Source organism: Cetorhinus maximus, chromosome 17 (assembly GCF_964194155.1).
Source record: "Cetorhinus maximus chromosome 17, sCetMax3.hap1.1, whole genome shotgun sequence".
Lineage (NCBI taxonomy): Eukaryota > Metazoa > Chordata > Chondrichthyes > Lamniformes > Cetorhinidae > Cetorhinus > Cetorhinus maximus.
Window position 1 is genome coordinate 31956485 of NC_135895.1, and position 288358 is coordinate 32244842.

Consider the following 288358-nt stretch of genomic DNA (forward strand, 5'->3'; position numbering starts at 1 on the left):
ACAAAGGCACATCCTGCCTAGTCAACCCTGAAAAGTCCTCCTCACTAACATCAGGGGGCTTGTGCCAAAATTGGGAGAGCTGTCTCACAGACTAGTCAGGCAAGAGCCTGACATAGTCATACTCACTGAATCGTACCTTACAGCCATTGTCTCAGACTCCTCCATCACATGCCAAGACTTGTCCTGGCCCACCAGCGATAGAGGCACAGTGGTATACAGTTAGTTGCAAGGGTCAGTCAACGTTACCTCTGGACCCCAGGATGTCTTGTGATCTCTGGTCAAACCTGGGCAAGAAAACCTCCTGTTGGCTACTGCCAACTGCCCTCCCTCAGCACCCAGTACTCCTCCATGCTGAATACCACTTTAAAGAAGCACTGAGTGTAACAAGAGCACAGAATGTACTCTGGGTGGGAAACTTTAATGTCCAGCACTAAAAGTGGCTCAGTAACACCACTACTGATCGAGCTGACTGGCTCCTGAAGGATATCTGCTAGACTGGGCCTGCAGCAGATGATGAGGGAAACAACATGAAGGAAAAGCCTACTTGATCTCACCCTGACCAATCGACCTGCTGCAGACGCATTTGTCCATGACAATACTGGTAGGAATTTTAATACATCTGCATATCATTATAAGCCTTGCTCGCCGGAATCATCTCCCACACCAAATTTACCGCCCATGCTGGTGGGAAAACACGTTGGTGCAGAACACATCATGACAAGTGTGACTCGAGACCTACTGTCAGGGCCTTTCTCACATCGTGGACGTCTGAGGAGCAGAAGATGCTGGAACCCTATAGCAACTGGATCCTGGAGGAACGAGCATCGTATGCTGGATGGATTCTGATGGACATGGCTCTGCCACGAAGCAGCTTACCGTAGATGGAAGGTCACCTTTGAGGGTCTGCTTCGGAACATCACAGTCTTGGCCATGGGCAGCAATGGGCGATTGTCGAGGGGGTGGAAAGGAAGGTCCAGTTGTGAGTGGTAGAGGAAGATGTACCGGGGTGGTGGGAGAGGAAGGTTTAGGTTTGACTGTGAGAGGAAGGTGTACCACGGTGGGGGTGAGTGAGGTTGGGAGCGGGGAACGGAATTCGAGAGATGGAGGGTGTAATGGGGAGAAGGCAGCAACGGTCGGTGGGGTGGGGTGGGGGGGGGTAGATGTAAGGGTGGGAGAGAGGTGTAAGGGAAGGGGTTTGGAGGAGTAAAGGAGTTCGGAGGAAGGAAAGAGTTCGGAAGAAGTTCAGATGGGGTTGGGATGGGTGAAGGCATTCTGAGGGGGGCAGGAGCTCAGGGGGAGGAAGGAGTCCAGGGAGAGGAAGGGGTTCGCAGTGGGGGAAAGGAGTCCAGGGGGAGGAAGGAGTCTGGGGGGGAGGAAGGAGTTTGCAGCGGGAAAGAAGTCCAGGGGGAGGTAGGGGTAAAGAGGGGGAGGGGGTGCTGTCCAGGTGAATGTGCAAGGGAGGGGTTTGTGGAGTCGATGACTGCCTCCTGGGAGCGAAATGAGGGTGGGCGTGGTAGGAGGAAATGGTGAATATGAAGGCAGCAGAGTAAGCCGGAAGGGTGGGAGGGTGTGGGTGCAACGGTAGCGATAGAAGGGACAGTGAGGGTGGTTGGTGGGGACTTGGAGGCAGACACAGACCCTGGGGGTAGGAAGAAGGAGGTCAGGGTGGTCAACATGGATGGGGGTGGGGTTCTTGGGAGGGTAGGGAATGTGCACGTTCACCTGCACATCCTGGAAAGAAAAGGGTTCTGGCTGGTAGGCGATGGTGGGGGGAAGGTGGGGGTGAGGTGATGCCAAGGGGGGTCAGCTGTGATGGTGAAATGGACGTGGGTGACTGGGGGAGGGGAAAGGACAGTGGAGCAAAAGACATACTTCACCAGTACCATCTTGCAAAATCAAAGGTGAAAGAAGCCTCTCGTTCGGTGGGAACAGGTGCTGCATGGGAGTGTGATCAGTGGGTGGGTGGAGATGCAGGTCAGCTCAGATGGACAATTGAAAGATAACCCCAGCAGGCAGCATTGGAAACGCTCGGGACAGTAAGATGAGTGTGATGGAGGAAGGATCTGCGTCCGTGTGAGAGAGCTTGCACGAGGCTCCGAAAGGCCCTGTCACACACACACACTTCTTCCTCCCACGAGAATCACTCGTGGGCCGGCTGCATGCAGCTGAACTGCTAGTGGGGGGTGGGGCGATGCAGGAGGTGGACTCACGAAGCCTGTAAGTGCAGCTGAAAAACACCATCGTACAGTATTCAGTGAAAGTGAATATATTTTCAGATTATAAAGTGACAAAGTATGTTCACCTGCGCAACCGGCTGTGATCAGAAATTCTTAACTTTGTATTGCTGAGAAAAGAGACATGTCTAAGCTTTACGTTTTGCCTCAATAGGACACTTCACAAGAATACTAATAGAAGGGGAAAACAACAATTTTTACTGTATGTGAAGAGAGTGCTGATTGGTTGACAAGTGGCATTGCCATGGAGAATGTACCAGCGATGGTGCCAAGCATTGGTGCATTCTCCATGGTAACACTACTTTCCTACCAATCAGCACTCTCTTCACATACAGTATAAACTGTTGTTTTGCCCTTATATTGGTATTCTTGCAAAGTGTTAATGAGTGCAGGATGAAATGCTTAGACATGTCTCTCGTTTCAGCAAAACTCAAGTTCTGTACTACCAAATGACTATTCGTAACTTTTCTAGGCCTACCATTTCTTCTAGGTGCTGCCCTGACATCCACAGCAGGGGTGGAGACAGCCTGTTGCCTCTGATGACTGCAGCATGGGTCCTCTGGAGATCCGAGGCCTTGGGAGCCCTGGCTTGCTTTGGCTGTCCTCCTGTGGCCCAGCTGCTCCCTCTGTGGTGACAGAGGACGAGGTTGAGGGAGTCACAGGCAAAGGGACTCGAAGGGAGAGAACAGCCTCTGAGATTCCTGAGCGGATGACCCCGGGGTATCCAGCTGCTGCTCCTCCTCCCTTCGGGTGCCCAAGGCCCCTAGCCTGACTCCTTGAGGGGAAGGAGCACCTGGAGGAACGTCAAGGTGCCCCATTTCCCTCTCACGTTGCTACTGCAGGAACTCACGCATGGCTACCGCGATGGAGTGCAGTTCTGCGTGTACCTCCACATTCTACTGAACCAGGGTCTCCATGGCATCTGCCATCCTTCCCTTGGAGACTGCCACGTGGGCACCACTTCATCAGAGAGCCAGCGGATGCACTCTTCCAACGTGCGTACCATTCTGTTGAGGACTTCCAACAACGCTGTGTGATTTTTCGCGGCCTTCTGCTGACTCTCCACGATGAATTGGAAGGCTGAATCCAGAGGCTCATCATCTGACTCAGACCTCACAGATGCCTCTTCTCTAGCAGTCCTCTGAGTTCTGGGGAGCTCGACTGAACCTGCCTCCTTCTGCTGTGGACAAGTGTCCGTGCAGTGACCAACAGATTATGAATCTGAGCCTGCGCTAGATCTAGATCCCACCAAGGTGTGTGTCTCTGCACTGGTGGAGTGTGTGTAAGCACTGTGATCGGTCTTCCAGGCTGCTTATTTCCAACTCTTGGCTGGAGATGAGGACCTGGGTGGAGCTGAGGGACTTGCTGGCTGAGGGTGTGGTTCGCCTAGCAAACCTCCCTGTGAACCAAAGTAGAGATGACTATTGCATGGCAGCAGAGTCAAAAGCAGGAGAGAGTTGTGTCGTGTTGAGAGAGGGATGATGTAGTTTAGGATCCTCACATGGGTATTCACCGTCGATCTCACCATCGTCACAGGCATGGTTCATGACCTCACCAGTCAGCATGATGGCACGCTCCTCAAAGTGAGTGAGGGACCTAATGTGGGCCACTCCACTCCAGGTCTGGGACTCTCCTGCTGTTTTTTTTGATTCGTTCATGGGATGTGGACGTCGGCCAGCAGTTATTGCCATTCCCTAATTGCCCTTATTCAGAAGGCATTTAAGAAGGCATTGCTGTAGGTCTGGAGTCAAGTGTAGACCAGACCAGGTGAGGACAGCAAATTTCCTTCCCTAAAGGATATTAGCGAACCAGATGGGTTTTTATAACAATTGATAATGATCTCATCATTGGACTTTTTAATTCCAGATTTTTATTGAATTCAAATTCCACCATCTGCCGTGGCAGGATTTGAACCCAGGTCCCCAGAGAATTATCCGGGGTCTCTAGGTCACTAGTCCATCGACAATACCATGACACCATCGCCTCCCGTTTTTGTGAGCCAGCTTCACCTGCATGAAAACAGATGTAGAGAGTGTAAGCAGGACATATGGCACATGTGGAATGTTTAGTGTGGTGAGCGGAGCCATGGACGGGATGAGGATGCGACCTCAAGAGGATATGAGCCTGATTGAGATGTGAGGGGATATGTGAGAGAATGAGTGGTGATGTCCTTTGAGTTGGCAATGAGTCAGATGCCAGTGAATGCGTGATGGCGTCATGAGTGTGTGAGTTTAGAGGGATGAGATGGTTGCCTTACCCTGGCGGCACGGATGAGATCATTCATCCTCTTTCTGCACTGGATGGTCAACTTCTTGTGGACAGTGTTGGCACTGGCCACCGTTGCCACTGCCTCCCAAGCCAGTTTGGTGATGTTGCTGCCCTTCCTGCGGCCCAAGTAAGACGTAGGACATCACACCGGGCCTCCACGGCATCCAAAAGGCATTCCAGGGGCACATCAATGAATTAGGGGGCTGCAGCCATCTTGCTTTTTGAGGCCATGGCTTCTGTACAGCATTGGAGGTGGTTCAGAGCAAGTTTACTAGATTGATGCCTGGAATGGGCAGGTTGTCTTATGAGGAAAGATTAGACAAACTGGGCTTATTTCCACTGGAGTTTAGAAGAGTGAGGGGTGATTTGGCTGAAATATATAAGATCCTGAATGTTCTTGACAAGGTGGATGTGGAAAGGATGTTTCCTCTTGTGGGTGAGTCCAGAACTAGGGGGCACTGTTTTAAAATTAGGGTTTGCCCTTTTAGGACAGAGAGGAGGAGAATTTTTTTTCTCTCACAGGGTTGTGTGACTTTGGACCTCTCTGCCTCAGAGGCGGGGTCACTGAACATCTTTAAGGCGGAGGTAGATAGATTCTCGTTAGGCAAGGGAATCAAAAGTTATCGGGGTTAGATGGGAATGTGGAATTCAAAACACAAACAGATCAGCCATGATCTTATTGAATGGCAGAGCAGGCTCAAGGGGCCAAATGGCCTACTTCTGCTCCTATTTCGTATGGTCATATGTTCGTATCTATGTTCGTATATTTGCATAATATTTCCTTCCTTTTTTACAAGTGATACTCCATATTCACAAAGTATTAGCCTCAGTTGGAAACCTGGGTTATCTGAAATATGGAGTTAAGCCAACAGTTGTGCAAGTTAAAACTAGTAACTGAGTCACATTTCAATTTGCCATTGAGTTGAAGGAGGAACTCTATTTTCTGTCATTTGGATTTGGCCGGGATGTTCACTGTTCTAATCTGGCTCACATTTGATCTTGAACTGGTCCTGATATTTTTCTGGTATTTTCCTCCAGTCCAAATTGAATTTGAGTAATATTGACCTTGCACTTCGAATTGAATTTGGTTATGTCTCCAATAATGCTTATTAATTTAGAAATTCACCAGGTGCTGACGCCAGTGTTTATGCTAGGATTGTCCTCATTAGCAACCTCCAACATTGACCTACACCAAAGTTATGAAGTTAGTGGCAGGGAACCTCATTTGCACGGGGCTGGTGGTAAGAGTGCTTATATCAGCCAGGCACCAGGAAAATAGGGTGACTGCCCACCTGTGGGAGGGTTATCCAGGTTCCCATCTAACCTCAGCCACCTCTCCTTTTGGCCACCAGTTGATGAAATAATCCAGGAAGCAATTGTCCTCTCCAAGGATCCAGGCGCCTTGCCCAGGCCTGGATTCAGCCAATGGGACACACACTGCAATTGTGAAAGTCATTACATATCATCTCTTTCAGTGTATCAGCTGTCAGTGAAACACTGGTTCCTAACTAAGGCTCAGTAGTGGGAATTCCTGGCTTAGGAGATCCTGTCCCCATTAGTTTTGTAAGGAATGAACAGAAGTTCAACAGTGGAAACTGACAGAAACAGTGGAGACCTGACATAACCAGGTCTCCCATGGGAACTCCACAAGTCTCCAATTTGATGTTATGTTGGAAGACCAGTAGAATCCCTTCAGTGTAACTTCACAACCTAACAGTGCTGGGGCAGGAGTGTCTGTAAAACTCTTGAAAGTGAATAATGGACTATAAGGAGTGTCAGCAAGTTCCTACCCTGGCTTTTGTTATCAATTTCATTATTCACTGAATTTATTTTATCAGTTGTCACTTTGATACGGCACACTATGATAATTAAGGACTTTCTTTTAAGTACAAAACTGATAACAACATTTGGGTATGTATCTGACATTGAATAAATAAAGAATAGAATGAACACAGTATTCATTCAGCACTCAGTAGGAGATTAATGCAAATATGAAGCTTTAAGTGAGTAACTTTCATAGTTTGTTTATTCAACATAGCAAGGGTTAAAGTCCTCATTGCAGCATTTGTGTAATCACATGGGACTTCTTGTTTACTTAGCAGGGCAAGGGTTAAAACACTAATCCCAGCATGTTACAGACTGGAGAGAGATAGACTGAAACCCCCAATTTCCTCTCCCTCCTGTTGGTAATCAGTGTAGTTTAATTTTGATAAGGCTGATGTGCATTCCTAAACCCCTGTTTAAAAGTCACCAGCAACAGACTTTCATAGATTTAAACAAGGAGTATTATTTATTCATACACGCATCCTGGAAAGTCTATGCCACGTCAATCGCACAACACACCCCCAAGAAAGATACAATTAAAGACAGTAGTGCACTTCTACAAGTATTAAAACCAAGCAAAATGTAGCATAATGGATTAATAGTTATGGTAATGAGATAGTGATGTGTATCACGATGTAACAGTAACATCAGCAGTCATGTGCTAGAGACTCTGTTAGAAAGATGGAATAGTCTGCACACAAGACTTACTGTCATGACTACGGATCCTATCCCGGAATTACTTATGGACATGTTGAACTTTTAAGCAAGCAAAAAGCTGGCTGAGACTGTAAGGTAACCACTTGCTGGAAAATTCCTATATGGATTACTCGACCAACTCATTCAGAGAGAATGGAATGTTGCACCTAAAAGGTGTGACATGGCCTACTTCAGACAGAGGCACTTCAAAGGAAAAGATACAATGCAAACTGAAATGTAATCTCCTGTGGTCGCGAAGATAAGGGAAAATTATCAGCCAAAACCACCTTCCTGTTGAGGTTTATCCCAGGCTGTGAACATGAACTGAAAACAGGCCTGCGCGAATGGCATATTTGTTTCTTCCCTTCCAGGAATACACAAGGAAAGGGGTTTTAAAAAAGCCAACTGCAACCCTAGTTCTGTGTGCTAGTCTGGTGTTCCATTCTGGTGTGTGTGCTGTGAAGGTCACAGCTGAAGAACACCAACTGGGCATCCCTGTGCTTCAAGGTAAAAAGGACTCTCTCTCTCTGATTGCTGGAAGCAAGTCACATGTCAGCAAAGCCACAATCAAAAAGGAAACAGGACAACTCCTTTCAGCTAAACTGCAGAACCAAGAATCTCCAAAACCAACCACTCAACTGCCTAAGTCAGCGCTACCGGAATCACCCCCAACTTAACGGCCACAACGTTTCACCATCCACTCTTCACGGACAAGCCAAAGGATTAATTTGTATATCTTTTTTACTTTTATTTTTGGACTCAATTTTCTCATTTCTAATCTGTGCGTATGCGTGTTGCATTTTTATTACTTTTTCTCGCATTTAGTAACTAATAAAGTCACTCTTTCTTTGACTCCAGACAGTCTGGTTAAATTTTATAATATAAATACATTTGGACTGGGAAAACGTATCCATGAAGGAAGGGATTCTTTTTAAATTAACCTTCTTGCAACCAACTGAGGGGGTTGAATAAAGAAAGGGAGCCAGTTCATCCCTCCCCACCCGGGAGCATAACAATTTGGGGTACAGTTTGAAGGGGAGGTGATGGTGTAGTGGTTTTGTCACTGGACTGGTAATCCAGAGATCCAGGGTAATGCTCTGGGGACTGGGGTTCGAATCCTGCTATGACAGATGGTAGAATTTGAATTCAATAAAAACCTGGAATTAGAAGTCCAATGATGACCATGAAACCATTGTCAATTGTTGTAAAAACCCATCTGGTTCATGAATACCCCTTAGGGAAGGAAATTGGCCATCCTTACCTGGTCTGGCCTACATGTAATTCCAGAGCCACAGCAATGTGATTGACTCTTAAATGCCTTCTGAAATGCCTAGCAAGCCACTCAGTTGTATCAAACCACTACAAAGTGTCAAAAAAGGAATGAAACCAGACGGGCCACCCGGCATCGATCTAGGCACTGGAAACGCCAACGGCAAACTCAGCCCTGTCGACCCTGCAAAGTCCTCCTTACTAACATCAGGGGGCTAGTGTCAAAATTGGGAGAGCTGTCTCACAGTCTAGTCGCGCAACAGTCTGACATTGTCATCCTCATGGAATCATATCTTACAGATAATGTCCCAGACACCACCATCACCATCCCCGGACAGACAGATCCAGCAGAGGTGGCCTCACAGTCAGGAGGGAGTTGCCCTGGGAGCCCTGAACATCAACTCTGGACCTCATGAAGTCTCATGGCATCAGGTCAAACATGGGCAAGGAAACCTCCTGCTGATTACCATGTACCGCCCTCCCTCAGCTGATAAATCAATGCTCCTCCATGTTGAACACCACTTGGAGGAAGCACTGAGGGTGGGAAGAGCACAAAATGTACTCTGGGTGGGGGACTTCAATGTCCATCACCAAGAGTGGTTCCGTAACACCACTGCTGACCGAGCTGGCTGAGCCCTAAAAGGACATAGCTGATAGGCTGGGTCTATGGCAGGTGGCGAGGGAACCAACAAGATGGAAAAACATAACTTGACCTCATCCTCACCAACCTGCCTGCTGCAGATTCATCTGTTCATGACAGTATCAGTAGGAGTGACCACCGCACAGTCGCTGTGGAGATGAAGTGCCATCTTCACATTGAGGATACTCTCTATCGTGTTGTGTGGCACTACTACCATGTGCTGGGCTCCCCCATTACTGAGGATGGGGATATTTGTGACCTGATGCCATGGGGCTTCATGGGGTCTGGATTTGATGTTCAGTACTCCCAGGGCAACTCCCTCCCAACTGTGACACCACCTCTGCTGGGTTTGTCTGGGGTAGATTTTGAACAGATATAGCAACTCAAGGCTGGGCATCCATGAGGCGCTGTGGACCATCAGCAGCAACAGAATTGTACTCGAACACAATCTGTAAATTCATGGCCTGGCATATCTACCATTACCATCAAGCCAGGGGGTCAAACCTGGTTCAATGAAGAGTGCAGGAAGGCATGCCAGGAGCAGCACCAGGCATACCTAAAAATTAGGTGTCAATCTGGTGAAGCTATAACACAGGACTACTTGAGTGCCAAACAGCATAAGCAGTAAGTGATAGACAGAGTTAAATGATACCACAACCAAAGGATCAGATCTAAGCTCTGCAGTCCTGCCACATCCAGTCGTGAATGGTGGTGGACAATTAACCAACTCACTGGAGGAGGAGGCTCCACAAATATCCCCATCCTCAATGGTGGGGGAGCCCAGCACATCAGTGCAAAAGAGAAGGCTGAAATATTTGCAACAATCTTCAGCCAGAAGCGCTGAGTGGATGATCTATCTCAGCCTCCTCCGGAGGTCCCCAGCATCACAGATGCCAGTCTTCAGCCAATTCAATTCACTCCATGTGATATTAAGAAATGGCTGAAGGCACTGGATACTGCAAAGGCTATGGGTCTTGACAATATTCCAGCAATAGTATTGAAGACTTGTGCTCCAGAACATGCCGCGACCCTAGCCAAGTTGTTCCAGTACAGCTACAACACTGGCATCTACCCAGCTTTGTGGAAAATTGCCTAGGTATGTCCTGTACTCAAAAAGAAGGACAAATCCAACCCGGCCAATTACCACCCCATCAATCTACTCTCAATCATCAGTAAAGTAACGGAAGGAGTCATCAACAGTGCTATCAAGCGGCACTTGCTTAGCAATAGCCTACTCACTGACACCCAGTTTGGGTTCTGCCAGGGCCACTCAGCTCCTGACCTCATTACAGCCTTGGCTCAAACATGGACAAAAGAGCTGAACTCCTGAGGTGAGGTGAGAGTGACTGCCCTTGACATTGAGGCTGCATTTGACCGAGTGTGGCATCAAGGAGCCCTAGCAAAACTGGACTCAATGGGAATCAGGAGGAAAACTCGCCGCTGGTTGGAGTCACACCTAGCACAAAGGAAGATGATTGTGGTTGTTGGAGGTCAGTCATCTCAGGCATCACTGCAGGAGTTCCTCAGGGTAGTGTCCTCAGCGCAACCATCTTCAGCTACTTCATCAATGACCTTCCTTCCATCGTAGTGTCAGAAGTGGGGATGTTCGCTGATGATTACACTATGTTCAGCACCATGCATCACGACTCAGATATTGAAGCAGTCCATGTCCAAATGCAGCAAGACCTGGACAATATCCAGGCTTGGGCTGACAAGTGGCAAGTAACATTCGCGCCACACAAATGCCAGGCAATGGCCATCTCCAACAAGAGAGAATCTAACCATCACCTCTTGGCATTCAATGGCATTACCACCACTGAATCCCCGACTATTAACATCCTGGGAGTTACCATTGACCAGAAACTGAACTGGACTAGCCATATAAATACTGTGGCTACAAGAGCAGGTCAGAGGGTAGGAATCCTGTGGTGAGTAATTCAGCTCCTGACTCCCCAAAGCCTGTCCACCATCTACAAGGCACAAGTCAGGAGTGTGATGGAATAGTCCCCACTTGCCTGGATGAATGCAGCTCCCACAACACTGAAGAAGCTGGACACCATCCAGGACAAAGCAGCACGCTTCATTGGAACCACGTCCACAAACATTCACTCCCTCCACCACCAACACACAGTAGCAGCTGTGTGTACCATCTACAAGATGCACTGCAGGATTTCACCAAAGCTCCTTAGGCAGCACCTTCCAAACCCACGACCGCTACCATCTAGAAGGAGAAAGGCAGCAGAGAGATGGGAATACCACCACCTGGAAGTTCCCATCCAAGTCACTCACCATCCTGACTTGGAAATATATCACCGTTCCTTCACTGTCACTGGATCAAAATCCTGGAACTCCCTTCCTAGCAACACTGGGTGTACCTACACTACACGGACTGCAGCGGTCCCAGGAAGCAGCTCACCACTGCCTTCTTAAGGGCAACTAGGGATGGGTTCTGAATGCTGGCCCAGCCAGCAAATCCCAAATTCCTTGAATGAATAAAAATAAACTTCGTCAGGGATCATAACAAATTGGGGAAACCTCACCTGGGGACCGGTCATAACATTACCTCAAAGCTTATCATGTATACAGTGTACATAAAGTGGTTTTGAAGAAGCCTACCTGAGTCAGACCTAAGTCACTCAGGAGTAGAGAGAAGCCTTCCCAGTATAAATTAGGCCACAAAACACAATAGTTTTCAGTTCACATGCCTTGGAGAGCCCAGTGAAGGAGGGAACTTTTCCTACTCTGGAATTGAAGTTCTGGTAATTTCAGATGGCTGGGGTCAAACCCAGGTTAACTGCAGTGTTCCTTTTGAGTAAAGACTGTTCAGCAGGTCGTGTAGACAGGTCCTGATGGCTGTTGTAACCATAGGTCCAATTTCTTACAGGCAAGCCCGGAGCTGTTTGAAACAGGCTGGAGGAGGCTTTTAAAAGACTTTAAGCCTCACAGGTCTTTATAAGGCAGAATGCCACAGCCTGTCCTTGCAGCTGAGATATTGTTGCTGGCATTCTGCAGACTACCTGGTCTCTCAGTTTTTGGCTAAAAGGATTTCAAAATCAGAGGGCAGTTTCGATCACGAGACGAATGGCCATTGATTCACGATGGAGGGCACAAATGAAAGTCTTTCATAGTGAAGGAGTTTCAGTCACATGGCCAAAAGCCATAGATAAACAATAAAAGTTGTCTTTAGCATTTCATTGTGGATATTGTACTCAGCCCTCTTTTATTACATGGCAGACTGGAGTCAGAGAGTCTGCAAGTTTATTGTCCCTGTGTTTTGGAGTCAGCCTTGACAACAGGTGTGAAACCCCACTGAGGAGTGTTGGTTAGGCACGTCCATTCAAGGGAGACCCCTGCCCATTCTAATCCAATTTGGAACTTTCCAGAAAGCTTGCTAGGCTATCAAAATTGCAAAAGTCAAGTGACCCCTCAGCAGCCATCTTATGGTTCATCAAGGTACATTTAAAAAGACAGTTTTTTTAAAAATTGTAATAACTTCATGCATGTACTGGAATGACACAGCACATCATGCTCACTGTATGCAGTTGATGCTAATTCAGCAGGGGAGGGGTATCCTGTTGCAGCACTGGGAGTGTTAACTCTGTGACATTCCTCATGTATGAATTAAATCAGCAGTATGACAAACAACGGGAAGAAGAGGTAGGACCTGGGTTTGAATTTGCAATTTTAAAATAATTCTTCTTGAGGAGGTACACTCAAAGATACATGTCACTTTTACTTGAGTCCAGAAACAAGTTGGATTGATTAAATTTAGAATTGCTGACTTTAAAGTTTTCAAGAGGTAGCTCTTCTCTCTTTTTAATTGTAACCTCTCTTAGCATAAAATGTTTTCCAACAACATCTGTTCTGAGGTTATTCAAGTTTTCACCTTAGAGGTCAATTTAGTGTGTGGTCAGTAAACTTGGCATGTCTCCCTGTATTCCTGTCAGTCACAGAGTCATTGCTGAAGAGAAAATCTCAATATCAGAAACAAACTGCATCCCGACTGAAAAGGGCAGAAATTTGCTTGAATGCATTTTTGAGGAAAAGCCCGGCCACATGGAAGAAGTCGCAAAGTCATGCTGCCAACAACATTCGAGAAGCTCGACACCATCCAGGACAAAGCAGCCCACTTGCTTGGCACCCTATCCACCACCTTCAACACTCACTCCCTCCACCATCGATGCACAGTGGCAGCAGTGTGTTCATCTACAAGATACACTGCAGAAACTCACCAAGGCTCCTTCAACAGTGCCTTCCAAACCCGTGACCTCTACCACCTAGAAGGGCAAAGGCAGCAGATGCATGGGAACTGCACCACCTGCAAGTTCCTCACCAAGTCACACACCACCCTGACTTGGGATCATATTGTTGTTCCTTCACTGTCGCCGAGTTAAAATCCTGGAATCCCTTCCTAACAGCACTGTGGTGCTCCTACAACACATGGACTGCAGCAGTTCAGGGCAGCAGCTCACCACCACCTTCTCAAGGGAAATTAGGGATGGACAATAAATGCTGGTGCCTGCCAGTGCTACTCGTGCTGTTGATTGGCAGTTCACCTGATTGGGAGGGGCTTCAATCTTGCCTGCTCTTAACATGATTTGAAAGCAGCTTACACCTTTTAAAGGGGAGGTGCACTTTGGCTGCAGACACTTATTACTGAGAATTGTGGAATATGGCAGGCACAGGAGAAGCTTCAAGAACAGCCCCATTATCGGCCACTGCTTCACAGATTTTGGTGGGAGAGGTTGATAAGACAAGACATATTTTGTCCACCCTGCAACGGGAAGATTTCCAAGCAGAATGGGCAGAGGTGGCAAAGTGTGCCAGTTCAAGGAATATCTCCCACAGAACAGTGTAGGACGATGTTCAATGGCTTCACCATCTTCCTCTTGGCGTTCACCCTACATTATGATGCATGATAGGCTGCAACTACTTTCAGATGCCATCCTCCATCTCTGCTTACCTCTGCAACTCAATACTAACTCTTGTCCTGTTCTCACATTTCAGGCTAGCAGATTCACACAATCCTCAGAAGTATGGGGAGAAGAGGAAGAAGAAGAAGATGACAACACTGCAAAAAGTGAAGCATTGTTCGACCCTGTATCTTACAAAAACCTAGAAGGCTATGCACATGTAGCTTCACCCAGCACGAGCACAATTGGCACCCCATCCACCATCTTAATCATTCACTCCCTCCACCACCACATGTGGCAACATGGCGTACCATCTTCAAGATGCAGTGCAGTAATTCACCAAGGCTTCTTTGACAGAAACTTCCAAACCCATGACCTCTACCACCTAGAAGGGCAAAGGCAGCAGACACATGGGAACAACACCACCTGCAAGTTCCCCTCCAAGCCATACATCATCCTGATTTGGAAATACATCACCTTTCCTTCATTATCGCTGGGTCACAATCCTGGAACTCCCTTCCTAACAGCATTGTAGATGTACGTACACAACATGGACTGCAGCAGCTCAAGAAGGCAGCTCACCACAATGTCCACAAGGGCAATTAGGATAGGCAATAAATGCTGGCCTAGCCAGCAACACTCACATGCTATGAATGAATAAAAGATTAGTGGGATAGGATGGGTGCAGGAAGGAACTTTCTGGAGGGAGAGCTCACCTTGTACTTCTAATGGAGACATCGAGGGCCCACCGTACATAATAAAATTGACTATGGTGACGAGGTGTCCCGGTTCTGCCGGGACAGTCCCAGCTTTTCATGAAATGTCCGTGGGTCCCAACGGTTTTCTCCAAATTGCTCAAACGTCCAGGTTTTCACCTTTCCTGGTTTTACACAGCATAAGCCATCAGCATCTCTCTACACTTGCTCTCCCAAGTCCCCTCTCCTTTACCCTGCCCCTCACAACCACGTTCCATTTGCTGTTGCCAAAAAAACCCTCTTGCACTGCACCTTGCCAATTGAATGGCACACACTCGCCAACCGTTAAGTGGCTGCACCGAGACGTTCCACATGTGCGGAAATCCCAGCAGCCGGAGCTGTGAGGGAATCAGCTGGATGATGATAGTGTATTTTGTAACTGGGAGATACAGCGTTGATTTATCCTTTCATTGAAGAAGCTCTGACCCAACAACAAAGCCAGTTTGGAGCAACAAGATTCACAGGAGTCAGGCACAGAGAATTACAATCACGGGTCAGGAGACAAAGTCAATCCAGTGGGACTTTCTAAGTGCACTGGGCTGTCAGCCAACAAGCTTGTGCACAATATCAGAAAGATCCAGTTTCAAATTGTGTGCTGTCTTTATGCATGGCATTGAGACGATGCAGCCAAACATGGAGTGCTTGGTCAGCAGAGGGACCCAGAGCAATGGAGCCTCCGGTCACAGGTCTGACAGCTCTGACTGAAGCTGCCATTTTGGTTCTGTAGCCTGGCTTACAAAGCCTGAGCAAAAGTGTGAATAGAGGTTTAGAGAGCCTCCCAGCAGATCTGGGCTCTTTCTCGTGCAGAGCAGTGGGAGTGTTGAGGCTCAGCCCACTGAAAGTGACAGTGATGTCCCCTCTCAAGATGACAGCATGCCTGCCTTTCACCCAGTGCCCAACAGCCCACTGGTCAGTCTGTCCCAGCCAAAGATGAGCTCAAGGACTATGTAGATGGGTCATCAATGGCCAGAGTCCCTTCTTGTCATCCACCAGGGCCATCATAAGTGTCCCCCATGGAAGTTCAGCAGCTATCCACCTCCCTAGAATCCCTGAAGAATCATCTCGTTGGACCACTAGAATAGATAAACAAGGCACCATGGGTCTACACAAAGACAGCTTGTAAATGGGCATCAGTCATGTGAGATTTCAATGGAGCCAGTAGGAGCAGTGAAGTAAAAGGTATGGTTTTGGAATACCCATTGGTCTTCATAATCCTATTGATCTAAGAGGAACCACAAAGGTTGTACAGTTTGGGGACATCAAAATGGTGGAGGTGTGAGAACAGGGTCAAATGGAGGAAGGGGGGGTGGTGCGGGGGGTAGGGTTTGGTGTGTATATCGATGGATTTAAGGGGAAACTAGAAAAGCATATGAGAGAGGACGGAATAGATGGTTACAACGACAGATTTAGATGAGAAAAGTTGGTAGTTGTTGCGAGCGGAGCACAAACACCAGCATGGATTGGTTGGGCTGAATGGCCTGATTCTGTGCTGTGTATCATATGTAATCCTATATATAATAGGCAACAGATCCGATGAGGCCCATTTTACAGCATTGCCAAAAATTAGAATAACGTCCAGTATTCTTTAGGTACAGCATCACACAGAAGAAAACTTCAATGGTCTGAAATTTTCTCAAGAGTTGCTCTCACTCCGCCATCATATCTTCACAGCAAATGCAGCAGAGACATCAGACGTTGACTCCAATTATGGATTCTCTGCTCACATTGAATTATGTATTCAAGATTTATGTTAGTACATGTAATCTTCTGTTTTAAAGCCTATGTTTACAGAGAAAGCAAATTGCATCTTTATCATTTTTAAACCAAGGGTGCAGGGAAATATCTTTTCTCATTGTGTTAAACTGTACATTGTTCATTCATATTTCCCAAGTAAACAAACGACTTACTGGAAATTCAAGGCCTGCATCAAACCTGGGCCAGGATTTTCTCAGAAGGGGTCAAGTCCTGACATCGGGATCATATGTGGGTTCTGAGTTCGCACGAGTGGGCAGTAGGACTGCAGCGGCAACCATCCAGGAGGTCTGGCCCACCGCCAGACCTACCATCTAATTAAGGATAGCGGGTTGGCTCTCTCCACTGCCGGTCCAATCAGGGCCAGCTGCTCTGTAGTCTTGGCAATACCACCAAGAGAGATGTCAACTGCTGAGGCTGCAAGGAGAATGAGGGGGCGTCTCCATTTCAAGGTGCCCTTGCAAGGGAGTCACAAATATTCTTTTTTCTGCCAGGGCCAGGCAGGCAGGTCCCAGCGATCAGAGGGTCACCCCTCCAGTGGCAGCACTGAGGCCACACAGTGCCCTTTGCTGTTGGGGACCCCTCCTTGGGCCTTGGAGCCGCACACAGTGGGGAAGGGAGTGCGCCACCACCAACAAAATGGTGGGAAACTTCCTGGCAGCAGGACTGCTCCGGGGACCTGTCCCAACCCACCTGCCCGGCATTTTGCCGGGCCCAAACCGCCTCCCCTCCGCCCCCCACCCCCCCACCCCCGTCCCCCAACCCACCTTCTAGTCTGTCACCTGGGGGCTGGTAAAATCTCACTGCTGGTGTCAATAATGAGGGGAGAGTTCATGACGTATCACGTGATGCATCCCAGTTGCCAGTATACGGGGTAAGAATTCCGTTATTACCCAGGGAGTGTGATGTCATTATAAACAATGCAAAACTTGTCTAAAGGAGTAACAGGTGATACTGAAATTGCTTAGAAACAGTGAAGGTATAAAAAAAATACAACCTAACTGCTGGCCATCCCTCCACCATCGGGGCACATTGGCAGCAGTCTGTTCATCCACATTTGAAGCTAGAACTGACACCCGAAGCTAGTTGATAGCAGATGGCAATTTTATGTGGACATGGTCAGTAAAACATACTAGACTGTGTGGAATTATAGGCCAGTGTAACAATTTAACTCTGAATGCTCACAGAACCTTTTCAGCATCAGAATTCCCACTGCCTCTCCTGCATAGGACACACACACAAGGATGATTTCCCTTAGGTTCTTAAAGATTAGTATAACAGTGTAGAAAAATAGTGGGTGGAGTTTTCCCAGATTTGCACTAAGTGCGGTAGTGGGTGGGTAAAACGACGTTTAGCTCGCTGGCCGCGATGGTGGGTTTTCTCGCCGGCCGCGATGGTGGGTTGTCTCGCCGTATCATCCAAAACCCGCCTCATTTTTTATGCACTCGTGGGAAACACGCCGTTTCCATGGTGGGTGGGCTCTCATTCGCCTGCCGGCCATCACCCCGCCATCGCATCACGCCGGGCGCCATGTTTAAAGTCCAACCGCAAGATCAGCGCTCATTGCTTCCAGCTCACCACTGTTGCATGGAAGACATGGCCAGCAAAGGAAAAACACTGCAGCACCCCCCCCGACCCGCTTCAACGACAGGTCTGTCGACCGACTGCTGGATGCCATGGAGGCCTCCCCAGGATGTCCTGTATGCCCACTCTGGCCATAGTGTGGGCAGCAATGTGACCAATCCAGCTTGGGAGGCAGTGGAAGCAGTCAGTGCCAACGCCCTTCAGAAGAGGAAAGGCACGCAGTGCCACAACAGGATGAATGATCTCCACCGTTCTGCCAGGGTAAGTCACTCGTCTCATCACTCTCAACTCACACACTCACAAACCCATCACGCATCCACAGGCCCCTCACTCACTGCCGGTTCAAGGGACATCACCATTCACTCTTTCGCACACATCTTCATTGTCCTCATCCCATCCATGGGACCACTCACCACTCATACAGGCCAGGCATTCTTATCATCTGGCCCAGCAGGCGTCTTGCTTATTCTTTCTCCATCTCTATCCATGCAGGACAAGCTGGCACACAAGAGGGAGAGGTCACAGACCGGTAGCAGAATGCCTGAAATCAAGGTCCTCACGGACTTTGAAAACAGAGCCATCCAGCTGCCCGGCCACAATCTGGACCGGTCCTGTGCTGATGGTGAGCTCGGCACTGCAGTACCAAGTGAGGATCCAGCAGTGCGACATCCATCAGACAGCCATGCTGTGAGTGATATGCCCTCTTTCACAGGCCACTGCCATGCACTAATTATCTCTCCTTGCTTTCACAGGCACATCTGCCAAACAGCTGACAGAGTCCACGACCCAGGGCCTCCAATCAAGCCCTGAAGAAACCTCTGGAGAGGAATCTGGAGCTACCCTCTCTGAAGTCCCATCACAGCGCTCGCCCACACCCTCCACCAGTGCAGAGACACACATCTCGGTGGGACCTAGCTTTAGAGTAGCCCTGAGATCACAATCTGGTGAGCACATCGTACTGTCTGATCCATAGCAGACATCGGCTGGGGCTTCCCAGGTGTCCCGGTGGACTGCTGGGGGCCAGAACGTTGCTGAGTCCGAGTCAGATGAGGAGCCCCTGGACTCGGTCATGTCACAGTTGCTGGAGCTACAAAGGCAAGCTCGGGAGCATCAGGAAGGGATGTCTGCTGCACTCCTCAGATTACAAGGCACGATGGAGGAATCCATCTACCTTCAGGCTGAGGTGATAGCGTTGGCATGCCAACACACTGAGGTCAACACTGGTAGGATGGCAGCTGCCATGGAGACCTTGGTCCAGGACTTTGCTCCTGCGCTGCTGCACGGGCTCAACTCCATCGCTGATGCCATATTTGGCCTCCAACAGTGTGTATGTGAGAGGGGTGCCGGGCAGCTCAATCTCACTCCAGCTACCACTGCTCCTCAGGGGGTCAGCCTGGGGCCCTCGGGCACCCATAGGGAGGATCATCAGCGGTGCACACTCTGGGCCCATCCATCCAGGCGACCCCGAGTGTGTCCAATTAATCCAACTCCCCTTTTCCTGTGACCTCAGCAGCTCGAGCTCCTCAGGCCGAGGAGGGTGCCACTGCCACACAGCACGACCCCAAAAGCAGGCCAGGGCCCTCCCAAGTCTCAGCCCTCCAGATGGCACCCGCCAAAGTCATTACAGACAGGATATTACAGTCAGCAGGCTGTCTCCACGTCCACTGTGGATGTCCGGGGGGCACCAAGAAGTAGGGGCAGGGTTAAGACAGTTAAGGAGAATTAGTTGCACAGCCTGGGCATGGGTGTTAATCACTTATACATACTGTTCATTATTGTCAATAAATTCTCAAGCATGTCTCCCTGCCTATGGCTCCTTGTTCTGGTGAATAGTGTTCTTGTCACTCAGATGTGAAACCTTTCTGTACAAGATAAAGGCAGGTGTCTCTGTCCAGGGCCTCTTCCCTGTGCTCTGTGCAGCCTTCAGATCAAAGTGATGGTCCAGCCTCACACTCCCTGGAAACATTACTGATGCCTGCACCTCAGCAGTGCTTATCATTACTGCCAGAATGTAGTGGGCAGGCGCCACAGAGTTCTCTCATTCTCTCTGTGCTTTCAGCACCTTTAAGGTGGGACTGGCCCCCATCTCGTCAGCACCTGTGACCAGTGATACTGTGCTCCTGAAGGGGTCAGTTGCTGAAGGTGGGCAAAGCATCAGAACTTCTAAAGTTTCATGGCTGCGTCTCTTTGATATGACCCTGATCACAGAGCGCAAGCGAGCTACCCTTGGCCAGACAGGAGTTAGACATTCTCAGAGGCTATGTGAAAACTCACTGCATATTGTCATCATCCTTCTGTGATCGAGCGGCTATTAGGACCTCCACTGCATCTCCACGACAGGATCATTCTCACAGAGGGTATTTGCACTGCCATAAGCCAGACTGGAGTCAAACGTTCACGAATGTGATGTGAGGATCTATGGTGTCACCTGACTGCATGTCATCATCATCCTCCACAAATCTAGCAGCTATGAGGGTCTCCCAAGTGTGCCTGCCTCGTCTAGCCAGTGCGAGGGCCTCATCCCCGTAATCATTACCTCCGAGGACCTCCTCAGCCTCATCCCTGTCACGTCCTCCTCATTGGAAGGGACGTGTAGCTCCTCCATCTCCTCCTCAGCCAGCTCGTCTCCCTGTTGCAGCACCAGGTTGTAAAGGGCACAGCAGACGATGACTACATGACACCCTCTGCGGACTGTATTGCAAGGCTCCACCAGACCAGTCCAGGCACCGGAACCGCATCTTCAGCATCCTGATGGTCTGCTCCACCAAGTTGTGAGCTGCTGCATGAGCTTCATTATAGCGCTACTGTGCTGCAGTCTGAGGCCGCTGCACGGGTGTCATCAGCCACGGCCTCTGTCCCTGAGGAGCCACCCCTGCAGCTTCCGTGGACCCTGGAAGATTCCAGGGATCTGTGACCGACTAAGGATGTAGGTGTCGTGCACGCTCCCTGGAAACTGCGCACACCTGCAGGATACGTTCCTGGTGGTCACACACCAGCTGCACATTAAGTGAGTGGAAGCCCTTGGGGTTGATGTAGTCCATCATGTGTAGCGATGGAGATTTGAGCGCCACATGGCTGCAATTACACCCTGCACGTATGGGAATCCCGAGATCTGGGAGAATCCAATGGCCCTTGCATCCTGGATGTCCCGGTCCCGGGCGAAATGCTCAAAGTTATGTGCCCTCGAGAAGATGGCATCCGTGACCTTAAGGATGTATTTGTGGGTGGCGGCTTGTGGTATCCCACAGAGGTCACCTGTGGAGCCATGAAAAGAGTCACTGGTATAGAAATTGAGAGTGCAGTCACTCTCACAGCCATTGGCAGTGGATGCCCTCCATGTCCCCTTGGCGCCAAGTCCTGCAGTAAGTGGCAGGTGTGAGCGACCAGGTCCCTAGACATGCGCGGTCATCGGCGACACTGGTTCTTGGTCATCTGCAGGAATGGCAGGCGGCGTCTATAGACCCTGGGTGTTGCTAGGTGCCGACCAGCCACAGCTCGCTGTCGCTCCTGGGCAGCAAGTGTGGGAGCCCCAGCAGCCCCTTCTTCCTGAGGTTGCTGCTCCTGCCTTTGTGTGGCCTGGAGCCTCAGTCTTCTCCGCTGTCTGTAGGCCATCAGGCATACAGCTAAGTCACCAGGATCCATGCTCCTGGTGTTGTCCTCCTGTGGCATGAAAGAGAGAGACATGGTTAGTAGGGTGTGCTCAGCACCTCTCCTGGCCTTGTGTGACTGCCCCTTAACATTTCCCAGAGAGTGGTCACCCCTCAGATGGCCAGAGATGAGTGTGCTGCATGGCTGCCCTGTCAGCCTGCGATGTGGGGAAGACTGCTCCTAACCGGGATGCTGAGATTGCAAGGGGCTGTGAGCACCTCCAGCAGTGACTGCTACATGGCCAGTGTTGGCGAGGAGATTGTACAACGTGTGCAGCCCAACTGCCCCACAGTCCAGTGAAGTGGTCGCAGACACTCAGTCTGTGCCGGGGGAGAGGGAGGGAGACCCCAATCATATCACTGTGGCTGCGCCTGATCTGCCTCAGTTGCAGAGGCATGGTCAGTTTATATAGGCGTCACTACTGTGTGGCCACTCCCCTCGCTTACCCTCCCTCCAGCCTCGATTTCTTATGCGCGGGATCCAACGCCAGGACAGCAGTTGCCCACCCACCCCCCCGCCACCACCACCGAGGCTGGACAGCAGTTGTGCCTGGACACCCCCCACCCAACAACATTCGCCTCCGTAGCTGGGCAGCACCCAACCGCGACTCCCCTGAAGCCTGCAAAGCAACAGGCGACCCTGGTGAGCTCTGCAGAACAATACAGTTCACCCACCTCCTGTTCACCCAGAGTGAAGGCTGCCAAGTGCACGTCGCCTGGGTGCTGCTGTGAAACACGTCAGCGTGGTTTCCCACTGACGCGGACGGACGATCCAGCGGGGATCCAAGAGCCTGGCAGGATGGCCTTTCAACGATGTGATGTTTTACATTCAGCTCCCCAACGACCGTTGGTGGGAAACGCGGCCCGCCATCAACGGGCTGAGCGATCGATCGCGACCTGCCTTCCCGCCATCGTGACACCGATTGTGCCATATTATCCGCGCACACCACCTATCACGCCCACTGCCAGCGGGCACGGAAAATTCCGCCCAGTCTGTACGAAATGGCAGAATTTGTCTTCATGTTCACAAATTTGGAAACAAACTTGCCAGAGCGATCGCATTAGTTGTGATTTTCATTCTGATCAGAAGCCCTGCAGGAGCCCTTGAAAAAATGAGTCTGCTGTGTTGAAACCTCCTTCCATTATCATAGAATCAAAAGAAGCATAGAAGTGATACAGAACAGAAGAAGGCCATTCAGCCTGCCACCTCTGTGCTGTCTCTTTGGGACAGCTGTCCAATTAATTGGTCAAAAATTTGGCAGATGGAGTATAGTGCGGGAAAATGTGAGGTTGTCCACTTTGGGAGGAAGAATAGGAAAGCACAATATTAATTACAGCATTTTGCAGTACACAGCAGTTCGGGTGTCCTTGTACATGAATCACAAAATGTCAGCATGCAAGTACAGCAAGTAATTAGGAAGGCAAACATGATATTGGCCTTTATTGCAATGGGTTGGAATATAAAAGTAGGGAATTCTTGCTACCACTGTACAAGGCGTTGGTGAGACCACACCTGGAGCACTATGTACAGTTTTAAGGAGGGACATACTTGCACAGGAAGCAGCTCAGAGAAGGTTCATTAGGCTGATTCCTGTGATGAGGGGCTTGTCTTCTGAGGATAGGTTGAGAAGGCTGGGTCTATATTCATTGGAGTTTAGAAGAATGAGAGGTGTTCATATTGAAACATATAAGATTGTGAGGGAGCTTAATTGATAGGGTAGAGGCTGAGATTATGTTTCCCCTAGTGAGGGGGTCTAGAACTAGGGGGCAGAGTTTCAAAATAAGGTGTCTCCCATTTAAAATGGAGATGAGGGGGAATTTTTTGTTTCAGTCGTTAGTCTTTGAAATAGTCTTCCCAGCAAGCAAGCCGAGACATTGGATATATTCAGACTGAGTTAAACAGATTTTTGATTAACAAGGGAGTCGAGGGTTATGCGAACAGACAGAAAAGTGGAGTTAAGGCCACAATCAGATCAGCCATGGTTTTTTTGAATGTTGGACCAGGCTCGAGGGGCTGAATGGCCTACTCCTGCTTCTATTTCTTACATTCTAATTCTACTGCGCTGCTGTCCCCACAGTCCTGTAACTTTTTCCCTTGAAGAATTTATCTAATTTCCTTATGAAAGTCACTACTGAATCTGCTTCCACCACCCTTTCAGTTAGTGTCTTATGTTAGTGTTAGATCACAACAACTTGCAGCATAAAAAATAATTTCCTCATGTTGCATCCAGCTCTTTTGTCTGTCATCTTAAATCCATGCTCCCCTCTGCAACTGGAAACAGATTCTACTTATTTACTCAAATCGTGCATAATTTTGAGCACCACTTTCACTGCTCTACTTAACTCTACTGTAAGGAGTCTCTCCAGATAACTGAAGTTCCTCATTCTAGTAAATCTATTTTGAAATCTTTGTAAGGCCTTGATATTCTTCCTAAAGCATGGTGACGAGAATTGAATTGGGTGTAACCAGTGGTTTACAGCAATTACACACAACTTCCTAGCTCTTGTATTCTCATGATCATCATCATCATGTGTGCTCTGCCCAGGCAGGTCCTTGACTCACAGTAGTCTTCCATAGTACTCTCTTTAGCCTGTGCTACCTTTTCATTTGCCAATAACAGCTTTCAATTTTCACACCATCCAGCATTGATATTCTCTTCCTTCCTCTTTTCCTTGAAATCTTCCCTCCATAACATCTCTTCCAAATCCATTTCCTCTTAAGATGTGCCCTGTCCAGTCTCCCTGTCTGTTTCTAGTTATGTTTAGCAAATTTCTTTGTTTGTTACTCCACGACGCTTCATCATTTGTTACTTTATCTGTCCAACTGATCCTTTCCATTCTCCATTTAGCAATTTGGTCTCGTCTGAGGTCCAACTCTCACATCCATACAAAACAATACTCCAAATCAAGTTCTTTACTAGGTCGCTTCTTGAGTTGTCTATTCAGCTTTCCAGTTAGCAGCTCTCTCTTCTTATCAAATACAGCCTTGTATTCTATGCATCTATTAATAAAGCCAAGGGTCCCATATACCTTTTTAATGGCCTTCTGAATTTGCTCGGCCACCTTTAAAGGTTTGTGTACTTAAACCCATATACATCTTTGAGTTTTGTGCCACCTGCAACTTTGAAATTATGCCCTGTATACCCAAGATCAGATCATTAATATATATCAAAAAGAGCAGTGGTTCTAATATCAACTCCCAGCGAACACCAGTATTTCCCTCCAGTCTGTAAAACAACCATTCACCTCTACTCTCTGCTTTCTGTTCCTTAGACAATTTTGGATCCATGCTGCCACCGATCCTTTAATCCCACAGGCTCTAATTTCATTTTGTGTGGTACTTTGTCAAGTGCCTTTTGAAAGTCCATATACACATCTACCACACTATCCTCATCAGCCCTCTCCATTACTCCATCAAAGAATTCAATCAAGTTAGTCAAACATAATTTGCCTTTAAGAAATTTGTGCTGATTTTATTTGTCCATTTGCAAATGCATATTAATTTTGTCCCAGATTATTGTCTCTAAAAGTTATCTCCCTCCCACCGTCAATAGGCTGACTGTGCCATGAAAAAACTTAAAAGAAAGAAAGCAAGATTGCATTCTTAAAATGGGAGATCAATATTGTGTAAATAGACTCACAGAGGGGTAAGAAAAATCATGAAATCAGGGAAGAAAAGTTAGTTGAACAGAAGAAAGACAATATGCAGAGAAGTTTTCTTCTTGAGGAGGGCAGATCAAGACAAGGGAGAGGGGAGCAGCATAGTCTGAAATATGTCGTGCAAGACTAAAGGCAGGCATAAATCAATGAAAAGATTGTGCTGCTCTGTATCTATTTACAGACATGTTAGCCATTAGGTTTGCTGAGCCACTTTAAGTGAAATGGTTGAGGAATTGAGCTTTACAGCACACTGAACTATTAGAAGTAAAATGTTTTGAAAGCTCAGTTTAAAGAAAAAATCTGAAGAAAAGGAAAATCCTTGTCTTTATAGGCCATCAAAAGATAGACATTGTCTGTATAGTGCTGGCAATCTAGAGTTTAAATGACAGTTCTAGCCGCCCACATTGGGTGGAGTCCCTCTTGCTGACTCATGAGCATTATCATCGATAAGAATTCCCCACACAGCAGGTGAAAGTTGCATAGCCTGCTGTACTTCACAGATCAGTAAGCCAGTTCAAGAGCAAGGTGGGAGTTTGCAGACTCTGTTGTGATTCTGTCTCAGGGAAACTATTTATTGACAGCAATTAATTCTCCACTTCCACTATCCCACCCCCTTCCCTTCTCGTTCCTTATGCCCTGGCTAAGCCGCACCGGGGTGGAGTTCTGATTTTTTTTTTAAGAAGCCATGAATGATCTGAGAAGGCTTATTATTTCTAGCCACTAACCATGTCCCTGCCCTAAAAGGGAGGAGGGAGGAGTTTCAGGGGCTGTCCTTTTTAAAACAAAGTCATTTTTTTTCTTCAGAAGAAAGTTGAATGCAGTTGACCACCAGATGGGATGTTGTAGCTATGAAGTAATGATGTCGAAATATGTTCCTGTTGAGCACGAGTCGTCTGGAGGGGAAGACAGGCTTGATTGTGAGTAACAATTCAAAACTCTTTTAAAGCCTTCCTGAATGTAAGTCCTTTATTTACTTTAACCTATCTCATTTTGAGACACGTATGCATAGTGCAGGATTACTGTGTCTATGAACAAATTAGCTCTGAGCAATGTTCATTTAAAAGCAGTCAGCTGCTGGTTATAATTTCTGCCTTGGACTCGGTTTAAAGGGGTGCGGGTTTCTGCACAAATAAAATTGCACTTGTTGCTAAATTTAGTTCGCAATAAGTTCTTTATCCTGGCAAATCTTTTCATCAAAAGTTCTTTATCAGGCGTATTTGTTATAATAAATAAGATTGAATGGTCCATTTTGGCATGTCAGTGAGAGGAATTCTGAAGGCAGCAGTTCACTTGAGCCAAAGGAGACGTGTACGTGGCCGATGGGATGGCATTCATATATGTGAAGAAACTACCTTTGTCTTTTCAAACATGGCTGGAACGAGCAGCAGAGTTTATAGAAGGGAATTCTGTCTGAAAATATATCAGTCCACAACCAAGTTTTGCATTTTTATTATCTCTTTTTTTTTAACTCTTTCTACGGCTAGTCCTGGTTGCACAGATACTTATAGTGTTAGTCCTCATGTTATCAATCAGTACTCCGTGGTAGTTATCGCTAACTGCTGCTTTTGTCTATTGAAAAAAAAATCGGTGTTTTGTTGAAAATTGTTATTCTTGTTCACTTAATTCACCGATTGAATGATTATATTTAAATTTTTTTTAAAGTTAAGAAATCAGACAGAAAGCAGAAATCCGTGACCTGTAGAATATAATCCATTTAAACCAAAAATTTGCCAAGACTGGTTGGAATTGGACCGAATTCCTGTTAGAAGTCATTGCATAAACCAGACACTGGTCATCGCTGTTACGCCTGTTAAATGGAATAAAATTCATCCGTTGAGTTTAAATGCTCACAAATCATTTTTTTCCCAAGTTTATTGACTCTGCTCAAATAAGATCTTCTGACTGCTCTGAAATTCTTTGAGATTTTGCCTAAGCATTTAAGGTGTAGAAGGAACATCAATCTTATTGTGCAACAATGATAAACGGATGGCCTCCTTGCTCCCGCCAATTTGGTTTTCCTGAAGAAAATTATCAATGTCTGACCTCTGCGTGCAATGAAACCAATTCTGCACATACGCTTTTATCAGCTTTCTGATTGATTTCGGCAAATTTTGCTCTGCATTGGGTGATGATTTTTTTCCTGCCTTTGTTGCAATTTATATCTTAATCCAATTATTATAAATTTACAATCTTTATGAAGGACAGTTAGTTCTGGAAGAAGGAATTGGACTGAGATTCCTCCCCTCTAAGTTATATTGGAGTTTCAGCAAGGACCTTAGAAACGGGATGTTATAATGAGAGGTTTGTTGTAACCAGGTTCTCACTGTAATTTGATTACTTCTATTTTATTTGCACTTAACCTATGAAGAAAAAGAGAGGGAGCGAGAGAGACAGGAAGACAGATAGAATGAGAGAAGAAGTCAGTGCATTATAAAGCACGAGAGAAAGAAAGGCAGGAATTCTGTCATTAAAAGCTGTGAAGAAAAATTTGAGAAAAATAAGAAAAATTCTCCTTATTTACATATACTCAGAGCCAAATGTATTTTTTCCTTCAAAAAGCTTCCTGTTTACCAAATCCTACAGCCCACTTTCCAAAAATAGAACATTCTTAAGTTCAGTTGCATTATTGCATGGTCATTTTCCCGTGATTCATGCTCAGGATAGTAAAAGATTATGGATATAAAACCCATAGTTAACTATTACAAAATCTTCAGGTTTAACTTCAATATTTGTTGCTCCATAACACCCTGTAATTATTGATCCTCACTTCCAACCCTCTCCTCTCAACACCACTGTTAAATACTAATAGAAGATTACTTATATTAAAGCAGCCTTTTGGCCCTAAAATATGAGCTACTTTAAAATGAAAACTCAAAAAATAAGGATAATAGTTGATTCGTTTTGAAGGTAGGTGCAAGTTTGAGACCTTCCCTTCAAGTATATTCAGTAAACTCAGATGGGCTTGGAGGGGAGGTACTCCACCCTAGGAAGAAATTGGTATTTGATTTTTTTTTTTAAAAACGTGCTTGTCATGAGTCTTCGCTTATTGCAGACTTGTGTATGTGTGGACCGACAGGTTTATTTGAGAGAAGAGCTATACTCAATCAACTGACCCCCTGAAAAGTGCAGACCCAGATGTTAATTAAGCCATCTGCTCGTTCTGCCATTGTATCAGTGAATTGGCACTTGTGCAGCATTCCACGTGTACAGAGTTAGCCATGAGCAAAGCTTACTGGCATCATTGGAGCGGAAGGAGCTAAGAGAGGGTCTATCTGAGTAGAAGCGTATTTTGAAAGTGCGATGCCTGTTTGGAGTGGTTACATTCACTTATGAGTTTTATACGTTTAAGAGATAAAGGGAGACACAGAGCAGAGTTTCTGAGGCTTTTCCTGTCCTGAAAAAATGCACATAGGATTGTTCATTGTGACCACTACCAAATAAAAAAAAGGGTAGCTATTAAATGGTGCATTTAGATTGTTGCCATTATGTCGACTTCATTGGGACCAGTGACCAACTTATGGGCTGCAATTTTTATTTTTTCTTCAGGACCTCATTATTAATGCAGATCACCGATTTGTCCAATCCCTTCCTGGTGCATATATATTTACTCTGTTTTGGTGTAACATTTTAATATCAGGGGTTTACTGGAGACCCATTGTGCCTTTTTTTTTTAAAATAGGTGATGTAGTTTTGTTTGTACACTCTGAAAATTCCAGTCTAATCTTTTTTTTGGAGGAAACCGAATTCGCCGCTTCCAATTTTTGCTTAAAAAAATTCAAAAGGGTCACTAATATATGGGATTCTGAATCTGCTGACTCATCAAAAGAATTTCTCTTTTAAAAATGTCACGTTCATCCCAATAAATTCATTGCCCTTCCTAAATAAGCAAATTCAAATTAAGGCCCCAAGGAACCTGAGGGAGCAGCTCAATCTTTTAAAAATACATATAGAAGTCCAAAAACTATCTTAGTTTGCAGGTCTCTAAGATAGAATGTCCTAAAGTAGATTAGGGAAATGTCTAGAGCACTTCTTAGCTCATAATTTTCTGTATTACTGAATACCTTTCGGGTTTTCTTTACCTTTGGTGAGGAAATGCTACTGCAGCACGTGGCAATGTTAATCCCAAGAAAGGCCTTCATTTGTTGATTTGAAAATATTTTTCCGTTTCCTTCCTACGCCTGATCAGTACAAACGCTGTGAGCTAGTGCTCCATCTTGTTTTAGTTATTTTTAACTGGATCCTTGCTGAGCCTTTGTTGAACTGTGTTGAAAATTAACCAGCGGTCTGGTGAAATGTGGCACTTGTATGCTAGCTCACTGTGCCACGGAGTGGTAGAATCCTCTCCATAATCTCTGTATAGTAAGTTTCAAATTCAGCACAGTCTGCCTGAATTTAACAACTTCAAGTACCTCCTGAAAGCTGTCCAACAGCACCATTTGCATCTCTGGAATGGGCTCGCCACCCCCTCAAACAGCAAAGGGAGTGTGGCACGAATGGAAGGGTTGGTAGGTTGAGGAATTCCTTTGAAAGATTAAACCTGCTGTGTATATGATGTGAATTTTCAACACTGTTAGTGTATCAGTACTTATTAACTAATCGTTAGGACCTTGTGTTAACCAAGTAACTGAAGGTATAGTTTGAATGAGCCTGTAGGGATCACTGGTTGGTGAATTCTGAATGTGTGTAATTAGCCTGAACTCAGTAAATAGATTATAACAAAAGGGAAACACAGCTGTAATCGTTCTAGTAAAGGAAGCAGACACCCATACCCCACGGGGCTGTAAAATGGCTCCTGCGGAGGAGGAATGGAGGAAGGCGGAATTTAGATAAACCGCTGTAGGACTATGACATTTTCAGTGACCAGCCTCCATCTGCAACAAGTTTATGCCATTTAAATTCCATTAAGTCAAAGCTTCTAAAGGCCATGCAATTATTAGGGAGATTGTAGCCACAATGATAACGATCCCTGGAACCATACATTTCATATGTTCAACTTTCAGTTTGTTGCAGAAACAAGATTGTTCCCAGAATGGTGATGGTGAAATTTTACTCTACATCCATGCTGCCATGGCTTATTAACATTGAGCGCTTGCAAATCTGGGCTGAGAAATGCTTATCAAGTGCTTACTTGCTCCTAACTTGGTAGTGGTCTAGCCCTCCAGTTATACGTGCTTTTTTTGCATTGCCTTACGTGTTGCTTATATAGTTCAAATCTAGCATTGGTTAAAATGTCAAGGTTAATGTAATGTCCTCTGGAAGTTGCATACTCTGGAATAATTCGTGCTCACTTTTCTTCACACCTGATCTCTACTCACTATTCAATACACATGATCTGTACTCAGCATTTTCTAAACGTGGTCTCTGCTCCCAGTTCTGCACACATGGGGATAGATTTTTACTTTGTTGGATAGTGTAAGACAGATGATAACCAATTGGTAGCCCATTATACATCCCTCAATCTTTTTTCTATTCGAAACATTAAAAAATACTTGAGATCCGATCTATGTTAAGAATAAGAAATACAGGTTACAAAAATGCTAACAGCATATTGTTAAGTGGATGAAAGGTTGGGGTACCTCCATGGATTTATTAAGGGAACGGTAAGAGTAACTCCCTGGTTTCAAAATTGGAGCCATGCAACAACTGACGTTAGTGTCACATTAACTGTAAAGGCCAGAGGGTGATTTAGACCAAGACTGTTCCTTATAGATCGGACATCAAAAAGAGAATACATTTCAACATTCCTTCCTACATCATCAATAAATATTTACACCATTACTGAAAAAGGATCAATGATCTCAAATTATCTGCACAATGAGGATATGCCTCCCAGTTTGTATTTGCTGTACGGTTATGTGCTGAAGAAAGATTTCTTTCATTTATGGTTCTATTCAGGATATATCTTTTGCTTATGTCATGATAAATCTGCAAATAAGTAAAATTTTATGACCTGCAACTTAAACTTTCCAATTTGGGAAGCTGATGGGCCAATTAAGTCACTGGGAATGAGCAGCAATCCTGTGGAGTTTGACCCAACGGATTTTTACTGCTGGACCGCATGTCAATAATGTTGGAATCATAGAATTTTTACAGCACAGAAGGAGACCATTCAGCCCATTGTGGCTGAGCCAGCTCTCTGCAAGAGCAACTCAGCTAGTCCCTGTAGTCCTGCAAATTTTTTCTTATCTCTTCAGATAATCATTCAATTGCCTTTGAAAACCATGACTTAATCTTCCTCCACCACACGCTCAGGCAGTGCATTCCAGTTCCTAACCACCTGCTGTGTAAAAAAAGTTTTTCCTCATGTCGTTTTTGGTTCTTTTGCCATTCACCTTAAATCAATGTCCACTGATTCTCAACCCTTATGCAAACGGGAACAGTTTCTCCACGTCTACTATGTCCAGAGCCCTCATAACTTTGAATGAGATGCACTGCTTTCACCAGTTCAGTTGTTTGGCTGTTCCCTAACCAGAAACCCCACACAGCAATGCTCTGGGTCCTGACTCTCTAAATTAAACCTGTAACACATACAAGTTATTACAATCTTTGATATTTAGGTGAGATTCAATTTCATCAGTGTTTGCATAGTCAAGAAGAACAGCTATATTTAGAAAATACAACTATTCTGATTCCTGAAACACTTGTGAAAAGTTCACAAGTTATATCAGTTAAAGAAGATCATTTCAGAAGATGATTATGGTTGACAGATCAAACATATAAAGTAATATATGGAAACTGTAAGCACAATGAAAATATTACCACTTCTTTGAATGAGCAGCATGTGATTTAAGCCAAACTGCACAGAATCCTCTATAAAAATGTCAAATAATATTAATAACAAGCTTTGAAATTAAAATTGCAGAAATGTATCTTGTTTATGAGTTTCAGTTGTCAGTACTTGGTGTCTCTGGCAGTTGTAAAACTTATTTTTGCACTTGAATTATAGCTTATAGTATTATGTTAACAAATGCCATGTTTTAACTTTGTGTGTTAATTTTGTCATAATGGACACAGGACTGAATTTGGTGCAATTTGCTAGAAATGGATCCTGCCCTCAAGCTTGTCATACAGTCTCCTTGATCTGGATGTCACCATCCTTCAAAAAGCAATACTAACTCTTATTACAGAGGCTACATTTTCTTCAATGTACTATTTTGAATTAGAGATTTTGAAGTAACCAGTTGTGTCTTTGTGACTCTTTAAGATTGCAATTCTAGCAATTATCATTTTTGCAAGTTGTTTTCCTATTTTCCCAATCTTGTTACCAGAGTTACCAACTGAAAAAAAAGTTCCTAACCTGCCCCAGTAGCCCTTTCTATCAATCCTGCCATTTTCTCTTCCTTTCCTATTAATATTCGGCGGGCCAGCCTGAAGTCCATTGACTTTTGGTGGGACCGGGCGATCCCAGTGCCGGGCAGGGCCAGAAAATCCCGCCCTTAGTGTCGGCTCTTGTCAATGTACGAAAGGGAGAAGTTAATTTCCAGATACTATACGGTTCCTTTATGTTTTGGTACCAGCTCCTGTATTATGCAAATAGTATATGAACGTTAAATGTGTGCAATATTAACTGCTATTCGAACAACGATTAGGAAATACTGCTGTTTAAAATACTTCACAGATATGGAGATGCTGTGGGTGTGTAGCGCGGGAGCTTTCCCTGGCTTTAGATCAAAGCAGCTGTTCACAAGTAAATTGCTAAAATAATTGTTTTCTCGTTATTTTTTTGTGATTGAAAAGCTTTCAAACTCGCTAAATTCGTAAAGTGCTAACTTGTCTGGCATGAACACAGGGAACATGTACATTTAAAAAATGATACAGTGAAACCAGGTGTTCCTTTTACAAGGTAAGGCGAAAGGACGTTTTTTTAATGTATTAACCACTCCAAGGTGCTATGTGACAAATGCTGTGTGCTTGTTTATATGAACATAGAAATTAAGAGCAGGAGTAGGCCATTCAGCCCCTCGAGCCTGTTCCGTCATTCAATAGGATAATAAGATCATGGCTGATCTGATTGTGGCCACTATCCTACCTGGTTAAAAAGAAACCACCTTGAAATTTAAAAATAAGTCAAAAAACGTATTCATGATAACCACATTTACAGAATATAGGAAAAACTGAAAACTCACTCCTGCCTGGAATGTCTTAGCATTCTCTCCTAGATATATACTACATATATGGTATGAGGGAATCATTCACTCTTGATGCACTGCAGGAACTTACCAAGCCTCCTTAGACAGCACCTTCCAAACCCACGATCGCTACCATCTAGAAGGACAAGGGCAGCAGATGCACGGGAACACTTGCCACCTGGAAATTCCCCTCCAAGCCACCAAATGGGAATATACCGCTGTTCCTTCACTGTCAAAATTCTGGAACTCCCTCCCTAACAGCACTGTGAGAGTACCAATTCCACATGGACTCCAGCGGTTCAAGAAGGTGGCTCACCACCATCTTCTCAAGGGCAATTAGGGATGGGCAATAAATGCCGACCTAGTCAGCGACGCCCACATCCGATGAATGATTTTTTATTTTATCTTTTTGTATGGTAGCAGTTGTGCAGGTTGTGAAGGAACTGGCATTCTATTGCACATAGGTGGGCTATCTGAGAGTGCTATTTCAGCCGGGAACACTGGATTGTACAATCACCCCTATTTGTTATCCATAAGAGGCACTGATTACATAAACATCAGACATAAGGTATGAACGAAAGGACAAAAATGAATATCTGAGTAGACAATTCAGCAAAATGATGCTCAGGCATAAACTGGGCTAACTGCTGAGCGATGGCAAGAATGGGGCAAGTAAGAATTGGGTAGTGGCATGCAGAATTAGGTGGGTTTCTGATTCTTCATTTTCATTTTTATGCCTGAATTCGGGTCACAAAATGTGGCAAAATCAACTGCAAACGAATATTATTTGGGGCAGAAATAAAACAAAATGTTCGTCATCAAAAAATATGTTTTAATCAGTAAAATAACAACAGCAAAACGTGTTTTGGTAGAAACAAAAATCAAATGTCTAGAAGAAAGAGTACAGACTATTTCTCCTGAATACCCTCATGGTGGTTTTCTTATATTTATGGCCCCTAGTTTTGGTCTCTCCACAAGTGGAAGCATCTGCTTTACATTGACTCTATCAAACCCCTTATCAGGTTTAACTCTAAAATCATAATTCTTAAGAAAGAACAAGTCGAAGATCACCAGGAACATGTTTTTTGAGAGATGGCTGTAGTGGTTTATTTAAGGACACTGGTTAGGCCACTTTACACCTCTGCCAATGGGCAGAGAATGCACGACACATTGGTGATTGGAAATTATATAGAGAATATTGAAAAATTCTTATTGTACGGCATAGGACCTTGATTTGCTACATTAATAAGGGAGCTGCCTGAAACAGGCTGGTTCTCTGCCTGCTCATTTCCAGTCTGGTTTGAAATGGAGCTGGGTTGACTGAGAGTGTGAATGGGGTAGTAGATTAAATGTTGTGATTTTTGCAGTTCGACAGCTGCATTGCTCCCCGCGGAGGCAATAAAAATTAGCTCCCAGATTTCACCATTCTTTCATCATCTTCAAACCACAGACTCTATTCTCAGCAAAGTTACAGTCTGTAATCTAATGGTTTAAATATACAACAGAGGAAGAGCATTAGGAGCAATTGCAAGGCAATTATTTCATCAGTGGGCTTTGATGGTAGCTATCATGATTCGTAGCTTTCATCTGAACTCAGATAATGTTATTACCTTTGAAAATACATCCTGGTAATTGATATTATTTATCATATTTACTATTTGTACTTTTACATCTATTTTTGAACTGGGGAATTTTCTGCTTTTGTACTGGCAGTGACGCATCTATGTGGGCACCTATGCACTCTCCCATGTTCTAGATGCATGACTGTGTTTAAATAAGGGGATTAATTATCATTTTGGATTTCCAGCATCCGCAGTAGCTTTTAGCTTTTTGTTTTTATTAATTATCATTATATGCTTTCTTTAAATTTAATGACAACCATTAATTGCTGATATAGTCAGTCAATAAATATTGTGTATTTACTTATTAGCAGTTGTGTCCACAGATTAGCTACCTGTTTACATTCCTTCCCCTCTACTCCATTGCCCTTGGATTACCACGCACTTTGGGAATTAAAACTCTGGCTGGGGTATAAATCATGCAGAAGTGGATCAGCTGCCTGTTATGCACCCCACTTGACTTTCCTTGCATTGACTTCAACCAGGCAAGCATGTGCGACTGGCTCCTGACCCACCATCTGCCTGTTTTATGTCCCCACTGACAATGAATTTTGTCCCTAAAGTAGGCAGAGAAAAATGTTAATTTATTAGGTAAAAAGAGGAAGAAGCCAAGTTTCAAGAATTACTTTATGATGATGCACGTTAATAAATAACTTTGAATTAATGGAAAAGTATGTGCAAAATCTGTAGGATGACTAAAAGATAATTTTTTTTAAATTTCAAAAGAAATTTACTTTTTAAAAAACTTCATTTTAATTTAAGTTATCAGATCTCAGGGTCAAAAATATGAGGAAGTTTAATATAAAATAATTCCATACGACAGCAGTTTATTGTCCAAACTTAGGTATTTATGAATATTATATCAGCAGATACACTAACCAGAATTAATTTGTTTTCAGATAGGTGAAGCCTCAGATTGGTTGTAAATTTAATTGACCCTATATCATGGTACCCAATTTAAGGTATGAAATTCTAACACACTTGTCAGAAATTCCTTTTATCACTATTTTAGTGGATAAGTTAATTCAAGTAAAATAAATGAGTTTTTGGGCTGGAATTTCACCCTGCGAGGCCGGTGGGTACAGACGTGGGTGTGGCAGCAATGTTACACTACCAGCTGGCATGGCATTAAACAGCCATTAAGGACTATTACATGCCATTTCAAATTTTACGGAAACAGGCAGGTCCCCCACTACGGCTGAAGCCTGGTAGATGGAAGGAGAAAGCCAGAGACAAGTCAGGGGGAAGGCTCTGATGCCTCCATTAATACCCCCATCCCAATTCTGCAGGTGCCAGAGGGCCATAGTGGTGATCCTGTGCCATCCTGTGGAGGGAATTATGGCTTGCAGGCAGCTATGGTCACATTTTATTTTTAAACTTTTTAAATTCTTCAGAGGGTGCCCCCATTTTGAGGCACCCTTGTGATCTCCCACTTACAGCGACAACACCCACCTGTCCCGGTGGGGCTGCCAACTGACCAGAGCCTCAGGCACTTCCACTGGTTCTCCCTGCCGCCCAGCCCACCCGCCCGCCATCCTTAATTGTATAGGGCTCCCAAAGGCGGCCTTTTAATTGACTGCCACCATGAAAATTTCCTCTAGGGTCCCACCGCAGGTTCCTGATCCAAAATTCGGTATGGTGTCGGGATTGGGACCCTGGAACTAAAATCCAGGCCAGAGTCTCTGCTAATATAATGGAAAGAGGAATTTCAGCCAAACACATTAAATATTCATTTGTTATGTACCCCACTGAGTACTTTCAGGATTCTTGGAGAGAGTTCAGTTGATATTTGATGAGCCTCACTTTCTTTCCACCATTCTTGCTGTTTTTTTACTGCTACTGATGATTTATGTCATATCTTGCTCTTTGTTTCAATGTTTTTGATGGCAATTGTTATTTTTTTTCTTGAGTTTCATTGACTGCTGACGAGTTGCTGCTTCACATTTGAGTCTTACTTTTAGTGAGTCAAAAGGCCCTGTACAAAGAAGTTTTGCATTAAATCTCCTTTAAGGAGGTAGCCGTGTGATTAGGACTGCAGATAAAAATGTATGTCACCAGCAAGGTACCTTTGAAAGAAGATTCCTGATCATGGGACTCCTTCTTGTAAAAGAATTCCATTTTTTCCTAATTCTCTCTTTAAAAGGCTCCTTGATGCCAGAACTCTGTATTTAATATGCCCACTGAGAGATTTATAGACATTTGGCCAGAAACAACCCCCTATAAATACAGCTTCACAGCACATTAGTGATTGCACTTCCATAATAACAGCTCAAATGAAGAGGGCCCAAAAAGGGGCAAAATAGATTTAAAAAGAGCAGGATCTTTGTGGGAAAGCTGGGTTGTGTTAATGTGGAAACTGTTTGATCGGAGTGTGCGATAGTTCTGAACACAACCTCTGCGTCTGCCCTATTGCTTTCAAACAGTGTGTTACTCTTACTCTTAGACTTTTGATGAGGAAAATTCAATTCTCTTGACTCATTCAGGCATATCACCCGCCTCTCAATATACAGGAAAATCTAAGATTGCGGAAAACATTCAGAACAATACATTTAAAACATGTACATTTGTCTTTTCTGGTGCTGGACCCCTTCAATAATATATTATTTACTTTTGAAAGCATGCTTAAAGTTCTATTTACTTTTTGAGACCCTGATTGTCTTGATTCCCTCATTTATTACACATAGTAACACTGAGAACCTTTAGCACAGAAGAAAGCTCCAATCAGTCATTATTTGGAAGGCAGGGGTTAGACGGGTATATTCTCTCTCCTGTCCACAGTTTTGGACCCCTTGGACTCAGTCACAAGCCATCTTATTTTCAGACTCCTGTCAATGGTGCTCTTGCTCCATCTGTCCAGAGATGCCTGATGCTCTACACTTGATTTTGTTCTCAGTCTCAGTCTGTGCCTTGTGCTGGCAAAGCTGGCATTTATTGCCCACCCCGAGTTGCCTCTGTTTGAAACAACTGAACTGGGTCGGCCAATTCGGAGTCCACCATGTTAGTATGGGACTGGAGTTATAAGTAGTCCAGGCTGAGTAAAGATAGCAGAACTATTCCCCATAAAGATTTGGGGTTTTACAACAATCCTGAATTTTACCTTACTCTTTATTCTCAGATTTTTGAAACCTGAATTCAATTTCTCAAAGTGCCATGCCAGGATTAAAATTCAGGGCCCAGATTTTCACCGTGACATACAGGCTCTCCATCATGGCGAAAATCCTGGGAAAAGGGATGAAATTTCGAAGCCCTGCCCCAAACGTGGCTTTTCCCATCTTGGTGGGGGTGGGACTGGGGTCAGGCCGGGGTTTGTGATTTGCGGGAGCAGCTGGCCATTTAATCACCAGCTGCCTCCACTGAAGCAGCATTTTTGAACCCTAGCTATGAGAAACCTGGAGTGCGCAGAGCAGCCCAGATAAGAGGAGGTCTGAACTTGGTGGATTCTTTGGATAGCTAGGGTACCCCCTTTGGAGAGGTAAGGTACCCCTTTGGATAGGATCCTGGGACACCTTTGGGAGAGGTAATGCACCCTTTGGGATTGTTAGAATTAAACATGATTGTGCACTTTTTATGCACAAACTCACTGGAACTGGAAAACTGTCCAGGAAGCATCGAACAGTCCAGAGGCTGTCAAGCTATTCAGGAAGTGTCAAGCTGTCCAGGAGGTATCAAGCTATCCAGAAAGTATCAAAACTGCCAAGGAAGTGTCAAAGGATACTCGGTGAGTTGACATGGAGGGAGTAAGGGCAAAGGGTGATGGGTAGGAGGTATGGGTGGCATGACTTTACACTTGCTTGGCACAAGGGGTGTGAAGGGCCATGGGAGGTCAGCGGAGAGGCATGGGTTGGCATAGGGGGTATGAGGGGCCATGAGGGGTAGGTGGGGTTATAGGTTGTCAAAGGTTGGCATGGATGGGGCATAGAGAGTGTGTGTGGGGTGGGGTGGTGTGGGGTGAGAGCTGGGGGGATAATTTTTATTTTATTACTTTTTTAAAAATGTGAACAATGGTGCCGGAGCACAGAAGCAGGCCTTGCGCCCAGCCCACCTTTGCACCTGGCAGCCTCTGCATTCATTCTGGGGTCAGCTGCTGCACCCCCAGCCCCGACCACAATATTTCAGCCTGCCCCCACCCCCCCAACCGAAAATCTGACTGGTGGGCAGACGTTTTAAAAGGTCGGGTTCACCCCACTCTGCACACCCCACCCGGCGGAAGAAAATTTGGGCCCAGGTTCTACCGCAGTGCCTTCCAAACTTTTTCTGGGTGTGACCCCGTTTTAATGCCTCAGACTTGGTGTCACCCTGGGGTGAAAATGTGGAATGCGAGTTGTCGAGTGGGAGAGGTGGGGGGGTTGAATGTTGGGGGAGGGGGGAGTTGAGTGTACCTCATCTCCTGCTCCTTCAGCCCCATCTCCCCCTCCTTCACTCCCATCTCCCCCTCCTTCACCTCCTCCAGTAGAATCTCCTGGGTCATTAATCCATGCTTCTGGATTACTATTCCAGAAACATTAATACTACATTGGTGTACCACAGTTATTTCCAGAGTGGGTAGCGTGTTTTACTGACAGGAAACACATTGGTCCCTATTTATACAAAGTCAGTAACATCATTTTATTTTGACTCTGGTGGCAAAAACTGAACACACTGCTATTCAGCCTATTTACTCATAGCCGACATTTTGAGTTATTAGGGTCTTTGGAAACTAGACTGGCTTTGGAATTTCCAAGAAATCCAGTGTATTCACCAAGGCAATAATAAATTACTGTCTCGACAAAGAATCTGACAGTTGGTACACAACAAGTTTCTGTGATTTGTCAACACTGTGCGAAAGCAAAAAATATTTTCCCTCAACAAAGCTTAACAATTAACTTATAAGGTAGTTATTCGAAGTTAAAAAAAAGTCAACAATTTCCCAAAACTTGTTGATTAACTGAAAAATACTGGACACCAGAGCATTAAAAAGCAATATTCTCCTTAGGAATCCAGATAGAATAGTTTATAGGAAGTACCTGAATCCTGAGATAAAAACAAAAAACTGCGGATGCTGGAAATCCAAAACAAAAACAGAAATACCTGGAAAAACTCAGCAGGTCTGCTGCCAGACCTGCTGAGTTTTTCCAGGTATTTCTGTTTTTGACCTGAATCCTGAGATTGTTTTGTCATTTTATGATTGTTGAGTTTGGCCGACTGGTTTAGTTTCATTTTGGTTTGTCATTGATGGTTGCCATGGTTGATACGCCAGTGGCCAAATTTCCTTGTTGTGGTGGCATCCACACTGAAGGAGTGATGATTGGGACACAGTAGCTACAAGTTCATCAAGTAGGATCTAATTGATTCCTGTAAATAACACAGTCAGCATATTGTAAAAGGAAAATACTGCAGATGTTGGAAAACTGAAGTAAAAACAGGAAATGCTGGAAATACTCAGAAGGTCGAGCAGCAACTGTGAAGACAGAAACCGAGTTAACTTTTCAGGTTGATGACTTTTTAATCAGCACTGAAAGGTCGTCAACCTGAATTGTTAACTCTGTTTCACTCTCCATAGATACTGCCTGACCTGATGAGTATTTCCAGCACTTTTTGTTTTCAGTCAGCACATTATATGGCTTATAAATAAGATCGTTCAAAAGTCCAAAATTAGTCAACATCAAATTTGTGTACACGGGGCCGAATCTTCCTCTGACCTTGGGAAAACCTGACCTATGCACTTGTGCAGCTGGTAAACTGCACACCTGACCCACGTGCGACTTCACACACCATTTTCTGTAATTTCACACTGGAGTCAGATTCGCAGTGCGGTTTGCAAGCCACATGGAGTGTATCAGGAGTGGCTAGTTAGAAGGTCCACCTCGGTTCTCCAATACAGTATCCCAGCTCCCAACAGGTCCCCTAAACCTCACCCCTCATCCCCACCCACCACATGCCAGCCCATCCACTCAGGTTTCCCCTGCCACCATGCCCCCATGTATTCTCCATGCCCCCTCAGATTACCCATGCCACCTCTACATGCCATCAAATCACCCAAACTACCTCTATGACCCTCATGTATCCTCCATAGCTATTCACCCATTATGCCCTACGTACAGTCCTCAGATTCCATGTAATATCAATTTAAAATATTACATTCCTTGGGGAAAAAATATACCATTACCACCTAATAAAAGCCTCCATATCACTAATATTGCAAGAAAGGAAATGCATCCTGTGATGTGAAAAAACTGTGCAATACTTGTAATCCTATTAGCTTGTGTCAACAAACTTGAAACCACATCAAAGGCACAATCTGTTATTACAACTTCTTGAAACTGTCATTCATTCGCAGATGAATGGAGCACCTACTGTGCCAAAACCCATTAGCACCTGAAACTCAATGAAGCATTGATAATGGACACAGCTGTCCTAACAATAGACTACTCTCTATAGAGGAAAGAGCAGGTGGTCATTTCAATTTCAAAGCAAAGTACCTGTCAATCAATGTAGGGAATCAGATGGTTAGTTTTTTTTTTAAGTGTACATTTTTTTCAAGTGTCAAAACCAGGTTTTCTTTAAATCAATCAGAATCATTTAAATCACAGTAGAAAAGATGACAGCACAGGCTGTCGGGACATTTTGATACATTTTTCACTGCATTATTGTGCTTTTTCCATTGGAAAAGCTCTGTAGCGTATGTGAACACATAAACAAGGTTGGTCAATGTAAGGACCAATGTACCTTTAAAGGACATATTCCTATGATGAACCGTTTCATTTAAATATATCTACATTACAATACAGCACCATTGACATTTGAAGGACAATTTACACTTACCTGTCAGAATGTTCCAGACTCACCAGCAGGCTTTCCATTTTCTTTGAGAACTCTCAATCGTGGCATGGTTTTAATGGGCTTCCAAACTCCATATCACCAGGCGAAAATGGTGTGTGGGAGAAAATCTGACTTTTTGTCTTTTGAAATGGGGAACACAACCTCAGCGTGGGCGGGTGTGCATTTTGCATTTGAGTCATTCTTGACCTGAAAAAAGGCCAGAGGAAAATGGCACGGCGTCAGGAATGCGGAGGAAAATCGGATTTCCTCCAAAATAAACTGACTGTGGTCATTCACGCACTGAAACGCTCCTCTTAATCCTGACTAAAAACGCGGCCCACAATCTCAGGTAAGGCACTAACAAGTGGAAAAGGCTCCCTTGCACTTGAGGGATAAAGCAGCCCTTTACACACTAGTAACGTTCCTGACGTAATCTCTAGCTATTCATTCCTGCTTCAAAAATCACATGTACCTGATTGACAGCACCAGTGCCCACTTGGATGCTGAAAGTGAGCTGACAGCTTAGCACCATATGGTTTTGCTTGGATTGGTAAAAAGGCTTTTAATTCATGATTCTGAAGGGGCTTGACAGGGTAGATGTTGAGAGGATGTTTCCCCTTGTGTGGGAATATGAAACTCAGGGTGCAGAGTTTCAGGATAAGGGGCCTCCCATTTAAGATGGAGATGAGGAGGAATTTCTTCTCTCAGAAGGTCATGAATCTTCAGAATTCTTTATCCCAGAGAGTGATGGAGGCTGAGTGATTGAACATATTCAAGGCTGAGATAGATAGAATCTTGAAATATAGGGGAATCATGTGTTATGAAGGAAAGTGGAGTTGAGACCAAGATCAGATCAGCCATGATCTTATTGAATGATGAAGTTGGCTTGAGGGGCTGAATGGCCTACTCCTGCTCCTATTTCTTATGTTCTTATAGACAGCTAAAGGAGTGCAAAGTTTTGTTTAAATAAACAGAATCTGAAAAAAGTGTTCAGTGCACTTGAGTTTCAATATAATTTTTAAATAAAATTCTTAAATATACCACAATTAGAAATAAATATTTTAAGGTTATATAAGGCTTAATGTATCCTATCCACCACCAAATTGCCTATTTCTACCACTGCTAAGTTGGTCCCTCTTCACAACTTCATCCCCATTGCTGCTAAAACTGTCTTTCACACTTTTGTCATCTGCAGATTGAACTTTCAACACTTTCCTCACCAGTTTTCCAAGCCACACCCAACACAAATTTCAATTCATCCAATGCTTCATTGCCGCACTTTATCCAACACTAAAGCCTCCTATTACTCTTGATGCTATTGATCACAACACTAACAACACATCTCTTCAAATTCTTTAATATAATTTACAAATTCCACTGTGTGCCCCAGCCAACTTCTACAACTTCCACTACACCATCAATCTAATTCATATTCTTCAATCTTCAACTGTGGACTACTATGACCCTCTCTCCCTCCACCTGATCCATCATTACTGGTAGAGCATTCAGCTATCATAAACCCATTCCGTAGAATTCTCCTCTGAAACTCCTTCATCTTGCTACACCTGTCCCCACCTTTAAAAGGCTCCTAAATATCCACTTCTTTCACCAAATCTTGAATCACTTCACCTAGCCTTTTTCCTAACTTCTTGAGTCCATTTCTCTCTGCTCTCGTTCAATGTTGTGGAAATTTTGTCACATTAAAGGCAGCAGAAAAGTGAAAATTGTTGTTGTAAGTGGGCACCAATAAAGGAATATACTGAGTTGGCTCTGATCATAGTTCATACACTGAAGTTACTTGTATCAGAATGAGAATTATATTACCTTGTCAGTGAGTAATCTGAATCTTCTGTACATGGGTTCTACATTTTATCTCACATGCAGTAACCCTTATCCTGCTGAATAAATAAAACGGCAATGGCTCTAGCACACGGCATGCTGACTGATGCTTTAATCCTGTCCCTGGTGAATAAACAGGGAGTCCAGTCAGTTATACAACAAACACTGCGAATATTGTATAAATCCTGACCTTACTGAATGAATAAAACCTGGAGTTAGTTAAGCCATAGATATCGTGGCTGGCCGTTTAATCCTTTTCTTGCTTAATAAGGAGGAACATAGTTAGCAGAATAAATACAGTGACTCATGTTTTGACTTTTACCTTTCAAGATAAATGGGAACTTTATACAGTTAGTATAACTAATGCTGTAAATTGTGCTTTCATCCGTACGTAGCTGAGCAGGAAGTTCATATAATTTCACAATAAATTAAGTAAGACACGAATTGTCTTGAATCAAATTAAATCCTAAAACATCATAAATATATTTGTTAATTTAGCAGGAAACAGTTAAAAAGAGACAAAAATGCCATGAATGATAAATTGATCTTACTGTCAACTGGATCAGAAATAAGAGACGCACGCACTTTGTGCTTGGAGGAAGAAAGATAAAATTGGTTTTCAGTCGACACGTATTTCCATTTGGAATTTGTTCCAGGGAAAATCTAAACTTGAAAGGATGAGGTGTAAATGTTTCTATTTCATTCCTCTGGCTATTAATCAAAACAGAAAAGATTACGGCTGGAAAACGCAGTATGACATGAAGAGTATATGTGAGGACTGCCAATTATCGAGCCCAAATATTCATCTATCTACTGCCCCATTTTTCAGTATGAATTGGGCAACAGTAGATCAGAATTTTAGAAAGAAACTTTGTAAAATCCTCACCTAAGGCCTGCCTGAAGTGACTTTTGAGCAGGCCTCAATTTCAATGGCTCTTCCTGAAACTGGTTGAAGCCTCATTAAAATATTTCCAAAATAGGGAAATAACAGTTAAATGCTATTTTTTCACTAAAAATTAGCAAACTGTAGGTAGGAATTACACCCAAGGAGGTCTTATGTAATGCTTTGATTTAAACAGTGGGTTCAGCTCCTATCTTAGAAATAAAGTCTAGAGTCAACTACAATCATTTATTACTACCTTGTGCTTCATGTATTTACTTTCTTCTGTGGAATCATTAGAAATATGGGCCTGGCATAGATACCTTCCCAGGTTCACTGGCTTCAGTCTATCCCTATGAAGCAGCCTATATTTTTATAGAGCTGAATCACACCGCCCTATATCTACTTGTAAAATATCTTAATGCAAGGATGCATCCCTTTGCAATCTGGACCAGGGGCTCATGTATTTTGAAGATGCCTTTCTTCAATTTCACAGAAGGTGGGCTGTGTTTATTGAAGTGTTTTTGTTCATGAGATGTGGCCATTGCTGGAAAGATCAACAATTATTGTTCATCCCTAATTGTCCTCAAGAAAGTGTTAGTGAGCCACCTTTATGAACCGCTGTACTCCATGTGGGGTAAGTACATGCCACAGTACAGTTAGGTTGGGAATTCCAGGATTTTGACCCAGCAACAATGAAGGAACAGCAATATATTTCCAAGTCAGGGTGGTATGTGACTTGGAGGGGAACTTGGCAGGTGGTGGTGTTCCCATGCACCTGCTGCTCTTTTCCCTCTCGCTGGTAGAGGTCACAGGTTTGGAAGGCACTGTTGAAGAACAAAATAAAAACAGAATTACCTGGAAAAACTCAGCAAGTCTGGCAGCATCGGCGGAGAAGAAATCAGTCAACGTTTCGAGCCCTCATGGCTCTTCGGCAGAACTGAAGCATAGTTTCAACAAGGGAGAAATATAAATTGGTTTAAGGTGGGTGGGGGGGAAGAGACACATTGAGGGTGTGGTGTGAGCAGATAATCAAAAGATGTCAGAGACAAAAGGGTCAAAGAGGTGTTGAAGGTGGTGGTCTTTGTCTGAGAAAAGTGCTAATTAAGAATGGAAAACAGGATATTCAAAGTACAGCTCTAGTGGGGGTGGGGTGGAAAGACTAAAGGTTTTAGTTTTAGATTTGAAAATAATGGAAATAGGTGGGGAAAGAAGAATCTATATAAATTATTTAAAAAAAAGGCAGATGGGGGGGGAAAAGAAACGGGGTGAGGATGGGGGGAGGGGGAGTTTAAGATCTAAAGTTGTTGAATTCAATATTCAGCCCAGAAGGCTGTAAAGTGCCTAGTCGGAAGATGAGGTGCTGTTCCTCCAGTTTGCGTTGGGCTTCACTGGAACAATGCAGCAAGCCAAGGACAGACATGTGGGCAAGAGAACAGGGTGGAGTGTTAAAATGGCAAGCGACAGGGAGGTTTGGGTCTTTCTTGCGGACAGACCGCAGGTGTTCCGCAAAACGGTCGCCCAGTTTGCGTTTGGTCTCTCCAATGTAGAGGAGACCGCATTGGGAGCAACGAATGCAGTAGACTAAGTTAGGGGAAATGCAAGTGAAATGCTGCTTCACTTGAAAGGAGTGTTTGGGCCCTTGGACGGTGAGGAGAGAGGAAGTGAAGGGGCAGGTGTTGCATCTTCTGCGTGGGCATGGAGAGGTGCCATAAGTGGGGGTTGAGGAGTAGGGGGTGATGGAGGAGTGGACCAGGGTGTCCCGGAGGGAACGATCCCTACGGAATGCCGTCAAGGGGGGTGAAGGGAAGATGTGTTTGGTGGTGGCATCATGCTGGAGTTGGCGGAAATGGCGGAGGATGATCCTTTGAATGCGGAGGCTGGTGGGGTGATAAGTGAGGACAAGGGGGACCCTATCATGTTTCTGGGAAGGAGGAGAAGGCGTGAGGGAGGATGCGCGGGATATGGGCCGGACACGGTTGAGGGCCCTGTCAACGACCGTGGATGGAAAACCTCGGTTAAGGAAGAAGGAGGACATGTCAGAGGAGCTGTTTTTGAAGGTAGCGTCATCAGAACAGATGCGACGGAGGTGAAGGAACTGAGAGAATGGGATGGAGTCTTTACAGGAAGCGGGGTGTGAGGAGCTGTAGTCGAGGTAGCTGTGGGAGTCAGTAGGCTTGTAATGGATATTGGTGGACAGTCTATCATCAGAAATTGAGACAGAGAGGTCAAGGAAGGGAAGAGAAGTGTCAGAGATGGACCATGTGAAGATGATGGAGGGGTGGAGATTGGAAGCAAAATTAATAAATTTTTCCAGGTCCCGACGAGAGCATGAAGCAGCACCGAAGTAATCATCGATGTACCGGAGAAAGAGTTGTGGGAGGGGGCCGGAGTAGGACTGGAATAAGGAATGTTCCACATACCCCATAAAGAGACAGGCATAGCTGAAACCTTGGAGAGATAAAACTAGAAGTAGTAATGTTTGGTTTGAATCATTAAGCTGTTTGCTTCCTCAGTAGGTGAGATGAATAGAGCAACAGGAATGAATAGGGTTGCTTAGCTCGACCTTATTGATACAAAATAGAAAATATTTCCCACATCCGTGGGTCTTGACTTAAACAGGATAATTCCTCCATGTTTTGTCCCACAGCCCAGGACTCTCCCTTGTTTTGTTTATCCTCTAGCAGTACTTTGCTGTCTGATTGTTTGTTAAGTGCCCTTTTTTTCGGAAACCCAACTTCCTTGCATGCTACCCATGTTCTGTTCTAAAAGGTTTCTCACTCTGTGTTAGAAAATCTGTCCTTTCCACAGACCAACATGGTTAGGAATGTTTTCCAGCACTGTGATAAGAGATGCCTTCCTGAAAACCCAGGCAATTTCAAGGGCTAATTTTAAAAACCACCCCTTTCATAAATAGTACAGTCAGGTGATGTAAGATGGCAGGTTCTTACCACTAAAAAAAGATGGTAAATATGTGAACCTGAAGTTGCTTCTCCCAGGCATTAAACAACAAACAATTTGTTAAGTGCCGATTTCAATTTGGGGCACGAATAGGTCTTGCAGGGTGAGAGCATGAAGCTTGGAAGATTTTGACTTCTGGGTCTCATGGCTTGACTGCAGGAGGAGGGTATAAAGCTGCTGCCTGGGGCCTACAAAATCAGCCTCTGGCAAAGTAAGTATGGATTGGGGGCCGTGGGAAGGGGTACGTGTACATGCTACCATATTCAGCTGCCAGAGTACAGGCACAAGAAGGCTGCCCCAAGGGATGCAGATCTAATTTAACTGACTGTATCGAACATCAGATTGTGCGTGGCACTTTATCTACAGATCTGACTACAGTGAAAACCAGCTGGTAAAGATCGCGGCCCAGGTAAGTGTTTTTTTTTTACATTTTAAACTTGTTATGGGGATTTGGAAGTTCTCTGTCCAGAACATTCCCCCTCTGCCAAACATCACAGACTTGTCATACAAAACAACCCCCTTCCCGTGGCCCCCCAATCCTTCTTTACTTTTCCAGGGACTGGTTTTGTGGGCCCCAGGCAGCAGCTTTATACCCTCCGCCTTTAATCAAGCCATGAGGCCCAGAAGTTAAAATCTTCCAAGCTTCATGCTTTCACCCTGCAAGAACTATTCCCGCCCTAAATTGAAATCGGCAATTAGCAAATGTTTAATGTCCGGGAGAAGCAACTTCAGATTCACATATTTATCAGCTTTAGTGTTGATTTTTGAAACTAATGAGAGTTGCCTTTAAAAAGCTCAACATTAATAGTCACTTTTTTTCCCCAGCTTCTTTCTGTGGAAAAATAGTCACAAAAATCCAGAAATGTGATGGTCACATATATAGGGATTGCTATTCCTCTGTGACATGTAGTAAGATAAAACCTAGTATCACTATGATTAGAGTTGCATGGTGCAGAAGTACTTCCATTGGTTTATAGAACCTGCAATTCGTCATCTAATCATTATGATTTATAATGCAGCCCTAAAACTTAACATGCTTCTGCCTTGTAGGGTTAGTTATCTGAACACAACAACAACTTGCTTTTATATAGTGCCTTTAACATAGTAAAATGGGACGTGGTGCTTCGTAGGAGTGTAGTTAGACAACATTTCACACCAAACTGCATGAAGGAAATGTTAGGTGAGGATAATGTGAGAAGCATCTTAAAGAAGAGAGAGGTAGAGAGACGGAGAGGCATGGAGAGGGAATTCCAGAGTTTAGGGCCTAAACAGCTGATGGCCTGGCCATCAATGAAGGTGCTGGGCAAGAAAATGCAGAGCACACACCACCCAACCGCCAGAAGAACAAAGTCCTAAGTCTGCCATATCTCACATAACTGTAACAGTTAATGCCCAACCCTTATATGTGGTGGGCTAGTCAGATAAAATATCATTCTACAAGTAAACCAATATGTTCAGTTTTCTATAGCAATAATTAACAGGGGAAACTTTTGAACTGATGCAGACAGGCTGCATTTGTAGCAGCTTTGTTTTATTGCATTCCTTAACTTGCATCAAATCTCTTTGACTTCTACCTCTCCTTGTGTGGGTGAGGGGACATGATGACGCCAAAGTCTTTAGATTGCAATTTTAATTAAATTCTCCTGACGTGGGATGCTGAAGAGACAATAATTAGAGGAGTGCAGATATCTCATAGCGCTGTGTGGCTGGAGAAGATTATAGAGATAGGGAGGGGTGAGGCCATGAAGGGATTTGAAAATGAGGATGAGAATTTTAAAATTGAGGTGTTGCTTAACTTGGAGCCAGTGTGGGTCAGCGAGCACAGGAGTGATGTGGGAACAGGATTTGGTGCAAGTTAGGACACAGACTGCTGAGCTTTGGATAATCTCAAGCCAGGCGTGCATTAGAATAGTCAATTCTAGAGATAATAAAAGCATGGGTGAGTGCTTCAGCGGCAGAAGAGCTGAGATCGGGGCAGAGATGGACGATGTTATGGCGGTGAAAATAGGCAGCCTTAGTAATGGTATAGATATGTGGCTGAAAACTTACCTCAGGATCAAAAATGACATGGAGGTTAGATCCTTGTGGACAGCAGATGTAACTGTACAGGAAAGGGAAGAGAAGCCACATATAGCAGTACTAGCAGTAAAACTGGCGATAGCTCTCAACTTTATTACCATTTGCTTTTGAAAGGCAATGATATTTTTGTCACAAATCATTTTCAGTCCATTACCCTCAACCCTGTTTCAACATGCTGGTATTAAAGTTGGTCCTTGTAGACAATGTCAGAAGGAGAGGCTGATCCTCCCTGGGATATAGGTGTCATTGACTGCACCCTGTACTGATGTTCATTCTCAGTTGTTGAAAATCCAAATTGTCTACAGCCACTACTTAATAATTATTCATGTGAATAATTAATGAGTTTCTGGAGAGTGCCTTTCATGCCTACAGGAATCACCAATTACCTATGTTTCCTAGAAAAAAAAGACAAATTGAATGGTTGGGTTACCCTTGTGTTGTTCTCTCAAAGCATAACCCATGGCATTACTTTAAAAACCTCCATGTTGCCCAATGAAAAACATACAATAGAAAGCATAAGAGAAACAAGAACATCATTGAGCAAACATCTGATACTCAAACAATGCTCGAGCTGTTTAGATCACTGTGGGAGTGTTCTACAATAGGCCCCTGAAAGAGTTGGCAGAATGCTGGTGGTATGCTACACACTGCACAATATAGCCATTAAAAAAGGCATATGAGTGTTTATTTCCTATGCCCAACGTCTTGCAATTCTGGCAAATGGTTACCAAAAGTGCAAACACATTCTTAACAGATTCTGTTTGATTTGCTGTTATTTCCAATATTTGCTGGTTATTTTATGTTCATTCCTCAGTAGCACTGTTTATGTGGAAACCATTCATTTCAAAGCTAAACATTGACAGCGATGTGTTGTGAATTTATTGAAAGTAATAGTGTGTTAATGTGATGTGTCTCTGGGCCCGCCCCTTGTGGAATGTGTGCGTATTGGTGCCTGTATATTCCAGCTCTAGTCCTACTTCATGATGCCCTAGCTACTGGGACATATAAAGGCTTCCTATGAATTATGCTGCAAGTGGGCATATAAATCAGCTCGTCATTTAGTTCAGTGTGCAGCATACTGCGATGGTCCTGTTTGTGTGTCAGAGGCAATCTGTCCTATTCTACCAATGGGAGCCTGTGCTCATTCAGTGTTTTTTCCTGTTAGCTGTCTAGCACTGCAGGAAAGTAAACAACAGTGATCTGAGAGGCATCAGCCTGGTTCAGTATTTCTGGACATCAATTCTAAGGACAGGAATGATTCTGTAGAGCCATTCCTCCAGTTCCTCACCACAGGGATTTTGCACCAGAAGTGACAGCATCCAAATTTAATGTTTTCAAAAGTGGGCAGTGTATCACATCACTACTGCCAAAGAAATCCCAGTTGTAAGAATGGCAGCATGTTACTTGGGTCCAGTTGGGGCAGGGGGCGGGCGGAGGGGGTGGTGTATGGTGGGAGCTACAATTTAAAATTGAAAAGGCCCCCAACTAGAGCACAATTGACTATTCAATAATCAATTGCACTCCCACACACAATGAATTGTATAAAGGGTAGACAATGTATGACAGACTTGTTTCATGGAGGGAGACCACTTGTAATATGCAAATTCAGACCCACTGACATACATAGGACCCTAATTGCAAGTTTGAGGTGCATGTGGGTGGAAGCCCAAAAACAACCAAGGGAACATTTTTTTAAATTGTAATTTTGTGGAGTAGGAGAGGCAGCAACGTTTCTTCAGGCCTCACAAAGTACTTTGACCCACTGACTCATGCAAGACCCAATCAATTTCAATCTCTCTTGGATTGTCAGTGGCTCCATATAGATGCTGGACACTTTCACCACCCTGTCCACATGCACCCCACCCCCCCTCTCCCAAACAATAGGTGAGCTGCCTCAGGGCAATGGTTTATTTGCTTGCCAGCTGCATGCAAATGAGGCCTGGGCCTCAAAATGGCTTTAAATTGACTGAGTGAATTGTAATTCCCAGCTACACATGTGAATCATTATAATCAGTCTTCAATCATTCTCAACTGCAGCAGTCTAGGTTTTCCTTTTTTGATTCTGCTATCCTGGTTCTCAAGCATATTCATTACTTGTGTGCATTTGCAGTGATGCACTGGATTGGAAAAATCTGTGTTAAGTAAACTAAGGTACTTATAAATTCACCTGACTTCTGTAACGTGGCATTAGTGGCCAACTATGTTTATGGCAATGCCCATATAGAACAGGCTACAGATTGCTAATTCTCAATATGAAGTATGAGTAAATTGTAAACAGTCGGTGTGCACTTTGTGCTGCACCTAAGTGCAGACTCTGAGATGACGCTCTGCTTGTGTGTAAAATCGAGTAGACAGCAGGAGGTCTCGGCTCTCCGCCTTTTGTCAGGTTCGATTTTACTGGAGATGGTGCCTCCGGCTCAAGCTGACGTCAGTTAAGTAACCTACTTATTAAAATTAGGTCCAAACTGAATTTCACCACCTTGCATTCAGCTCAGCACACAACACACACCCTGTCCAGATAAAATGGGCACCTTGCATAAATGGGTTTCTTGTTTGAGTCAAAAGTAGTATCTGTTGTATTGGTTGTGCTTTACTCCATGAATCAGTAGATTTTGCTGGTTGGATTTGTCACGACGAAAGGAAATTAAGACTCAGTGAAATCTACCTATAACTTCACCAGCTAACCAAAAACATACTGCACTGCTTAAGGGGGCCCTGTTCTTTAAAAAAAAACAAGAAAAGACACTGACCAAAGATGGCTACCACCAGTCACCTGATGCCTGGTAATGTAAATTGACCACTTTTCTGGGTAGTTCCTATATGGATTGCACTGCAGACCTGCCCTGACATGTCGTATGGAATTTCACACTTGGCTCCTTGACTGCCATCCCCCTTGCAAGATAAAATGTATTCTCTCTCACACATTTGTTCATTGTGCCAATAAAAAATTGTGTGTTCAGATCCAGATGGATCAGGCATTCCCAATTTAGAAATGTTCTTGCTGGAGCCAAAAGAAATGTAAGGTGCTCACTTATCATCTATCTCTGATACCACAAACTTCTTCCTCATTTACTCTCCAGCACAAAGACTGCCTTTGTCCAACTCTGTACCATCATCCACTTCCACTGCTAGTTTAGCTCATCTTCTGCTGAAGCCCTCACCCATGTCTCTGTCACATCCAGACTTGATTACGCCAATGCTCTCCTGGCCAGCCTTCTAACTCCCACAGCTCATCTAAAACTTTGCTACAAGTCTTATGTTCCAAACCAAGTTCCACTCACTCATCAAACATATTCTTATTGACTTACATTGATGTATTGTAGAAATGCATCCAATGTTGAAATTCTTATCCCTGTGTTTAAATCCTACCATAGCCTTGCTCCTCCCTATCTCTGATGCCTCCTCCAGTACTACAGCCCCTTCCACCACTGAGCTCTCCATTCATCTGTATTTTTTCCCCCGTTTTACTGGTAACCAGGCCATCATCCCTCGAGGTCCCAGACTCTGGAAGTCTTTCTCTACAACTCTCCATTACCCTCTTTAAAATCCTCCTTAAAATCTATGGCCAGAATTTTACATTCATTGGGCGGGCTCGGTGGGAGCGGTCAGAGAGCTGACTGCTGCCCGTGCTCGGCTCCGCACCGCAATTTCACGCGGGTGGGCCGATTAAGGCCCACCCTGCGTGGATTGTGAGCAGTTGCACTGAGCACTATCTGTGCGGGCAGGGGGAAGGAGGGAGAGTCAGGTCCAGCGCGCGGAAGGGTGCTTCAATCTCCCTGAGGCACGGAGCTGCCTCAGGAAGATTGAAGCGCTTTTTAAAAATCAATAAATAAAGACATTAAAAATTTAATGAAACATGTCCCCTCATATGACTGTGTCACATGAGATGGGCCATGTTTTTATTTTCAAAATAAAGGTTTTATTTCATTGGTATTAGCTTTAGGAAACCTCATCCTGCTCGTGGATGAGGTTTCCTAAAAAAAAGGTAAAGGCCGCTTGGCCTTTTCGCCTGCCCGCCAACCGTAAGGTTGGATGAGCAGCGTAAAATTCAACTTAAATTACCTTATTAATGGCCTTAACAGGCCTTTCAATTATCGGCATGCGCCCGCCAAACAAAATATCGCGCGAGTTCGCCCAACGTCATCGTGCACCATTTTACATTCCAGCACGCCCGCATGCCGAATGTAAAATTCTGGCCTATCTTTTTGATCAGAGTTTTGGTTGCCCATCCTAATATCTCGTTTGCCTTGGCACCCATTTTTATTTTCTGTGGATCACCTTGTGACATTTTTCTATGCGAAAGGTGGTATAAAAATGTAAGTTGATGTTACAAACTCTTGGCCTAGGACCCTGTGCTGGAATATGTTGAAAGGCCCATGCAACATTGTTTTGCCCTTTTAATTACTGTCACTGCATCCCGAAGCAGAGACAAAAATACTCGATCCAGGTCACAAAGTCTTGCATAGCTGCACACAGGGAAACTGGGCACAAGCAATAACGATTTGCATTTTTATGGCACTCCTCACATAAAGAAATGTCGCAGAACACTTTACAAGGGACATCAAGCTAGAAAGGAGGAAGTTAAGCAGAGGCAACTCCACATAGAGCATTTATTGTATTTCCTAAATCATCAGAGGGAAGGGAACTTTAAAAGATGCTATGTTTTGGTCTTAGTAAAGGAGAGATCCAAAAGGCAGAAAAACAAGCTGCATGTTTTATTTTTTTCAGTATTACTCATTGATAATTGATATATGGGGTAGTGTCTTTAGATAAAAATAGTGATTTTATGGGACTGAAGCTTCAACATTTCTTAGGCTACATTGAGTTTCAAAAGCTGGTGATGGTATGAAGTGTCAACATCCTACCTAGAAGCTTTTAAATAGCATTGATTCCTACATGTCTTGTAAAAGTATGCATACGTAATGTATTTAATTTGAAAACATACCTTGGGGTAATTTATTTAATGTGAAAGATCTATAAAGTGTGCTAGCTAGTGATTGTTAAGAGGCAAAAAAGATGTGCATTGTCTGCATCAGGAGCTTTGTTAAAGTCAGTGCACTCGTAAATTATCAAGCAGCAGGAAATGCCTCCCTTTTTTTCTCAAGAACTTGAAACTTTTTCTCCCTTCCTGCACTTGCTTGCTAATGGCATGAATAAAACTTTTAATTAGTGAGGATCTATGAAAGGCTCAGCCTCAATGACAAATGATTTAAAGGATCCCTTTATTCAACAGCTGACAGGGACTGGATTTAAAGGCAGCTTTATTATCAAAAAAGCTTGGGGCAACTTGAAGGTGAGAAAGCTAACCCTCCCTTGGGCAGAACAGCTACTCTCATTTAAAGAGGAGGGGAATGCAATTATCATTTGGCACTTGATGATAAAGTGGAAGAATGAACATATCGCTTACCATCAACAGAAGAGCTACCTTCTTTGAGACCAATAGTCACTGAAGCCCTATTGCTTCAGGCAAGCAATGAAGGATTAATACATATATGATTATACCACTAGAGAGCAAAGGAGGGGGTGGGCATCTCTCTGGAAGGACATAACTCCGAGGGAATGAACTTTAAGTTGAGAAATGATTTAACCTACTCTTTGGCCTTAGTGAACTCCTACAATGGAAGCAGAAAGATCCTGCATAGAGGAGGACAGTATTCACTAAATGGCAAAATTAGTTAAGAACCTAAACAAAGAACCTGAAATAACACCTTGGCATATCCAACTATTTATTTTGAATGATTTATCACTGTCACTAAAATATTGCAGAGAGTTATTTAAGACAATTTGTTTAAGCATTCTTACATAAGTTCCCACAGTGTAATTTCAGAACCTAAATTAGTAGAGATAAGCAATATCTGTCCAAATACAATTTTCCAGTATCGCAGCTAGTGCTTTCATTCCTCCTACAGGTCCTGTGTAGGATGCAACAGGTACAAAGTATAAGTGTTGTGTTGAATCATTCAACAGGCTTGACCCAAAGTAAGGACACAACACTTGTTTTCTTTGGGTATTAGTTTGCTTTGTAGCTTTGATTGTGAATAGAACGCACTTGACAAGAATGTGGAACAATCCTTGTTCTTTATTTATTCATGGGCTGACAAGGCCAGCATTTAACTGCCCATCCCAGATTACCCTGAGAAAATGGTGGTGAGATACCTTCTTGAGTTGCTACATTCCACATGGTGTAGGTACACTCACATTGCTGTTAGGGAGGGAGTTCCAGGATTTTGACCCAGTGACAATGAAGGAACGACAATATATTTCAAATCGAGTGCGGCTTGGAGAGGAAGTTGCAGGCGTTAGTATGGCCATGCCTTCTGTCCTTCTAGGTTGTAGAGGTTGTAGATTTGGGAGTTGTCATTGTAGAAGCCGTGGCGAGTTGATGCATTGCATGCAGGTTGTTGACACAGTGCGCCAAAGGTCAGGGGACTGAATGTTTAAAATGAGACTGATAATCATTTCAAGAATCCGCTGGTGGAGAGAAGCAGATGAAGAAGGGTGAAGTGGGCCTAATCACCAATGAAAATTTTATTAGATGATTTGATCCAATAATTTAAAATGATAACATATTTACTTCTTTCAGTCTTTTAGGAACATAGGAACAGGAAAAGGCCATTCAGCCCATCGAGCCTCCTCGTCCATTCAATATGATCATGGAACACTTCAATGCCTTTTACCCACACTATCCCCATAACCCTTTTACATTATTGTTAATCAGAAATCTGTCAATCTCTACCTTAAATATACTCAATAACTGAGCTTCTACGGCCCTCTGGGGTAGAAAATTCCAAAGATTCACAACCCTCTAAGAAATCTCTCCTTGTCTCGGTCCTAAGTGGCTTCCCCCTTATTTTGAAATTGTGTCCCATGGTTCTAGACTCCCCAACCAGGGGAAACATCTTACCTGCATCTACCCTGTCTATTCCTTTAAGTATTTTGTAGGTTTCAATGAGATCACCTCTCATTCTTCAAAACAGGCCCAGTTTCCCCAATCTATCTTCACAAGACAGTCCTGCCATCCCCGGAACAAGTCTGGTGAACCTTCGTTGCACTCCCTCTATGGCAATAATATCCTTTCTGAGGGGACCAAGGGGACCAAAACTGTACACAGTACTTCAGGTGTGGCCTAACAAGCTTCTATACAACTGAAGCAAGACTTCACTACTCCTGTTCTCAAATCCTGTTGCGATAAAGGCTAACATTCCATTAGCCTTCCTAATTGCCTGCTGCACCTGCATGTTAGCTTTCAGTGACTTATGGACAAGGACACCCAGGTCCCTTTGTACATCTACACTTTCTAATCTCTTACCATTTAGGAAATACTCTGCACATCTGTTCCTTCCACCAAAGTGGATAACCTCATATTTTTCCACATTATATTCCATCTGCCATGTTCTTGCCCACTCACTAAGTCTGTCCAAATCCTCCTGTAGCCGCTTTACAGCTTCCTCACAACACACATTCCTGCCTAGCTTTATATCATCCATGAACTTGGAAATATTACATTTGGTCCCCACATCCAAATCATTGATATATATTGTGAACAGCTGGGGCCCATGTCCTGATCCTTGAGGTACCCCATTAGTCACAGCCTGTCAGTGTGAGAATGACCCGTTTATTCCTACTCTGTTTTATGCCTGTTAACCAATACTTAATCCATGCTAGTACATTGCCTTCTATCCCATATGCTTTTATTTTGCTAATCAACCTCCTGTGGGGGCTTTATCAAAAGCCTTCTGAAAATCCAAGAATATTATGTCCATCAATTTTGTTAGTAACATCCTCAAAAAACTCCAACAAGTTCGTCAAACCTGATTTCCCATTCACGAATCCATGCTGACTTTGCCCAATCAGATCATGATTATCCAAGTATCCATTTATCACATCCTTTATAATAGATTCTAGCATTTTCTCTACTACTGATGTAAGGCTAACATAGTTCCCTGTTTTCTCTCTCTCTCCCTTCTTAAATAGTGGGGTGACATTTACCACCTTCCAATCTTCAGGAACCATTCCAGAATCTATAGAATTTTGGAAAATGATCACCAATGCATCCGTTATCTCATTCACAACCTCTTTCAACGCTCTGGGATGCAGAATATCAGGTCCCGGGGACTTAGCAACTGTCAGTGCCGTTAATTTCTCCAATACAACCTTCTTACTTACACTAATTTCCTTCAACTCCTCATTCTCCCTCATCCCTTGGATCTCTAAATCTGGGAGATTTCCTGCATCTTCCTCAGTGAAAACAGACACAAGCAATCATTTAGCTTCTCTGCCATTTCTCTATTCCCCATTATGAATTCTGCTGGCTCTGCCTGTAATGGACCCATATTTGTCTTAGTCAAACGTTTCCTTTTTCCATACCTGTGGAAGCTTTTACACTTGTTTTTATGTTTTTTGCTAGATTGCATTCAATTCTATTCTCCCTTTCTTTACCAGTTACTTGGCTTTCCTTTGCAGTATTCTAAAAACCTCCCAATCCTCAGGTTTGCTACTACTTCTGACAGCTCTATTAGCTTTTTCTTTTAATCTTATACAGTCCTCAACTCCTTTTGTCAGCCACAGTTGATTGACTTTTCTTGGGTTTTTGCACCTTGAAGGAATGTATAGGTGCTGTAAACTATGTAATAGTTCTCGTAAGACTATCCATTGCCTATGTACAGTCATACCTTTTAAGGTATTTTCCCAATCCACCTCAGGCAATTTGTCTCTCATGCCCTCATAATTTTCTTTATTCAACTTTAACACCCTTGCTTCAGAGTGAACTACCTCACTTTCAAACATAAAGTAAAATTCTGTCATATTGTGGTAACTTTTCAATGAATCATATGCAATTCTGGGTTAGATTGCAGAATTAGTGTTAATAATATTGTGTGTAACAGCAGTTTTATGTGTCCAGTGGGAACTGAGCTGAAACATTTCAAATTCACTGGATGTCGGATTCTAAAAGAGAACTCACTTTCCGCAGTTTCAATTGAACTCTGGTTCTCAGGGTGAAAGAACAATGGTTCAATCCACTACCCAGCCCTATGAATATTTCAGAGTAATGGGCAGCGATATTCTTCAGTGATTACGTCATGACTGGGTGTAATAATTTGTGTCAGTTTGGAATAATTACAATAAATCTGCTTTTGGTTGGTAGGCCAGAAATAGCTCAGACTGTACCTCAGTCACTGTGCCTCGGTCAGAGCTTTTGTTAACGTCCATTGGCCACCACACAGCTAGGTCAAAATTTAGATTTTGAACCCTACACTCACCTCCTACCGATCACCTCTCATACACAAGGAACACAAGCTTGCGGTTCAGTATCATTGTTCTTCCCTGCAGTCTGCGTACAGTTAAACATAATTTACAATCTGTGATGACAGGTGTTTTCTTCAAATGGTCTTTCTATCCACGCCCACAGATCTTCAATCATCTATGGTGCAAATTGTAAATCCCTGGTACAATGGGTGAAAAAAGATGTCCTGACTATAGTGCTGAGATCCAGCATTGAAGCATCACAGCAACACTCTAACTGACCTTTAATGTTGATAACATCTACATGGAATGTACCTTTAAGATGCTTTAGAAGTTGACAAATACACATTAGACTACACAAACAAAAATCTGTACAACTGCCTTTCTAAATACAGAATCTAGAGAGTTCTCTAGTTCTTGCAAAGATCTTGTATCAAAGCAGCACCTTGAATCTGAAATAAGTCCGACTGTCTTAGCGACTGGCTGACTGAGTGAATTAAAGCAAGCAGTATTTAATTATTACATAATACAGACCAACAAATCTTCTCCTAATCTGTAAAAAGGAAATGAAAAAGAATGATAATTTGGCCAGTCCTACATAATCAGGTTCTACATCCTAAATTAGTATTACATCCCTTCCAACTCTATAATACAGCACAACTTGAAAATTCAAGCTGTATCTTAAACCACCAGGGAACACATCAGTAAGAATACTTTAAAACAAAGATTTACTATCTAAGCATATGTTGCAATTAATACCTAGTACCCCATTGGCAGAACAGTTTATTGGTAGGATCAGATGGCCAGTATAAATCATCAAGCTTTCCTGGCTGGGTTTGATGACACTTAAATGCTTCAACAGGATCAATATTTTATAAATTATTTATGTGCCCATTTTCCTCAGTTTAATACTTTGAATCAAGTAAGGGCATTGCTGTTAATTTTGCAGCAAGCATTGTTTTTGTTGCACTTTATGTTATGTCATGGATCTAAGATGAGAAATGGCCATCAGGTCCATATAGGCACTGACCACATATCTATCTGACACTTAATTCACACATTGAAAATGTTTGGTGAAGCTGTCAGAAAAATGTCGATTGAGCTCATTGGTTGGAAGGGGTGATCCAATTAAAGAACATGTTACTTACAAGTCTTGCTCAGGGCTAGCATTAACAAAATGAATTAGAAAGTGAGCAGCAGCTTAGAAATTTGTCCTAACATGATTGCCCTTCACCTTCCAGTTGACCATTGGGATGAACAGAAGAGCTGTCAAAATCTGATTGCCACCTGCTTAAATTAGAAGAATTGTCCATGTTAAGACTGAAATAAACCATACACCAGTCTGGTTGATTATTTTGCATTACTGGTAAGTGCCTCCTCTATGATCAAATTGAATTCAGTTTTATTAAAGCCGGGTGTTGGAAAATATTTTGAGTGTTCGAGTATGACTCTAATATTGGTGAATAGCTCATCTCTGATTTGGATTTGAGGGCTCATTTCCTGTCGATTAACAGAGAACGCCCAGATGGTGAACTTCTTTGAGGATGTTATAAGTAACATATTTGTTGAAATTACCTATGACATTGTTAATAGATGTGGGTTCAAACCCACTCTCAGTCATCCATAGGTAATTTAGGCTGACCCTTCAGCACAGCATGCAGGGGGCACCAGATTGTTTGAAGATGTCTTTTTTTCAGAGGAGTTGCTCCAACTGTCTATGCATGTAGATGTGGAAGATTCCATACTATTCAGAGCAGGAAGTTCCTGAGAGTATCTGGCCAATATTTTTCACTCAAGCAACTGGTCGTTCATCTAAGTTACTGTTAGTAGGACTTTGATGTGTGAACATTAGTTACTTTACTAGTCTGCAAAACACTTTTAAAGAAATTAGTTGAGAGTAAAGCATTTTCATTGGCATGTCCTGAGGATGTGATGAGGCTGTATATGAATGCAAGTTCCTTTTTTTCCAGTTAGATTTTGATTACTTTGCAAATTAAAGACTTTGAATAAAATTAAAACCATGGGAATCCAAGCTAGGATAAAAATAGGGAACAGAAGCTGCTTTTATATTGCTGGCTGGATCTCAGAGGGACGACCTAAGTGCACTGCTCTCTCTCATTTGGATTTGAATAGTGCTGACAGTGTCCATATAAGTCATGGTGGAGAGCTGGATTCCAGCATGTAGTACATAGATACACAGTTTGACTGTGACTACTTGGCCAGTGCACATGCACAAAATACTTACATTATGGCTCCGGCATTTACAGGGAGGCAGGGAGGATGTGTGTGATCAAGCCAAATACAGATGAAGGGCCCAGCAAGACCCTGATTTTAAAGGCAGGAACACATTAACACATGGCTTCATCTCCTCCCAGCAGCTGGCCTAATTGACAGCCTGACATGGACGAGAAGGAATATCAGCTGCAGCCAGGGATTCCTGGGGTCTGTCTCTGGCAAGTAGGAGGTGGGGGGCAGCTGAAGGGAAATTGGGGCTGCAGAGAATGAGGTCATCAGTTGGAGCTGAGAGTCTTCAAGCGGGGTTGGAGTCAGAGATTGGCAATCGAGGCCTTGGGGGAATGGAGAGGCCTGCAATTGGTTTGGGGGGGGGTGGGGGGCGGGGGAGCATGTGATGTCAGCAATTGGAGCTGGGGGGAGTCTCAAGAGGCCTGCATTCAGGAGTGGCGGAGGCCAGTAATCGGGTTAGTAGGGGAAAAGGCCTGTGATCAAGAGGACTGGAGGCATCTGGAGTTCGGCCTGGGGTGGGAGTGGGGAGAAGCTGCTCATTGGGATTCCTGCGGAGAGGTTGGTGACTGGGGCTGGAGGCAGGGAAGGCTGGAACTCAGGGTTGGGGGAGGCTGAATTCTTCCATAAGGGGCCTGGAAAGAGTGCTTCTACTCCTCCTCGCACACATGGAGTGTGCCGAGTTTACCTGTCCCCTGAGACACCCACTCAGCAGAATTTGCATTGTGGGAGCCCAGTTGTAACATGTTAATTAAGAGCCACAAGAGAGCAATCAAACACCCTGATATCCACCACTATAAAAATGTGACAGGCACTTGTGCAGCAGTTGAGCTTATGACCTGCATGTTTCACTTTTTAAACCTTCCACCCACCAGTCTTCCCCGCAACCTTGACCCCCTCCTTCCCATCATGGAGGAGTTAGTAGTGACAGCTATAATACCAAATGGCTGTAATGTGTTGACATCATTGTTTCCTCAAGGGAATTGCACTGCACTTCCTTGGGAGTTGCTCCCATTCCTCCATGTTAACTTTTCCAGAGGTGCAGTGGATATCTGGTTTATGTGATGGGGTTTTCCACTATACTCCTGGCAAAGTTTTAGCAACTCCAAGCAAATCCCAGGCTTGTGTTTAAAACAGAACAGGACTGCCAGGTTGCAAGTTTTAAGAAATGAAATAATTGGGATTGCCACCAGCTGGATGAGAGCTGCATATCAGGAGCTGTTGGCAAGAAGGCTCCATCAAATCAATTAGAGAGTACTGCGACAACAATAATAAAGGCTTATATTTATATAGCACCTTTAATATAAAATATAAGGAGGTGCTTCAGAGGAGTATTATCAAACAAAATTTGACAGTGAACCAACATATGGAGTGATGAGGACAGGCAACCAAAAACTTTGAATAAGGGGAGAGAGGCAAAGAGGTGGAGAGATTCAGAGAGGGAGAGATTCAGAGAGGGAGAGATTCAGAGAGGGAGAGATTCAGAGAGGGAATTCCAAAGCTTGCCAATAAGACAGTAATGCAAGACTGAAAGAGTTAGAGTCCAGTCCCTCAAAGGTCATTAGCTTTGACCACCAATGTTTCTTACATACATAAATGACGTGAACAAAGAAACAAATTGTAAGCTTACAAAATTTGCAAATGATATGAAAACTGGAAGGATTAAGAATGCAGTTAATAATTTGCAAAATTGTTCAGAATAGTTATGTAATTGGACAGACCAATGGCAAATGAAATTCAGTACTTCGAAATAAACATCTTTTTTCAATCAAGATGTAATGAGTGACATGGATATATAATGGAAAAGAAAGAATTAGCATAGGAATGTTTAAGAAACCTATTTGAACACGTTTTGTTTAATTGGCTATCAGGTCCTGGGGCAGAATTTCTCTCTTGTTGGGCAGGCGCATGCCCGACCTGAAAGAGTGTAAAATGACGCGCGATGATGTCAGGCGAGTGTCCCAACGTCATCGCGCACTCGCGTGATATTTTGGTCGGCGGGTGGGCGTGGGAGTTGGCAGTGTGTCCACTTACATTTAAGTGGCCTATTGAGGCCTTTAATCAATTAATTGACTCGGGTTTTTCGCTGCCCGTCCAACCATTTGGTTGGTGGACAGGCAAAAAGGCCATGCGGCCTTTGCATTTTTGGCAAAACCTCATCCACGGGCAGGATGAGGTTTCGACCAGTGATTTAAAAAAAACCTTTTTAACACTCATATTTAACATGTCCCTGCCATTGTGACAGAATCACAGGAGGGGACATGTTTTCATTATTTTTAAAATCTTCAACTCCCTGAGGCAGCTCTGTGTCTCAGGGAGTTTTAATTGTGCGCCTGCACGCATGCACAAGCTTCAACGCTCGCGCTCCTCCAGCCCCCCCACCTGGCAGCGCTGAGCACTGCAGTGCGCGATTCACACTGGCTGGCCGTCAATTGGCCAGCCAGCATGAAATCGCGGTCGGCTTCCCAACCGCTCCCAGGCCCAACCGCCAACTGGAAAATCCTGGCCCTGGAGTGGGACTCAAACTCGGAGCTTCAGAGGCAGGGATACTCCCCATTGCATCGTAAGACATCCCTGTGTAATGTTGATAGTCAATTACAAAAAAAAATGGAATTCATAGCCAGGATGAATAGAATATATGTCTACGGGAAGAATACTGAGGCTTTATAATGCGTGAGATTACACTTGGAGTACTGCGCACAGTTTAAGTCACTCTGCTGGAATTTATGGAAAGGAGGCAATGAACACCAAGAATGATATGAACTGTAAAGGGAGTAAGAAGTGGTAAAGATTATAGAAACTCAAACTCTGGAGGCTAGAGAGAAGATTAATGAAGAATCCAAATAAGGCATATAAAGAATTAATGGGATGGATAATCTAAATCCAGATATTACTTCAAAGTAAGTCATAAATTTAAATGAATGAAAATGAAATGTAAGCCATATATTAGAAAAAAATGTTTACTCAAAATGTGGATAAATGTTTGGAATGATCGGCCAGGCAAAGTATTCGAGTCAAAGGTGTTCAGGGTGTACAAATGCAGCTGGCTTGTGGGTTGGCTGAGTTGAAATGCTAGAGGGATGAACTTCAGTGGACCTTGACTTTTTTGTGATCCAAAGTTGATAACTTAAATGTTAGTCTGCTGTATGTCTATATCTTAAAACCATAGAACGATATAGCACAGAAGGAGGCCATTGTGCCTGTGCTGGCTCTTTGATAAAGCTAATTAACTAGATCCACTTCCTCTTTTGCCATAGCCCTGCATTTTTTTTTTCCTTCATATATTTATCCAATTCCCTTTTGAAAGTTACTACTGAGTCTGTTTCCATCACCCTTTCTGGTAGTGTATTCCAGATCAAACAACTCACTGCATTTAAAAAAATGTTTTCTCGTGTCATCTCTGCTTTTGTCAATCACCTTAATCCTACATCCTACAGTAACCAACTGTTCTGCCACTGGAAACAGTTTCTTCTTAGTTACTCTTTCAAAACTGCTCATGATTTTGAACACCTGTAAAAAAATATCTCCTCTTAACCTTCTGAACCCTCTCTAAGGCCTTGACATCCTACCTGAAATGTAATGCCTAGAGTTGAACACAATACTCCAGATGAGGGCCTAACCAGTGTAGTATAAAAGTTTAGTATAAATTCCTTGTTTTTGTACATCATGCAAGAATTTTTACAGACCTGACCCACAGGTCAGTCAGAAAGTTGGTGGGGGGGTACCTACCATTTGGGATTCCCCCTCATGCTGTGAAGCTTCAACTCCACAGCATGTTTGTGATGTCAGTGATCAGTTCCTTGCCTGCAGGCTCAACCTAATTGGCAATGGTGGGGTGGTGACCAGGGGGAATCGGGGCCTGGTTGTGAGGAGGGGGAAGTTGTGTTGGGGTCAGAGGTCTTGAAGAGAAAGTCATGGGATGGGGTGCAAAATCCAGAAGGCCTCACAGGCAGGCAGCTGGATCCAGGAGCTAGGTTTGATTCCACATACCTCTTGGATCCACCAAGTCCTCATCTTGAGGGAGCTGCGAGGTTTTTTGTCACTCAGAAAACCTGACCAATGGGAGTTAAAGTTGAAAAATAAAATGGCAATGCAGTTCACGGCCTCATTCTCTATTTAAAGTTGTAACCCTAACAGCACTGTGGGTGTACCTACATCGCATGGACTGCAGCAGCTCAAGAAGGCTGCTCACCAGCACCTTCTCAAAGGCAATTAGGGATGGACAATAAATGCTGGCCCAGCCAGTGATGCCCACATCCCATGAACGATTTTTTAAAAACCCCGCCTACTTGGATCGGGTTGGTCACCTGCTCATCTTCTGGCCTTAGTTACAGTTGGAAATAGATGCATTAGAGTTGGGTCGGGAAGAAGATGCCTTATAATTTACCATCCGTCTACCCCCACCCAACCAACTCCGACCCTACCCAAATCTGCTAATGTTTTAATGTTAAAATTCAGTCAATGTTCAATGTTAAAATAAAGCCAAGAATCCCACATGCTTTTTTAATGGCTGATTCACATTGTCCTACCACCTTCAAAGATTTGTGTACATACTCCACCAGGTCTCTCTATACCTGCACTGCTTTAAAATTGTTTCATTTAACTTATTGCTCTCCTGAGCGAAACGGATCATTTCAAATTTCCTTGTGTTAAATTTCAACTGACCATTTGACTGCCCATCTTACCAATCTGTCTATGTCCTTCCAACACTGTTCCCATCTTCTTCATTGTTGCTTGAGTTTCATGTCATCTGCAAACTTTGAAACAATGGCCTGTCCATCCAATTCTGGGTCATTAATATAAATCAGAAAGAATAGTGGTCCCAATTCTGACCGCTGGTAACACCATTGTTGTACGTCCATTCAGTTTGAAAAATCAGTCTTTGTTTTCTGTCCTCTAAATTTTGTACCCAGGCAGCCATGATCCCTTTAATAACACAGGCTTCCATTTTGCTAATAAGTCATCCACTAAACATTGGAAACAATGGACAGCATGAAAATGCGGAAATGAAACATCAATATTCCCTTATGCTTGCATATTCTTATTTGCTCATGGCAAATAGAACCATTATAGACACAAAATAGTATCACCCAGTTAATCACTTCCAATGTGTCTTAACTCTAACCTCAAAGGTGCATTCCTTGAGGTGTTACATTTCCATTTCCCCATCACCCTTTTTAGTTACTCTCTGAGAAAGATTACCAGTTTTGTACTGGTTTGTACTAAATTCAGATCACTTTTGCTGTCTCAGGCCCAATAGAAACTGCGTCAAGTTTGACTAAATTCATTTCAATCTGTAAGGACTCCACATCAAAAGAAGGGAGACTGTCACTTAGTAGTACAGATTTTGAATATTGCTGAAAAGAGAGATGTGTTGAAGCTTCTCATTTTGTACTCATCTGGACAAATGCAAGAATGCCAAATTTCAAATGATCACAATTTCTACAACAGGAGAAAAGAATGCTGATTGGTTGGCAAGTCAACGTTGATTGGTCGAAGCATTGCCATGGAAAAAGAACAAAGAACTTTAGGCTCCCCAAGCTCCTGGGTAATTCAAAAAAGGTGCAAGGCTTGAACATATTCCTTTTATTTTTTAGAGAACACGTCCCTGCATATGAATGTATGTCACTTCTAGCGAGTGTAAATAAACCACATTACCAGCTCTACTGATTACCTTAAATTGGTTATTAGTATAGCTATTGGTGCACTCAGGATTGCTAAGCAAGTGCTGCCCAATCATGGAATCACATCTAACAATGGACATTTAGTTTCAGGTTTTGCAAGCGCAGACTGGTTAAGTACAGTCTGTACTCTGCCTTTTATGAACAACCTAAGGAACATGCTGTTTAATTCGATCAGCCACAATCACTGGGACATAAAGCCTAGGTACATGACATCACACTGACGCTGAAGTTTATACATGACTTTGCTCAATTGCAAGGTAGGCAGAACATCTTTTTGGACTGATGGCAGCATCCTGTTAGTGGAAAATGCCACTTGCATAGTCACTGCCTAGTAGCAGCATGAAACGCCTACCTTATCCTGTTGTTCAAGTTTTTGAGACATTTTGCATTTCCAGGGTAGACTGAGCACTTTTCAGGTCCAATCGTGGCGGCCTTTGGCCCATTTGGAAGTTTGCGTGAAACACAGCAAACAATGATCTGATCAGGATATGCTGTAGGCAGTGGCTGTAATGTAAACCGTAGAATAAATTGTTGTGATTGTTTAAAATTTCACATTCTTGCATTTGTCCTGATGAGTGCAAAAGGAAAAGCTTCAGTAACATGTTCCTCTTTTCAGCAATAGAAAGGAGACTCTTCCCTTCATTGTGCACCGGATTCAAACCCAGAAATGAACGTACAATGATTGTACATTGACTCATTGCACGACCAGTTTGCCATGTCAATCAATTTTCAAAATACCATTTAGATTTAAGCACAATTGCTCCTTGACTTTCACCACTTAAGCCAATTCACCTGGCTGTACTATAGTAGGTAATACAGTACTATATAAACAAATGTGTATCATGTGATTTTCTCTTTCACAGATGCTTTACTCTTCAAGGAAGGATTCAATCACAATGTGTCCTTACCATCTGAAAGCTCGACCTTCATTTTGATGTAACACAATTGGAACTCCTTTTGCAAAATGACAGACCCAGTAACACAGTGGTAAGTTTGTGTGTTATTTGACGTTTCAGGGCAGATTTTCCTGACCATTCCTTGGACAGTTGCCTGGCTGCACAAGTCATCAAAAAGAAAGAGTGACACTGTTGGACAAGTCGCTACTTTCGCCCTCGTATTTCTGGAGGGGCAGAGTTCAGTCTGCAGCTGCAGTAGGTGCTGGCCCATCAGTGACAGTTACATGAAGCAGGAGGTGGAGTCGTTGCCATCACCCTGTCTCAATACTCTGGCCTTCAGCTCACCAAATGCCCCAGCATTGGGGTCCCCTACACGCCTGGCATTGTGACCCACCCCTGAAATCCCACTGACTGGGTGGCTCTGAGCAGGCTGAAAAATAAAAGGAGGTTTTTTTAAAAAAAACAATTGCTATAAACTTCCCTATTAAGCAACAAAAGGTGTTGTGAACAACTTTTCAGAGTAGCCCTTCTTCTTAAATCCGTGTACCCACACCATTTTGTTGCAGTTGTGTTCTATTATCTGATTTAAACTTGCAGTGTTTCTGAACTGTGCAAAGACAAAGGTGGGAGGACATCCTCTTCTACTTTCACATCTCAGCTTAATTTCACTCAGACACGGAAATTAGACAAAGGCCAGGATTTTCCGGTCATCAGGCGGGCTCGGCAGGGGTGAGCGGGAGCGGCCACAAAACGGACCGCCGCGATTGCGATTTCATGCTGGCTGGCCAATTAACGGCCAGCCAGCGTGAAATGCGCACCGGGTGGAGGTGGGAGGAGCGTGAGCGCGGAAGTTTGCGCAAGCGCACGGGTGCGCACAGTAAAAGCTCCGAGGCACAGAGCTGCCTCGGGGAGCTGAAGATTTTTAAAAATAAAAGATAACGAAATTAGGAATGTTGAAAACATGTCCCCTCATGAAGCAGGGACATGTTAGAGAGGAGTTTGGAAAGTTTGTAATTTTTTTTAAAAAAAACACTGGTCGAAGCCTCATCCCACTCGTGAATGAGGTATCGCCAAAAATGCAAAGTCTTGGCCTTTTCGCCCGCCCGCCCGCCAGCTGCTAGCTGGACGATTGGACGGGCAGTGAAAAATTTCAATCAGTTAGTTCATCAAGGGCCTTAATAGGCTGCTTAGTTGTTGGCGGGCCCGCTTCTGACTCCCATACGAAACATCGCCTGAGTGCGTAATGACGTCGGGATGCTCACCTGACATCATCGCGTGGCCTTTTACGCTCACTCGGGTCGGGTGTACGCCCGCCCAGCGAGCGCAATATTCTGCCCAAAATATGGGGGTGGGGTGACGAGGCGGGGAACTGCTTGATTGACCATCCTGTTCCCCTTCTCTTTTTTGCCTTCATCTCATCCTCTGCATCAGACAATAGTATGGAAGAAGGTGGAGAGCTCTCCATGTGTGCCATTAATCTGTTTCAGATCCACTTAGCTTTATAAATAGAATTTATAGCAAAAGTAGGGCCATCTTGGAAATACCTCATATTATCTTTGGATTCTCTTTAATGTTAAACAAAAAGTCATCCAGGAAAACTACCTTCCAGGCTAAACACACACGGACAGAAGTCAAGCAGCCAGTAATGCTGACTTCATTGCTGCTTCCAATTTCCTCTGGAAAATATTTGCATTGCTGCAGTGAGGTTTCGTTTTCTTTTTTTTAAAAAAAAAGAATCTTTACTGTTTCCAATTCTCCTTGGGAAGTACCTCTGGGAAGAAGCTCAGGTTTGGTGACACCTTGATCATCCCAAAAAATAAATGATTATGACTTGTTTAACTTTCAGTGAAAAATTGTGGTCTTTGCCAGGCATGGAATCTGGAACACTGGAGGCTCTATATTACCAGGGAGTTGGGGAAAAACAAATTCCAAGGCTGGTACTTCTTTCAAGAGCTGATGAATTTACCTGATGCCACTTAACCCTTTCAACAGCCAAAACCTGACCCTATCTTTCCATAATACAGGAAATTGGTCATTTCAAATTTTGTGCTGTACTTGTCCAAGCAAACTTGTCCCCTAGCTACCTTCATGTGGATCATCAACAAGAGCTTCTTTAATAGCCCTTCCACTGATGATTTTAAACATAGGAATTGTCAAATAAAAAAAAGACCAAGGCCCTCCTAGGTCACCTTTTATCACCCTTGCAGTCAAGTGGTACATTGACAATGGAGTTGTTGACTAATTATAGCAATCAGTCTTACAAAGCTTGCATTGTAGCTTAAATTTCCCAAATCTGTATTGGCTAAAATTATCCTCACTCACTGTCGATGTCCATCAAAAAAACACATTTGTCCAGGAATTTTCAATTGATATTCTGGATGTGAGTAAGGTATCTCACAGCTAGCAACTACCAAGAATGTTTGCTCCATAAATCAAGTTCACCATCTTTATTTTTCAGTAAAAACATACTGACTAGAATGTTCTGTTCGGCGTGCAGGGGCCGGCCCTGCTCGCTGATACGTAAAATGACGAGCAGTGATGTCGGGCGTGCATCCCGACGTCACCATGCGTCATTCAGATCTTGAGTTCAGCGGCCGTGCACTGGAGTTGGCTGTGCGCCCGCCGAACTGTCAAAGGCCTATTAGGCCATTTAAACAGCAATTAAAATAATTAACCGAGCTGCCCATCCAACCTGAAAGTTGGAGAGCAGGCGAAGAGCCCAGGCGGCCTTCGTATTTACCAAGAAAGCTCGTCCACAGGCAGGATGTGGTTTCATGAAGGTTTATAAACTTTGATAAAAAATTTCAATAAAATTCATAGACCTGTCCCAGCTCATGTGACATTGTCACATGAGGGGACAGCTTAAAATTTATTTTTCCATTATTAAAATTTTTCAGAATCAAAAGAGCGAAAGAGTGCAGGCCCCTACTCAGCCTACACCTCCCGCCCGCTCAAGCAGCGCTCAATGCTTCTGGGCGCGCGTCACACAGGGCAGGCCTTAATTGGATGAAAAAGGTAGGCACCTGCCCTCAGGTCTTTGTTGCTGGGAATATAATTCTCCACGTGGAATTTTGTTGATTACTCATTGATTTAAAGGTCAGCACTACAGGTGAAAGTACTTCCCCTTTCTATTTGCTGAATGGCAGTCCTTTTGGAGAAATAGAAATCACTTCCTTTCACAATGGAGAAGTACAAGATTCCAACCTGCACACGCACCTCCACCACAAGTGAAGAGCTAATGGGTGGAATTTAATGCCCTACCCAAGCCTTGTGGTGGAGGGGCATTTAATCATGTGGGAGGGTGTTGGGTGGGAACCCCACTGCCTTCCCTCCCCCCCCTCCCCCATGAATTTTATTGGGACGGAGAAGGCCCATGGATGGCTATCCCGCCCCGCCACCAACTGAGGCCTTTAAGTGGGGTCTTACAGGAGCCCCATGTTGCTTCTTTTAGGGAAGTCCCACCAAGTGAAGTGCTCCTCAAACACTTGACAGGCCAGCGTCGGGCCTTCTTGGGATGAAGGACCCCAGATGGGAAATTAATGCCCACTAAAGGGCTCCTTCCCACCACCACAACTGGTATTAACCCATGTGGGAAGCACAGCAAGCAAACCCATGTAGGGTTGTTTGCGTGATCCTGAGAAAAGGAGGGCATGGGTCCCACATTCAAAGTCACTCAATGCCTGATCAAGTGACGCGGCATCAGGAAGGGTGGGGCACTGAGAGCCACCTCCCTGCACTTGCTGCTGAACCCCCTCACCACCCTCCCCCACCCCAACCAATCCGCGATACCCCTCCCACCATTACTCACTTGTGGCCTGGGATTCCGCAACGACTCCAGGCCTCGGATGATGTCATACTGGCAGCAGCCACTGCCTGCTCAGTAACACTGCCGCCTCTGATTGGCCAGCAGCTTTCGGCAGGTGGCACTTGTGCCCCTGGGGTCCTTGATCCTGAGAAGGCCTGATGCTGGCCTATCAAGTGTTTGAGAAGCACTTAATTCAGTGGGCCCACCCTAAAAGAGGCAACATGGGGCTCCTGCGAGACCCCAACACCGTTAAATCCAGCCTAATATATCAGATCAGATGGGCATTTTGGCTAATACTCTGCCAATGTTAATGATGCTCATTTTAATAATTACATCTATTAAAATGCAAAGAGTTGCCTCCTTTTTTCATCCTGAATGTTGTTGTCTAGCTTATTTTAATTCCATAATTAAGTATACAGAATTATCATTAATGTTTACCACGCTGGCATGGATCACAGAATTGTTACAGCACAAAAAGAGGCCTTTCGGCCTGTTATGGCAGTGCTGGCTTTCGGAATGAGCAATGCTCCTAAGAATCTGTGTTATGCTAATAGTGAAGGCAGGAGTTTCAATTCTGAGGTATCTGGAGCATTCATCATCCAGGAAAATTTAGAAAGTTAGATGTTAAATTGGCAATCTGGTAAATTTTTCCATGCCATATGTTGATTGATTTTTTTGCTCTGTTGCACAATATTACACACAAGGCAGAGGTTTTCCACTACATTTACATCTAATTATCCCATTCATAAATCTTACCAAGATCCAGTTGAGATTTTGACCCAGATTTTAAAGTCAGTGGCAAAGGTGTGGTGCTCGCTGCTGACCTTGAGAAAAGTTGTTCACAAATACTTAGTCAAAGCCAATGCGATTTTGAATTTGGCACCATCTGTGGAAAGTAGCAACAGTGCAAGCAGCTGATCAGCCAGAGTGGATAATTCTCACAGACAGCAAAACAAAAAGTTAACAGCATGGATTTTAATTTGCACTTTAACCATGTAACAGAAAGCAAAAAATATTGGGACATACAAATGAGATTAAGGAATTAAGGTGGAAGATGAAATACATTTCTTTAAAAAATTTTAAAAATGTTATTTACCAAAAAAATGGAATTGTTTTACATTATTCCAAGGGAATGGGACTCCACACTTGTAAAATTAGTTTTCAGGGCTATAGAGGTTAGTCGGCAGTAATAATGACTTAACATGTTGTTAAAACTCACTCATTCCCCATTCAGCAAGGCTTCAATGGATTTTACAATGTAAATAATACGCAAAAGGTTGAAGTTCATGTCAGTTCACTGACTCTGTATTGATTGCGGCTACAACAGCCCACCATGTGGAGGAGCAGTCAGTTTTACTCAGTAATGATGGTGATACTGACAGTTTTGCCATCATCACAACTGCAAATTCTGGGCCATGATCTCAAACTTGATTTTTAGGAGGTGAACTGAATGACCTCTCTCTCTTTCCCTCGCTCCCTGCTGTGTCTCTGTTACTCTTAGTCTTTGTTTCTGTTACTTTCTCTCCTGTCCCTCTAGGTTTCTGACTTTTCCTGGTGTTTTCTCTGCTACCTCAAGTGATCTCCCACCCGGATGCATTTCCTCCAGTAATCTTCAAATGCTTCCCTTTCCCAACTCTAAACTTCCATCCCTTACAAGATGCTTCTTTCCCTCCACACCTCCGAACTCTGAACACACTCTACATTGTGTAAGTTGTCCTCCGGAAGCTCCTGATCGGTGTGGCATATAAGAAAGTCTTCCATTGCAGGAGCCCTGAACAGATGATCTGTATACTGTGCAAGTTGCTCTGTTCTTGCAAGACCCTTGAATTTTGTTTTGTGCAGTTAGTAACTTAGTAAGATGGAAATGGCAAAATCAAATTAGGAAAGGTTTGAATTGTTTGTTGTTGGATTCTTCCTTGTACTGGGGGCCTTTGTGACAGCAGGACTCCCTGGTGTCAGGAGCCCATTTTGCCACTGATATACTTTTGTTCGTATCAATTTTTTCTGGATATCTCCAGTAAATGGGTGAACATGGATGACACAATCAGGAGACCTTCCATGAATCATTAATAAACCCTAATGTCATGATGGTGCTGAGCTAACATTGAAAGGCAGATCATTAGGAGAAGCTGCTGTGGCTTTCATTGTGGGTTAAGTCTATCTTTTTTTTTTACTGTGTTTAACCTTGACTATACACCGACTGTGGATGAAAGAGGCAGGCACCTGCCCTCAGGCCTTCGTTACACTTTGGGAATGGAGTGGGTGGAATGTGTCTTCCTAATTTCATAGCCTTGCCACTGGGTTCTCTCGGTTCCCAGGGGAGCATTCTATCATCGGAGTTGGACAAAATGGGGTGCTGGGGGGACAGACAGGATATTTAGTGCCATGCACTCAGCATCAGGACTGGCAAATCAACTCTTAAAGAGCACTAGAGCAGCTGCACTTTCAAAATCTGATATCAGAGAAGCAGAAGGAGCAGCAGTGCTCGGGAAATGAGCTGACCCTTGGTTACTTGGATTTAAATGTTGGGCCTACCAGGGAGTAAGTGGTAGTAACCCAGCAATGACTCTCACTCACTTCAATCCTCCTCATTCTTTGTAAGGCATTGCCTTCTTCCGACCTGCTGCCTTCCAGCAGCAATACAATTGAGACATATGAGAAACTGAGTTGAATGGGGGCTTTGCATTGGTGCTGTCTTACAGCTGTGTTCCTGGGACTTTAGTTTCCACAATCAAGAAACCTGTACTTACTGGCGCTAACAGCTTTAAAAGCTAAAAATAAACATTATTTAAAAATATATTTTTTGAAAATTTTTGCAGGGGCTGAAATGCACTCACAACTGTTGTGCATATTGAGTAATGACCATTTTTGGCTGTGTTGACCGAGACAGAGATTTTACATGCCAATTTTTCCTCAAAAGGATCGTTTCAAATCTATTCACTGCACGTCTGATAATATCGTGATACTTTATTTTTAACTGATGACATTACTGCTTCAGGAAACTCTCCCCTCATCACCCACCCATTACTAAAAAGTTCTGATTCTGTAGCCATTGAATCATGTTTCCTCTCTGATACAAATAGACGATAATGTCTGTCAAGCTCTTCCTGTCTGGCTTAAACAGTAACGTAATTGCTTTTTCTCTTCAGCTTATTACATCAGTCAGGGGCAATGTTCATAAAAGGCTGCATCCTGCTGAAATGACAGTTCTGTGACTTAATTCATCATTTTACTGCTTTTAGCCTTAGTCTAAACTTACTCTGTAAATCATAGCTCACAGCTGACAGCATTGGTAAAGATTGCAGTTGCAGGATTTTATATTATATAGAAATGGGGTAGGAGGTTTACAGCCTTCATGTATTTATATCATTATACAGCTTCCAGACAACAACAACCTGTATTTATAGCAGTGCCCTTAATTGTCCCCACGGCCTTCACAGAAGCATTAGCCAACAAAATTTGGCACACGGTCACATAAGGAGATATTGGGGCAGATGACCAAAAGCTTGGTCAAGGAGCTAGATGTTAAGAAGCATCCTAAAAGGAGGAAAGAGAGGTAGAGAGTCTTGAGGAAAGAATTCCAGTGCTTAGGACCTTGGCAACTGAAGGTACGACTGCCAAAGGCACAGTGATTAAAATCAGGGATGTGCAAGAGGACAGAATTGAGGACTGTAGATATCTTGAAGGTTTGTGGGATTGGGGGAGATTACAGAGATAAGGAGGGGCAAGGCCATAAAGGTATTTGAAATTGTTAAATCAAGGCGTTGCTTAACCGGAAGCCAGTTTAGGTCAATGAGCACAGGGGGTGATGCTTTGTCTGTCATCCATCAGCCATTTAACTTATTTGTTTTCTTCTCAAATACTGGCATATTTTTGTTTTTCTTCTCTGGCTGTGTTTCTGACTAACTTTCATTCTTTTCTTCTTTCCCAAACTTGCTCCTTTGTTTGTCTTTCTTGCTTCCTCTTTGTTCCCGCTGTTCTCCATTTTGTGCTTTTTCAGACTCACTGACTTGCAAAGCATTATCTATAATCTTGGACCATTTGCCTTATGACTATTGATAATCAAGCTGAAAATCATACAGGCACTGATTATTTCAGATGAAAGATTAAACTGAATCCCCATCTGCCTTCTCAGAAGGCACAAAAATCCCAAAACACTATTTCAAAGAAAAGCAGGAGAATTCTCCTGGCCAATATTTATCTCTCAACCAAAACCACTTAAAAAAAAAAGACAATCATTCAGTCATTATCTCAGTTTGTGACCTTGCTGTGCACAAATTGGCTGCCGCGTTTTCTCTATTTCAACAGTGACTGCACTTCAAAGGTACATCATTGGCTGTAAAGATTTACACTTATGGCACTGAATTTTATTATGATTCAAGCTGAGGTTACCCCTGGACAAGCCTGATCCCAGGCTGGAACCCAACTTGATACATCCTAACTTTTGCTTTTTGTTTAGTCATGAGAGTGGCTACTGAACAGAGTCACCAGAGTCAGCTGATGAACTTTTAACAAAAGCATAAAACATTTATTAAACAAGGAAAGATTAACTATATTACAATACTCCTTCACCCACAACTGTACCTTCACAGATATATACAGATTTGTAAGGATAACATAAGTTACAAAAGCTATCTTATACTCTAATGTCCACAGTAAGTACACAGTCCATGTACCAATAGACGATCTGTGGTAAGACACACCGCAGTCTGAAACCAAGTGTCAGATGCTACCTCAGGCAGATGCTATGGATCTCTCCTCAACTCCCCCAGAAGCTTGTCACACCGGGAGCCAACTAGTCTGATTGAGCTCCGCCTTTCACATGAGGGTTTCCAAGCTCCACTTTCCAAGAACTCGCCTTGAATCTTCTCCCAAACCAACGCTTTCTCTCAAACGCCTTCCACAAGGGGTTCACTTCCAGAGTTTCGAACTTCTTCCAATGTTTCTCTCCCTTGGGTCACACATGCATTCAAGCTCTCTTCCATGCACTCTTTCTCTCACCAACTCAGCCTTCAACAGTACACCACTGCTTCACATGCCCATAGCAAAGAGTTACAGACCTTCAGCCATCTCTTTGGACCTTCTGACTTCTCGCTTTAAATCTGCTTCCTTTAAGGTGGAAGCCTTTCTTTCTGTTCCTCACTTTCGCTTCCCTTGCCCGGTTCCTGTCCTTCCTTTGACTAGAAGGTCTGCTTGGGACTTTATCCTGTTCCATTCCCCTGGATTTTGGGATCTTTTCTTTTGCTTGGGACAGGCTATCTGTTCCCTTTTCTCCAGTCTCTCCTGGTAGCTACTTTCAAAACCAACTGAACTCAAACAGCTTCCATATCAAACTGCTGTTTCTAGTTTCTTGTGTGTGTGTCTGTGGGAGGGACCTACCTCTCTTGACCCCTGTTGCTCGGCAACAGCTCAGTTTCTCTACTCATTTGTTTAACTTAGCTGCAACAGTCATAAAACTCTCATTAGAAATGCAGGCAGCTTTTAAAATGAAATTAAAACTCAACTTTATCTCTTAATACAGGTACAGAAATACAAATAAAACTTAAATATTAAAGCTAAAACTCATTCCTAACACCCACAAATACAAATATAACTTAAACTATCTCTATTTCCTAACAATTTAGTCAGGGTGGTTGGAGATCCTGACCACAGTTTCTGCCCAGCCAGCAATTGATTAGTTGTCGTCGGGGCTCCGATTTCTTTAAGAGCTACCAGCCAATCGGAGAGCTGGCAGCTCTTCAGTCCGAACACCACCAGAGGTAGCAGTGGCCACTGCTCAGACAATACAACTATGTACATAACCCTCGCAACTAAGTGGGTCTGGGGTCGGCAGGGCCACTTAGGCCCCAGTTAGGCAGGGGTGTGGTTGTTGAGGTTAGTTGCCACAGGGGTGGCCAGTGCCACCAATGCAGAGTGCCCAATTTTAAAAGCACATGGTCCACCCACCTTGAGCCCCCGCTTTCAGGCTCAATAATAATAAACTTTGCTTCTATCTCCACTCTGTCAGCTCTGATATTCAACTCAACGTGTAAGAATGATGCAGGAAAAATTACCCTTAGATTTTGCTTGGCGACTAAGGTTTAGGTGGGTTTGTTAGTGAATCAACATGCTGTATCATGTGCAGATAGCACTCTTGGTACACAATTATCCCCAGATAATTTACCCTCTCTGTAAACTTCAAGGTGTCAATAATTGTTGAAGAATAATAGAATGATGAGCATTAATATCTGCTAAGCACTGAAAACAGACTGACCAATATTGCACCCCCAGAGTTTGCAGACAGAGTCAATTTTCACATCCTAAATCTAGATTAGATTCCAACCCAAATCCCAATGATGAAAAGACAACAGGGTTTTTTGAATGAGCTGTGCTCCCGGTGCTGAACCATGTTAGCCAGGAGTGTAGCTTAGAAAATAGAGCCTCTCTCCACTGAAAGTGCCAGAATTCAGAATAAACACTGAGTGAAAACCTACTCAGGCTGATTGTCCATATTTATCCTATCAATTCCTTATAATATTTTGAACATCGCAATCAGATCACACCTTAAATCCCTGTACTCAAAGGAATACAAACCTAGTTTAGCCCTGTTTGCCTCTGAATCATTGGTGAATCTGCACTGCGTCTGCTCCAAGGACTGAATTTTCAGCTCGGGGGGTGGGCGCAATCGGCGGGCTGAGGAGCGGTTGGGAAACGGACCGCCAACGCTATCGGCCCCCGACCACGATCTCACACTGGCTGGCCAATTAGCGGCCGGCCAGTGTGAAACACGCGCTGAGAAGCTCAGCACTGCTGGGGTGGGGACGAGCACTGAGAGAAAGCTCCCTGAAGGCAGAGAGCTGCCTCGGGAAGATACAGACCCGAAAACCACAAAATAAAGTTTTGAAAATCAGGGAAAAAAATGTCAGAGCATCACAATCAGGCACCTGAACTTACAGATGAAAAAAAATGCTATTCACAGATTTTTATTTTTATTTTATTTAATAACGGAAACCTCATCCCGCCCTTGGATGAGGTTTGATGAAAAGTGCAAAGTCTGCCTGGCCAATTTGCCCACCCACCAACCGCAGGCCACGAAAAATCGGAGACAATTGCGCCGTTAATGGACTTCATTGCCCTCTTAATTGTCGGCGGGCACGCTTCCGACTGTTGTGCGCACCTGCCAAGCGAAATATCGCGCGAGTGTGGGATGATGCCAGGACGCTTGCCCGATGTCTTCTCGCGCAATTTTATGCCCAATCGGGTCAGGCACGCGTAGGCCACGGGACGTAAAATTCTGCCCCAAAGCTTATGGCCATGAAACTGGGCTCCATGGCATCACTGGTGCCAAAGCCACAGAAATCTTGAAGTGAAATAATGGCAGTCAGAATGCTTCTAGACACCTCTGCACAGCCCTGACTGGCTGGACATCAGCGGGGGTGGGGTTGTAGGGTTAGGGTTAGGGGCATTAGCATTATATAAAGGGCCATCCATCCAACTTCCAGTTGAGGTGTTTTTGACACATTTTGCTGGTGCAGTTAGTGGAAGTAATGGCCCAGATTTTCACTCTCGGGTCGGATGCGCAGGGATGGGAGCATTCCTGGCTCTGGGAACCCAAACTTTAAAAATTGCCACCTGCAGGACAGCTTTTCTTTTTTTGGGGGGTGGCAGGCGGCCTAGATTGGAAGTCAGATCCATGGCCCCTCAGGCCTTCCATGCCTCCCATTTCCCTATAGCCCTTTATAGCCCCTGTGCGAACTAGTGCCAAACTCTGCATCCCCCACCCCTTTCCCTTACCATCTCCATGCCAACTGATCCAGTACCCTTTGACAGTTTCGTCACAGCTTTGACAATTCCTTGACAGCTGGACAGTTCCAATGAGTTTATACACTTTTTTAACGCACAATCGTGTTTACTTTTAAGAATTGCAAGCGCTGCCTGACCTCTCCCAAAGGTGACCTGAGACCAGATCTAAAGCAGTACCTTAGCTCTCCAAAGGGGTGCTTTGGCTATCCAAACGAATCCACCAAGTTCAGACCTGCTCTCACCAAGACTAATCTGCACCCTCCGGGTTTCACACTTCTGGGGCTGAATTTTGTATGACCGGGTGGGGGTGTTTCCCGCAAGTTGCAGTGGGTGGAGGGGGGGGGAGTTGGAATGTAAAATAGGGTGGGTGACCAGTGGACCAGTGCACCGCCTTTGCGCACTCATGAACTCATTCTCATAGTACGCAGACGGGCACTGAAATCAGTGGCCCATCCGCCATATTTAAATAAATAATCAAGGGTCCATTAGGCTTGTTATCAATAGGCTTGATAATATGCTGGTCACATCATAAAACGTTTTGCGTGGGCAGCTGGGTTGGAGCGGGAAGTCTGAGTTTTTTTCACTTACGTGCTAAAAGGGCAGGAAGGAAGTGATGGGGGAGAGTCGCTCTTCAGGGGATGCCCTTTGACAGTCAAGGATGGCCCCACCCCCTCCCCTTAGGTTGAACCCTCCTCCCTTCCTTAGTGCCTGCTCCCTCTCTTAAACCCGCTCCCTCATATCTCCCACCTTACTCCCTAACCTACCCAAACCGAGAAGCCGGACTTACCTACTCCAGGGATCCATGGGCCTTGGTCGTTGTCTTCTCCTGTAGTCCCAAGCAGTGGCCACTGATACCTTCTTGGCATTGCTGGGACTGATGGAACTGCTGCCCAATCAGATTGGCCAACAACTTCAGAGGGCAGGATTTCCTCCAAAATGAGGGGTGCAAGTCCCACTCGGCCCTCGTTAGCATGCCCCGCCATGCTACATGGCTGCGGGGCAAATCAGCATGGAGCATGTTGGCTCCATACCACATTGTTTCTGTTGGGGGTGGGGAAGGGAGGGGGTGTGTGCCATTCTCCACCCACCCACTCCCCCCCGACCCCACGCGCCCCCCATATTAATCAGCCCTTGGTCTACCAATTTCCCATTTCAGTGGAGGCAGCTGGTGTTTACAGCTGCCTCTGTAAACCGTGCGTGCGTGAATCCCAGCCCAACTCCACACCTGCCCTGGTTAAAATAGGAAGTGTCATGTTCAGGGGCGGGACTTAGAATTTCCGGCCATTTCCGGGATTTTCGCCACAACGAGAGTTTCTCTGACATGGTGAAAATCTGGGCTACTGTGTTGATTGTTATTGAAGGAGTTTTGCAAGCTTTTTGGATTTTTAAGGGAGCGGTGCTGGGTCTTGACACAAGAGGTCAGAGGAGTTTGTTGGCCTGTCAGGAGAAAGTCTGCTTCAGTAACAGGGACTATGGTTGCAGGTTCTCTGAGCTGAAGCATGATTTTGAAATGGAGTGCTGGCAGCAGGGAGGGGAAGTGATGCTCAAATGGTGGAGGAGGAAGAGAAGGAGACACCTTCTATCCTTATGCTCTAGATAAGTTGTCTGTGAGTAGATACTTGGATTCCAGCTCTCCAAAGAATTCATCCCAACATCATAGCTACCCCAAAATTCACCACCTTTCAATCTATCTGCTATGTAACATCACAACGTCCTCTTGGCCAAAGCCCTAAAATAAAATCTACCAACAAATAACCATTCCATAATTACTCTGTCAAAAAAAAAACTTCTAGTAAGGCAGACAAAACAGTCCAAGTGCTCCTTGCTATGGTAACCCAATTGTTGCAGTATGGCTGGTGGAAGGCTCTTGACTTTCACTGGAGGAGACTGCAGATGGCCTTGCAGGATGACTTTGAATAGCTGTGGGCCTTAAGGGTCTGGCTTTGCACTGCACCAGGTGCAGCAATAGTCTGGCTGAGGGGCAACAGCACAAGCATGGGTGTGGAGTGCCAGTGGTGGAAGCAATGAGTCATCACAATAATGGCATCCTGAGTGAGGACAGCAGGTTCGTGCACCGTGGAGCCACTACCGCTTCCCCAGGGCGGCTCCTCAGCAATCCCAGTAATCTGCTAGAGCACATATTGCTGGGCTGCAGTGAGAGCCTGCAAGCCCCTTTGAACAGTGATGCCTGAAGGCAGCAGTTTTGAGCCCTCATAATAAGCATGGAACTCATGACTTCAGCCTGAGCTCCCAGTGCAACACTGAGACACTGGGTGGCCTCTCCCTGTGGTGCAGTGAAAGCTGAGACACCAGCCACCAAATGCTACATCATGGCTGGTTCTGCAAATGCTGTCTTGGAGTTGGCCACCACTTCCATGCTGGAAAGGATGAGCTCTAAGCAGGTTTCAAAGCTCCACTCCAAGTTTGAGCCTTCAATGCTCATTCCATTGACAGTGATGGCTGGGTGTCTGGTGGGCCTGTTAATGCACCAAACAACTCAATGTGCATGACCATTAGCATCCTCCAGTGTGCTGTTCCAGCAAAGTCTTTATCGGAGTTCCCTGGAGAGGAATCCATCTGTGACCTTGCTCTCCAGCGACCTGGCGCATGAACTATCCTTTCCCCCAGTTTGGCTGCATCTCGCTTGTACTCAGTACCCAGTGACCCACCATGAGTAGGTCCCATCTCTATACTATCCTCAAAGTTCCAGTATCTGAGCTGAGGGCCGTGAATGTCAGATCAAGTGACAGTGCTCCTCCATTACACGTCTGCTGTTGCTTATGTCCTTCTTCAGGAGGCTACACTGGCTGGCCAGTTAGCAATCTTTAGGTTTCTGAAAGCAGAATTGCATGAGGGGGGGTTGGGGTGAGGGTTGGGGGTGGTGGGTACAGCCAGAGCTCCATGGTCATCGGATCTGCAGATGACACTTCACACCAGTTAGCAGGATGAGGGTGAGGTGAGAGTAGAGAAGACGTAAATTAGAAACAGGCCGGGCCAAATCTTCCGGTCTCTGTATTGCCGGAGACTGGACATACAACTAAAGATGCATGTGGAAAACTGGACATGCGAACTTATGTGGGAATTACCCAGGAAATTTAAACTTCTGATGGACAATTCCCCTGCTCCACAGGACGCTCCGCGAACGTCTCTGATTCTGAGTTTGAGTCGAAGGCTTGGACAGTTCAGCGATACTTGCCTGGATAGTTACCCAAGAAAGCTTAGACAGATTAAAACCTAGTCTACCGCCTGGGTAATTAAACAACCGACCAACCCCCGCCGACTACCACCCTGATCACCCGACTATCCCTGACCCAAACAAATAATCCCACAACCTGACTATTGCCTCCAACATGAATCAATAGCTGTCTGACCACACCATGCCGCCGCACCCACCCCCAGCTCCGCCTGACCATGCTTACTCAACCCCCGCCCCTGCCTGACCGGGCTTAAACCCCACCCCATTGGACCTTGCCTCACCACGCTCACTCAACCCCACCCCTCACCTCCTGACTGTGCTTAACTACACAGCCCCCACCACCCCCCACCCCACCCCCCGCCAAACAGGACCCACCTGACTATGCATGTACCCCTTGACTGATTACCCATATGCCCCACATGGTCCCCGCCTGACTACATGCCCTCCCACCCCCCCCCCACCCTCCCACCCCCAGCCCAGTCACAGCTGGCCCATGATGCACAGCACAATCTCCTTAAGGCTCAAATGATGAAATCACGCCTGTTCCCCTTTGGTTCTGCTCTGCCCCCTCATGTTATAAGCCACTTTGTCCCACAAGAGAAAGAGAACCATGTCAGTGCAATTTGTCTCTTTTATGTGCCTGCCATGGCTGAATGGCTGGAGATAGGTGGAAGCAGCAAGAGGCGGATATTGAGGCTGACAGCCTTGGGTAATGTGCAGAAGTGTGGATAGCTAAACCGTATGCCAGCCATGGACATTGTTGGGCCCCTTTATCCAGCATGCAGCCAGTTGGAAGTCCGGGCCATGCTGGGCTTCATGCTGAAGTCATATAGATGGGAAGGCAGCATAAAGTTTATGTGCTGCTTGCCTCAACTGAATCGAGTGCAGGGTGATCGCGCATCCATTTCTCTGCACCCGGGAATGGAACTGGATGAATTGTTCCCCCATATGTCTTACCTGTGGCGTGGGGTAACTCGCAAAACTGGGTGCAGCTCTCCAAACGGAGGTCTGACCAAAGCAATGGACGGTTTGGCCCAATAAGTCCAATCTTAAGTGTTCTTTTCATCTTTGGAGTGAAGAAAATGAGTTAAAGTTCCTTTGTGATGTCACTTTATTCAGATTTTTGACCAGTAAATTGTCATGTCAACTGTGGAATATTTTACACAACTCCACTGGCAAATTATCTGTCAAAGTCTCTGCCTGCCACACAGCCAGCCATTGACAGGGCCTCAATTTTTTTGGCATGTGCCAATCTTCACCTTTACAAGCTCAAGGGCAGAAAAGAAAATCTGGAGCGAGAGAGCGGAACATGGATGCCTGTCAAACTTGGGCAGGCATCAAGAAGGATCCATTAATTAAGGTTCTCACAAATGTGCCAGGTGGTTTCCATGTTACCTGATCTATCTACATTATTCATTCTTAAGCTATTTACTTTGAATACCACAAAATCATTGGCGCTGAGCTACAAAAGGGGAAAGAAAGGAAGATGTATGACTCTTTTAATGTTTTCTACAAAACCTCAAAACACGGTCTGAGAAAAATCAAAAGTCAAATTGATTCTATTTAAATAAGTTCAATACAAATGTACTTTTTTACTTAAGTTGTTACATCCTATTCCTCACCTGTCTCATGCAACTGAAGGTAAACTGCTCTGTTTTCTTTCATATTGTTGTTGATTCTGTTAAGATTTTGAAAGGGATGATGACAGTGGTGGTGGGAGGACTTCCAGGGGCAGCCAAGAGTAGCTCTGCTCTCAAATCACTGCCAGGTTGACTCCATCCCAGTCTCTTTCGTAGACCTTAAATAAAGTTTAGTGAAAGCCCTTCCGTAGAGACTCAAGTCCGAACAGAAGAAAAGCAGACAGACTCCACCTATTTCAAGTGTCAGTAGAGTTCTCACGCAGTACGTCCACTAGATGCCACTGCCCTGAGAAATAAAGAATGAACAGAAGCCGCCATTGTCTACTTTGACCGAGTTCTCCCCTTTCCTTCCTATGCCCCTGTGGCTGTTATTTTTGTTTGAAGTATATAGTTATTGCTGCGATTTGCTCAGCTGTGCACACACTGCAAATGGCAGCCTTTGCAATGGCAGCTGGGACCCTTTCTCTGTACTGAATCAATAGTTTAACAAAAGTATATTTGGCAGATTAAGTGATAGAATTTCAACATTAATGACTCTACTGTCAACAATACTGATTTAAAACAAACCCCATCCCTCCTCTGTGTACTTCAGAAGAAATTTACTGTGAGGCAGACCAGCAGAATGACAGGGGAACAAACCCATATGCTACCAGAAGTGCACTGCAACAAACCCCTCTTAATCCCCACATCCTTTACCCAAAAGCAATTGCAAGTACAGTACTGAAGGTTCCAGCTGCTGTGAAATAAATGAACATGAGAACAGGCTACTGACTCATCATTAAACATGGAAACAACTCATAACCAAGGTGTTGCCCATTTTAAGAAAAGGGAGTGTCCACCAAACAGGTGTGCTCTAATGAAGCTATAAATTAAATAGTGACAGCAACAATAATGGAATGAGGTGAGAGGGGTGGAGACAGAGACAGGAAAGCGGAAAGTATTGAGTTTACCACAGATGAGCTGATTCCTGCTGGTGAAAGCAGGCCAGTTCTGTGGTTATAGTGAAGCAGAAACTAGCTCCTTTATCTTATTACATTCACAAAGCCTTCCTTACCTGTTATGGTTGGCAGAAAGAACTGCAGTTATTATTTACAAAATGCATGTTATTTTCAGATCCTACATGATAAAAGGGAAAATGTAAATTAGAAGAGAGGCATGGAGACTGAATTTCAACCCAGCCAGCATCAGCAGCATCCCCAGATCAATAAAGTGAGTATTCCAGGTCTTTTACTATAAATTTTTCATTGACAACTCAGCAGAAGCAATATCTATATGAAACACGATTTTGGTGAGAAATAACATAATCTTAACATTTAAAGAGAGTCTGTAGGTGTTATGTTGTTTTTGTCTAACAGATGAAGCTTCCACAGAATGTTATGGTAAACTTCTTTATCTTTTTTTCCCTCATAATAGTTGTAAGTGATTGAATGTTTCACACAAACCCTTCCCTAAGTGATTGTTTCTTGATTGTAGTGTTTACCTATTGGCAAAACTGTAAGTGCAAATTGCTCCAAATATTTGATCAGATGAGAGCTGGAAGGTAAATAAAGATAAGCATTTTACTTTCAAATTTCTGAAGTGGCTTGAAGTTGTTCCACCTTTCCTTTCTGAGGTCAGCAATCCCTCTTGGATACTATATTAACCCAGGGCCCAGTATCTTTCCTCTAACTGTCAGATAGGGTCCAGAGTATGGGAGAGGGAGCAACTCACAAAAAACTTGAGAGAAAAATGAGAAATAGGAAAAGAAAACAATATAATCAAATTTTCAAGTCCTGCTTATATACATTTTTTTTGTTAATTCTGGTTGGTTTAACCTAAAGAAAATATATTTTACTGAATTGTCCTAGATGACCTAAAAACTGATTCCTGTACATTTACCCATATCAATCACTCTTTGTTGCCCTCTTTTAGAACCTGGAGCAGTCACTTTGGGGACAATTTTAGCCTAATTTGCCAGGCAGGTTACAGGCATGATTGGAATAGCTCCCTGTTTCAATCTCTCCATTTCACAACCTCCCTGTTTCACAACCCCACTCCCCCTGCCCTCACAGCCGTTCCACACCTTCAAGTTCCAAACCTGCGATCTCTACCACCTAGAAGTATATGGGCAGCAGATGCATGGGAACAGCAGAACCTGCACGTGCCCCTCCAAGTCACATAACACCCTGACTTGGAAATATAGTGCTGCTCCTTCACTGTCGCTGGGCCAAAAACCTGGAACTCCCTCTCTAACAGCACTATACATGTACCTACACTATATGGACTGCAGCGGTTCAAGAAAACAGCTCACCACTTTTGGTTACATCTCAGTAGGTTTGATGAAGTCTTTAGCAGGTTAACTGTAAGTGCTAGTTAACTACTAGAACTATTTACAAATATGCAGTAAAGAATACAACCCAGCTCTCTGCATGCAGCTGTATCCAACACCACACTGATTCTGGGTGCAGGTCATGTGCTGTCTTATATCACTGTGTGGGTGGTACTGTACTCAGTCCCACATTAACTCTATATGTGCCAGACCTTATACTACAACTTCCACCTTCCCTATAAGGAAGAAATGCTGTCCTTGCCAGCAATGCTCACATCCCATGAAAAAAATATGAAAAAAAACCTTGTACTACTGTGCTAATTAGTATGCACTTGATGAACTTAAATTGATTACATTTATCTGTAGATGGAGGCTCTGCCTTGATTGATGGAATGAAAATCTCTTCTGTGTCTTCAAGCCCCAACCTTGTTTTAGTTAATACAAAGTTTCCAAATGACAGTTTCACCAAAGGAAAGCCCAAGTATTGTCGGTTTAGGAGACAGAACAGTAAGAAGTGCTTTTCTGATTAGAAATTCTGACCATTTTGGAGGGATGGGTCCTTAACAACTTACCTTGTTAAGTCTTGGGCTAGTCTAAAGCTAGCAAAAATTCTGTTTGGTCTTTAAGTCTCCTGCTCTCTTAAGTGCTCCATCATCCCCTGCGCTCACCCAACTTGCAGCAACAGTGCTGCAGTAGCACCAGCTGAATTTTCCAGCCTTGCAGCAACAGGCTCTCTCTTTCTCTGTAGCAGAGATCACGCTGAGGTAGCGCACAGTGAACTTTGTCACGCTGTTAAATTTTGCTATACCTAACTTTGAGGTGTTTGACTTTGACTGCAACCAGTGGATTCCACTCTTCTGCAATGTCATTTTGAGTACAAAACACAATAGCACTCCAACAAATAAGAAAATGTGTAATGCTGGCATAAAGGGACAAAGACAGCTAAAGGGGAAACCATCAAGGAAGACAAGCAGTGACGACAATCTGATAAGGACCAAAATGCATTGCCCCTGAAATAATACAACAGGTTAATAGTTTGTTTGGCTGAAACACTTCTCTCTGCTGTTTTAGTGGTAAATGGCAATCTATTTCAGGTAACAGAGAAAAGAACTTCAAGTGAATGTGGCCTAGGCATCCATGTGCTGCTACCTCATGGAGTATTAAGAAATGTAGGCAACACAGTGAAGATCACTGGTTGTGATGAATACTTTGCCAATGCTGTGTTAGCCATGGCAAAAATTGCGGTTTCACGTTTTTGTTTTGTTTTACCCTTTCTCTGCTGAGTTACCATCAGGTTTGTTTCACTGCCTCGTGTGCTAATACATTCTGCTACAGAAAATAGTAGAGATTATTTGAGCATAAGGAGAGTGGATCTGACAGCTATGTTACTAACAGTTTTGCCAAGAATAATCATGAGCCATTGGTGAAGTAGGAAGATGCCACTTTGTTGGATGACGGTCACATTACCTATTACAGTATTACCTTACAGTATCACAGTCTGTGGATGTTACTACCCTACAGCTCGAATGTAAAATATGAAGGGGCATTATGCCTCTGTGACAAAGAATGAAATAAATTCCCCTTTCATTGGCTGTGCTGCATCAGGTCAGAACTTTTTCCCACCATCCCAACCCTGCCATGACCCTGATCCATTTTTCTGGGCTGAGGGGTCATTAGGTATGCAGGGCTGGCTGCCAGCTTGATCTCTGCTTGAGAGAGAGAGCCTGGAAGACGGGAAAATTCAGGTGGTGCTGCTGAAGCCCTGTTGGTACAAGTGTCGGGGAAGTGGAAGGAGGGCGGGGGTGTCTTAGAAGGGCAGGAGACCCAAAGATCAAACAGAATTTTTGAGAGCTTTAGACTAGCCCAAGACTTAATAAGGTAAGTTGTTAAGCCTGCTCCAAAATGCTCAAACGTTGGCCTTCTGCTGCTTCCCCTGAGGCTGCCACCAATCCTTTCCTTGATAGACCCAGGGACTATCAGAGCAGCAATAAAAGATGGGGATGAATGGCAACACGCCAGGCCACACCATCCACTCACCAGCATTGATAAGCAGCATGCAAGAAAGAAGCAGCTACTGATGTTCCTACTGGGAGAGGGAAAGTGTATTGAGGTTGTGGTAGTAATGGAAGAGTAGGTGTAATTTTCTCGCATTGTCTGCCACAGTAAGCACCTGATTTTGGTTAGAATAGCAGACAAAAATTCAGGACAATCTGTCTGATTGTTACACACTCTGAAACATGTACATTGGGTGCTAATCAGTGATTGACAAGCTTGAGGATACTATCATGATAGTAATTGCAGAGAAAGATTTGCTCATTTTTCATATTTACCGTGATATCTCTGACAGTTCATAGTTCAATACAATGTTGCTCCATGCCAGCCACATGTTAGTGTTATTGGTCCACCTTTTAGAGATGGTGAATTTCAGATAGGGTTTTCCCGATTATCCATTATAATATTGGTAGAAGAGCTGTGGAAACCCCAAAGAAAGGTATAAACTATGTTTATTCCATTTCTTTGGTCTTTCACTGAAGCCACAATAGACAGTTGGGAGAACCTTTGTGGATGTTAATTGTGAATGCATCATAAGTGTGTATAATGTGTACTGTAAAATTTATGTCTTTGGTTTTACAATCTGATTAGTCACTGCAAGACCAGAATTCAAAAGAAACCCTACACCCATGTAGATCTAAAACATGTTATTAGGTAGATACATATCTCAGCATTAGGGTGTGATATTATATAAAGTACCCAGAAGGGTTATACCTCATTAACTGAAAGTGTGTTGTTGCAAGGCATACAGCAGCATGTACATCTCTTCCTAATAGCCACCCATTTTATAAATTGTGATAATCTTGTCTGGTGGTTCAGAAATTTTCAGTGGATAATTGCACCATTAATAGAAATCTGAAGCATAAAACCTAATTGCTGAAGCTCAAGGAAGAAAAACAATCATATCAACCTATGCATATTACACTAGAAGCCTGTTGAGCCTACAACAAAGTTTAGATGACTGTGCAAACCATGTTATTTTTCTGTTACACTGAACACTACAATCTGGTAAGTGACCCTGAAGCCATTGAATTGTCACCAAAATTTAGCTAGCTCATTAATCTCCTTCAGAGAAGGAAACCTGCCAACATTACTTGGTCTGGCCTATATTTGACTCCAGTCCCACACAAACATGGTTGACTCTGAACTGTCCTCTGAATTGGTGAGTAAGATATTAAAAAAATGGCCCAATACTACTGTCTCAAGGGAGCTAAGGATGGGCACTAAATGCTGGGGTGCAGCAACATAATCATCCGCAGAATGATTAATAAAAATCGAAGAAACACCAAGGGGCAGAATTTTGCCCTCATTGGGCAGGTGCAGCGAGTGGGCCCGGGAGTGGCCGTGAATCCGACCACCGCCAGTGATTGGGCCTCGACCGCAATTTCACACAATTAACGGCCAGCCAACATGAAAGACATGCTGCAGTGCTCAGTGCTGCTAGGGTAGGGGGGCTGGAGGAGTGCGAACACTGAAGTTTGCGCATGCATGTGGGTGCATGCAGTAGAAGCTCCTTGGGGCACAGAGCTGCCTCAGGAGCTGAAGATTTTTAACAATAAAAATTAAGATATACAAAATAATGAAAACATGTGACTTTGTCACATGAGCTGGGACATGTTAAATAGGAGTGTAAACAGTTTTTTTTAAATCACTGGTTGAAACCTCATCCCACTCGTGGATGAGGTTTTGGCAAAAATCCAAAGGCCGCCTGCCAACCGAACGGTTGGACTGGCAGCGAAAAATTCTTAATCAATTAATTGATTAAGGGCCTTAATAGGCCGCTTAATTTTCAGCAGGTACGCTGACCGACTCCCACGTGCGCACGCTGACCGAAATATCGCGGGGCGTCATTTTACGTTTGTTTGGGTCGGGCGCGTGCCTGCCCGACGAGAGAATTTCTGGCCCTAGTGGGATCCAAGTGATTTTTTATTTAATGCCTGGGGCTGTCAATGTTGTTCTTGCTTATATATATACATATATATAATTACGGCCTTGCTGTGGTCAGTGGTGTTACATTTATGTCACTTAATATGTCTTGTGCTACATTTCAATCTTTTGCCATCCTTTAGGAAAAGTTAAGACTTTGAGAATGCAAAATCTCAGCGCAGCAGATAACAGTATGTGTGGAGGACAGAGCTTTTCCAGCTGGCAAACTGACATATCAGTATAATAACAGAGGTTTAACAGCTGCCTCTTCTGGGAAGTGACCAGCCCTGAAAACTCCTCTGCACAAGTGTCTTATCAAAGAGTGATTCCGTTTCTTGAAAGGATATTTTTTAGTTACAAGAGAAAAGGTCTTTAAACTTCAATTCTCATGCACTCGCATACATACACTCACTTCACTCATTAGTCAGCCTGTGACCTTGTGAGATGATAATATTTCAGGAAAGACATGTCAGCAATTTGTGGCCGAGAGAGAGGAGTATAGGATAAACATGTAAGTCCAATGGCTCAGAGTAACACTGTGGAAATTGATAAACCCCATCGTAGCCATGGTACAGGCTTCTCCCTGACAGAGAATGTGTTACCCCTGAAGCCCTAAGGCTCTGTGAGGAGTGTATGATTGAAAAGCTCATGTGCCTCTTTATGTAAAACTGCCTGAAGACCAACATGATTAAATTTGTCAAAATCCAAACTAATATGTTCCACTTTAACAACCTCAAAGGTTGAATGTGAGGAAGTATGAGGAGAAATGTCTAACAGTTTAGAATTATGCGCCCATACCAAGAGTGACAGTGGTGGACCCTTTTGACATTTTCACTTATACCTTTGAGGAATACTAGTCTATTTAAAATGTCTTTTACCTAGAAATAAAAAAAACTGCCTTTGGTCTATTCCATCTTCCATATATTCTCTATATAATGATGTAATGATTGTTATTTTAAGTGACATATAATGACTTCTCCAGAAGGGCAGATTCAGCAGTCTCACACTTACAACAGGGAGTGAAACAGGAAAGAAGTGCAGGTCAGAGATAGGACTACAACAATGTAGCGCCAGTTCTCCAACTCATTCTCCCTTTCAATTGCAGCTCCCCTCTGGGAGGCTGGAAATCACAGGATTGGCCTTACAGATTGTGTTAGTATCTGTGGCAATGCTCACTCTTTTACTTCTCAGTAAACAAATATAGCTCTTAAGAAGGTCCTTTGATGTGGACATTTCTTTCATAGAGCATTGCTAGTTTATGACATCCATCTTGACAGCTATCACAAGGGGACAAAAAGAATGAAATTGTTCACATAATATTAAATGAATAACAGAGTTGTTGGGCCAGTTTCAAAGTTGTAATTTCATCTCAAAGTACAGACAATAAACCACCTTTGCTTTGATAAAATGGATTATGGTATCATCTAAAGCTGCCAATTAGGTTGACACTTGCAATCATTCCCAGCTATCCCTTATACTTAATATAATAAAGCGTGGACAAATATTCCTTACTTAACTGACATGAGACAATACGTTAATTCGGTTGTAACCATTCTTCCAGCCTCTGCATCTCGGAGCAAGCTAATCTTCTGCCCAAATGAATAATAACAATTGTAAGTATCAATAATAGCAGCATAATTCAGGCAGAGAGCTTGTACAGGTTTGTTCTTTTTGCTATGAAATGCTGCATGTGTAATATCTTTTGGACTCCCAGGTTAAGCACAGCACAGGTTAAACATAGAATAAAGCTCCCTCCTCACTGTCCAAACCTCAATCTCTGTAGAGTACCTCCTACTCAAAAGAGTAGAAGAGTCACCTGCTTGGATGGGCTGCATCCTAGGTTACTGAGGAAAGTAAAAAGAAAGATTTGCATTTCTGTTGCGTCTTTCACAACCATTGGACATCTCAAAGCATTTTCAAACCAATAACGTACTTTTGAATTGTAGTCACCGTTGTAATGTAGGAAACATCAGGGTGGAAATTGCAAAGGTTCTGACCACTGTCTTCCGCTTCCAATCCTCCTTGGATATGGGAGTAGTAATGGATGGCTGGAGTATTGCAAATGTCACACAATATTTTAAAAAGAAGTGAGAAATAACTCTGGCAACTCAGTCATCGTAATGCAGGTGTTGGGAATCTTGGTGGGGTCAGGATCGTGGAGGTGGGATCCATATCATGGAGAGCCTGATCACAGACAGAGAGGATCACAGTTTTGGGGGAGGGGCTGACGGTGGTGAGGGGCTGACGGTGGTAGGGGGCTAGCAGACAGATCACAGGGGAATGTTAAAATGGAGTCATGCAACCTCATTATAATAAGTGGTCAGTGGGTTGGTCACTGACCCCTCATCCTCACTCCGTTAAAACTGGGTGGGCGGGTTTGAGGCGGATTGAGTTCCCATTCCAGATTTTTTACATTATAACCTTTGATGCGGACCCCAACCTATGCATTTTTGGGAGTTAAGATTCAGCTCAATAAACTATGGGACAAAATGAATTAGCATTTGGAAACGTATGGGCTAATAAATGAAAGTCACACATGATTTGCATTCAAATTTGTGTTGACCAACTTATTGAATTCTGAAATGAAGTAATGGGGAGGATTAATGGGGGTAATGCAGCTGATGTTGTGTATATGGACTTTCAAAAGGTTTTTGACAACCTACCACAAGATAGATTTGTTAGCAAAATTAAAGCCCATGGGATTAAAGAAGGGACAGTGACAGTGTGATTACAAATTGGCTAAGGGATAGAAAGCAGAGAATAGTGGTGGATAGTTGTTTTTCAGAGGGAAGTGAGTAGTGGTGTCCTTTAAAGGTGGGACTGGGGCCAGTGTTTTCTTTGATGCATATATTAACGTTCTGGACTTGGTACACAGAGGATAATTTCAAAGCTTGCAGATGACATGAAACTCAGAAATATAGCAACAGAGAGTTTAAGAGGTCACAGACAGACTGATAAAATGGGCACACACATGGTGGATGAAGTTTAATGCTGAGAAGTATGAAGTGATAGAAAGAATGAACGCTTTAGAAGGGGGTGCAGGAATGGAGAGATCTGGGGGTGTATGTACCCAAACCTTTGAATGCGGCAAGACAATTTGAAGAGGCTGTTCACATCAACATATGGGATCCTTTGCTTTACTAATAGAATTGTGTACAAAAGTAAGGAAGCTATGCTAAACTATTTTTTTTTAAAAAATAGTTGGAGTATTGCTTTCAATTCTAGGTGCCACGCTTTAGGAACGATACCAATGTCTTAGAGAGGGTGCAGAAGAGATTTATTTGACTGGGGCTGAGGGATTTCAGTAATATGGAAAGACTGGAGAAGCTGTGGTTGCTTTCCTTGATGCAGGGAAGGTTAAGTGGAGATTTAATAGAAGTGTTGAAAATTATGAACAGCTTTGATGAAATAAATATGGATAAATTATTTCCAGTGGCAGAAAGATCAATAACCCAGGAGGAGACAGATTTAAGGTGGTTGGCAAAAGAAGAAAGTTGTTATAACCTGGAATGCACTGCCTGAAAGGGGAAGCAGATTCAATAGTGACTTTCAAAAGAGATTTGCATAAGCACTTGAAGAGAAAAAATTTATAGGACTTGTTGGAAAGAACAGGAGAGTGGGACAACCAAAGAACCAACACGACACGATGAGCCAAATGGCCTACTTCTGTGCTGTATCAGTCTTTGATTCTACTGCATCAGTGCGGCATTCCATCTTCCCATACTATCTTTGTGGTCTCTCTGAGTGAGATTGCCAATTTATTGCCTGATGATATTGAATTGCACAGTTCTTTGTTCTGGATTAATGCCCATTCAATTGAATTTGCCAAAATTCATTTCTCTAGTTAACTGAGAGAGAAATCTTTCACAGCATAACCGTGCTGGATTCACCAAATCACAGATGTTGAACACAAGTTTTCTTTAAAAAAAAAAAGACGTTATTTATATTGGGCTTTTCAGGACCCTAGGATGTCTCAAAACGCTTTACAGCCAGTGAAGTACTTTTTTTCAAAAAAAAAAAATGTGATCACTGTTATATTGTCGGGAATGTGACAACCAATTTGCACACAACAAACTCCCACAAACAGCAATGTGATAATGACCAGATAATCTGTTTCTGTGTTGTTGATTGAGAGATAAATATTGACCAGGGTACCAGGAATACTCCCCGGCTCTTCTTCAAAATCGTGCCATGGGATCTTTTACATCCACCCAAGAAGGTGGATGGGGCCTTGGTTCAAATTGAAAGAAAAAACACACAATGTAGCGGTAAACCAGAGGATTGAGAAAGTTTTAAAAACCAACAAAAGATGACCAAAAAAAAAGGGAGAAAATAAACTTTGAGGGTAAACTAGCAAGTAATATAAAAACGGACAGTAAGAGCTTCTTTAAATATATAAAAAGGAAGAGAAAGGCCAAAGTGAACATAGGCCCCTTAGAGATTGAGGCTGGGGAAATAATAATGGGGAACCAGGAAATGGCAAAGAAGTTGAATAAAACCTTTGCTTCAGTCTTCACAGTAGAAGATACAAATAGCGTACCAAAAATATTAAATAATCAAGGGGGAGGAAATAAATACAATAACTATCACTAGAGAAAAAGTACTAGGGAAATTGATGGGGCTAAAGGCTGATAAGTCCATTGGACCTGATGGGTTGCATCCTAGGGTATTGAAGGCAGTAGCTACAGAGATAGTGGAGGCACTGGTAGTAACCTTTCAAGATTCCTTAGATTCTGGAAAAGTCCCAGAGGATTGGAGAAGGACCAATGTAACATCCATATTCAAAAAGGGCGGGAGACAAAAACCAGCTAACTACAGGCCAGTTCGCCTAACATCTGTCATTGGGAAAATGTTGGAGCCTATGATAAAGGATGTAATAGCAGAGCATCTAGAAATACGTAATCTAATCAAGCAGAGTCAGCATGGCTTCATGAAGTGAAATCATACCGCACAAATTTATTAGAATTCTTTGAGGAGGTAACAAGCAGGATTGATAAAGGGGAACCAGTAGATGTAATTTGGGATTTCCAAAAGACATTCGATAAGGTACTGCACATAAGGCTACTTAATAAGATAAGAGCCCATGGTGTTGGGGGTAGTATATTAGCATGGATAGAGGATTTGCTAACTAATAGAAAACAGAGAGTTGAGATAAGGGGGGCATTTTCAGGATGGCAACCTGTAACTAATAGAGTGCCACAGGGATCAGTGCTGGTGCCTCAATTATTTACAATATATATTAATGACTTAGATGAGGGAAATGAATGTACTATCGCCAAGTTTGCAGATGACACAAAAATAGGTGGGAAGGCAAGTGGCGAGGATGACACAAGGAGTTTACAGAGGGATATAGGCAGGTTAAGTGGGTGAGCAAAAACTTGGCAGATGAAATATAGGGCAGAATCTTCTGTTTGGCGTGCGGGGGTGGGCCCCACACGCCGACGCGTAAAATGACGCATGGTGACATCGGACGTGCATCCCGACATCACCGCGCATCATTCCGATCTTTAGTTCAGCAGGCGCGCACCAGAGTCAGCTGTGCGCCCACCGAACTGTCAAAGGCCTGTTAAGGCCATTAATAAACTAATTAAAGTGATTGTCAAGCGGCCTTCGCATTTTTCATGAAATCTCATCCACGGGCGGGATAAGGTTTCATGAAGGATTTATTAACGAAATAAAATTTTTTATTAAAATTCATAAACATGTCCCAGCTCATGTGACAGTGTCACATGAGGGGACATGTCTGAATAATTTTCTTTTTTCTTTTTTCCATTGTTTCGTTATGAAATTAATCTCCCTGAGGCAGCTCCGTGCCTCAGGGAGATTTCTGCGCTCTTTCGCACGCGTGCGCGAAGGAGCGTAGGCCCTGATTTTCCCTCCTCCCCCCGCCTGCACAGGGGGCGACGATCGGCTCCATGCCCGCTCCCGACCCGCCCGCCCGATGGGGAGAAAATTATCCCCATAATGTGGGAAAATGTGAGGTTATGCACTTTGGCAGGAAGAATAGAGGAACTGAATATTATTTAAATGGAGAAAGACTGCAGGAAGCTACAGCACAGGGATTTGGGAGTCCTTGTACATAAATCCCAAAAAGCTTGCATACAAGTTCAATAGGTAATAGGGAGGGCAAATGGAAAGTTGGTCTTTATTTCAAAGGGAATAGAATATAAAAATCTGGGAGTCTTGCTAAAAGTATACAAGGCATTAGTTAAACCACACCTAGAATACTGTGAACAGTTTTGGTTCCCTTAAGGAAAGATATACTGGCATTGGAGGCAGTCCAGAGAAGGGTCACTAGGTTGATCCCACTTTGGAGAGATTTTCTTATGAGGAGTGGTTGAATAGGTTGGACCTGTACTCATTGGAGTTTAGAAGAATGAGAGGCAACCTTATTGAAACATATAAGATTCTTAGGGAGCTTGACAGGGTAGGTGCTGAGAGATTGTTTCCCCTTGTGGGAGAGTCAAGAACCAGAGGACATAATCTCTGAGTAAGGGGGCTCCCATTTAAAACAGAGATGAGGAAGAATTTCTTCACTCAGATGGTAGCCAATCTGTGAAATTCTTTACCGCAGAGGGCTGTAGAGGTTGGGTTGCTAAGTATATTCAAGGTTGGGATAGACAGATTTTGAATCAGTAAGGGAATCAAGGGTTATGGGGGAAAGGCAGGAAAGTGGAGTTGAGGATTATCAGGTCAGCCATGATCTCATTGAATGGCAGAGCAGACTCGATGGGCCGAATGGCCTACCTCTGCTCCTACGTCTTATGGCCTTATGGCTTAACATCTTATCAAAAAGATAACACCTCTTCCAGTGCCATATTACCTCAGGACCGAACTGGAGTGTCAGCCTTGATTTTTGTGCTCATGCCCTGGGGACTTCAACCTAAAACCTTGTGACTCAGGGGCAAGAGCACAACCAACTGAGCCACAGCTGACACAATGACATAAATTCTACTCATACTCCGTTATGAATTAAAACAATATTCTTTTATTCATTATGTTTTACAGATAGATTTCCACTCCATGAGAGGACTGGGATTTGGAGATCAACCTTATCCATTTCACTGCTATGGTAACTGAAGTTATGACCTGTAGTGAGACAGTCACAGTTTGAAGAGTTGTTGTGCATTAACCTCTTTGTGCCCTGAAATGCAAATGTTTCTTTTATCACTCCGAAAGCTCCATCTTTTACTTCGATAACCAATAGATTTATTCCTTCATTATTTCGCTGAGAAGACTGGTATTATTACTATTGAAGCTTTCAACCATGTTCAGTTTCTAGGGCCACAACAGGTTTGTAGTGGAGTGGCAGATGACTTAGTCAACAGCAGCCCAATTACTTTCAATATTTTTGCCTTACTTTGGATTGGAAAATGTTGATTGTTTTGCAAGGGGTTGAGCCTCGCAATATCACCATGAATGACTATTAGTAGCTTACCTGAATCAGCAGCTTTTTCCAAAGGAAAATTATTGCTGGGCCTCAGCTCAGCTGTAAGTGCAAACTCGGCGATTCCCGAGGACTGCAAGATATTGCCTGCTGTGGCTGGCTGGGTTCCTGGCAGAGTGATTTGATTTAATAATGTAAAATCACATTGCCAGGGATTACCAACCTGTCACCAGCTATTACCGACCATTCCTAGAAGAAAATTTGCCATTGGGAACAAGTGAGAATGATGAACCCCATCCAGGTAGAGGAGAAAAGATCAGGATCCGTCTAGTTTATCATCTTCCACTCTGATGGTAGCGTGATATAACATAGCAGCTCCTGTTTGTCACACATTAAGAGTTTCTTTGACCTGTATGACATCTTTCGGAAGGCTGGGAGCAGGCAAGGGGAATCATTTTGACTTTAGATATTAGTGTAAAGCATATGATATCAACTTGACCACTCAGTAAACATCTATTGGAGTCAATGGAACTGAAAATCAGGAGAGGTGTTTTAACAGGTGGCTAATATTGCACATTTTACATTATCGCTACGCTAGTGTCACAAAGAGTTTTGTTGAGAAAGCTTTTATTCTTAAGTTCATCTTTTAACAAAATTAATTTTTTAGGGAGAATAATATGTTGATGTTAAAGGGCTATTTGCAGAGCCAATTGTTCCTCAGTTGTCCTAGGGTCTGATGTTGTCTGAAAACTAGTCAGCACAATAATATCACTCAACTTGAAGAAACTGTTAACACACTGGGAGAACATTATGAGGGTAATTCTACCAATCCATTTTGAGGGTCAGGAGTCTCACCCACTGCCAATACAACTTGGATGTGCATTGCTCATAATTTTCCAATCAGTAAAATTACCCCCTCCAAATCATTGCAAAATAAAATGCTCAAAAATGTTCAGTTGCTCTTCCTTCCTCGTTAAGAAAATTTACAGAGAATGTGTTTGGTCCCATTATTAGGTGTTAGATTTCATTGAAAACAATGAAAGTTCTGACTCGTGTATTGATATGAGGAGTTAATTCATGCCTGCGTCCTTAGCGTGCAAGGGCTTCTTGCTGCTCAGCATCAGCTGTTTCAGATTATGAAGTGCATGGCTACATGGAGACACTAAGGGAGCCTGGAGGAGGGATTTTGTCTCTGAGCCCTGTGCGGTGAAGGACTTAGCTAACTCTGTGAACAGATCTTTGAATGCCTTCATGTTCACAGTGGCTAAGTTCCGCACCTCAGGGGGTCAAACTCAAGAGATTTCCAGACGACGATTTGCGGTTCAGATGTCAGTGCAGGTTTATGTCAGTCGGTTCACAGGTCTTGCTAGTGCTAATTATCTTTCTTGTGTTGTGTGATCCAGTGCAATGTTTCCAGAAGACTTGAGTTCCGTAAGATGATTAAAACCGCATGCTAGATCAAGGGAGACATAAGTGAGGATCTTGGGTCAATATCCAAACATCCAATACTTTTTATTTTCTCAGATACCACCTCTCCAAAGATTTCAACAGCGTTTGATCAGATTAAGGTCACCCATTTACTCATGTGTTTTCTTGATATCATACTGCCCTGCTGTGAATTGTTCCTCAACATTTATTTCCCATGTTGTGGAGTGGTGCAAGTTGTGACTATTCCAAATTTTGGAACTCTTATGAACGACAGCAGGAGAAGAATCAGTTTGCCTGGATTCAAACTCATGTCATGGAGACAGTCCTATGTTCCTGTGCAAGGGAAATATAGAAACATCAATGCCACACCTCCCTCCGCTCCCATCACTGCATTCATTTCCTTCCTATCGATTATGTGTGGTAAGTCAATAAGTAGAATCATTTAATTGTCAATCTTTTATTTGTATCAGCAGTCAATAACTGAAATAATTTATCAACAGAGTAAAAACATAATGCCACTTGAAAATTCAGTTATGTGGCTGGGATGTGAATTAAATTGTATGTGGAGGCGAAGAGGTGACAGATTACTGAGGTAATTCTTATAATATTTTGTATAAGACTGAGAAATAAATGCATGTCATTATTTAACCGAGAATCCTAAGTGAAGGGCCAAGACTCAGGGGGTCGGATTTTCTTAGTTGGATGGTAGGGGGCTTGGAGGTGGGGGTGCAGGCCAGGAAAATGGGGGGAACTGCTTTGGGACAGCTCCCTGATCTATTTGCGCCGCTGGGATCTTTCTTGGAGCAGACTGGTATTAGGTTCAGTGACAGCTAATTAACATCATTAAAGCCCCAATTAGGAGCGATTATGTGGCCAAGCCGGCCTTTTGCCAGCAGTGGAGTGGCACCCCTACCATGTGCGGAAGCCACAATGAAGCCGGTATTCTTGCAGCAGGCTGGGGGGTCATCGGAGCTGAAGGCTCCATAACCCAGCGATGAGGCTGCGGGAAGGAAAGGCCCAAGCAATTCATCATGAGTGGGGTTTCCCTCCGCTCTGAAGGGCCTAACAGCTTCAGCCCTCATATTTTATATGCATACAGGCCTCCTGCAATCCCTGATCTACCTCGCCTGGTAGAACTGCCAGCCCTCTGATTGGGCCTGCAGCATCAAGGGCCTGAATAGGACAGTGAACACAGAGGCGGCCAATTAGATGTCCTCCTCTGGGAAGATTGCTCCATTGAGGGAGATGCCAGCAAGTGCGGGCTTAGGACACCCTTCCAACTTCAGGATCCCAAAGCCCACAGAAAAATCTGGCCCATTGTGTAGAATATCACCAAATAAAAGAACATAAATCAGCAAGTGACGATCGAGAGGAGCCAAACTTGTATCTTGAATGCTCAGTTTTACAGAAGGAAGGGGAGTCTGCGTGAGGTGAAGAATTCCACAGTGTTGAAGTCCTGTAAAAGAACTAATTGAAGTAAGATTCAATGAATTTCAACATAGTTAGCGTACTAAATGTTGGGAGGACATGCTAAATTTGGAGCTAATCAGTAACGAGGGAAGAAAGTTTGGAGCATCACTGACAAAGAAGTAGCAATGAGGTGGAGGGGATTTGTAATGAGGAGTGAGTTTGCAGGATAGAGGTGAATGAGGGATCAGTTGTCAGATCATCAACTTTTTTTGTATCTGACCCAGGACTGTACAAGAGGTGTTAGAAGAACCTCCCAGCATATGGGAACAGTGTTGAGTGGATGTGGGTTTTATAAAGCATTAAGAAGCATGGTGGGGAAAATAAGTATTTGGGTTGAAAGGAGGAACCAAGTACCTGGAAGGCAGCTTTAGCAACAGAGAAGTGTAGAAGTTCCACTTGACATCAAAAGAGAATAACAAAAGACCAAAAAAAAATAGTGGAATCATCAAATTTAAGAGAAGATAACTGTTTCTTATGATTACTGAAGTAATGCGATCAGAAGAATGTTTCAGGGGGTGAATCATCAGCAAATGAGTGGTCGAGGTTTTAGAATCAGCAGAAATAGTCATTGATATGAAATTGGAGTACAACTGATGGGAGAACAATTAACTACAGCACAGGTGGAATGACAAGGCAAAATGAGAGCAGGACTTAGTCTTATAAAGTCCAGACACCTTTAAATTGTGTTTCATTTTTATTCCTGGGAAACATTGTAAAATATCTCTTAAAAAACATTCACATTCCATTGGATCTGGCTCCAAAGAGTCTGGAAAATTTCTCCTTAACTATTTACACAGGTACCAAGTAGAGCAGGGATGGGCTAAATGTATGGAAAAAAATGAGTGAAGAGAGAATGAACCATGCTCACACACCATTTGGTGCCATAAAACATTTTAAAAGCTTGTACTGTTCTGAAAATAGGACTTACCTGAAACAGCTTTTCACTCACAGAGAACTGTTACCTGAATGTGCATCACCATGTAAACAGTAGATTGCATTATATTGTATTATAAATATACTTTACAACTCTTTCAGTACTGAGATCCCTCAGGATAACAATGTTTGGTATTATAGGAATGTTCCATTTCTGGCTCTGCTAAGAATAAACCTTCAATCGGTGAATCCAGGCAAAGGAGAGAGCTGGGTTTCAACTCACAACTGTATTTTTTTTATTTGAAAAGTTTAATTATCCTCATATTTAATTTTTACAATTACTAGGTATTTACAGCACAAACAGGGCACTCCACCCAACAGACCCCCACTGGTGTTCTTGCTCCATGCAAGCCTGTCAGTACACTACTCTTTCATATCTGGGACCAAGTTTGAACTGAGTCCTAACCAACACAAGCTCCTCTCTTTGACAGCTGTATGGAACCTAATTGAAACATGTTTGAGCTGATCAAACTAACTTCCAAGTAATCTTGTATCCATAGCTCATAACTATCCATACTTTGGGAAGCCTTAATTGCTCAGAAATATCATCCCCTACTGATCTTTTTTAAAGCTTGAATTCTTCCTCGTAAGGACAATGTTTTCTTGGAGCTATTTGCTTATGTTTGAAAAAGTGAAGGAGGCAAACAAAATGTCATGTTCATGGCTAATAGTTCTGAGCTTCCTAGTAAATGGAGTTCACTTGAATCGCACTTGGGTATGGCTTGTTTTCTTTGGGTACAACAGCCTTTTGTCACCAGTAGACTTGTTGCGCTGCTTGCTTCTGCTGTTTCAGAAAAGATTGGAGTTTCTTTTTAGACCTTTTTTTTGCCAGTAATTTAAATGCAAAACAAATTAAATTCTCTGGGATCCCAACTGAAAGTGGGAAAGGGGCCCTTTTCTCAGAGTTCACATCCCAACTTTGATGAACACAAAAATGTCCCCACATGATCTGAATTATTTATGAAGGTGAAGTAATACCTTCCTTTGTTCTTTCTAGGTTTATGTTTTCAAAATGTTGTTTAGAGGCAAGGTGTGGCCATTTTATGTTCATGGATAGCTTTCAATCATGGTAGCAGTGGAATGGAACTTGTTAATGTAATTGGAGACAGGTTGTATCTGCCCACGTCCTGCTGACCACTCCAACTAAAGAGTATAGAGCATATTTCACCTGAGTTTCACCCAAAGGAAGAATCATTCAGAAGCACTGGAGCCTCCTTTGACTTGCATTTAGCACAGCACATTATCCCTGGGGTCCTATAAGTGTCCTTTGATTGATAGGATGGCAGGCATTGTGTAGACTCACACTGGGCCCTTAGAGGTTGCACGAGCTGTAATTTATTTATAACTGTAATAAGAGATTTTTTGATTTCATAATGGACAGCATACCTCTGAAAAATACTTTAAGACAGCTTCTGTAATTTGTTTTTATCTCTGTGTGTGCTGTGTTGTGTTTGAATTGTATGAATATTAAATATAATAAATTTCTAACTACTGAAAACACAGGAACAAAAGATGATTGACAGACCCCAGCAAATGTGCAGATTTAATAGTTATAGCACTTAATAACATTTAGTGCTACCTGGCAATTCAACTGAATATTGTCCCTCCGTAAACTGTAAGCTACAAACCTCTTATATCTAGTTCCCTACACGAATCCATTTTTCTCAATTCATAGTCAGAGGAATCAGACTTTTCAAGAGGGAATTGTAGCCACTGAGAACAGTTATTAATGTGAACTGTCTCTCATCACAGGGAGATTATGTCACACTTCTTGTTAACATAGGAGATTTGTTCTTAAACTAAAATAATTTTTGTCAGTAAATGAAAAACATCTTCATCCCTAACAAAAGCAAGAAAGAGTCCATTCCTCACAGTTCATGTTGTGTTGATAAACACAAGAATTTTCCTAAGAAATAAATAAGCAAATGGGACTTTGCCAAATGAAATCTAGTACACCCCTGTTGGTAAGATTGCTGATAGGTGCATTATGCTCAATTGTACTACAAAAAATCTGTCAGTTAAATTCTAGTATATCTGAAACTTAATCCATTTCACTGTCACCGGGTCAAAATCCTGAAGCTCCCTCCCATGGGGCATTGTGGGTGCACTTACACCACATGGACTGCAACGGTTCAAGAAGGCAGCTCAGCACCATTTTCTCAAGGGCAATTAAGGATGGGCAATAAATGCTGGCATTTTGTCCCATGAACAAATAATAAAAAAGGCAGCCACTGTGAGATAAATAGCCCAAAAATTAGCTTGCAAAATGATTATGTTACGGGTTAACTTCTCTGTTTAAATAGCAGACATAGAAATTAGATATAAATGTAAAATATTATAGCATTGTGTCAATTTTAGGCTGGTGTGTTATTTAGGTTGGCGTAGAGGTGGACAGAATTAGCTAGATAACAGAAACTGTTTAAGGTTTTAAAAAAAAACATAATTATTTTTAAAATGGTCCTCTCAGTAGCAACATACAGTGTATTCTATCTTTTATTAAAATGCTATATATTGGATTGTATAAAAATTACGAATATTACAACTCAGCATCACTATATTTATATATTAATCCAATGTGTGAAATAGCATTAAATATTACAAAGGAACGTATACATTTATTGTTTATTCATTGGTTTTTATTAGTCTTTCATACAATTGTCCACCACAGCAAAAATACTTCCAACTGTAACTTCTCCACTTTCTTCATTTTGAAATAAACTATTCCTTAACCTTGCGCTTTTTTCAAAACACTTCTGGGTTAGAAATAAGGACTAGCTATTCTTTAATGATAGTGAAGGGAACATGGACAAGTAATGACTTAGTACTGAATGTGAACGGCATTAGACCGTTCTTAAATATGGTTGCCAAACCTATTGCATGACGGATTGAAGTAATAAGCTTAAGTATATTTAATGTTGATTTCCATTAAGGAGAACTTGTTAAACTGGCTTTACACTGGTATTCTTTCTTGGATGTGTCCCCAGTGCCTCCTGATATGACCCACCCCAAAACCAATATCACAGGAAATGTTTTCTCCACACATTGGGTGCTCCGCTGTATACAGCTAACAGTAAATTGCTTATGCTCTGCGTTCCAGTTAGCAAAATTAGATAATTACCCTCCAAGTTAATTTCTTATTAGTGCACACACAGGCACAGAAACAGCATAAGTGGTAGATGAAGAGAAGAACCATGCGGATGTTGCATGATGCACTCCAGAAACTGCACCACAATTTAGTCCTGAACAGCCAACACAGAATAATGCAGCACTATTATAACACATGCAATAAATGTAAAGCACCTAATGATCTGAACAATGTTACTGTAGAGCCCTGGCCCACCCCTGTATCCACAAAATATATTTTTCTAATCCAAGTTATTCCACCCCACTAAGCCCACCAGCTGTCAACAGCGATGTTGTTTTGGTGTTGGCCATAAAAAAGGACCTAGCAACTCTGGTTGCAGTGCTACAGAGAACTTTGTTTTATTTGTTCATTGGATGTGTGCATTCCTGGCAAGGCCAGCATTTATTGCCCATTCCTAATTGCCCGTCAGAAAGTAGTAGTGAGCCACCTTTTTGAACCATTGCAGTACATGTGGTGTAGGTTCACCCACGGTGCTGGTATTGAGGGAGTTCCATGATTTTCACCCAGTGACGAAGAAGGAAGAGTGATATATTTCCAAATCAGGGTAGTGTATGACTCGATGGAGAACTTGGAGGTGGTGGTGTTCCCTTGCGCCTGCTGCCCTTGTGCTTCTAGGCAGTAGAGGTAGTGGGTTAGGAAAACGCTGTCGAACTTTCTTTGTAAGTGTTGCTTGAATTATCCAGGTTACTGACTGAAACACTATCAACAACTGGAAGAATCGGGCTCAACCTTCTGTGCCTACTGAGCTGATAACAGTTGATATAGACTGCACTGGCTCAGTTCAGCAGGAACAGGAGTTGTTCCTCTTTGTCTACCTGAAATTCAAGCACGGCTCGATCTCCCTTCTTGGAAAATAACCGAAGGAAGAATAACACAGACTCAAATTAATGGAGGAAGCATTTGGTCTTTGATCTTTTAGTAAACCATTCTTTGTGATTTGTAAGTATGGAAATACTTCTACCGACTACAACAATATCCCAAAATACTCGTTGAATCCTGTAACTGAATTACTCTCCAAAAAGACTCAGTAGATATTGCATGCAATTTACATTTAAAATCCTTGATTTATATTTTTATTCATTCATTGGATGTGGGCATTGCTGGCTAGGCCAGCATTTATTGCCCATCCCTAAATTGCCCTTTTTTCAGAGGCTCACTGTGAGTGTGGAGTCACATGTAGGCCACACCAGGTAAGGACAGCAGTGAACCAGATGGGTTTCTTCAACAATAGTTTCATGGTCATCATGAGACTTTTAATTCCATATTTTTATTGGATTCAAATTTTGCTATCTGCTATGGTAGGATTTGAACCCAGGTCCTCAGAGTGTTACCCTAGGTCTCTAGAATATCAGTCCAGTGAAAATACCACTATGCCACAGTTTCCTCCCCAAATCAAGCCTGTAGTTTTCCCATATAGAATTACATCTTAATTGTACTTTCTTTCAAAGATACCCAGGATAATAACATGAGGCGTGGTTCTAAAATGTACCTAGTACAGGAACAACAGTGTACACTAGGGATCTGAATTTGTACACAGTAAAGCAGAGAGATATAGATTAGCACATGTAATTCCTCACATGGTAAGGAAAGTATTGGAAGATAAACATTCCCCACACAGGGAGGGAGAGTTACCCACATAGCAGCCCTTGCATAGTGAGCACCTGCCCACCATCTCATTTGAATGTGATGAGAAAACCATGATAAAAAGACTTCCATTTATACATAGCACCTTATCATATCCTCAGGAGGTTCCAAAGTGTCAATGAATTACATTGAAAGATTAATTAGTGTTCTTTTAAATAGGCAAACATTGATGAGGAGAAAGGGATATCATTTAAAAAGAATCTCGTTCTTTAATTAACAGTTTGCTCATTTAGGATCTGGCATGTTCATTAAATGTGATATTGGCATAATTGTAAGGTCAATTTCAAATCTAAGGTAGTAACGACAAAAGTCAGATTTTTGAAACTTCTAAGAGCCAATGAGTTACCTAATGAGCCAGTGTTCAAATGGACAAAATTCTACATCTTCATCTTATATTTCATTGGTAAAAATGATTTTGCTGTCCTATTTTACTCATATTAATGGTTCTTCTGAGGATATCATTGGATAATGTGAGGAGCTTGGCTATAGAATTATAGAAAATCACAGCAGGGAAGGAGGCCAATCAGCCCATCATTTCTCTGCTGGTTGAAAAAAGTCCTATTAAGCCTCGTAGGTTATGGTACTTCTAATGCATATCCATGCATAACACATTTTATAATGAGATAAGGCTTTCTGCCTCTACCACCCTTTCAGGCAGTCAGTTCCAGAGCCCCTCTACTCTCTGGTTAAAACCATTTCTCCTCAACTCCCCTTTAATCCTTCTGCCAATTACTTTAAATCTATGCCCCCTGGTGACCTCTCTGCTAATGGAAATAGGTCCTTCCATATCCACTCTGTCAAGGTCCCTCATTTTGCATACTTCTGTTCAATCTCCCCTTAGCCTCCTCTATTTCAAAGAAAACAACCCCAGCCTATCCAATTTTTCCTCATAGCTAATTTTTTTGAGCCCTGGCAACATCCTCCTAAATCTTCTCTGTACCCTCTCTAGTGCAATCACACCCTGTAATGTGACCACAATTGTACACAGTACCCTTGCTGTGAAGGGTCTTACTAGGGTTTTATAAAGTTCTAGCATTACCTCGGTGCACTCATGTTCTATGCCTCGGTCAATAAAGCAAAGTAACTTTCTTAACCACCATACCTACTTGTCATGCTATATGGATTAGTGAGCACCCATTCCAAGATTCTTCTGCTCCTCTACCCTTCTCAATGTCCTACCATTTATTGTGTATTCAATTGCCTTGTTTGCTCTCCCCAAGTGCATTACTTTATACCTCTCTGGATTGAATTCCATTGCTACCTTTTTTTTTTTGCCTACCTGGTTAATCCATTGATATCTTCCTTAATTCTACAGCTTTCTTCCTCACCATCAACCACACAGCCAATTTTTGTATCATCTGCCAACTTTTTAATCCTGTCCCTTATACTTAAGGCTAAATCATTTCTGTATACCACAAAAGACAAGGGATTCAGCACTGAGCCCTTTGGAACCCGACTGCAAACAACCTTTCAGTCACAAAACACCCGTCGACCTGAAGCTTAGCTCATGATATCATTAGTGAAACAATCACTAAGAGGAGGAAGCATATATATAAATAAGATTGAAGATATATATTGAGGATTTTAAACATTATAAAATGAATGCAAGGCAGATCATTTTCCAAAATCAGACTGCTTGTGAGGAACTCTGCTTATCAGCAGCACATGCTGGAGATAGGTTCATACTTCAGAGGATTTTCATACAACTGAAAATTAAGGTCAACAGTCAAGGCTTCCACCAAGAGTGTCATGAAATTATACCTCAGATTGATTTAACATTTAATGTACTCCGAAGTGCTGAAGGTTTAAAGTTGGCAATATAGTTCAAGGATTAGCTTTAAGTGTTCTCAAGTCAACAGAATCCAGGAGTTGCCTGTCACTGGCTTCATTAAGAACCCATTTTTCTGGATATTTGGAGGAGCACTGTCTCTGTCCCTTGTGATATATGACAATTTACTACACAATGGCAGCAGTGTTTTTCCAATATGTTTTCTACAAGGAGAATAATTATGTTAATGGTGACTCTTGAATAAGTGCTTTCTGAAGAAGAGATACTGCTGGATAATTTTCTGACTTCGTTATTCCCTGTTATATAACTGGTGATTTGATCTGGGAGTTGCTGAGTGTGCAGAAAGACCAGGCAAATCTATGCTGATGTAATCAGGGGTCAAGGCCAGAGCTGTCCCATGACCTTCTGCATGCACCAATAAATTTGGTTCATTTAAGCGATTGTTAACTTGTGTCTGAGACAAATGAGAGCACGTGATGGCACGCTCCTCAAAGTGAGTCAGGGGCCTAATGTGGGCCACTTCACCCCTGGTCAGGGACCTCTCCCTGCTGATGTGAGCCAGTTTCTCCTGCATGAAAACAGATGGTGAGAGTTTGAGCAGGATGTATGGCACTGCGTGGAATGTTTGTGTGGTGAGCGGAACCATGGACAGGAGGAGGGCACGAGCACTAGAGCATATGAGCCAGCTAGAGATGTGAGGGTGCGTGTGAGAGTTAGTGGTGTTGCCCCTTGAGGTGTGAGATCCCTGTGGATGTGTGATGGGCTTGTGAGTGTGTGAGTTGAGAGTGGTGAGAAGAGTGATTTACCCTGGAGGAATGGATGAGACCATTCATCCTCTCCCTGCACTGGATAGCTGTTCTCTTTTGCAGGGCATTGGTGCTGATCACCGCTGTCACCGCCTCCCATGCTGGATTGGTGACCTTGCTTGTTGGCCTTCTCCCAGAGCGGGGATAGAGGATATCATCGCAGGTTTCCATTGCATCCAGCTGGCACTCGAGGGAGGTGTCGCTAAATCTAGGGAAAGCATTTTTTCTCCCTTTAGCAGCCATCAGTTCCTGGCAACTTCCTATCCTTTGAAGAGTGCTAGCTCTGTGCAGGGGTGGCCTTTAAATATGGCGCCCAGTTTACTGAAGGCCTGAGGTGACAGCGGGGTGGGTGAATCAGAGGCTGCCCCACCAGCAACCCAGTGTGTTTTCTGGGAACATAACTATTGAGGTGGGAATGGGATGATAATAGTGTGAAAAGCCGCCATTGCGGCCGGCAGGTAAAACATCCTTTTTCCTGCCTGCTACTGCACTTAATGCAAATCTGGGATGATTCCACCCAAAGCAACCCACTTGACTGACACTTCATCCATCACCTTAAACAGTCACTCCCTCCACCACCAGCACACCATGGCAGCTTTGTATCTACAAGATACCAAGCAACTCACCAGGGCTCATTCGACAGCACCTTCTAAACCCACAGCCTCTACCACCTAGAAGGACAAGGGCAGCAGATGCTTGAGAACATCACCACCTGCAAGTTCCCCTTCAAGCCACGCACCATTGTGACTTGGAAACATTTCGCCATTCCTTCCCTGTCGCTGGGTCAAAATCATGGAGCTCCATCCCTAAGAGCACTGTGGGTGTACCTACACCAGATGGACTGCAGCGGTCCAAAAAGGCTCTGTACCACCTTTTGAATGAACAATCAGGAATGGCCAGTGACACTCACATTCCTAGAATGTGGGTATCATCTGCTCCACAGCAGAAAGGCTTTCCATTTGGGGATTATTCATTATTATTTCACATAGATATTCCAGCACTTTTCCCAAATCATTTGGTACCTGTTCCATCAGTGACAAAAACATTTCATTTAAAACAAATCTGAACAATGGTCGTACTGTTTAAGTCCGCCATACATTCCTTGCAGCCCAGCTTCAGATGCCCTTGAATCTTAGCTTCCACTTCTCTTAAAATGGTAGGATGTTCTAAAGTGGCCAGTTGATGATTTGCAGCAGAAATCAGGAGGATTGATTTGTTTGGATGTAGGCCATTTCCCCTTTAAAAAAATGTAGGAAAAAATTAAGGCTCACTGCATAGATTCACATGGAATGCATCTCATTTCCTGGGTGTGATGATACTAAAATACTGTTACGACCACATGAGGGAGGGGTAAAAATTGACTTCCCTAATTTACCACTCCAGGTCTGGCTGTAATAGGGTTTAGTTGTGAATTTAGGGAGGATGTGCTTTGCCAATACTGCAGGAGTTCCACTATATACGCTTTCAGATTATAAAGAATTAGTCAGGCAGGTTTCCTGAGTTTAAATCAAAGAACAAGGTAAGTTTATTGAGCCTACTCCCTAAATAAATAAAAACTAAGTAAATCGTAACCCTCATTCATGCGTCACACCCATTCCTTGGGCCCCACCTATACACCAGTACAGGTGGTAGAATACCTGAATAGACTGAAAGATTTTTTTTCAGTTTATGAAGAAGACAAACAATCAAAGAAATATACAGTTAACTTCCCTTTGGCTGCCCTTGATGCAGTGATTCCACATTGTGGCCATTTTGTACATTTGTCTTCCTAGGTGTAGCTGTACAGAACAGATTTCCATGATTTATCCTCAAAAGATCTTCATTTGCAGCGGATTTTCTCTTCTCTGGATGGTTACTCTGCAATCTGTGCACAATATTTATGAGAGAAAGACATGGCTGCATTTCAGTATACTCTTCCAATCTCAGCTCTCTGCCTCGGTAAACAGTTCTTAAAAAACCTTGCTGGCTGTATATTCCAGAGGAATTTGATTATCATGTCTGCTGTAGTCATTGTGTTATAGAATAGGTAATTGTTGATGTCTCATCTTAGAAACTTTTGAGGAGTTTCAAGGTAGTGTGAAAGCCGACGGGACGTGGGGTCTTTCACACTCCTATGGTGGGGGGTGCAGATGGGAGTTGAGTGCCTGTTCCCTTTACATCCCATTTGGTGAAATGCAAGTTGTGTATTATGGATAGCTAGTAGTCCCCTGTTGTCTTATTAAAATTACAGTTTATTGGGGTTTTTTAAAAAAATCCTGCCAGAAAAGGAAAATTAAAAATGGTTACCTTTTTGTTTCTGTTTTTTGTTTAAAATAAACACATCCTTTTAACAATACTGACTGGCCAGAATTTAATGTGGGCGAAGCCCCTAGTCGCTTTTCTTCAGGAGACTCAATGCTATTTCATTCCAATCAGGCACTTACCTAGGCAATGTCAGGCTTCCAGTTCAATTAAACACCCAATAGGGCAGAAGTCCCACCCCCAGGAGCTACCAGCCAATCAAAGGCTGGCAAATCTTCAATACCTCTGGTGCCACAGCCACTGCCAGTACTACAGTGGGGTCTACCGTGATCGAGATGAGTGTTGTAAGGATGGAGGTCTCTGGGTGGGGGACACTGGTGAGGCAGGGGCAAGGGAAGCAGTGTTGGCTTTCTGGGGTGGCGGGGGGCATGCTCCCCTTCCCGCTGCCAAGTCCCCCAATTGGGTACAGTGTGCCCATGAGTGAGGGAACCCTAGTAATCCATTGAAAAATCCAACAGGCAGCCTCCCGGGATAATAAGTTCCTCACCCACCAAGGCCCTAAGTTGCCACTTAAAGGCCTCAATTGGCCTTCGGGCGACAAGGCTGCCCCCAAGCCATCTTGCCCTGGACTTGATCAGAGAGAGGTGGGAGGGTGCCAGGACCTCCATCTTGCATTGCCCTGCTTGGTCACATAGCCCTTCCCACCTCTGAGCTCGCCCGTGGGGGCATTAAATTTTGCCCACTGTGTGAGTTAAACTGCTTCCTTCCACATTCGCTTGTGAGTAAAGGGGCACTTCCAGGTGAAGGAAGAAGATGTGGGGCCATTATTGCACCTCCTGCATGTAGGTGATGAGTTCCTGCATTTTATGCAACAAGGGCTAGAAGTGGAGTGGTAATAAACTTCTTCCAACGCGGAGTGGCTGTGCAAGAATTACTCGCTGCCACAGCCACCAATTTTATGGTATTGAATCGTGCTGTACCCTTTGCTTTCATTTCTCCCCACTGTGCCAAAAAAGCTGACTCCTCCTTTACCAATTTGCAGGCAGTTACTATCAAGAAGAGTTGTTAAATGCTTGGGCTTGCTGCCCTGAAGAAACATCAGTCTTAGAGATTATGTAACATTCCAGCATAACATGGTTACAGACACAGAACTACAGCAGTGCAGAGCCTTCCTCCCTTCTCGAGGCAGACTGCCTTTAGAGGGTGCTGATAGCACTAGCAATCTTCCATGAAAGCAAGAGGGGTCAATGATGAAAATTCGGCTGGCTCGCAGCAGAGTTGAGCTGATTGGCTGAAGTGCAATTTTAAGTACTATTTGGGTAAATCCATTACTAAGGAATAATATAACCTTTGGTCTTTACATTCACTTCAAATCTGATAATAGATTTGCCTGAGGGCCACACAAATGTTTTCACCAGGGAGCCTGGTTGTATAATGTTAAATAATTCCTTGACAAGTTGAAATGAATGTCAAATTATAGATTCAATAAAGTTTTTCTTTACATAGAATCCAAATTGTTGCTTCTTTTAAATTTTAATAAATGCTATATCCCTTTCTTTCTGTGTGCTTTGTAGTGATAGCTTATTTTAATTTTATTTGAGGCGAAGGGACCTCAGTTGGAGAAAGGAATATTTTACTACAATTTATTCCTAGTATCACCATCAAGCATACCTAGTGTGGGTTCGGCACAGAGTAAAGATCCCGTACAGAAGTTAGATGCAGAGTATGCTCAATCCATTTTCTTAATCCTAATCTCAGAGAAGATTTTATTCCACTTCCCAGTGGCCACCCTTGTTGTCACTCTTGAGTTGAATCTGTTTGTTGACAACCATTAAATCTGCCCTCCAACTGATCTGGTTGGCTACCACAACGTCAACCCTCAGACCAATCTAATTGGTTGACAATCACTAATCCTGCCCTACAACTGGTTTGATTGATTGACTACTTCCAATTCCAGTGAAAAGAGCAGATTTTTCTTGTGAAACACTGCTATCTAAAAAAAGCCTAGATTTAGCATTATTCAGACAAATTAGCATGTCATTCTACCAGTTCCATTTTCTCAAAGCAGCAATGTAAGGCTTGCACTATTTTGCAGAAAGTCAAATTAGTTTGAGAACTACAGCAGGATTAAATACCCTCCCCCGAAATGTGTTTGGGGGCGGGGAATCATTTAGTGGGCAAGAGGGTGCCACATGGACAGTCTTCATGCCCTGAGGCCAACTGGGGCCCTTAAGTGGGCAATTGATGCCAACTTGAGGGTCTCATGCCACCTCCACTGGCATTCAACTAGCTGCAGGCAGAACAGTCACCACACAGAAAGCCTGAAGAGTAAACCCTGTTGAGGTTACTTGCGGGCTCTGGGTGGGGGGGGGGGGGGGGGGGGGGTGGAGGTGGGGTGGGGTGGGGGAGGAGATGGGTGGCGGTGGTGGTTCAAGGCACTCAGTACCTGATCGAGGGATCCAGCATCAGGACAGGGTGGGGAGGGGGTGGGTGAAGCTCGCTGAGAGCCACGCCCCCATAACCCCCGCCAGTGACCTCATCCCCATGACCCCCATCCTGCCCTCATTCACCCATAGCCTGGATCCCTCACTGATCCTAGACCTGTGTTGGGTGCAGATGGCATGAGCAGCTGCCAGTCTCTGACTGGCTGGCAGCTCTGGAAGGCCTGCCACTGGCCACTTCAATCCCTAACTGGCACTTAATATGGCCCGCCTTCCCCAGAGGAAGCAATGCGGGGCTCTTGCCAGCTCTCCAGCCAGTGGGTGAGACCCCTGTTGGCTGGATTAAATTCTGCCCTTCAGCATTGGATTACGATTCTGCGATATTGCATTTCTAACACCAATAGCCTGGGAATTAAGTATGTTCTCATGCTTACACAAGTAAGGATTACCTTTATATCAGTGAGTTTTGATGGAATATAAGATAGTGACAGTAGAAGCTAGGAAAGATATCTACAAATATAGGAATTAGGAATTTTCACCAAAACCACACGGTGGCACCAATGGTAGAAATCTGTTCCCCAACAGGGAATCCACACCCTGGCACCCACTGAAGAAGCGCCATAATCAACTCAAACATTAACTCTGTTTCTCCCTCCACAGATGTTACCAGATCTGCTGAGTATTTCCAGCATTTTCTGTTTTTATTTCAGATTCCCAGCAGCCGCTGTATTTTGCTTTTATTATATTCAATGTACTCTGGTATCTGGCTTCTCCTTTTGGAGACTGTCATAACAACTCTCACATGGCTTAAAAACAAGGCTTAATGGAAAAGTCAGTACTTACATCTCATTTTACTTTAATTGTTAAAATAATAATGCAGCACTAGATGACACACTCAATGCTCACTTGTAGCTTTGCTGTAAATAACAATTGCGTGAAAATAAAACAGCTTTTTTTGACTTTTTTCCAAGCAGTGGGGAATTTTGTGTAATAAAATCATTACGCTGTTCTTCATAAGCAGTTGATAATTTAGTTACATGCTGTACCTAATGGAGGTTCAATCCCCCTCTTGTTCACTCGAACCGCACCACTATCCCTCTCTCTCACTCCCACATATGTAATGGTTTCGGTTATGAATAGAGCCCCTAGCTCTTCATCGTGTTCTATCTTTGAAAATTATTTTCACTCTTTAATAATCAGCTTAGTGCAACAGCTGACCTCACCACCCTTCAACTCAGCTGGAGTGGCAGCAGCAACAGTGGGTGCTGCTGAGGAAATTAAATCAAGCTGGAAGTGGTTAGGAACATGCAGCTGCAGTCTGCTTAATACAGCCAACACTGAAACTACTGGCCCTGATAAAACAGGAGCTTGAAATTATTATCTTCTTGTTATGTATTGGCAGGTTGCTGATGGGAGAAGCTGTTCCATACATATGCTCCACACTTCCTTCCAAAGATTTTTTGGTATTTTTACAGATATTATATAAGCCCTGTTTACCACTTAGCAATTGGAGACACATCTTTCCTTATAAACATGAGGATGGGGGCGGGGTGGGGGTGGCGGAGAAAACATCTGAGTTCCTTTATCTTTCAGGTTAATCGTGAATCTGCTGCTATCACAAGTTAACTGTGGATTTATCTAAATTGCCTGTATATAAAGGAAACCTATTTTTATCATACCCCTCAGTTTCACCATAGTGAATTGTGTTTGTTTTGTGAGCTGCAACTTGTACTATTGCCTCACACCCTAGTAAACCCCTAAAGTCAATGCAAGTGTTCTTGTAATTTACAGCCTGTTTCTTGGCATGACAATATTCACTGTTTGATGCCTAAAGCTTCTGTTCTACTCACCAGGCCATTGTGGTTGAAGCACGTAGAGTAACTGCCTCACTCTAACCAGTCACTTCACCCCCCCTGCTTGGTTAGTCACATGCAGATACATATCTATATATATGTGTTGATATATAATATATATATTTCTATACATACACAGAAACATACACATAGATATGAAGGAACTTGTATTGTCCAAATGCCTTGCTTGTGTGAAAGAACTCCAAGTATTTGGAGTGTGTTAGATGTAAGATATGATAATATTATTTGAACCAAAACTTGGGCTTGAGACTTGCTATGCTTTCCAACCCCGGAACATTGATAATTTAAATCAAATACAGAATGCTGTTTGTTATATGCCTTTATACAGAAATTGACCAAATCCACTAGCATGCATCGCAAAGGCCAAAAGGCTTTTCGAACTAAAGTGGCCTACTAAAAGCTGCAGGATGTTTTTTTTTTACAGATAAACAAAGTCACTGGACTGTGATGAAGAATAACAATTTCAGGCTGTGGTGTATCTGACCGGTAGGCCCAAGGATCATAAAATCAGCCTGAAACCAACAGTCATGCTTAAAAGCTATGGCCTGAATTTTACACCTTACGGGCGTAAAATAGCATGAAAAGACGTTGAGCGAGTGTCCCACCTTCATCCCGCGCACACACAATCTTCAGGTTGACGGGCGTGCACGTGAATCGGAGCCGCACCCGTCATTAATTAAGAGGCCACTTAAGCCCATTGAAAACCCAACTGAAGCCAATTTTACGTTGCCCATGCCATTTTGCGCTCATCGCACAGGCAAAACAGGCAGGCGGACAGCCCACATTTTGCAAAATCTCATCCAAAGGCGGGATAAAAAGGTTCAGCAGCATTGTGAGTAGTGAAGAGTTTAGGAGATAGTTTGCTGCTGGTTGCTTATTTGAACTTGACGGCTTCATCTCAGTTCTGAGCTTCATTCTTAGCATTTCTAGGCTTCATTTCAGGAATCATTGGCGTCTTCAAGGCCCCTGGAGGATTTTGACCATGTGGACCCATCCAGGTATCAGACAGCCTTCTGTGACTGTGGTAATGGGGATTGTGCTCTCCGCTGGAGACATCTCCTCTGAGGAGGAAGAGAGGGGCAGAAGGGAGAGGAGGCCAGGTGTCCCAATGCAGCTTTCAGGGTAGCGACCTGTGGGAGGAGAGGCGCAGGCACAAGGGGTGCAGGGCCAGCAGGTAGTCCAAGGCAGAAGGGGTCGCAGAAGAGCCACTGTCCTGCTGCCAGGGTTTACAGGCAGCGATGCAGCTACCTCAATATGTCTGAGGTGCAATACCGATGGAGGCTTCGCTTCTCCAGGGATACCATGACCTCCATTTGTCACATGATTGGACCTGAGATCACCTCCAACTGTGTGGGTGGAAACCCCATGCCAGTGGCTCTGAAGTTCACAGTGGCCCTCAATACTTGATCCTTTTCTACCTCTCCTTGCTGTTGTACTTTTCTTTATCAATAGTTTCCCTTCCATGGTTGGATACCATGGATTTATCCCTTTCTTCACATTGACTATGTCCCCTATCCTTCATCGCTGAATTGACGCTAGTTCTTTTTAATGATTTCATCCACCATGCTCTGCCTTTACAGCGATGACTCTGTGTAGCCCCTGGTTCCTGAAGCATTGGGGAATCCTGGATTGTGGCCTTCTGAGGTGTGGAAGGTATTTGATTAACATCTTGCTGTCTCTCCAATTCCAGTAACCTTGATGTGGTAGAAAGGTCAGTATCCCCTAATGTAGATCTGATTCGGTTTTGTTTCTAGTTCTGAAAACATTTGATTATTTGCACCATGGGCCACCAGTTCTGGTGGATGGATTGGTGTGGATACACTTGCTAAGGGATCAATATTAACAGATGAATGCAGGATTATACCAGCATCTCCTGTCATCTGGATTTCAACTTCGATCCTCCCTGAAGATTCGCCAAGTGATGAAGAGTAATGGTCGCACTCCAGCTGGCCCATTTCCTCTTCAGGCTGAAGAATCTTATCTTCATCTCTTTGGAAAAAATCTGGATTATTTGCCTCAGCAAAGAGTGTCGAAAATTTTGGATTGAAGTCCCAGTCGAGGTCATCAATGCTGTTGGATGGTTTGAGGGTCTCCAACTTGGTATATTCAATGACTGTCTGTTCCTTGATGTCTTCCGCTATTTTGATGAGATTGAGAGCAACACAGGCATCTTAGCTCAGGAGATAAAATTCCTGATTGCGAATCACATATAGTGTCTCCAGTATCTGCTTGTTCCCATATTGGAACAGTTCTAGAAGCATACCTATAACTGGTAGTCTGATCCCTCCTGGGCAATATAGTGGTGTGTCTGTTTTCTGCTGCCAGAGGCTGGTCAGGCATGGTTCTCTACTTAAGGACTGTCACACTTGCTTCTGTGTCTAATTTAAAATTGGGAACTTCTTCAGGGTCATACAGACTCAAAATGTTAACTCTGTTTCTCTCGCCACAGATGCTGTCAGGCCTGCTGAGTTTTTCAAGCATTTTATGATTTTATTTCAGATTTCCAGCATCCGCAGTATTTTGCGAGTAACTTAGATGAGTTGCTCTAAAGTTAAAGTAACAATGAATGTCAAGTGAGTTCTGGATCTCAAGGGAGGCACCAAGTTGTCAGTGGTCTACTGAGAGAGGGAACTGCAGGGAGCAGGTCCTAAAGGAAAAAGAGAAAGGCCCAAGAAGTCCTTTATGTTAAGCCAAAGGACAAGGAATCTGGAAAAGGTCCTGTTAACTGAAGTTAAGAGTGAGAAGCAGAGAAAGGCTCCAAGCTTAAAGTGAGAAAGCTGCAGGTTACAGACTTGAAGCAAAATAGGCTTGCGAGAAGCCAGAAAATCCAAGGAGGCAGCCGAATGTCTATAACTCTTTACTATGGGCATGTGAAGCAGTGATATTCTGTTGGCATGGCTGAGTATTTAAGAGAGAGTGCATGGAAGGCAAAGCTTAAATGCACATGGCAATCCAGGGAGAGGAACATCAGAAAGAGAATTCGAAACCCGTGAGGTGAAGCCTTGTGGAAGGCATCTGAAAGAAAGCATCGCCTGGGAGAATATTCCAAAGCAAGTTCTTTGAAAGTGGAGATTGGAAACCCTCGTGTGAAAGACGGAGTTCAGTGAGACTGGTTGGCTCACAGCGTGACAAGCGTCTGGTGGGAGTTGTTGAGAGGTCCATAGCATCTGTTTGGGGTGGCATCTGTCACTTGGTTTCAGAGTGTGGTGTTCCTGACCACAGGTCACCTATTGGTTTACATGGACTGTCTGCTTACTGTGAACATTAGAGTATAAAATAGCTTTTTTAATCCTTACGAATCTGAATATGTCTGTAAAGGTATAGGTTAAAAGTTCATCAGCTGACTCCTGTGACTCTGTTCAATAGCTGCCCTCCACGTTCCTAAACAAAAAATAAAAGTTAGGATCTATCAGGCCAAATTCCACCCTGGGACCTGGCTTGTCCAGTCGTAACATCAGCTGGAGTCATAACACCATCTACTATGTAATCTTGTACCAGCTCAGACTTAAGATCACCATATTCACAGCCTTCAGCCAACCGATACAAGTCATTGATGAAGGTGTCCACAGGTTCTCCAGGCTTTTCAACTCTTCTTTTAAACCTTGCTCTTTCCAAAATATTGTTACTCTGCAGGTTAAAGTAACTGCCAAAGGATTGTATGACCTCATCATATTTGTCAGATGATTCACTAATGCCTTGTCTGGCTGTCACATTGCTGGCAATTACAACAATTGAATACAATAATTTATTAACTTGCTCAGCCTCTAATTTATTATTTAATCCTGATGCAGTTCTCTATCTTAAAAATCTCCTCCTCCACAATGCCTAATTCTATGTCTGGTCTGGCCCTTCCATCTGTCCAAATCGGTCTGGCAAAATAAATCTTGAATCCTTCGCTGTTTTCAGCTCAGGTGAGGCTGAGCTTTAAATGTTTTTTGGTGCTGCAGTAATCATGTTTTCCCGCACTGATCGTGGTTTTGTGGATATCCGCCGGGGTTATTGAACTCTCCGGAAAAATCATTGGCCAGAATTTTCGGCGTAAAGTGACGTGGGGTGACGTCGGGCAGGCGTCCCAACGTCACCGCGCGTCATTTAGATTTTCAGTTCAGCGGGTGCGCAGCCGAGTTAGCTGCGTGCCGAGCTGTCAAAGGCCTGTTAAGGACATTTAAATATCAATTAAAGTAATAAACTGAGCTGCCCGTCCAATCTTAAGGTTAGCGGGCAGGCAAAGAGCCCAGGCAGCCTTTGCATTTTTCATGGAACCTCATCCACGGGCGGGATGAGGTTTCGTGAAGGGTTTATTAAATTAAATAAATTTTTTCATCAATGTTCCTTGACACGTCCCAGTTCATGTGACACTGTCACATGAGAGGACATGTCTTAAAATACTTTCTTTTCTTTATTTAAATTTTTAAACCTTAAACTAATCTCCCTGAGGCACCTCTGTGACTCAGGGAGATTTCTGCGCTCTTTCGCGCCCTTTAATTGGCCCGCCCACAGAAAATGGCGGTGCAGACCCGATCGGGTTCACGCCCGCTCCCGCCCGCCCCTGCCCGCCCCTGCACAACCCCCCAGACAGGGGGAAAATTCTCCCCATTAAAATGATTATTAAGGTCAGTTAGTTACTTTGCTGTCACTGGAGGATCAAATCTAGTAGCCAATTTTTTTTTTCATCATGCGATCACCTTGTGTTATAGCGCCGACTCTGCACCCTGGCTATGGTGTGTTTCAAGCTGTGCACTTACAAATAAACTGTATCTCAGTGATTCCTGGTAACTGCGCCTTGTTTAGAAGCTTTTTGAAGCCTTTTAAAAAGTTTTATCACCCTTCCTTGATCATTGCTAGGTTCTTTGACTCTGCTTTTTGATCAGGATTTTCAACAGACCTCCATGTGCTATGGTGGAGTACTCCTTGAGCTGCACAGTTGATTTCTTCTCTGCCTCTCAGCCTCTATATCTGTTATGGAGCTTTTCTGGCAATTTCCAACTATTTCTTCAAAGTCTTCTGTTTTGACCCATTTGTTTCATGTCAGAATGCAGATTTTTCAGTTTTTTATTTTTGGAGAGTTCTGGCTCCTTCACCTGCTGCCACCATGTTGTATGTTGCTGTGGTTGTCTAAGGAAGATGTTCAGAGGCATAGAGTCTGAACAGTAACTATTTATTGTAGGCCATAACCATGTACAGATATACAAGACAGTACGCTTCTTCAGTTCAAGCCATGAGCTTTCTCCATTCAAACTACTCCCAGATTACTACTAGTAATGTGACTCCCTTTACATCACTATGTGGGCGTTACTGTTTCCCCAGTCCCACATTAACTTTTTCAGTCCTGAACACACTAATACTACAGATACAAAGAACATGGATCACAATGTCTGTTCCAGCAGGGTTATAAAACCCAACCACAGAAATTTAGCTCATTTAACTTTATTTGGAATCTGCATGAAACTGATACAAGCTGAACTTAATGGATGCTGTTGGAGTTTGTCTTCCTTTGAAATGCAGAGAAATTGACTCCGCACAAAGCTTTTATTTTAATGTTTAATCAGAAATATCCTGTTTTTAATTTGCTGAGCAATAACTTGGAATTAGTCAGTAATTTGAGGGGCTCCAATCTTGGTGGCCCAGGAAAATGTGACCAGGTAAAGAAGTTTAAGAAAGGCGCACAAATAACGTAGAGATGGGCTCTAACATTGTGGTTTGAACAAAGAATTAGACACTCCATTGGACAACTGTCAAGCTTAAGGTGGATTTTGATAGCATATTACAGCCCTGTTAATGAAACATCCATGCCCACCTTCAAAAAAAAAGGTATAAAGATCATTGTAACGAGTGGTTTGGTGCTGCAGCAGAGCAACTTGATCAGTTGTTGAAGAATACGATCAACAAGAGGTGACCACTCACTGGGATGATTGCATGTATCACTTCATATAATGTATTTGTTATTAACTGGTGTAATATATTGCCAACTGGTATTCATACAAAACCTTGTGAAGACCTTGGTGTTTAATTTGAGCTCTGAGTGTTGTCTCCTTATTTCTCTCAATTTTCATGTTTGAACTGTCATGGGTGGAAGGTTACAACTTACACCAGAGCACCAAGTGTGTGTATGTCAGTGATGACTCGACTCCATGTAAGTTAGATTTATCTATCAGACAGAAACGTGTCAGTCCAAATAGCAGAGTTCACTGGGGCAGTTTCGACTTTGAAATCATAACATGTATTGGATTCGCATGATCAGATCTGCTGTAACTATTATAAGGGTGCTAACTCTTCACTACTTTCCATCAAGCCATCTGCCGCGGGGTTGGGGGGGTGGTGGTTGCTGTGGAATTACGTGAGCGAAACCCAGAAGTCCACTGACTAACCTAGACTCTGGGATCTCAACTCGCTTGAATCAATTCATTTTGACTTCTGGGTTTTGTGTTTCTAAGCCTCACAGCAGGTGTGATGCGCATCTACATGACATGAATGTGACACTGCTACCACAGGGAGTAGTTAAAGTAAATCGTATAGATGCATTTAATAGGAAGCTAGACAAGCTTTTTGGGAGTCTGAAATAAATGGTTACAATAAATGAGAAAAGATGGGAGGAGCCTCGAGTGGAGCATAAACACCAGCGTAGACTGGTTGGGCTGAATGGCCTGTTTCTGTGCTGTATATCCAATGTAATACTATGTAATTCTATGTGACCTGAGTTGTTTTTAAAGGAGGAGCCCACAAGTGTATACTGAGATGTTCGGTATGAATGGTGGGCTTGGAACAAGGGCAGCATCCAGATTTAATCTTGCCTCACTGGAATTACTGCGGGGCGCAGTCAGGAGGAGGAGAGCCATAATTTCCCAGTAATAGGAGGAATAAACCTACGGCCCTTACCAAAAAGGTGTGGTTGGAGGTAGCAGAGGCAGGAGAGTTATTCCCAGGCCATGGATACAATGTTGAGAGCAGATTAATGATCTAACAATGTCGGGAAAAGTGATTACATTTGCTGAATCAACAATATCCAGTGCTTTAAGCCTCACACCCCACCCTCCTTCTGTCTTGCTAACTGCTCTGAATCACAGCATTCCTCACACCCACTCAATTTCCAGCACTATTTAGCCTTCATTCCGCACGCACTTCAGGTCTCCCTGTTTATCTATTTTGTTGCCATTCCGCATGCCATGTGATGCATATGCCTCATAGCCACCTTCATCAAATGCACCACATTCATCAGGTAAGACCTCACCTTCACTAACAGATTCACTCTCACAGACCTCACCTTCTCTCACAGCCCTGATTTGCCACTCCTTGTGAGAGAGTGTAAATGTAAGGGAGAGGAACAGGACTGGAGGTGGCCACCACAATAGTACAGTTCACAGAAGAGGAGATTAGTGGCCCTGTGACCCTTTCAGTCAGAAATGGGGAAATGGAAAGGCAGGAAGCTCGCAGATAGCTGGTGACAGAATTACAAATATTCTTGACGCAAGTGTGCTGACTTTATTTCATCAATTACTGAACAATGAGAAGACAAAATATGGTGATTGCCTAGATTGTGACTTTGTCACAACTAAAACATATTCCTTTGTTTAGTCTTCCAGGACCTTCACAAATTCAGCAAGTGTCGCAGGACGTCCCAAAGGAAGATTCCTCAGTGGGCCTCATTTCTTCTGTGGATGCAGCATCACAAGTCATACAGCCACCAGCCCTGATGCTCGCACGTTAGAAAGTTAGTTGGATTTTCGTGCAGTGATTTACAATTCACAACCAAGCCGGATGCTGATGGCTGGGACAGCTGTGGAATGTCCACATCAGGGGAGCCTCTGCAAGCTCTGCTCAGCTGAACATAAATGCTGAACCCAAGAGGATATCATCGAGAAGGGGGAACGTTAAAGGTGCATCAGCAACTTAGCTAGGTACTGTTAACATGGCACACACATTCTCCACAATAGCAGAGAGACTGGAGGAGTCCAAGTCGATCACAAGTGGATTGATAGTTCAGGAAATTGCAAGAATGCCTGCCATGGAGAGAGTGGCTGCCTTCACGGAACTTCAAGCAAGGTTTTCCAATGAGTGCATGCAGATTATGGCTGTGCCGATTTTGGATGCCAACTTGTTTGCTGCCTCAAACAGGATGAGAGATATCTTATCCTCGGCCTTTGAACTCACTTGTCTTCACCAAGCTGGCCTGTGGCAGGGTGGCCAGGAGTGATGTGGCAGAGGCCCAGGGTAGAAATGATGGTGGAAAGGGACATGAAAGGAGGAACTTGACTCAAAGCACCCCCACTTCTTACCTGTTGTCTCCCTCTTAGTCAGCACGTGACATGCTGTCTCATCTCCTGATGGCCGAGTCTGCTCCTTCAATCTTTGGCGGGACCATCAGGGGCTCCAAAACCCAGAGGGTGTAGGCCAAAAGTATCTCAGCAGTCAGGGCAGGCATCTAAGCAACCTGTCTTCTACTTCTGCTGAGGCCACACAAGATTCAGTATATAGAAGCAGTAAGAAGTGTAGGTAGGTTGAAGAAAATCTAATTCACCAAAATATTGGGCAGAATATTGAGCTTGGCGAGCAGGGCATGCCCGACTCGGCCAAGCGTAAAAAAATGCGCGATGACGTCGGGAGAGCGCCTCGACGTCATTGCATAGTTCCACGATATTTCGTTCGGTGGGCACACACTGGAGTTGGCAGCGCGCCTGCCGACAATTAAAAGGCCTATTAAGGCCATTAAAAAGGTAATTAATTTCAAACCTACACTGCCCGTCAACCTAACAGTTGGTGGGCAGGCAAAAATGCCAAGCGGCCTTTGCACTTTTTAGGAAATCTCATCCATGGGTGGTATGAGGTTTCCAAAAGCAAATAAAAACAAAATAAGAATTTCACACTTGAATTAAAAAAAATGTCACATGAGGGGACATGTTTTATGGCATTTTTATTCTCTTCATTTTTTTTTAAAACAGCGCTTCATCTCCCTGAGGCAGCTCTGTGCCTCAAGGAGATTGAAGCGCTCTTTCGTGCGCATGCGCTAAGCTTGCGCTAGACCTGCTCTCTCTCCTCCCACCGCCCACACAGACAGCGCTCAGCACTGCTACTTGCATTCCACGCTGGGCGGGACTTAATTGGCCCGCCCGCATAAAATCATGGCGCGGTGCGGGCGGCAGTTGGCTTCCCGACTGCCCCAGTCCGCCCCCGCCGAGCGCCCTCGCCAAGGGCAAAACTCTGCCCATGATTTTTTTTCTATGGTGCCACTTATAATTTACTCATTAGCACCACTGGCACAATTTGCTCAATATTGTCCTGAGGGGCAACTCATCCTTTCACTTATTTAGTGATGAATATCGACACATGCTCGAACTCATTGGGTGGATGTGTGTATGTGGATGAGTGGTTGAAGAACTGTTTAGTGCCAAAGTAATATTGGTGCTAGTGGTGGAAGTGGACACAGCATTTCATCTGTTATGTTTCACCTAGGTGAACGTTCGTGATGTTATGTCACCCTGGCCAACAATGCTAAAGACTGATTTGGGAATGGGACCCCCTTCATCCTTGATCTTCAATGTTCTTCTCATCTGAAGCTGAATGATGAGCCCTTTTGTCCTTCTCCATCTGCAAACCTCCCTCCTGTATACATGCTGATCCCACCTCATCCCGTCATCGTGGCCATAGAGGATGATGCTCTTCCTTTACAGATGTATTGTCAAACTCATCCAAGGTGATTCCCATTCTGATCTTGTCAACGTGAAATCCTCCAAGGTTGAAAAATATTGTATCCGCACAAGGACTCTTCCAAGATATTTGCCAGAGGGAACTGAAACAGCACAGAAATAAGTGAGGTTTTATTCAGATGGGACCATGACATATTTAAATAACAACCCAAAGCGCTGCTCAAGCTCACTTTGTTTTCCTTTTTCAGTGGCCTCATGAGCCCCAGTAAACCCATCCTGCTGGAGCAAAGTTAAAAATAATTGAAAAATGCCTCATGAACATTGTCTAAGGATGTTAATTGCATCAATATGTATTTGATTACATCCAATTAAGAAATCCTGACTTCAGCAAACAGGTTTCTCACTGGCACCTAAATGAATCTCCAGAAGCGGGCATGTCGGAGCCAAGTTACACTCCCACTCTCAAAAGATCAATAAATTTTACCCGCACCAACCCACCCATTTTGTGGGGGTTAAAATTCCCCCCATTGGTTCTGCTTGAGATTCTCCACACTCATAATACCCATTCTTAGCAGAACTTTAGAAAGGATCTTAAACAGAGCTTAGGGAATTCCTTAGTGGGAGAGAGAGGGAAGGCGATAAACAGACCAATAAGCAAAGATCCACTAACTTCTCTGTAGCCTTGTCATACATTCTATATGCAAGGATCACAGGTCATCTTATTAATATGAAATGCTGTGTAATACAGGGAACCAAATAAGAGTGGGGGAGGGGGAAACAGAATGAGATTTTTATTTCCTGAGCCTTATCTTTGCAGGACAATATTAAATTACTCGCTAAAATTTCAACGCAGGACTCTATTCCTGAAGTTTTATCGGAAAATACCTAACTGCTTCATCCTTATACTAAGGTCCTAACTAGAACACCAAAAAACAAACCTTGAGACCAGATACACTGACATCAGACTGAATCACCATTTTTGAAAGCTATTATTCAACCTTCCTAATCTGTTCAATACATGCAATACATAATTCTGATGAAAACTCATTGACCTGAAATGTTAACACTTTTTCCATAGATGCTGACAGACCTCCTGGGTATTACCAATGTTATCCATTTTTATTTTGAATTTCCAGCATCTGCAGTATTTTGCTTTTATAACACATTTCCTTGATATTTTTGTGTCCACTAAACACTCATAACAGAGTGGGAATTCAACAAATAAAAACACAAATAACACATGCAGCAGAAAACACCTGATAGACTTACTACTAAGACTAAATATTATTAATTAATTATTGATTATTGACTAATTATTGATTGGAATAACTGTATTGTTGCTCCATTTTCCATGACAAGTGCTGCTCAGGGCCCCTCTGATGATGTGAATGAATTCAGGTAGCTGCACCTTGTTGTAGGTATGGCTTGCCTTACATCTCAGATACAGTGTTTAGACAATAACCATCCAGTTGTGGCTGAACTGGAGACACTAAATGCTTCAAATCATCCAGATGCTCTGCATTGTAGTTACCATACATACACATTTATAAAAGATCATAGGATCATTTTTCTTCCTTTGTTTGAAGTTAGAGAATAACATGCAGGCCTGTGTACCACATTGGGCAACTGAGACGTGGCCTGTCAATATTGTCAGACTATTCTCCGTTTGCAATACAATCTACATGAATTTACGTATGGGTCATTATTGATAGATGTCTTACGAGGGACATGGTGTGTCAGTACAGTTAGGGTTTTCCCCCTGTTCCAAACAGCAAATTATTGATATCAGTCAGACTCTTAATAGAACTAAAGCCTTAGAGCTTTATATATGGACAGAGGGGAACTGAAGGAAGAATCACCTCCGGCTACTCTTATATGCTGTCTATCAGTCACTCACCTGGATTCATATTGATTTCAGGCTCCCCCACCACCCCAGGTGCAGCGCATATTTGACTGCATGGCATTAGCTGCAGGCTCCTTTGCAAAACTCACTGCATTCGGAAGGGCTTCCATTTTAGTTGTGTGTGACTGGTGTGTGATCAACAGCAGCACATCATGCAGGTACTATCATGCTTTTATGTTGTGGCAATCCTTTGTTTGTTTTATTTAATCATTCCAGGATGTGCCAATGGCAGTCAATGCTGGCATTTATTGTCAATCACTAACTATCATAAGAACGCCTTTCTTGAAGTGCTAGTAACAGTTTTGATACAATCGAGTAGTTTGTTAGACCACATCAAATGCCAATTAAAAAGTAAGTTACATATTGGTGTGGGACTGAAATTATATAAACCATATTGGGTAAGGATTGCACATTTCCTTTCTTAAAAGACAGCAGTAAACCATTTTGATTTTTACTGAGTGACTCTTGATGGTTCCAGTTTATTCAAAACTCTATTTAAATCCTCAAACTGCCATGGTTGGATTTGAACTAGTCCGCTGATTATTAGTTCAAGCCTCTGAAGTACCAGTCAAGTGTCACAATGACTACATTACCATATCCATATCTGACTGCTGTAAGGTCTTGGTTCCTGCCTTAGATACACTTATATCTACTCTAGTGCTTGTACAAAGTGCACCCATTCTCTGTGCCATGTTGAAAGTTTTGAAAAGGTCTGAGGTAACTTCGCAAGATATATGTGCGAAGAGGAAGGAACAGTAAGAAGGGGGAATAGTTGTGAGGGTAACGCAGATGTTGTGTGCGAGAATGCAGGCCGAAGGAGGGACAGTGAAGCATCCATTTACATTTGGAGAAGAGGCATGGGAAGTGGAAGATGGAAGGATTGTCAATGCTGAGGCTAAAACATGGTGGTACAGGAAAATACAGAGAATAGGAGACTTCTGGGGCTGAATTCTCCCTCTGTAAGCAGGAAACAGGAGGGCTTTTTCTGGGTCCTGAACATGTCCCTGTTGGCAAGCAATCACTCTTTCACATTTTCAGAGAGGCGCCCCCTTAATTAGCATCAAGAAAGTTTTGCTGTTCTGTTAAGAGCAGCAGGTTCCCGAAACCGGAGGGCCAATCAGAGACGTTCCAGATTGAGAGGAGCAGCTGGTTGAAGTTGAGGGTAAGTAACTGAGTGGGCACTTCAACATAGTCGTACCCTCTCGCCAACCTTTTTTAAAACTTTAAACAAAATACAGATTCAGCAGCCATGCCCACTGTGTGTGTGTGCATGCATGCGTGTGTGTGTGCGTTTGTGCGTGCATGTGTGCGTTTGTGTGTGTGTGTGTGTGTGTGTGTGCGTTTGTGCATGTGCATGTGTGCGTTTGTGCGTGTGCGTGTGTGTGCGTTTGTGCGTGTGTGTGCGTTTGTGCGTGTGTGTGCGTTTGTGCATGTGTGTGTGTGCGTTTGTGCGTGTGTGCGCGCATTTGTGCGTGTGCATGTGTGTGTGCGTTTGTGCGTGTGTGTGTGCGTTTGTGCGTTTGTGCGTGTGTGTGTGCGTTTGTGCATTTGTGCGTGTGTGTGTGCGTTTGTGCATTTGTGCGTTTTTGTGTGTGTGTGTGGGGTGGTGGAGGGAATCCCCACACCACAATAATCACAGAGTGGCTTTTTGTTGCACCCACATGCAGGTAGGCAGTGAAAGCCTCTAGACGTGCCAGGAGCACTGGCAAACCAGGCCTACCACTGTGCCTGTCTCCAGGCAGCTAGACTGCCCCCTCTCCCCACCCTCATCTCCATTCTTGACACATTGGTAAACTGTAGGCTGACTGGTAAATCCCAGTTGGATTCCTTTCATTATGGTTAATATGAGTCTTAATATGTCTAATTGGCTGCCTGCCTCACGGGGACGGGTATTCCTACCAGCCCTGAACCTGCCTTGGTCAAATGGCCAGTGCTGAAATAGGGTCAGGAAACAGGCAGGTGGCTTGCTGCTTGGCACTGATATTTGCAGGTCCTGTCTGTCTCCGTTCCCGATTTCTGTGGAACCCAAAAATTCAGCCCATGAAGGGCAATCTTACTTTAGCAGTCCTGTTGCAATCATTAAATCACTGCCTGCAATCCAGACAGGTCCTTGGAACAATATTATTGCCACTGACCTGCTGAGCCATCTCTCCCCATTGCTGCAGCATCTATCCCGTATCAAAGGGAAAAAGGACCTCCTTCCTGTTTCTCACTCACGCCACAGACAAGCCATGTTTATATCTGAGAACTGGGGAGCGATGAATGATTTCATGCCATCTGCTGCTTCACTAAATTAGATCATTGCATTACATAGGATTCCATTTGATATACGTCACTAAAACAGGCCATTTGGCTCAACCAGTCCAAGCTGATGTTTATGCTCCCTCGAGCCTCCCCCCAGCTTTTCTCATCTAAATCTACCATCATAATTATCTATTCCCTTCTCCCCCATAAGTTTGTCTAGTTTCCCCTTAGATATATCTATACTATTCACTTCAACCACTCCCTGTGATAGTGAGTTCCACATTCTTATTGCTCTTTAGATGACGAAGTTCCTTCTGAATTCCCTATTGGATTCCTTGGTGACGCTCTTATATTGATCACCTCTAGTTATGCTCTTCCCCAGAAAACGAACTACTCCCTCCGAATCCATTGACCACATTAAAGAAGTGCAGCCCATATTTAAGGGCTATGGTCTTTTAAGTAGCAGCAGCCCTGGAGGATTTCCTGCCCTCTAAATCAGTGAGCTGCCTGTTGTTACGACCCACCCCCAGGGTGAGGATCCCCAACGTTGTTGATCCAGGCAACACCCCTCAATTTGTCACCGTCTGGCTGGGACACCCCCAAATTGTTATGCCCCCAGTGAGGAGGGATGAACTGGCTCCCTGTCTTTATTCAGCTCCCATCCCGCCCCGGCAGCTCTGATGGTCACAACAAGGTTTAATCTAAAAAGGATCCCTTTCATGGATACCTTTTTCTCAGACCCAATCATCCTGGTTTTGAAGGAGCCAATTTGATCAGACTTTCTTGAGTTAAAGGTAAGAGTAAGTTTATTAACTACTAAAGGCAAGAAAGGATAAAACGCATGCATATACAGTCATACAGGTTAACAGTAAGAATTTAGCTTGAGGTAAGTGAATATATATATATGTATTAAAAAAAAGATATGCAGAACAATCCTTGACTCATGGGGAGTAGGTGATTGAGCATTGCGGGCGTTGCAATTTGAGATTCCAGTAGAACTGACTCCGGTAGATGAATAGTCGGATTCGAGGTTCCAGTAGTGTTGAATTTGGTAGAGAGGGAAGGAGATCGGGATACCTACAAAATGGCGATTTGCAGGGGTACTGTGTGTGGCTGTTACCTCTGAGTCAAACATCCAGCACTTGTTCTCTCTCACCGGATTTCTTGACGAGATAATACTCATCTACCTTTATGCCCCATTGTCTCTACCAGAGGGAGCAATCAGTTTCTGGATATCTTTAGAAGTACCTTGTCTGGCAACAGGGTGGGGTTCCACTACCTCTTAGGGAGTCACCCTGCAGCATTTTAGTCAGTGGCCTGTGTGCATTTTTTAAAAACTCAGGTCATATTTTAAAAGCCCAATATTTCCAGACACAATTCAATATTTTTCCGTTATTATCATGACACTGTAAGGAGTGCAATTAGCACTGGCTTGATCTTGTATTCAAATGAAGCCCAACCCAGAACAATTGATCAGATATCTCACTTGTGTCATCAGGTGAACAGGTGGCTAGAAACTCCAAATGAAAATAAATTCCATATTGTTTATTCATTACGTCTGATTGGCTGATCAAATGCTCCCAGCCAGGAGCAGTACTGTGTGTTCGGGCTCCACCAGAAAACAAAAGAACATAAGAAGATGACAGGTAGGAAAAGATCAGTTGGTGCATCGAACCTGCCCCACACTCATGATGGCAGACGTTCTTCAGGGTTGAGTCCTAGGCCACCATCGTCAGCTGCTTCATCATAAGGTCAGCAGTGGTGATATCCACTGATAATTGCACAGTATTATTCAAGACTCATCAGATACTGAAGCAGTCCATGCCTTAATGCAGAAAGGCCTGGACAACATTCAGGGTTGGGCTAATAGGTGGCAAATGGCATTCATGTCACACAAGTTCCAGGCATTGACCACCTCCAACCCCTAACCTTCAACATTCTTGGAGTTACCATTGGTCAAAAATTGAAGAACCTTTTTCACACAGCGAGTGGTTCAGGTCTGGAATGCATTGTCTGGAAGTGTGGAGGAGGCAGGTTCAACTGAGGCATTCAAGAGGGAATTAGATGATTATTTAAATAGAAAAAATGTGCAGGGCTACGGGGAAAAGGCAGGAGAATGGCACTGAGTCAAAATGCTCATTCAGAGAGCTGGTACAGATACGATGGGCCAAATGGCCTCCTACACCGTAACAATTCTGTGATTGAACAGAACCAGCCACATATATACTGTGGCTACTAGAGCAGGTCAGAGGCTGGGAATTCTGCAGACAGTAATTCATCTCCTGACTCCCCAAAGCCTGTCTACCATCTACAAGGCACAAATCAGGAGCATGATGGAATACTCCCCACTTGCCTGGAGGAGCGGAGCTCCAACAACACTCAAGAAGCTCGACACCATCCAGAACAAAACAGCCTACTTGATTGGCACGCCATCTACCACCTTAAACATTCACTCCCTCCACCAAGCGGCACACAGTGTGTACTGACAAATCCATAATCATATCTCACATGAAATGATCTTATGTTCAAAACGTCCCAATAGAATCACAGAATCACAGAATTGTTACGGTGCAGCAGGAAGCCTTTCGGCCCATCGTGTCTGCACTGGCTCTCTGAGCATTTTAACTTGGTACCAATCTCCTGCCCTTTCCCCATAACCCTGTACATTGTTTCTATTTAGAGAATCATTTAATGCCCTCTTGAATGCTTCAATTGAACCTACCTCCACCACACTTTCAGGCAATTCATTCCAAACCCTAACTACTCGCTGTGTTAAAAAGTTTTTTCTCACCTCGCATCTGCCTCTTTTGCAAAACACTTTAAAACTGTGCCCTCTGGTTCTTGATCCGTTCACGAGCGGGAATAGTTTCTCCCTATCTACTCTGTCCAGACCCCTCATTATTTTGAAAACTTCTATCAAGTCTCTTCTCAGCCTTCTCCTCTCCAAGGAAAACAGTCCCAACTTCTCCAATCTTTCCTCATAACTGAGGTGTCTCATCCCTGGAACCGTTCTTGTAAACCTCTTCACTCTCCCCAATACATTCACATCTTTCCTATGCTGTGGCACCCAGAACTGTACACTGTATGCAATACTCCAGCTGAGGTCTAACCAGTGTCTTATATAAGTTCATCATAACCTCCCTGCTCTTACACTCTATGCCCTATTAATGAAGCCTAGAACTGTATGCTTTAGAAACAGTTCTCTTTATCTGTCCTGTCACCTTTAATGACTTATGTACATATATACCCAGGTCTCTCTGCTCCTGCACACCCTTTAAAATAGTATCCTTTATATTATACTGTCTCTCCATGTTCTTTGTACCAAAATGCATCACCTCACACTTCTCCGCATTGAACTTCATCTGCCACCTATCTGCCCACTCCACCAATGTGCCAATGTCCTTTTGAAGTTTTACATTGTCCTCCTCACAGTTTACAATTCTCCCAAGATTTGTGTCATCCGCAAACTTTGAAATTGTCCCCTGCACACCAAGATCTATATATTTCAAGAAGAGCAAGGGTTCCAATGCCAACATCTGGGAACTCCACTACAAACCTTCTTCCAGCCTGAAAAACACCCATTAACCATTACTCTCTGTTTCTTATCCTTCAGCCAATTTTGTATCCACATTGCTACTGTCCCTTTTATTCCATGACCTATAACTTTCCTCACAAGTCTGTTGTGTGGCACTGTATCAAACGCCTTTTGGAAGTCTATATACACCACATCAATGGCCTTGCCTTCATAAACCATCTTTGTTGCCTCTTCAAAAAACTCCAGCAAATTAGACATAATTTTCCTTTAACAAATCCATGCTGACTCTTCCGAATCAATCCAAATTTTTCCATGTGACTATTAATTCTATCCCGAATAATTGTTCTTAGAAGTTTCCCCACCACTGAAGTTAAACTGACTGGTCTGTAATTGAAGGGCAGATCTTGCACCTTTCTTGAACAAGGGCATAATGTTTGCAATTCTCCAGTCCTTCGGCACCTCCCCCAAATCCAGGGAACATTGAAAGATATTGCCAGTGCCTCTGCAATTTCCACTCTCATTTCCTTCAATATTCTTGGATGCATCTCATCCGGTCCCAGTCCCTTACCAACTTTAAGTATGAACAGTTTATCCAATATCCTCTCCTTATCAATTTTAAACCCTCCAAGCGACTGAGTTTCCTCCTCTGTCATCAGGGCCTGGGTAGTATCTACCTCGTAGATAAAGACAGATAAATACTGGATTAAACAAAATTCATATTAAAGTGCCAACTTTCTGAAGGTGCAGGATCGGCAAGGTGTATCACCCACCATCCAATCGTAGCAGGGATAACAGACGGTGGCCATGATTTTCTGCCATTTAAATGCCCATGAAATAATGGGCAGCATGCCCACAATCTCTCAGCCGGCACCCGAATCTCCCCAAGTAGTAGCGCTCATTTGGATAATTGGTCTGTAAGCTTTTGTTACAGTGTTTTCTGTCAACAAAAGGGATTTTAGACCTTTCTGAAATGTGGAGAGAAACACTGTCATCAAGTTCATGGATTTACTTGTGACACTGTGAATAAAGCACCCTTTTTATTTCTAGTTTCCTATTAAATTATGGAATGACTCACAGGACTGGCAGAACACTTGAATATCTTAGAAGCAACACAGATGATCATTCTAAGCAGCTGCATTACTTTTAAAATGTATTGGGTTCTCCTAAAATTATCCTTCCAAATTCATTCCCTCTCCCCCTGCTCGTTAAGTCAATGGGGTTTACTTGGGCTAAATGTAATAGTTTAAAGCGGGTGACAGTGAATTGGCAGGTTGCTTTCCCATCTCTCCCAACTCTTAATTCCAAATCAAGGGAAAAGCAGGAGCAATGTAGAACAGGCAATAAATTTTATCCCTGCTGCAGCATAGTTCTACAGGTGCCAATAACCATCCTGTACTCTGCTCAAGTGGCCATTTGTGAAATGTCAGTATGAATTTCAGCTGTGGAAGACCATTATAGCTGAGCAAACTCAACAACCTCTAATGATAGGAATCAGAAGCAGGAATCCCGGCTGGATTTTCTGTATTGTAGCTTGTGGGCTCAGCTCAACTCTAGTTTCCCTTATTTTTCCAGCTGAAGTCAATTAATTTAACAGCGATGAAGGCAGGACATCTATCTACTGGGCCATCAAAGGAGCCACTTTGCGTATTTTTAAAAAAATGTTCATCCCTTGTCTTTAGTGTAACCTAGTGCAGCCTTCTCCAACTGAGAGGGTGGACAGGTAACCATTTGTCAAAGATTGACCTGGACCTTCAAGGAAGTGCAGAAAGGCAGCTATGGAGCAGAGAACAATTTTTGGTCCTAGACGCAATGCTACAATACAGTGCACACCCAAACCAAAGAGCCACAGGATTAATGGAAATCTGGCCTCAAGCCTCATTAGCATTTTTAGTCTGTCAGTGCAGTGGAGAGACCAATATTGGGCACAAGTGCCTCAGTGATCTGCTTTCCTCCTGGCTTCGAAGAAAAATCTTTAAAAAAAAATTATACTTCCACTGAAGGATTGTGAATGGATCTGCCCCCATGTTGTTAATTCCAACAAGGGGCCTTTCAACATATTTACACTTTTAAGGATCCAATGCCTGTTTTAGGTGTCTGCCAGCGATGGCTAAAAAAAGGACCCCACAAGTTGAGAAATGTGACGATGCCTCTGCAGATTGGGTACTAGCAATCCCACTGTCATGTTCTTATGCCTTATGTCAGTTTTATAAAACAGGCCCAACATGCACGTACCAATGGGTATCTCAAAGACTGCCACATAGGTTTTCCCATGTCTTTGTAGAGAAGCATATATCTGCAATTAATAATTCAACAGCCACAAACAGGACACTCAGCATTAATAACTATTAATGCTATTAGTAAGAATATTGTTCAGTTCCGTGGCACATCATGTTGGGATGCTGCTGCAGTTCAAACTCTATGCTTTTACATTCATTACAGAATGGGAGAGATGATTTTATTCCATTATGATGTAAATTAAAAACATCTCCTAGAATGTTCAGCTGATGTACCAAAATAATAAAATGCTGTGGGAAGAAGATTAAAAATGAAAAATGCAAAACTAATACAACATGTCGACAGCTATGCCAAAGAGTAAGCTGTACAGATGGCTTCAAATATGTTTATATGCCAGCAGTAACATTCCTTGGCTCAAACACTGCATGAAAACAAATGCTTCTCATTTCACCTCACCATCCCTTGTTCACGACACTGTTGTGCTAGACTTTCCACCCATTGACTATAAATGGCTGAAAATTTGGTTTGTCATGCCAAGAAAAGGTCCAAAATTTTTATTCGTTTGACTGTTAAGGATGAATTTTGTGTAAGGAATGTCAATGTGAGGAAATGAAATGTTCTCCAACTGAACACTCCCAGATACAGAATATGTTAGATGCACAATATTATGTCTGAAGTTTCAAAGGGTATTTTCCTTCCCCAGTGCATATTTGTGATGTCAATCAGTCACGATCTCATTGAATGGTGGAACAGGCTCGAGAATGGCCTATTCCTGTTCCAATCTTCTTTTCCTCACAGCTTCTCTGAATTTGGGCAGTCTTATGTTTTTGATAATAGTTCAATACTGCTTTAACCTTATTTAATTTCAGGCTTATTTCAGATCTACAGGTGAAAAGACACTAGCACATACTGACGATGATCAATATGTGGTGAGAAACAGGTAGTGTGAGTGATTGAAGACTATAAATTGAATGTAAATCCATATCTACACGCTGCATCTTCCAGCCAACTTTTTAGGATGGCCTAAATTACCCTCAACCAAAACTGGTGGGAGATCGATTTAAATGTTAGAAGAGATTAAATATAGCATGGTTTTCATTCTGCCTCAGACAGGATTGTACTCCATGTGTTCATCTGGACTAGGCTTACAATGACAGAAAAGGCATCAAAATCCTGGGGTTACCATTGGCCAGAAACTGAACTGGACGAGCAATATAAATACTGTGGCTCCAAGTCAGAATCTGGGAATTCTCCAGTGAGTAACTCACCCTCTCACTCCCTAATTCCTGTCCACCATCTACAAGGCACAAGTCAGGAGTGTGATGGAATACTCCCCACTTGCATGGATGAGTGCAGCTCCAACAACACTCAAGAAGCTTGACAACATCCAGATCAAGTGGCCCGCTTAATTCACAACCGATCCACCAATTCCAACATTCACTCCCTTCACCTCCAGTGCACTGTGGCAACAGTGTGTACCATCTACAAGATGCACTGTGGCAACTCACCAAGGGTCCTCCAACAGCAGCTCCCAAACCCATAACCTAGAAGGACAAGGTAGCTGACGCATAGGAACATCATCACCTAGAAACTCCTACTCCAAGACACACACCATCCTGACTTGGATATCTATCGCCGTTCCTGCACTGTTGCTGGGTCAAAATGCTGGAACTCCCTCTCTAATATCACTGTGGGAGGACATACACCACATGGACTACAGTAGTTCAAGAAAGCAGCTCACCATCAACTTCTCATGTGTAATTACGAATGAACATTAAATGCTGGCTTGACCAGTGACGTTCACATTCCAAGAACGAGTCTTTTTGAAAAGGTATAAATTTTAGAATGATGGCTAGGTGACTAGGTAATAAATAGACAAGTGTAGATTTCAGAGCAGACTGCACATACATGAAACTAGCTGATGGAGCAACAATGGTTATTTAAACAGGGAAGTAAATGTCCCGTGCACGATTGCCAATACTTTACTCATCTGAAAAACACACACCCTAAATTAACAAGCACATAAGGCAGAATTTCTGCACGCCCCCGTCGGCGGGATCAATGGTGGGCGGGAGGGAAGAATTCGGCAGCAGGTCCAAAAATCGGTTTCAGGCCGGCGTGGAATTATGGCAGGATCTTCAGTTACTGCCCGCCATGGCAGATCGCAATTCCCACCAGAGGCTGGCGTGAAACCGATTTGCATCCCTCTAATGGGATGCAAATGAAAGCCCAACCAGAATCATCGCCCCCACGTCTGATATGTTTGATGCCAGCAGGAAAACATACTGGTCTGGGCCAACATGCCGTGCAAAAGTCGGGAATTACCTTAAGGGCCTTGGTCAGCTTGCAGACATCCAACAAGAAGGTGGAGGCTTCCAGCTTCCAGACCCTGGAGCACCACGTGCAGCACAGAGTGCATGGAGTTTCATCCACAAGGGTTCTCCACGAACCAGCTTCCAGAAGGTGGGAATTCTCCACGCAGCAACATTGAACCTTCAGACCTCCTTCCAGGGACTTTGCCATAGAATCGGACCTTCTTCCAGGGGCATCAACATGGGATTGGACCTTCTTCCAGGGACATCCCGAAGTGCAGGTGGAAGGCAGCAGGATGTACTGTCAGGTGACGAGGGTCTGTTTTGGGGGAGTTAAAGAAGATTAGGAGAGGCTTAGAGGGGGGCATTGGCAGTTGGGGAGGCAGGAAAGGGTTTTACAGGGGTATAGCAAGGTGGCAGAGGGAACGGATGGGAAATTAATAAGGGCCTTGTTGGCTGCCAGGTGGGGTGGGAGTGGTTATGTCCAGGTGCATGGAGGGTGTGACCAGGTGTGAAGGGGTTGGGGGAGGTTATGTCCATGTGTGAAGCGGGGTGTTATGTTCAGGTATGAGGGGGTGGGAGGGTTCTGACCAGGTGTGAAGGAGCTCACAGTGAAGGGTCGGTGGGGGAGTGAACTCAGGGTAGTCGTGGTAAGAGGTAATAGTCAGGGTTACGTGGCAGAGGGAGCTGGGAGGGGAGGGTCCAATGGTGTCGCGTGCAGAGGCAGCGAGGGTCATTGGTGGGGATGTGTAGATACATACAGACTCGGGGGGTGGGCAGGAGGAGGGCGGGCAGGTCAATGTCTACAGGGGTAGGATTCTCTGGGAGGAAGGGAACATGGATGTTTACCTGGACACTATCAAAGGAAAAGCGGTTGGGTTGGAGGGTAATAGTAGGAAGGTCGAAGATGATGCTGGGTCAATTGGAGAAAGGGTGTGGGTGACTGGGGGAGGGGAAACAGTGCCAGAGCGCAGGAAGAATGCCACAACCACCATGCTGGTCTGGTCGAAACTAAGCAGAGCCTCGTTCATGTCCCGAGGTGCTGCATGGGAGTTGGGTCAGTGGGGGCAGAGATGCAGGTCATCTCAGCTGGACAACTGAAAGGGGACCCCAGCAGGCAGTATTGACAATGCTAGGGCCCTGGGATATGAGACTTTGATGGGTAATGGTTCAGTATGCACAGGAGAGTACTTGTACATGGCTCATAAAGGCCCTACCACATACCCTTCTCCCTGCAGATTCACTTGGTGGGTTGAAAGTCCACAGGAGAGGTGGGGCTGGGGGTGGCGTTTGCTAAGCCTTAAGAACCATGTTGAAACAAGACAGTAACTTTATTGAAGTGAAAGTGATTATATTTACATAATTTATAATTATGAAAATCATTTGTTCACCCGTGCAACTAGTTGTGATCAAAATTTCTTTATTTTCCTGGGCCTACTACTTCTTTTAGGTGCTCCCACAACATCCAAGCAGGGGTGGAGACAGCCTGCTGACTAGTTGGCTCTGTTGCCTTGGATGGCTTTAACTGCCGAAGAGTCGAAGTCTGGAGGGCCCCAGCTTCCTTTGGCTGTCCTGCTTTGGGCCAGTGACATGAGATGGGGTTGAAGGGGTCACAGGCAGAGGGGATTCAGAAGTGCCGGAAAACCTCTGAAATTCCTGAGTGGTTATCCAAGGGGAGTCCAGCTGCCTCTCCTCCTCCCTTTGGGAGCCTGAAGGCCTTGGCCTGATCCCTTGAAGGGAGGAGGTACCTTCAGGGAGGTAGTGGTGCCCCATCCCCCTCTCACGTGCCAATTGGCTACCTCAGTGAAGTGCAGGTCTGCGCACATCTCTGGCAGGGTCTGCTGGACTAAGATCTCAATGGAGTCCGTCAACCTGCCCATGGAGACCTCAATGCGTGCACAGGTCAGCACCACTTCATCAGCCAGCAGGCGGACAGACCCCTCCAACTCACATGCCACTCTGTTGAGAGCCTTCAACTCCTCTACCTGTTGTTCCCCCACCTCTTGCTGACTCTCCGCCATCAGCTGGAAGGCCGATTCCAGAGGCCTGTCATCAGGCTTGGACCTCGCAGATACCTCTTCTCCAACAGTGCTCCGAGTGCTGGTGAGCTGGGCTGACCCTGCCTCCTCTTGCTGTGGACATGTGTCCATGTGGTCACCACTAGAGTGTGAGACCTTTCCCTAGCTAGAACTGATACCCACGAAGGTGTGTGTATCTGGGATGGTGGGGGGGGGGGGGTGCAAGTGTCTGCTGGGAAACCATTTTCAGGTGCACATCTCTCCTATTGTCCTCTCTCCTGGCTCATCTCTGGGCTAGTGCTTCTCCTGAGGCCTGAAGGGAGTCCTCAGCCTCGGGCCTTGGCCTCTTCCTGGTGGCACCTGTAAGTGAGTGAGGAGGGTGACAGCATGAACTGCCTCCAACATGGAGGCACACGGCCCTCATGGATGGATCCTTACAGGTTGGAAATCCAAGTCCAAGCTCCCCATTGCCAATTGCCCGGTCCTGCTCCAGGCCTGCCAGCTGACCTGCCCTCACTTTGAACTCCGTGAGATCCTACAGATGTGGGCGTCCCCCCTCCCATCTTCCCCCGTTCTCACTGGTTGTGCCTCAACTTCTCCTGCTCAAAGACAACAGAAATGATGTTTAAGAGGAATCATATGTTGCATCCATTTGCACATTGCAATTTCATGTTCATTTCTCATATTTCCACTCTTAAGATAGCCCACTGTGGTGTGGCTTGGCATTAATGCTCTGCAAGTTGGTCAGAAGGAGTGTGGGCCAGCTCCCTCCAGAGCACTGAGCCCATCCACATACAAGGATAATGCTCAGAGAGGCATCTGATTTTTGAAGTTGCTCATGCCCTCCGTGCCTGAGCCCATTTGCACTGTTCCCAACCCCCCACCTCGCTCCCCCGTCTTCTGTTCAGCATTGATCTCTGTGAGTGGCAGGGTGAAGGAGGCACAGTGGTCACTCGACCACAGAGTGGATGCACTGCAGTAGGGCTATGCCACACGACTATGCCTTTGTTACTGAGGCCTATGTACCCTGGCATTCATTGGTTTCGTTGTAGTTAGCGCAAACAGCTGAAGCTTTACTTACCCTGACAGAATGAATAAGATTGTTCAACGTTTTCCAGCAGTGTATGGCTGGCCTAAGCTGCCAAGCCCGGGCACTTACAACATCGGCCATCTGCGCCCATGCAGGGCTAGTTTCCCTGCTCGGCCACCTTCTTCCATCAGCTGGATAGAGTACCTCCCTCCTGACCTCAACATGACTCAGGAGGACACGCAGGGAGGCGTCACTGAACTTGGGCTCTGGAACTTCACCTCCCCTTCCAGACACCTCAGGAGGTTGTATTAACAGTAACAGTGTCCAGGTGTCTTTTAAATATGGCGCCTGGATATGGCAGCGGGGCACACGCCATGCAGCCCGTGCCGCTGCGCAAGATGTCGGAAACCCCTCACTGCATAATTAATGACACCGGGGCTGCAAGATACCATGGGATTTCCCATCGGCCTCCAGGCACCAGGAAACATTCCCCGTACCTGCCTTTGCCATGGTACTTAGTTCCAGATGGGAGAATTCTGTCCATAGATGTTACTATTTAGTGCAATCCAACACAGTTAATTATGTTTATAATATCCTTCAGGAAGCTCTCAGTTTTTACATGAACCATTAATACTCCTGTCACAATTAACTAGAATCCTAAATAGCATACAGGATCCTTAGATCCCACTTCAGCCAGTAACATTTTCCATACCCATTGGAGTGTAGAAGAATGAGAGGCGATCTTATTGAAACATATAGGGTAAAATGTTTAGCTGGGCGGGTGGGCGCGCACCCAACCCAACTGAGTGTAAAATGGCGAGCGAAGACGTCAGGCGAGCGTCCCGACATCAACACGATGTCATCACGCCAAACGGCCTTTGCACTTTTTTGGAAACCTCATCCACGGGCGAGATGAAGTTTCCAAAAGCAAATAAAATTAAAATAAAAACTTTAATTTTTCATTAATAACATGTCTCTGATTATGTGACAGATTCACATGAGGCGACATGTTTTATAACATTTATAAAATCTGATTTTTTGCACGCATGTGCGAAGTTCGCACTCGTCCCGCTCACACTCCACCCACCCACCCCCACCACCCCTCCCTCCCCACCCCCACCCTCCCCCTCTACACAGGCAGCACTGAGCGCTGAAGCCCACTGGGCACCCCTTAATTAGCCCGCCAGCGTGAAATCGCCTTCTGGCCCCGATCGCGGACGGCTTCCCAACTGCCCCCAATCAGCCCCGACAAGCCCGCCCGACACGGGTGAAACTCTGCCCATAAGATCCTGAAGGAACTTGATAGGTGGATACCGGGAGGATGTTTCCCTCTTGTGGGGGAGATTAAAACTAGGGGACACAGTTTAAAAATAAAAGGTCTCCCTTTTAAGACGGGGATGGGGAGAACATTTTCTCCCAAGGGGTTGCTGGTGTGTGGAATTCTCTTCCCCAGAAAGTAATGGAGGCTGGGCCCTTGAATTTATTCAAAGCTGAGTTGCTTTGTTAAGCGAGGGAGTCAAGGGTTATGGGGGGGCAGACAGGAAAGTGGAGCTGAGACTACAGCCAGATCAGTCATAATTTTATTGAATGGTGGAGCAGGTTCGAAGGCCCAAATTGCCTACTCTTTCTCCTATGTTCCTACGCTCTGTAATGTCATAGAGGAACAAGGAATGCAATATCTCTTTGGAAAAAAATAACACAAATGAGATGTGAAGACAGTCAAGAATCCAGTTACTAATACAGGCCAGAGCAAAGGAAGGTTAGAATTTGGCGTTGACTCTGTTTCAGGCTGAAAATAGAGGGAAGGAAGTCCCTTCAGAAATGTGAAGTCTAGAGCCTGTTGTTAATTATAAAATATCAAAAAGATAGAATCTAATATGACAGAGAAATAAAGTATAATGTGTGCAGCAGTACTTTCGTGGTTAAGTCAAGACTCCAGTATATTAGTTGCTGCAAAGCTTGGCTAGACTGTGTTGAAAATAAAACCTGTTCTGGTTGTGGTACATCTTTGTAGTAAACATAGTTATATTATTGTAGTAAATATAATTTATATTAAACGCGCAAGGGATGACTGACTCATCCTTCTGCCATCCGGACCAGAGATCATAGCCCAACTATAATTGAAGCTGTACAGAAGCCTGAATATGTCACTTTTAATTCTATGTGCCTCTTTTGCTTTCTCCGCTGTGACTTGCCGCCTTCTGAGGTACAACCATTTTCCTTTGCTTCAACTCTCACAACAAGAGAGATCCTGGGAGTACCTCTGTGAAGTTGAATTGTCTTGATCTCCCAGCAGAGAAAACCAGTAGAACTTGGAAATGACTGGTACTGGTGCGAACTGGTGTTCCATGTTAAGGTATAGAACAACAATTCCAGTGAATGTCTCATATTTTAATATGGAAGTAATCAGGAAGAAAGGGGGTCATTGAAATGAACAGGAAGTAAGAGACATATGGAAGAACGGAAAAGCCGAAGGTTATCAAGAAAGAATGGCCAGATGATACTTTGGGAAGGCTGACCATGGGGGGAATAGATAGATGGAGGAGGGAAGGTCTGCAGGACGTGGGGACATAAGAGAGACAACAACAGGTGTGTGTTCCATGGAGCCACTGCCATATCCCTGCTACAGTACTTCAGCAATCTTTGTAATCTATTGGAGGACAGATTGTTGGACTGCCATGACACCCTGCAAGTTCCTTTGCACATTGTAATCTATAGTCATGGTGGCAGCAGTCTAAACTTACATGGCAGCAAGCTGCCCTGGCATGTCAGAAGTCTGAGCTTCCACCAAAGCACCCAGACATAAAGTAGCTTCTGCTTGTGGTGCTGCAGAAGCTGAGACATTGGTCATCAGACACAGCATCAAGGCTGGATCCATAAGTGTGCTAATGGAATTGGCCAACACTTCTATGTTTGAAAAGATAGGCTTCAAGCTCAACAACAACAAGTTGTATTTATATAGTACCTTTAATGTAATAAAACATCCAAAGGCACTTCACAAGAGCATTATGTTACGGACAGGAGAGAGACCGACAAACTATACTTCTCTCCTCTCACCAGCTGTCCATAAGCAGGAGGTGCTTTGAATTATTTTTAAAGTATGCTGTGGCGTGTTTTCAGCTTATGTGACCCAGTTTACTAATAATTCACAGCAAACTCAGATTATGATTAACTCAGAAGATTAGTTTATTTCACATTCCCAGGGGAGGAGTGGTTGCAACTTCCCACTCCACGACACACACATATACAGTAAGGGGGCAAAGAGAAAAAAATAATTTTACAGCTATGGATAGTAACAGTACAAGAGTCACAGAAATGAAAATGAGTTTGCGTGATTTGCAGAGTCCAATGAGGAGTTGTTTCACATAGGAGCTTGTGTTCAGCTGGTTGAAGACCAGATTGTAGAGTTTGCTTTACAGCTGGTGTTGATTCCACAGGATGAAGTTGGTGCACAGAGACAGAATCAGTTCTGCAGGCAATGGTAGGAAACCTTCCAGCAGAGACAAACTTCGAGGATCAGCCTATTGTGCAGTCTGTAATTCTGCTTCTTGGTGTTCACCATTTGGCCTGTGAGGCCAAAGATGTAATGTTAAAACTGTCTAAAAGGCCAGAGGCTTGGGTCATGTGACATGGTCGATTAATGGTTAATTGCAGCTTAACAATCAGTTTCTGTGCTTCTGGCCAGAATTCCATTGCTCCTCCTTAGGAAAGAGACAAGGTGGCTATTAGCATCTCTTGCATATAATGAGTTTCAATCTCTCTCTTTTGTGATAGTTCAGGTTGGGGAGCCAGTTCGCCTGCATTTCCTCTGCTTTCGTTTATTTCAAGGGTTCTTAAGACCATAAGACCGTAAGACATAGGAGCAGAAATTAGGCCATTCGGCCCATCGAGTCTGCTCCGCCATTCAATCATGGCTGATAAGTTTCTCAACACCATTCTCCCGCCTTCTCCCCATAACCTTTGATCCCCTTACCAATCAAGAACCTATCTATCTCAGTCTTAAATACACTCAATGACCTGGCTTTCACAGCCTTCTGTGGCAATGAATTCCATAGATTCACCACTCTCTGGCTAAAGAAGTTTCTCCTCATCTCTGTTATTGCCTTTACTCTGAGGCTGTGCGCTCGGGTCCTAGTCTCTCCTACTAACGGAAACATCTTCCCCATGTCCACTCTATCCAGGCCTTTCAGTATTCTGTAAGTTTCAATCAGATCCCCTCTCTTCCTTCTAAACTCCATCGAGTATAGACCCAGAGTCCTCAAACGTTCCTCATATTTAAGCCTTTCATTCCTGGGATCATTCTCGTGAACCTCCTCTGGACCCTCTCCAGGGCCAGCACATCCTTCCTGAGATATGGGACCTAAAATTGCTCACAATATTCTAAATGTGGTCTGACCAGAGCCTTATAAAGCCTCAGCAGCACATCCTTGCTTTTATGTTCTAGTCCTCTCAAAATAAATGCCAACATTGCATTTGCCTTCCTAACTACCGACACAACCTGCAAGTTAAACTTAAGAGAATCCTGGACTAGGACTCCCAAGTCCCTTTGCACTCCAGATTTCTGAATTTTCTCCCCATTTAGAAAATAGTCTATGCCTATATTCTTCCTACCAAAGTGCATGACCTCACACTTCCCCATGTTGTATTCCATCTGCCACTTCTTTCCCCATTCTCCTAACCTGTCCAAATCCTTCTGCAGCCTCCCCGCCTCCTCAATACTACCTGTCCCTCCATCTATCTTTGTATCATCTGCAAACTTAGCCAGAATGCCCTCAGTTCCTCAATCTAGATCATTAATGTATAAAGTGAAAAGTTGTGGTCCCAACACTGACCCCTGTGGAACTCCACTAGTCACCGACCGCCATCCTGAGATGGGCCCCCTTATCCCCACTCTCTGCCTCCTGCCAGACAGCCAATCTTCTATCCATGCTAGTACCTTGCCTCTAACACCATGGGCTCTTACCTTACTGAGCAGCCTCCTGTGCGGCACCTTGTCAAAGGCCTTCTGAAAATCCAAGTAGATAACATCCATTGGCTCTCCTTTGTCCAACCTGCTCATTACCTCCTCAAAGAATTCTAACAGATTTGTCAGGCATGACCTCCCCTTGATGAAACCATGCTGACTTTGCCCTATTTTATCATTCACTTCCAAATATTCTGAAATCTCATCCTTAATAATGGACTCTAAAATCTTACCAATGACTGAGGTCAGGCTAATCGGCCTGTAATTTCCTGTCTTTTGCCTCACTCCCTTCTTAAACAGGGGGGTTACATTAGTGATTTTCCAGTCCTTTGGGACCCTCCCTGACTCCAGTGATTCCTGAAAGATCACCACTAACGCCTCCACTATATCTTCAGCTATCTCCTTCAGAACTCTGGGGTGTAATCCATCTGGTCCAGGTGATTTATCCACTGTCAGACCTTTCAGTTTTCCTAGCACCTTCTCCTTGGTAATGGCCACCAAACTCACCTCTGCCCCCTCGACTCTCTTGAACTTTGGGGATGTTACTCGTGTCTTCCAACGTGAAGACTGACGCAAAGTACCTATTCAGTTCCTCCGCCATTTCTTTGTTCCCCACTACTACTTCTCCAGCGTCATTTTCCAGCGGCCCAATGTCCACTTTTGCCTCTCTCTTACCCTTTATATATCTAAAAAAACTCTTCCAATCTTCTTTTATATTACTGGCTAGTTTACCCTCATATTGAATCTTCTCCCTCCTTATTTCTTTTTTAGTTGTCCTCTGTTGGTCTTTGTAGGCTTCCCAATCCTTTGGCTTCCCACTGCTCTTCACTGCATTCTATGCTTTCTCTTTAGCTTTTATTCTGTCCCTGACTTCCCTTGTCAGCCATGGTTGCCTCTTCCTCCCTTTAGTATGCTTCTTCTTCCTAGGGGTGAATTTTTGCTGTGTCTCCCAAATTACTCCCAGAAACTCTTGCCATTGTTGTTCCACTGTCTTTCCTGCTAGGCTCATCTCCAGTCAATTCTGGCCAGCTCCTCCCTCATGCCTCTGTAGTTGCCTTTATTCAACTGTAATACCGTTACATCTGATTCCAGCTTTTTCCTCTCAAATTGCAGGGTAAATTCTAACATATTATGGTCACTTCTTCCTAAAGGTTCCTTCACCTTAAGCTCCCTTATCAAATCTGCCTCATTACACATCACTAAATCTAGAATTGCCTGTTCCCTAGTGGGCTCCACCACAAGCTGCTCCAAAAAGCCATCTCGTAGACATTCCACAAATTTCTTTTCTTGGGATCCAGAACCAACCTGATTTTCCCAGTCTATCTGCATATTGAAATCCCCCATGATCACTGTAACCTTGCCTTTCTTACACACCTTTTCTATCTCCTGGTGTATCTTGTGCCCCACATCCTTACTACTGTTCGGAGACCTGTACATAACTCTCATTATGGTTTTTTTTACCTTTGCGGTTCCTCAACTCTACCCACACAGATTCTACATCATCTGACCCTACGTCATTTCTTGCTATCGATTTAATTTCATTTCTTACTAACAAAACCCCACCCCCTCTGCCAACCTGCCTATCTTTTCGATAGGATGTATATCCTTGGATATTTAGCTCCCAGTCCTGATCCCCTTGCAGCCATGTCTCCGTGATGCCCACCACATCATACCTGCCAATTTCAATCTGCGCCACAAGCTCATTTACCTTATTTCGTATACTGCATGCATTCAGATACAACACCTTCAGTCCTGTATTTCCCGTCCCACTTCTCATTGTCGTCCCTTTATCTGATGTGTTTGAAATTAGATTCCTAGCCCTTTCCAAACACTCTGTCCTATTTTGTGTTCTGAAGACTTTAATAGCCTCTCCTGGGCTCTCCTTTCTTTTCAGTTTTTTCATAATTTTCCATGAAGTTGAATCCACCCCCAAATGCTAACCTGCTGCTTTGTTTCCCATTAGTCATACTTCTTGGAGTTTTACCCTTCCCTTCCCCCCCACTTTCTAGTTTGAAGTCCTGTTGACCACTCTATTTACCCTTTTCGCTAGCACATTGGTCCCAGATCGGTTCAGGTGGAGACCGTCCCAACGGTACAGGTCCCTCCTGTTCCAATACTGATGCCAGTGCCCCACGAAATGGAACCCCTCTTTCCCGCACCACTCCTTTAGCCACGTGTTTACTTCCTTTATTCTCGCGTCCCTATGCCAATTTGCACGTGTCTCGGGTAGTAATCAGGAGATTATAACCCTTGGGTCTTCACAATGAGGTGTGAAATTCTACCCGCTGACGGAGGAATTCTTTTATTCTTGTAACTCATAGTGGTAGCTTCCAGAAAAAGGGCCAATCCTGTGGTCTTGTGACTTGTAGCAGCCATTGTTTTTGGTTCAGCAGAAAGCCCATTTTTAAAAAAATGGCAAAAGAATAAAGTTTTGGATTTCTTTTCATGTCACAGGGACCCAACAATTATAAAACAAAATATGACACCGAGATTGATGGTCAAAAATTTGGTCGAAGAGATAGGTTTTAAGGTGTATCTTGAAGAGAGAGATAGAGAGGTGAAAAGGTTTAAAGAGGAATTCCAGAGCTTAGGGCATAGGAAGCTGAATGAATGGCTATCAAGGGTGAAGCAAATAATATCTGGGATGCTGAAGGGGTCAGGATTAGAGAAGTGCATATATCTTAGAGGGTTGTGGGGCTAGAGGATATGGCAGAGATAGGGGGAGTGAGGCCATGCAGGGATTTGAAAACAAGGATGAGAATTTTAAATTCAAGTCATTACTTAACCAGGAGCCAATGATGGTCAGCAAGCACAGGGGTGATTTACATCAGGACCTGATCAGGATCAGAACAGGAGTTATATATAAACTTACGAACATATGGATTGGGACCAGGGGCAGAATTTTGCCCTTGGTGTGCGGGCTCTGCGGGGACAGGCGGGGGGGGTCAGGAAGCTGACCATGCCCACGGTGGGGCCCAGAAAGCAATTTTATGCTGGCAGGCCAATAAAGGCCCACCCAGCGTGAAATGTGAGTGGCAGTGCTCAGCACTGCCTTTGCGAGTGGTGGGAGGAGGGTGAGCGGGGCGAGCACCAACTTTGCATATGCGCACAAGTGCACGCTACATAATCTCCCTGAGGCAGAGAGCTGCCTCAGGGAGATGAAGATATATGAAATAATATCATTTTTTAAAAATGTATTGAAACATGTCTCCTCATGTGAAGAGGACATAAGGGGCAGAATTTTATGTCCTGCGGGCGGACGTGCGCCTGACCCAATCGGGTGTAAAATAGCACGTGATGACGTTGGGCGAGCATCCCAACGTGATGATCAACGTGATCCCAATGCACACTCGTGATATCTCAAGGCGCGTGCGAGAGCGAGAATGGACTGTTGTCACTTATTGCAAGCGAAATGGAATATAAAAATAAGTATGTTTTGCTACAGTTGTATGGGGCGTTGGTGAGACTACATCTGGAGCACTATGTACAGTTCTCCTTATTTAAGAAAGGATATTCTTAAATAACAGCCTTAGAAGCAGTTCAGAGAAGGTTCATTCGACTGATACCTGGGATGGGGTGGGGGGGTGGCTTCTTATGAGGAAAGGTTGAACAGATTGGGCCTGTATCCATTGGAGCTTAGAAGAATGAGAAGTGACCTTATTGAAATGTATAAGATCCTGACGGGACTTGACAGGGCACATGCTGAAAGGATGTTTCCTGTTGTGGGAGAGACGAGAACTAGGGGACACAGTTTAAAAATGAGGGGTCTCCCATTTAAGACTGAGATGAAGAGAATTTTCTCTCTCAGAGGGTTGTGAGTCTTTGAAACTCTCTTCACCAGAGAGCGGTGGAGGCAGGGTTTTGAATATTTTTAATTCTGCCCCTTATATCCTCTTCACAACTTACTTTCCTACCTATCTTTGTACATCAGCAAAATTAGCAATTATACATTCGGTCCCTTCATCCAAGTTATTGATATAAATTGTAAATAGTTGAGGCCCCAACATGATCCCTCTGGCACTCCACTCATCACATCCTGCCAACCAGAAAATGATCCATTTATGCCTACTGTTTTTGGAGTGAGAAAGGATATGGGTAGCAGAGTTTTGGATGACCTCAGGTTTAGCGTGGGTAAAATGTGAGAGGCTGGCCAGGTGTGTAATGGAATAGTCAAATCTGGAAGAAACAAAGGCATGAATGAAGGTTTCAGCAGCATATGAGCTGAGGCCAGGACAGAGTCTAGTGATGATACTGATGTGGAAATAGATGGTCTTGGTGATGGTGCAGGTATGTGGCTGGGATCTTATCTCAGGGTCAAACATGACAACGAGGTTGTGAACAATCTGGTTCAGCCTCAGACAGTTGTCAGGTGGAGGGATAGGATCAGTAGCTAGGCAACAGAGTTTGGAGCAGGGACCGAGGACAATGGTTTTGGTCTTTCCAATATTTAATTGGAGGAAATTTCTGCTCATCTAGAATGAGATGTCAAATAAACAGTCTGATAATTTAGTAACAGCGGAGGAGTTGAGAGAAGTCATGATGAGTTAGAGCTGGGTGTCATCAGTGTACTTGTGGAAAATGATGCTGTGTTTTCAGATAATGTTGCTGAGGTGCCATGTGTAGATGAGGATGGGGGTCAAGGATAAATGCTTGGGGGATACCATAGACAATGGTGTGGCAATTGGAAGAGAAGCCGTTGCAGGTTGTTATAAGTTGTTATATTATCTGTAAAGAGCAAGGAGCTAATTCGCTAGGAACTAATTGTTATGTGTAAGTGTTCCAAGGGGCCACGTTTCACAGCTGCACTAGAGACTGATGTTATGAGTAACAGAACCAGTTTAAACCAGCCCTTAAGGCAGCATAGTAAATTAAAGGTAGAGAGTTCTGATCTTTCCAAGCTTAAACTATGATTATTACTAACATCTGAGAACCAAATGACAAGAACACAGAGCACAGGCGACACTCTAGCTGTGGTTAGATAGAAAAGAATGGAACCATGAAAAGTGCAGTCCACTGCAGCTGGATGAGAGATGGGAGGTGTTGGAGGAGGATGGTGTAGTCAACCATGTCACAGGCTGCAGACAGAGTGAGAAGGATAAGGTGGGATATTTTATCTATGTCACTGTCTCATAGGTTATGATCTGTGACTTTGCCATAGTACCAAACGTCTTGTCAATGATGGAAACCTGACTGGAGGGATTCAAAATGTGAAGTTCTGGGAAAGATGGGAATGGATTTGAGAGGTGACAAAGCATTCAAGGACTTTGGAGAGGATAGGGAAGTTGAAGCGAAGCACTGTAAAAAGCCTTGTGCCAATTTGGTGCCCGACTCCTCCATGCTCCTTGACACTGACCACAAGCTTTCTGGCAGGTCTGGTAATGCACCAAGCATTTTGTTGTGTATACCCATCAGCCTTCTTCAGCACACTGTTCTATTGAACTGGTTCATCAAGTCCTCTGCAGCGGAACCCTCAGGTGAATGAGCAACTGTACTATTCCTGTCCTTTCCCTGGCTGCAGGACATTCATGCAGGTGGCTCTTCACATGCAGACCATGCTTCTATGCTATACCTCTAAGTTACGCGCAGTTAATGTCTGAGCTGGTGGCTCCAAGATTGAAATCAAATAATGTGTTGTGTCTTCATCGTCACTGTGTCCTTGGTGCTCTTGCACAGTCTAGATAGGTTGCACTTCTTGGAAATCTGAAAGGAGAAGGGCACAAGGATAAAGTTGTGATGTGAGAGGATGATAGGTATGAGGATACCATCATCTTCAATGCTTTCAGCCAAAGCACTGGCCAAGGCCTCAGCAATGGATATCCCAATAATGGGCAGCACCATCTCCTCCACAGGGGTTAGGACGTGCAGACATACCTGCGCCCCACCCCCCACCCTCTGATTAGCTCCTGCTGCGTCCACTTGTGCATCACCTTCTCCTGCAAGACAGAGGAAAGTGAGTCAATGAGTGTGGTGCATTCTGTTTGGCTGATGTGGCTGTCATGGTTAAATAGCTGGCAGTGTGTGCAAACTGTGAGATGTGAGTTTGAAGCTTGCAGAAGTACGAAGTGCGTGATGCAGCACATGAATGTCAGGTATGTATCCTGATCGATTGGGAGTGTTGGTAGGCGAGTAATGGGGCTATGGTGAAATGAGCAGTGTCTGTGGTGTAGTTGATAGGATATGGCATTGGAAGATGCTTTCATTGATCTTGGCAACTTGTGTGAGCTCATTGAACTTCTTGCAGCACTGCACCCGGTCCTCGGTGCTTGATCTCAGGCATTAACCTATATGGCTATCTGCTCCAAATACTTTTCGAGCATGTGACTGGAGAGCTTCCTGGCTCCCTACAGGTGCAGGACATTTCTCCACCATTGCACTTTCTCCACCAAGGTCTCCAGTATAACGTTGAAAAACCTTGGAGCCCACTCTCTCCCATGGCATCCCATTCTGTCTTTCAATTTTAGCCTTGCTAGTGTTAACTAGTCAAGAATCAAACTTCAGCCATTTAGAATAAATTAATATTGTTGTGGCAAGGCTTTATAACAAAGGGTAGGTGTACAATCTGTGTTATCATTATTACATTATCCTTAGTATGGAACCTATCAGGGTCTACTTATTTACCCCATTGATAGATCAGGTTCTGATGGATTCTCTGGAGTTCAGGAAAGTTCTGCTTGCACAAAATTCATGGACAGGATTTTCCCCTCAACGGGTGGGCGCGGCGGGCGGGCCCGGGAACGGCTGCGAGACCGACAGCTGCCCGCGATCGGGTTCCGACTGCGATCTCCCATTGGCTGGCCAATTAACGGCTAAGAGCCTCAGTGCTGCCGGAGTGGGAACAGAAGGAGTGCGAGTGCTGAAGTGTGTGCATGCACGGGGAAGCGTGCACTGAAAGCTCCCTGAAAACACAAAGATGCCTCAGGGAGCTGAAGAATTTTAAATACAATAATAAACTTTTTACAAATGATATAAACATCCCCAGATGTGACTCAGTCACAACAGGGACATGTTAAAAAGGATGTTAAAAAATGTTTTTATTCATTCATGGGATGTGGGCTTCGCTGGCAGGGCCAGCATTTATTGCCCATCCCTAACTGCCCTTGAGAAGGTGGTGGTGAGCTGCCTTCTTGAACCGCTGCAGTCCCTGTGGTGTACATACACCCACAGTGGTGTTAGGGAGGGAGGTCCAGGATTTTGACCCAGCGACAGGGAAGGAAGAGCAAAATATTTCCAAGTCAGGATGGTGTGTGGCTTGGGGGGGAACTTACAGGTGGTGGTGTTCCCATCTATCTGCTGTCCTTGTCCTTCTAGATGGTAGTAGTCGTTGATTTGGAAGGTGCTGTCGAAGGAGCCTTGGTGAACTCCTGCAGTGCATCTTGTAGATGGTACACACTGCTGCTACTGTGCGTTGGTGGTGCAGGGAGTGAATGTTTGTGGATGTGGTACCAATCAAGCGCTTTGTTCCTGGACAGTGTCAAGCTTCTTGAGTGTTGTGGGAGGTGCACTGATCCAGGCAAGTAGAGAGTATTCCATCACACTCCTGACTTGTGCCTTGTAGATGGTGGACAGGCTTTGGGGAGTCAGGAGGTGAGTTACTCGCAACATGATTCCTAGACTCTGACCTGCTCTTGTAGCCACAGTATTTATATGGCTGGTCCAGTTCAGTTTCGAGTCGATGGTAACCCCCAGGATACTGATAGTGGGAGATTCAGTGATGGTAATGTCATTGAACATCAAGGAGCGATGGTTGGATTTTCTCTTGTTGGATGGAGATTGCCTGACACTTGTGTGGCGCGAATGTTACTTGCCACTTGTCAGCCCAAGCCTGGATATTGTCCAGGTTTTGCTGCATTTGGACATGGACCGCTTCAGTATCTGAGGAGTCACGAATGGTGCTGAAGATTGTGCAATCATCAGCGAACATCCCCACTTCTTACCTTATGATGGAAGGAGGGTCACTGATGAAGCAGCTGAAGATGGTTGGGCCAAGGACGCTACCCAGAGGAACTCCTGTAGTGATGTCCTGGAGTTGAGATGACTGACCTCCAACAACCACAACCATCTTCCTTTGTGCTAGGTATGACTCCAACCAGCGGAGAGGTTTCCCCCCAATTCCCATTGACTAGAGTTTTGCTAGCGCCCCTTGATGCCACACTCTGTCAAATGCTGCCTTGATGTCGAGGGCAGTCACTCTCATCTCATCTCAGGAGTTCAGCTCTGTTGTCCATGTTTGAACCAAGGCTGTAATGAGGTCAGGAGCTGAGTGGCGGAGCTGGGTGTCAGTGGGCAGGTTATTGCTTAGCAAGTGCTACTTGATAGCACTGTTGATGACCCCTTCCATTACTTTACTGATGATGGAGAGTAGACTGATGGGGCGGTAATTGGCCGGGTTGGATTTGTCCTGCTTTTTGTGTACAGGACATACCTGGGCAATTTTCCACAAAGCTGGTTAGATGCTAGGTGTAGCTATTCTGGAACAGCTTGGCTAGGGGCACGGCAAGTTCTGGAGCACAAGTCTTCAGTACTATTGCTGGAATATTGTCAGGGCCCATAGCCTTTGCAATAGCCAGTGCCTTCAGCCGTTACTTAATATCACATGGAGTGAATCGAATTGGCTGAAGACTGGCATCCATGATGCTGGGGACCTCTGGAGGTGGCCGAGATGGATCATCCACTTGGCACTTCTGGCTGAAGATTATAGCAAATGCTTCAGCCTTATCTTTTGCATTGATGTGCTGGGCTCCTTCATCATTGAGGATGGGGATATTTGTGGAGCCTCCTCCTCCTCCAGTGAGCTGTTTAATTGTCCACCACCATTCACAACTGAATGTGGCAGGACTGCAGAGCTTAGATCTTATCAGTTGGTTGTGGGATTGCTTAGCTCTGTCTATTACTTGCTGCTTATGCTGTTTGGCACTCAAGTAGTCCTGTGTTGTAACTTCACCAGGTTGACACCTCATTTTTAGGTATGCCTGGTGCTACTCCTGGCATGCCCGACTACACTCTTCATTGAACCAGGGTTGATCCCCTGGCTTGTTGGTAATGGCAGAGTGGGGGATATGCCGGGCCATGAGGTTACAGATTGTGTTTGAGTATAATTCTGCTGCTGCTGATGGCCCACAATGCCTCATGGATGCCCAGTCTTGAGTTACTAGGTCTGTTTGAAGTCTATCCCATTTAACACGGTGGTAGTGCCACACAATACGATGGAAAGTATCCTCAGTGTGAAGGCAGGACTTTGTCTCCACAGTGACTGTGCGGTGATCACTCCAACCGATACTGTCATGGACAGATGCATCTGCGGCAGGCAGGTTGATGAGGATGAGGTCAAGTATGTTTTACCCTCTTGTTGGTTCCCTCACCACCTGCTGCAGACCCAGTCTGGCAGCTATGTCATTTAGGACTCGGCCAGCTCAGTCAGTAATAGTGCTACCGAGCCATTGATGGACATTAAAGTCCCCCACCCAGAGTCCATTCTGCACCCTTGACACCCTCAGTTCTTCCTCCAAGTGACGTTCAACATGGAGCAGCACTGATTCATCAGCTGAGGGAGGGCAGTACTCAGTAATCAGCAGGAGGTTTCCTTGCCCATGTTTGACCTGATGCCATGAGACTTCATGGGGTCCAGAGTCAATGTTGAGGACTCCCAGGGCAACTCACTCCCGACTGTATACCGCTGTGCCGCCACCTCTGCTGGGCCTGTCCTGCTGGTGGGACAGGACATACCCAGGGATGGTGATTGTAGTGTCTGGGACATTATCTGTGAGGTATGATTCTGTGAGGATGACTATGTCAGGCTGTTGCTTGACTGGTCTGAGACAGCTCTCCCAATTTTGGCACTAGCCCCCAGATGTGAGTAAGGAGGACTTTGCAGGGTCGACAGGGCTGAGATTGCCTTTGTCGTTTCTGGGTGCCTGGTGGTCTGTCCAGTTTCATTCATTTTTTGTAACTTTGTAGCGGTTTGTTACAACTAAGTGGCTTGCTAGGCCATTTAAGAGTCAACCATATTGCTGTGGGTCTGGAGTCACATGTAGACCAGACCAGGTCAGGACATTAGTGCACCAGATGGGTTTTTATAACAATTGATAATGGTTCCATGGTCATCATTAGACTTTTAATTCCAGATTTTTATTGAATTCAAATTCCACCATCTGCCGTGGTGGGATTCTCCAGTTCCTCTCCCCAGGTCCCCAGAGCATTACTCTGGATCTCTGGATTACTTAGTCCAGTGACAATACCACTAGGCCATCACCTCCGTTGGAAACCTCGTCATTCCCATGGATGAGGTTTCGTAAAAAATGCAAAGGCCGCCTCCTATTTGTTCACCCGCCAACCGAACGGTTGAGTGGGCAGCGAAAAATGCAATTTAATTGATTACTAAAGGGCCTTAACAGGCCTCTTAATTGAAAGATTTACTCTTTTATTGCTTTGGTCCACGGTGCACAATTACGTTCAGTATGCCAATCATATTATGGGAACAAAAGTTAAAATAAAAGCAACAAAATAACAATATTCAGCATGGGTTATAAACCATGGCATTTATTTTGGTGCGGATTAGGCCTCATGTTCATTCCAGCCCCGCCTGCCGCCAAGATCTTCCGATGCCGCCGAAAGTGAATGGACTTTTGGCATGCCCACAGCGGGTCCTGCCAATCTCTGGATTATTCCCAGTGCCATGTGCTAGCGAGCTCAGAAATAGGAGAATAGTGCAGATGAATACGTGGCTTAAGAGTTGGTGCAGGAGAGAGAGTTTTAGATTCCTGGATCACCGGGACCGTTTCTGGGGAAGGTGGGACCTGTACAAGCGGGACGGTCTACATCTGAACCAGAGCGGGACTAACATCCTTGCGGGCAGGTTTGCTAGTGCTGTTGGGAGGAGTTTAAACTAATTCGGCAGGGGAAGGGGACACAGAATGTTAGCAGAATAAGGACACATCATAATACAGTAAAATTATCAAGCCAGAAGGAGTACAGCTGCATTAAGCTTCAAGGGAGTAAGGCAAGGCTGGATGGCCTCTACTTTAATGCCAGGAGTATTACAGGTAAAACGGATGAGTTAAGGGTGAGGATTGACACGTGGAATTATGATAAAGTAGCCATCACAGAGACGTGGTTGAGGGAAGGGCAGGATTGGCAACTCAACATTCCGGGATATAGAACCTTCAGGCGAGACAGGGGAGGGGGTAAAAGAGGAGGAGGTGTTGCATTATTAGTTAAGGAATCAGTTACTGCAGTAAGGAGAGATGATATCTTGGAGGGGGCATCAAATGAAGCTTTGTGGGTAGAGTTTAGGAATAAAAAAGGGGCAACCACATTATTAGGTGTTTATTATAGACCTCAGATAGTCAGCGGGAAATTGAGGAGCAAATATGTGCACAATTTGTGGAGGTGTGTAAAAACAATAACAATAGGGTAATTATATTAGGTGATTTCAACTTTCCCAACATTAATTGGGATAGACATATTGTTAAGGGCTTGGATGGAGTGGATTTCTCGAAATGTGTACAGGAGAACTTTTTAGGTCAATATGTAGAGGGTCCAACAAGGGACGGTGCAGTGCTGGACCTAATTCTGAGAAATGATGCTGGACAATTAGCTGAGGTGGTGGTGGGCGAGCATTTTAGCGATAGCGACCACAACATGGTACAGTTTAAGTTTGTTATGGACAAAGAAATCAACAAGTTGCAAAAAAATGTTTTTGGATTGGGGGAGAGGGGATTTTAGTAAAATAAGGCAGGATCTGGCCAAGGTAGACTGGGAACAGTTACTTGTGGGGACATCTACAGAGGAGCAGTGGGGGGCGTGTTCAAAAAGGAAATGGGGAGGGTACAGGCTCAACGTGTTCCCTCTAGGGTGATAGGAAGGAGTAACAAGCCCAGAGAACCATGGGTGACCAGAGATATTCAGGTTATGATGAGAAGGAAAAGAGAGGCTTTCAGCAGGTACAAGGGAAGCAAATCAGCAGAGGCATTAGTGGAGTACAGAAAGTGCAGGGTGGAGCTTAAGAAAGCAATTAGGAGAGCAAAGAGGGGATATGAGAAAGCTCTGGCTGGGAAAAGTAAGGAAAATCCCAAGATATTCTATAAGTATATCAATGGGAAGAGGATAACCAGGGAAAGAGTAGGGCCCATAAGGGACCAAGAGGGCAATCTATGGGTGGAGCCAGAGGACATCACTAGAGTGTTGAATGAATACTTCACATCCGTCTTCACCCAAGAGAATGAGGATGAAGGTATCAAACTCGGGGAGAGAGACTGCGAGGTTCTTAAGCATATTGATATAGAGAGTAACAAGGTATTGGAGGTGTTGGCAGGCTTAAAAGTGGACAAATCTCCAGGTCTGGATGATTTATGTCCCATACTGCTGAGGGAGGCAAGGGAGGAGATCGCAGCGGCTCTGACCCGAATTTTTAATTCCTCTCTGGCCACGGGGGAGGTGCCAGAGGACTGGAGAACAGCTAATGTGGTTCCACTATTTAACAAGGGTTGTAGAGATAAGCCAGGGAACTACAGGCCAATGAGTCTCACGTCAGTGGTAGGGAAAATATTAGAGAAAGTTCTGAAGGAGAGTATCTAACTCCACTTGGAGAGGCAAGGTTTGATCAGGGATAGTCAGCAAGGCTTTGTCAGAGGGAGGTCATGCCTAACAAATTTGATTGAATTTTTTGAGGAGGTGACCAGGTGTGTAGATGAGGGCAGTGCAGTTGATATAGTTTATATGGATTTCAGCAAAGCCTTTGACAAGGTCCCACATGGGAGACTTATAAAGAAGGCAAATGCACATGGGATACAGGGTTATTTGATAAGGTGAATTCAAAATTGGCTTAGTTGCAGGAGGCAGAGGGTGATGACAGAAGGATGCTTTAGTGACTGGAAGCCAGCGTCCACAGGGATCTGTGCTTGGTCCCCTATTATTTGTCATTTATATAAACGACATAGATGACTATGTGGGGGGTAGGTTTAGTAATTTTGCAGATGACACAAAGATTGGCCGGGTGGTTAACAGTGAGGTTGAGTGTCTTGTGCTACAGGAAGATATAGACGGGATGGTCAAATGGGCAGATAAGTGGCAGATGGAATTTAACCCTGAAAAGTGTGAGGTGATACACTTTGGAAGGAGTAATTTGACAAGAAAGTATTCAATGAACGGCATGGCACTAGGAAGTTCTGAGGAACAAAGGGACCTTGGCGTGTGTGTCCATAGATCTTTGAAGGTGGAGGGGCACATTAGTGGGGTGGTGAAAAAGGCATATGGGACACTTGCCTTTATCAATCAAGGCATACATTACAAAAGTAGGGAGGTCATGTTGGAGTTGTATAGAACCTTGGTGAGGCCACAGCTGGAGTACTGTGTGCCATTCTGGTTGCCACATTATAGGAAGGATGTGATGGCACTGGAGGGGGTGCAGAGGAGATTCACCAGGATGTTGCCTGAGATGAAACATTTAAGTTATGAAGAGAGGTTGGATAGACTTGGGTTGTTTTCGTTGGAGCAGAGAAGACTGAGGGGCAACTTGATCGAGGTGTGCAAGATTATGAGGGGCATGGACAGGGTGGATAGGGAGCAGTTGTTCCCTTTAGTTGAAGGGTCAGTCACGAGGGGGCAAGGTGAGTGGCAGGAGGTTTAGAGGGGATGTGAGAAAAAACTTTTTTACCCAGAGAGTGGCGACGGTCTGGAATGCGCTGCCTGGGAGGGTGGTGGAGGCGGGTTGCCTCACATCCTTTAAAAAGTACCTGGATGAGCACTTGGCACGTCATAACATTCAAGGCTATGGGCCAAGTGCTGGTAAATGGGATTTGGTCGGTAGTTCAGGTGTTTCTCACGTGTCGGTGCAGACTCGATGGGCCGAAGGGCCTCTTCTGCACTGTGATTCTGTGTGACCAGAAAATCCCAGCCAATATCTTCGCTCTCACAATTCATGATGTTATGCTACTACCTCCCCTGCCCCCGCACCCCACCCCCCCAATCTTTGAAGTTACAGTCGGAATACAGTGGCCCGGGAGCAGGATCTCTCCGATCCCCTCAGATGAGGAATGATGTTAGACGAAGGGAATCACAAGGAAAGAAATAACAATGGGAAGCAGCAAAAGGATATTTTATCATTTAAAAGCTTTCTCTTAGACTCTAAAAATAAGAAATAGATGATGACTTGCATGGATGATACTTATCCGATTATCAATTAGAATACAAAAAAGTGCTTCAAGCATAGAATTTATCTTTCAAATCTATTTCCAAAGCCCTGAAACCTGGTGAACTTTTGTAATCAGACTCCACCACTCAAATTATGTATTATAAATGATTATAAGCAATTAGTAAGAGGGAAATGTATATAAAATAAATCACAAACATAGAGTGGAATTTTACGGCAGCGGGATTTTACGTTCCCGCCAAGATCAATGGCCCCAGTGACTGTCCCTTAAAATTCCAGCTGTAGTGTGTGTTGGAGCATCAATGACAATAACTTGCATGTATGCAGTGTCATTAAGGTATGTGGGGGTGTGGTGTGGTAGTTGGTTAGCTCAGCTGGCTAGAGTATGATGCAGAATGACACCAACAGTGCAAGTTCAATCCCTGTACCAGCTGTGGGAGCTCATGGAGACTCACCTCACTCTTGCGGAGTGGTGTCCTTGAGTTATATATAACCAATTATCTCTTACTAATGGGGAGAGGTGTCTATGTTCCTTTGTAAACTATGGCTAATTACCTTCTTAAAGTTCAAAATGACAGATTGGTAATCGGACAAAAGTCAAAGAAGAAGATCTTCGGCCCCTTGACAAAAGTTTAGTGAAAGAGGGGGCTTTAAGGGAGGGCATCATAAAGGAGGAGAGGAAGATGGGGAGGTTTAAGGAGGGAAATCCAGAGCTTGGGGATTAGGTGTCTTAGGCACAACTATCCAATGATGTGGCAAAGTGAAGGGGGACACACGATCTTGGATTGTTAAAATGTGGGTTCATGTCTGCAATTATAATGTATAATTCCCCAAACTTAATCACACTTTGAGTGTGGAGATCCAATGCCTACCCCACAGATAGCGACAAAGAGAGAGCTTCCAATGCAAAAACAAAATGCTGAAAATGCTGGAAAAGCTCAGCAGGTCTCCAGTATCTGTGGAGAGAGAAACAGAGTTAACATTTCATTTTGACTACAGAGGTCTGCTTTGGCTGCCTACAAAGCAGCAGTGACAAAGATTTGACGAATCTCCCGATTTCTCTTCTGATTTATTCTTGGATGAGGTTGTTACTTCAAACTCAGAAAAGAGATGTGGGAAAAAAATGAATAGCTTATGGAAAAGTAAATGATTCTTATTAATTTTTATCTTATTTTGACTAAAGTGAGGTGAAATAGTCCTGGATTGTAAAATCCCCACTAATCAGTAAGACCACATTTGAGCATATCACTGGAAAGATGAAGTCACAATACCTTTGGTTCTTTAACTGAAGTATTTATTTCTGTATTTTTAGAAGTTGTGGACATTTGATGCCATTTCTGGCAGGTTGTGTGGGATTGAGGGTCATTGTTGTAATCCTGGGTATGCTTTGCTGCAACCTGCTCCTCATTATCTTTAACTTTGATTACTGCCACATGGCATCCTGCTGAGTGAGGTTGAATCTGTGATGTGGCATTCTTCAGGGGCACAGAGCAAAGCAGCTCAACAAAACTGCCTCAACACACATGTTTTTGTCAATCAGACACTCTGAAAACACAACCACAGAGTGTATTCTATGTTACCGGGGTTTCCTCTAGACAATTTTAAACAACTTATTTGTTCCTTTTTATTATTTTTTTAGTGTGAAAAATGCCATTTGTTTTGCGAATTGTGCTTGCTAAAAATTACAGTGAAGCAGCCAAGAGTTTCTCAGTACAAATTTGGATAAAGCCCATTCTTTGGGTGCTACAACTGGCATTAGAGGTAAAAAAAAAAATGACATTTCATATGAACACTTCTAGTGCCAGTTGCACCAGACACCGCAATGGTGAAGGCATTAGCACATGTGCAGTAAACATCCACCAGAAGCGTGCAGTGTAAGCAAATCATGATGTCAGTCAGCATGTAGTGCCGATTTGACAAAGTACTGCCACTTTGGAGCCCAACACTCCAGATAATGCTCCAGATAATGCCGTCTCTTAATTAGGCACATGTGTTCAGCAGCAAGAAGGACACCCATCACTAGTGCTTTTTAAAATGATCATTAACTGCTTTCACGTTAGTTACTGAGTGATTTAGTTTGGCTGTTACTGTGATTCTACAAGTCTTTAGAACTTTCTAGCAATCTTAAAAGTTGCTAAAGTCTACAGGATGTGAAGTGCTGAAGCACTTGGTCCTGGTTTCAAGGCTTCTGCACAAATCAGTTGCTCCCAGACATGGGTGCAATACTATGCTTTCCCCTTGGAATTCCCATGACTGGGGGAATGAGCAGAGGGCGCTCAGAGCAGGACCAGATGCTGGAGGACAAAGAAGTGTTATTGCCACTTCTTATTGAAGTATTGACAAAGAAGGCTCTCAGCAGAACGCCTTATCCACCCAATTTGTTCAGGGAGCAATTCTCCATCCTGAACTTCTGCAAGAAACTGTGTGTGAGACATCTGTGCATCACTAAGCATATCCTCACTTAAACCTATGACTTGCTGCAGCCACAACTGCATTCTCAGAGCAAGTTGAGAATTCAAGCTCCTTCTTCATCGGAAAACCAGCTGCTTTCTTTGACAAATTTACACCAACCTTGGAACTGTGAGCTCTGTGAGCTGTTCCAAAAGCATCGTTGACATACACATCACCCAACCGCATTGCTAGTGGCTGCAAAGATGAGTGTGGCTTTGAACTTTTATGTGTCTGGTTCCTTCCAGGTTGGAGCTGGAGATATTTGCAACACTTTGCACTTTGTCACCCTCTGCTGCATAATGGAGGTCACTGACCCGCACTATCCAATGAGGGCTGACTAAATTTCATTCTCTCTTGCTAGAGAGCAGCAGGCCAAGTGATTACATAGTTTACAATGATTGTTGGCTTGCCTATGGTGTAGGGTGTCATTGACAGCAAACATATCTGTTTGCGAAAACTCCATGTCAGATCTGAGACATAGGAACATATGAACATAGAAACAGAATTCGGGCATTTAGCCCTCAAACCTGCCCTGTCATTCAATTAGATCATGGCCGATCTGCGACCTGACTCCATACATTTGCCTTTGCCCCCTTTCCCTAAATACCTTTGATTCTCAAAAATCCATCAATCACAGATTTAAAATGAACAATTAATCTAGTATCAATTGCCTTTATGGAAGAGAGGTCCAAACTTCTACTATCCTTTGTGCATAGGAATGTTTCCCATTCTCACATCTGAAAGATCTGGCTCTAATTTTTAGACTATGACCTTTAGTCCTAGACTCAACAATCAGGAGAAATAATTTCTCTCTATCTACCTCATCTGCTCCCTTTAATATCTTGAAAACTTAAATCAAATCACACGCTAACCTGCTAAATTGTAAATTGCAAATTCTAAATGTACTGTAGCCAAAAGGGATTCCATTCACTCAAGGTTTTGTGAAGGGGAGGTCGTATCTCACTAACTTGATCGAGTTTTTCGAGGAAGTGACAAAGATGATCGACGATGGAAGGGCAGTGGATGTTATCTACATGGATTTCAGTAAGGCCTTTGACAAGGTCCCTCATGGCAGACTGGTACAGAAAGTAAAGTCGCACAGGACCAGAGGTGAGCTGGCAAGATGGATACAGAATTGGCTTGGTCGTAGGAGACAGAGGGTAGCAGTGGAAGGGTGCTTTTCTGAATGGAGAGCTGTGACTAGAGGTGTACCGCAGAGATCAGTGCTGGGACCTTTGCTGTTTGTAGTTTTGGAGGAAAATGTAACTGGGCTAGTTAGTAAGTTTGCAGACAACACTAAGGTTGGAGGAGTTGCAGCTAGTGAAGAGGATTGCCAAAGGATACAACGGGATATAAATCGGTTGGAGACTTGGGCGGAGAAATTTCAGATGGAGTTTAATCCGGACAAATGCGAGGTAATGTATTTTGGAAGGTCTAATACAGGCAGGAATTATACAGTAAATGGCAGAACCCTTAAGTGCATCGACAGACAGAGGGATCTTGGTGTACAAGTCCACAGGTCACTGAAAGTGGCAATGCAGGTGGATAAGGTAGTCAGGAAGGCATATGGCATGCTTGCCTTCATCGGCAGGGATATTGAGTATAAAAGCTGGGAAGTCATGTTGCAGCTGTATAGAACCTTGGTTAGGCCAATTCTGGTCGCCACATTACCAGAAGGATATAGAGGCATTAGAGAGGGTGCAGAGGAGGTTTACCAGGATGCTGCCTGCTCTGGAGGTTATTAGTTATGAGGAAAGGTTGGAGAAACTTGGATTGTTCTCACTAGAGCGACGGAGATTGAGGGGCGACTTGACAGAAGTTTACAAAATTATGAGTGGTATGGAGAGAGTAGATAGTCAGAAGCTTTTTCCCAGGGTGGAAGAGTCAATTACTAGGGGACATAGATTTAAGGTCAGAGGAGAAAACTTTAGAGATGTGCGGGGCAAGTTTTTTACGCAGAGGGTAATGATTGTCTGGAATTCGCTCCCAGAGGAGGTGGTGGAAGCGGGTATGATAACGGTGTTTAAGAGGCAGCTTGACAAATACATGAATAGGATGGGAATAGAGGGATACAGACCCCGGAAGTGCAAAATGTTTCAGTTTGACAGACAATATGATCGGCGCAGGCTTGGAGGGCCGAAGGGCCTGTTCCTGTGCTGTACTTTTCTTTGTTCTTTGTTCTTTGTTCAACTAGTGTGCAACCATAGTGAATCATGCAGGTTAATGTCCAATATCCTGGCAGCAGTCATAATACCTTCATTTTGTGACAGGCCACTGTGTCATCTGCATTCGAACCACCTCAACAACCAAGGGTGACTATTGAGATCTACTGACCACATGGGTGATAACTCTGGTGAGGGACCCAGGCACACATGGGCAGCATGTACACAATGATAAATCCGGACCAAATCAGCAGTTCAAAACTGGGCACCCATAAGGCGCTGTGGGCCATTAGCAACAGCAGGATTGTATTCAACGACAATCCGTAAACTCATGACTTGGCATACCCCTCATGTTTGCATAGTGGTAATGTTGCTGAGCTAATAATCCCAAGGCCCAGGATTAATACTCCGGAGTCATAAATTCAAATCCCATCACGGTGAAATTTAAATTCAGCTAATGGATAAATCTTGAATAAAGTACTAGTTTCAGTAATGGTGACCATGAAACTACTGGATTGTCATTAAAAAAAAACACCTAGTTTGTTAATGCCCTTTAAGGATGAAAATCTGTCACCCTACTTGTGACTCCAGACTCACAGCAGTGTAGTTGACTCTAAACTGCCCCCTGAAAAGTCCTTAATAACAAGGCATTCAATTGTATCAAACTGCTATAGAAAAGTCAAAGAAGAAAAAAAAGTTTGGACCACCCAGCATCAACCTAGGCACCTAAGTCATCCTGTCCAGCTGACCCTGAAAAGTCCCTCCTCACTAACGTCTGTGGATTTGTGACAAAATTGTCCCACAAAGTAGTCAAGCATCAATCTGACCTAATCATACTCACCAAATCATACCTTACAGGTAATGTCCCAGGCTCCTCTGTCACCATCCATGGATATGTCCTAATCCACCAGCAGGACAGACCACCAGAGGTGACAGCAGAGTGGTGTACAGTTGGGAGGGAATGTTTCTGGGAGTCCTCAAAATTGAAGCTGGACCCCATGAAGTCTCAAAGCATCAGGTTAAAAATGGGCGAGGAAACCTCCTGCTGATTACCATCTAGCGCCCTCCTTCAGCTGATGAATTGATACTCCTCCATGTTGAACACTACTTGGAAGAAGCACTGAGGGTAGGAAGGGCACAGAATTAACTCTGGGTGGGGGACTTCAATGTCCATCACCAAAAGTGGCTCAGTAGCACCTCTACTGAACAAGCTGGCCAAGTCCTGAAGGACATATAAGGACATATATGCCAGAAAACTTCAACAACATTCAGGCTTGGGCTGATAAGTGGTGTAGCACACACAAATGCCAGATAATAATCAACTCCAATAAGAAAGAGTCTAACGATTTCCCCTTGATATTCAACTGCATTACCATTGTTGAATCTCCTACCAGCAACATCCTGAGGGTTACCATTGACCAAGGGAAAGGCAGTGGCTTTGAATCCTGCAATGAATAAACTCATTTCCTGTCTCCCCAAAGCCTGTCCACCATCTCCAGGGCACAAATCGGGAGTATGAAAGAATACTCTCCACTTGCTTGGATGAGTGCGGCTTCAACAACACTTTGAAAATTCAACATCATCCAGGACAAAGCAGCCTGCTTCATTGGCACCCTACCTTAAACATCCACTCCCTCCACCACTGACTCATGGTGCAGTGGACTGCAGAAATGAAAGAACCAGGTTCTAACCCAATGCACCTTCCAACTTCCCTAAAATTATGTTTGATATATGTTGCCTTCATAGAACGGCGATTGAACTGGTGCAAAGCTTTGTTATTAGTTCACATTGGATTCTATTTGAAGTGGACTTGAAATCATTCCAATTGACATAAATGCAGTGTATTTTCATCCTGCCTAGTGCCCCTTAATGTGAATCAGCTCTCAAATTACATTGTAAGGATGACATATTGGAATAGAATACTATCCTTTCATTGCAGCCACAATTTGCTCCTGAATGAATCCTGATGGATTTACTGTATGCTTCAGATATCTGCTTTCCCAACTGTTGGCAATAGGCATCTGGCCATTGATACTCTGAGAAAGGCATTGAGTTTCTGGCAGTGGTTGTTATACCACTTCTTGCAAGCAAGAATGGAAAATGTCATGCCATTAGCCTGAAATGCAATGCAGACAGACAGACTGAAGTTCTTCTCTCACGCACTGAGGTGACAGAGTGCTGGTAATTATAACCTATCCCGCCCGGTGGGAAATTGATGGATTGAATCGGTTGTCCGCTTTACACCAAGTCTAATTTCATTTTCCATGCATCGACTTATAAGCCAAGTATAACCCTGAACATGTATATCTGAGTTAAAAAATTGAGGCCAACTCCTAATATGGTTATAGCCCTGAACATGCATTTATTAGTGAAAAACTGGGGGGGGGGGGGGGGGGGGGTCAACTTATACACCAAGTATAGGTCTAAACATGATTTTTGGTGCTGAGAAAATCAGGTCATCTTATACATCGAGTCAACTTATACATTGTGATCTGTGGTAGTTTTGAACTCTGGTCACTGTTGTCATGTAAGAAACACAGCAACCAATTGGTGCTCACCAAAATCTCACAAACAGCATTGGAATAACTGTTCAGATAATTTGTTTAGGTGATTTTGATGAGAAACAATTATTTTCTGGAATACTAGGGAAAACTTCTCTGCTCTCCTTCAAAATAGAACCATGGGATCTGAGAGAGCAGAAAGCCTTGTCTTCCACCTGAAATATGGCACCTCCAACAGTGCAGCATTCATTCAGTATTGCACTGACAAGCTATCCTGTGCTCAAGTCACTAGACTGGCATTAAAACCCATGACCTTCTGGCTCAGAGGCAAGAGTACTACCACTGAACCTCAACTAGTACACGTCTCCAAATGGCTGTAGATCGCATTCAATGAAGGATCAGCTTCCAACCCTCAGTGCATCATGAGGGATTAAAATTACATTGTACACATTTTTAAGACATTGGTCACATCAAATTCTTGCATCCACTACTTTAACAATCTATTTATTTCAAATTGTCAATGGCGCAGAGAGGAATTTTGACCCATAAAAAGAAATACTTGCATTTATGTAGCGCTTTTCATGATTTCAGGATGTCCGAAGCACATTACAGCCAATGAAATACTTTTGAAGTGTAGTCTCTGTTGTGATGTAAGGATCACGGCAGCCAATTTGCACACAGCAAATTCCCACAAACAGCACCCTGATGACAACCAGATAATCTGTTTTAGTAATATTCCTTGATGGACAATCATTGGCCAGGACACAAGGGGGAACTTCCCTGTTCTTTTTCAAAATTGTGCCATGGGAGCATTTGCGTCCACCTCACAGAGCAGACTGTTTAACATCTCATCCATAAGACAACACCTCCAACAGTCTCTTGTCCCTGCTCTAGAGTTTCAGCTGAGATTTTTCTGCTCAAGTCTCTGGTGTGGGACCTGAACGCACAACTTTCTGACTCAGAGACAAGATTGCTACTAACTGAGCCACAGCAGAGTGCACAACATCCTTTAAATTAGAAAATCTGGACTTTATTCCTTTGACGCCAGTGCAAAAGGCAGCCACACACCATTGTGAATGTAACAGTTTCACGCAAGTACATTTTACTCAAAATGCCAACATAAGACAATGAGGCCATGTGGAAAATGTGGTCATCATACATTCTAGAACTTACAGTTTACAACATTAGTGGAGAAAAGCACAATATGACATTCTTCTGTCTGACATTTTAACAGAAAATTTAACCCAGTTAAAATAACAGATTAATACCTCTATTAAAATAGGGATAGAAGGATGTCATACAATTGTGATAAAATTTCATACATTAGTATTTCAAACATTAACATTAAAAATAGTTTGATGCATTTTGGTTGCATTTGTTCAAGAGAAGAAAAACAGCTATCTGCTTTAATTCAATTAATCCTGCATTGGTAAAATCCATTCACATTAGATTCACAGACTTCTTCCTCTGCAAAGCTTCTTTTTGCAATAGAAATTAATTGTGCAGTGTTGAATAGATCTTATTAATGTAAACACTAGCATTACTAATATAAAAATAGACTGACCATGTAGGTGGCAAGGAAGAAAAGGGCAACATAATATGTGTTTTTATTTGAAAGTTAAGTGGCTTTACATACATTTAGATTTCATTACGTTGGGAGTTGCCTCAAGTCTGGGAAAATGACACAATTTTTCCAATTATTGGATACAGAAGGAATAATCCCTCGGATCATTTCCATAACGCAGCCTTCGACTCCAGTTTCATAAAGGGCCACTTTTTCATTGAACTTAAGCAGAACAGTAAGTTATAATTAAAGGAAGTAAAACACAGTTTCAAGTTGCATGTGTGGTGGGTGCCACCTTGATTAAAGAGCCAAGTGCCTTGAAGGAAAAATGAGAATCATATGTAAGCATTCACATCTACTTTTGAAAGTACATTAAACAGATAAAAATATACATCCTGTCTTCTCCAATTCTGCTCAGCATGTCATAAAATAGTTATATGCACACATATGTGTGTGCGTGTTTTTGCTTGTGTCCTTAAATATACATATGCTTATTCATGCTTATATTTGTATGTTTCTGTGTTCTCATGCTTGTTCATGCATTTACATGTTTGGGTATTAACATGATAGCACAGCTGTGATACTTCTGCAGATATTTGCATGTTTGTACATGTATTGTTGTGCAGTTTGCATATTTATGTGCATCTGCCAGCACTTGCATGTATATGTGTTTCAGCATTTACAGTTGATATAGATAATATCACTGATGAATCAACCATATTGGCACAATTCAGTGTTTAGACTATTAACCTGCTAATTGAATCTCCTATATCGAATAGGGAAGGACATTTATAAAAAAGAGAAAAACCTCACAACATTTAAGAAATATTTAGATGAGCACTTGAAACGCCATAGCATACAGGGCAATGAGCCAAATGCTGGAAAATGGGATTAGAATAGATAGGTGCTTGATGGCTGGCATGGACATGATGGGCTGAAGGGCCTGTTTCTGTGCTGTATGACCCTATGACTCTACAATTAAGTGTGGGAACCAATATACATTATTTGCCAAGTTGTGTGCAGAGCTCAAGTATGCAGCTTGTACTGCCAGACATAGAGCACAGCCTCCCACCTTCATCACTTCCCACAGCTTATAGGCCACAGCATTGCCGTACAAGTCATTAGGGCCTTTAATTATTACTCTAGCATGTTCTTTTTCTTTAAAGTCCATATTTTTATGTAGTTAAGCTAATACTGGAATATTCTGAATGCTTCTGAATTAATTTCCAATCCTTATACTCCCAGAACAAATACAGCAGGAAAATAGTAAATGGTATTAATTCGTACAAAATGACTAGCTGGTCCATCAAGCCTGCCCCATACTCACTGGAGCATCATGACTACATTTTCCTATCCATAATACTCTCCGTCACAAGGACTACCAACTTCCACTTCTATTACATCGTTTATCTCTGCCTCAGCCCATCTGCTGCCGAAGCCCTCCTACGTGTGTTTGTCACCTCCAGATTCAACAATTCCAATTCTCTCCTAGCTAAATTCCTATTCTCTACATCCAAATCTCTACCTTTTGATTCCAGACCTGCAGCAAGCCCCATTCGCCCATCACCACTCTACGAGTTGAGTTAAATTGGCTCAATGTCTAAATATCTCCAGCTTAAAATTCATATCCTTCTGTTCAAATCTCTTCATGGCCATGCCCCTCCCTATCCTTGTTATGTATTTCACGAAGTAAGACTAGCATATATTAAACTGCAGGCAGCCATTATCGAACTAACTTTATTTACACCTCCCCAACAAAGAGGGCAGCAGAAGGGGCAGCATAACAAAAATATTCAGATCTTGCAATATACCATACTCCTTCCTGACTTTAAATAAACAACTTTTACATTAAAATGTAAAATGGAACATGTACAGATGTTCCCAGAACACAATATGGCTAAACCAACATCAACAATACCTGAAAATTTAACAGGTTGGATTGACTGTAATCACAACCAAAACTTATATGACCAGTACTTTCAGAGTAATTCACATACAAAAGAAATATTTGTTTTTCATTAATACCAGTATATGTTTAACAAAAATATCATCATTTAACAAGAAATAATGAAAAGAACAACTTATTTTTTTCTTCTTTCTTACTGACTATCAATTAACCTTATTTACTTACTATCAATTAACCTATCTGGCTTCTTTCTCTGTCTGGGTATCTCCTTCCATTTCCATTAGCTTGACTGTTCTCTCAACATCTCTGACTGTGTCAAATCTGAACTTACACATGGCTGAGATTGTGCCATTGATTGATTTGTCTTAATCATAGGCCCGGACTCACTTTGCTCGACCTGTGGATTCTGTGATACCGTCAAACTTTCAGTTTCTTAGTGAATTCCACTTTCTTTCTGATTTTAACTTTGGGATATATGAGGAGTTTGGTGGTTTCTCATGCTCTCCTTTTGTCTAATTCCCTCTTTCAAGCATATGCTGTATATGACACTGACAGAGTCTCTCTTCAATCATCACAGGATATGTGGATGCAAGTAATCTTTTTACAAGAACTCCGGTCACACACTTCTCCTTATCACCACGGTGGTTTTTCACCATGACCTTCTGACTAGCACTGAACTCTCTAATGCCTGGTGTATCATGACTCATCTTCACTTTGTCTTGCTTTTCTCTTAGTTTGCCATTGACACCAGGCTTAAGCAAACTAAACCTTGTCCTAGGAGCATGTTTAAACGCTGACTCATGTGGTGATCAACCGGTTATAGACAGTAGGCTTACTCCGTAAAAGAACAGAAAATTGTCTAGCCTATGTCAAAAAGAAACATGGGCCAGGATTTTACAGCCCTGCCGTGGCGTGTCTCCCCCCCACCCCAGTGGACGTGGCGAGCCGTTTAAATCTCCATTCAGTTCGATGGGACCATAATATCCTGCCTGGCAGGAGGGGCCGTAAAATGCTGGTCACGGAAATTACTGCCTAGCTTGTCACCTAGCAAGTACTTCTGAAAAGACCTCCTCACAATTTTTGTAACTTCTTTCTGCAGCACCATTCAATATTGGGTGATATGGTGGTATTACAGTGTGCTTGACTCCATTCTTACTCAGAAATATTTCAAACTCTTCTGATGTAAACTGTGGACCATTATCAGACACCAGCACCTCTGGCAACCCATAAACTGCAAACCAACTTCTGAAAACCTCAGTAGTTTTGGCACATGAGGTATTGGGCATGGACGCAACATTTATCTACTTGCTTTATTTATTGACCAAAACAAAGCAATCTTCCCCTTCCACTTCAAAAAAATTGACATGTACTCGTTCCCACGGTTTTCTTGTGTTTGACCATGGAATGCAAGGAACCTTGGTTGGATCATTTCTAATTCTGAGACACACCACAACTTTTGACCAACTCCTCAATATCCCTATCTACCTTTGGATATCAAAAAGAGCTTCTTGCTACTGCTTTCATACAGACTATCCCTGTGTGCTCTTGACGAAGTTCCTCTAACAATCTCTCTCTAAACCTTGGCAGAATAATGACTCTTAAACAACATAGGAGACAGCCTCAATCTACACTCAGTTCACTTCTGCGTGTGAAATACTCCTGCAATTTCTTATCATTACATGCTTTTGGCCAGCTACTCATGACATAACTGAGCACTTTACTGAGCACCTCATCCTTGCTAGTTTCTTCACTAATTTCTCTGGTAGGCACTGGCATGTCAGTTATGTATGTAAAGTAATTCACAGGTAACTCAGTGGCTAGAAATCTCGAAAGAATGTCTGCATTTGCATGATCTGCTGACTTATGATATTTAACATTGTACTGATGATTAATTTTATCATTTGGTTCTCCTTGGTCAAAGGCCACTTTGTGCTCTCTTAGCACTTCCTCAATGGCAGATGTAATCTTGCTGATCCCTACTCTAAATAACTTAGCCCAGTTTAGCCGTGTTTTCTTAAGCCAATTCCTTCCCATCAGAGAGACTTTGTTCCGTCCTACTACTACCAATGGCAAATAATGAGATGCATCATCAGATTCCACTCTAACACTAACTTGAACTAACACTGAAATACTGCTATTAGAATAATCAGTCAGTTTCACATCGGTTTGACAGAAGGGAATGCAACCTGTAGTTTTCTTGTACTTCCCGTCTGAGATAACAGACATAGTTGCAGCTCTATCAATGATAGAAGTAAGTTGTGAATCTCTGTCTTTCATTTCTACTGTAGGTATTGGAATTATATTTTCAGCCCTATTACTCTCAGCTTCATTGTGCTGTTATTCTTGCTCTCTGACTGAGTGCAACTTTTGATCTTCCTGTTTGACAACATCAACTTCTGTATCTATCTATCTATATATTTATTATATATATGATTTCCAGACTCCTCAACTAGCTTTAGACCTACCAGGACCTTGACCTGATGCATGGCCATGATCTGGAGTTTTACTGTTCCTCTACTCCTGCAGGCTGTCTGGATATGACTAACTTTTCCACAGGCATTGCACTTTGACTGGAAACTGGGGCATTTAAATGATTGGTGGCTATCATGGCAAAGGTAGAATCTAAAAATCTGACTCCAAGACTGTGAACTTGGCTGTCGTGGCCTGGATCATTCTGAAATCTGATGGACCTCCCCTGGCGGCTCAGTAAAAGATCTCCCTTGCAATTAGCAACTATCTCTTTCTGCCTTTTCCATGGCTATAGCCTCATTGCAGGCCTCCTTCCACATCAGCTTCTTGCATTTTCTCAAAAGCTTGGCCTGGATTTTATTGTCCTTTAGGCCTCCTACAAACATGTCTCAAAGGTTGATTTCTACGTTGGCACCCAAAGTGACAAGAGAGTTTCTTTCATTCGAGAATGTAATCTGCAACAGTCTCACTTAGCAACTACTTCCTTTCTCAGAACGCAACTTTCAATACAATCTAATTCATGAACATGAGTCCAGAATCTCATTAATTTCAGAATAGTCCGGAGTACTGAAGTCTCCACCTCAGAAGTATCTGGCCCCCTCACGGTGAGGAAAACATTTACTTTATCCTCAGCTCCAATTTTATTCACTTTCAGCCAAATGTATAACCTTCTTTCATACACCAGTCCTCTTTGTTAGCGTTGAATTCTCCCATTCCAAAAATATGTCTTCAGTGCCATTTTTTTCCCAATTACACACTGTGCTGACTCACTGTGTACCTGAACAGGATGTATACATGGAGCAATCTTTCAAGTTGCCCAAACTTCCTCAAAATCAACTTTAGGGGCAGGATTTTCAGGTTGTCGGGCGGGCACAGTGGCCGGGAAACGGGCCGCCACGCGCGATTGGCCCTCGACCACGAATTCACCCTGGCTGGCAAATTAATGACCAGCTAGCGTGACACGCGCGCTGAAAGGCTCAACACTGCCGGTGTGGAGGCGGAAGGAGAGCTGCCACAGGGAGCTGAAGAATTTTAAAATCAAAAATAAAGGTGTGGAAAGTGTGAAAAAAAATGTTCCCACCTAGGACTCGTTCGTGCACATGTGCATAATAAAATTCATGTCAAAACAATTTTTTAACTAATGTCGGAAACCTCATCCTGCCCGTGGATGAGGCTTCCTCAAAAATGCAAAGGCCGCCTGGCCGATTCGCCCGCTTGCCAACCATAACATTGGACAGGCAGTGAAAAATCACTCTTAATTAATCAGGTAATGGTCTTAATAGGCCTCTTAATTGTCGGCGGACGCACTGCCGCCTCTCACGCACGCTCGCTGACCGAAATATCACATGAGTGCGCGATGAAGTTGGGATTCTCACCTGATGTCATCGTGCACTATTTCACGCTCGAGCGTGCCGGGCGTGCCCGCATGCCGAGCGGAAAATTCTGCCCTAGGAGTTCTAGAAATGTGTCACAATGCCTTCAGTCTATAATTTCTCAAATGAAATGTCAAAGAAAACTCTATCCCTGCCTCATCACCGTTTTTTAGTTGTGTATTGCAATAAGATTAACATGTGCTCAACTTCAGGCAACCCCGCCACCCCCCCCACCCCCCGCCCCCCCCCACCCCGCTCACCAACTCGTAAAACTCTGCCCTAAAACTCTGCTTGTCTACTTCTCCTTTAAGACAGTTCTTCAAATTTTGAACTTATCAGTCATGGCCCAGTGGGTAGAACTCTCACCTCCAAGTAACAAGGGTCTACCCATTCACGCCCCACTCCAAGGCTTAAGTGCAAAAATCCAGCCAGTCATTCTATTGCTGTACTGAGGGAATTTGTACTGTCAGAGGTGTCTTTTGGATGAGACATTAAACTGAGGGCCCCCCCCGGTTCGGGTGGATGTAAAAGATCCCAGGGCATTACAGTGTGTTTCAAAGAAAAACAGTGAAGTTATCCCTAGTGTCCTGGCCAATATTTAACCCTCAATCAACATCATAAAAGACAGTAAAAAGAAAGCAAAATACTGTGGATACTGGATATCTGAAATAAAAACAGAAAATGCTGGAAAGGCTCCGTAGGCTTGGCAGCATCAGTGGAGAGATAAAACACAGTTAATGTTCCAAGTGCGTATGACTCCTCTTCAGACCTCCGAAAAAGAGTTACACAGACTTGACCTGCTGACTTTTTCCAGCATTTTCTGCTTTCATATCATAAAAGACAGATTATCTGGTCATTATCACATTGCTGTTTTTGGGAGTTTGCTGTGCGTATAATAGCTGCTGCATTTCCTACGTTACAACTGTGGTATAGGCTTCAAAAAGTACTTCATTGGTTGTAAGTGCTTTGAGATGTCCAGTGGTCATGAAAGCACTATATAAATGCACGTGTTTCTCTTTTGTTCCCTCTTTAGCCAAGATTTTAGTTGCCCTTTCCTAAAATCACATTCTTTGGCTCAATGTCAATTTTTGCTTGATTATACCTCTGTAGGGCCTGGGGGTATTTTCCTACATTAAAAGTGCTATATAAATGCAAACAATTCTTGTTGTTGGGAGTTGACCTCCCTCTTGATATTCCTCTAGGGTCTCAATTTATTGACAACGACTTGGGAATAGGGACAGTGCATCACAAAGAAAATTCTCAATACCTATTCTCTTCCTCCATAGCCTTTTTCTAAATGTGGGTAGAACTGTCATACATCTTACATCCTTAACAGATGTTCTTCACTCCTGTACCCCAGAGACTCTCTTAGCACTGTTGGGTGTGGTCTTAGCTGGCTATCCACTCTCTGTGAGCAAGGAAGACAAGACGAAAGCTTTCATGTGTTTTACTTTGTTGTGCTAAGTGATCAAGTTCATTTCTTTTCCCAATCGTATACATTACAGCTGCTTCTTTTCCTAGAATCACAGATGCTAAAATGGCTTTTTTTCACTTTCAACTCCAAGAACAGTAATCCTAACATCTCTGAAAAATGACTTTGACTGTAACAGGACCAGTTTATGTCTATTTGTATTAAAAAAAGGAAAAGGCTTTTGATGTGATGTTTTTACAAAACTTAAGCCATGCCATTAAAAGACTAAAATGAAAGCAAAATGTTGCAAATACTGAAAACCTGAAATAACAGAAAATGGTGGAAATGCTCAATAGGTCAGTCAACATCTGTGAAGAGTCATTAGGCTGGATTTTTCCATGGGTTTTAGGACCCTGACATCAGCGCCAAATGGGGGTTCTGTGCCCACACAGGCCGGCAGTGAGACTGGCGTTGCAATCTTCCAGGACGCAGCCTCCCTAATTCGGCGCCTCAGGTTCAAGGTTCAGGCTCCTGATGTTGCCAGCCCAATCAGAGGGCAGGCAGCTCCGAAGTTTCGGCAGCCCCACTGGGACAGGTGGGCATTGTGGAGACAGGCAGGGAACCACGAGGGTGCCTCAATATGGAGGCACCATTGGAGGCGAGGATACATATACAAAATTATGAGGGCTGAATCCATTAGGCCCGTCGAAGTGGAGGCGAAACCCCTCCGGAAGAATCATGTAGGACGCGATAACGGTCTTTCCACTTGCAGCCCAATCATTGGGACATGGAGCCTCCAGGCTTGATGGTCCCCCCAACCTGTCGCAGGGAAGCCCCCTTCATTGAGCTGGCGGCTTCCTGTAGATAGTACATAGTGTTGCTGCCTTGCACCAATGGTCGGGCAAGTGGATGTTTGTGCTAGTGGATGAAGTGCCAAACAAGCAGACTTCATGATTGGTGTTGCAACTGCACCCATTCAGTCAAGTGGAGAATATTCCATCACAATCCTGACCTGCACCTTGTAGATAGTGAAGATGATTTGGAGAGTCAGGGGCTGAACCATTCACCATAGAATACACAGCTTTCAACCTGCTCTAGCAGTCATGTCATTTATGTGGCCGGTCAAGTTGAATTTCTGGTCAAAGGTGGCCCCCAGAATGTTGAATGTGGGGGATTCATCAATGGTAATGTCATTGGATGTCAAGGGTGGGCAGTTAGTCTTTCTCCTGTTAGAGATAGTCATTGCCTATAACATTTGTATGGTATGATTTAAAATTAATCATACAACTTTTTATTTGATTGAATTTTAATCACAGCATAGAGCAGACTCAATGGGTAATGGTGAAATAGGCTATTTAAGAAAGATGTCAGTTTATGAAAGTCTCCCTAATGGAATGAGAATACAATTTTAAACTATGTAGAGCATTGTAATTATACCATGAGTTCACAAATAACATCAAACATAGTAATAAATCATAACTGTTGGAGGAATATTCAAAGACAATGCTTATTTATGATTATCTTTTGCCTAATTAAATTTAAGTTGTGGGGGAAATTTATTTGATGTCTCCACGTTCCCCTTTGTCTGCCCTGCAAATACTTGCACTTCCCAAGCCAGGACAACCAGCTGGACACCTACACCTGGGAAAGGCCTGGCACTTTCATGTGGGACGGTAGGGGAGAAGGAGGATTAAACCATGGCCACACTTTCACATCTGATTGAGGCAGCCATACTACGGTATTAATAGAAGACCAACAACTCAACACAATCTCAGTGTGATATTTCTTATCACATATCAGTCATTGTTGTGACCTCTCAGAGTAATTCCAATTTGTGCTCAGACGTGAACATATTCCTACTATGCACTTGACTGAGACTGTCAGAAAATAGAATTTTGTAGTCAGTGGAGGGGAAGACTTTCACCACAGTTGATGTTTGATTTGATTATAGATCTTAGAGCATGAATAGACATGTGAACCCCATTAAATTTATATTCTAAAAGACATTCAAAACAGATAAGGCACACCCCTGTTTTAAATCCTGTCACGTATGGGTTTACAATTTGGGAAGATCCAATTACTGCGGTCTCAAATAGTCGAGGCTTTACCACGATCCTTTAATGATGAAATAGTCTAATGAACTCTGGATCTCCTCATTTCATTCCAGTGCAAGCTGACTGTGGCAAAGACCACATCTAAGTACTGGTTCCATTGCTCCAGTCAGCAAGCCAGCAGTTGCCAATGATTTCCCAGTCTGGAAGTGTGTACTTCCAGAAACTCTCCCTCCTAATCACAACAACTGAGGACTTTTTTTTTAAACAGAAGGCTTTTTGGAAATCTGACTGGGCTTACGTCCCACTTACAAAACACAGGGCTCCTTTTAAACTCTCCTGATACGCTGTTTTTCCCTGTCTGAGGGTCTCAATGAAAGAACAAATGTGTGCATTCATAGCCACAAAGCTAAACAACCCTAGCCTGTGCTGCATTACATCATATCAAGTGGGATTAATAGCTTGAAAGCCTGTGACCCCCTGAGCTTACTGGTGTTATTAAAGAATTTAGGGAGACCCTTCCTGTTTCTAACTCACACCCTCATAAATCTGATCTCCTAAATGAGACTGTGATATATTAAAAGGCTGGAGAGTCATTTTGTAAAACATTGTCCCCCAGGCTGCAGCTTCCATCTGAAATTCCAGTCACTGGGCGGTTCAATGTTGAATCTGTATAATGTAGCTGACATGAATCATTGCTTGCTTCCAACTAAGAGATTATTAAAGAAACAATATTTTAAAACTACATCTCCCAGAATGCACATTTTAGACTGCTCTCTGTTCCACTGTACTGAAGGACAGTGACATCAGTGTGTTTGTCTGCAACCAGTGATGAAGGAAAATTATTAACACTCATTATGTTTTCTGTTTATCGGGTCACAGCTTACTGTGAAGTTCCCATGGTACCGCTTCTTGCAGCATACAACAGCACACAAAGCACAGCAAGTGCCCACTCCCAGCTAAATGCTTGTGTGTGCTGGGCAGAAGAGGGGGCTATCACTTTATGAGTCATGGGGTGGTAACTTCTGTTCTGCAGTATAACTTGAGTGGTGGGACTGGAAATGAGAGTGACTTCCGCTCAGGGGTGGGACAGTTGGCCACATGCAATCTTGCGCTGTTGAGCTCTTACATATGCACGTGCAAGAAGCTTAGCGAACTTGCAGCAGGGGCAGGCAGGAAGTCGCCATCCCCGCCCTTACCTCCGGTTGGGGGGGGTCAAAGGTCCTGGCGCCATATTTAAAGGGCACCCGGAAAGCCACTCACTTGCTGCAAGCCAGGACGCTCCAGATTCAGAATCCATCGTAATGTCTCAGAGCAGACAACGTGCGGCCCCACAGATCAGTGAAGCCTCCTTGCAGATTCTCCTCCAGGCCGTCTGGGAAAGGCAGGACGTCCTGTTTCCCAGGGGTGGCAGCAGGAGGCCCTCCCATCTGACCATGGCAGCCTGGGCAGAGGTGGCAGTGGAGGTGAGCGCCCATGGAGTCCACAAAAGAACTGCCCAGAAGTGCAGGAAAAGGATGAACAATCTGATGTGCTCTGCCAGGGCAAGTGGCACAGACTAGTCACAGTAAAGTGACACTCACAAGGCCATCAGGCAGTGTATGTGTATGAGTGTACAGGAACAAAAACAAAAAATGCTGGAAAAACTCAGCAGGTCTGACAGTATCTGTGGAGAGAAAGACAGAGTTAACGTTTCGAGTCCGTATGACTCTTCTTCAGAGCTAAGAGAAGTGAAAATATGGTGAAATTTATACTGTTAAGTGCTGCAAGAGCTCAGGGTGGAGCAAGTGAAGCTGGATAGAGCTGGCTTCACCTGATCCACCCCCTTAAACAGTATAAATTTCACCACATTTTCACTTCCTTAGCTCTGAAGAAGAGTCATACGGACTCAAAACGTTAACTCTGTCTTTCTCTCCACAAATGCTGTCAGACCTGCTAAGCTTTTCCAGCATTTTTTGTTTTTGTTTCAGATTTACAGCATCTGCAGTATTTTGCCTTTATCTTGATGTCAGACAGGAGTTTGGGTTGCAGGACTCAGCAGCACATGGGGCATGTGCACTGAATGTGGGTCAGCCACTTCATGCTCTCAATGTTCTTTCAGCTGCAGGACATCCTGCTTGTGAATCACTTACTGGGGAGGGCTCAGGAGCTGCCATAGGTACGCATGCTCCTAAACTGCTAATGCACCCATAGGGAAGGCACTCAATCCTCCTGTCTGTCTGTAGGGTAAAAATGCACATAACCGGAGGGTGGGGACCAAGACTGGTGGCGGCATTCCAGATATCTGAGTGCTCAGCACCTTTGAAGGGGAGGCTGTAGAACTAGTCGGGGAGGACTGGGACCGTGCATGCACCCAAGGTGAGCTAGGACTCCTCCAGCAAGCCAGTGAGGATGCCTCCAGTCTGCAGCTATTAGATGTGCCGACAAAGTGAGACATTGGCCTTTATGTATGACCTTTGCCGTACGGGTGCCTGACAGACGCGATGCTTTCTGAAATGGGGAGTAATGACGTCGGGAGGGCTTCCCTCGCGATATTTTGGTCGACGGGCGCGCACAGAAATCGGAAGTGCGGCTGCCGACAATTGAAGGTCCGCTTATGGCCGTTAAAGCACCAATTCACCATGATTTTGAGTGGCCTGTGCATCTTTACACTCGGTTCATGGGCCAATTGGCCAGGCAGCCTTCACGTTTTTCAACATCCAGGGTGGGATAAATGGCCCAGAAGATGTTGGAGAGGTGAGGAATTAGGATTTTTGAAGTTAGGTGCTTTTTGGTGGATTATAGGTCATTTTTGGAATATTTTGGTTGATTTGGATAATTCTAGGAGGGCTAAACATTTGCAGAGGCTTTCTGTAGAAAGGCCCCTTCGGTGCTGAAACCTGTGCAAGAATCAGGTCATACATAGACATTGTGTACTCAGCTGCAGGGACCTCGGGCCAGAAGGGAGAGGAGGCCAGTTGCCCACAGGCACCGTCCCAAAGTCTGGAATGAGAGGTGCAGCCAGAAGGGGTGGAAAGCCAGCAAGCTTTGCCAGGGGGAAGGGTCCAGAGAAGGTGCCAATACCCAGCAAGTGGAGTGTACAGGTAGCGATCATGCTACTTGGACATGACAGCGGTTCAGTGTTGAAGAAGGCTCTGCCTCTCCAGGGAAACAGTCACCTCTATCTGCCAAATGATCAGCCCTGAAATTGCTTCCAATTTTGTAGGTGGCATTAAAGGTGACAGTGGCCCTGAACTTTTATGCCTCAGGATCATTCCAGGGGTCAGTGGGAGACCTTTTTGGAGTCTCCCAGTCTGCTGTGCACAGCCGCATCAAGTTGGTTACAGCTGCACTCTTCTGAAGGGGCAACACCTTCATTCACTTCAGGACAGACGAGGCCAGCCAGGCAGAGCGAGCTAGAGGAATTGCTGCAATTGCAGGATTTCCAAGAATTCAGGGAGCCATTGACTGCACACATATGCCCTTAAAGGTGCCAGTGGGGGAGCTGGGTGCCTTTGTGAATAGAAAGGGCTTCCACTCTCTAAAGGTGCAGATAGTGTATGACCACAAGAGTGAGATACTGTAGGTTTGTGCCAGGTATCCAGGAAGCTGCATGATGCCTACATCCTGCGTCACCGCCAGGTGCCAAGGCTGTTCATTGCACCAGCACAGTTGGATGGATGGCTACTGGGGGCCAAAGGCTATTCGCTAAAAAGGTGGTTGATGACACTGTTAAGACACCCAAGAACGCCAGTCAAGGGGAGCTACAACCACAGTCACACATCCACATGGGCAATCATTGAGAGGACACTAGCCCTCCTCAAAATGAGATGTTGCTGCCTGGGTCACACAGGTGGGTCACTGCAATACCCTCAGGAAAGTGTTTCCCTTATTGTAGTAATCTGCTGTGTCTTACACAATCTGGCTCTCTCAAGGGGGGGCCCTTCGGAGGGCGAGGACAGCAATGCAGTTCCAGAGGCTGCAGAGGATGAATCCAGTGCTGAGTCTGAGGTGGAGCCTGATCAGCCCCAGGGTGAGGAGCAACATCCAGCATTGAGAATGGTTTTGGGAGCCAGGGAGACCAGGGAGGCCTTGATTCAGAGGACTTTCCAGTAAGACTCCAAAGCCAGGCGTCCAAATGATTGCAAGGAGACTGCCACCTTACTGATCTGTGTGGATGAGGCCCTCCTGTCACCCTTCACTCATGTCCCTCCTTCTGAAATAAGCTTTGCAGCCCAGTCGATGCATTACACATGATTCACAGGCCTCCTCCCGATTGCATGAAGCACACAAAGGCCATTGGACATAACCTCACATTTTAATAGTGAAGTGTGAAATGTACAAACACCATTACACAAGTGTCAATGAGAAATGATTCACCCGTGAAACCTCTTCTGTTATCAGAGGGACTTAAATTTCCTCTTATGAGTGCTGCGTCTTGGTTCTTCCCCCTCAACACAGGCTGCGACTCTGATGCTCCATCGGCCTTGATGACTTTGGCGGGTGTCCTTTGGTCGCCTGGGCGGGAGAGTCCAGCGCCATGGCTGGGCACTCCTCAGTCATCGCTGTCTCATCAGATGCGACGGCCACTGGCAGACAGACAGAGGAGCTGCTGCCATCATCAGGAGCGCCCTGAGAGGTGCCCCCAGGATGCACAGAGCTGCAGGTCGTCTGCCAACATGAGCTTTTTTTGAGCCTCCCTGCTCACCAAGGAGGGACTGGACACCAGTAGGGTCACCAGGTGCCTCATCCATCTCTCATATTGGCATTAGCCTGCTGAGGTCACTGCCAGTGTGTACACTCACAGGTCTGAATGAAACCCAAAAACCCCTGATTGAGTTCCTGGACCTGCCTGTCCATTAGAGTCGCCATTCTCACTACGGAGGAAACCGTGTGTTCAGAGCTCTGGGCTGCTCATGCTCCACATGGACTTCTCCAATACAGAGATCATGGCACACAGACCCTCAGGGATCTCTGCCAGATCTTCACGTGCATCCCACTGGGCATCCAGCATTTGCCACCTAATAGATAACTCCAGAGGCTCATCATCTGCCTCGAGCTCAGCATCGTCCTTCTCTCCAGCAATCCTCTGACTGCCAGCACCCTGGGGACACTCTATCTCTGCCAGCCCCTCAAGCAAGTGTGATGTACCTTCCCCAGTGTGCACTTCCATCTGCTCTGATATGCGCCTTCCCACCGAAGTGCCTGGGTCTGCGTTGGTGCAGAGGGAGGATGTGACACGGGTGCATCTGGTTGCAGGTCATCCTCTGATGTCAAGGGAGGGTCCCTGTGGTCTATCCGTGGTCTAGAGGATGTTCCACCTGAGAGAGGGAGAATATATGTAAGTCTCGAGCAGCATTACGAACTGAGTGCATGCAGTCTGGTTGCTTCTCAGGATGGACATCTGGCTGAGCAAAGGCTTCTGATTGGGTGAGCAACGGGGATTAGTGGATTTCACCTGTCAGCCTTACAGCCACTGCCCTACACTTCTCATACCCTCCCCCAACCTCTTCCTTGTCCACTGGACTCTTACCCTCCTCCGAAACCCCTGCCTCTCCATGACCAGTGGACTTGGCTCCATGTTCACACACTACCTCAAAGATCTGCTCCTCTGCCTGACTTAGTAACAACCGATTAAGGACACCACTACCCATTTGTCTTTGCTCCTGAGCACTGTGTCTCCTTTTGTCCTGGTAAGGACAACAGTGCTTTCATTAGTCCCCCCTCTACATGCCAGAACATACCAGTCTCCCTGCCAAAGACACAGGTTCAGGTGCCCATCACATTGCGGCATTTCACCCTTACCAGCCATCCTGCCTACTCACATGCAGTCTTTATCGGCACAGGAAGTTGTGCCAAATTAAGCTCGGGGCTTCACACCCAGGAGCCCCAATAAATGCTATCACACACAAACACATCTCTCCACTGTTACATGGGGAATCAATACTCACCCTGGCAAAGCGCAGGTCATTGAACCTCTTCCTGCACTGCATCCAGGTCCTTCAGACTACATCATGTCCACCGACCAGAGATGCCACCTCTATCCATGCCTTCTTTGTTAAGTGTGGTGGCCTCCTCTTGCCATCTCGCGGCAGCAATATCTCCCGACGTGCAGCGACAGTCTCCAGCAGAACCTGCAAGCTCTCATTTGAAAAGCTGGGGGGGGCCGACTGGCTCCAGCCACTTCCATCCTGCCTGGCATGGGTTCCGGGTCCAGAAGACATATTCCAGCCACACTTTACAGCACAGAATATCAAAACAGTAGTCTGACCCTTGGAATATCACAGCAGCGAATATCACAGAAAGCAAATCCGCAACGATTGTCAGCCTTCAGGAAGCTCCCGTTTAAACCTCACGCTTACAACCTCATTCATCCCAAAGCCAGCCCTTTTCCCATCCCCCCACCCCCGGCAGTGCTGAGCCTCTCGCAGTGCGTGTTTCATGCTGGCCGGCTGTTAATTGTCCAGCCAGTGTGAGATCACTGCTGGATGCCAATCATGGCCAGGAGCAGATTTCACATTCTGTTTCCAGTTCCACCAGTCGCGCTCGTTGGACAGGCCTAAAATTCAGGCATTTTTTTTAGATAAGGGAGCCTGCTTAGGCATCCATGAAATCATTCCAGGTAACTGCGATTAAAGGAGGAGGTGAAGAAGGGAGACCACCCACAGCTCTATCTCCAAACCCACCTCTGAGGATGATGCCTCAGAATCCACAGAGGATGTAACGACACAGCATTCACCTGCACCTCCCACCAGCGCACAGACATACACTTCGGCATGTCAGGTTCTTGAGTAGACTCAGGGTCACAATTTGGTGGGCACGTCACAAGCATGGGCCCACAGGTGATGGAGGACGTGAAAGCCAAGCTCTCCGACACTTGGAGGACTGCTTTCTGACCCTGTAGGAATCGGTTCTTGCTCTACTATAGGGAAAGGAGCTAGCTGTTTGGTGAGTATCTGGTGAGTGGCTAAGGTCTATTCTATTCCTAAGGTTTAAAATAGTATACAAATTGATGGTAAAGTTAATAAAATATGTTTAAAAGCATCATAAATAAGTGATTAATATAATTAATTATTTATAACACATTAAGGATGGCAGGACAGGTGATGTGTCAAGGCTGCAGCATGTGGGAGCTCCTGGATACCAGTGTGATCCAGGGCAAACACGTCTGCAGTGTTTGTGACTTGAGGAACTTCGGCTCAGAGCCATTGAGCTGAAGGCTAAGCTGCAGGCACTACGTCACATCAAGGAGGGGAAAGGTTACCTGGATGCTTTGTACCAGGAGGCAGTCACACTACCTAGGATAGGGTCTTCTGATTTGGTCAGTGGCCAGGAACAGGAGGGTGTGACTGTGAGTGAGGCAGGTAAGGGAATCCAGAGGGCAGGAGTGCAGGAGTGTGAGCCTCTGCAATTGTCCAACAGGTTTGAGATTCTCTCAGCTTGTTTGGATGAGAGTGGGGGGCTGCAGGGTGGATGAGCCAACTGACCATGGCACTGTGGCACAGAAAGCTGTCCAAGTGGGGGAAGGGGTGCAAAAAGGAATGCAGTGGTAGTAGAGGACAGTATGGTGAGGGGGATTGACACTCTTTTCTGCAGCAAAGAGCGAGAGTCCAAGTGGCTGTGTTGCCTGCCCAGTGCCAGGATTCAGGACATCTGCTCAGGGATGGAAAGGAACTTGCAATGGGAGGGAGAGTTTGTCATGGTCCATGTAGTACCAACAGCATAGGTAGGACTAGGAAAGAGGTTCTGCATAGAAAGTAGGAGGAGCTAGGTAGTAAACTGAAAAGCAGAACCTCAAAGGTTATAATCTCTGGATTATTACCTGAGCCACGTGCAAATTGGCACAGTCTACATAAAATTAGAGGGGTGAACACATGACTCAAAGACTGGTGTGGGAGAAATGGGTTCTTGTTTGTGGGACACTGGCACCAGTACTGGGGAAAGTGGGGGCTGTACCGTTGGTCTACACCTGAACCATACTGGGACCAGTGTTCTTACAAACCGCATAACTAGGGAAGTAGAGAGGGTTTTAAACTAAATAGTAGGGGCAAGGGATCAAATGTGGAAAGTTGTGGTATATCAAAGAATAGACACAAGATAAGAGAGAATAGTAATATGGGAAATGAGGGCATGGGAAACATTTCATTTCTACTTACAGGTGCCCGAGCTCACGGGAGAATGGAGACCGCGCAGGTTCTGATGCACACATTAGGCAAAAGAGGTCTGTATAGCAACACAGTTTGCCACATGCAAAGGTTCTGACCCCCAGCAGGTCTGACGTTAAGTAGCGCAATTTAATTCCGCTATCATAAATGAAGATTCATGAGAGCCACTATAGTGTGTGTTATAAACAAGGAGCCACAGCCTGCCAGCCAGGCAGATGATTGAAAACCAAATAATAAAGGTTAAGTATCAGCAGCTTACTCTGCCTGGAATCTGTTAGTTACTAGATTGTCACAGACCTGTCTGCCACATGTTACCCCTGCAATGGCCCCTGCATGTGCCTCTGCCACATCCTGGCCCTGGTCATCATCATCCCATTCCCAGTCCTCATTGTCAGAGGATATATCTTGGTCCTCAATGTTTCCCTCAGCCAAGACGTTCCCCTTTCGTTGCATGAGTTTGCGCAGGGCACAGAAGGCAATGATGATCCTGGACATTCTCTGTGGGGAATACTGAAAGTGCCCTGCTTGAGTGGTCCAAACATCTAAACCTCATTTTTTAGGAGGCCTATTGTCTGCTCAGTTGTGGCCCTTGTGGAGGCATGTGCGGCATTGTACTTCTCCCTCGGCGGCACCCTGCGGACAGCAAACTGGCAACATCAGCCAGGTCTTCTGGGGGTATCCCTTGTCTCCAAGGAGCCAGCCCTGCAATTGCTAAAGTCCTTCAACAACTTATGGCACCTGGGAGTGATTCAGAATGTAGGTGTCATGAGGTTCCCTGGGAACCAAGCACAGGCATGCAGGATTTGTCTGGTGTGATAACATACCAGCTGCAGGTTCAAAGAGGGGAAACCTCTTCTGTTGATGAATGTGACTGGCTGATGTCAGGGAGCTCTCAATACCACATGTGTGCAGTCAATAGCCCCTTGAACTTCTGGGAATCCTGCGGTTGCTGCAAAACCCAATGCTCTGGCTGCCTGGCTCTTAGGATCCAAGTGGAATTTGACAAAATGGTGCAATCTCCTGAAGAGGGCATCTGTCACCCCCCTCTTGTGCATCGCTGACTGGGAAATGCCACACAGATCCCCATGGAGCCCTGAAAGGTGCCATGGGCAAAGAAGATTAAGGCCGCAGTGACCTTTAATGCCACCGGCATGGGATTGCTTCCTTGCAGATGCAGGTCTTTATAGAGGAAAGCTATATGTGAGCAACCACATTCCAGACATCCTCAGGCACTTCCAACATTGCCTTTCGCTCATCTGCAGGTAACTGCATTGCCTGCAATATACCTGAGTTCGGGTACATGATTATGCATGGAGACATTGCATGACTGGGGTAATGACAGTCATGTGCCAGAACCTTCCCTCAGACACTATTCAGCTTGCCTCCATTACCCTTGAGACTCTCTAGAGAGACCATTGCCTTGGCAGCACAGAAACACTAACCACATAAGCCCTTGTCAGTGAGGTCCATTTACCAGGGAGGATGGAGGTTTGGAATCAGGAGTTTGCTGCCATCCACCTCGAGCACCTGTGATGTCTTTATCACATTTGATATCAAAGATGGCAAAACACTGCTGGCTGCATGAAAAATTCATTCCAAATTAGAACATTTGATGTCAAATGATCGCTGATTGTTTTTGAGTGCATCTGAGCGCAAAAATGCTGTCAAAATTAGTAGTAGCAGGGCATAATCATGGAGATTTCTGTCATTTAAATAATGACAGTTTTGAAAATAATTTAAAAGATGCAGAGAGAGAGATACATCAGAATAGGCATAGCTGGAGCAACACTCAAGAAGCTCGCCATCATACAGGATAAAGGGGATCAAAGAAGCCTTTATTCTGAATTTCAGGATATAACGTGGTCTCCTTGGACCAAGCCATAGTTGATCTAAGGCTCAATGACCAAGCCTTTCATTTGTTATCCAATTTAAACTCCATGACTGATGCATGTAGCTGGTTTATACTTGCTCAAAGCTCAAGCCTGGAGTTCAGATATTTGTTCCATAAGCACTTACAATTGTTTTACATTATATATATATATATATATATATATATATCAATAAATCTCCGGTTTCGGAGATTAGATCATGTATAAAATATATAATATGTATCCTGTCAAATCCTGTCTGCTTGGTGGACACCTCATCAACTAGCCCATACATCCAACTGCTCCTCATCAGTGGTGTCACATAGCTACATTGCGTGCTACCTACAAGACACACTGAAACAACTCGCCAAGATGTCTATGGCAGCAATTTGCCAAACCCCCGACCTCTGTCACCTCATCCAAAAAAAGACCTGCGTTCATATAATGTCTTTCATGACCTCAGGATTTCTCAAAGCACTTGACAGCCATTGAGTACCTTTGAAGTGTAGTCATTGCTATAATGGAGGAAATGTGATTGCTAATTTGTGCACAGCAAGCTCCCACAAAAAGCAATGTGAAAATGATCAGATAATTTTGGGGGTTTTTTGTTGATGTTGATTGAGGGATAAATTTTGGCCCAGACGCCAGGAAGAACTCCCAAGCTCTTCTTCAAATAGTGCAATAGGATCTTTTACGTCCACCTGGGAGGACCAAGGGATCCTCAATCTATTGTCTCATCCAAAAGGTGACAGTGCAGCACTCCCTTACTTCTGTACTGGAGTGTCTGCCTAGATCTGTAGCAACAGATGGAGAATGAAGGTATCCCATGGAGTTGGCACAGAAGAGGTTCAAGGGCAATTGAGCCTCCTTAAGTGAAGTCAAGTGCTGCAAGTCTTTTTAGAGGGAAAAAAGCAGATAGGAAATAAAAATGAGGAATTTCTGCATAATTAGAGAGGAAGCGTTTCTTTCACTGATTAATTGATCATAAAATATAATCAACTACAGCTGCAGTCAATTAATGAGGATCAAAGAAGCCTTTATTCTGTTCAGGATATAACGTGGTCTCCTTGGACCAAGCCACAGGTGATCTAAGGCTTAATGACCAAGCCTTTCATTTGTTATCCAATTTAAACTCCATGACTGATAAATGTAGCTGGTTTCACTTGTTCAAAGCTGAAACCTGGAGTTCAGATATTTGTTCCATAAACACTTATAATTGTTTTAGTTTACGTATATATATCAATAAATCTCCAGATTCAGAGATTAGATCATGTATAAAATATATATATAATATATATAGTTGTTCTCTCCAACTGTAAAAAAAAGAAATTTGTGTAGCTTTTATTAAAAATTACAACAATCTATGATTAAAAATATGCATTTTGATTTTGTGATGGCAATGGTCCTGGGAAATTATAGGATAATGTTGGATAAAGACAGGAGGATCATATGGTGCACTGCAGAATTTATATTGTAATGTTAGATTTTTAAAATATTGAGAAAAAGAGGAACAATGGTTAGAAAGAAAGAACTTAAAGTAGAGCAAATGGTAGCGAGAAATTAGTCAATTTTACCTATTCCCACTGATCAAGGGGACAATTGTTTGCTAACCAGGCAGTCGCCCTGACAGCTAAAACTGACACCTATATACAAATTGAAAGGAAAGTAGTTTAATTCATAAAAAAGAGATGAAATAGTTTATTAGAAATTTGTGTATAGTTGTAGATATTATAATATATACAGAATCTTACATTTGCCAGTTTGTGTGTTGAGATGGTAATTCTGCTTATATCAGTATGTGTGAATCACGAGGGAGACAATATTGAATTGGATTTTACTAGTCCTCTGGGGACAGGCTGGGGCACAAAGGGGCACATAAAATGGTGAGGGAAGGCAGCAAGTGGAGTGCCCATCGTCTTCATGGACAACATTTTCCCCCGTTGGGGGGAAAGTGCAGGAGCGGGAGCGGGAGCGGGCGCGGGCGGGCTTCCAATTGGTGCCGCCGGTCGGGGGCGCACCGCCATTTTACGTGGGCGGGCCAATTAAGACCCGCCCAGCATGACATCCGCCAGGAAGCGCTATGCGCTCCCTGTGTGGGCGGGGGGATTCCCTGAGCCAGGAATGGGCTCTTTTGTGCATGTGCGTGAAAGAACGCACAGATCTACCTGAGGCAAAGTGCTGCCTCAGGGAGATCGGCTCAGATTTAAAACTTTCAATAAAGGTGATTAAAAAATTTCCCTATCATGTCCTCTCATGTGACACTGTCACATGAGTTGGGACATGTCCATAACTTTTATTTAAACGTTTAATAAAAATTTAAATACCCTCATGAAACCTCATCCCGCCCGTGGATGAGGTGTCATGTTTTTTCTGAAGCCTGCCTGGGCTCCCGGCCTGCCCGCCAACCTTAAGGTTGGACGGGCAGGTCCAGCAATTGTGTTAATTAGTTTTTTAATGGCCTTCATAGGCCATTGACGGTTCGGCAGGCTGGTAACCGATTCGGCTGTGTGCCCGCCGAGCTGAAAATCTAAATGACGCGGGGTGATGTCGAGATGCACACCTGACGTATCCCCGCGTCATTTTATGCATCGGCAGACGGGCCCCCGCCCCCGCTCGCTGACCAGAAAAACCTGCCCCATGTTGTCGGTGCACCTTACCATTTGCTGGAAAGGTAACAAACAGCTTGCCCATCCAGAGGATAATTGAGCCACATAAGCGGTCAATTAAGTGCCATTCTATTGCAGCAGAGGGGTCCTCCGCCATATGGGGAGGGTGTCCAGTGATACCAGTGAACAACAGTGGAACAGGACTTACTGCAAGTTAAGACACGGGCAGCAGAGTTTTGATTGACTTCAAGTTTACAGAGGGTAGGATGTGGGAGACCAGCTTTGGAATAGTCAAGTCCAGAGGTAACAAAGGCCTGATGGTTTCAGCAGCAGAGGAGCTGAGACAGGTGCAAAGTCAGGTGGTGTTACAGAGTGGAAATAGGTGGCCTTTATGATGGTGTAAATATGTGGGTAGACCTGCTCCTCGTGGAGTCTAATGTGACACCAAGGTTGTGAACAGACTAGATTAATCCGAAACTGTTGCCAGGGAGAGTGATGGAGTCAGTAACTAGGGAATGGAGTTTGGAGTGGGGACTGAAAATGATGGCTTCAATTTTCCCAATTCTTAATGGGAGTAAAGTAGGTTGACCAAAACAAAAATTCTAAAAACTTCTATCAACATTTCTAATGCCTGAAATAAGATTTTAGACTTTGTAGTAACTTTAAAACATTACATACTTCATAATACCAGCTTTCTTTCTTTCAATATGTTCTTTAAGCCTCTGCGTGTTTCACAATCCTGACATTAAATTTTCTCATTATATCCTCAATTTTTTATCCTTTTACTAATTACATAATCTCTAGTACCTCCATTAACAACTTGGTGAAGTTGTATCATCAACCACAGAGGATTGCACTGCTTCTGAACTGAAGAATCCTCCACTCCTCAGAGTCACCATCATCCTGTACCACACTCCCCTTCTCACTGCTCCCATGATCCATTGTTGCCACACTCCAAGGCTCCCTTTTAATTGCACCCAAGCACAATATCTACTTCCTCGAGACTCCATCACCCTAGGAACCCCTCCAAGTCTCAACCCTTGGAATCCCCCGCTCAATACTCCCAGACCCCAAACATTGGCTCCTAACACTGCCAAGTCCTAACTTCCAGCTCCCAAAAAACCCCATCCCATAGCTCCCCTACTCCAGAAATCTCATCCACCCAAACTCCCATGCCTTGAAAGTCCTCATCCCACACTTCCTCATAGTGCTCACAGACCTCACCAACCCCCTCTGTAGCCATAGCCTAACACCCTTACCAGAAAATGTTGGCAATGATTCTGTAGTCAATTGCACTCCAGTCAATGCATAATTTGACATCAAACAGTCTAACTTGGGATAAGTCTTAATCGCAAAAACAGTGCTCATTGTCATCAACTAAGTGCTCAATTAACATCCTGATCCTCCTACTCCAGGAATCAACAATGCACTTAAAAGCATTCAAAAGTCATCACAGCTTGTTCAATTTGTGGGAGAAATCATCTGCGTTCATATACGATCATTAGGCATTATAGGCATCAAGTGTGATCAGTAGGCATCAAAGCGATCAGAAGGATATCAGTGCAGCTTCTTACATGTTATGATGGGAAAAATAAACAAACTTTACTGCTAATTTTCAACATTTTTCCCTAGAACTTCCATGTCTTTTTCCATTTCAGCTGGCGTGTTACCCTTTCCTTCTGACCGTTCTCTGGTGCCTCTGTTGTGCCAACTCCACCAGGATCACCAACTCTGGGGAACAAACAAGGGACATTTTGCTGTGGGGTTGGGGGGGATAGAAAATAGTTAACAATGTAAGTAACAAAGTAAATGTGGTACCATTGAGAAGTAAGTGTGCAGTGGAAGTAAATTTAAAAGTATATAATGAAATAAGAAAGCTAGCAACTCACCCGCTCACCAAAGACCCTCAACAACACCTTCCAAACCCGTGACCTCCATCACCGCAAAGGACAAGGGCAGCAGACGCATGGCAACATCACCCCCTGCAATTTGGCAACAAAATGCATTGTTAAGACTTCCCTAATAATAGATTCTAGCATTTCCCTGATGACTGACGTCAGGCTAACTAGCCTGTAGTACCCTGTTTTCTTTCTCCCTCCTGCCCTGAAAAACAGTGCTTCATTTTCTAACTTCTAATCTGTGGGGACCATTCTTGAATCTAGGGAAGTTTGGAAAATAACCTACGCCTAGGACTTCCTCCAAAACTGTCAATCCCTCAACTTCCCCCTCCTCTTCCTTCAACACACTTCTCACTGCTCCTCTTCTTCTTAGGCAGTCCCTTGGAGTCGTGGGTGACTCGCTTCTACTCCAGTTCGATGGGTTCTGAGATGGCTGATAAGTTCAACGCGCAATCTGCGGACTCTGCTACATGTGGTGGAGGTGGAGCTTAGAATGTTGAGTAGATGAATTGTTTGGAGGACTGTGCGCTCTCTCCAATGCCTCATCTTCACCTCTGCGTGTTCCTGAGGAAGTCCCTTGGTATGTTTGGTGCCTTTCTGATGGAACCTTGTCCATTTTGGTCGGTCACAAGCCTACTGACAATCCATCCGTCGGCGGGTATGTTTGACCTCTTCAGGACATCCCTAAAACATTTCCACTGTCCTCCTGGGAACCTCCTGCCACTACCAAGTTCCCAGTAGTACAGTTGTTTTGGGAGTCTGGTGTTAGGGATAAAAGCAACACATCTTGCCCAGCAGAGCTGGTTTTGAGTGATTAGTACCTGGACATGTTGGCTTGGAAGGGGACACTGCTATTGGATTTCCTTTGGAGGATCTTGCAAAGGCACTGCTGTTGGTACCTCTCCAGTGCTTTGGGGTGCCTGCTGTAGGTTACCCAGGCCTCTGAAGCATATAGGAGTGTGGGGATCACTGCTGCCCAGTAAACCAAGACCTGAGCCCTGGTCCTCAAATACTCTTTTCCTCAGTCAGACAAAGGCTGAGGTGGCACATTGCAGACGATGATGAATTTCATTGTCTATTTGTCTATGTCTGCTTTCTTCGACAGAAGGCCCCCAATATATGGAAAATGGTCCACATTTTCCAGGATCTTACTGTTGATCTTAATTGATGGGAGGAGATGTTATGCTGTGGGATCTGATTAGTAGAGGACCTTAGTTTTCCAGGTGTTTCGTGAAAGACCTTTTTTTTTCACATGTTTCGGAGAAGGCCGCGACAATGACCTGGAGCTCAGGTTCTGAGTGAGCACATATACAAGCATCATCTGCATATTGGAGCCTAATGACTGAAGTTGAAGTGATTTAGGTGTTGGATTGAAATTTGTCACCATCCTCTGCCTACTCCCTGATGATATGCAAACTGTGATCGTCACCATTGAAACCACCATTGACCTTATCTCCATGAAGAGTGGGGTCAAACAAATTGTGTCATTGCACCAACCCTCTTTTCCATCTTCCTCGTTACAATATTGCACCTCACCTCCAGAAAACTACCCACAGGCATGGGGATATTTTACAGAACAGGCGGGAAACTATCAAACTGTGTCACCTTCAGTCCAAAACTAAAATCATTCCAACTTCAGACATTGAGTTCCTCACTGCTATTATGCACTTTACTTAATTACAATGTACTATTTTGTTATCCCCAGCTTCAAAAAGATGAGATAAAAATTGCAGACATAGATAAGGCAAAAACAGCAATATCAAGGCCACTGATTCATAATTTTCACAGAAAATGGATAAGTTCATAGAATTTGATCCAAACAATGGTTTAAAAAGTCCCTTAATTTATTCAGCCATGCCTCTGATAATACTAAAACACCAAATTTTATAAACCAATATATCCTCCGCATTACTGTCAACAGCCTCACAAATTGTAAATACGATTCACACTTTCCAGATATCACACTTTGTTACAAAAGCGAAGCAGTGTTTTAAAATATGGCGTGCAGTGCACTTCCTGATCTGAATATGTGGATACACAGGGCTTGACATATTGGACTCTTTTCTACCTGTTTTATGTCATAAAATGGGTGCCTAATCATCAATTTTTCTTTTCTGTTCCTCATGTCTTGATTTCTTTGAGATATGTCATTCTTCCTGTTGCTTTGTGCCAATATTATTTTTGCCTTTTAGCCATGTCCTGTTTTCTGCCCAAATACTTTACAGGTATGCTTGTGTCTTTTTTTCTCCTCCATCTATCTGTGTGTTGCTTCTTTTCAAATGCTTTGATCCAATTCCGATGGGAGGTTTCTCATATGTCAATTTGTCCATTCTCTCCACAGCCACTAGCTGCCAGGCCTCCTGAGGGTCTGCAGCTTTTTCTGCTTTTGTTGCAGAATCCCAGTATGTGCAGTTTTTCTGTTTATGCTCTTACCACCAGCCTTGCTTTCGGAGCCTTAACACCAGGATCCCTTTGAAAAATAAAACTGTTATTAGCATTATTTCTGAGAGTCCTTGTTTCTTTTCTGGAACAATAAGTATGTAGCCTACCGAAAATGTCTGGCCGTATTTTGACAGCGGGGCTCTATTTTGACATATAAATCGCTACTATTAATTCAGGTCACACCCTGTTAGACTCAGTAACTCATACAAGAAATTCAGCTGTTTTTAGCATTCAGATCTTTTTTTAAAAAGTGTTACACTGATTTATGTATTGGCACAAAATTGTGTTCCTTTGTATGGTATTTACAGGAGTGTACACATGATATAATATGTGTTGAATAATACTGATTGATGGTATAATTAGGAATGTTTAAATAGTAGCCTTACATGTTCCAGCAATGGCTACTCAGGAGGCAAGGGTGTGTTCAGGCATGCCTAACTTGCCACTCTCCGCCCCACTAGACATTCTCTTCAGGGTTCTATGGCTGCCTGAGATGTGCAAATAAGCTCAACTCTCACTGCTTGCACAAAGTTATATCTCCTTGCAGTGCTGAAGTCCCCACACTGCCACCAGGAACAAGTGGACAAAGCAGTTATTGGGTCATATGACAATCTGAGGATGTGATTTATGGTTTCCATCTGGAATAGGTAAAATACTAAATATTCTGGAACCCTTCCTGGATGACAAATACAACAACTCTCCTCCTCCTCCTCTCCACTCTCCACCATCGGTTCCATAACTCTGAGGGAGAGAGAGAGAGAGAGACACTAATTCAAGAGGTGAGAGCGTATAAGTACCTGCTCCCACCACCAGAAGATGCTTCAAAAAATATTCCAGTATAGAAATCACACAACAGGTCATTTTTTTCTGCATTTATTCACATTCAGCTATGGTGAACTGACTGAATAGTGTTGTATTTGCACTGGGTGACATTGCACAAGCAAAAACAAAACAGAATCTGCATTCCAACCCAGTTTATTGCTAAATATTTTTAACCTTCTCAGGATGTGGGTGTCACTTAAGGCCAACATTTATTGTCCATCCTGAATTGCCTCAGAAAGGTGGTGGGTAGGGGTGGGGTTTGGGGGAGGGGGTCTTCCTAAACCATTTGCTACAACCGAGCACTTGCTGAGACACTTTAGGGGCTGGATTTTATGCTTCCCCACCAGTGGGCAGTGGGCAGGGGGCAGGTAAAATCCAGCGGGTGGCCATCCTGCTGCCTACCCGCCCATCCTGACTGTCTGAAATTTCACGGGAGCAGGATAGGCGGCGGGCGTACTGCCTGCCCTTGGGCCTATCGAGGGCCCTTATTGCCACTGGTATTTTACCCACAGCGGGCAGAGGGCAATGCCATGTGGGAAGCCCAGCAGCTTTAGCTGCACGGACTGGTGTCAGGCAAAGTGGGGGATGTCCTTTGCTGGCCCCCTGAGCCCATTGGATGTACCCCCACCTCAAGTCTATCCCTCCCTTAACCCTACCCCCAGAATCTTGAACCCAGGCCCCCAACCCCCCTCCCCACCCCAACCCACCCCCTTGCTGAGACCCCTGACCCCAGGCTTAACTGGGCTTCCCAGCATGGTGGGACTGCCTGTAATCACAGAGATGACTAGCCCTCCTGTCTGGTGCTGCTGGGACTATAGAGCTTCCTGCCATCCGATTGGCCGCCAGCTCCCTAAGGCGGGACTTCTCCCAAGAAAGGGGCGGAAGTCTCACTTGAAAGCAATTGACACTGTCCCCAGCATTAAATTGCTGCAGGGCAGCCTTTGGTATCGTGTGTGGCTCCCCCACCCAACCCCTCCAAGCTGACTTTTTAGCCAGGAGAGGACAGGGACCACGGTGCCCTGTAAAATTCAGCCCCAGTGCCAGGTAGCACACCGGCAGAAACACATTCGTTTGCTCTTTCGTTTCAGGGTATTAAGTTATTTTTAAAAATGAAAATTGGGCAGGGATAACTTTAAAAGTTTCATTTTAATCTGAAAAAAAGGGCTTGGCAAAAAACCTTGGTGCTAAATAATATAAACTAAAGTGGGCAAAAAGATGAAAGGGATATCTTATGTCTTCTGGCTTGTAGCAGCGTGCCAAATTTAGGCCTATTTCCTTATTCCAACAGTGCAGATCTGTCTGACAGCTTTAACCAGCTCCAGAAGATGACAAAGGGTTCCTGGCATTACAATTGTCTTAGCATAATATGGCTGAGTGATAGACTGCTGAGTTGGCTCTGTTTAAAAAGTTAACGAGTGTTAACAGTTTATGAAACGTAATCCTGCTTGGAAATTTAAAACATGGCCTTCCCAAGTTACACAATTAGTAATTGTCACAGAGGCTATAAAACTATACACACTTCAGCCCATGTGGGTCATATTTGTCATTCTCTCTGTCTTGCCTTTTTCAGTACTTTGAAATACAAATTACTGGCGATCTCCCCTGGGACCACTTTCACTGCACATGCAGATACTGAATTGCTAAAACATCTAGTTTTTTGTGTTTATGTTTTCAGTGTTCTGGACAGCTTTCCCAAAGCAACAACAAAAAATGTTATCATAATGAACTAGGCCCTGACAGAGAGCTTTTCAATCCATCACTCAATCCATAACCATGAAATAAAACAACAACTTGCATTTGTATAGTATCCTTAATGTGGTAAAACATCCCAAGGGAATTCACAGGAATGTTATCAGATAAAAATTGACATGGAGCCAAAGAAGGATGCATTAGGGCAGGCGCGCAAAAGCTTGGCTGAAGAAGTAAGTTTGAGTGGTTATATTCAAGGAGGACAGAGAGGTAGAGTTGTGGGGAGGATTGGAAGGGAATTCCAGAGCTTAGGGTGCAGGATGGTTGAAGGCACAGTCACCAGCGGTGAGTGGAAGGAAGTGGGGAATGGATAAGAGGCTAGAGTTGGAGAAACATAAGCCGGGATTTTCCGTTCCCATTTGCGGTGGGCGTCGTAGTAGTTGGGCCATAAAATATCAGCAGATTGCACAAATCGGTTTCACATCATCTACCCGTCAATGGCGAGCCATGTCTCCCACCACCGCGCATCGGGATGCTAATTTCAATACTTTAGAATCTCATCATAAGCCCTGCTTGCTGGAATCATCCCCCCACCCCACCCCCATTGGATCATGGGCTCACACGCCGACATGTTCACAATGGTACATAAATGACATGCACCTGACGAGCTGCACTTCACTCGGGACTTGGAGGCTTGTTTGCCTACCTTGCTTCAGGCAGCACTCACGGTCATCAGCACCAGGCTTCATAGGCAGCACCACATCATTTTTAGGGGAGTCTCTACCTACCAGACCAGCGGTAAGGCAGGGGTGACTTTTCAGCGTCTGCAAGGTGAGGGCTTGCTTGGGGAAGGGGGAGAAATGGCCTCAGGCAAGGAAAGAGGCTGCAGGGCGAGGGCTGTACTGGGGAAGGAGGGTATCCCAGAGTGCGTGTGGGGACACATGTTGATCTGTGCAATTGGCCTCAAGAGGGTGAGGACTGAAGAGGCAGTCTCCAGAGGGGATGAGGTCAGATGGACATATGAGGGTTTGTGTGAGAGAGTGAGTGGTGATGTACCTTGAGCTGGCAGTGAGTGAGATACCAGTGAATGCGTGACGGCCTTGTGAGTGTGAGAGTTTAGAATGATGAGATGGTTGCCTTACCCTGGCAGCACGGATGAGATCATTTTATCCTCTTTCTGCACTGAATCGCCAACCTCTTCTGTGCAGTGTTGGCACTGACCACCACTGCTACCGCCTCCCAAGCCGGAGTGGTGAGATTGCTGGACCTCCTGCAGCCAGAGCGGTGTGGAGGACATCAAGGGAGGCCTCCAAAAGGCACTCCAGTGACCGGTCACTAAACCCTTCTTGGCTTTCTGGGCCATGTCTTCACTGGAATGGTCCTGTGCTGCAAGCATTGAGAACCATGTGCGCAGCTCAGTTTAGATATGGCGTGAGCAAAGAGCGTGGCAGGCAATTCAGAGGCCGAACGCCAGCAAGACGCCGTGTTTCCTGTGACCGCATAATTAATGATGCGGGAAGCAGACAAAATGGTGCAAAAACCCACCCTTGTGGCTGGCAAGAAAAGCATCTTTTTTCACACCTGCCTCCATACTTAGTGCAGTTCAGGGAAAATTCCACCTATAGTGTTTTCTGTGGGTTTTAGGGATGGAGGAACTTGCAAAGATAGATGAGGCCATTGAGTTTGCACACAAAGATGAGAATCTTAAAATCCCACTCCAGAGATTTGACTAGATGATCTACACTGACAGTAATGAGGGAGCTAGACACTGCTGGGGGTTCCATCTTTTGGATGAGTTATCAAAGCAAGGCTCCTTCTCAGATGATGTAAAAGAGCCCATGGTACTATTTAAAGAACAGCAGTGGAGTTCTTAATCTAAAACAGATTACTTGGTTGTTTGTTTCATTGCCATTTGTGGGAGCTTCCAGTGTGCATATTGGTTGCTGTGCTTCCCATATTACAACAGTGACCACACTTCAAAAGCACTTCATTGGCTGTGAAATGATTTGGCTCATGTAAAGCGTGCTATATAAATGCAAGTGCTTTCCATCTTTCTTTATCCTACTCTACCCCAAAATCCTTAAGTAAGATCTAAACCTTCACTCCACCATCTGAAGCTAATACTATTAAGGCTACACTGTGATTCCCATCACTCAGGGCCAGCAGAAACAGTGGATATGAAATTTGGATCCACAGTGCCATCGAAGGTGTGCAGCTGCAATGGGGACTCAGCACTACCATTATTTAAAGGGCCAGGTACTCAATTCGCAGGTAAAATAATTTTGCATAGCTTCTGCTATTGCGAGGTCTCTGGAAGTACTGTGGGGTGTTTTGGGAGGTGTTGTGGTGAGTTGCTGGATTTTCCAGAGAGTGTTCCAGCAACAACAACTTATATAGCACCTTTAACATAATGAATCATCCCAAGGTGCTTCACAGGAGCATATCAAACAAAGTATGACACCGAGCCACATAAAGAGATATTAGGCCAGATGACCAAAAGCTTGGTCGCAGAGTTAGGTTTGAAGGGGTGTTTTAAAGGAAGAAAGAGAGGTAGAGAGTTGGAGAGGTGTAGGGATGGTATTTCAGAGCCTGGGGCCTAGGCAACTGAAGGCATGTCTACCAATGGTGAAGCAATATAATTATATAAGTTACTGTAAACTCACAGAAAGAACAGAGGATTTGCTAACCTGTCCGCACAAAGACTGCAAAAGATTTGGGGACTGCAATAGTAGTGCTACGGGGTCTACAGCATGACAGGGAGATGGAGCAGAGGCTGCAGAGAGGCAAACTCTGTGCAAGATCCTTTGCCAGCTTGGAGCCGGACTCCTCCAGGGTCCTTGACAGCGATGGGAGGCTGTCGGGCAGGCCAGCAAATCCACCCCACATATCGGTGTGCATGCCTATTAGTACTCTCCTGTATGCTGCCCCATCAAGGCCCTCATCTGAGTCACCTGTAGCAGAACTCTGCCAGCTTTCCGTCTAGTGACTTGGCACTTGAACCAATCGCTTGGGCAGAATTTTACATTGTCCCTCTGGCGGGCTTCTAGGCAGGGGGTTGACTGTAAAATTTCTCGGAGGGCCTTCCCACCGGGCTACCTCCCACCACGACCTCCCTGCAATTTTACGCTGGATTGGGCAAGGCCGTCGGCCTTTGCCTCAATTGAGGCCCTTAAGTGGCTAATTGTTGACCATTTAAGGGCCATTTCCCACCCAGCCTCAATTTTCATGCTGGTAGTACGGGCAGAGATGTGTTTGCCGCCGACTCCTCAGATGGCAAGAAGCGACATATCCCTGGATTGGCTGAAAGTCACTCATGTCCAGTAACTCACCATGTGCTAATCCCAACTCTATACTAACCTTTAAGGTACATGCAGCACCAGTGTCTGAGCCGGTGGCTGATAATGCCAGATCAAGAGGATCCAGATCAAGGGGAAGGTTGGGCTGAGGGAAGGGGAATAGAGTGGAAAACAGGAGGTTCATGGTCACACCATCTGCAGCTTGCTTATCATATCAGACAGTCAGATAAGCGTGAAGTAGGAGTTGAGAAGGTGTACAAGGCAGGAACATGTTGTCATCCTGAAAGTTCTCAGCAGCGCTGGTTGCATCAGGCTCTGTCACAACCATCTCCTCTGTAGGGCTCAGGAGATGCAGGTGAACTTGTCCCTCACCGGCTCAGCTCTGCTCCCTTTTATTGTGTACCACCCTGTCCTGCAAGAGAGAGCAAAGAATGTCAATGATTGTGTGATGCTGTGTTTGGTGTGATGTGCTGCCATAGCTGACTAGCTGGAGGTATGTGGATGCAGCAAGAGGTACTTGTGAAAGTGACATCAAAGAATTTGTGAGGGTCAGGTGGGTTACATGAATGTAAGGCAGTCTTGACCTCTGTGTCTGCCACTGGGTGAGTGATGAGGATGTGATGCATTGAGTAGCTTGAGAGGCTGGTGGTGTGGTGGATAGGAGATGTCATGTGAATATGCAGTCACTGACCTTGACCACCCACGTGAGGTTATTGAGCTTTTCCAGCACTGATGACAGGTCCTTGGTGCCAGAATCCTTGTAATAACCTTCCTGGCCACCAGCTACCATTCCCTTCGGAGGGCGTTTTTTGATGGCCTCGTGGCCCCATGCAGAAATATGGCCTCCCTCCTCCTGTTGGCTTCATGACTAATTCTTCCAGTGCTGCTTCTGTGAACGTGGGCACCCTCTCTCTGCCCTGTTGCTCCAGTTGATTTATTTCCAATTACATGCAATTGCAGTAATACATGGCAGTCAGCAGCAGCTTCCATTCTGTCAGTGCAGCTCCTCTTTAAGAGGGACAGATTGCCTTTAAGAGCCGGAGACTAACTGGAACACATGCCAGTTCTGCACGCTATTAAGTGTCCTGTTAAGCATGCCAGTGAATAACACAGGTCACATTTGGCTGCACATTCCTATCAAACAAATGAGGAGGCATCACGAAGTTCTTATGCTGCCTGCCTCAACAGAATCAAGTGCAGATGGGTGGCGAACCATGATTCCTGTGCCCAAAAATTGGCGCAGGCCAATTTTTATGCCTTCATGTTCTACAAATCCTCAGTGTGCAAAATTGTCTTCCAATTTTTCCTTTTGTTCTGCTAGTGATCGCACTCAATCCATGACTCCAGCCTAAACTGAAAGGGGAGAAAAAAGTTGAGATTTTAAAAATATATATCATGTGTTGTCAGTTAAAAAATTTTGTTGAACAACTTTACTTTGTGCTGATGTAGGGAGAAGAGTTGACATTATGCTTTGTGGTTTGTACCAGTCTGCAAGCTGAACGTGTGAATTATGCCTGGCAACTGTATGAAACCAGAAAACCAGACTCACTGTTAAGAGAGAGAGAGAGAGAAGGAAAGAACTTGCATTTAAATGGCCACTATTACATGGTAGGACACTACAAAGCACTTCCAATTAAATTATTTTTGAAGTGTAGCCTCTGCTCTAGGACATAGAACTCACAATGCAAAAGGAGGCCATTTGGTCCATCTTGCATGTGCCAGTGGTAGCTCTTCAATTGAAGCTGCATAATGTAATCCTACTTTCCAGTCTTTTCTCATGCCCTTCTTATATTCTTCCTTTTCAGATACCTATCCAATTTCCATTTAAATCTCTCTTTCTTCATAGCCACTTGTACTAAAGCATTACATAAGCTAATAACCTTCTGAGTAAACAAAATAAACCCTAATTTTACCCTGCATTCTTTCAGAAATAATCCTCACAACTCGTTACCAAGTTGCCAACTATTGGGAGCAAATCTCCAGTGTTTAACCTCTTCACTTTTCATAATTTAAAAAATCTCTTTTACATCCTTTTAATCTTTTCTGTTCCAGTGGAAAGCTTTCTCCATTATTATAGCCTCTTGTCCTTGATATTAATCAAGTGAATGAAAATGTTATTTAAGCAAGTACAGCTATATTGCATAACCAGCAACAATTAGATTTTTTTTTGTGGAGCTGGTTGAGAAAGGAATGTTGGCCAGAACATACTGCTCCCTTTAAATAGTACCAGAGTTGCTGTTTTAGTTTGATGTAATGGATCCCATGGCACTATTTATATCTCATCAAAAGGACAGCGCTTCCAACAATGCAGCATTCCCTGAGTACTACAGTCCTGATAGCCCAGATTATGTGGCCAAACCAACAGTAGGGTTTGAACTAGAACCCTGCTGACTCAGGCAAAAATGTTGCAAATTAAATCAAACAAACTTCTCAAATCTTGAGTCCCAGGAGTAATTCCTCAAAGTCACTAGATATAACACAGGTAGCATTATGATCAGTCTTGTCTTTTAGAGCACAGGCAAATGTGCTTATAAACCTCACATTTCAGTGAAGGAGGTAGTGAGGTGTCTCTATTTCTCATGCCCAAATCTTTCACAATAGCACCTGCTTCTCCACTCCCGATCTGTGCATAAATCAACAGCAATAAATTTGTGTTGTGATTCAGATTATCTGTCACTTCTGCAGCCTAGGACCAGTTGCTGCACAGGCCCGTGTCACCACCAAGAAGAATCAGCAAACTGCATCATCAAGTTTAATTATGTGAATGACCCTTTGGAGAAATACTTGAAAATACAGCACCAAAAGTCAGAAGACCCCTGGATAATAGTTTCTATTTATGGATTTCAAATATCAACCACCGAAACTTTGAGTATTGAAGATTTTCAAGGCGTCTGATGTATTCGGATGGAAATCTGAACTGGCTCCCAAATGCATATTGTCTGTTTTATACTCTAGTAATTGTAGCTTTAAGGAATGTAATGATTGTAGCTTTAAGACTTATTGTGTTGTATAGTATCATGTGTTAGTGTGAACAAGTCAGCTCTAAGCACTGGGAACCTGAGAGTGCAAGTTCTTCTTCTAGTTGTGGAGCTTGATGGAAGCATGTAACTGCTGCTGCAGCCTGTAAATAAAGTTTGATGTTTCTAATGAGAAGCCTGTCTGGAAAATCAAGTCCATAACAAACTAGTGATGAGGATGGGATCGAGTCCGGTGTTGTCCCTCGCCCAGCGATTGTGAGTATCTTGGTGCCCAGGGCCCACCACCATATCACCCCGCCTAGGGCCCACCACCACATCACCCCACCTAGGGCCCACCGCCACATCACCCCACCCAGGGCCCACCACCACATCACCCTGCCCAGGGCCCACCACCACATCACCCTGCCCAGGGCCCACCACCACATCACCCCACCTAGGGCCCACCATCACATCACCCCACCCAGGGCCCACCACCACATCACCCTGCCCAGGGCCCACCACCACTTCACCCCACCCAGGGCCCACCACCACTTCACCCCACCCAGGGCCCACCACTACATCACCCTGCCCAGGGCCCACCACCACATCACCCCGCCTAGGGCCCACCACCACTTCACCGCGCCCAGAGCCAGCCGCCACTCTGCCCTGCCCAGGGCCCACCACCACATCACCCTGCCCAGGGCCCACCACCACATCACCTCGCCCAGGGCCCACCACCACATCACCCTGCCCAGGGCCCATCACCACATTACCCCGCCCAGGGCCCACAACCACATCACCCCGCCCAGGGCCCACCACCACATCACCCCGCCTAGGGCCCACCATCACATCGCCCCGCCCAGAGCCAGCCACCACTCTGCCCTGCCCAGGTCTTGCTGCCACTTCACCCCACTCAGGGTGTGCCAAAACTTTGCTCCCCTGAGGCCCGCTAAAACTTTGCTCTCTCCGGTGCCCGCCAAAATTTGCCCCTCCCTGGGCTCCAGTCCCACCATACCTTGTCTCCCCAGACTTCAGCACTGCCATACCTTATCTCCCCAGACTTCAGCACCGCCATACCTTGTCTCCCAAGACTTCAGCACAGCCATACCTTGTCTCCCAAGACTTCAGCACAGCCATACCTTGTCTCCCAAGACTTCAGCACAGCCATACCTTGTCTCCCCAGACTTCAGCACCACCATACCTTGTCTCCCCAGACTTCAGCACTGCCATACCTTGTCTCCCCAGACTTCAGCACTGCCATACCTTGTCTCCCCAGACTTCAGCACCGCTGTACCTTGTCTCCCCAGACTTCAGCACCGCCATACCTTGTCTCCCCAGACTTCAGCACCGCCATACCTTGTCTCCCCAGACTTCAGCACCGCCGTACCTTGTCTCCCCAGGCTCCAGCTCCGCCGTACCTCGTCTCCCCAGGCTCCAGCTCCGCCGTACCTTGTCTCCCCAGGCTCCAGCACCACCATACCTCATCTCCCCAGGCTCCAGTCCCAACATACCTTGTCTCCCCAGACTTCAGCACCGCCATACCTCGTCTCCCCAGGCTCCAGCACCATCATACCTTGTCTCCCCAGGCTCCAGCACCACCATACCTTGTCTCCCCAGGCTCCAGCACCGCCATACCTTGTCTCCCCGGGCTCCAGATCTGCCATACCTTGTCTCCCCAGGCTCCAGCACCACTATGCCTTGTCTCCCCAGACTCCAGCTTCACTCCCATCTTCACTTCCCTTGAGCCCAACAGCCTTCAACACACTCACTGCTCCCGGTGTTCACTGCTCCTCCAATCAGAGACTGTTTCTCTACCTCATTTGCTGCTGATAGGCTCAGTAGTGAGCCTATCAGAAACAAACACGGGAAAGGAACAGCCTGTGATTGGAAGTGCAGCCCCTTGCAAAATCTTGAAATTTCCTTCACTTTTCTGCATTTTGAACTTACAGGCCAGTCTTACTGGCTTTTGAACAGTGGCTATGCAGACCACATGGAGGGGCCTCCAGTTGGACAAGCCTGGTCTAATGTATTTCTGCTGCTAAATCCGTTTAGATAACAGGAATATTTGATATCAATGACCTGATTGCAAGAAGGAGACAGAGCTAGTTGGGATTGTCACGCCTTCAGGGGAGGGATGAGATATGGAATCGCTGTGTTTAAGGTTGCATCTCATAAATGTAAAGAAAGGCCCCACTTTTTCTGGGTGCTTGCATCATTTCAATGGTATCTATAATATAGGGACCCTTGAACTGTGCAAAAAAGAAGGCATTATGGAGTAAACGATTTATGCCATTATTTATGCCACTCCTTGTTTTCCGAGGACATTTATGTAGCTCTGCCGTTAAAGTGAGAGGTTAATTATCATCACTCCACCTCCGTAAAAATCAATGGTAATTGTTATTTTCCTGGCTATAATGCTGTTTTCATGCTTGTGCAATTAACTTTAAACAAAATGGCACTGGAGGCCCGACAAGGCCTAATTTATTCATTCAAAGGGTACATCGGCAGTTCCATTTATACGTAGGTAGACACTCTCAACAGTTTGTGACTAGGACCGAAAGCATCTTGGTTATTCCATTACAAATGTAAACCAGCAAAGATTAATTGTAACCTGACAGATCTGGAACACCGACTGAATGACTTCACGTTAAAAATAATTAAAGACACGCACATTCAAAACAGACCAGTTGGATTGCAAGGAAACTTTGCAATCGGCCCAAATTTTCCGAGGAGAGCTAATCACTTGCTGTGCTATGACCAAGCTCCACATTTCTGGCCCAGACTTCCGATTCCGCGCCTTCAGAAATGCAGAGCCTACCACCATCCACCATTTCCTCATAGGCCAGGATTGTCGCGGAAGACAAGCCATGCCCCATTCTCACTTCACTCACTGCCACAAACTGTAAGTATTTGTTTAAATGTCCCATAGCTTGTATTAATTACGTTATTTCCAGCTCTCTTTCACAGCAAAAATTATGATTTTCAGAAACAGTATCTACAATTATTATTAACTCGTGGCCAACACTTCTCAATCAAATTGCTTGCAATTCTTTGTTTAGTAATCTTTGAATGAACATGCCGAGACTGAGGGAAAAACTCATGGATTTAAGTTTCCTCCAAAACTGCTTAGCCTCACCGTCATAGTACTAACAACCCCCTCACTGCCTGATAGTGTTCTCCTCCCTCCCTCACCACTGACAGTTTTCACCCTCTCCTCACCCCTCAACAATGTTCACCCCCCCTCCCTCACCCCTTGATGGCGTGCAGCCTCTCTCACCCCCCCGAAAATGCTGAACCCTCCCCCCCCACCACCTCAACTCCACGAAAATACGAACTCCTCTGACATCAGCCAGACATGATCCAGGGATTCAAGGCGAGAGGAAGGGAGTGAGCACTGTCCAGAGGAAGAGGGAGTGAGCATTGCTCAGTGAGGGGTAGGGGGTGAGCATTGTCCAGAGGAAGAGGGAGTAAGCACTGGTCAGAGAGGGGTAGGGGGTGAGCATTGTCCAGAGGAAGAGGGAGTGAGCACTGGTCAGAGAGGGATAGGGGGTGAGCATTGTCCAGATAGTGGTAGGGGGTAAGCACTGTCCTGGGAAGTGTAGGGAGTGAGCACTGTTTGGAATGGGGTAAGAGGTGAACACTGTCCGGAGAGGGGCAGGGGGTGAACACTGTCTGGAGAGGAGTAGGGGATGAACACTATCCAGAGAGGGATAGGGGATGAACACTGTCCAGAGAGGGATAGGGGGTGAGCACAGTCCTGAGGGGAGGGTGAGTACTGTCCAGAGGGGGTTGTGGACACTGTCCGGAGGGGAGGGTGAGCACTATCCAGAGGGAGTTGTGGCCACTATCCAGAGGAGACAAACATTGTCAGGTTGTTGGGCGGGGGCAGTCAGGGAGTTGGGGGGAATAAGTATTTTCCAAGAGGGGGTGAACATTGTCAGGCTGTCGAGATGGGTTGAACATTGTCTGGAAGGGAGGTGGGGGATGTGAACATTGCTGTGGGTACTGGAGTGCTTTGCTATGTTTGTGTCTGAGGAACTCATGGGCATCTTCATCAATAAGATTAAGATCTTTCTAAATAACTGCCTCTGCCAGTTTGCTCCCTTCCCCTGGGTCACCAAATCAAATTTCTGCATCTTTCTCTGGTTCCTCTCCAATCTCCCCGCACCCCCTTTCCAAGCTCATTTCGTGCACGAGTCCTTCTTCCAGCTCCCTTGACCCTATTCCCACTAAACTGCTGACCATCCAATTTCCCTTCCGGGCTCCCATGTGAGCTGATATTGTTAGCAGTTCTCTCTCTTCAGGTACTGCCTCCTTCTCTAAGCCGTGTAGCTATGCTGCAACTCAGAATTTCCGACACAGGCCAAGCGTATGTTGGCCTCTTTAAGTTACCGTGTTTGTGTGTGTGTGTGTGTGTGTGTGCAGCTGCACAATAAAACTAAAGGTCATACATACTTAAATGAATATGTCACACACAACAAAAAGAATTAGCGATGATGTTGGTCATCATCCCTGTCCTCAAAAGTGCAATCCTTGACTCCTCTGCCCTTGCAGACTTACATCCCATCTCCAACCTCCCCTTTCTCTCCAAAGTCCTTAAACACATTGGGCACCTCCAAAATCATCTATTTTTCCTGGAATTCCTTGCTTGAATACCTGCCACAGTGTCAAAACAGCTCTTATCAAAGTCACAAATGACACCCTGTGTGATTCTGGCTGCACCACAGCTCCCTGTGCCCATTAACTCTACTGAAGCCTGCACGCTACACATAATTGGAAACAGGAAATTAGCTGTACAGCACCATATAGTCAGCTAATAGGACCCAGTCTTGCTGCACAGTGTGTTGCTGGCATAATGCAGTCTTTCCAATCATTTCAATACCTTGATTCCCAGAGGCACAGTTGGGGTTAGGAGGCGGGTGGGTGGAGATTCCTACTCCTGGTCATTGTGACTGACGTGCTACTGCAACAAACTCTATCTGAAATTAGCAATCAGGCCCTTATAAAGGTCATAGGACTCTATGGGGCGCAGCACCAGAAACAGGCAGGCACGACAACCATCCAGCAGCAGGCCCCTGTCAAAAAACAATGGCAGTCAGCAAAACATCAGTGTTAACAAGACAGTGGGCGGAATTGTCCCAGAATTTGTACTAAGTGCAGTACCCACCGGCCACAATGATGGCTTTTCATGCCTTATTGTCCCAAACCCACTGCATTAATTATGCATTCCCCAGAAAAACGCCGTTTCTATGGTGGATGGGCTCTCATTCGCCCGCCACGCCATCACTTCGCCGCTTCATCACGCCGGGCACCATATGTAAAGTGCAGCTGCACGCACGCCTCTCAGTGCTTCCAGCCCTGGACAGTCGCACAGAAGACATGGCCCCGAAAGGCAAGAGGACTGCAGCCCCCAGGTTCACCGACGCATCCCGCAAGCGCATTTTGGACGCAGTGGAGGCCCGCTGTGATGTCCTTTACCCACCCCACCCCCACCCCTCTGGCCGCAGGATGGGCAGCAACCTCATTAATCCGGCTTGAGAGGCACTGGCAGCACTGGTCAGCACCAATGCCCTGCAAAAGAGGACAGCCACCAAATGCTGCAAGAGGATGAATGATCTCCTCCATTCCCCCAGGGTAAGTCACTCTTCTCATCACTCTCAACTCACACACTCACAAACCAATCACACATCCACAGGGCCCTCACTCGCTGCCAGTTCAAGGGACATCAACATTCACTCTCTCACACACACACACTTCCTGGATGCCTGGCAGATGTCCTGCTTACTTTCTCTCCATCTCTATTCATGCAGGATACACTGGTACACAGCAAGAGGGAGAGGTCGCAGAATGCTGGAGGAATGCCTGAAATCCTCACGGACTTTGAAAACAGAGCCATCCAGCTGGCCGGCGAGGATCTGGACCATTCCTGTGCTGACAGTGAGCTCGGTGGTGTTCTACCAAGTGAGGGCCTAGCAGTGTAACATCCATCGGACAACCATGCTGTGAGTGATGTGTCCTGTTTCACAGGCAACTGCCATGCACTAATTATCTCTCCTTGTTTTCACAGGCACGTCTGCCAAACAGCCGATGGAGTCCATGACCCAGGGCCTCCAATCAAGCCCCGAGGAAACCTCAGAAGAGGAATCTGAAGGCACCGTCCTTGAAACTCCGTCTCAGCGCTTACCCACACTCTCCACCAGGGCAGTGACACTCATCTCGGTGCAACTTAGCTTTAGAGTAGCCTCAGGGTCACAACCTGGTGAGCACGTCGCATTTCTGATCCACAGCAGGCGGTGGCAGGGACTTCCTAGGTGTCCGGCACTCAGCCGAAGGCCAGAAATTTGCTGAGTCCAAGTCAGATGACGAGCCTTTGGACTCGGTCATGTCACTGTTGCTGGAGCTGCAAAGGCAAGCTCGGGAACATCAGGAAGGGATGTCCCCTGCACTCCTCAGATTGCAAGGCACGATGGAGGAGTCGGTCTGCCTTCAGGCTGATGTGATAGCGCTGGCATGCCAATGCACTTCAGGTCAGCACTGTTAGGATGGCGGCTGCCATGGAGACCTAGGTCCAGAACGTCACTCCTGCACGGCTGTGCGGGCTCAACTCCATCACTGGATGTTGCCATAGTTGGCCTCCAACAGTGTGCACGTGAGAGGGGTGCGGGAGAGTTTGATCACTCTCCAGCTACCCTTTCTCCTCAAGGTGTCAACCAGGGGCCCTTGGGCATCCATAGGGAGGTGGATCAGCTGGTGCACACCCCAGGTGACACCTCAGGTGACTCCTGGAATGTCCAGCTGAACTGAATCCCCTCTTCCTGTGATCTCTGCAGTTCCAGCTTCACAGCTCGAGGCGGGTGCCACTGCCACTCAGCAGGGCCCGGAAAGCAGGCCGGGGCCTTCCAGGTCTCGGCCCTCTAGAGGACACCCATGAAGATCATCACAGACAGGGCGTAGCAATCAGCAGGCTGCCTCCACCTCTTCTGTGGATGCCCGGAGAGCACCAAGGTGTAGCGGCAGGTTGAGAAAGTTGAGAAGCTGTAGTTGCACTGCCTGGACATGGGTGTTAACCACTTGTAGATAATGTTGACTATTGTCAATAAACTCCAAAGAATGTCTCCTTGCCTCTGGCTCCTTGTTCTGGTGAGCAGTGTTCGTGTCACTCAGATGTGAAACCTTTCTGCACAAGATAAAGGCAGGTGTCTCAGTCCCTTTGCTTTGTGCAGCCTTCAGACCAAGGTGATGGTCCAGCCTCGCACTCCCTGGACACATTACTGATGCCTGCACCTTGGCAGTGCTTGTCATTGCTGCCAGAATGTCTTTGGTAGGTGTCACAGAGTTCCATTATTCTTTGTGTGCTCTCAGCACCTTTAAGGTGGGGCTGGCCCCTATCTCTTCAGCATCTGTGACCAGTGTTGCTGTGCTCCTGATAGGCTCAGGTGCTGAGGGCAGACAAAGAATCAGATGCTTTTAAAGTTTCATGGCTGCGTCTCTATGTTATGACCCTGATCACAGAGCACAAGCGAGCTGCCCTCGGCCAGGCAGGAGTCAGGCATTCTCAGAGGCTTTGTGAAGATCTATGAAGTGTTCTCACTGCATGTTGTCATCATCCTCTTGCAATCGAACGACCATTAGGGCTTCCACTGTGTCTCCATAATAGGAGCATTATCACAGAGGGTATGTGCGCTGCTATAAGCCAGACTGGAGTTAAATGTTCATAGATACAATGTGAGGATCTTATGGTGTCTCCTCACAGCATGTTGTCATCATCCTTCACAAATCTAGCGGCTATGAGGGCCTCCTGAGCACGCCTGCCTCATCTGGCCAGTGCGAGGGACTCATCGCCATCACTGTCACCTTTGAGGACCTCCTCACCCTCATCACCGCCGACGTCCTCCTCATCGAAGGAGACCTCCAGCCCCTGCATCTTCCCCTCAGCCAGCTCCTCTCCCCGTTGCAGCACCAGGCTGTAAAGGGTGCAGCAGACGATGACAATGCATGATACCCTCTGCGGACTGTATTGCAGGCCTCCACCAGATCGGTCCAGGCACCGGAACCTCATTTTCAGCATCCCGATTGTTTGCTCCACCAAGTTGCGACTTGCAGCATGAGCCTCGTTATACCTTCGCTGTGCTGCAGTCTGAGGCTGCTACACGGGTGTCATCAGCCACGTCCTCTGTGGGTAGCCCTTGTCCCCGAAGAGCCATCGCTGCAGCCTCTGTGGACCATTGAAGACATCAGGGACCTGAGACCGACTGAGAGTGTAGGAGTCATGTACACTCCCTGGGAACCATGCGCACACCTGCAGGATGCGTTTCTGATGGTCGCACACCAGCTGCACGTTCAGTAAATAGAATCCTTTGTGATTGACATAGTTGACTGTGTGTTGCGACGGAGATCTGAGCGCCACATGACAGCAGTCAATTGCACCCTGTACCTGTGGGAAACCCGAGATCTGGGCAAATCCAATCACTCTTGCATCCTGGCTCTCCTGGTCCCGGGTGAAATGCACAAAGTTGTGTGCCCTCGTGAAGATGGCGTCTGTGACCTCCTGAATGCATTTGTGGGTGGAGGCTTGTGCTATTCCACAGAGGTCACCTGTGGAGCCCTGAAAGGAGCCACTGGCATAGAAATTGAGCACTGCGGTCACTTTCAGGGCCACTGGCAGTGGATGCCCTCCATGTCCCTGTGGTGCCAAATCCTGCAGCAGCTGGCAGATGTGACTGACCAGTTCCCAGACTTGCACAGTCTTCGGTGACACTGCTTCTCGGTCATCTGCAGGAATGAAAGGCAGCATCTATAGACCCTGGGTCTAGCAAGGCACTGACCAACAACAACTTGCTGTGGCTCTTTGGCGGCATGTGCGGGAGCCCCAGCCGTCCCTTCTTCCAGAGGGTGCTGCTCCTCCTTCTGCCCAGCCAGCTCCTCAGTCACTCTCTTCTCCATCATCTTTCCTGTCTGTGCACCACAAGGCACGCAGCTAGTTCACTAGGCTCCATGATCCTGGTGTACTCCTCCTGCAGGACGAAAAAGCGAGACGTGTGGGTTAGCATGGGTGTACTAAGAACCTGTCTTGGTTAAGTCTGAAGGACCCTTAACGCATCCCAGAGAGTGCTGGTTACAGCTTGAATGGCCAAAGATTAGTGCGCTGCATGGCTGCCAGAAACCCCACTTTCCTCCGCCCACTCCACCTGACCAATTGGCGGCAGCTTTGCCCATTGGACTGCTTGCTGTGCTCTCAGCTCAGGCGCAGGCATTCTCCTAACCTGTGCTGCAAGGCTGCGCTATTAGCTTGAACCATGGGAGAGACTGGTCCAAACTGGGATGATGACATTGCAAGGGGCTGTGAGTGCCTCCATCAGCGACTGCTTCATGGCCAGCTTTAGCAAGGAGATTGTACAATGTGCCCAGTCGTCCAACTGTTCTGCAGTCCACTAAAATGCTCATTAGTTTGCCGTCTGCGCCCGAGGGGTGAAAAGCTCTGGAGCACTTGGTGGCACTTTCAGGCCTCTGTATTGCTTGAGTGGGCAGAGAAGCTAGAGACCCCACTTCAATCATATCAATGAGGCTGCGCCTGAACTGTCTCAGCTGCAGAGGAATGGTCACTTTATACAAGATGTCCCTAATGTGTGGCCACTTCTCTCGCCCATGCCCCCCGCTCCCCGCACATGCTTGTGCGCTACCTTCAACCGCAGGGCAGCCTTTACACCCCCTCCAACGTGCCTCAGCCTTGAAGTCCGATAGGCGTCCCTCGCGAGTGCTCCACAACATTACTGTGACTCACCTCCGAGGTCCCCTCAAAATGCAGCCCGCCAAGCACATGCCTTCTATATGCTGTTGTGAAACACGTTGATGTGCAATCACGCCGACGTGGGCAGACGATCCAGCGGGGATGGTGGGAGTGAGGGAGTGGGAATGAGTCCGGTGGGCTAGCCTTATAATTATATGCTGATGTACTACAATGAGGCTCCTGATGTCTGATGGCAGGAAACGTGGCCCGCCATCGACGGGCTGAGCGGACGATTGCAAACTGGTTTCCCGACGTTGTGAAACTGATTTTTGACCTTCTCACCATATTGTCCGCTCATACCACCAAACGTGCCCGACACCAGCGGACACGGAAAATTCCGCCCAGTCTGCCTACTGACCTGATTTTGAGGCTGTTGGTACCAATTTAGCAATGTTCACATTATTAATGTACATTCTTTCTATATCTCTCTCTGATTCTTGCACTTTCTCTCCATTTCAGATCTTTAGCCAATAGTTCCATAGTAGACACAGATTTAAGGTTACTATTCTTCTTGTGGGTGTGGACTGGCTCATTTGGCTAGATGACTAGCATGTGGTTCAGAATAACACCAAAAGTACAGGTTCAATTTCTATTCTGGCTTTGGCAGACTTAGGACCTGCCTCCTTGCCTGCCCCATGCTTGGTGTGGAGTGTTGCACCTTAAGCTATATAACCAATTGCCTCTAATAGAGAGAAGTGCCTACTGCCCCTTGTGGACTATGGCTAATTACCTACTTACCTATTCTTTGAGTCATATTCCTGTGCATCATATGGTACAATTATGGTATTATATCTAGAAATATCAATGCTTTTTATGGATGGGTGAATTGTTTATGAAGATATGAAAGTAAAAATTAAAAATCAATGACAGTAAACAGCATCATCTCAGAATCTATGTGTTTATCATAAGCATCTTTCATTCTCAGAAACATGTTTAATTTTTTGTAAATGCACAGCTTTACATATCCATGTAAATCCATTTGCCATTTTAACTGCAGTTCTACACACCCATTCCAAGTATTAAGTTTCTGGTTAGTTGATTACATGCCTCATTCTCACCTTTACTGCCAAATGCTAACTCTGCCACATTGTTTCTAAAAGATCAGGTTTGACCTCTCCCCATAAGGCTTAATGGACAGGTGCACCAGTGAATGTGGTACCGAATCATGCAGACCACATAAGTCCCTGGTACAGTCCGTGGTCTTTGCTGAGATAGCTGACTTCAAAAGTCATGATGCTTGTAGTCGGAGAGGAAAAATCAACCAGAGTTTATATTAAGTTACCATAGAGCAGTAAATTGCCATCTTTGAATTGGAATGATACCTTAATTACAATATAGCAATAATATCTACTATCACCACATAGTTACCTCAAGAAATCTCTTTGATAAGCCACATAAGAGGATTTTCCCTGAGGTCTTTAATTTTTTTCCCCCTTAAGCAAGCAGCAAGATAATTTGATAACTTTTATGACTGATTTGAATGTCACTATTTGACTGCTTCACTCTGCATAAACTGATTGATGGCACAACTATGCATTAACATTGGTGTCTCTCTGAAACTGCATACTTTGTATTAACCACAGCCTGCGGTAGTCCTTATCCCTTTCGTGACAGAGGAGGTTTCTGGCCCCCTTGCACACAACAGCAATAAAAAACACATTTCAACGCAAGCTCATAAAGAATAACATGAATATGGGCTCTGCTTTCTGGAGACCCTCACGTGATCTTAACTGAGGAAACCATCCGATACTATCTGCTTATTGTGTCTAATATGTAAACTAATTTCATCTCCCAGATTGTGAAATCTTGCATGTTTAGAATGGGTCAAAAAGGGTCACGTCAGAAAGGGGTTTCGTCAGGATGAAAGAGACCGTCAATAGTGATAAACCCAAGTATTCATAGTAAAAACCACAGGAAATACTCCTCACAGATTCTTTTTAACTAGCATCAGATGCAGTAAAGGCAGTTGCTGCAGAAGCACGACAGTGAGGAGACAGCAAAGAGCTGTGTGGATTGTTTAACTCTCTCATTTTATACTAATTGAACCTCAGGAGAGCACAATAGGAGTTTTGTGATTGCTTCCTGGTGATATTTTGTTTATGTCGTATTACCACTGACAGTGTTCCTTCTAGAACTCATTTTTCACATGCCTAAATTATCATCCTGTCTGCATTTTCCCAGATGCTTTTCTGTTGACTTCAATTTACGAAAAGCAGGCTTAATTAAGTTTTCCATAAAACAATTTTCCACTGGAATCTTGAAAAACTTATGCCTGCTGGTAATAAGCCTTACCTTCATCTGTCTTTAATTGTTCAATCACTTTAACAAGCGGAATGACATGCACACTCATTCTCTGCGTGGAGGTGATAAAGAAAGCCAAAATCCCACGGACAGTTTAGATGCGGGGAAAGGGCATGCTACATTTCCAATTCCACAACACCCTGCATTTGATGGTCACTAGTCTTACAACTTTAAAATAAGTGCAGAGGTCATGACGGCCAATTTTATTCATATTTTCTTATAATCTCATATTCTTAACCTCCTTGCATGTGTAGTCCTCAAGAACTACACCCACATTCATCTCACCCACCTAGACCTGAACGTTCGCCGCAGCAACAAAATAATTGCATTATAAATGGAACCATATCGCTTGCAATGTTCTCCTCATCCCAAACAGCAACTTAGTTACTATAAGACTTTCCTATCCATCACTGCCAAAGAGGAAACCAGTCCATTACATTACTAAAACCAAATAATATAAAACACATGTATGCACAAGACAGATTTTGTAAAGCCTAATATTAAGTAAACATTATTTCCATGCATTGAACCAATTGCCTGCTATTGAATTTTTTTAAATTTAAGGCCTCCTCTAAGGTGACTTATCCTGATGGATGTGCAGAGTTTACACAGTCCTCAAGATAATTGCATTACTGTTCCAGAATCAACATTGGAAGTGGCTGGCCAATATTTAGGAGGGACCAGGCTGTCCAATTCCCAAGGATCTCACCCTGTTCATCAAGTACTTGAAGCTTGACACGTTAGAGACGGACAACAAATGCAGGCCTTGCCAGCAACGTCAACATCCCACAAAACTGTGATAAAACACTCCCCAGGCTCTGAACCCGTATTCAACAGTTCTTTGACAAGACTTTCTACTGAAGAAGCACACCTTTCCCATGACAATCCAACTGCTTTAACAGATTTTAATGCATGCCTGTCCCTTGTGTAAAAAAATACCGATTGAATTATATCTCCTTTGAACATTGGTATAATAATATAATAATTGAATTATATCTCTGAAATCGCTCATTTTCCCCAGAGGGCCTATCTTTAGCATTTTGTCCTACCAATTCTCTCCATTTTCTCCATGCCTTTTCTGTGAATGCTGATTCAGATTGGAACATATGGGTGCTGAAAGCCCTTTGTTATCACTCCCATTTTTGGCCATTTTTCATGTGCAAAGCTGGACACTGAGCATTCCTGAGCAATTTAAGAACTCAGTGGCAAATCAATGAACCACTGAGCTATCAAAGGAGCTGCTTTTTAAATAAAATCAATAACTGGGATGATCCAGAACTTTCTCTTCTTTATGTAATCTGTCTGTATCATTAAGAAAAACACTATCTGTGAAATACATTTAGATGAAAGAAATTAAAATAACCATCAGTAGAGACAGCAGATCTCTGATCTCATTTCTGAGCATTCACTTGTTTCCACTTTGAATCTTGGAAGGATTGTATGGAAACTGCAAATTTCAAGAATTTAAAACTGACAGGTTTTAGCTGCAGTCAGTTTACTTTGCATTATGATACCTTTAATTGAATCATGCTATTCAAAATGTCAGAATCCTCCTTCTCCCGTTCCCCAACTGAATCTGAATGCACCATCTGCTTAAAAGGATAAGTCTTAGTTTCCTCCACAGCTGGTTTACTGCACTACCACCTGCTGTTGTGATTCTGCCATAATTTTGACAGATCTTCCTCAGTAGGCCCTAACTGGTTATTCAGAATAGGCTTGCAGTGCTATTTGTGCCTTCAAATGGGAGCCTCCCTCTGGTGGTGGGGGTGGGTGGGGTGAGGGGTGGAAATCCACTGCTGTAGCCATGTTAAATTGGTTGCAGCAGCTGGAAGGACCACTTTGTGCCTCAAACAACTTGGCTGACTACAACCGGGTGGTTCTTTGTGACACTAAGCTCCCAAATCTACTTTTCACTTGTGATGCTGCTGTTGGAAATCTGGCATAGGATGACCCAGCATTCTGGCCCAAAGGGAGGAGGCCAACTGTGGTAAGGTGGAGTGCTATGTACCTTTAAGAGAATGCAGTTGATTGACCATGAGACTCTATTGACCAATCGCTCTACAGCGCGGGCTACTTTGGTAACTGTAAGTCTAGGGCTGGAGGTGATTGAAGAAGCACAAAATGTGTTCTTAGTTCCAATAAACCACCAGTGTTTGTTCAGTCAATCGGTCTTTCTGCCTGTAATGTATCAAGCAGCAACTAATGTGATAATACCAAGGCTCATGTTCACGAATTTGATAACCAAAAAAACATAAAACCGGCGACGATGATAAACTGGGTCAATTGACGATAATCAAGAAAGCCACGGTAAGCCAGCTAGGTTATTTTGCCACTATCTTGAAAGCTGTTTGAAAGCGCAGTCTCCTTAGTCATCGGGTATGCCACAGTTTGGGTGTCTTGAACCATTCGACCCTGCTTCCAATGACTGGTCTCGTTACATCAAATGCCTAGCGTCCCTCTTTACCCCTTACGACATTGTGGGGGAGGACAGAAAGAGGGCAATTATTTTGTCCACATGCTGGAACAAAATGTATGAGCTGATCCGCAGCCTCATGTCACCTAACATCCCCAATGCGAAGACTTTTGACGAGTCAGTAAATATTGTAAAAAACCACCTGAAGCCAAAGCCCTCAGTCACTATGCAGCGTTTTAAATTCAATTTGAAGAATAGGCTTCCAGGAGAGACAATCGCTGGCTATGTAACTGATTTAAAGAAATTAACAGAATATTGTGAGTTTGGAACTTTAGTTAATGACATGTTGAGAGATCGATTGATATGCAGAATTGGGGACGATGCTATTCAAAAGCAATTGCTATCTGAAACTAATCTAGACTTCAGTAAGGCATTAGAATTGGCAACAGCCATGGAGAGCGCTGTTAGAGACTTAGAGGCAATAAAAGATACAAAAAATGACGCCGTCCATCTTGTAGGGTGGAAGGACTGGCAACAAAAGGCGCAAAAAAGTCAGACCCCGCGGAAAGGTGGGAAACACCCACTATGTACAGACCATTGAAGAACAAAGGCTCTAGAGTGAAAACCCATAGCATTAATGAGAGAAATGCATCCAGGCAGCCTGCAGGCGATCGACACTTCAGAAATATCGAATGCTTTTTCTGCCACCGCAATGGTCACATAATGCGGCATTGTCAAGGTAGGCCGAGAGAGCATTTTGAAAGCAAAGGTAGAAACAATCTGTCTTGTTGAAGAACCAGGGGAAGCAGAATCTGATATCTATTCATTGTACAACCTGAAAGTGGGTAGAATTAAGCCAATCCAGGAAGTCTTTAGAGTCAATGAACAACCCATCAAAATGGAGGTCGATACTGGCGCATCAACATCTGTCATAGGATCACATACTTTCAGATACTTGAATAAATGAGTCCATCCTTTAAGTTTGGAAGAATTGGGTACTAAATTAGAAACATATACAGGCGAAGAAATAAGAGTGAAAGGGATATGTCAAGTCCTGGTGCAGTCTGCAAATTTACCCCTTATATAGTAGCTGGAGTGGGCCCCAGTTTAATTGCTTGCAACTGGCTCAAAAAGATTAAATTGCAATGGGCCGAGATTTTTCAAATCAGAACGAGACTCTTACAGGAATCGTTACAAAAGTATGCTTCCATTTTCAGTGAAAAGCTAGGAAGGATTTATGGGCTACAAGCCAAAACCTATGTAGACCCTAATGCAATCCCCAGATTTATCAGAGCCAGACCAGTCCCTTATGCTCTACAGGACAAGGTTGAGACCGAGCAAAACAGGCTGGAAAAGTTGAGTATCTTACAACTGGTGCAATTTTCCAAGTGGGCGGCAACCATAGTACCCATACTGAAGCCAGACAAAGTCTTTGCTTATGCAGTGACTATAAGTTAACTGTAAACTAAGTGGCCAAACGTGATAGACACCCGATACCGAAGATTGACAAATTATATTTGAAATTGGCGGGGGCATCACATAGTCAAAACTCGACATGAGCCACGCCTACCAGCAGGTAGAGTTGGAAAAGGGCTGTAGGGAATTCATGACCATCAATACAAATCGAGAATTGTACCAATATACTCTTTGGGGTCTCATTGATGTGTGCTATTTTCCAGTGAACTGTGGAAAATCTCCTTCAGGGCCTGCCCCATCTTGTTGTTTATGTGGATGATGTCTTAGTCACTGGGCTAACTGACAAAGAACACTTGATTAATCTGGAGGAGGTGCTGAAACGCTTCTCACAAGTGGGCGTACATTCGAAACGAGAAAAATGTATTTTCCAAGCCAAAGGGGTAGTTTACTCCAGCCTGCATCCCGTGGAAGAAAAGGTCAAGGCTATTTGCGAGGCACCTGCACCAAGAAACACTACAGAACTAAAGGCCTTCTTAGGCATGATAAACTGCTGTGGCCGATTTCTGCCAAATCTATTAATCATGCTGGCTCCATTATACGCATTGCTTAAGAAAAACCATAAATGGATTTGGCAAGCTTCACACCAGAATGCATTTCTGAAGGTAAAGAAATTAAGATCAGCAGCCCTACTGGTCCACTTTGACCCAAAGAAAGAATTGATTTTAACTGGCGACGTGTCCCCTTATGGAGTGGGGGCTGTACTTTCACATCGGATGGTGGATGGCTCCGAACAACCCATTGGTTATACATCTCGCATGCTCAGTGCTGTAGAGAGGTGATGTTCTCAAATTGAGAAGGAGGGCTTGTCTGTTGTGTTTGGCATCTGGAAATTCCACCAATAACTCCATGGTCGCCATTTTCACATTATATCCGACCACAAGCCTCTGTTGGGATTGCTTGGAGAGGATAAGGTGATACCCCCCATCACATCTGCTTGTACCCAGAGGTGGGCACTGATATTGGTTGCTCACGAATACACTTTTATTCACCAATCGGGAAGCCAGATCACACATGCTGACGCACTGAGCCACCTCCTCCTGCCAGATAACAATGTGAAGGTTCCAATTCCCCAGGAACTTGCCCTAGTACTAAATTTTTTGGATTCCTCCCCTGTCCAGGCCAAACAAACCTGTGCATGGACAAGCCAAGATTCACTTTTATCTAACGTCCGGGAGCAGGTCTTGAATGGATGGTCAGGCGAGCCAAAGTCTGATGACATGAAGCCCGATTTCAATCACAGATATGAGCTCACCTGCCAGGACGGCATCTTGCTTTGGGGAGGAAGGGTTATTGTGGCCCTGAGGGGGCGAAGCCATTACTGGCCGAATTACATAGCGTTCACCCTGGAATTAGTAGGATGAAGATGCTCGCGCGCAACTACTTGTGATGGCCAGAGATGGATGTGGACATCGAAACCCTAGTCAAAGGTTGTCTTCAATGCCAGCAGGTACAAAAGCTACCCCTACCCCCTTAGCACTATTGCACCCCTGAGAATGGCTGAGGCAATCATGGGTGCGCCTCCACGTCGACTATTTGAGGCCCTTCTTGGGCACGATAGACTCCCACTCCAAGTGGATGGATGTCTACGAAGTCCGGTCACCCACACCTGCTGCCACCATAGACCATTTGTGACAGAGTTTTGCAGTGCACAGGTTACGGAGGTGCTCGTGTCAGATAACGGGACTGCATTTACCAGCGGGTAGTTCCACAGGTGTACAACCCTCAACGGAATAACGCATATCAAAACCTCACCTTACCGCCCCAACTCTAATGGTTTGGCTGAGCGGGCAATCCAAGCTTTTAAGTCCGGGATGATAAAGCTGGACGGGGCTTCCATCAACACCAGATTGCCACGGTTCTTGTTTGCATACCGGACGATGCCACACACAACCACTGGTATTGACCCCGCTGAATTACTGATGAAGAGGTGTCTAACTCTCATCAGGCCAAATTTAGTGGGGGGAGGGTGGAGAGAAGCCAAGAGGCCCAGAAGACTAGACATGATGGCCATAATCATGAAAGAAATTTCACGGTGGGAGACACAGTTCTCATGAAGAACTTTGGAGATGAGCCCAATTGGCTATTAGGCGAAATGAGTGCAGTGACAGGACCTCTCTCCCATAATGTGTCGGTAAATGGCCGAATAATTAGACAACACGTGGATCATCTCTGGAGAAGAGAGACTTTCCCACAAGGAGGAATGCTGTCATCATTTGCGTTTGAGTCTGCACCACACGTGGAAGAAATGTCACACAATTTGGAAGTACCGGAGGGGCCTGTTGGACCTCAGAGGGTTGAAGACACAAACTCGCCCATTTCCACTGAACAGCCTGGAGGACAGTTGACCCCTGAGAGGGGGGTCCTGGAGAAACCAGCCAAGGTTATTGAGCAACAATGCTCGACACATCTGAGGAAGCCTCCTGAGAGACTTGACTTGTAAATAGTTATTCATGTAAATAATTGGGATGTTGTGAAGCTTGTCAATTGTACTTGCAAGTAAAGGGTGAGGGATGTGGTAAAGTGGAGTGCTATGTACCTTTAAGAGAATATAGTTGATCGGCCATGCAACTGTATTGACCTAACTCTATACAGCGCGGGCTACTTTGGCAAATGTAAGTCTAGAGCTAGAGGTGATTGAAGAAGCACAAAATATGTAAGTGCTCTTTTCTTAGTTCTAATAAACCACCAATGTTTGTTCAGTCAATCGGTATCTCTGCCTGTATTGTATCAAGCACCAGCTAATGTGTTAATATCAAGGGCGCAACTCGCGTTCGCAGGACAAAGCGAACTTGATAACCAAAAAAACATAAAACAAACGGAAACAATGGGAGGAATCTTCTGGTCCCGCCAGTGGCGGGAAGCTTGGTGGGTGGGAGAATTTAATTTGGCGGGAGGTAAAGTCAGTTTCCTGAAGGCAGGTTGAACTTTAGGAATTAAGTCTTTGGGACTATAAAGGCAGATCAAGCTTCCCCATGAACAATGTCGGGAAGCCCTGTTGTGTGTATTAGCAAGCCATGCATGCTCATTAAAAGGTCACCTCACCAGAATTAAGTTCCCACTCCAAATCAAGTTCTCCGCCAGCGAGAAATTAGAACATTCACATTCACGACTGCACATAAGTGGCGTGCACCTGGCAAGGTAGACTTCTTTCATGATTAACAGTGACTTGCCACTGCATTGTCGTCTTTGGGGACCCATCTGTAAATGCTAGAGTATGCTTGGGACTGGAGGTGCAAGTTGAACGGAGGAGGACCAAGGAAGGGAGGAAGGATTAGTGGGGAATTATGGAGCAGTGGCCAGACAAAGGTGGAAGGGATAGTGCAGGATGTCCGGGTGACCTTTATTATGGCGCCCAAGCCTTTGACCTCATGAAGCTTTGGCGGGGATGGCGACCTCCTGCCTGCCTGCGCCACAAGCTCCTCGCAGAAGCATATGCAATAAGGTGAGCAGCGCAAGGTCACAGGGACAGCATAAAAGCTAAAGAGAAAGCATACAATGCAGCGAAGAGCAGTGGGAAACCAGGGGATTGGGAAGCCTACAAAGACCAACAAAGGACAACTAAAAAAGAAATAAGGAGGGAGAAGATTAAATATGAGAGTAAACTAGCCAGTAATATAAAAGAGGATTGCAAGAGTTTTTTTAAATATATAAAGGGTAAGAGAGAGGCAAAAGTGGACATTGGGCCGCTGGAAAATGACGCTGGAGAAGTAGTAGTGGGGAACAAAGAAATGGTGGAGGAACTGAATAGGTACTTTGCGTCAGTCTTCACAGTGGAAGACACGAGTGACATCCTCAAAGTTCAAGAGAGTTGGGGGGGCAGAGGTGAGTATGGTGGCCATTACCAAGGAGAAGGTGCTAGGAAAACTGAAAGGTCTGAAGGTGGATAAATCACCTGGACCAGATGGATTACACCCCAGGGTTCGGAAGGAGATAGCTGAAGAGATAGTGGAGGCATTAGTGGTGATCTTTCAGGAATCACTCGAGTCAGGGAGGGTCCCAGAGGACTGGAAAATCACTAATGTAACCCCCCTGTTTAAGAAGGGAGTGAGGCAAAAGACAGGAAATTACAGGCCGATTAGCCTGACCTTGGTCGTTGGTAAGATTTTAGAGTCCATTATTAAGGATGAGATTTCAGAATACTTGGAAGTGCATGGTAAAATAGGGCAAAGTCAGCATGGTTTCATCAAGGGGAGGTCATGCCTGACAAATCTGTTAGAATTCTTTGAGGAGGTAACGAGTAGGTTAGACAAAGGAGAGGCAATGGATGTTATCTACTTGGACTTCCAGAAGGCCTTTGACAAGGTGCCGCACAGAAGGTTGCTCAGTAAGATAAGAGCCCGTGGTGTTAGAGGCAAGGTATTAGCATGAATAGAAGATTGGCTGTCTGGCATGAGGCAGAGAGTGGGGATAAGGGGGTCCTTCTCAGGATGGCGGCCAGTGACTAGTAGAGTTCCGCAGGGGTCAGTGTTGGGACCACAGCTTTTCACTTTATACATTAATGATCTGAGGGCATCCTGGCTAAGTTTGCAGATGATACAAAGAAAAGTGGAGGGACAGGTAGTATTGAGGAGGCGGGGAGGCTGCAGAAGTATTTGGACAGGTTAGGAGAATGGGCAAAGAAGCGGCAGATGGAATACAACGTAGGGAAGTGCGAGGTCATGCACTTTGGTAGGAAGAATAGAGGCATAGGCTATTTTCTAAATGGGGAGAGAATTCAAAAATATGGAGTACAAAGGGACTTGGGAGAGCTAGTCCAGGATTCTCTTAAGGTTAACTTGCAGGTTGAGTTGGTAGTTAGGAAGGCAAATGCAATGTTGGCATTTATTTCGAGAGGACTAAAGTATAAAAGCAGGAATGTGCTGCTGAGGCTTTATAAGGCTCTGGTCAGACCACATTTAGAATATTGTGAGCAATTTTGGGACCCGTATCTCAGGAAGGATGTGCTGGCCCTGGAGAGGGTCCAGAGGAGGTTCACGAGAATGATCCCAGAATGAAAGGCTTAACATATGAGGAACGTTTGAGGACTCTGGGTCTATACTCAATGGAGTTTAGAAGGATGAGGGGGGATCTGATTGAAACTTACAGAATACTGAAAGGCCTGGATAGAGTGGACATGGGGAAGATGTTAGTAGGAGAGACTAGGACCCGAGGGCACAGCCTCAGAGTAAAGGGAAGACCTTTTAGAACAGAGATGAGGAGAAACTTCTTGAGCTAGAGAGTGGTGAATTTATGGAATTCATTGCCACAGAAGGCTGTGGAGGCCAGGTCATTGAGTGTATTTAAGACCGAGATAGATAGGTTCTTGATTGGTAAGGGGATCAAAGGTTATGGGGAGAAGACAGGAGAATGGGGTTGAGAAACTTATCAGCCATGATTGAATGGCGGGGCAGACTCGATGGGCCGAATGGCCTAATTTCTGCTCCTATTTCTTATGGTCTTATGGTCTTATGGTCTTACATGTGGTCAGCCATCCCACCCCGAGTGGGAATCATTCCCATTTCCATGGCTGCCACCTGAACTTAGACTCCAAATTGGAACATTCAACCAATGATCCAAAAGCGTTTGAAGGAGGAGGCCAAGGCAGTGAATGCTACAATGAAATGAGCTAAAAGCAAAATACCGCAGATGCTGGAGATCTGAAATAAAAACAGAAAGTGCTGGAAAAACTCAGCAGTTCTGGTAACATCTGTGGAGAGAGAAAGAAAGTTCATGTTTCGAGTCCAGTCTGACACTTCTTCGGAACCGACCGAAAAAGAGTCATATTGGACTCAAAACATTAACTCTGTTTCTCTCTCCACAATGAAATGAGGCCTGGACAATGTGATGAAAGCCAATATTTTTAGAATGTTTACTAAAATCATTCAGTAATTTTGCAAGTTTAGAGGATTGGTCATCAACTTCATTTGCTGGTTATCTTTGTACACAAACCAAAAGCACTTGAAATAAAACTTCAAGAAGGTTAATCAGTACAAAGATTTGTCACAGGGTTGGCCATAAGAGAAGTGCCACATAGACGCCGTGGTACTTGAGACTGCTCTAACAATCCTGCTGTGCAGCTCATCAGGGGAACCGAAGGGAGACTAACTAGAACATGCATAAGCAGCAAGGTGGATATTCCTAGGAGGTACCAAGTAGACAAAACAGCCATTTGTACATGCCTAGTCAAATTGAAAAGTATGCCAGAATGTAATATTCTAATGTCAGATTATGGTTGCCTTCTAAGTGGAATCAAGCTTGTCTGAGTTGTGGAAAAACATGTGTGCAGATATAACTAAATGACCACAAATTTATGATTGTGGAGGATTTTTTGACGAGTGCAGCTCTCTGTTTATTTTTCAATCCTTAAATCTCATTGGTTAAGGAGAAATACTGCCTGCCCTTTTGGTCATCAAGGTCCCTGTCAGGGAGCAAAGACCTTACTCTATATTTTTTATAAAATATACATATCATCATGGATAATTTATAAACTTTTAAAAACTGGACAAAGACTTTAAAATGACTGAAGCCATTGTCATGACCATGGATCCTGTCCCTGAATTACTTATGGACATATTGAACTTATAAGTAAGACATGAGCCAGGGTTTTATGGCCCCACTGTGATGTGTCTCCCCCTGGCGAATGCAGCGAGCCATTTAAATCTCCATTCAGTTTGGTGGGACCATAAAATCCCACCGGGCAGGAGGGGCCGCAAAATCCTGGCCATGTGTTTTTTTCAAAAAAGGACATATAAGCAAAAAGCTGGCTGAGATTGTAAGGTAACCACTTGCTGGAAAATTCCTATGTGGATTACTTGACCAACTAGTTCAGAGAGAACAGAATGTCGCACCTGAAAGGTGTGACATGACCTACTTCAGACAGCGGCACTTCAAAGAGAAACATACAATGCAAACTGAACTGTAATCTCCTGTGATTGTGGAGATAATGGAAAATGATTACCATCTCAGCCAAAACCACCTCCTGTTGAGTTGTTTCCCAGACTGTGAACATGAACTGAGTTGAAAAGAAAACAGATCTGGACAAAAGACATGTTTGTTGTTCTCCCTCCCAGGAATACACAAGGAAAGAGGTTTGAAAAAGCCAACTGCAACACTAGTTCTGTGTGCTAGTCTGATATTCTGTTCTGGTGTGTGTGTGCTATGAAAGTCATAGCTGATGAACACCAACTGGGCATCCTTGCACTAGCAGGTTAAAAAACTCTCCCTCTCTGATTGCTGGAAGCAAGGCACAAGTCAGCAAAGCCAGAGTTGAAAAGGAAACAGGACAACTCCTTTCAGCTAAGCTGCAGAACCAAGAATCTCCAAACCAACTGCTCAGCTGCCAAAGTCAGTGCTACCTGAATCACCCTAACTTAACGGCCACAACATTTCACCATCTACTCTCACGGACAAGCAAAATGAGTGATTCGTATATCTTTTTAACTTTTATTTTTAGACCCAATTTCTCATTTCTAATCGGTGAATGTATGTTGCATTTTTATTATTTTTTCTCATGTTTAGTAACTAATAAACTCACTCTTCCTTCGGCACAAGAAAGCCTTGTTAAATTGGCTCCTTTTAAAACATAAATACATTTGGACTTGGAAAAGGTATCTACGAGGGGCTGAGTGGCCCTGACGGAACCCAACCTGAGCATCAGTGAGCAGGTTATTGCTGAGTAAATGCTGCTTGTTAGTACTTTCAACAACACTTTCCATCACTTTGCTGATGATTGAGAGTAGACTGATGGGGTGGTAATTGGCTGGGTTGGATTTGTCCTGCTTTTTGACCTCATGAGGCCCAGAGTTGATGTTGAGGACTCCCAGGGCAACTCCTTTCAGACTGTATAACATTGTGCCACCACCGTTGTCCAGACCCCTCATGATTTTGAATACCTGTATCAATTCTCCTCTCAACCTTCTTCCCTCCAAGGAAGAGTCCTAAATTCTCCAATCTATGTTCATAACTGAAGTTCCTCTTCTTTGGTCCATTCTCATTAATCTTTTATGCACTTTCTCCACTGCCTTCACAACCTTCCTATAGTGAGGTGCCCAGAACTGGATGCCATACTTCAGTTGAGGCTGAACTAGTGTCTTATACAAGTTCAAAATAATCTCCTTGCTCTTGTACTCAATGCCCTATTAATAGGACCTCGGTGTTATTAAGCACTCTCTCAACCTGTCCTGCCACTTTCAATGACTTCTATATGTATACATTCAGGTCCCTCTGCTCCTTCACCTTTAGAATTGTGCCCTTTATTTTATACTGTCTCTCCATGTTCTTGCTACCAAAATGCTACCTCATCATTTCTCATACTTCATCTACCATCTCTTAACTTTACATTTTTTTTGCCTCAAGATTGTGCACAGCCAGGAGGGGAAAACAATGGTTTGACTGGCCTTCAGTTCTCTTCCACCTGAAATGACTGGTTCTGATAGTGTTCAATTGTAACTTCCAAATGATCTTATTGACATCTTCCTATGCCAATGAAAATCTCTGATTTTTCTTCCGAAACACTGACACATGGGTAGTAATGCTGATGTCAGGTTAAGAGGCTAAAAGTCGGCATGTATGATACTACTGATTAAAAAGGTACATTTGCTCAAGAAATTTGCCTTGAAGGAGTTACACACAGTTGAAATTGAATTCCCCCCACTGTCATAATTAATCTTTTATTGACATTAATTGAATTAACCCCAAAGCTGTTGGGAACAGTGACACCTATGGGCACTCTGAATACTGCATGTATTTCTTTTCTCATTGAACTGAACATGGTTTACACATGTTCTTAGGTTATGGTACAGTGCACAGTGCTTTACAGGCTACATGTCCCAGCGGCCCAGGAAATGGTGTTTCATTTTGATGATTTTATCTCCTTTCCTTGAAGAAAATTGAGTAGACGCTGCCCTTCTCATGCACCCCACCCCCTCCCATGAACACCATGCCCTCTTTACAGGCATCTCTGAGAACAGGCATCTCAGTGTTTGGCAAATCACATCCTATTGCTATATGACACAGAGTGTTGGTGCAATAAGACACTGCAATTTACTGTGTACACAAAAAAAATAGGGAAATCGGAGACTCATATAATCAAACTGTTGTGCTTTGACTCTCGAGCAGGAAGGAAGCACCTGCTGCTTTTGACCAGCTCTCCTTTCAGCTGCCACATCTCTTTGACAAGAACTGATAGAAGAAAAATAGAAAGAAACTCACTTTGGATATTCTACAGCAAGTTTTGTGAGATCCTGCACAGTGCACACCTCGCTGAAGCGTCTGCAGACAGGTAAATCTTGCTGGAATTAAGCGCAAGGAGCCTGGAGTTGTTTCCACAATCCCAGTGAAAATATCCAATTAAACCTCTCAGCCAACACAGATAACATTTGTAATTTATACCCCAGAAGGAGTTTGGCCAAGTAACTCATGTTTGATAAGGTCACATCTCAGTTGTGGTGAGCATCATGAGCAGGATATAGATATGACTTCCACTTTCTGTTATGGGTTCTGTTAGAAGCACATCCAAGTAATTAATACAAATCTGATAAAAGGAACATGCAAATTTAAACTAAAGTGATACAAGTGATGTCACTGCAAACCTACTTTCTCACCATGCTGCCAGTTCACAATAACAAGAGAAACAATTAAAAATGATTCTGAAAATGGGAATAATTTGCACAATTTAGCAGCAACAAATGCAAGATCAGGAGGTTGTGGTAGGTTGTAACCAGCTTGTAAGCTCCACTATTATAGTACAGATAATACACATCTGTTTATTCTGATATATCTTTGAATTTACAATTCCCTCCCTCTAAAATACTGAAATTCTCAAATAATTCAAAACTGTTATTGAATTTCAGTGCATCAATGTCTGCTGACTCTCTGATCCAACACAGTCACTCCATCCCTGCATTTTGCATACTTTTTCCTACATGTCCCTGTAATTTTATTTTGCAGGGGTAGGTATCTGTACATAATCCAAATGCTTATAAGCATTTCAAGTAAACACAGGCAATCAATGAATGAAAATCAGACAGGTTCTATAAAGGGGCAGGGGATCCGCTCAACCAGGTTACCTGCCATTGGTTGAAGATAAAATGTACCCCAATATCTCGCCAATAAATGGTTTTCATAGTTTTTGGTTCATTTTCATTCATGTGTTAACCCTAATGTGCACCAAATCCATTCAAGGTAATCTTGTGGGAAGCTAGGTAGATAGGCTAGATGGACCAATAGTTTACTCCTGTCTGAAAACTGCCACTACACCATGAGAAATTTTATTTTCTGAGGAAATGCCTAACCCTATTGTTACTTCACACTTACTGTACTTTGTCTTGACTTTAACATTTGCACTGTTAATGGCAGGAACTGTGTGGCTAATGTGTTTTTTCACCATGTGATTCCATTCTAGCTGAACCTGAAATTGAAGACTTGGGTCCATCTCATTCCATTCAGAAAAGGATATTGTGCTCCAATACATTGTCCCATAGAATCATGGCCTGGAGGTATATGCATACAGATCATTGTTCTCAAGTAGCAGAGCAGGTTGAGAAAGTGGTTAAAAACGCACAAGGGATCCTGTGCTTTATAAATAGAAGCATAAGCAAGGAATTTAGGCTAAACCTTTATAAAACACTGAGTTGGTCTCAACTAGAGTGTTGCATTCAGTTCTGGGCACCACACTTTAGGAAGGGTCCAAAGGTTTTAGAGTGGGTTCAGAAAAGATTGACGAGAATGGTTCCAAGGATGAGGGGCTTCAGTTACATGGATAGATTGGAGAAGTTGAGGTTGTTCTTCCTACAGAAGGGGAGGTTGAGAGGAGATTTAATAGAAGTGTGCACAATTATGAGAAATAAATAGAGAAAAAGTGTTCCCATTGGCAGAATGGTCAAGAAGCAGAAAACACCCTTTTAAGGTGAATGGCGAAAGAATCAACAGTAACATGAGGAAAAGTTTCTTTAAACAACAAGTGGTTGTTCTGTCGTGTGTTCGGGGTCTAAATGGAGTTCTTTATGGCTTGTCTATTCTCCGAAAGTAAGCTGCTCAAGACTGTAGTTTGTTAAAATCATTACTCTTTATTTACAACTATTTTATCCATATTGGGATCTCTGTGCAAGGTTGGAACCTCTACTCCCTCCAGGTCTCTGTTACTCAATTATGTGATGTTACATCATCATTACATCAGCACCATATGCTTCCGATGTTAACCCTTTATTCTAAAGTGGTTAGGATCTGGAATGCACTGCGCAAGACTGTGGTCGAGGCAATTATGACTTGCAAAAAGAGAATTAGATAAGTAAAATAAGAGAAAATAATTGCATGGCTACAGGAAATTGGCTGGGGATTGGGACTTGCTAAATTGCTTTTGCAGACTGCCAGCACTGGCACAATGGGCTGAATAGCCTCCTTCTGTGCAGTAACCATTCAATTATTTTATGATTCTATGTTCACCCCTGTAATTCTCTGCATGTTATGGGCCAGATAGTCCTCCACTCCCTCAATTTAAGGTGTATAGAGTTGTGCTTATCATGCGCATAACTCTTTTAACCATCCATTATCAAATGTGGCTGGCCCACATCAAGTGCTAATTAGTCTCACTCTCCTCTTCCAAAACCACTAGCTACTCAGTTTTCACCAGCAGCAGTCCCATCAAGGACCAATGGCTTGGTCACTCTGTCTACGGTTACAGTGTGTCAGAATTCTGCAGCACATGATGCTGCATGGCTTAGAGGAAGCCCAAACTTTCACCGGGTTCCAATGCACAGCATAAGACCCCAATTTACAGTAAGTTTGTTGCAGCATCATAGAGGTACTAAACTCTGGATGCCCTCATGCACTTTCTAAACACATCAGCAGGCCTATCTTTTTCTAAGTTCTAATGAAAGATCACATCCTGAAATGTTAACTCTCTCTCTCTCTCTATCTCCACAGATGCTGACAGACCTGCTGAGTATTTCCAACATTTCCTTTCTTTTATTTCAGATTTTCGGCAACTGCAGTGTTTTGCCTTTCTATCTTTTTTCTAGTGTGCTCTAGACATGAGAAACTACAAATGCCAAGCATGCTGCCCATACCAGATACCTCATGCTGCATATTCACACACTGAAATGCTTACCCAGTTATTCAGGTGAATATTTCTTCTTTTACATACCTTATAACAGCACATATCCTTTCTCACAGGATCAAGTGTAACTACAGACAAAAAACATACATAACTAAATAAACTAGCATCTGCAGACAGGAAATGGATTCACAGTAGTTACATTCTTTGACTCTTTAAAGAAGAGAGGGACTTGGAGGTACTGAGTGTGGAGGCAATAGAGAGAGTGTGGTGGGTGGGGGGGGAGGTGGCCTCATCCCAATCTCACAACCAGTGTTATCCTTTCCCTTTCATTCCTTGCCTCCGTATTTACTGGCTCATGTGTGGACATATACGGCGCAGCACTGTAGTGTAACACAACTGCAGCACATTGCCAGGTAACATTCAGTAAATCACAATGTTTTATTAATTACTGCAGCTTTAATTTGATCAGCTTCAGGTGTTAGGGAGAACTTTCTTCCTTTTGGGAGTTTAACTGTGGTTATTACTTGCTCTCAACAAAAAAAACTTAGGATGACCCCATAACACGTAGTGTATATGATCAATGGACACAATGGTCCATTCCATTGCAGTCTTTCTGATTTTCTTATGTTGTTTCTCAGCAAGCATTAATTGCCTAACCAGTAGTGCCAACAGTATTTGGCCAATACTGCATTGAGGAATGAATGTTTGAGACCTGAGAAGGCTTCTTATAATCTAGGTGCTTAATAATTTAACTTGCCACTGACATCAGGTAAGTGGGAATTGGACCAAATTTCCCAGGGACACAACTGCAAAGCTGTAAGCTTGTATTTCTGATGGATATATGAGATTTTATTAAGAGCAATATATGGAGAAAAAAAGAAAAAGTGCAGTCCAGATCAAAAGCAAAGTTTAATTGACAAACGGAATGGACGAAAATACAAGTGATTACATTGATATTTCTCAGGCATGAGATAGCCAACTTTGCTTTCTCTGTCCTGTATCCCCTGTAGGCAGTAATGGCTCAGTGTCACTTGATTGTGTCTGAAAGAATCTGAGCTGAAAAGAACCACATAAAACATATTTAGGTGGGCAACTTTGTCACAATGACACTCAACAATCACTAAAGTTTGGCTATCAGGCTTCTCCTTGGAGACCTGACTGATGAGGGTAATATCATGGTGACTGGAAGCTTCATGCTCTTGTCTGGACCTGAAAAAATTTATTAATTTTGCTTCCAATTTCCACCCCTCCATCATTTTCACATGGTCCATCTCTGACACTTCCCTTCCCTTCCTTGACCTCTCTGTCTCAATTTCTGGTGATAGACTGTCCACCAATATTCATTACAAGCCTACCGACTCCCACAGCTACCTCGACTACAGCTCCTCACACCCTGCTTCCTGTAAGGACTACATCCCATTCTCTCAATTCCTTCGCCTCCGTCGCATCTGCTCTGATGATGCCACTTTCCAAAACAGTTCCTCTGACATGCCTTCCTTAACCGAAGTTTTCCACCCACGGTGGTTGACAGGGCCCTCAATCGTGTCCAGCCCATCTCCCGCGCATCCGCCCTCACATCTTCTTCTCCCTCCCAGAACCATGATAGGGTCCCCCTTGTCCTCACTTATCACTCCACCAGCCTCCGCATTCAAAGGATCATCCTCCGACATTTCCGCCAACTCCTGCATGATGCCACCACCAAACACATCTTCCCTTCACCTACCTTGGCGGCATTCCACAGGGATCATTCCCTCCGGGACACCCTAGTCCACTCCTCCGTCACCCCCTACACCTCAACCCCCTCCCACAGCACCTTCCCATACAACCTTTCAAGTGAAGCAGCACTTCACTTGCACTTCCCTCAATTTAGTCTACTGCATTTGCTGCTCCCAATGCGGTCTCCTCTACGTTGGAGAGACCAAACGCAGACTGGGTGACCGCTTTGCGGAACACCTTTGGTCTGTCCACAAACATGACCCAGACCTCCCTGTCGCTTGCCATTTCAACACACCACCCTGCTCTCATGCCCACATGTCCGTCCTTGGCCTGCTGCAATGTTCCAGTGAAGCTTAATGCAAACTGGAGGAACAGCACCTCATCTTCCGACTAGGCACTTTACAGCCTTCCGGACTTAACATTGAGTTCAACAACTTCAGATCATGAACTCTCTCCTTCATCCCCACCCCCTTTCCGATCCTCCTTTTTCCAATAATTTATAATTTTTTAAATATATTTTTCTTTTCCCACCTATTTCCGTTATTTTAAAATCTATTTCCATCTATTGTTTTATCTCCACCTTTTAGCCTATTTCGATCACTTCCCCCCACCCCACCCCCACTAGGGCCATCTGTACCTTGCTCGTCCTGCTTTCTACCCTTAATGTCACCATTAGCACATTCCTTAGCTAATATCACCACCATCAACACCTCTTTGTCCTTTTGTCTATGACATCTTTGGCAATCTCTCCTTTGCCTCCACCTATCACTGGCCCTCTATCCAGCTCTACCTGTCCACCCCCTCAACCAGCTTATATTTCACTTAATTTCGATATTTCCTTAGTTCTGATGAAGAGTCATACGGACTCAAAACGTTAACTGTATTCCTCTCCGCAGATGCTGTCAGACCTGCTGAGTTTTTCCAGCTATTTTTGTTTTTGTATTATGATGACTGGTATCTGCTTAAAAGGATTAGTTGCTGGTGGTGGAGTGTTGGATTTCCAATGTGTAGCACAATGTGTTGTGGTGAGAATAGGCGTCACACCCATGATTCACCACAAAGTGAATTCCCAACCTAGGCCATGCTGAGCTCCCCTTGACAGTACTGTCTTATTTTGGTTAACTGGGAGACCCAAGTGAGTGTCCCACTATACTTAGTAACCTGGTAAAAATTGAATCTGTGGTGTAATGATGCCAAAGATTTTCATTCCTTGAAGATACCATACCATGGAATAGTGTAACACAAGTTTGCAACAATGATTCCCCACAGAGTGTGGCCAATATCACAGCCATTCTACCAAGGGGTGGCACCAAGTAGATACAGCACAGGGGCAAATTAATAGGCGAGGCATGCCACTGTCATATACCTAGCAGATCAAGAGTGACATTGGTAGACATTTGGGAACTGTACATGACACAAGTGAAAATAAAGGGAGAAAATACTTTAAAATGGGAGTTTATTGATGTGTTTTTATTAAAATGTCACTAATTTCATGATTTGTAACATGAAGTCATTATGCACTGGAAAAAATGACAGATTATCAAAAAGTAGATTATGTTTAATGCTTCTGTATTCAGCCTACACAGACTAGTTAAAAAGGGAATACCTCGTTTGTTTTTCAAAAGCTGATTATTCCCACTCAACTAGTGGGAAAAGATGGGCAACTGAAACTCTGACAAAGGCTCTACTTGATGCCTCTGGCACAGGCCCAACTGACTCATCAGGCTGTGTATAATAAAACGCCTTCCTTCCATTATCACAGCAGTCTTGAATTCTGTAGCCAAAACAATAGAAAATTGTGTATCTTAAGCTGCAGATCTCCCGGTGGCTGAAAACACTGTTTAAAGAAAAGGTTGGTGACAGATAAGAGGGTGGGGGAAAGTCGCAAACGTGGCACTGAATCCCTCTGAGCCAATGTGGTGTGTGAAATAAAAAGCCCTTCCTCTGTGCTGAAAGGGCACCACTTAAATAGAGGCTAAATAGAGGCATTCTTGAAAGAATCCTACCATTTTCCTTGTTTCTATTGTTCAGAACGGCTCAATAAATGTCTCAGTCGTGAAGTTTTGGCATTTGTCCACTAACCCTTTCAACAGCTACATTACAATGTGTCCTTTTCTCATCTATTCATACTGTACTGTGTTTGACGAATTAACTGTTCTGTCACTGCATTCTTTACTTGTTGATTTTTAAATATTGTCTTTATCTATCTCCTTCTGCCTCCTCCCCAAACCATGCAGAAGTCTGTGACCTTCCAAGCAAAAGTCTGTGGTGGCCAGCTCCTAAAGTGCCATTGTTTGATTTCACCTGTTTGCAGTGAGATGGGAGGAGAGCCTGCAGCAAATTCAGACCCTATCACCTTATTGAGGCATGTTGTAATGTTTCTTCTCCTTCGGACTGCATCATGTTACATTTCAGTAAAAGCCAGCCCCTATGCTGCAGGCTATCAGAGCCGTTCAAATGTTCAAACAAAAAGTGAAAATTGTCCAAAGCTCACCGTTAAACACAGCCCAAACTACTCCAGCCTTACTTGATCATTAATGAGATTTATGATGACTCTTTTCTTACCCAAAGAAACATTTGGACAACTTGGCTGAAGAAGCCGATATAATCAATACAGCAGTTTGTAGGTGTCACTTACTCTTCCTCCACAAAGGCAGGCCTCGTCATTGAACTAGGGAGAAGGGACGTACCATAGGCTCTGGTCACATTGCTCCATAGTGGATTACTTCAATAGACAGCATTAATTTTCCTTCTACAGTATTCATATCTGTACTGGCACTCAGCAAAAAATGCCCAAGGCTGCAAAATTATTTGGTAAAGCAAATTATATGGATACACTTATTTATTCTTTGAGCATATTAAGCTGCTCCCATGAGGACATGGCTTCATTTCTCCTCAATTTTCTTCTCTGTTAGTTTACCCTTCCTCCACCCCAGCTGCATACCTCGAACACTTGAATGAATAGTGTGGGCATTTCCAATGGTACTCCTGGTCAACCACCAAAGACACCAAGAACCACCTGGTGGAGCACTGACCACACCCCGCCCCCACCACCCACCATACCCCCCAGCACCTGGTCAGGACTGTATCCTGTATGTATGACTGTATCCAGTCATGTACGGTGGTGGACAATTAAACAACTCACTGGAGGAGGAGACTCCACAAATATCCCCATCCTCAATGATGGAGGAGCCCAGCACATCAGTGCAAAAGATAAGGCTGAAGCATTTGCTACAATCTTCAGCCAGAAGTGCCGAGTGGATGATCCATCTCGGCCTCCTCTGGAGGTCCCCAGCATCGCAAATGCGTCTTCAGCCATTTCGATTCACTCCATATGGTATCAAGAAACGGCTGATGGCACTGGATACTGCAAAGGTTATGGGGTCTGACAATATTCCTGCAATAGTACAGAAGTTTGTGCTCCAGAACTTGCCGCACCCCTAGCCAAGCTGTTCCAGTACAACTATAACACTGGCATCTACCCGGCCGTGTGGCAAATTGCCCAGGTATGCCCTGTACACAAAAAGCAGGACAAATACAACCTGGCCAATTACCACCCCATCAGTCTACTCTCCATCATCAGTAAAGAAATGGTAGGGGTCATCAACAGTGCTATCAAGCAGCAATAACCTGCTCACTGATGCCCAGTTTGGGTTCCACCAGAACCAATCATCTCCTGACCTCATTACATCCTTGGTTCAAACATGGACAAAAGAGCTGAACTCCCGAGGTGAGGTGAGAGTGACTGCCCTTGACATCAAGGCAGCATTTGACTGAACTGGCATTAAGGAGCCCTAGCAAAACTGGAGTCAATCTGAATCAGGGGGAAAGCTCTCTGCTGATTGGAGTCATACCTAGCAGAAAGGAAGATAGTTATAGTTGTGGAAGTCAATCATCTCAGCTCCAGGAGGTCACGGCAGGAGCTCCTCAGAGTAGTATCTTTGCCCAACCATCTTCAGCTGCTTCATCAATGACCTTCCTTCCATCATGAAGTCAGAAGTGGGGATGTTCGCTGATGATTGCACAATGTTCAGCACCATATGTGACTACTCAGATACTGAAGGAGCCTATGTCCAAATGCAGCAAGACCTGGACAATGTCCAAGCTTGGGCTGACAAGTAACATTTGCACCACACAAGTGCCAGGCAATGACCATCTGCAACAAGAGAGAATCTAACCATCGCCCCTTGACGTTCAATGGCATTACTATTACTGAATCCCCTACTATCAGTATCCTGGAGGTTACCATTGACCAGAAACTGAACTTGACTCGCCATATAAATACTGTGGCGACAAGAGCAGGTCAGAGGCTAGGAATCGTGTGATGAGTAACTCACCTCCTGATTCCCCAAAGCCTGTCCACCATCTACAAAGCACAAGTCAGGAGTGTGTTGGACTACTCCCCACTTGCCTGGATGAGTGCAGCCCCCACAACACTCAAGAAGCTTGACACCATCCAGGATAAAGCAGCCCGCTTGATTGGCACCACATCCACAAACATTCACTCCCTCCACCACCGACGCACAGTAGCAGCAGTGTGTACCATCTACAAGATGCACTGCAGGAATTCACCAAGGTTGCTTAGACAGCACCTTCCAAACCCATGACCACTACCATCTTGAAGGACAAGAGCAGCAGATAGATGGGAACACCACCACCTGGAAGTTCCCTTCCAAGTCACTCACCCTCTTGACTTGGAAATATATCGCCGTTCCTTCACTTTCGCTGTGTCAAAATCATGGAACTCCCTTCCTAACAGCACTGTGGTTGCACCTACACCACATGGACTGCAGCGGTTCAAGAAGGAAGCTCACCATCACCTTCTCAAGGGCAACTAGGGATAAGCAATAAATGCTGGCCCAGCCAGTGAAGCCCATATCCTATGAATGAATAAAAAATATATAAGTATATATTTATGTGTTATTAATAAACAGTTATTGTTCAACCATACAAACGTCTAGACCTTTTGATGAGACAACATACAACCTTATAACATGGTGGCAACAGGTGAAGGACCCCAAAATCCCACAGAATAAAGAGGTAAAGCAACTGCAGCCTGACCTGAGAGGAGCAAATGCTGAAAAAAGGCTGAAATAAACTTATAAATTTGGCAGAATAATCAGGCAGTGCTGGCAGACTGATTTCTTTAATGAGCGTGGCTCGAAGAACGCTGCAGCCCAGATCCAGAGTCGGCACCACAACCCATGGTGACTATGCACAAATAGAAAAAAAAACTTAAGAGAAGTCAGAGCAAATTCAGCTTTGATTTGAGTCTTCAAGCTTAGGGAAGCAACTAGCTGGCCAAAATGATTCATTCAAAATATTTTCTTATGAATCACTGAAGTTTAAAAAAGCTCCATGACTGTGACAGGAACCCGCCAAATCCTGACATGCAGGGGAAGAGAAAAATAAATTATTACTGCTGCGCCATTTAAAAAAAAAATAAAGCTGTATTCCCCAGTGCTGAAAACCACCATGGATGGTAAATCAACACTACCAGACCAATTAAGGCAGATGGAAGGGCCAGACCAAGCACAAAATTGAGAGCTATGAAGAAGAAGATTTTTTCAAAGGTATAGGATAACATCAGGCTTGAATAAGAAAACAGAGGCTGAACAAGTGAATACACTATCATATTCAGTAGGTCCAATAGCTGATGACATAATTGCCAGACAAGGAATAAATGAATCTTCCAATAACTTTGAAGAAGTCATGAAGCCCTTTGACACCTACATTAATCCAAGAAAGCAATAACATTTTGGAGCAAGCAAATTTTAACAAGAGAGCCCAAAAGCCCGGGGAACGCGTAGACTTTTTCATAAAGAAGTTATACTGAATGGCCATAAAAGACTAAATAGTAGTGGGAGTGGTCAATTATACACTTTCAGATGTACTTGAATCTAAGATCTGACTTTGGAAAAAGCCATCCAAATTGTCAGACAATTGGAAGTCCACCAGCAAAACCAACCCACCTTGCATGGTGAAGTTAAACCATGGTACAGAGCAACCCCAACAATCTACCTCATAAGGCAACAAAAGCGCAAGGAGACTGCAGGGCAAAGAAAGCAATACCCAAGCAAAACACAAGATAATGGCAGACCATGTCAATGCTGTGGCGCCAAAAACCTCACAGGTGTGAGTAATGTCCAGCAATCACTGTGCAATGCTTGTATTGAAACCACCTGGGGCACTTTGCAAAGACGTGTAAGTCCAAAGCCTTGAGATATGCAGAGGATCCCAAACAAGTCCATGAGATTGATGAGCCACACCAAGAAGAAGTCCAACCATGCTTCTTGGGAGAAATTAAGGATCCCATATTCACATTTTGGATGCTGACATATCTGTAAATGGTCACCTTATGAATTTCAAGTTTGACACAGGATCTGACAGGTTCCTGTCAGATCAGGAATGGTGGCCAAAAGACATCTGACTACGTATGACAGACACACCACTATATGGTCCCAAGGAATCCAACTACCGGACATAGGCATGATTCAAGAGCCACTTCAGTATGGCAACATGCAAATAACCAAAAGTTTCTATATCATCAGCAATCAACTCTTTTCTCTCCTGAGCAGAGATGCCTGCATTGCTCTCAACCTGCTCAAAATGGCAGAGGCCATCAAAACAACCATTGTAGTCAACTACATTGAATTGAAGACTCCCGAGAGGTGCAGAGTGCTGATGACCTCGACTGGGACTTCAGTTCAGAATTGTCCTCACTCTTTGGAAAAGCAGTTATTCCAGCTCCTTTCCACACAGCAGAAAATACTTTTCTTCGGTCAGACTAGCCAAACCTCCAGATGAGCACCAAACATACTTAAAACAGAAGATACAGAAGAGAAGGAGCAGCAGCGGACAGTTGAGTCCAAACTTCAGATTCAAACAGTTGCTGTCACAGAACCAGGAAAATCTATGGCCAGGAATTTCTGGTCCCAACACCAGCGGGCATTGTTGTGGGCAGAACAGGAAAATTCAACAAGATAGATGAATTGATAGCACAAATAAAAACAAATGGGTATGATATGATAGCCATTACAGAGACATGGTTGCAAGGTGGCCAAAGCATTTTGGAAGAATAGGCAGAAAGGAAAAGGAGGCAGGGTAGTTCTGTTAATAAAGGATGGGATCCATACAATAGTGAGAAATTACCTTGGTTCAGAAGATCAAGATATAGGTCTGAATTTTTCAGGTGGCAGGTGGGCTTGGCGGGAGCGGGCGGGGTTGGTCGCAAAGTCAATCGCCACCCGCGATCGGCTCTGCGCTGCCATTTTATGCAGGCGGGCCAATTAAGGCCCACCCAGCGAAAGAAGTGAGCCATAGCACTCAGCACTACCTATGCAGGTGGAGGGAGGAGAGAGAGTCGGGGCCAGCGCTCTTTCACGCATGCACATGAAAGAGCGCTTCAATCTCCCTGAGGCACAGAGCTGCCTTCAGGGAGATTGATTCGCTATTGTAAATAATGAGTAAAAGGTTTAAAAATGTATTTAAACGTGCTGCCTCGTGACTGTGTTGTATGAGATGGGACATGTTTTTATGTTCATGAGAAGTTTTTTATTTAATTAATAAAAGCTTTCCTAAAAAACGCAAATGCCGCTTGGCCTTTTCGCCTGCCCGCCAACCTTAAGGTTGGACAGGCAGCATTAACAATTACCTTAATCAGTTCCTTAATGGCCTTAAAAGGCCATTTACACATCGGCGGGCGCGCAGCTGACTCCGGTGCGTGCCCGCTGCATGAAACATTGCGAGACAGCGCGATGACGTTGGGACGCACGTCCGACGTCATCGTGCATCATTTTACACATCGGCCGACTGAAAAATTCTTCCCATAGAATCAGTTTGGGTGGAAATAAGATAGAGCAAGGGAACAAAGTCACTGGTGGGAGTAGCCTATAGGCCCCATAATGGTAGCTATAATGTAGGACAGAGTATAAATCAAGAAATAACAAAAGCTTCTAAGAAAGATACTGCAATAATCATTGGTGACTTTAATTTTATTTTCGATTGGACAAAGCAAATTGGCAAAGGTAGCCCTGAGGACAAGTTTATAGAGTGTATTCAGGACAATTCCTTAGAATAAAAAGTTGTGGAACCAGCCAGGGAACAGACTATTTTAGATCTGGTAGTGTGTCGTGAGACAGGATTAATTAATGATCTCATAATAAAGGATCTTCTAGGATAGAATAATTATAACATGATAGAATTTCATAGTCAGTTTGAGGGTGAAAATCTTAGGTCTGAAGCTAGTGTGTTAAACTTAAATAAAGGTAATTATAAAGGTATGAAGATAGAGTTGGCTAACATGGACTGAAAAAATAAAAGGTCAGGTGGTAGGTAAGCAGTCACAGGCACTTAAGGAGATATTTCATAGTTCTCAACAAAGATACATTCCATTGAGTAAGAAAGACTGAATGAACCATCTGCGGCTAACTAAAGAATTAACAATGGTATCAAATTGAAAGGAAAGGCATACAATTCTGCAAACATTAGAGGTAGGCTAGAAGATTGGGAAAATATTATAAACCAGAAAAGGATGACTAAAAAATAATAAAAGGGGAGAAATTAGAATATGAGAGTAAATTAGCAAGAAATATAATAACATACTTGTAAAAACTTTAACAAGTATATAAAAAGAGAATACCTAAAGTAAGTATTGGTCACTTAGAGGGTGAGACTGGGGAATTAATAATGGAAAACAAAGATATGCTAGAAATTTTGAACAAATGTTTTGTATCTGTCTTCATGGTGGAAGACACTAAAACATCCAAAATAATAATAGAAAATCAGGGGGGAGAAGGGAGGGAGGAACTTAAAACAATCATTATCATAAGAGGACAAGTTCTCGGCAAATTAATGGGATTAAAAGCTGACAATTCCCCTGGACTACATCCTCGGGTCTTAAAGAATTGGCTGTAGAGAAAGAGGATGCATTGACTGTGCGTGATCTTCCAAAATTGCCTAGATCCTGAAAAGGTCCCAGCAGTTGGAATACCATGTGATGTCCCTTTTCAAGGGGAAGGAAACTACAGGCCAGTTAGCCTAACATCTGACATTGAGAAAATGCTGGAATCCATTCCTAAGGAAGTGGCCCAGGATATTCAAAAATCATAATACAATCAAGCAGTCAATATGGTGGTATAAAAGGGAAATTCTGCTGACAAATTTATTGGAGTCCTTTGAGGATGTAACAAGCAGCGTGGATAAAGGGGAACCTGTAGATGTAGTGTAGTTGGATTTCCAAGACATTTTTGATAAGGTGCCATATAAAAGGATACTTCACAAGATAAGAGTTTATATGGTTTTGGGGATAATATATAGCATGGGTAATGGATTGGCTAACTAACAGGAGACAGAGAATTGGTTGAAATGGGTCATTCTCAGATAGGTAAATTGTAATGAGTGGAGTGCCACAGCAAATGATGCTGGGGCTTCAACTATTTACAATCTATATTAATGACTTGAATGAAGGGATTGAGTGTATTATAGCCAACCTTGCTGATGATACAAAGGTTAAGTGGAATAGCAAGTAGTAAAGAGGACACAATTAGCCTGTAAAGGGATATAGATGAGTTAAGTGAGTGGGCAAATATTTGGAAGATGTAAGAAAATGTGAGGTTATCCACTTCTGTAGGAAGAAGGAAAAAGCAAAATATTTTTTATTTGGAGAGAGACTACAGAATGCCATGGTACAGTGGCATACATACATGAATCACAAAAAGTTAGCAGATAGCTGCGGCAATTAATTAGGAAGGCAAATGGAATGTTAACCTTTATTGCAAGGGGGCTGATGTATAAAAGTAGGACAATCTGGCTAGGACTGTACAGGGTACAGAGACCACACCTAGAGTATTGAATACAGTTTTTGGTCCCCCGATTTAAGAGGGATATACTGTACTTGCATTGGAGGCAGGCCCAGCATTCAACCTAGTGAGCCTTCTCTGAACTGCCTCCAATGCAAGTACAGTATACAGGGTAGATGCTGGGACAATGTTTTCCCTCCTGGGGAATCTAGGACTAGGGAGCATAGTTTCAGAATAAAGGGTCACCCATTGGGATGGAGTTGAGGAGGAATTTCTTCTCTTTGGAATTCTCTATTCGTGGATGAGAGCTGTGAAGGCTTGTTCATTGAATATATTCAAGGCTGGATTAAGTTGATTTTCGATCTACAAGGAAGTTAAAGGTAATGAAGAACAGGCAGGAAAATGGAGCTGATGTCAAGATATGTACAGACATACAAACATAAGAATTAGGATCAGGAGTAGGCCATATAGCCCCTCAAGTCTGCTCCATCATCCGATAAGGTCATGGCAGATCTCATTGTGACCTCAATTCCACATTCCGCCTACCTCCGATAACCTTTGACTCCCTTGTTAGTCAAGAATCTATCTAATTCTGTTTTAAAAATATTCAATGACCCTGCCTTCACCGCTCTCTGGAGAAGTGTTCCAAAGGTTCACAACCCTCTGAGAGAAAAAATTTCTTCTCATCTCCATCTTAAATGGGAGGCCCCTTATTTTTAATCTGTGTCCCAGAGTTCTAGATTCTCCCACAAGGGGAAACATCCTTTCAGCAGCCACCCTGTCAATTCCCCTCAGGATCATACATGCTTCAATAAGATCACCTCTCATTCTTCTAAACGCCAATGGGTACAGGCCCAGCCTGTCCAACTTTTCCTTGTAAGGTAACCCCTCTATCCCAGGTTTCAGTTGAATGAACCTTCTCTGAACTACTTCTAATGCATTTATTTCCTTTCTTACACAGGAGACCAAAACTATACACAGTAATCTAGATGTGGCCTCACCAACACCCTGTACAACTGCAGCAAAGCATCCCTACTTTTATAGGCCATTCCCCTTGCAATAAGTGACAATATTGCATTTGCCTTCCTAATCACTTGCTGTACCTGCATACTAACCTTTTGTGATTCACATACCAGAGCATCCAGATCCCTCTGTACCTCAGAGTTCTGCAATCTCTTCATTTAAATAATATGCAGCTTTTCTATTCTTCCTGCCAGAGCAGACAAGTTCACATTTTCCCACATTAAACTCCATCTGCCAAATTTTTGCCCACTCACTTAACCTATCTTTGTCCTTTTGCAGACTCCTTATGTCCTCTTCACAACTTACTCTCCTGCCTATCTTTGTGTCATCAGCAAATTTAGTAACCGTACATTCGGTCCCGTTATCCAAGTCACTGATATAAATTGTAAACAGTCGAGTCCCCAGCACTGATCCCTGTGGCACTTCACTTGTCACATCTTGCCAACCTGAAAATGACCCATTTATGCTTACTCTCTATTTCCTGTTAGCTAACCAATCCTCTATCCATGCTAACATGTTACCTTCTACACAATGAGCTATTATTTTGCATAGTATTAGATCAGCCATAAACTTACTGAACGGAGAAAGCCGGCTCAAGGTGTAGCCTACTCCTGCTCCTATTTTTTATGTTCTTATGAATCGACCCAATCTCGAGACCTCAGTCCACTGAACTGTTTGATATCCTGCAGCTCCCCTGCCAGATTTGTGGGGCTGCTTTGCCACTGCAATGGGCATGCTCTGCTGGTTGGTTGCCCAAAAGTCAAAATAGGCTCCATAATCTTGTGCAGTCCTGAGGGAGGACCACACTTCATAGAACTCCTTTGGATGAGCTACTAAACTGAAGACTTGTTCTGGCGATACTGATGAATATTAAAGGTTCCATGGCAGTTTTCAAAGAGCAGAGTTTTGCCAGTGTCCTAACCAATATTGCTCCTTCAACCAATGCCACCAAAATAACACTAACCGGCCATTCATCCTACTGCCATAGATGCAGTCTTGCTACACATGAAATGGCTGCTGCAAAATTTGCCTAAATGCAACAGTGGAGCAGCATATGTCAAAGATTTTTAGATGTTTGTGAGACATGATAAAGTATTATGTAAAGTTAATCCTTTCTCCTTCCCACTACCTAATTCTCAGGGTGTTATACTGAGTTTTACACATTGATAATCGTTCGATCAAAATAAACAACACATTGCCACCCACTGTCTATTGGCATAATGCAAAGCTATTGTATATAGTGGAGGACAGAATACTTCACATCTACAAAACAATTACAAATTCATTGTGAAATGTGTCGCAGTTCTAATTATACAGTGCTGAAAATTACATAGAGTTCTAATCAGCATTTTCATGCCATTTATCAAATATTAAATTCTGATAATAATATAATAAATTTTTCAATATCCCGTGATAATTTTCATCCGCTTAATGTTATATGGGACTGAACAAATAGCTTGCACTCTAATAAGGCAAGAAAAATTGTACTATGAATTAATTTAAAAATTAAAGTCAGGGAGAAGTCAAGTCTGTTATAGAGTTGATTTTCCAGGCAACTTTTCTTGGTGGAAACATTGAACTTTATTTACAAGACAGCAGCAGCCACATGTGTGCATCAAATTCTATAACCAAAGAAAGACTCCCTTCTAGAAGTTCCCCACGCTACTAACTGATTGGTTTACACAGATCATGTGATCTTACAACATAGGATTATTCTTAAAACTGCAGTCCTACGTTTATCAGAACTATGGGCAGAAATCTTTGCTTGGCATGCTGCACGCCCAACCCGCTCAAGTGTGAAATGACGCGTGTTGACGTCAATGCACAGTTGCACGATAGTTCGGTCGCGGGCACGTGCCTGAGTTGGCAGCGCACCTGCTGTCGGTTAAGAGGCCTATTAAGGCCATTAAATAATCAATTAAATTAAATTTTTCACTGCCCGTTCAACCTTATGGTTAGCGGGCAGGCGAAAAGGCCAAGCAGCCTTTGAATTTTTTTGGAAACCTCATCCACGGGTGGGACGAGGTTTCCAAAAGCAAATAATAATAAAATAAAAGTTTTGGCACTTAATTATTAACATGTCCCTGATCGTGTGACAGAGGTGATATGTTTTATTACATTTTTATTTTCTTCATTTTCTTTTAAAAATGCTTCATCTCCTTGAGGAAGGAAGCTCTGTACTTCAGGGAGATTATGAGGTGCTCACTCATGTGTCTGTGCGAAGTTTGCATTCAGCCTGCTCATTCTGCCCCCCCCCCCCCCCCCCCCACACAGGCAGCGCTCAATGCTGCCGCTCGTGGTTTACGCTGGGTAAGCCTTAATTGGCCCCCTCAGTGTGAAATCGCACTCCGGTCCCGATCACAGGTGATGGTCAGCTTGCCCTTGCCTGCCCCTGCCAAGCCCACCCACCAAGGGTCAAATTCTGCCCTATAATTACTACATTCCTCCCCCTTTTACTTTTTCTGTACATTTTGTATTTACAAGGATATTTATCTCATGACATTACAATATTTACACAGGTCATGAAATTATATGTTCAGTCTTTCAGGTGGTTTCCTGATCCATGTGAAGCGTCATAGCTCCACGACTTCCGATCCTTTGACAGGAGCCACAGTCCCTGGAACCACAATTACATCTGGTACCTCAGGCACAGGCAGTTCAGTGTTGTCCACTCCGACAGAGACATCGGGCATGTCTATCCTTAGTTGAGCAACTTCAATAGGAACCACAGGTTCAACGATGGTTATAGGTGGAACATCATTTTGTTGGGTTGTCTCCCTTCTCCTTAAATGATCCACATGCTTACAGGTTATCCTGCCCTTCACTTCTACATGGTATGACAATGGTACGGTCACAGAGCTTACTTTACCAGGTAATCATTCCGTCCTCCACCGAAATTCCTTACATAACTGCTTTCCCAACAGTAAATTGTCACTCACAACTATGCAAATCATGAATCACTTCTTGGTTCCCTTGACTTTTCTCCATTTTCCCTTCCAAATTGGGAAGTATTAGGCTTAGTCTTGTTCGAAGATAGCGCCTCATCAGTAACTCTGTAGGTGTTGCACCTGTCACAACGTGGTGGGTTGTTCTGTAGTGAAATAGGAAATGAGGAAGTTTAGTTTCCAATGATTCACCTGTTAACATTTTCATTCCCGCCTTAAAAGTTTGAACTGCTCTTTCCGCCAGTCCATTAGATGATGGATGATTTAGTGCAGTCTTTAAGTGGTTGATACCATTTAGGCTGACAAATCTTTGAAATTCAGCTCTAGTAAACGCAGTACCATTGTCTGAGATGATTACTTCTGGCAATCCATGGATAGCGAAGCTTTGGTGTAACTTTTCTATCGTAGTTCCTGACGTTGGCGACTTAACCTTATTAACATCTAACCACTTGGAATGAACATCTATAATCAGTAGAAATATGGTTCCAAGAAAAGGACCAACATAATCTATGTGCAATCTCACCCAGGGCCTACCAGGCCACTCCCATAGGTGTAATGGGGCTGCCACCAGCAACTTCTGTAGCTGTTGGCATTGCAAACAATGTTTAACCACCTTCTCAATATCGCCATCCATTCCCAACCACCAAAGATAACTTCACGCGATCGTCTTCATTCTTGAGATTCCCGGATGGGCACTGTGTAACTCTATTAAGAGCAGTCCCCTTCCTTGTGAAGGAACTACTACTCATGCATCCCATAACAGGATACAATCTTGACTGTTCATTTCTTGTCTTCAGTTGAAAAATGGCTTCAATTCATCAGAGACTGGTCCCTGGGACCATCCATTTAACACTTGGTCTCTCACTTGAGACAGGATTGGATCATGATTCATCCAATTTCTTATCTGCCTGGCACAGACTGGTGAGGAATCCAGGAAATTTATCACTAATACAAGCTCTTGGGGAATTGAAACAAAGTCATTGTTCTCTTGCAAAGGAAGACAACATGAATCCCTGGTCTATGTACAAAAGTGTAATCATATGATGCTAAAATTAGGGCCGATCTTTGAATTCATGCAAAAACTATGGGAGGTATAGCCTTTTCCTCACTAAACAAGCCCAAAAGTGGTTTGTGGTCTGATACTATCAGGAAATGTCACCCATGCAAATATTGGTGGAATTTTTTTACACCAAAGATAATCAACTGACCTTCCTTTTCAATCTGAGAATATCCTTTTTTAGCTGTGGTAAGTGTCCTGGATACATAGCCCATTGGCGCCTCTGTACCATCATCCATCTTGTGAGATAGTACTGCTCCTTCTCCATAGGGGGTGCATCGCAGGTTAACACCAATTCCTTTGTCAGGTCGTAGTGCACTAACAAATTTGAAGAGTGCAAGAGCTGTTTTGCTTTCATGAAGGCTTCTTCTTGGGGTGACGTCTAAACCCAATGCTGATTTTTCTTTAGCAGTGAATGTAGAGGGTCTAGAACCATTGATAAATTTGGTAGAAATCAGCCATAATAATTTACAATCCATAGAGTCATAGAGGTCTACAGCACAGAAAAAGACCCTTCGGCCCATCAAGTCTGCACCGGTCAAACAAGTACCTAACTATTCTAATCCCATTTTCCAGCACTAGGCCCATCGCCTTGTATGCCATGGCATCGCAAGTGCACATCCAAATACTTAAATGTTATGAGGGTTTCTGCCTCTACCATCCTTTCAGGCAGTGAGTTCCAGATTCCCACCACCCTCTGGGTGAAAGAATTCCTCCTCACATCCCCTCTAAACCTCCTGCCCCTTACCTTAAATCTATGCCCCTTGATTATTGATCCCTCCACCAAGGGGGAAAGTTCCTTCCTGTCTACCCTACCTACGCCCCTCATAATTTTGTACACCCAAAAGTTTTATCCCTAAAAATGATTTAAGTTCAGGGGCATTCTTAGGTGCAGGTGCCTCTCTGATTGCTTTAACCTTCTCTTCAACAGGGTGTAACCCTTGGGCACCTACCTGGCGGCCCAAATAAATGACTTCATTTGCCTGAGAAGTACATTTTTTCTTCTTTAGGCACACTCCTGCTTCTAAAAATCGTTTCAGGACCTCCTCTAGATTAGCCAAATGTTCCATTTCTGTGAATCCAGTTATTCGTACATCCTCTAGGTAGACCACAATTTGAGGTAGTCCTTGTTGCAAGCTCTCCATCGCCCTTTGAAAAATGGCACAGGCTGAAGAAACACCGAAGGGCAGGCGTGTGTATTGATATAACGCTTTGTGGTTGTTCATGGTCACAAATTCTTGGGAGGCATCATCCAGTTCGAGTTGCTGATATGTGTGACTTATGTCAAGCTTTGTATACATTGTCCCTCTTGCTAGTTTGTCATAGAGGTCTTCAATCTTGGGAATAGGGTACCTGTCCAGTTTGTCTGCTTTGTAGACCATTAGTTTATAGTCCCCACAGATCCGGATGGTCTGATCTGGTTTTAGGACAGGGACTATGGGTGCTGCCCACTCTGAAAACTGAACCGTTTTTATGAACCCAGCATCTCTAGCCAGTTCAACTCAGCGTTAACCTTCTCTCTCAGGGAGTATGGCACCAGTCTCACTTTCAAGAGGTGAGAGGTTGATTCTGCACCCATGTAAATCCTGGCCTGTGGGCCTTTGATTTTTCCCAGTTCATCCGAGAAGATGGTGTCATTTTTTTTAGCAGCTCTGGCAGACCTCCTGATCACAACTGGAAGATTTAAGGCCAGATTAATTTAATCTCTTTCAACCAATCACAACCTAGAAAGCTTGGTCCTTCACCTTCGACCGCCATCACTGGTAGTTGTGCTGTTTGGTGTCTAAAATAAACAGGTACACTGGTGATACCTTTTACCTGGATTTCTTCCCCTGTGTCCATTTTCAACTTGGCAGAAGTTTGTTCCAATTTTAATTGTTGAGAACCTTTATTTAAATATCTGAAAGTGTGTTCTCTTACTATAGTGGTAGATGCAGCAGTGTTTACTTCCTTTTTTAAGGGTTTACCATTCACTTGCAATGTGACAATAATTGGCTCTGTCTTCCAACTTTCATGTTGAATAAAGCATAATAGTCAGAATTGCTTGTTCCTGGCCCTTGCACGCTATAAGACCATAAGACATAGGAGCAGAAATTAGGCCATTCTGCCCATCGAGTCTGCTCCGCCATTCAATCATTGCTGATAAGTTTCTCAACCCCATTCTCCAGCCTTCTCCCCGTAACCTTTGATCTCCTTACCAATCAAGAACCTATCTATCTCGGTCTTAAATATACTCAATGACCTGGCCTCCACAGCCTTCTGTGGCAATGAATTCCATAGATTCACCACTCTCTGGCTAAAGAAGTTTCTCCTCATCTCTGTTCTAAAAGGTCTTCCCTTTTCTCTGAGGCTGTGCCCTCGGGTGCTAGTCTCTCCTACTAATGGAAACATCTTCCCCACGTCCACTCTATCCAGGCCTTTCAGTATTCTGTAAGTTTCAATCAGATCCCCCCTCATCCTTCTAAACTCCATCGAGTATAGACCCAGAGTCCTCAAACGTTCCTCATATGTTAAGCCTTTCATTCCTGGGATCATTCCTATGTACTTCATCGGACTTCGTTTGTTGCCTGGAAGCCTGCTTAAATCTCGCTTTGCAATGTTTCAATATGTGCCCTGTTTTGTGGCAAACATAACACTCCACCTTTTTAAATTGCCAATTGTTAGGAATATAATTGTTTTCACGTCGATAAAAATTAGTTTTCGACTTTGCTGCTAAGCTGTTTCCTCTAAATTTTCGAGGTAGCCGCGGCTGTTTCCCAATTCACGGCGGAGTTCTGGCTTTTCACATCACTTTCGGGTGGCCATTGCCGCCCAACTAGAAAACTGCACCATTTTACACACCTTGAATCGCTTGTGAATCCCTTACAGCGCTTTCCATCATAAGCGCTATTTCTAACGCCTTCTTAAAATCAAGATCCACTTCAGCCAGCAATCTTCGCTGAATAGCATCTTCTTGCACACCACAGACCAAATGATCCCTGAGCATATCATTCAGGGTTTCACCAAAATCACAATGTTCTGTTAGTTGTTTTAATTTCGCCATGTAGGTAGCAATGGTCTCTCCCAGGGCTCTGTTCCGTGGCTGAGGGCTTGGGTTGAAAATGTCCCTTAACGCGGTCTACTAATTCACTGAAGGTCTTCCAATCAGGGCACTGGGACCGTCAAGCTTCGAATTAAACTGTAGATTTTGCTCCCACGAATACTCAGGAGAATCACTCTCCTCTTTTCCTCCCCTATGATTTCATTGGCTTGAAAGTAGAACACAAGATGTTCTACATATTGAAACCAGTCATCTATGGCTGCCTCAAAGTGATCGATTCTGCCAAACTGTGGCATCTCAGATGAGTATATCTTGCTTTCTTCTTAATTATCTTAGATACTCACAATTGCTGGGTGAGGGACAGCACTGGATCTGATTTATCCTCATCACCAGTTTGTTGTAGAGTTGGTTTTCCAGGCCACTTTTCTTGGTGGAAACGTTGAACTTTATTTACAAGACAGCAGCAGCTACATGTGTGCAGCAAACTCTATAACTAAAGAAGAACTCCCTCCTAGAGGTTCCCCATGCTGCTAACTGATTGGTTTATACAGGTCATGTGATCTTACAACACAGGATTATTCTTAAAGTTACAGTCCAATGTTTATCAGAATGATCATTACTACAAAGTTGTCCTCTCAGTTAAAAAAAGCAAAATACTGCAGATGCTGGAAATCCAAAATAAAAACAGTAAATGTTGGAAATGCTCAGCAGGCCTGGCAGCATCTGTAAAAAGAAACAGAATTAATATTTCAGTTCGATGAACTTTCAACAGAATGCAAGCATTTAGAAATGTAATAAGTTTTGAGCAAGTGAAAGGGGGAATGTTGGGAAGAAGAGCCAAACTGAAAGTCTGTGATAGGGTGGAAGACAGGAGAGATTAACTGACAAAAGATTGGTGCAAGGCCAAAGAGAGTGGCAATGGGATAGGTAAAGAAACAAAAGGTATGTCTAGAGGAGGTACGAATGACAGGATAACTGCTGTCTGAATGCAAAGTGAAGGAAACCAGAGAAGCAAGAGAAAAAGAAAACAAACCAACAAAGAAACAAAACAAGTTGGGGGCAGGGGTAATAATGATCTAAAATTGTTGAATTCAGTCCATCAGTAAAATTTTGCGGCTAATGCATAAAGCCAAAACTCTAAAAGCTAGTTGAAAAATTAAACCAAAGCCAAATTTTTAATCTTCTGTTTCTGTTCCATTCGTCAACCTTTTAAAGTCATTAACATTTAGTACATTCAGCTATATAGGAACAGGAACAGGCTGTTCAGCCTCTCAACATTGTCTCCTGGCTTCATGAGTGCTCATGCAGATGAAATTAGTCTTTGACAGTAGCGTAAAAGGGCCAGTAGTAAATCGGCAGACTGCTTTCACCCCACCCAGTTTTAACTAGGTTGTCGATTCACGATCACAAGTTTAGCCGAAGACTAACCTCACCTCCCATATTTGTTATGGGGCTATTTTCATATGACTCCAGTACAAAAGCAAAATACTGCAGATAAAGTTCTGATGTTCTAAGTTCAGGTCTGATGAAAGGTCATCTTGACCTGAACATTGAGCTCTATGTTACAGCACCCCCATGCCAGCAAATTTGAAGGTCCAGTGGGGCGCACGTAAAATAAAGTGGGTAGCCTTCCCACTGCTTTCCTGCCCACCCCTGACCTGTCTACCATATTACAGCGGACGAGCTGATGACAATTAATGGCCGCTTAAGGGTCTCATTCTTTTTCCACCGCTATTTTATATGTGGCAGGGATAGGTGAAGGCGAGGTGGGTAGCCCAGCAGCTTTCACTGCAGGAGCTGTTCTGGGGCATGAAGGAGGAGGTGGTGGTATCTCATTGGGGGGGGGGGTCGCCTGTGCCCATCAGAAACAGCCCCTCCAAGATTATACCCCCCTTTAACCCTAACCCCCGCCCCCCCACCCGGCCCCTGAAACCTGACACCCCACCCACCCCCACTTCTCACTGGGCTCTGCCAGCCAGGTATGTCCAAAATCCCACTTACCTTGAAGTCCAGGTTCCATCACATCTTCTTCCTCAGGGGCTGGCTGTAATCCCAGCAGTGGCCACCTGGGACTACAGAGCTGCTGGGGCCAATCAGATTGGATGGCAGCCCTCAAGCAGGACTTCCTTCCAGATGGGGATGGACATCCCACTGTGAAAAAATTAAAACTGTTCCCAGCATAATATCACTGCCCATGCGTGGGTGGCTAACAACTGACTTTTCGGTCAGAGGGCAGGGGAATACAGCATTTCATAAAATCCAGCCCAGTTAACTCTGTTTCACTCCACAGCTGCTGCCTGACCTGCTTTGTATTTCCAACATTTATTTTTGTTTTTATTAACTTACTTACTCCATTACACATAGTACAGGGAAAAGGAACAAAGAGTCATGTTCTTGGTCTAGTAAAAGCTTGGATTGTGCCTATTTATTTGTCTCTGGGGTAAACTTATTCCAAGAAAGGCTTTTGAGTGTTACAAGGTGAGAAGTACTTTGAATAATTGTATTTCTTGCATTTGAAAAGTAAAGTTATGACAACCATCTAGATTTCACAAAGGAAATACGTGAAAAAACAGATCAGCAGTGAAGCAGAAGGAAATGATCAAGGGAGTTACAGAAGAGAGTGAGTCGTAGCAGATGTAAGCAATGGTTGAGTGAAAGGGGCTCAAGTTAATCTAAATCATTCAGTTTAAGAGGGACCTGATTATGATCCTAGGCTTATAGGAGTACCACTACAGCCCGGAGGAGGGAATACATGATGCTCAAACTAAGATTATGAATGGGTAGCTCTGCTGAAAGAGATTTGAGATGAAAATAAGCTTTGAAGGATTCCAGGGCATTTCAGGAAGATGTGGCTGCAGTTCAAATGGCAGTTGCAGAACAAGTGAGAAGGAAAGGCAGACTTCCAATTACATAACACCTTGTCACATCTTTAGGAAACACCTGAAAACCCAATAAAGCATTGTAGCCCTATCTCTAACCAAAGCTCCCTTTGAGCGAAGCTCATCACTATATTACGAGATCAGTGAATTCACTGCTAACCCTAATACAAAGGATCAGACACAGTTTGGAGAAGGCCCCAGAAACTATAAACCTGCAACTCCATTGGAAGAAGCCACTCTGGACCTGCTCATCCACAAGAACAGTATGGAAATCGGGGAAGCTAAAGCCACACGTCCCAAATCTAAGGGCTATTATCATCCTACTCTTGTGATATCTGGGGAGATGGTGGCATAGTGGCAATGTCACTGGACTAATAATCTAGAGACCCAGGTTAATGCTCTAGGGGCATGGGTTCAAATCCTATCATGGCAGCTGGTGGAATTTGAATTCACTTAAAATCTGGAATTTGAAAGTTGGTTTCGGTAATGGTAACCATGAACTATCATTGATTGTTGTTTAAAAAAAACAATCTGGTTCACTAATGTCCTTGAAGGAAAGCTGGCATCCTTATGTGGTCTGGCCTAGATGTGACTCCAGACCCATAGCAAACCACTCAGTTCAAGGGTAATTAGGTATGGGTAACAAATGTCCACATTCCATAAAAGAATAAACTTTTAAAAATCTGTTCACTCTTCTCACTTGCTCGCACACTGGCATATACATGCCCACAAAAACAGCCTATACAGGCACTGAAATTCCTGACAGCCTGCATCCACCATAAATTCAGCAGAGCAGGATTCCAATCTGCATCTGGTAGCTGCAAACCAGTTTCCAAATTTCAAAGATGGAGCCATTTGAATGACCAAGATGAGTATGTCATGCCTGCACAAGTCATTCAGTGGCACCTGCTGAATTTTGGAGCAGTTCCATGCAGAGAGAAAGCCTAACAAGGGCCTGCAGTAAAGTATCTTCTCAAAGTCAACTACTCTCAAATGAAGAAGTGAGCCTCTTGGGAAGGTAATCCATTCTGTCCTCTTAAAGAACACACAGATGAGGAGCAAAAAGTGTGGAGAAGCAGGAACCTGTTCCTTGCATGACCACCTGGCTGGCATCAATTGTGGCCTGGTCTTTGGTGAATCTCTTGCAAATGCATTGCCTTTTATTCTGTAATTAATTGTCCGTTGCAAAGTGAGGAAGACCAATTAAGTTGTTATTGAAGGAAATGTCAGCGACTTGCTTGGTGAATCTGTGCAATCCTGATTGTCTAATGTTACAGATGTCCCTATGGTAATCTGGAATGATCTGGATGAGCACAATTTGGGGTTGGTTATCATTTTCCCTGCTATTGTCAGTGGTATTTGTGTAGCTGGGATAATTTGCAAATCAGTTTTCACTAATGGCACAACTTTAACATTGCCTCCCTCATGGTAAACAACAACAATTTCTATTTGTATAGTGCCTTCAACAGAATAAAACATCTCAAGAACAAGGTACTTCACAGGAGCATTATAAAACAAAATATGACACTGAGACGCAGAAGGAAATATTAGGTCAGATGACCAAAAGCTTGGTCAAAGAGGTAGGTTAAGGATTTAAGTGGGAAGTTAAGTTGAGAGGCAGAAATGTTTAGGGACTAAGTTACAGAACTTAGGACCTCTGCAGCTTAAGGCACAGCCACCAATGGTGGAGCAATTAAAATCAGGAATGCCCAGGTGTCCAGATTTAGATGAGCACAGACATCTTGGAGATTTGTGGGCCTGGAGGAGATTACAGAGATGGGGAGGGATGAGACCATGGAGGAGTTAGAAAACAAGAATGTGAATTTTAACATCAAGACCTGACTGGAGCAAATGTAAGTCAGTGAGCTCAGGGATGAATGGTGAACAGGACTTGGTGTGAGTTAAGTTGGGGACAGCAGAGTTTTAGATGATTTCAAGTTTATGAAGAGTAGAATGTGGGAGGCGAGCCAGGAGCATGTTGGAATCGTTAATTCTAGAGGTAACAAAGGCATGAGTGAGGGTTTCTACACCAGATAAGCTGAGACAGGAGTGAAGTTGGGTGATGTTACAGAGGTGGAAATAGGCAGCCCTAGTGATACGCTATGTGATCAGAAGCTCATCTCGGGGTCAATTATGAATCCAAGATTGCGAACAGACTGGTTTAGTCTCAGACTGCTCCCAAGGAAAGGGGTAGAGTCGATAGCTACGGAATGGAGTTTAGGGCGGGGACTGAAACAATGGCTTCAGATTTCCCAATATTCAATTGGAGGAAATTTCTGCTCATCCAGTACAGGGTGTCAGTTAAGCATTCTATAACTTAGAGATGGTGGAGGAGTCAAGAGAATTGGTGATGAGGTAATACTGGGTGTCTTCAGTATACATGTGAAAACTAACGCTGCTCTTTCAGGTGATGCTGCCAAAGGACAGCATGTAGATAAGAAATAGGAAAGGGCCAAGGACAGATAAAAGCAAAATACTGCAGATGCTGGAAATCTGAAATAAAAACAGAAAATGCTGGAAAAACTCAGCAGGTCTGGCAGCATCTGTGGAGAGAGAAACAGAGTTAACAGAGAAAGAAATGGAGTTTCGAGTCCGTATGACTTCTTCAGAGCTAAAGAGAAGTAGAAATGTGATGGATTTTATACTGTTTAAGAGGGGGTAGAGCAGGTGGAGCAAAATAGAAGATCAGGGATAGGTGGGAGCTCAGGAGAGATTGACAGCGATGTTATAGACACAAGACAAATGGAGCGTTAATGGAAGTATTAAAGACTAAAGAAGGTGCTGATAGTGTCATAAATATAAGATAGCAAAATGTGTTAATAGCAGAACAAGGGTCAGCCCTCTGTGAAAGCATAACATAGAAACAAGTGACAGATGGCCCTGTGTGGGTGGGGGGTGTTAGTGGTGCGCAGGATGGGAGTTTGGGGAAAAAGGATTTTAAAAATAAAAAATAAGTAAAAATAAATAAATATTTTTTTTAAATTTAAATGGATTGAAAAAGGGGTAAAGATGAAGGATAGAGTTCATGATCTGAATTTGTTGAACTCAATGTTAAGTCCAGAAGGCTTTAAAGTGCCTAATCAGAAGATGAGGTGCTATTCCTATCGTATCCAAGAACCTTGGAGGACACCAGGGGTAACAGTGTGGGGTCAGGAAGAGAAGCCATTGCTCTGGTTATGATAAGAAAGATAAGGTGCCAGGTGAGAGCAGTCCCAACCAGCTGGATGACAATTGAGAGGCGTTGGAGGAGGATGGTGTGGTCATCCATGTCAAAGGCTGCAGACAGGTCAAGAAGGATGAGGAGAGATAGTTTACCTTTGCCACAGTCATATAAGGTGTCATTTGTGCCTTTTCGGTACTGTGTCAGGGGTGGAAGCCTGAATGGAGGGATTCAAACATGGAGTTGTGGGAAAAGTGAGCTCGGATTTGCAAGGCAACAATAAGTTGAAGGATTTTGGAGAGGAAAGCGAGGTTAGAGATGGGCTGGTAGTTTGCAAGGATGGTGGGATCAAGGTTTGGTTTTTTTGAGGAGAGGAGCGATGATGTCAGATTTAAAGAAGAAAGGAACAACAACTGAAGAGAGAAAACCATTAACAATATCAACTAACCTGGAATGGACATTGGGTGGTCAACAGTTTAGGGTTAAGGGAGCTGGAGGTGGATTTCATAACAAGTTGAGCTCAAAAAGGGCATATGGGGAGTTGGGGAGAAACTCCTATCATAGAGAAACTACAGAGGGATGTGAGTTCAGGGCTAGAGCAGCGGAAAATTTTAGAAGTTTGACCTAGTGAGCTAGTGGAAGGGAGGGAGGAGGCAGAGGCAGCTGATCGATCTTACTGGCAAAGAAGTTAATGAGCTCTTTGCACTTATTATTGGATTGTGTGGCTGTACAGGGATTGTTACATTATTGGCTTTGTACAGCAGACCTCCAGGTTTTGAGAGAGAAATTTAAGAGGAAATCTGCAGATAGATCAGGGAGATGGGTCAGAATGATAAGATGATTGTTCTAAGAGATTTTATTCATCCACTCATTGATTAAGGCTGGGAGAGAAAAAATGGAATAGAATTTCAAGTATACACAATTGCTTCCTGAAGCAGTATGTTTAATGCCTACAAGGAGAGATGCCTACAAGGAGAGATGCATATTAGATATAGTTATGAGTAACAAAATAGATCAAGCAGATGACGCAATTGTGGATGAGTATCTCAGGCATAATGAGTTTGGTGGGGCACCAGAGCTACAGGCACTTGGCATGCAGCTTTCAAGAAACCAGGGGCAGAATTTTACGACAGCGGGATTTTACATTCCCGCTGTTGTCAATGGCATTTATAACGGCCTGCCGCATTTTACGGCCCCGTCCCCGCCGAAACAGGGCCGTAATTCTGCCCCAGGTCTTTCCAGCCACTGGCCTCTGGAGTTTTCATTGAATATGACTTCACTAATTCTGTGACTTCTGCTGTTTGTGACCATGCAGCGGGAGCTGCTGGTCTGAGCTCTCCACTAAACCAATACAAAAACAGTTTTCCATTGAATGTGTGCCACTGTTATTCACCTCTTCTCATTTGTTAATCTGCACACTAATGAATAACAGTGAGGCAACTTCAAAGAAAGCTCAAACCGTTTGACAACCCCAAACCTATAGGTCTACAGTGATTTACAACATTAAAACACATTTGGGTAGTCTTTCACATTCACCCTCCCCCCACTCCCCCCAGCCCAACCTCTGACCCATTGGAATACATTTAGTCAGAGAGTCAAAATATGATTTTGTTTGCTAGGTAAAATTGTTATATAGGCTGGGAAATACCTCAAAACTGCTCCCATACCGTGTTACTTCTCTGGAAATGAGGTGGAAATCCTGTTTATTCCACACTTCTGGTGAAGAACGAGAGCAGCTCCCAGAAATTTCCTGGCTATGGGATATTAAGTTGAAGCCCTTTAGGGTCAATATTGAGTCTTGACTGTAAACAGCACCGGTATTGTGCTGCTGCTTTGAAGCAATATTATGATATTGGCTGCACTTCAACAATATAAAAACACAGAACTCTTGATCTAAAAACATTTGCAACAAAGGCCCTTAATTTTCCACAGAAAAAGACAGGATTTTCCTTTATAAGAATTATAACCTGCCATTTTCAAATGTTTGGAATGGTATTTTGCGGTTATCTTGAATAAACAGTATTCCCTGTTGTTGAAGTGAGGCCTCAATGTGTAGACACACTGGACTGATTACAGGGGCTCTTGCAAGGATTCCTGTGCACGTTGTAAAGCTAAATTAATTCAAGGTTGAGGAAAAGAGTTACCCAGTTTGATCAACAACAAAAAACACTCTGTAACATTGATGAGATTATAAATGTTAAAGAGAACTTCATAACCTCACAGCTTTTGTGCAAAGAGGTTAAATAACATGAAGGGGACAACACAGGAAATCAGCATCACATTCAACTGCAGAAGAAATAAGTAAGACCAACCAGTATAAATTAACTACTCCATGTATATTTTTGATACCTCTTTCCTTCGCCCATTCAAACCCCTGGGCCTAAGTTATTTCAAGACCCCAGAATATATTTTTGCATTGTCGATAGCTCTTGTAATCAAGAGCAATTTATCAACATTCAACTCATATGCATCGAAGCAGTTTGAGTCAAGTTAAAAAAGCACCCCAATGGATTGCTATACCTTTAGGTTTTCCACCCTCCATGCAGGTGTAGAGATACTGGGCTGGATACTCGAGTTGGGAAATTTCCCAGCTCGGCTAACCCAGCTCTGTATAAATTGGCCCTAGCATGCACTATTTTCGCTCTGAGAAGGTGGTGGCAGGATCAAGCAGGCTTGCTGACCCCAGAAGCAGTTCAGATGCAGGCATGGAGGCAGGCAAGTACCAAGACAGGCTAGTTAGAAGGCCTGGCTCGCTTCCTGGGACTTTGTCCCAGTTGTATTCAAGGCTATTAGGCCTTCTACCCCTCACCACTGACAAACCCTCACCCATCCCCCATCCAGCCAAGCATTCATAATAAGGCCATCTGTTTCTGTTGGTACAGTCCACAGGTGGCTTCATTATGGATGCTTATCTGAGCTACAAGGCTAGCTAATGGATTAGCTCAGCACGGCCTGTTTTCACAGGTGGAAGTGTTGTGTTTGCTTTGATTGATTGATTGACATCTTTTTGAGATTATAATAGGTTGTTGTTTCTTTGAACTGTTTCTTTCAATATCTGTAGGTCTATTTGGACAAGAATAAGAGGTGTGAAGTGATGTAAAGCTTGTGTTATTGATAATATGATAACCCTGTCTGATTGACACTTTTATACATTTGTAAGAGCAACAGTTTTTTTCAAAGGAGATATTTGAGCAGATTTTTTAAGTGCATCTCAAGGCTTGTTATTGTCATTGTTATTATATGGCTGATTGGTTCTTTAATGTATTCTGGGTGAGTGGGTATGGAGGGTGCAGGAGGATCAGGGAAGGGGCATGAGGGAGCATGGAGGAGGCATCAAAGGGGCGGCAAGGAAGCAAAGTACAGCCATAGAAGGGGGGAATGGAGGGTATGGAGGGGGCATGGAAGATGTGTGGGGGCATGGAAGGGGCATGGGTAAGGCCTTTTAAACATATCTTTCAAAGGGTTCCCGAATCCGGACTATGGTTCATGATTCCTCTGAAGGACCGAGAGCCATGTGTCCTCGAGGAGCTGGCCCAACTCCACGAAAATTGCCGGGGTGTGGGTTTGAGGTTTAACCCCTGCAATGGAATTGGCCATGTAGGGAGTGCAGGGTTCAAGCCTGCACCCTTATCCCATTGCAAGCACCGGGAACGGGGGCGGGAATCCAGACTCGGCCCAACTGCCACAAAAGTCCGGCTCACTGTTTTCTACATTGAAAAGAAATAGTAAAAGAAAATACATTTAATTAATCTAGGTATCAAAATAAAACTTTCTTGAGCTGGGATTAAGAAAATATTTCAAAAGTGAACTGCCTAGACAGTTATTCACTAAAGAAATGTGTGTAGGAAACCATTGTATATCAATAAACTTGGGAGTTATAAGATCATACACTCAAGCTTACTCTGCACTCTGATCTAAATTACAAGTATCTTCTGTATGAAATTTACAAGACTTGGTACAAAATTATGAAACAAAATGTGAACTAAACGACCTCCCTGCATTCATAATCAAAAAACAACAATTTCAACTGATATTTCTGTTTTGAACAAGGATGTTAACTTGCCTGATATAATTGCTTTGGCAACTTGGAAAAACTGAGAGAAAATTCAGACAGCTAGGTTTTATGAAAATCTCTTCATCTCCCATTCAAGTACAACAAGTTGTCATCTCTGGCTGAATTATGCTTCGTGATAATTGGAACTATTTAGCTCTGTTACCAGCTGTGGGTCTAAATTTCATCTTCAAATCATAGCGTTCAGAAGCAGAACAATCAAATGCATGAATGAACCTCTAATGAAAAACTACTATAGATGAAAAGCAGTAATCAGTCAGCAATAGCTATCAATAAAAGAAGCAAGGGGAACTAATTAAATTGTCCAAACATAATTTCTTTTCTGTTTAGGAACATGCTTAAATTTCAGCAAGTTGCTATTTCTGACCTAAAGTCATCCTTGGTCAAAGAAACGACAAGTCTTCAGCTGGAGAGCAAAAACAATCACCAGCAGAACAAAAGGCCACCTTCCCTCTAGCATTCCCAGCTGACCCAGAGATGGTAGTCCGCTGTACCATCATGGTGAAAATGCACCAAGCGACTGCCCAATCCACCAGGGAGTCCCAATGAGGGGATCCAGCAAACCAGTGCAATTGAACTGCCACTGAGTTGAATCCTCTGGGCCGACTGTCCTGACTCCACCCATTAATTTTCTTAACAGTTTCATATCTCCTTTAAGAAACACTGTCACATTTCACCAAGATTAGTTTGGCAAAGCCTCACTCTCCTGCAACCTCTACTACCAAAAAGCACAAGAGCAGATAGGTTATACGAGTACCATCACCTCCAATTTCAACCCAAATCCCACACTTTCCTGGCTTAGATCTGCAACACCATTCCTTTATAATCATTGAATCAGAATCCTGCACATTTTAAAAAATTTATTGTTTCACAGGATGTGGGCCAGCATGTATTGCCCATCTCTAATTGCCCCTGAGCCATCTTCTTGAACTGCTGCAGTCCACCTAGTGTAGGTACACTCACAGTGCTGTTAGGAGTAAGTGCCAGGGTTTTGACCCAGCAACTGTGAAGGAACAGCAATATCGTTCCAAGTCAGGATAGTGTGTGGCTTGGTCTTCCCATGCATCTGCTGCCCTTGCCATTCTGTGTGAAGGATGGGGTGCCGATCAAGGTAGCTGCTTTGTCCTGGGTGGTGTTGAGCCTCATCCTGGCAAGTGGAGAGTATTCCATCCTGACTTGTGCCTGAAGATGATGGACAGGCTTTGGGCAGTGAAGAGGTGAGTTACTCGCCACAGAATTCCCTGCCTCTGACCTGCTCTTGTAGTCACAGTATTTATGAGGCTGGTCCAGTTCAGTTTCTGGTCAATGGTAACCCCCAGGATGTTGATAGTGGGAGATTCAGCGACGGTAATGCCATTGAATGTAAAGGGGCAATGGTTAGATTCCCTCTTGTTGGAGATGGTTAGTGCCTGGCACCTGTGTGATGCCACTTTTTCTAACTTTTGGAACAAGAATGCTGCATCAGCACAATTTGTTTACATGAGGAGGATTGAAAAATTGTGCCAGAGCCTTTGCTATGTTTTCCCTGGGCAGGATATTGAGTTCGGTGAGCGAGGGGCGGGGAGCGAGGCCCGCTCGCCGATGCATAAAATGACGCTGGATGACATCGGGTGGAACTTCCGACATCACCCCGCGTCATTTCAATTTTCAGGTCGGCGGGAGCACAGCCGAGTCAGCTGTGCACCCACTGACCTGTCAACAGCCAATTGAGGCCATTTAAAAACTAATTGAACTAGTTAAAGGACCTGCCCGTCCAACCTTAAGGTTGGCAGGCAGGCCGGGAGTCCTGGTGGGCTTCAGAAAAAGTATGAAGCCTCGTCGATGGGCGGGATGAGGTTTCATGTAGGTTTTTAAAAATTTAATGAAAGTTTAATTAAAAGTGATGGACATGTCCCAATTCCTGTGACAGTGTCACATGCGGGGACGTCAGGGAAATTTTATTTTTCTATATTTCACATTTTTGAATTTGGCGCCGATCTCCCTGAGGCAGCACTTAGCCTCAGGGAGATGAGTGCGCTCTTTCGTGCGCATGCGTGGAAGAGCGCACTCTCAGCTCAGGGAATCACCCCCACCCCCGCCCGCACAGGGAGCGCATAGCGCTTCCTGGCAGACATCACGCTGAGCGGGCCTTAATTGGCCCACCCACGTAAAATGGTGGTGCGCCCCCAATCGGGGGAGTCAATCGGAGACATGTCCGCACGCGCCCGCTCCTGAACTTCCCCCCCCCACCCGCAACAGGGGGAAAATTCTTCTTTTCAACAGTCATCAGGGCCAGTGACTTGGCCACCTTGAATTCTGCTATATTTTTCAGAACAAATTATTTTTCTAGTCAGTGGTCTCACACATTCTTCCTTTCTCTAGTGCCCCTGCCTTGTTTTCAAAGTCATTTGTAAAAACTAATTAGAATATTTATGTAATATTCCCACCATATCTTTTCCCTCCACAATTAGACAGCCTCCTACATTGGTGAGTGGTCCTGCCCATTTTTCACCATCCTTGTTAACTTTATCTGCTTGTGAAAGCCTTTATTTAATATTAAATTACCTACTAGTCATTTACATATTCCCTTTTAGCCTTTCTAATCTGCCTTTTCACCACCCTACAAAACTTTCTTATTTTTTATGATTATCTCGACTATTAGCTCTAACTTTATCATAAGCCTCCCTTTCAAGTTTCACTTTGGTTGTAATCCCTATTATGATGTTCAGTGAAAGGTGTGCCACAAAATTCTATTCTTTGATACTCCCTCATTTTGCCTGAACGGAATATATTCATTTTGTACTCCATACATCTCATGTTTGAAGATTTCCCACAACTAATATATTAATCAGATCCCATTTTATCTCACAACTTTAGTTTTTTGTCCAGTCCAACGCCGTTATCTTTGACTTTTCATTATCCTTTTCTATTCTTATACTTAGGCTGCCTATGTTGTGGTCACTATTCCCCAATTGTTCATCTACTCTGACATGGGTTATTTACCTGATTCATTTCCCCTGTCCTTTTCCTACTAGAAACATGCCGGTAATTTTTTGCTTTGTTACCGCCTGGTTTGAGTGCAGGGATGTCAGGCAAAATGCCTGGTGGCGTCAGTTCAGAAGGCCCAAAGCCAGCACCTTCTGCATTACTTGAAGGCACAGAAAGATTCAACATGTTAGCAACAAATTCTCAATATAACTTGCTGCCAAGAAGCCTTCATCAAACAGCTGGCACAGGGCTGCTGCTCCTGAAAACGTACAGGGAGCCATCTTAGCAGAGGTGCCAGGATGAGGCAGCCTGTGCCCACCGGGTTTGCAATGCTTGAGAGCAGATAAATAAAAGCAGGCCTTCGGCAGTGCGCAAGTGCTCCTGTGGCATCGCACTGCCTTCCCACCTGCCCACGACCTGTCTCCCATTTTACAGGGGGTGGTGTAGCTGTCAGGAGGCCCATTTACCCTTGTGCCTATTGAGGCCCTTGAGTGGCCAATTAAGCTCCTTAAGCTGGGACCGCCTCTCAAGATGGGGGCAGAGGTCTCGCCTTGAGCCAATTAATGCCCTGTCGAGTGTAAAATGGCTGGGAGCAGCCCGATTTTTTTTGGTGGCCTCCCAACTGACTTTTGAGTTGCAGGCAGAGGGTCAGAGCGGGGAACATGACATACCATAAAATTTAGCCCATTGACTTTGACATATCTGCCTCAGTCCCATCCTGGGTCCTGGCTGAGGGTCTAGATGGGAACTTCTGACACCCAAATTTTGTCGGGTGGGTCATGATCCTGACATTGGCCTGATTTCTGAGTTGGGAACCCGACAGTGGCAGTAGCAGGATGTCAGCTGCAATCTTCCCAGAGGCTGCTAATTAAGAAGCTGCCTTTAGGGAACCCCATCTCATTAGGGATGGCAAGCGGACCAAGAATGCAAGAGGCCCAATAGGAGGGCCTGCTGCTATATTCAACCAGCAGCTCTACCAGGATAGGCAAGCGCTGCTTGAGGGGGTAGCTTAAAATGGAGGCGCTCACAGAAGCCTCCTCTTGAAATAAAAGACACAGTACTGTGAGGGGCCTCAGGGTGGAGGGATAACCTCTCTGGAAGAATGCCTGCAGCTGCTTCTTGACCTGTACTAGCCTTGCGGTCCACTGATGCTGCCATTTAATGCAGCCTGCATTGACGTGCTTACCTCCTGGTGAGAGAACATAAGAACATAAGAAAGAGGAGCAGTAGCAGGCTATTCAGCCCTTCGAGCCTGCAAGCAGCTGCCTCCCAGGAGCTGGCAGGCTTTGCATTCAGTGGGAAGGCTGGGGGGGTGGAGTGGGTGGGGGGGGAGAGGTTTGTGGGGGGTGGGGGGTGGGCTCTCCAATGGCGGGCACTTCAGAAAATAAGTGAGGCCTTAATTAACTGTCTGCCTGGTGAAGCAAGCTGTCTACTTTGTTCCCAGCCTGCCCTGGGAAATTCCCCTGGAGGCTGGAAGGCATTGGCAAGCACTCCCAACTTGGTTTCCTCCTATTTTCCCAGCACCCCAGCCTCCAAACCCATGTGGTCATGAAAATTCAGCCCAGATTCCCCACCTTTGGGTCCAAGCCCCCCCAATCTCTGTACCCACAATGCCATCCCAGAGATCCATGGGCACAAGACCAGGACACAGTTCATAAGCAGCATCAGCCTGAACCAGGCAGCACTGAGTCCGGCTGTATTTAAAAGCAGATTCACAGCAGAGTTATGGCAGGAATTTACCAGAACAGATGTGTGGGATCAAGCTTTCATATCAGCTGGGAAAACTGAATAAGGATGAGAATAAAGAAAGGTAAACAGCGCACGAAGCATGAACTGAGTCAATGCATCCTTCTCCTCTATCTCCTGCTTCCTCATTCAACACCCTTCCTTGAATTTGGAAGACCAGCTTTCAAAAGGCGTCAAAAGATTTAACATTGCTGCACCACCTCGAATACTTCTCCTCTCCCTCCTTTTGTAGGCTGTCTTCTTCTACAAGAGGAGAATCATGCAGCGATTAGGTAATATTGGCACCAAGGAATCACCAATAACCATGTACTGGGGGCCTGTGAAGACAAATCTGATCATGGATTGAGTCGACAGTTTGCGGTCCTCTTTCTCATTGCACTGGGGGAGGTGGCACTGGATAACAAAGATGCTGGAAAACACAGCACAGCAGTGAACACTAGCATAGTGACTATGTTTCCAAATTATTAACCCAGAAACCCTGTATTAATGATCAGGAGACCATGATTTCAAATCTCACCATGACAACTGGAGAATTTAAAATCAGGTAATTAAATAAATCTGGAGTTTAAAAAAACTAGTATTGGTAATGGTGGCGATGGGCTGGATTTTGCAGCCTTCTGTCAGGTCACATTCTCAGCAGGATGTAGCCCACCACCTTCCTGCCCGCCCCTGACCCAGTCCCTATAATACAGGAGGTGGGTAAGAGGCCCACTAACCTACTTGCCCTTAGGCCTATTGAGGCCCTTAAGAGGCCAATTAATCACCACTTAAGGACCCCAATCCGCCTCCACTGCCATAATACACTTGGCAGTGAAAGGTGAGAGAGAGTGGGAAGGCCATTTTTCACCAAAGCTGGTGAAAGGTTGGGAACAAAGGTGGGGTACATCCTTTGGAGGGTGCCCTGTGTGCATCAGGGCCGCACCCCCAAACCCCCCCCCCCCCTCCTCCCCCCTCCTCCATGCCCTCCAAGATCATACCCCCATTTTATGCCTCACTGCCTGGCCTCTAAAACCCACCCCCCCACCACCTCCATCGTCCCCTCCCCAGGGTGCCCAAACCCTCCCTGCCCAAAATGCCCAGGACTTAACTGGGTCCAGTGTCCATGACACTTCTTTGTGGAGATTCCTACAGTCCCAGTAGCATCCACTACTGAGTTCTGGTGCTGCTGGGACTACAAGAGCTGTCAGCCAATCAGAGTGGTCGGCAGCTCTCAAGGGTGGGACTTTCTTCCACTGAGGGGAGGAAGTCTCACTCACAGCTTGTTAAGGCCAACTGCAGCGTGATGTCGCTGTGGGGCTGCCTCTTTTTAAAGTCAGTTGGTAAATCCCATCTGGTTGATTAATGTCTGCCCTATATGTGACTCCAGACCCAGAGCGATGTGGTGGACTCTTAAGTCCCCTAAGAAAACCACTCAATTCCCAAAAAGGTTGCTCATTACTGACTGCTCAAAGATAATTATGAATGGTAAATAAAGGCTGGGTTTGCCAGCAGTGTCGGTTAAAAGCAGAAGCTCGCAATGGTATTGATTGAGGTGTACAAAATTATGAGGGGAATATATAGAGTGGACAGGATAAAATTGTTTCCCTTGGTGGAGAATTCTAGAACCAGGGGACATAGATTCAAGATAAGTGGCAGAAGGTGTAGGGGGGACATGAGGAAGAACTTTTTTACGCGGAGGGTAGTGGGTGTCTGGAATTCGCTGCCCAAGTCGGTAGAGGCAGAAACTCTAAACTCTTTTAAACTGGATCTGCACCTAAGGTGCTGTAAGCTGCAGGGCTATGGGCCGGGTGCAGGAAGGTGGGATTAGAAAGGGCACCTGGGTGTCCTCGGGCTGGCATGGACAAGATGGGCCGAATGGCCTTCTTCTGTGCTGTAACTTTTCTATGGTTCTATCGTAATGCTTGGTACAGGAGATAAATATAAGGTGACTATTGTCCCCTACCTTGCCCACCCTATTGAGGTCATTGAGTTTCTCGTGGCAGTGCTGCTCACAGTGGCATTGCTACTCACAATGACAGGACCTCCTACCAAGCTCATTACCCCAACATATTGCTCATCTGATGCCTATCACTTTGTGTATAAGGTAGAATTTTGGTTCAGAGGTACCAACCTGCCTGTGGGAACTGTTTTCTGCATTGAACAGATTGGGCGAAGCCTGGTTTATAACAGATGTGTGATGTCGGAGACAGTCTGGAATGTCATTAGGATCTGTGTTTATCCTGTGTCATGGGTGGTTAATTGATGTTGTCTGTTCTGATGTAAACACCAACCCTCAAGTAATTGCTTCAGAAGGCAGTTCTTGTTCCTCTAACTAGAGATCAAATTGCTCAGGATTAAAAGCTGCCGTCGTAGCTTTCCCATCTTGAGAATATGGAACTCACTACCACAGGGAATAGTTTAGGCAAATAGCATAGGTGCATTTAATGGGAAGGTAAGCAGGAGAAGGGAATAGAGAGTTAGGCTTACAGGGTTCGAAGAGGAAGGATAGCAGGAGGTTCGAGCAGAGCTTAAACACCAACATGGACTGGTTGGACTGAATGGCCTGTCTCTCTTATGTATATTTTATGTAATCCTATTAGCTAAGTGGTTGGAGCAGAATTTATTGAAGCATATTTATAAAAGAAAGAAAATTCAGAGGTGACGGAGGCGGCTATTTGAGATGTCAGTAATGCAGTGAAGCATGGAAAGTAATTTCCTTTACATCGTACAAAAACAAACTTAAAAAGCAAGAGAGTTTTAAAAATCTTAAACCTGCAAAACTAATATGCGTCTCAACCATGTAATTTGATGTGGTTCTGCTTGAAGAAATTTATAGGCAGTCCAAAGCATATAATTGCATTAAAGTTTATGTGAATTTAAATGGGAGAGCAATATATTGACTTTAAGAGGGCATAGACAGACTGGTGAAATGGGCAGACACATGACAGATGAAACGTAATGCAGAGATTTGAGAAGTAATGCATTTTTGAAGGAAGGATAAGGAGAGGCTCATAATGTAAACTAATTTAACTACAATTTTGAAGGGGGTGCAAAAACAGACGGACCTAGGGGTTCGCATACATATTTCTTTGAAGGTGACAGGACAAGTTGAGAAGACTGTTAAAAAGCATACAGCATCCATACCGTTAGAAGGAGAGGCATAGGCCTGGAATTTACTGGGCACCGTGAGCATGGGCCCCGCCCCTCCCCCAGCTGAAATATTGGGGGAAAGCCCGCCCACAATCCCGACAGCCGCACCACAGCAATTTAACACTGGGAACGGTTTTAACTGCTTTAAGGCGAGACTACCACCCCATTCTCGGGAGGAAGTCCAATTGGATGGCCAGCAGCTCTGTAGTCCCAGCAGCACCAGCAGGATGTGGTGGCCATGGCCGGGACTGCAGGCAGTCCCATCATGAGTGAAGACATGGACCAGAATTTTGGGGGCGAGGCCCGCTCGCCAATGCGAAAAGTGATGCGGGATGACATCGGGAGGAACCCCCGACGTCATCCCGCCCCATTTAAATATTCAGGAAGGCGGGCGGACAGGGAAATCAGCTGTCCGCCTGCCGACCTGTCAATGGCCAATTAAGACCATTGACAGGATAATTAAGCCAAGTAAAGGCCCTGCCCATCCAAGCTTAAGGTTGGCGAGCAGGCCAGGAGCCCCAGCGGGCTTCTGAAAAAACATGAAACCTCATCCACTGGCCGCCGAGCCGGTTGGGCCTGCCCCCCCCCCATCAAGGGCAAAATTCTGCCCATGGTAGCTAAATTTGCAGATGACACAAAGATAGGTGGGAAAGTATGTTGTGAAGAGGATATGAGGAGGTTGCAGATGGATATAGATAGGTTGAGTGAGTGGGCAAAGATGTGGCAAATGGAGTTTAATGTGGAAAAATGTGAAGTTGTTCACTTTGTCAGGAAGGAAAAGAACTGAGGGCAGAATTTTCTGCCTGTCAGGCGGGCAGTGCTGGAGCGGGCACGGACCCGATTGCTGCCCGTGATCAGGTCCGCGCCACCATTTTACGCGGGAGAGCCAATTAAGGCCCATCCAGCATGAAACGTGGCTCCCAAGGACAGCAGGAGTGGGCCAGGCAGCGGCTGGGCTGCTATGACCACCAGGTCCAATGGCGACCCTGTCTAAAAGTCCTCCTGCAGCCTTGCAAAGGCTGTCAAACATGGCCAGCAGGAGGGCTCCATAGTGTGCTGCTAGTGAGCAGGCCAGACAGGAGGGCAGGGAAGGGAGCCATTGTGCACCTTGTTTCTCAGACGATTGCCTTACTGCCCTCCTCAAGGAGGTGGCAGCACAGTGGGAGGTCCTCGTTCCCAGGGACAGGAGGAGGAGCCTCCCCCACATGACCAAACGTGCCTGGGAGATAGTGAGCGGAGGTGGTGAGCTCCCACGACGTGGTGCGATGCACCTGGATCCAGTGCCGCAAGTGTTTCAATGACCTTTTGCGCTCTGGAAGGGTGAGTACCATGTTGGCACTGATCACTTAACCCAGCAGGTAGGCTTTCCCCCCTGTTGCCCCCCCACCAAGTCTGAGTGTAGTTACTGCATTGAATCATTGACGCCATGTGTCCTTCACTGAGTAGGCCAGCAGATATTGGCCATGCCAAGGTCACCCTGAGAAGGTGGTGATGAGATGGGTTCTGCACCCGCAGCATGTGGTACAATGACAGCCACATTACTGTTTTGGGGGCAACCTGGAGGATCTGCACCTAGGCGCAGGGCTGGAACTGCAAAACATGTCAAAGTCAGGGTGCTGACAGGCTGGGAGGGGAGCTTCCAGGTGGCGAGGCACCAATCCATCTGCTGCCCTTAGGGTTCCACGTGCTTGTGCCTCCTTGCTTTGCAAGGTTGGACTGTGTGGTGCCAAATGTGATGTAGGCTGCATTTGGCCAAGGGGGGAACAGGCCTGGCATCTTTGTGTGAGTGTACGGCAGCAGCGGGGTGAGGAGGCACTGGAGCCCTGCAATGTCCCACTCGGGTTGGGGTGGGCCGTCCGCGAAGAGATTCCAGGTACAAGTAGCACTAATCAATGCTCTTTTGTCCTTTTCAGGAGAAGAATGCACATAATGCTGCCGAGTGGTTGAGGACTGGCAGAGGGCCGGCCCAGTTGGCCATCATTACCAGATTCGAGCAGGAGGCCCTCGATCTGGAGAGGCGCCATGCGCCCAGGTCCACTGGTGTTGGTGAGGCTGGGGTGCCAAGGGCAGGTATGTTTGCCCAGCACTGAGGTCAGCATTAGTGTCCCAGCAGCCATGGCACTGCTGAACGTTCAGTGATTGAAGTTTGCAACATGGCTTGACCATTGCTTATGGAAGGATGTGCGCACAATGATCCGGGGGACAGGGATGCACATTGACATTGTCTCCACGTTAGCTAATCAAAAGTCCTTGTTCTTCCTTTCAGCATCAGCGGATCAGGGCCGTGAGGAGGAGGCACAGGGGCCCCCTCTCACACCTAAAGGCCCTGAAGTCTCTGACCCACCAGCGTCATACCATCTCTGTCAGGCAGATACTAGCACCTCGGTGGGAATTAGGTCATCAGCTAGTGTCCTGGGTCACAGTGGTGAGGGCACTTCACAGTCACTGGACAAGCTGCCGGAGACAGAGAGTGCCCATGGCGCCAGCAGTCAGAGGACTGCAGGGGACCAGGCACATGCTCAGTCGGTGGCTGATGATGTGCCTCTGGAGTTGTCCATGAGGCAGCAAGCGCTGTAAGAGCAGCAGGGTGTGTACAGGAGGATCTGGCGGAAATACTTGAGGCTATGCTTAGCTTGCTCTCCGTGGTGGACCCTCACTAATGCAATGAGCCTCATGGCCGAGTGCCATGCTTCCTCCATGGAGAGAGTAGCGACTGTCATAGATAGGCTTCTTCAAGAGACCAATCAGGGCTTCCTGGGGATGCGCTCGGACCAGCAAGCCCTCACATCGGCATTGACCTCAGCTGGTCAGTGCCACTGGAGATGGTCTGGGCACCAAGTTTCCCAGCTCGATGCCCATTCATCTATGATGAGCAGGGAGGTCTGAAGCGACCTCACGTCAGCACAGCAGTTGTCTGTCATCTCTGCAGGCTCCTCTCAGGGGGCTCCGGATGAGGGCAGCAGGTCGTCCGCCCTCCTGCCAGTGACTGCTGCATCCGATGAGGCTGCGACAACTGGGGAGATGCCAGCTGTGGAACTGGCCTCTCCCTCCCAGGTGGGGCCAGCACAGGCTCCACAGGCCAGAGGACGGCTGCCAAGGTCATCAAGGCCAACAGGACAGCACAGTGAGCAAGCTGTCTCACATGCCAGTGCCAGCGAGGGGACAGCACCTAGACGTAGCACCCAAAAGCGTAAATTTAAGGCACCTTAGGCACACCACGGGTTCCTCACTGATGCATTTGTGTTGCCCCGCAATGAGGTCATGATCAGTTGGTGTGCTGTTTAACACCTTTGTCATTTTGTTTACTTAAGTTCATTTTGTTATATCATTAAATTTATACATGTGACCATGGCTGAGGGTGACTCTTTTCCTCTGCAGGTGGATGGTTACCCATGATGTTATGAGTGAGTTGTATCACATCGAGCTTTATTCACAAGGCCCTTAAATTAATGTTCCTGTCCAGGCAGATGTAGCACTCAGGTATCAAGTATGAAGCCTGCAGCACAGGCTTGTCCTGGAGGTCCATCTGTGGTGTTCTAGCTGCAGGTTCATTGGATTAAAGCCTCTCTGGTGTCCCTGCCTCCCTGGAGTATGCCCGGGTCAGCGTCTACCCCCTCGGCATTTCCCTGTGCGTGCTCATCCTCGGACTCACTGCTGGACTCATCGTGTGCATCCGCAGTAACTGCGCCTATACCTTCTTCATCCACTGCGTCCCCCCTTTCCAGCGCAAGATTGTGGAGAGCGCAGCATGCAACCACTATCAGCGACACACGATCTGGGGGATACTGGAGTGCACCCCCTGAACGGTCCAGACATCGGAAGCGCATCTTGAGAAGACCGATGTTTCTCTCCGCCACAGCCCTTGTGGAGGCCTGGCCCCTATTGTACCGCTGCTCAGCTTCTGTTCTTGGATGGCTGAGAGGCATCATGAGCCACCTTCTGAGGGGATAGCCCTTGTCACCCAGCAGCCATCCATCCAGCCGAGCCGGAGCACTGAAGGGACCCGGCACCTGGGAGTGTCTGAGGATGTAGGCTACGTGGTAGCTGCCTGGGTACCTTGGACAGACTTGTAGAATCTGCATCCTGTGATCACACACTATCTGCACGTTCATGGAGTGGAAGCCCTTACTGTTGACGAAGGCACCAGGCTCACCTGCTGGCGCCTTGATGGCCACATGTGTACAGTCTATAGCACCCTGGACGTGGGGGAAGCCAGCAATCGCCGCGAAGCCTCTGGCTCGCTCTGTCTGGCTTGACTGGTCCCAACAGTAATGGATGAACATCAATGCACGCCTGAACAGTATGTCTGTCACCGGCTTGATACAAGTGTGGACAGCTGATTGGGAGACACCACAAAGATCACCCACCGAGCCCTGGAAAGAGCTAGAGGCATAGAAGTTGAAGGCAGCTGTGGCCTTTAGATCCACTGGAATGGGGTGTCCACCCATACAGTTAGCAAAGATTTCAGGGCTTATCATCTGACAGATAAAGTTGACTGTCTCCCTTGAGAGACAGAGCCTCCTTCGGCACTGCACCTCAGACATACTGAGGTAGTTGCTTTGCCGCCTCTATACCCTGGCAGCAAGATCGTGGCATCTTCTGCGGCTCCTTCCGCCTTGGACTTCCTATTGGCCCTGTGCCACTTGTGCCTGCGCCTCTCCTCCCAAAGGTGGTTCCCCTGGAGGCTGGATGTGCACCCCTGGCCTCCTCCTCCTTCTGGCCTTCTCTTCCTTCTCAGAGGAGGTGCCTCCAGTGAAAAGCACAGCTCCCATTCCCAGGCTAAGGGAAGGCTTCCTGAAACCTGCAGGCCCCAAAAAGGATCTTCACTGCAGAGTGCTGACCTGAAGGTTGTGAGTCCTGTCCAAGCAGCTGGTATGAGTTTTGAAGTATTTCTGCTCACACAGGCAAGTATCAGTAACTTTCCAAATTAAATATCTGACTGAGCACATTCGTGACCCCATTGACCCCTCTTATCCCACCCATGGATGAGGTTAATACAAATGTCTCCTACCCGCCTGCCCGTTGCACCCATGCAACAACCTGAAGATCGCATGGGTCCCAAAAAATCGGCGTCAATTGGTGCCTCAAGGGCCTTAAGTGGCCTGTTAATTAACGGCGGGCATGCATCGGAGATATTGCAATGGCATGTGGTGACGTTGGGACGCTCGCCCGACATCACTGTGCGTCATTTTATGTGTCGGCGTGTGAGGCCGGCCTCCCACACACCAACTGGAAAATTATGCCCAGAGTATTACTTAAATGGAGAACGGCAGCATTATTCTGAGGTGCAGAGGGATCTAGGTGTTCTCGTACATGAGTCACAAAAAGTTAGTGTGCAGGTACAGCAAATAATTAAGAAGGCTAATAGAAGACTATTCTTTATTACGAGAGGGATTGAACATAAAAGTAAGGATATTATGCTTCAGTTATACAGGGCATTGGTGAGACCACAGCTCGAATACTGTGTGCAGTTTTGGTCTCCTTATTTAAGGAAGGATGTAAATGCATTGGAGGCCGTTCAGAGGAGGTTTACTAGACTGACATCTGGAATGAGTGGGTTGTCTTAAGGGCCTCAACAGACTTAAGGATGGGTGGGCCGTCCAACACCTCTCCCAAGCCCCGTAAAATTTCATACAGGTCGGGGCAGGTGGGTAAGCAATGGGAAGGCTATCCACTGGGTTTTCTGAGCCACACCAGTGCAGGAGCATAAAATCCAGCCCTTGGAGTACAAGATCAAGGAAATTATGCTAAACATTTAAAAGTCACTGGTTAGGCATCAGCAGGATTAGCGTGTCCAATTCTGAGTACCGCACTTTAGGAATAGTATCAATGACTTGGGAAGAATACAGAGAAAATTTATCAGAATGGTCCGGTATGTTGATGAAGGACTTCAATTATGTGGAAAAACTAAAGTAGCTAGGAATGTACTAAACTGAAGCCTCCTCTTCACTAAAGTCCAGCAATGGTTCAAAATCCTGCAACACCGTGGGTGTAGTTCCACCACAACACCGTGGGTGTAGTTCCACCACACGGACTGCAGCTGTTCAAGAAGACAGCTCACCACCACCTTCTCAAGGGCCACCAGGAATGGGCAATAAATGCTGGCCCAGCCAGCGAAGACCACGTCCCATGAATGAATTTTTTAAAAATGTTCATCTGAGTTTCAAAAGTCACAGCTAGGTATCTTCAAGTTGGTGCTATCCACCTCTGGTGCTGCCTTACTGTTTTTATGTTGAAAATAACTTCTTTCTTATTCTCTTCTCACATGAGAAGGTTAAGAGGAGATTCAAAAGAGATGTTCAAAACTATGAAGTTTAGATAGAATAGATCAGAAGAATCTATTTTCACTGGCAGGAGGGCCATTAACCACATAGATTTATGATCATTGGCAAAGGAACCGGAGGGGAGATGAGTTTTTTTTGCCTAGCATGTTGATGTGATCTGGAATGCACTCCTGGGTGATGGAAGCAGATTCAATAGAGTAAAGAATTGCAGGGATGTAGGGAAATAGCAGGGAGTGGGACTAATTAGATAGCTCTTTTGAAGGCCTGGCATAGGCATGAGAGGCCGAATGGCCCCTCTGTGCTGCATGATTTTATGATATGTTGAACACAATGATAAAAAAAAAGAAAACTCATTCCTCACATTAATAAGATGGAAGATGTTTATATCCAGTTTGAGGAATTTGAATCAAGTAATTTTGGCTCCAGACAAAATCAATGACACAGGCATATGAGTCATTTAAATAAAAATCATATACTCTTACTAAGGAGAATCTTGCCTTCGTCGAGGGCATTGCCCTTCCAGGAATCTAGGGGACTAAATTGAATAACCCTGAAAACAGGCACCGGGATCATGTTGCATTATTGACCCATGCCCATTGATTGAAATGCTGGCTGTGCGCCATCTTTGTGCTGCCTGCTGATCAACATGATTGCTCTTTTTAGTCAGTGCTACCCGCTCTGTTCATTGGCTGCATGCATCAGCGGGGAGTCCAAAATCACCACTTATGAACAGCATTTAAAGTTAACCTGCACTGCTTAAAGCTTTCCTCACTTCTTGAAGGAGAGGCGCATTTTGGCTATAGTAGGTGCTGAGTGTCATGCAGGAAGGGAATCCGACAGAAGAATGGCAAAATATGGGAGGAAGTGGTCTCCAAGGTTTTTGGACACAGCACTGGAGGTTTTGGTGGAGCAGGCGGAAATTGGGAAAGATGTCCTGCATCATCAGGGAGCCAGGAGTCTCTCCAAACACAGGATCAAGAGGGAGCAGATAACTGTGTAGGTGTCAGGAGTCAAGTCCCGAGGATCTGGATGGAGTGCCACAAGAAATTCAATGACTTCACAAAAGTGGTCAAGGTCAGTGATTGCATCTTCAAATGCCTTATCCCTCCAACTATACAATCAGCCTCAGCCACAGCTCAAGTCATTCCCCAATCAATTATCTACCAGCAATCACTAACAATCATGACTCAGAAATGAGATTCATATGCTTCACCCCAACTTCATGTACTTACCACTGCTGTAAATCTCTTAGTTACATCTCACACCTTATCCTTGTGCTTTTCTCCTTTCAGTTACCCAAGAGTTGTGACCTGGCCAGACAGTGGAAGAGCACAAAGGGGAGATTGATGGTGAGAACTTCCAACAATTGATTTCACATTCGCAGCCACTAGCTCAGATACTGGTGAGGCCCGTTTCTGAGCAGGAATATTAGAGGTGGGTACTGCACTTGGTGAGACATAAGAGCATAAGAAATAAGAGCAGAGGTAGGCCATTCGACCCGCAAGCCTGCTCTGTTATTCAATAAGATCATAACTGATCTAGTTCAAACCTGGTTACGCTCGGTTCACTCATCTCAGTCATAGATATAAATTGCAAATAGCTGAGCCGACTTGGTACCCTACTAGTTACAACCTGCCAATCCAAATATACCCTATTTATTCTTACTCTTTGATTTCTGTCCATTAACCAATGCTCAATCCATGTTAAAATATTATTCCCAACCCCGTGAGTCCTCATATTGTGCAATAACCTCTTATGTGGCACCTTATTGAATGTTATTTCAAATTCCAAATGCACTAGATCCACTAGTTCCCCCAATCCACCCTTTTAGTTACAGCCTTAAAAAACTTTAATAGGTTTGTTGAACATGATTTCCCTTTCATAACTCTGTGTTGATTCTACCTAATAATATAATGATATTCTAAGTGCCCTGTTACCAGGTCGCTAATAATAGATTGTAGCAGTTTGCTTACCACTGATATAAAAACAAAATACTGTGGATACTGGAAAACTGAAACAAAAACAGAAAATTCTGGAAAAACCCAGCAGGTCTGACAGCACCTGTGGACAGGGAAACCAAGTTGACGGTTCGAGTCCATATGACTCTTCTTCAGATGCTGTCAGACCTGCTGAGTTTTTCCAGCATTTTTTGTTTTTGCTTACCACTGATGCCCAGCTAACTGCCTTATAGTTCCCTGTTTCCTTGTTCCCTCCTTTCTTGAATAACAGGGTTACAATTGGTACCTTCCAATCCACAGGGACCATTCTAAAATCTAGTTGACCAAAGCACCAAGCACAAGTGAGCTACAGCCAGGCCAGGGGGCAAGGATGGCCTGTGGGCAAAGTCACATAGAAGTTCTGCTGTAGAGGACTCAGATGAGGGCATCAGTGTGGCAGGCTATAGAAAAAAAGTGATGGGATACTCAGTGAAATGCTTGGTGCATTTTGAAGCCTGCCAGAAAGCTTGCATTCAATGCCAAGGAGCATGGAGGAAACCAGCATCAACTTGGCTTTGCCCAGAGCTTGGAGCTGATCTTTCACAGCCTGGAATTGATGACTAATTCCATTAGCAAATGTGTGGATCCAACTATGTTGTCGCATCTGATGGCCAATGTCTCAGCATCCATTACACCCCAAGCAGTTTCCACCAGGAGTTTGAATGCTGCAGTGGAAGCTCAGACTAAAGGCATACAAGGTCAGCTTGCTGCCATGCAAGCTCATTTTTTTTCATCCATTCATGGAATGTGGGTGTCGCTGGCTGGGCCAGCATTTATTGCCCAACCCTAATTGCCTTTGAGAAGGTAGTGCTGAGCTGCCTTCTTGAACCGCTGCAGTCCATGTGGTGTAGGTACACCCACAGTGCTGTTAGAGAGGGAGTTCCAGGATTTTGACCCAATGACAACGAAGGAACAGCGATATATTTCCAAGTCAGGATGGTGCGTGACTTGGAAGGAAACTTCCGGGTGGTGGTGTTCCCATCTATTTGCTGCCCTTGTCCTTCTGGATGGTAGTGATCATGGATTTGGAAGGTGCTGCCTAAGGAGCCTTGGTGAATTCCTGCAGTGCATCTTGTAGATGGTACACACTGCTGCCACTGTGTGTCGGTGGTGGAAGGAGTGAATGTTTGTGGATGTGGTGCCAATCAAGCGGGCTGCTTTGTCCTGGATGGTATCAAGCTTCTTGAGTGTTGTTGGAGCCACACTCATCCAAGCAAGTGGGAAGTATTCCATCACACTCCTGACTTGTGCCTTGTAGATGGTGGACAGTCTCTGGGGAGTCAGAAGGTGAGTTACTCGCTGCAGGATTCCAAGCCTCCGACCTGCTCTTGTAGCCATAGTATTTATATGGCTAGTCCAGTTCAGCTCTGGTCAATGGTAACCCCCCCAGGATGATAATAGTGGGGGATTCAGCAATGGTAATGCCATTGAATGTCAAGGGGTGATTGTTGGATTCTCTCTTGTTAGAGATGGTCATTGCCTGGCACTTGTGTTGTACAAATGTTACATTCCACTTGTCAACCCAAGCCTGGTTTATTGTTTAGGTCTTGCTGCATTTGGACATGGACTGCTTCAGTATCTAAGGAATTGTGAATGGTGCTGAACATTGTGTAATGATCAGTGAACATCCCCACTTCTAACCTTATTATGGAAGGTCATTGATGAAGCAGCTGAAGATGGTTGGGCCTAGGCTACTAACCTGAGAAAGCGGTGATGTCCTGGGACTGAGATGATTGATCTCCTACAACCACAACCACCTTCTTTTGTGCTAGGTATGACTCCAACCAGCGTAGAGTTTTCCCCCTGATCCTCATTGACTCCAGTTTTGCTAGGGCTCCTTGATGCCACACTCGGTCAAATGCTGCCTTGATGTCAAGGGCGTCACTCTGATATCTCATATTTCTCTGATGCAAGCTCAACTTGTTGCCGTAGAAGCTCAGAATGTTGCTACCATGGCTGCAGATTCCAGTGTTCAAAGGGACTCGCACGGTGAACCAACAGCCCAAAAAACTGTTCTCTAACAGATTACTAAAATTGCTGAGACTCTGCCCTGTGAGTCTGGCACTTGCTCCATGGAACACAAACCTGTTCTCAGAATGACAGCTTTCCTGCTCCTGACACTGCCACTCTGTCAGTGCCTTTCATCTAACCAGCCCACCCTGCGGCCGCCCATTGCTGCCACACATGCTGAGCTGGTGCAGCCTGAAGCTGCTCATGGTCATCCTCCAAAGCCAACTGTGGTTTCCTCAACTGAAATTCAGTTGCTTTCCACCAGCCATGATGCAGGCACTGGAGCAGAACTGCATAAAAACACTAGAATTGGCACACAGAAGATAGGCACTTTGAGGATGCACAAGGATGGTAAGTTAATGTTTGAATGCAATACGGCATGATTTAATTTTGAAATTTTATTTGCAAAGCTTATTTTGTGTTGGTTTTTCTTTTTACATTGTGGCCAAGAGGACATTTGGAGAGTCAGTGACAGAAGAAAGGTCAGGAGTGTGGGACTGCTGAGGAATGGGGATTTGGGATCGTGGTTACTGATATCTCACTCAAACTAATCATTCGCGTACAGACTGGGCAGAAAACAACTGCCTGGGTTGCCACCTCTCTCCCCTTCTGGCCTCTTCCTTCTCCCCGTCCTTCTGATCCCTCTTCTAGCAGTTTGTCCTGTTCTGCATGGCCTTAACTCATTCTCCCAGTGATGTTTGGAAGAATAGAAAAGCAGTATACTATTTAAATGGAGAGAATTACAGAACTCGGTGGTACAGAGGGATCTGGGTGTCCTGGCACATGAATCACAAAAAGTTAGTATGCAAGTACTGAAACTTTTAGGCTAAGGGGTGGTAGATTTAAATCAGAGATGAGGAGGAGGAATTACTTTTCTCAAAGGGCTGTGAATCTGTGGAATTCACTACCTCAGAGTGCAGTGGATGCCAGGATGCTGAATAAATTTAAGGAGGAGATAGTTAATATAATATAATAGTTAATTAGTAACGGGTTGAAAGGTTATGGGGAGAGGATGGGAAATTGGATTTGAGGCCAAAATGAGATCAGCCATGATCGTAATGAATGGCGGGGCAGGCTCGGGGGGCTGAATTGCCTACTCCTGCTCCTAGTTCTTATGTTCTTATGTTCTTATTAGGAAGCCAAATGGAATGTTGGTATTTATTGCAAGGGGAATGGAATGTAAGATAGGAAAGTTTTATAACAGCTGTGCAGGATGTTGGTGAGACCACATCTGGAATACTGTGCACAGTTTTGGTCTCCCTATTTGAAAAAAATATATAATTGCATTAGAAGAATTTCAGAGAAGGTTCTCCCGACTCATTCCTGGCATGAGGGGCTTATCTTATGAAGAAAGGTTGGACAGTTTGGGCCTAAACCCATTGGAGTTTAGAAGAATGAGAGATGACCTTATTGAAACATATAAGGTTCTGAGGGCATTTGATAGGGTGGATACCGGGAGGATGTTTCCACTTGTTGGGGAGACTAGAATCAAGGGACACAGTTTAAGAATAAGAGGTCTACCGTTTAAGACTAAAATTCTTTTCTCTCAAAGGGTCATTAGTATATGGAATTCTCTTCCCAGAAAGCAGTGGAGGCTGTGTCATTGAATTCATTCAAGGCAGAACTGGACAAATTTTTGATAGACAAGGGAGTCAAGGGTTATGGGGGGTAAGCGGCAAAGTGGAACTGAAACTACAACCAGGACAGCCATGATCTTATTGAATGGGATAGCAGGCTCGAAGAGCTGAATGGCCTACTCCTGCTTTTAAGTCCTATGTTGCTATGTTATACTCAAAAGAAAATGCAAATTAGTGCATCCATGTCTGGCACAACTGGCATATACAGATGTTTTGGAAGTCAGCGAGAAGCACTTCAGCTTCTTCCACACCATTCCCGATAGACTTTCGCACCTTGAAACAACTATGGAAAATGCCAAATGCTTATAGAATTGTACCAACAGCCAGCAGAAATCAACCAACTAACCTGTAAGTGGTTGATAACCCTTTCAAATATCGCTGGTGGTAGGGGGGCTTCTTCAAGCATCCCTAGATATAGAGTTTTCAGGCAGGATAAGGAGGGGGATAAAAAAGGCAGGGGTGTAGCATTATTGGTTAAAGAATCAACTACAGCTGTGAGGAAGGGTGTTATACTAAATGAAGCATCAAATGAGGCCATATGGGTTGAGCTCAGAAATGAAAAGGGGGCAGTCACACAGCTAGGATTGTACTATAGACCCCCAAATAATGGAAGGGAATAAGAGTGAACATGTAGACAGATTTCTGAGTGCAAAAACAATAGGGCAGTAATCACTGGGGGCTTCAACTACCCTAATATCAATTGGGATATGAACAGTGTGAAGGGCACATAGGGTGCAAAATTCTTGAACTGCATTCAAGAGAACTTTTTAGCCAGCACGTAACAAGCCCAATTCTAGATTTTAGGAAATGAAGCTGGGCAAGTGGATGAAGTAGCAGTGGGGGACCATTTTGGAGATAGTGACCAGAATATAGTTAGATTTAGCATCATTATGGAAAAGGACAAAGGTAGAACAGGAGTAAAAGTTCTAAATTGGGGGAAGACAAATTTTACAAAGCTGGGAGGTGAGCTGGCGAGAATGGACTGGATACATCTACTAGAAGGAAAAACTGTCAAATCAGTGGGAGGCATTCAAAGGTGTAGACATGTCCCCACAAAGAAAAAGGGTGGTACTGCCAAATTTAGAGCCCCTGGGTTATCCAGAAGCATACAGGCCAAGATAAAGCAGAAAAAGAAAGCTTATGACGGTCACCAAAGACTTAATACTGTAGAAAGCCTAGAGGAGTATAGAAAATACAGGGGTGAAGTAAAAATGGAAATTAGGAAAGCAAAGAGAGGATACAAAAAAATATTGGCAGGTAAAATCACATAAAATCCTAAGATGTTTTACCAGTACATTAAGAGCAAGAAATAAACTAAGGAAAAGGTAGGGCCTATCAGAGATGTACACCGTAACTTGTGGGTTGATGCAGAAGATGTGGGCTGGGTTCTCGATGAGTACTTTGTCTCTGTCTTCACTAAGGAGAGGGATGATGCAGACATTCTAGTTAAAGAGGAGGGGTGTGAAATATTAGATACAACAAGTGTAGCGACACAGGAAGTACTGGAGGCTCTGGCATCCTTGAAGGTGGATAAATCACCATGGCCAGATGGATTGTAACCCAGTCTGTTAAAGGAAGCCAGAGAGGAAATAGCGGGTGCTCTGAGGATCATTTTCCAATGCTCACTAGAAACAGGCGAGGTCCCAGAGGATTGGAGGTCTGCGAATGTTGCACCATTATTTAAAAATGGCGCAAGGGATAGGCCAGAAAATTATAGGTCAGTCAATCTAACTTTGGTGATGGGCAAATTAGCAAATTATCGGAAACAATCCTGAGAAACAGGATAAACTGTCACTTAGAAAGGCACGGGTTGATCAGGGACAGTCAGCATTTGTTAGGGGAAGATCATGTCTTACTAACTTAATAGAATTTTGGAGGAAGTAACAAGGAGGATAGATGAGGGCAGTGCAGTGGATGTTGTTTACATGGATTTCAGTAAGGTATTTGACAAGGTCTTACATGGCAGACTAGTCAGGAAATTGAGATCGCATGGGTTACAGGGGAAGGTGGCAGGTTGGATCCAAAATTTGCTCAGTGGCAGGAAAGAAAGGATAATGGTTGATGGATGTTTTTGCGAATGGAAAACGGTTTCAGTGGTCTTCCACAGGGCTCAGTGTTGGGGCCCTTGCTGTTTGTTGTACAAAGTAAGGATTTAGACTTAAAGGCGAGGCATAATTGGGAAATTTGCAGACACAAAAATTGGCTGTGTAGTTGATAGTGAAGAGGATAGCTGTCGACTCCGGAGTGATATCAATGGCTTGGTTGAGTGGGTGGAGAAGTGGCAAATGGAATTCAATCCAGAAAAGTGTGAGTAAATGCAATTGGGGAGGGCAAACAAAGCAAGAGAATACTCAATAAACGGGAAGTTATTAAGAGGGGTTGAGGAAGTGAGAGACCTTGGACTGCATGTCTGCAGGTCCTTGAAAGTGGCAGGACAGGTGGACAAGATGGTCAAAAAAGCATCTGGAATGCTTTCCTTTATTGGGTGAGATATTAAATACAAAAGCAGGGATGTATTGCTGGAACTGTATAAAATGCTGGTTAGGCCACAGCTAGAATTTTGTGTACAATTCTGGTCACCACATTACAGGAAAGACATAATTGCTCTGGGGAGAGTACAGAGGAGATTTACAAGAATGTTGCCAGAGCTTGAAAATTGCAGCTTTGAGGAGAGATTAGGTAGACTAGGGTTGTTTTCCTTAGAACAGAGGAGGCTAAGAGGTGACCTAATTGAGGTGTACAAAATTGTGAGGGGCCTAGATAGGGTAGACAGGAAAGACTTGTTTCCCTTAGTTGAGGGTTCAATTACCAGGGGACATAGATTTAAGGTGATTGGTAGAAGGATTAGAGGGAACATGAGGAAAAGCTTTTTCACCCAGAGGGTGGTGGGCATCTGGAATTCACTGCCTAAGTTGGTGGTTGAGACTGAAACGTTCATCTCATTTAAAAGGTACCTGGATCTACAACTGAAGTGTTGTAACCTGCCAGGCTGTGGACCAGGTGCTGGAAAGTGGGATTAAAATGAGCAACTGGCTTCTTTTTTTCTTTTATGGCTGGCGCAGACATGATGGGCTGAATGGCCTCTTTCTGCACTGTAACTCTTCTATGGTTCTATGGTTTATAAGCTGCCTAACGTGTTCAGCCGTGCAAGGTTAGGTGAAGGTAGTGGCTGAACTGTCGAGCTCCAAAATGGCAGCACTAGTGTCAAATCAGTATTGTACTCTTATTGATGTAATGATCTGCCTGCTGTCAAGAAGATCTTCCCTGCACACATAGCAATGCCTTCACTAAGAACCCTTTTGGGATGGTCGAAGCAGAAGTGTGTGCGTGTGCTTATGTGTGTGTGAGTGTTTGTGTGCGTGTGCGCGTGCGTGTCACAATCATAGCACCCAAACAATTGGCACTGCTAAGCTCACGCCCCTCAAATTTGAAGAGACCTGCTCAAATTAAATTGCTTTCCCGTGCTAAGGTTCTTGGGCTTGCCAGCTACAAAGGAAAATTATAAGAAGTTTATATTAGAATTAGATCCAAATTTGTCAAGAATGTTCTGCTTTAATGCAGAGAAAATCTCTAAACCAATGAAAATGGGCAAGACCATAGTAATACATAAAAAAGGAATGAACCTTCTGGCCAGCTCCAGCTAGAATCCCTTTGATGTTAGTTGCTCAGTTTTGGCCATTCTTGTACCTAGACACCTGGATATGATCTGATGCTCTCTGGTTTATCCAGACAAATAGGTTTCATCATGAAAGTTTCCAGTGGCCCTGGTATCATCAGACATTCCAAAAGCTTCCAACCAGCTGGAGTGAGCATACTTGAAATCCACCCCCATCGATTTAGTATCAAATGCAGTATTTTTCAAAGTTTACCTTAATCCAACATACAAACTATTCTCATAGTCTTGCTGCAATCATGAGGAGGAGGCCATTCTTTTCTGCAATAAAAGTGTTGCACTTAACACGCCAGTCTTTAGAAAGTATCAAATTACTTCAAGATTAACATTTGAGAGGGGACGGTGTTTAAGAATAGCATGGAGTCTGTTTCGTCAAAAAACATTCAGCATATATGAAGAAAGCTTTGCTTATCAAAAAGATGAAACCCAATTTAAGATCTCTACCTTCAGAAGTGTGAGGATATTGGCAGAGGGGCAATAGTTCTCGCTGCACACTCAGCGAATAGTTGATGCATTACAATTAATCCAAAAATATAGCTTAAACAAGTCAGAATGGAAGAAAGTTCACTTGACTTGTGCCTAATTGCTTAATTTCTCATTCTTCACCTTTGCTAGTTGGATAGAATGGGGAGTCAAACCATACAGCAGCTCATTTCAGACACAGAACAGCCAGACTCAGCTCAAAAAAAAGCTCTGAAGAAGAATCATACAGACTCGAAATGTTAAATTTTTTTTTCTCTCCACAGATGCAGTTAGACCTGCTGAGTTTTTCCAGCATCTTCTGTTTTTGTTTCAGGTTTCCAGCACCTGCAGTATTTGGCTTTTATCAAAAAAGGCTTGTTGGCCACGAAGAGCAAGTTAACCACAGAGCAGTGAAAGCACCTTCTGGTCGTGGCATCTGCTATCCCATCTTTCTCAATAATGTCATTTACAGGATTAATTGGTGTGCCTCGACAAATATTAAGAGCTTCAAAAAGCACAATGTGTAACAAATACAAGGGCTTTTTTTTAAAGCAGATAAATGCACAATTACTGCTACAAGTTTTGAGTCTGCACTTGATATTCTCTTGTGTCCAGTGCCTCTGGTCCCTGCTATAGATAGACTTCACACCCCCTTTATCAGGAGTTTACCTTTCCTGCCATTTATCCAGTGTGGCCTGAGGATCATAACAATTAAAGCTTATGTCCTATGTAAGGCAAACTGATAAATTCTCTAATAACACAAGGCCAATTGTGAAGCAGCATGTTGATTAAATTTTACATTTAACATATGAGTAAGTAGAACAACATTTACAGTGAATTTTAATCCATTCCATAGAACATAGAAAATAAACCTGTCACCCAACCCTTGTTAATGAGCTAAATTCATTTCCAGACGAAGAAATCTCTGAAATGACTTAGCGCTCAAATTAAGAAGAGAGTTATCTTCCGCTCCGCTGATTTCTTTTTGTGGCTGGGTGTTGCCCAGTTTAGCTGTCAATCAAACATCCTCTGCCCTCCTAAGTGAGGGCTTCTCTGGTAACAACATAGCAACTGTAGGACAAAAACAGAATTACCTGGAAAAACTCAGCAGGTCTGGCAGCATCGGCGGAGAAAAAAAGAGTTGACGTTTCGAGTCTTCATGACCCTTCAGCAGAACTGCAGAACGCAGAACGTCAACTCTTTTCTTCTCCGCCGATGCTGCCAGACCTGCTGAGTTTTTCCGGGTAATTCTGTTTTTGTTTTGGATTTCCAGCATCCGCAGTAGTTTTTTGTTTTTAGCAACTGTAGGAACTCATCAAGGCTCCTTCGACAACACCTTCCAAACCCATGACCGCTACCATCTAAAAGGACAAGGGCAGCAGATACATGGGAACATCACCACCTGGAAGTTCCTCTCCAAGCCACACATCATCCTGACTTGGAAATATATCGCTGTTCCTTCACTGTCGCTGGGTCAAAATCCTGGAACTCTCTCCTGAACAGCATTGTAAGTGTACCTACACCACATGGACTGCAGTGGTTGAAGAAGGCAGCTCGCCATCACCTTCTCAAAGGCAATTAGGGATGGGCAATAAATGCTGGCCCAGCCACGATGAGTGAATTTTTAGAAACCGTGCTTAGCACCCTAATGCAACCATTCCATAAAATGATACCCATTTCTCCTAAAAAATGTGTTCATGAACTTCACCATCTCAAACTGAGATGGTTCACAAGAAACACCAACTTGGACAGGCAAATAAAAACAAAATACTGCTGGAAATCTGAAATAAAAACAGAAAATGCTTGAAAAGCTTAGCAGGTCCAGCAGCACCTGTGGAGAGAGAAACAGAGTTAACATTCAAGTCCGTATGACTCTTCTTCAGAGCTGAAGAGAGGCAAAAATGTTGGGCAGGACTGTCCCCTTGTCGGGCAGGTGTGGCGGGTGGGCCCGGGCGCAGCTACGCAATGGTCCACCACCAGCGATCGGGCCCCAACCTTGATTTCATGCTGATTGGTCAATTAACAGCCAGCCAGCATGAATCACACACTGAAACGCTCAGCACTGGTAGCGCTGCCTGGGTGAGTGGGGGGAGGAGGGCAAGCGGGGAAATCAGCACATGCACGCAGGTGCACTCATAGAAAGCTCCCTGAAGGCACAGAGCTGCCTCAGGGAGCTGAAGATTTCCCACATTAAAAATAAAGTTTTATAAAATAAGGAAAAGATGTCCCCTCAAGTGACTCTGTGACATGAGCAGGGACATGTTGCAAATGAGTTCTGAAAACTTTTATTTTATTTTTAATTAACATCGGAAACCTCATCCCACCCGTGGATGAGGTTTCCTCCTATTCACCCACCCGCCAACCATAAGGTTGGACGGGCAGGGAAAAATTCTAGCTAACTGATTGATTACTGAGCTTAACAGCCCTTTTAATTGTCAGAGGTTGTGCTGCCGACTCCCGCGCATGCCCACCAACCAAAATATCGCACGAATGCGCGATGACGTTGGGACGCTCGCCCAACATCATTGTGTGCTATTTCACGCTCATGCATGTTGGACGCACGCACGCACGCCGAGGCGAAAATTCAGCCCGTGAGCTTGGACAGGCACTTTGACTAGCTTTAATTCATATTCCCATAACATGTGTACTCTGAGAATTGAATCCCTTAGACGTCAGGTTTAACTTAACAACATCTTGGTAAAAGCTATCCAAAGTTCCTCCTAGCTTAAACAGCCAGAGTTCCCAAAACATGAAAATTACCAATCACAGCATTCCATTTACTTGAATATCTTCCATCATGAAGGAACATTGCATTTTATAGAACGGACACTTGAAGGAAGATTTATTCTGTTCCTTAAGTATAATTGAATCATCAACGTGTATATAAGAAAAACATAATCACAAATTCAGTATATTGTATCCATTGAATTTACTCAAACAGTTGGTTCATTGGCCTTTTCTATGATTCCAAGCACTCTTAACAGGTTTTGTAAAAACTGTTGTGCACAAACAAAATAAACCACCCACCTTTAAAACCACCTCCAATAGGTGGTCCTTCTGAAGATTTTGATTAAACCAAGGGCTAGGATAACTCTCCTTGATTTTTCCAGGTCAAATGCTTTGTAAAGCATGAAATATGAGGGCAACATTGCTCAATTATTGCTCACTTGTATCTGAATGTGATAAGTACAGTTAAGGATGATCACGTATTGTGCAGAATGATGGCACATTAATCAGTGGGGCCTTAGAAATATCATGGCGGGGTGCGTCACTGGTCAAAGAAATGGTCGTATTCTGAGATTTTGCTTGATTTACATTAAGGGCAGGTAGAAGCTTTGCAGAACCCTTCAGCTACAGTTTATGGGTTTGCGATACAATGGTTTGTATATGGTCTGTGGAAAGAATATACTTGAAAGGTTGGATGCTTTTTAATCACTTCATTCTGACTTACAGGTTCTTTAATTACAGGCATGAGCAGTTTTATGAAGGGCACCAGTGCCCTCTAGCAACTAGATTGAAATTGTTCATAAACATCTCATAGAATCATAGAATAGTACAGTACAGGAGCAAACCATTCAGCCCATCGAATCTGCACTGAGAGCAATTCACTTAGTCCCGCTCACTCGGTCTTTCCC

The 288358-nt window shown here is 44.4% G+C and overlaps 2 long non-coding RNA genes across 9 annotated transcripts; both read left to right on the forward strand.

The window, feature by feature from the left end:
* Positions 1-26052: 26052 nt before the first annotated feature.
* Positions 26053-118807, forward strand: LOC144692300 (uncharacterized). Of its 5 annotated transcripts, none has more exons than XR_013579300.1 (7): positions 26053-26159; positions 60032-60156; positions 66483-66593; positions 67579-67702; positions 85148-85243; positions 97329-97392; positions 117978-118807. It is a non-coding gene; the product is annotated as an uncharacterized LOC144692300 (long non-coding RNA). The 5 variants fall into 5 exon arrangements; XR_013579299.1 differs by lacking the exon at positions 117978-118807 and adding an exon at positions 108986-109259; XR_013579298.1 differs by lacking the exon at positions 117978-118807 and having other exon boundaries at positions 97329-97605.
* Positions 118808-203248: 84441 nt separating this feature from the next.
* Positions 203249-216545, forward strand: LOC144692745 (uncharacterized). 4 transcript variants are annotated; one of them, XR_013579377.1, is made up of 3 exons: positions 203249-203391; positions 205734-206017; positions 215768-216545. It is a non-coding gene; the product is annotated as an uncharacterized LOC144692745 (long non-coding RNA). The 4 variants fall into 4 exon arrangements; XR_013579376.1 differs by having other exon boundaries at positions 215845-216544; XR_013579375.1 differs by lacking the exon at positions 215768-216545 and adding an exon at positions 214003-214079.
* Positions 216546-288358: the final 71813 nt, after the last annotated feature.